Source organism: Canis lupus, chromosome 2 (genome assembly GCF_003254725.2).
Source record: "Canis lupus dingo isolate Sandy chromosome 2, ASM325472v2, whole genome shotgun sequence".
Lineage (NCBI taxonomy): Eukaryota > Metazoa > Chordata > Mammalia > Carnivora > Canidae > Canis > Canis lupus.
Window position 1 is genome coordinate 70,797,997 of NC_064244.1, and position 250,394 is coordinate 71,048,390.

The 250,394-nt window shown below is 42.8% G+C and overlaps 5 protein-coding genes, 1 long non-coding RNA gene and 1 pseudogene across 9 annotated transcripts; 3 read left to right on the forward strand and 4 right to left on the reverse strand.

The window, feature by feature from the left end:
• Window positions 1–15,017: 15,017 nt before the first annotated feature.
• LOC112659798 (uncharacterized) lies at window positions 15,018–50,217 on the reverse strand. The gene is made up of 6 exons (XR_007408082.1): window positions 50,028–50,217; window positions 49,227–49,640; window positions 22,566–22,678; window positions 16,788–16,956; window positions 16,124–16,285; window positions 15,018–15,992 (listed from the first exon to the last, which is right to left on the reverse strand). It is a non-coding gene; the product is annotated as an uncharacterized LOC112659798 (long non-coding RNA).
• On the forward strand, window positions 49,457–151,169 carry EYA3 (EYA transcriptional coactivator and phosphatase 3). 4 transcript variants are annotated; one of them, XM_025446904.3, is made up of 19 exons: window positions 49,489–49,592; window positions 64,374–64,536; window positions 84,674–84,772; window positions 92,716–92,759; window positions 97,859–97,938; window positions 102,896–102,962; window positions 105,821–105,957; window positions 112,349–112,486; window positions 118,909–118,994; window positions 122,628–122,811; window positions 124,654–124,793; window positions 129,784–129,867; window positions 131,301–131,390; window positions 133,686–133,744; window positions 135,997–136,157; window positions 138,707–138,821; window positions 139,877–139,998; window positions 145,055–145,155; window positions 147,038–151,169. In XM_025446904.3, exons 3-19 carry the CDS (start codon window positions 84,740–84,742, stop codon window positions 147,116–147,118), a joined length of 1,722 nt encoding a protein of 573 aa, XP_025302689.1. In that variant the 5' UTR covers window positions 49,489–49,592; window positions 64,374–64,536; window positions 84,674–84,739; the 3' UTR covers window positions 147,119–151,169. The 4 variants fall into 4 exon arrangements, with proteins under 4 accessions (XP_025302688.1, XP_025302691.1, XP_025302689.1 ...); XM_025446903.3 differs by lacking the exon at window positions 64,374–64,536 and having other exon boundaries at window positions 49,457–49,592; XM_025446905.3 differs by lacking the exons at window positions 49,489–49,592; window positions 64,374–64,536 and adding an exon at window positions 85,879–85,892.
• LOC112659797 (60S ribosomal protein L19-like) lies at window positions 61,425–62,230 on the forward strand (annotated as a pseudogene).
• A 2,220-nt stretch (window positions 151,170–153,389) lies between the features above and the next one.
• Window positions 153,390–159,775, reverse strand: XKR8 (XK related 8). Its single transcript, XM_025447664.3, has 3 exons — window positions 159,360–159,775; window positions 156,644–156,840; window positions 153,390–154,994 (listed from the first exon to the last, which is right to left on the reverse strand). The coding sequence occupies exons 1-3, from the start codon at window positions 159,650–159,652 to the stop codon at window positions 154,285–154,287; spliced, it is 1,200 nt and encodes a 399-aa protein (XP_025303449.1). The 5' UTR covers window positions 159,653–159,775; the 3' UTR covers window positions 153,390–154,284.
• An 875-nt stretch (window positions 159,776–160,650) lies between these two features.
• SMPDL3B (sphingomyelin phosphodiesterase acid like 3B) lies at window positions 160,651–184,002 on the reverse strand. The gene is made up of 8 exons (XM_025448015.3): window positions 183,624–184,002; window positions 172,916–173,129; window positions 169,178–169,275; window positions 165,488–165,631; window positions 164,324–164,496; window positions 163,810–163,990; window positions 163,594–163,727; window positions 160,651–161,016 (listed from the first exon to the last, which is right to left on the reverse strand). Exons 1-8 carry the CDS (start codon window positions 183,682–183,684, stop codon window positions 160,651–160,653), a joined length of 1,371 nt encoding a protein of 456 aa, XP_025303800.1. The 5' UTR covers window positions 183,685–184,002.
• Window positions 184,003–197,316: 13,314 nt separating this feature from the next.
• RPA2 (replication protein A2) lies at window positions 197,317–213,713 on the forward strand. The gene is made up of 9 exons (XM_025447326.3): window positions 197,317–197,590; window positions 197,827–197,933; window positions 202,276–202,377; window positions 202,508–202,621; window positions 204,806–204,880; window positions 205,541–205,657; window positions 211,274–211,381; window positions 211,563–211,657; window positions 212,973–213,713. Exons 1-9 carry the CDS (start codon window positions 197,581–197,583, stop codon window positions 213,055–213,057), a joined length of 813 nt encoding a protein of 270 aa, XP_025303111.1. The 5' UTR covers window positions 197,317–197,580; the 3' UTR covers window positions 213,058–213,713.
• Window positions 213,714–218,425: 4,712 nt separating this feature from the next.
• THEMIS2 (thymocyte selection associated family member 2) lies at window positions 218,426–242,272 on the reverse strand. Its single transcript, XM_035713330.2, has 8 exons — window positions 242,071–242,272; window positions 241,103–241,227; window positions 235,686–236,157; window positions 233,187–233,327; window positions 228,408–228,818; window positions 222,450–223,522; window positions 220,040–220,193; window positions 218,426–219,407 (listed from the first exon to the last, which is right to left on the reverse strand). Exons 1-8 carry the CDS (start codon window positions 242,270–242,272, stop codon window positions 219,352–219,354), a joined length of 2,634 nt encoding a protein of 877 aa, XP_035569223.2. The 3' UTR covers window positions 218,426–219,351.
• Between the last annotated feature and the right edge of the window lie 8,122 nt (window positions 242,273–250,394).

Below are 250,394 nucleotides of genomic sequence, written 5' to 3' on the forward strand. Positions count from 1 at the left end.
GGTCATTCTAAAGGACATTCAGAGTGTTTAAAGAAGAATTGTCACAGGCATGAGTAAGGGGATTTTGGCAATTAGAAGAAAATGATGAATCAGTTCCTTGAAAGAAAGGATGTGTCACCAAAGCACACTATTAACAGAGTTAAAAGGCAACCCAACTGAATGAGATAATTTTTTTTAAAGATTTTATTTATTTATTCATGAGAGACACAGAGAGAGAGGCAGAGACACAGGCAGAGAGAGAAGCAGGCTCCATGCAGAAAGCCCAATTTGGGACTCGATTGTGGGACTCCAGGATCACACCTTGAGCCAAAGGCAGACACCTTAATCCCCAAGCCACCCAGGTGTCCCACAAATGAGAGAAATTATCTGCAAACCATATACCTGATAGGGGCTTGATATGCAGAATATATAAAGAGCTCCTACAAGTCAACAATAAAAAACTAAAACTTGATGAAAAAAATGGGCAAAGAACTAAATAGGCATTTTCCCAAAGAAGACGTACCAATGGCCAAAAAACACATGCAAATATGCTCACAATCACTCTTCACTAGAGAAATGCAAATCAAGCCAAAATGAGGTGAAAACAGGAAATAACAAGAGCTGGCAAAGCTGCAGAGGAATGGAACTTGGGTTCATTGCTGGGGGGAATAGAAAATGATGCAGCTACCGTGGAAAACAGTATGCAGTTCCTCAAAAACACAGAATTACCACATGACCCAGTAGTTCCAGTTCTACCCAACTCTACCCCAAAGAATTGAAAGCGGGGACTCTAACACTAAGGTTCATAGCAGCAATATTCACAACAGCCAAAGGTGGAGGAACTCAACTATCCATGAGGGATGAATTGGGTAAACAAAAGTCAGTATGTACATGCAATCGAATATTATTCAGCCTTAGAAGGGAAGGAAATTCTCATACCTGCTACAAACTGAATGAACCTCAAGGACATTATGATAAATGAGATAAGCCAGACAAAAAGGACGGATATTTGTATGATTCCACTTATAGGAGATGCTTAGAGTAGTCAAGTTTATAGTGACAGAACGTGGAATGGCGAACGCCTGGGTTGGGGAAGAGAAAAATGGGAAGTTATTGCATAACAGGTATGGCATTCAATTTGGGAAGATGAAAAAGTTCTAGAGTTAGATGGTGTGGATGGTTTACAACAATATGAATATACTTAATGCCACTGAAGCGTATTCTTAAAATCTGCTCTGCTAAAATGGTAACTTTTATGTTACTGCACACAAAAAAACCATTAAAAAAAAAAAAAAGGGAGGACAAGGTAGGAAGAAGTGGGTCTGGAAGGGAGAAACTCTAAATCTCAAAGCGTCCTTTTTTATGGTGAGCCTGTAAAGTTCAAGGTGGTGCTGCCTGCCGTTGACTCAATGAACTCTGCTGTGTGCGAGAGAGCTTAGTCCATAAAACTCTGTACACATGTGATGTCTGGTATGTGTGGCTGTCTGCAGCAGCCTGGGTGCCTTTCCTTCATTTTACCAATGTTTAATGATTGCCTGTTGATAGGTAGCACCCTGCCATGGGTGGTGAGAACAAATAAAAAAGATTGAGGTCTCTGTCTTCACACTTTAGCAAGTGGCAGTTGTGTTAAAAATGAAAGTGAGCATCATGTCTGCTGTTCAATGGTCGGCTCCGGCCGGTTACCATGTTGGTAGCTTGAACTCAGCCCTCTCGGGAGTATTTACACCACCGAAATTAGCAAATGCCACAAATCTTTTGAACCTCAGCTCTGTCACTGGTTCTGTGACCTTGGGCAAATCACTTCCCCTCCCCAGTCTCAGTTTCTTTATCTGTAAAATGGATGTAATAAATACCAGTTTCTTTCTCTTCCCTTTCCTCGGAAGAGGATAATTTGACTCTTGGGCTGCAGTGTTGGCTGTTCTTGGATGACAGGGAGCCTGCCTATAACTCCTGGGAGCCCAGACGTATAACTGGGAGTCCAGATAACTGCTGATACGCCTCCCCCATTTCTTCAGTTGGCAGCAATGTTACCCCAGGCTGAGTGTCGTCCAGAGAGAGCAACAGTCCAGAAATAACTCCAGAGGCACTTATTCTGTGCCCTGGGGAGAGGAAGGGGAAGACAAGAAAGGAAAGGGGTAATGATTGCTCTCCACAGTTCATTGTTTCATTGTTTATATTTGACCTTATGGCCTGGTGGTGGCTCCTAACATTGTGGATGTTTCACAACAAATGAGTTTCAGCAACAGTAGCAGCCAAAATTCAGTCAGCAAGGCAAGATGTGGAATAGGGAAAAAACATGGGCCTTGGGGTTAGATCTAGATTTGCCTTCCAGTGCTGTCCTCACTGGTTGTTTGGTTGGCAACTGAATGTCTATCTCTGAGCCTCAGTTTCCCTAGTTGTAAAAATGGAGATAATGACAACTGCACAGATATGTTAGAAGTATTGGAGGAGGTAACAGAAAACTATTTCTAATTTGTCAAGGACCATTACATGCGTCATCAGATGTGAGGGGCTAACGTAGCAATGTTGCTGGTTGCCTAACATCTATTCTCTCTTCCAAAATAGAAGAACTCTTATTTTATTTGGAGTCACAACACATCAAGCTTAAAGACTACATTTCCTTACAGCTGGGGGTAGCCTTGTGACTAAGTCCTGGCCAATGAGATGTTAAAGAGTTGATAGATCTGGAAATGCTGCTTCAAGAGAGTTGACTTAGCTAAGTGATTCCCTTCTGCCTTTCCCTCCTTTTCCTTTCTTGCCTGGAATTTGGTGCTGCAGCAGCCGTCTTTGACCTTGAAGGGGCTTTCAAAATAGAAACTATTTGCTGTGACGATGGAAAGTATGATCTAAAGAGCCTGGAGCCATGGTATTGGTGGGGTACTATTCCTGGCTTCTATTGCCTACCTCTGGACACCTTTTATGTGAGAAAGAAATAAAATTCTCTCTTGTTTAAGTCTCTGTTGTTTGGGGTTTTCTTTATATGCAGCTAAATCTAACCTATACTAATATTTCTTGGTGGAGCACGGAAGATGTAAATGGAGAGGAGCTACTCTTATTGAGCACCTGCTATAGGCTCCTATGATTTTATACTTGTACATAGTTTCAGTCTTCTCACTTGACTTCTCAGAAGCATTGGACTCTGTTGACCATTCCCTTCTCAAAATTCTCTCATCCCCTGACTTCTGTGACCTCACATTTCTCCTGGAGTTTGTGGAGTCTGGTGCTCGTTTCGGCAGCACATATACTAAAAATTGGAGTTTGTGGAGTCCCTTAAAAAAAATTTTTTTTTAACTTTTATTTGAGTATAGTCGACACACAGTTATATAAGTTTCAGGTGTATAACTTAGTGATCTGACAAGTTTATACATTATGCTGTGCTCACCACAAGCCTACCATCTTTCCTGTTACATTGCTCCTACATTATCATTGACTGTATTTCTTATGCTGTGCCTTTTATTCCTGTGATTTATTCATTCCATAAGTGGAAGCCTGTATCTTCCACTCTCCCAAACCCATTTTGCCTACCCCTTACCTCTCCGGCAACCATCAGTTTGTTCTCTTGATTTATAGGTCTGATTCTGCTTTTTGTTTATTCATTAGTTATTGGCTTTTTTTGTTCCACACATTGTGGAAACAAATTTTGATGAGTGGAATCATATGGCATTTGTCTTTCTCCATCTGGCTTATTTCACTTAGCATAATATCCTCTAGGTCCATCTATGTTGTATATATGTATGTATATGATGGGCTCTCTCTTGATTATCAAATCTTGACTTATGCTGGCTTAAAAAACAACAAAAGAATATATTGTCAATAATAGTCCAGGGTAGATGTTTGGGCCCAGGTGAATAGATAGGTTCAAACAATAGTATTAGGACAGGAGTACTATTAAAAATATTTAACAACTATCAATGCACTGTCACTGATCCATCAGAGTAGATGTCAGGAGTATCCTGAAAGTCCCCTGAAGATCCTGTCATTAACTCTCTAGTTACCAGGTGATGGGGAAGTCCAGGGATTCCTGAAGAAGAGTGGCTGGGAAGCAGTGAGGGACTTGCTCCTGTTCCCAGGGGGTTCTGGGCAACATTTATTTACCCACAGAAATATTTCTTTTTTTTTTAAAATTATTTATTTATTTATGATAGTCACAGAGAGAGAGAGAGAGAGAGAGAGAGAGAGAGGCAGAGACATAGGCAGAGGGAGAAGCAGGCTCCATGCACTGGGAGCCCGATGTGGGATTCGATCCCGGGTCTCCAGGATTGTGCCCTGGGCCAAAGGCAGGCGCTAAACCGCTGTGCCACCAGGGATCCCCACAGAAATATTTCAACAATTGACTACTCCAGTGTGTACCAGATGAATAATAGCCCTGTGTTAGGAACTGGTTACTCTCTCTCTCTCTCTCTTTTTTTTTTTTTTCCACTTCTCAAGTTGTGCTAGTCCATGTTGACTCCATTTTCAGATTGTCTCTCTCTCGTGGTTGCCAGATGACTGACAGTGACTCTCAAAGCTATATTCTTCCTCATTACGTTCAGCAAAAAGGAGAGAGTCTCCTTTTCCAAAATCCCTAGCATAAATCCTGAGATTTGCTCTGTTTGCGCTAGCTGAGATCATAGGCCCAATCCTGATTGATCAATGTGGGGTGTGTATGTGTGTGTGTGGGGGGTTGGGCAAACTGGCTTGGGTGAGGTCACCTAGCCCACCACTGGAGCCTCAGGTTAGAGTTAGCTTTATTGGAGTATACAGGTCTAGAATAGGGCTGCTTTCCTCGAAGCAAAGTGGGGTACTATTATCAAAAGAAGAGAGGGCACGTATTAGTTTCTTATTGATGCTGTAACAAATGACCACAAATGTGGTGGCTTCAAATGACACAAATATTCTCGCACAGTTCTGGAGGTTAGAAGTCTGAAATGGGTCTTGTGGGGCTAAAATCTAGATGTTGGCAGAGTTGTGTTTTTTCAGGAGATTCTAGGGAAGAATCTGTTTCCTTCTTTTTTTCCAGCTTCCAGGGGCTATGCCTTGGTTCATGGTCACATCATTCTAACCTCTGATTATGTTGTTCTATTTCTTTCTCTGACTCTAATCTTCTTCTCTTTTGTAAGACGCTTGTGGTTACATTGGGCCAATCTGGATGATGCAAAGTAATCTCCCCACCTTAAGATTTTTGACCTAATTATATATGCAAAATTCCTCTTATCCTATAAGGTTACATATGTACCAAATTCAGGGTTAGAACATAGATATCTTGGTTGAAGGGAGGCGTTATGCTGCCTATCTCAGAGCAGATGCTGGATGGCAAAATCAACAAGTGGCTAGTGGCTATTATCTCTGCTTTGCCTCTTATCTCTCTGGCTACTTTTTTGTATCTTTTGCAGATTCATCTTCCTTTTTTTTTTTAAAGATTTTATTTATTAATTTATTCGAGAGAGAGGGGGGGGGGCAGAAACATAGGCAGAGGGAGAAGCAGGCTCCATGCAGGAACCCTGATGTGGGACTCGATCCTGGTACTCCAGGATCATGCCCTGATCCAAAGGCAGACACTCAACCGCTGAGCCACCCAGGGGTCCCATGACTCATCTTTTTTTATCTGACTTTAAATCCTGGGTTTCTCAAGTTTCAACTCAAGACTTCCTCTGTTCTCAATATATTCTCTCCCCAGGCAAGCTTGTTGAGTTCAAGATGTATTTAACAACTATGCTCACATATTCACATCTTTGGCCCAGACATCTCTGAGTCCAGACTGATGTACCTAAATGCCTACTTGACACCTCCTCTTGTCTATCTCAAAGGCCTTCCAAATTTAAGATGTCTACAGTCTTTTCTCTAAATCCAGTCCTAATTCAGCTAATGGCACCACCATCCCTCTGGCTATGGGAGATAGGTGCCTAGACAATCATCCTTAATATCTATTCTTTCCCTCCTCCCAATCCAATCTTTGATTGAGTCTTTTCAATTTTACTTCTTTGATTTTAAGTCAATTTTTTCTCTCAATTTTCTCATTTTCCACTCCAAGCTACCACTTTTGTCTAAACTATTAACTCTTCTTTATTAAAAAAAATATTTATTTATTTATTTATTTATTTTATTTGAGAGAGAGTGTGTGTGCAAGCGGGGTGAGAGGAAGGGCAGAGGGAGAGAGAGAGAGACTCTCTAACAGATTCCCTCCTGAGTATGAGGCCAACTTGGAGCTCAATCTCATGACCCTAAGATCATGAACTAAGCTGAAACCAAGAGCTGGTTACTTAACCGACTGAGCCACCCTGGTGCCCCTAAGCTATTAATTCTTCTTGCCTGGACTTTTACCTTGACCATTTAAACTTGTCTCTTGTGTCCATTTTAATTCACCTCCAGGTTCTTCATACCATTGCCAGGGTTATTTTTCCAAAATGCAAATCTGATTGTGTAACTCACCCACTCAGAACACTTCTCTGCCTTCCCATAGCTCTTAGGAGAGAGATCAAAGTCCTTCCCATGGTGTCTAAGTCTTTGTAGAGTCTGCTCTCTATTTTTCTAGTCTTGCCTTCCATCAACTTTTTTTTTTAAGATTTTATTTATTTATTCATGAAAGACAGAGAGAGAGAGAGAGAGAGAGAGAGAGGGGCAGAGACACAGGCGGAGGGAGAAGCAGGCTCCCTGCAGGGGGCCTGACGTGGGACTCCATCCCAGGTCTCCAGGATCATGCCCTGGGCTGAAGGCAGGCGCTAAACCGCTGAGCCACCCGGGGATTCCCTTCCATCAACTTTCTGTTTTTCTTGTACTTTCTTTCTTTTCTTCAAACTTGTCATGTTGTCTTTCATCATTTAATCATAGATATTCTGTGCAGTCTCCTGATTACCTGTAACTCAAATCTCATTTCTCCATGGACCCTTTTTCAACCTCCTGGACTAGATCATATTCTTCCATATAAATTCTCATTGTATTCCATCACAAACATTATAAATGGTATATTTCACCTAGATAGTGCTAACACAATTCTAATTTTCTGTTTACTTGCGTACTCATTTGATTAATACTTGTTCTCCCCAGCACAACCATTACTAGCTTGTGAGCTCAAGGGGAGCAAGGTCCTTGTATGTGTCTGTTCACCATTAAATCCCTAGCACGTTGTTCTGCAGGCATCTAATGTCTCTTAAAAACATGGATACACATGCTCATTTTCAGATCTGGACACCAGGGCTCAGCATTCCAAGGTTATACAAGCAGCAAGGGCGGGGGGGGGGGGACCGCAAATCTGCCTCTGAAAACTGCCTTTTCTTTCTTTTCCACTCTCCTATCCTCTGAAATAGGGAAAGGATTAAGATTGCATCACTTCTGATTGTGCAGCTCTACAAACCTTATCTAATTCCTGAAGTCTATGGAAAGGGATCTGAAAAGAGTGACAATTTGCTTGACCTTTCAGGGGTGGGAGGAAGTTCTCCTTTTTCTTTTCTTCCATATACATTTCTCTTTCTTTCTTTCCTTCCTCCCTCCCTCTTTTCCTTTCTTCCTTCCTACTTTTTAAAGTATGCCCAGAGTTCCTGCTCATTGGCAGACCCTGTTCTGAAAGATGGTGACATAGAGACAAATCAACCATAGTCTCTCCCCTCAAAGTGCTCGAAATCTAGTCTGATAGAGCTCTAGGTCAAGTCAATATATTTTAGCCCAGTATGTTTTCCTCCTCTGTAAAATGGGCATTATCCTTACTACACTAGTTAGAGTTTTTGGATGCAAGTAATAGAAACTGACTTTAGAATGGAATTTACTGGAAGGACATCAGATGGATCCTAGAACTGAAAGGAAAGCAGGATAACCAGCCTCAGGAAACAGGAGGGTGAGCAACTAATGGAGCCAAGTCCACATTCCAGGAACTAGCTTGTGGGATCAATGTCATGGGCATAGGCACTGGCACTGGCACTGTCCCCACTGTGATTAATCCAGCTATCCCTCTGTCTCTGAGATTGTCCCTCAAGATTCAAAGACCCACTTGGGAGCATCCCATGAACCAAGCATTGGTTGGTTATCTGGCCGTACTCCAGATGCATGGATGCAGGGGAGAGGTAATTGTTCCCTTTCAAGAAAGAATGAGAGTTGGCACTCAAAGCCCCTGACACTGTTGCCCTCATTTCCCTATGGTTATTGGTTGGCACAAAGGCCAAACAACCTCTTAAGAGGTCATCCATCCATCAAGTCCCTGGACAACGATCAGCTGCTAAGTAGCAGAGCTGTGACTTAAATCTGAGTCTAGATGGTGGAGTAGCAGTTAAGGTTCTTGGTTGTAAGCAACAGAAACCACCTCTGCCCATTTTTAGCAAAAAGAAATTTATCGTAAGGATGTGGGTAGAGCTCAAAAAATTTATGAGTAGTGGGAGAAGCAAGTTTGGGGACATACAGGAGAGGTGGAGGGGACAAAGGAGAGGTGGAGAGCCAGGATTAGGTTGCAGATACATTTATGCCCAAGTGCTCCTGCCACCACCACCATGAATGACCTCCAATAACATCTCCTAGCTTGATTACACTGTCTCAAAATTTAAATTTTCAGGAGAAGGAGTTTGATGAGATTCGTTTCCATTATGGCCCTGCCTTCCAGGGCAAGAAGCATATGGCTCCTTTAGTGAAATGGGTCATTTGGAGTTACTCTTCCATCAAGGCCACAAAGGAAATTAATACATCTGTAGGGAGGGCAGTATGCCTGTTATCCATCATTGTAATAGTGGTGCATGGTAGACAACCACATGCTTCAAAAGCACGCAGCAATAAGCTCATACATCTGGTTGTCAGCTAGGCAGCTCTGCTGATCTTGGTTGGACTTGCTCACATGTCTCCAGGTTGGATGGCTATTGGCTGATCTACTCTGATCTTGATTGGGAAAACAAGGACCTCTGGCTCTGCTCTTCCAGTAGGCCAGTTCTGGTATATTTTCATGGTAATGGCAGAGGCACAAGAGGGGCAAACCGTATCACACAAGCGCTTTTTAAACTCCAGCTTGTATTACATTTGCTAATATCCTATTGGCCAGTGCGAGTCTAAGGTTGGCGTCAGAGTGAGAGAGCACTAGAAAATTTCACAGCAAGGGGAAAGGTGAGGAATTGGTGCCATTTTTGCAATCCACAGAGAGAATGGTGTGTGCCACTCCAAGGAGCCAGTCTACGGCAGACATCAAATTCCAAGTTCTTCTCATGTTCCACACCACCTGGGGCCTCAGCCAAAAACCAAAAACCTCAGCTTCCATACCATGGGCCTCTGTTGTCATTAGATGATATCATTGGGGTGTCAGATCTGTGACAGCAGGGATTTTTGTCTGTTTTGTTCACCATGTAACCCCATTGCCTATGACAGCACCTGTTATCTATCAGGTGGTTGGATGAAAATGACACTGTGAAATTACCTTATTCATCTTATAAAGCTTTTTACTTTCGTGAGGAGCTTGTATGCTGCAGAGGAAAGGACTTAGATTGGAGACAAACCAACATGGGTTAGAATCTGAGCTTCATCATTTAGTGTTGGTAAACTTGGGCAAGTTCCCCATTCTTCCTGAGCCTCAGTTTCCTGTAGTGGAAATCTTTGGGGGTAACTTCTCAGTGCAATCTTTCCATTTCTGGGTAATTGTCCCTCCCATCTTCACATGTGTAATGTGATGAGGCTTCTAGTTTTAGGTGACCCTGTACCCCTCCCTCAACCCTATCTCAACTGGTCTAAAAATGGGTCAATCAGAGTCTTTTTTACAGAAATTTGGAATTCTAGTTTTAATTTGGCTGGCCTCTTAAATGGAGGAGATAGGAACTCAGAGGGGTGGCTAGGCCATTTTCCATTACAGAAACTGGACTAGACTAGAGCTGGTCTGTGGCAGGAGAAGGGAATAGAGTCCTCATTCCAGATTATCTCTTAGGCCCAGCCACCTGTCAGACAGCTAGGTAGGTGGTTAGGTAACCATTGGTGTAGTGGTTTGGGGCATAGTCTCTTGTTTCAGGCTACCTTGGTTCAGATTCTGGCTCTAACTCTTACTAGCTTTGTGATCCTAGCTGAGTTCTTGAACCTCTCTGTGCCTTGGTTGTCATCTGATAAGTGGGAATGGTAGTAGTACCTCCTTATTGGATTGCAATAGTAATTAGATAAAAGTGCATAGAGCAATGTCTAATACATGGTGAGTACGAAGTAAGCACTAATTATTATACATGTCCATGGATTTCAAGTCACACCTTTTGTTCCTTAAAATTAATCCCCTGCCTTTTTAGGGAAAGCTCACTTCAGTGGATTGTTGATTCCAATGCAAAGAATCTGCATGAATATCTTTTTTCACCCGTGCAATGGGGAACGTTAAGAATTTGAGTTCTTAGAGTGGTAGAGAGGGTTAAATGAGATAAGCAAAACTCTTGACACACTGTAGGTACTCAGTGTCTGCATGCTTCCCATCCTTCCTACCTCAGACTTCAACTAGGTTCCCTCATCTTAGCCAGATGGGGACCACGTGCAGGAGATGGTGCTCCTGGCGTGGGTGCTCTTGCTCAAGCTTGGTTTGGCCTCTTTCCAAAGTCAACCTGATCTGCTCTGAAAAAGTGCTTAGAACAATACATCTCAAGCCCTCATCCTGCACTCGGAGGAGTGAATCCTTGATCCTGAGGTGCCTTCCCTCAGGAAGACTTCATCTCCAGATGCTCTCTAGATCTTCTTGTTGCTAGGGGAGTGGTTTGCATCCTCTGGATTGGCTTCCTCAGCCTCCCAGCTCCTTCTTTTGAGGCCCCTTTTCTAAGCCTACCCAGCCTGGCCTGTGGACCAAGCCCGGCAAGGGCAGGAGATATGGATAAGTTGGATGGCAAGTTCTAGATTCAGGTTTGTCTTCTGCATCCATTTACTTCTGGACAGGCAGAAGGGTGATCCCCAGAGATGAGTTTGCTGGTATCACTGTCCCTCCCTTACCCCTCATCTCCTGTAAGGAAAACAGTTGTAGACATGGAATAGTATTAGCAAAAGATTCTGAGGACCCATAAGTCTATGATCCTGAGATGTTGCCATCTTGGCCCAGTCCTTGACTAGGATTCTGCTTCACTTTCCCTACCTAGTTTTCCAGTTGCACATGAACATAGATAGCTTCAGACTTTGCATATTACCTTCTTCTTAGCTGCACTAGTCAAGCATCTGCCAAGGCCATATTAACCTCCCCCCCCTTTTCTCGAATCTCAAACCTGGGACTGCCTGACTTCCTATCTAGGATGTGTCGCCAGAGCTGGCTCACCCCTGGATTGATCTGCCAACATCTTCCCCACCCCACCAGCTCCTCATTCCGTATGCCTGAGCTGACTGCAGTAATTATGAGTCTTGTTAAAGAGACAACCTGGGGAGGGAGTGTGGGTTCTAGAATCAGATCCTCTGGGCTAGGATCCTGGGACCATTTTCACTAACCTGGATGACCTTGAGCTGGTCACCTCCTCTTTCCGAGTCTCAATTTCCACACATGTCAAGGAGGCTAATGATCCCCACTTGGAGTTGGGAGGATTTCATGAAATGACCTATCCACAGTCATTGTGTTGTGGAGACTTGACAAACGGCTGTTCACTGCCCCTCCTCCACATACCACTGCAGAGCAGAAGGGAGTTCTGGATCATCATTACTCCTGACTACTAAAGACATCCCTTGCTTGAAGCTTTTCCTAAACTCATTATCAGATCAAGATATCACTATCATGTTTAGGGTTGGGTTGGAGAAAAAGGAAGTTGCACTGGAGCAACAGGTCACTGACGTTAGAGACTGGGCAGAGACAGCAAAACACAGTGGTGGGGCATGCGGCCCTGGAAGCCGACTACCTGGATTCAAATCCCAGCTTTAACTCTGTTGAGCCATCGGCAAACTACACTATTTCCTATAGCCTTAGTTTTCCCACTTGTTATATGAGGGGTAAATTAGCATATATTGTTTAGAAGTGTTTTAAGATTAAATGAGATAATCTGTGTCAAGTGTACAACATGGGACTCACCACAAAGTAAGCACTCAAAACACCTTAGACACATAGGTCATTTCCAAATTTTTGCTACCTCATTTCCTCTTTATTTGATTTAATTAGGAGAAAGTTCCAGGAGAACTTTTTTTTAAATTTAATTTTATTTATTTTTATAATAAATTTATTTTTTATTGGTGTTCAATTTGCCAACATACAGAATAACACCCAGTGCTCATCCCGTCAAGTGCCCCCCTCAGTGCCCGTCACCCATTCACCCCCACCCCCAGCCCTCCTCCCCTTCCACCACCCCTAGTTCGTTTCCCAGAGTTAAGAGTCTTTATGTTCTGTCTCCCTTTCTGATATTTCCCACACATTTCTTCTCCCTTCCCTTATATTCCCTTTCACGATTATTTATATTCCCCAAATGAATGAGACCATATAATGTTTGTCCTTCTCCGATTGACTTATTTCACTCAGCATAATACCCTCCAGTTCCATCCATGTCGAAGCAAGTGGTGGGTATTTGTCATTTCTAATGGCTGAGGAATATTCCATTGTATACATAAACCACATCTTCTTTATCCATTCATCTTTCGATGGACACCGAGGCTCCTTCCACAGTTTGGCTATTGTGGACATTGCTGCTAGAAACATCAGGGGGCAGGTGTCCCAGCGTTTCACTGCATCTGTATCTTTGGGGTAAATCCCCAGCAGTGCAATTGCTGGGTCGTAGGGCAGATCTATTTTTAACTCTCTGAGGAACCTCCACACAGTTTTCCAGAGTGGCTGCACCAGTTCACATTCCCACCAACAGTGCAAGAGGGTTCCCTTTCCTCCGCATCCTCTCCAACATTTGTGGTTTCCTGCCTTGTTAATTTTCCCCATTCTCACTGGTGTGAGGTGGTATCTCATTGTGGTCTTGATTTGTATTTCCCTGATGGCAAGTGATGCAGAGCATTTTCTCATGTGCATGTTGGCCATGTCTATGTCTTCCTCTGTGAGATTTCTCTTCATGTCTTTTGCCCATTTCATGATTGGATTGTTTGTTTCTTTGCTGTTGAGTTTAATAAGTTCTTTTTTTTTTAATTCTTATTTATTTATGATAGTCACACACAGAGAGAGAGAGAGGCAGAGACACAGGCAGAGGGAGAAGCAGGCTCCATGCAACGGGAGCCCGACGTGGGACTCGATCCAGGGTCTCCAGGATCGCGCCCTGGGCCAAAGGCAGGCGCTAAACAGCTGCGTCACCCAGGGATCCCCAATAAGTTCTTTATAGATCTTGGAAACTAGCCCTTTATCTGATACATCATTTGCAAATATCCTCTCCCATTCTGTAGGTTGTCTTTTAGTTTTGTTGACTGTATCCTTTGCTGTGCAAAAGCTTCTTATCTTGATGAAGTCCCAATAGTTCATTTTTGCTTTTGTTTCTTTTGCCTTCGTGGATGTATCTTGCAAGAAGTTACCGTGGCTGAGTTCAAAAAGGGTGTTGCCTGTGTTCTTCCAGGAGAACTTTTTGTCTCCTAAAATATATTGCCAAATTGCTTTCAAAAGGGGGTTATTCCAGTTACAATGTCATCAGCAAATTGTGTAAATACCGGTTTTGTTATGTCTTTGCCAGCACTGACCCTTATAATTTTTAAAATTTTATATAAGGATTCTCACAATTTGCTTGGTTTTTGTCTCTTTAACAGCAAAGGCAAACAGGGTGTGCCAATAAGTAAAAGTTTATTTGAACTGAGGAGGAATACTTTTTCTTTGAAGAGGGAACTTAGGAAAAAAAAAAAAACATATGCACACTCGGTAAGTATCTTGAAAATTGAGGATGTTGTTCTTCCTGTCGACTGCCGTTACTTCTCTTTTCTGAAACATCCATTTCTATGCATCTTGTTCAGTTCCCTCAGCTTTGATTCTCGATCTGGAATGTGGAAATGCCCCAAATGATGATGATGATTTGATAGTTTTTGATGAAACTTCAGATTAATTTCTATGTCCCTTTGAATGTGCATTTTATCATAATAATTTTCTGATTCAGGAGAAACTTAAATTTCTCTACAAAAGTATCGAAGGTGACCAGCTCAGTTTCTCCATCTGATGATGGAGGAGTGGTGGGATGAGGTAATCTCCAAAGGGCCCTACATTTGAAAGGGAGCTGCTTCACGGGCCTGCCAAGACCTATAAGAACTCAGTTGGTAAAAAACCATATCCCAAGTGAGGGGTGTGCCTGGGTAACTCAGTCATCTGAGTGCCAGACTCTTGATTTTGGCTCAGGTCCTAATGTCAGGGTCAGAGATTGAGACTTGTGGCTTGCTCTACCCTGAGCATGGAGCCTCCTTAAAATACTCTCTCTCCTTCTAACCCACTCCCACCTCCAACCCCTGCACGTGCTTGCTCTCTCCCTCTCTCTAAACAAACAACATATTTTGGGCAGAGGAGGAAGTAAACCAAGACCCCAAGCAGTATCGTGGTTTTCAGGGTCCTGCTAGTTCATCCCAGGAACCTATAGAAAGGCGGGGAGTTAAGAATGCAAGAGAAGGGAACTAGAGCCGGGGAAACCGGAAGCTGAAAGTTCACTGTCCTCCACCCCCAGTCACGGGTATCTTTAGACGTGCAGGGAGGGGCTCTGAATATCCCACTCTCAAGCTCTGGGAGTTTAAGCCAGTTTTATGTAACTTCCCAAGAAAGACAGTTTTCCCCATCTCAGCAGCCCCTTGCTTTTTTTCTATATTGAATTTATCCATTTGTATTATTTTGCATGACTTTTTTGGCATTTTTATTGGTTAATGTGTGTCTCCCTTCCTAGAATATAAACTCTGAAAGCAAAGAATACATCTATTTCATTCATTGATGCATCTCCAGTTTCTGGAAGATGCTCAGTGTTTGAGAAATAGAAGCGGAGTAAAAGGTGACCCCAAAGGGCTGGAGATGGGGAGGGGGTCATGCAGGTTTCCAACCTCAGCTTACAAGTACTCATTTCCTTTATAAAAATGGTCCTGAACCATATATGATTGGTAGAGACTGGATTTGAACCAGGTGATCTGACTCCAGAGTCCATGTGCTAAACTATGATGCTTTTTTGCAAAGGAAGATTGCAGCCATCAACTCCGTGTGAATATTTATTGATGTGAGAAAGAATATTTATTGTGGGAAAATATTTACAACATGTAGGTGAAAGAAAGAGTCAATATATATATTGAAATATATAGCATTTACTATGCAGGCTTATGGGGAGGATTAAATGCGTTAATACATAGAATCGTATCTAGCATATGAAGTTCTTTTTCTTTTTTTTAAAGATTTTATTTATTTATCCAGGAGAGATAGAGAGAGAGAGAGAGAGAGAGAGAGAGAGGCAGAGGGGAAAGCAGGCTCCATCCCGGGATTCGGGATTTGATCCGGGGTCTCCAGGATCACGCCCTGGGCCGTAGGTGGCGCTAAACCGCTGACGCACCCGGGCTGCCTAACATATAAAGCTCTTGATAAAAGTTGTCAAAGTAGTTGGTGAGCCATCTCTTATCTTCAGGATTGATTAGGGAGAAGTCAGCCTCGGGCCTCAGTGTGGAGAGGCTCCCCTGTCATTGAAGAACTGCCTTCCTGGGCTTGAAATGATGTGTTCTATGCCTCTCTCCCTCTCTGCCGTGTCATTCTAGGGGCAGGGGTGAGATGGTGGGAAAACAGGGCAGACAAAGTTCTCTCCTAAGATATGTCTTCATCAAACCCCTCCTCTTTCTACATTCTGCCCACATTTTAATATCACAGATCTGCCCCAGACGTCCAAAGGTAGAAAAACAGGTTCTACATTTTGCTTTTGTAACTTCTACTTGGGAGATGACTTCACATTCACTTTGGGACATGATGTCTATGCTCTGGCAGGGAAAGGCCCCATTTCTACATCCTATTACATGGCTGCAATTATTGCCTTGGGTTCTGTAAGATCCCTGGGTTCACATAATAAATTCCTCTGGAGAAACCCACTGGTTTGAGTGGGTTTCGCCCACTGGCAAACAGGTAATTGCTGGCCCAGGATTGGGTGTTCCTTCCGAAGTAGGCAGGATAAGAGGAATCAGAGAGGAGAGTCTGTGTCCAAATCCTCCACAAGTTTAAAGGTCTGAAATGAGGCAGAAAATGAAGACAAAGTTACCGGTCTGGGCTACAGTCCCAGAGCTGGACTACAGAAGTTGAATTCAAAGTGAGGTGGTGTCCTGGGCAGTGTCCCACTGCTGCTTTCCACAAGTTTACCTTTTAAACTCTGCACCTTGGGGTGCCTGGGTGGCTCAGTCAGTGGTTGAGCATCTGCCTTTGGCTCAGGTCGTGATCTTGGGGTCCCGGGATCGAGTCCTGCATCAGGCTCCCTGCAGGGAGCCTACTTCTCCCTCTGCTTATGTCTCTGCCTCTCTGTGTCTCTCATGAATAAATAAATAAAATCTTTAAAAAAACAAAATATAACTCTGCAGCTTAAAAGTAGAAAGTCTGGGAGGGCAGATACCAGTATCTCCAGGCCTTCAGCCTTCAGCTTTGGCTGAGTTATTTTTGGAGTCAAATTATAGAGTCACGGATTTGATTTGGCATCAGCTATTAGTGGCTTTGCCCAAATTGGTGCCAATTGCAGAGCGTATCTTGAGTATAAAAGTGCAGAGTTACAGAGAAACGAGTGCCCAGGATGCCTCAGGCAACGTGATACCTTTACGGGAAGGAAGAGCTGCAGGAGGAGGAACTGGGGAAAACCCAAGTCAGGGAAGATAAGGCACCCCCCTCCCACCCCCCAGCAGGCCAGTGCTCTGGACATTCCTTTGGCTTTGCTCTGCTGTCGATTCCTGATTCCCACTTCTGGATTAACCCCAGTTCCTGGCCTATATGCTTTGCAGATTAGAGTTTTTCTGACCACTTCTCCCTTCCCCTTTACCTGCTGGTTAGTCTCGCATGAAGAAATGGTCACTGGTTCCTGCCAGTCTTCACCTTTCCAGCTGGAGTAGCTCCCTTGAGCTCCTAAGCCCACGCTGAAAGGCCTGCTGGACTCTCCTTAACGGTGCAATTGGCCAGGGTGCTCCACTCCTTCATCTATTCTCTTACCTCTTAATGAGGCAGGAGGACAGAATGGTTAAAAGCAACAGCTAGAGCCAGACTGCTTGTGTTTAAACCCTAGTGGCACCCTCTGCCATGCCCACCCCCTCCATGAGCTGGATAACTCAAGACAAGCTATTTAACCTCAGTTTCCTCTTCTGTAAAATGGGGATGAAAGTAGTAACACCTAACTCATAGGGATGGGGAAAGGATTTAACTGAATTAATGTCTGTAAAGCCCGGGAAACTACATTAACCACAATGAGTTAGGTGGACAGTCCTGTACATAAGAATCATCCCACCCAAAATGCCATCAGAACTCATAGTGGAGAAACACTGGCTGAGGGCATGAAGCTCGAATGCCCAGGTTGAATCACAGATCTACCACTTAGGTTTCATCATCTTAGACACTTATTAAACCTCTTTGTGCCTTGGTTTTCTCAGTTGTCAAATAGGGCAATGAAATGAATTGTAAAATAAGAACTATGATAGCCTACCTCATAGAGGGGTTGCCTTGAAGCTTTAATGAATTAAAATACACAAAGCTTTGGGATGCCTGGGTGCCTCAGTGGGTTGGCCTCCAACTCTTGATTTCAGCTTAGGTTGTGATCTCACGGTCATGAGATGGGGTCCTGTATCTGGCTCCATGCTCCGCGGGGAGTCTGCTCTCCCTCTTGCTCTCCTCCTGTCCCTCCCCCTGCGCACACATGCGTGCGTGCTCTCTCAAATAACTAAATAAATCTTTAAAAAATATATACAAAGCTTTTGAAAAAGGCTGGCACATAATAGCCAAACATGTTAGCAAATGTTACTATTATCTGTTCCCCTTATCTGACCTTGTAGATATAATAGGAGACAGCATAGGATACATCATAAGCATTTTTTCCATATCACAAAATAAATCTTCTTTGACTATTTCCTTTGAAAGTTCTCCAGAAGAAAACATTTCCTTGGAAACTTGCTGATTCTTATATGTGTGACTCATAGGAGAAAACACTTTCCTTAATGCAGGGAAAATGAAACTGGTCATGTCCTGGCTAGTGGTGAATTAAACTAGCCTGAAGAACCAAGGTGACTTAGTCAGGGATGGTTCAATTCCTAATAACAGAATCCGTGGTACACACTAGTCCAAGCATAATAAACACGTTGGAGAAGGGAAAGGGGGGGGTGTGGAATCTGGATGAGCTCACAGGCAGGAAGTAGACAGGTCTCATGAGGAACTAGAACCAGGAACTGGAAACTTCAAAATAGATCCCCTCTTGGTCACCACTCCTCTGCACTGCCATAGTCTGAGCCATCATCATCTCTTGCCTGGACCATTGCGACATTTTCTCCAATTTTCCACTTGTTCCCCTACAACTCATTCTTCACACAGCAGCCAAAATGATTTTTTTCAAGATTTATTTTTTGGGGGGCACCTGGGTGGCTCAGTGGTTGAGTGTCTGCCTTTGGCTCAGGTCATGATCCTGGGGTCCTGGCATCGAGTACCGCAGCAGGCCTCCCTCTGTCTATGTTTCTGTCTCTCTTTGTGTGTCTCTCATGAATAAATACATAAAATCTTTTAAAAAAAGATTTATTTTGGGGGGCACCTGGGTGGCTCAGTTGATTGGGCATCTGACTCTTGGTTTCAGCTCAGGTCATGATCTCAGGGTTGTGAGATCCAGCCCCATATAGGGCTCTGTGCTGGGCATGAAGTCTGCTTGACATTCTCTCTCTCCCTCTGCCCCTTCTGATGTTCACACGGTTTTGCACATGTTCTCTCTCTAGAGAGAGCATGAGCGAGCATGGGGGGCGGGCAGAGGGAGAGAGAGAGAGAGAGAATATTCAACTAGACCACCTGCCAAGCATGGATCCCAATATGGGGCCTGATCCCACAACTCATGAAATCATGAGCTGATCCGAAACCAAGTGTCGGACACCCAACTGACTGAGTCACCCAGGTGCCCCAATTTTTTAAAAATATAGTAAGATTATGTTGTTTCCCTGCACAGAACTTTTCAGTGGGTTTCCATTCCTCAGGGTAGGAATCTGTCCTTCTTGTTCACTGCTTTATTCTTGGGCGTAGAACATAGTAGATGTTCAATAAATTTGTTAAATGACTAAGTGGGAATGCACCAGGGTTCAAGGTAGAACTACTCTCTCCTTTTCCCTCTGAGGCTAGGGGTTTCGTATTCTTCTTTATGGCTCTGTTCTGGGCTCCTCCCTGTCTTCTTCATATCTCCATTACCATGGCACAAAATGTCTCAGCTCCAGCGCCACCCGGTAAACACATACTAGTGTCCTAATTTCCAAATTTTTGGGAGAAAGAAGTTGACTGTTCCAGCTCAGGTGTGGGGTCTGCCCCTGTCCATTTGGTCATGGCTGGGAACTGCCAAAGCCCACTCATATGGAAAAGGCAATTTTAGAGAAGAAGAGCACAGGTTGGCTGACCACCCCCAAAATTGTGTACTACCTTGAAGGCAGGGGAATCCTCAGTTCTCAGGGAATCCAATAGAGACTTCGGTGGGCAGTTTAATCTCTTAGAGAAGCTCCCAAATAGAATCTAGGATTATGAAGTGGATATAATAAATGACCTACCATTTTTATTTAACTATTGAGCCACTTGCCAGGCATAGTTCTAAGAACTGAATAGGTGTCAAGTCAATCTTCCCAACAACGCTATGAACTAGGTCTTCTTACTCTCATTATACAGATGGGGTAGGGGCAGCCCGGGTGCCTCAGCGGTTTAGCGCTGCCTTCAGCCCAAGGTGTGATCCTGGAGACCCGGGATCGGGTCCCACATCCGGCTCCCTGCATGGAGCCTGCTTCTTCCTCTACCTGTGTCTCTGCCTCTCTCTCTCTCTCTCTCTCTCTGTGTCTCTCGTGAATAAATAAATAAAATCTTAAAAAAAAAAGGGGGGGGTAGTAGAGGCACAGAGAGACCGTAGTGATAGAGCCAGAATTCTAACATTGCAACACCTTACTGCACCTTTTCCTTAACTACCTAAATGAGACAAGGATATAATTCCCTTCCTAAAACAAGGAAAATGAGGTTCAAAAAAATGAGGTTCAGAGAGATAAAGCAAAACAAAGTGCCAAGGTCACCTGGCTACAAAGTAGCAAAGCCTTGACTGCAGTAGTTCTGCAACTTGCCCTATCACCTAGCCCACAATTTTTTTTTTTAAAACAGCTTTATTGAGATGTAATTCACATACCATACATTTCACCTATTTCAAGTGTACAATTCGGTGGTTTCTAGTGTAGTCATAGATATGTACAACCATCACCACAGTCCGTTTGCCCACTCTAATTGTATGGATAATTCCATCCAAAGAGGGAAGTGAATAGCCAATAGTCATACAGAGAGTAGCTGGCCATACAGAGAGTAGAATGAAGGCCACTGCTTCAACCACTGTGAGAATGCTTCTGGAAACCCCCATGGGAATAACTGTGTGTCTCAGAAAAATGACGGCTTGTCATGGCGCAATGGCATGGGGTAGGGCTGAGAGGAGGCAGGACAAGGAAGCTCCCACCCCACGGAGACAGTGACTCTCCAAAGTTGAAACTCTGGCCTTTGGAGATCTCCCCGCCTACTCAGACAACCTCTTTTCCTGTTTCTCTCCTTTACTCTTTTGACAAACACCTATTGTCCTTCAAACCTCAGTTCAAGCATTTCCTCCTCCAGAAAGGCTTCCCTGGTTGGGCTAAGTGCTTTGCTATGGTGTTTGCTGGACATATTTTCTTCACAATAGCGTAGTCTCTCTTTATCTTGTCTCCTCTGTGCTTAGTCCCCCTAGAACTAAAAAGGCATAGATTTAAATCCAGGCTCTGTCATGTTCTAGCTCTGTGACCTTGGGAAAGTACATAGTAGGCCCTCCCAAAATTCCAGTTTCTTTCACTCTTTCCTTCTGATTTCTTGGAAGGTGACTGTTAGCCTCAGTTTGTATTGGAATCCTGGTGTCCTCTTGTTCTCAGCCTTCAGGGAGGTGCCAGACACATTTTTGTTGCTCTGCCTGTCTTCCCGTGGGAAATCATTTTTCCTTCCCCAAATTCAGCTCAGTCTTTGTGGTTTGGGTGGTCCTGACCTCAAGTCCCAGGAGTGGTGGAAGACACAAGGCTGGTCAATCCAAGGTCTATGTTCTTTTGTTGCCAGCGATTGGTCCAGGGTTGGGCCTGTGACTTAGTCAGTCAGGATCCCTTCATGAAATTTGTCATATGGGGGACGCCTGGGTGGCTCAGTGGTTGAGCATCAGCCTTCAGCTCAGGGTGTGATCCTGGAGACCCAGGATCGAGTCCCACATCGGGCTCCCTGCATAGAGCCTGTTTCTCCCTCTGCTTGTGTCTCTGCCTCTCTCTCTCTCTGTGTCTCTCATGAATAAATAAATAAAATATTTTAAAAAATTTGTCATATGGACACCAGAAGGAAAAGAACCTCTCTCTCTCTCCCTCCCCATGGCACCCTCCCTGTTCCCCCACTACAAAGCATGAGATATATGGCATTGAAGATTGGGTATGCCAGCAGTCATCCTGCTGCCTGAGAGCAAAGCCAAACAGAATCAAATAAATGTGAAAGATGAAATAAAAGAGAGTTTGATGACCTCTTGGTTCCAGACATGCCTGAAGTCCTATTTGATTCCTATTTTCCTTAAATTGGCCTAGATTGGATTTTTGACATTTGTAGCCAAAAGAATTCTGATCAAGAAAACATAGGCTCACTTTAGTATATAAACAGGGTAATTGGATCTCTGGTGGCCTGAAGACAAGCCAACAAACTGTGGATAGTAGAGCAGCAAGAGTCAAAGAACAGTGGGCCTTTGATCACTTCATTAAGCTGCTGAATTCACCAACCCCAGAACCCATCCAATTTAGGACTTCTTGTTATATGAAAAAAAAAATATCCTTATTGGTTAATTATTTTTGGAGTTTGACTTTTTTTTTTTTTTTTTGGAGTTTGACTTTTTATAACATGTAGCCTTCCTTTTATTTCTTTTAAGATTATTTATTTGAGAGAGCATGAAGGAGTAGGTGTGGAGGGGAGAGAGAGAGAGGAGAGAGAGAGAATCTCAAGTAGACTCCCTGCTGAGCATGGAGCCCTATTGCAAGCTTGATCCCAGGACCCTGTCATCATGACCTGAGCCAAAATCAAGAGTCGGATTCTCCACTGACTGAGCCACCCAGATACCCTCATCCCTTTTTTGTTCTTTAAGTAAACTCTACCCCCAACGTGGGACTTGAACTCACGACCTCGAGATCAAGCCTGACATGTTCCTGGGGCACCTGAGTGGTCAGTTAAGTGTCTCACTTGGGCTCAGGTTATGATCTCAGAATCCCACGATCAAGCCCGGAGTCAGGCTCTCCACTCAGCAGGGGATCTGCTTCTCTCTCTCTCTCTCTCTCTGCCCCCTGCTCATGTTCTCACGCTCTCTTTCTATCTCTCAAATAAGTAAATAAATCTTAAAAAAAAAAAAAAAAAAAAAAGAAGAAGAGTGACATGCTCCACCAACTGAGCCACCCAGGTGCCCCCAAAGCCATCTTTAGGTTGGTCTCCAGCTGTCTCTCCCTAATTTCTGTGATGTTGGCAAGGGATGACATGGATGTGGGGTGACCACCTCTTGGCTAGCCCAAGAAATAGCATTTCTTACAGTTACTCTTGCTCCTCTGGTGCTGTTTTTTCTTGCAGGCGCTCTCAGACACTTCTGGACACATTCCTGGTTCCTCCCTTCATCCAAATATCACTAGCACTTTGCAGATTCCACTGAGATTTGGGGGAAACAGAAGGACAAGTTCAGCATAGTATGGGCACCAGCTTAAAATGATCTAGAAGACATCACTGTCCTAAAATTTCATGGGCCATTCCTGCCAAGAGGAATTTCTTTCTGACTGTATCCCCCTTTAGGAATCCACTGGCCCCCATCTCCTCCAGCCTCTCCCTAGCTCCATTCCAGTCTCCTGTGTACTCCGAACTTCTCATACTTCATTACACAAAGGATTTTCTTCTCCATACCAGACGCCAGGCTAAAGGCCAGGCTGACACTGATTCACTGAACGCTTCAAAACAAAGGACCCTTACCGGGCCCTTCAAAACAAAGGACCAAACACACTAGAAAATTACAGGGTTTTTCTTCCCCCTAACAAAATTAAATTCTTAGGCTGGGATCTCTTTCCCTCCTGTTTTGGGGAAGCTCAAGAGGATATTACAAGAAATAATTCTCCTGTCTCAAACAAATTGCCAGGGACTGTGGAATGTTTTTTCGCCTTCTAGCTATACTTTAACTAGTTGCCCCTGTGTAAATATACATTTTTAGTAACAATTTTGTTTGAGATATAATTCACATATCACGAAACTTACCATTTTAAAGCACACAACTCAGTGGTTTTGAGGATATTCACTCACAAGGTTGTGCAACATTTGCTACCGTCTTATTTCAGAACATTTTCAACATCCTCAAAAGAAAGTCTGTAACCATTAGTAGTCACTTCCTATTTCTCTGTCCCCAGCTCCTAGCAGCCACTCTACACTGATCTTAAGGGTAAACATTCAGTCTTCAACTATTAAGTGTGATATTAGCTGTAGGTTTTCTATAGATGCCCCGTTATTAGGCTGAAAGAGTTCCCCTCTACTCTTGACTTTGTTGAGTGTTTTTATCATGAAAAGAGGTTGGATTTTGTCAAATGCTTTTTTATGCATCTATAGGCGAACCTCAGAGATATTGTGCCTTTGGTTCCAGACCCCTGCAATAAAGCAAATATCACAATAAAGTGAGTCAAGTGAATTTTGGGGTTTCCTAGTGCATGTAAAAGTTATATTCCTCCTATGCTGTAGCCTACTAAGGGTGCAATAGGATTAAGTCTCAAAAAATGTACATCCCTCAATTAAAAAAATACTTTTTTGTTAATAGATGTTAACCATCATCTGAGCTTTTGGTGTCATATAACGTATGTAATAATAATGACAAAGTTTGAAATACTGAGAGAATTACCAAAATGTGACACAGAGACACGAAGCGAGCAAATGCTGTTGGAAAAATGACGTCGACAGACTTGCTTGACACAGAGTTGCCACAAAACCTTCAATTTATCTGTGAAGTGCCATTAAGTGAAGAGCAATAAAATGAAATAAGCCTGTATTGAGACAATCATATTTTTGTCCTTTATTCTATTAATATGGTATATCCCATTGAGTGCTGTGTAAATTTTAATGTGGTGTTTTTAACACATTCCGTGTTGCTGTGTTAAATCATCACCTTGGTTTATAAGCTCAAGTGGGCCTCATTTTAAGAAAATCTGATAGATGACAATTTAGACTTATATAGGCTTGGTTACTTAGGTTAACAGACTTTTTTTTCCCTCTGCCAAGTTTTCCAAAAGGAGAATTCATTGTGAGCCTACAAAATATAATGCAAAAATGGGATGCTTAGGCTTTTTAGGAACTATCTTTAGTGTCAGTCTCTCTGAGTCTGAGAAAAGCTACAGTATGCAGGATGATTGTTGACTTGGGTGGTGGCGTAATTGGTCAAAATGCACCTCACTGTGAAGTCTAAAGCCACCTCAAGGATCCAATCAGTCATCAAGGAGTTGGTGGAATTGATCATTGGCCTCTTGGGGGCAGGAGTCTCCTTTTATTTATTTTATTTTATTTTATTTTATTTTATTTTATTTTATTTTATTTTATTATTTTATTTTATTTTATTTTATTTTATTTTATTTTATTTTATTTTATATTTTTTAGGCATCTCCTTTGTTAGGAAAATAGAATGAGATTTGAATAGAAATAATGGTCCACAGGAGTCCATTTTCTCTCATTATTATTATTATTATTATTATTATTATTATCATTATCATTTTATTCTCTCTTCTGGAACTTTCTGCCTCGAAGAGGAGACGTTGCTGCCCAGATCTCACTCCAGATGGAGTTGTGCATTCAGCTTGGCCAATTGCCACTTTGAGGACAACTATTTTTGTGTGTTCACTATTCTTTCCTTTGGGGAACTTCTATTCCACTCCACCCCATGTGATACTTGTAGGGCTACCATCACAGGACTCTACCTTTCTGACCACAGGCATGACCCAACTCTGAGTCAACTAGACTTTCTCTAGTCTAGTTGGAAACTTGAAGTTGGAGACATACAAGGATGGAAGGTAGTCAGAGCTGAGTCATGTGATATGTTTACCATATAGCAATAGTTCTCCTCTGTGGTCCTTGGACCAACAGCATCAGCATCTGGGAACTTGTTAGAAATACAAATTCCCAGGCCCTATATCACACCTACTGAATGAGAAATTCTAGGGTAGGCCCCAGGAGTCTGTTTTTGTTGTTGTTGTTGTTGTTTGTTTTGTTCTAAGTTTATTGATTTTTTTAAAAGTAATCTCTACACCCATCGTGGGGCTCAAATTTAGAACTCCAAGATCCAGAGTTTCATCCTCTTCCAACTGAGCCAACCAGATGCCCCAGGAATCTGTGTTTTAATAAACCCTCCAGATTATTTTGCTCTAGAGAACTGGAAGTTTCTGCTAGTGGGATTCTTAGAGCTTTGCTGGATCTTGTCCTTTCCTGGGACTTGGCTGTTGAGATCTTCCTTAGATTCTTTGAACTCCTCAGTGTCCTTCCAATAAATTCCTTGTGGGGTTTGTTTTATTTGAAAGAGTCAGACTTGCTCTCTATTGCTTGCAACCTAAGACCCTGATTAATGGTCCTGTCGTCTAATTCATAGCTCACAGACCCTTTTTGAGCCATGGGCCTTCATCCCATAGACAGGCTGCACTGGTTCAGTCTCACCTTGGTCCTCGTATTTAGCTTCAGCTAAAACATGTTAACTCCATTCCAAACCAAAGTAGACCCATCAGGTCTCCTCTTCCTCCTCCTCCTTTTTAAATTTATTTATTCATGAGAGACAGAGAGAGAGAGAGAGAGTCAGAGACAGAGGGAGAGGGAGAAGGAGGGAGCAGAAGGAGAAGCAGGCTCCTTGCGGGAAGCCTGATGCAGGACTCAATCTCAGGACCCCAGGATCACGACCTGAGTGGAAGGCAGACGCTCAACCACTGAGCCACCCAGGTACCTCCCCCATCAGGTCTTGTGACCAACTTCAATCAATGTCCTGCCTATTAATAGTTTGGTTGTCTCTCCCACTTCTTTATAAAAACACCTATGCCTACATTTATTTGACTCCTCTCTTTTCTCATCTTTCCTCCCACCCCCCTTTTATTTTTTAAAGATACTTTTAAAAATTTATTTATTCATGAAAGACACAGAGAGAAGGCAGAGACAGGCAGAGGGAGAAGCAGGCTCCTCACAGGGAGCCCGATGTGGGACTTGATCCCACATCCGGGATCACACCCTGAGCCAAAGACAGATGTTCAACCACTGACCAACGCAGGTGTCCCCTAACCCCCTTTTAAACTATTAACAACAATTGTTAGCATAACGCAGTTTGTTTTTCTATATTAGTTAGGAAGTAGAATAAGTTGTTTTAATAAAGCGATTCAAAAATACAGAATACTTTTTAAAAATCTCTTGTTTAATAGTTGTCGTTGCTGTTTTATTTCTCTTTTTTTTAAGATTTTATTTATTTATTCATGAGAGACACACAGAGAGAGAGGCAGAGACACAGGCAGAGTGAGAAGCAGGCCCCATGCAGGGAGCCAGACCCGGGACTCGATCTGGGATCTCCAGGATCACACCCTGGGCTGAAGGTGGCACCCCCTTTTTTTTAAGATTTTATTTATTAATTATTACTATTATTATTATTATTATTATTATTATTTTATTTGAGAGAGAGGAGAGAGAGCACACAGGGGGGAAGAGCAAAGGGAGAAGGAGAAGCAGGCTCCATGCTGAGCAAGGAGTCCAATGCAGGGCTAGATCCCAGGACCCCGGGACCATGACCTGACCCAAAGGCAGACACTTAACCAACTGAGCCACTCAGGTGCCCCTTGTTTTATTTCTTTAAGCCTATGAGTGGCTCAGAGTGAGTCCAGAGATGAGTAAGTGGCTCCACTCCAGGCAGACATTTAGGAACACACGTTCCTTCTATTCTTACTGCTCTGCCATTTCCTAGGACATTGCTAAAGCAAGTTCTCCACCACTAACTATACCAACGGCTCCAACTTGGGGGAGAGGGGGAAAATAAGTAGATGCCTAACAATTTCCTTTTAAGAAATGATGTAGGAGAAATGAGGTTCATACCAATTCTATTTACTTTCCAATGGTGAGTCCTCGCATGGTCACGCCCAGCTGGCTGCAAGGGGGTTTGGGAAAAGCGGGCTAGAGCTGGGCAGCCATATGCCCCTCAATATCTTGAGATGAAGGTTATTTTGTTATTACAAGAAGGAAATCATGGGTAATGGAAGATAACTAGCAGGTTTTTTTTTCACATTTTCTAACCCTGAATCTTATATTCATATGTTGAAAGCTCCAATGCCTTCAGGGAATAGCAGGTGATTAACTGAGCAGACTAGGAATGAGGTGACTGGGACTGGGACTGGGACTGGGACTGGGACTGGGACCAGTAGGGTAGGATCATGTCCTGTCTAAAGGAGGCTAGTTGCTTACCCAATATCATTTCACTCTCCTTTCCTAACAGATCTACCTCCAAGTTTGTTTGAGTGATAGTGTAAGTAGGGGATAAATCATGATTTTCTAAGCTAATCATGAAATTTTGGTTTCTAGTGTCCCCAGCCTCCTGAGCTAGGATTGTTCATGTGACTCAACCAAGGAGAGTGTTAGGGAAATCTAGTGGAGGACATCTGGGAAAGCTCTTGCTTTCCTAGTAATGAGTTAGCCACCACTGGAGCCTCCCCTTACTTGTTCTTCCTACTTTGAATGTGGGTATGCTGCCTGGAAATGGGGCAGCAATCTTCTGACTGCAGGGGCAGGGCAAGCATGAGGGGAATACCAGAAGAACTGCAGTGATACTGAGCCAGAGAGAACCAAGGCCAGAGGCTGCCTGCCTCCAGATAGTCTGTTACAAAACCAAAAATACTTGTTTGTTGAAGCAGTTTAAAATTGGTTTATCTTAAAAAAAAATTGGGGATCCCTGGGTGGCGCAGCGGTTCGGCGCCTGCCTTTGGCCCAGGGCACGATCCTGGAGACCAGGGATCAAATCCCACGTCGGGCTCCCGGTGCATGGAGCCTGCTTCTCCCTCTGCCTATGTCTCTGCCTCTCTCTCTCTCTCTGTGACTATCATAAATAAATAAAAATTAAAAAAAAAATCTAAAAAAAAAAAAAAAATTGGTTTATCTTCAGAATTTCATGGCTACTCGAAGCTGATTAAATCCTCCCAGACTTTTTCTATGTGCATATTTACTTTGTAAAGGTATAGAATACATACACTACTTTGCAACTACCTGCTTTCCAGATGTACAATAAATAATGTGCAATACTGTACAATATTAAGATAATATGCAGTGTCACAAGCATCCTTCCCTGATACACACTATTGCTTAACACCTTTCATTTTAAAGACTGCAGAATATCCATTGTATGACTGTAGCATAATGCATTTACTCAACTTTTTTTTTTTTTTTTCATTTACTCAACTTTTTATCACTGGACATTCAGGTAGTTTATGGGTTGGTTTTTTTGTTTTTGAGGGGGAGGTTTGACCTTATAAACAATTCCATAGAACATCCTCACAACTAATTTGTAAACTTCTGAATATATCCTTGTAATTGCATTCCTGATTGTTTAACTTCCTAGAAATTAAATGACTGGGTCAAAAGGTAATAAGTAGCACCCTCTCTCTTTCTCTCACTCTCTTTAAAGATTTTACTTATTCATGAGAGCACAGACAGGCAGAGACATAGGCAGGCTCCCTGCAGGGAGCCTCATGGGGACTTGATCCAAGACCCCGGGATCATGACCTGAGCCAAAGGCAGATGCTCAGTCACTGAGCCACCCAGGTACCCCAAATAGCACCTTCTCTTAAGTAAAATGATATGCTTGTCTTTGGTTCCTACCAAAGGAACCAAAAGCCATTCATTTTCTGCTACCGTAAGTAACCAGCCATTCTTTTATTCATCATCTATTCAGTTAAAAAGCCCAAGAGGACTGTGCTAGGCACCAAGGAGGACTAACTGGTGAGTAAAATGTAGTCCCTGTCTTTAAGGAACTCATGATGGAATGGCAGGGACAGGCAGGACAATAGGCAATGACAATATGGAGTAGAAGGAGTGACAATTGTGGTAGGCAGTTTCTGAGAAGGTTCCAAACAATTCTCACCTCCTGGTATTCATGCCCTTGTGTAATTCCCTGCCTGGGGGTATGGGCTGGACCTAGGGAATTGCTTCTAGTGAATGAAATGTGATAAAAGCGATAAATGACACTTCTGTGATTAGGTTATGAAGGACTGTGACTTCTACCTTGCTGGCACTCGCTCTTGGCTTTCTCATTTGCTCACTCTGATGAAGCCAGTTGCCTTGCTTGCTTGACAGAGAGGCCTACATGGCAAGGAACCCAGGGAGGCATCTGGCCAGCAGCTCTTGAGGAACTGAGGCTTCAGTCTGGCAGCTTGTGAGGAACCGAATCCCAACAGTCACATGGGCTAGGAAACAGATCTTTTCTAGTTGAGCCTGAAGGTGACTGAGGACAGCTAAACCATGCGGGACTGTGTGATCCACAGAAACTGTGAGATAATGAATGCGTGTTGCTTTAAACCAGTACGTTTTGGGGAAATGTGTTACTCAGCAATAGATAACTCATACACAAGGGGAGTGGTACAAACAAGCACAATGTGAGAGGTGTACACGTGAGGGTGGCACACCATTCCATGCTGGCAGGAAGGGCTGCCTCTGGTAAGATGTCGGAGAAGAGGGTAGGCTTACATTGCAACTTGTAGACTAAGGAGGCATTAGTTTGGGGAAGAAGGGAGAGACGGCATTTCCAGCCAAAGTCAGCAGGATAATGGAGTTAGTTGTATGTTCATTTCCCAGACCTGTTGCCAGCTCACTTGTCACATCCTTGATTAGATGCAAATTTTTAAAATTTTAATTCCAATATGGTTCATACAGTGTTATGTTAGTTTCAGGTGTACAATATACAATTCTATACATTATTCAGTGCTCCTCATGATATGTATGCTCTTAATCTCCTTTTCCTATTTCACTCAGCCCCTTCACCCACCTCCCCCCTGGTAACCACCAGTTTGTTTCATGAGGTGAATATACTGTGGAATCAGCAGAGCTTATGTTTCAGGGCACCTCACCTGCTCATAACCCTTCCAAAGCCCAGGAAGCACCCTTCTGTAATGATAGTTTTGTATTCTTTTTCTTTCTTTTATTTTTTTAAAGATTTATTATTCATGATAGACAGAGAGAGAGAGAGAGAGAGAGAGAGGCAGAGACACAGGCAGAGGGAGAAGCAGGCTCCATGCAGGGAGCCCGACGTGGGACTCGATCCCAGGACTCCAGGATCACGCCCTGGGCCAAAGGCAGGCATCAAACCTCTGAGCTACCTAGGGATCCCCATCGTATTCTTTTTCTTAAAGAGACTTCTGGCCTCTGTTTCAATGGACCTACCAAGACCTTCTCACTGCCCCGTACTCACCACTGCCAGTCTACAGCATAGACACACACACACACACACACACACACACACATATAGGCTCTGTTTCTTTGAAAAGTGTTTCTCAGCAGCCTAGCCTTCCCATCCTGCCTTCACTTCCTTAACCTGAAGGTCCTATTCTTGAACTCTTTAATCATCTTGACTGCTGCTTTTGACGTTTCTCAGAGCTTTCCCCTTCAGTAGTGGTGCCCAGAACGGATGTGTTTTTCTAAGCAGCAAATCTGGCTCCTGACCAAATGGCATCTGAGCAGGGCCACTTCAGAGCTGAACCCCAGGGACAGACTCTCTTCCCTGCCCCACCCCAACTTCAGAATGGCAAAGGTTTGGAGAAACACAATAAGGACGAGAAAGAAGGTAGAAGGAGCAACAGGAAAGGGGGAGCTTTGCTATTTCTCTAGGGCTGGGACCTCTCTGTTAGGATGCTGGTGGCGGTATTTCAAAAATGTGATGGCTTCCCAGAGGGAAGGAAATGGGCACTATCCCTGCCTACTCTGCGTCAGGTACCTGGGCTTTCCCGCCATTATCTCATGGAATCCTCACTACATCTCTTCAGGTTAAAAGCAAGACTCCCCATTTTATTATTTTTAATTTTAAAAAGATTTTATTTATTTATTTGACAGAAGGAGAAAGAGCAGAAGCAAGGGGGATGGCAGGCAGAGGGTGAGGGCAAAGCAGGCCCCCTGTGGAGCAGGGAGCCTGATATCAGGCTCTATCCCAGGACCCCGGGATCATGACCTGAGCCGAAGGCAGATGCTTAACCAACTGAGCCATGCAGGTGCCCCAAGACTCCCCATTTTATAGCTAAAGAAACTGAAGTTCAGAGATGAGAGGGAGGGAGTATGCAGGTCCAGGTGCAGCTGACTTGAGAGCCCATGCCCTAGCCCCACCTCAGGATGCCCCATCCTTTATTGGTTCTCTCAGGGGGCATATCACCTACATTGAAGTTCTAGATGAAAATTGGTGGGCATTGCGGCAAACTTCCACCTGGAAATAACTTTTATAAATGAAGACTTCAGGTAGGCTAAAGTCTTGTTTCTGGAAGATACATCAAAACGAAGAAGACCCATCCATGCCCTGGGAGCCCTCAAAGGTTGGGATTCACTACTAGGGAGAAAAAAATATGACAAAAGAAGGCAGGAGATCTAAGCCCCAAATGACAGATTATAGCATGGCAATAAAAATGGAAACCATGAAAATAACAAACACTATTTACCGAGTGCTTACAAAAGACCAGAAAGCATCTTAATCTCACAACAACTCTACTAAGAAGGTAAGGTTAGCATTCCTACTTTAGGTTGGGAGGTTGAGGATGAAGAAACTTAATACAGGGAGGCAGAAGTGATGCAGGGACTTGAGCCTTGGTGTGTCTGCCTCCAAAGCTATTGCTTTTAATCATTAGGCTTTACTAATTCCAGGAGAGTAGGAGTGGGAGAAATCTAGTTCCTGTGAATGGAGTTAACACTGCAAAATGTTAGCAAGTACCTTGAGAGGATGTGGCATCGGGATGGCTAGGGCTCCCCACCTGGTTTTTCTGCTCTCTCGGGCAGGAGAGGTGACTCAGGAAGCCAGCAGTTGAACACTGTGGAAGAAGCTCTTGGGACCAGAGTGAGCAGAGAGCAGCAGAGTCTCTGTTAATATCCACTGATTTCTCTCCACATTGGCTCGGGAACTTGGTAGGGGCCTAGGCCCCAGGGATGCTGCCATGAGGCTGGACCAGGAAGCTGGAGCTTGCTGGCCCTCCAGGGTCTGTTGCCCAGAGCACTGGAGCCACTTGCCTATATTGGGATCCTGCCCCTCCTCCTTCTGGGACTTTGGCTTAGTGACTTAGCAACCTTAGGCTTCACTCAATTTTCTGTAAAGGGGGGATAATCAGAGTATATGTAGTTGAATAATAAATGATAATTGTGCCATTGGGAGAATTCAGTGAGATGATGGATACGAAGGACTAACCCAGCACCTGTGTGACCCTGAGCTCTTGGTACATGGTGGCCATATTGCTGTGAGAGCCCATCCTCGGTGGAGCAGTGAGGCTTTTTTTTTTTTTTTTTATTTTATTTATTTATGAGAATACACAGAGAGGAGAGAGAGAGAGGCAGAGACAGAGACAGAGGGAGAAGCAGGCTCCATTCAGGGAGCCTGACGTGGGACTTGATCCCAGGTCTCCAGGATCAAGCCTTGGGCTGAAGGTGGTGTTAAACCGCTGAGCCACCGGGCTGCCCCCTTTCTCTATGTTCCATTTACTTCCACTCTCATTGCCTACTTTGATAGATGAGACTGCAGTTCAATGAAGGAATAAATTTAATGCGTTTTTCTTTTTTTCCTTTGTTTACACTCTGAAAGCTTTTTATCGGTTTTAGGGTTCACAGCTCATTTCACAATTGTGATTTATCTCTTGCCTGTAAGATTTTTTTTAAAAAAGATTTTATTTATTTATTCATGAGGGAGACAGAGAGAGGCAGAGACACAGGCAGAGGGAGAAGAAGCAGGCTCCCCGCAGGGAGCCCGACATGGGACTCCATCCTGGGTCTCCAAGATCATGCCCTGGGCTGAAGGTGGCGCTAAACCACTGAGCCACCCAGGCTGCCTGCCTCTAAGATTTTAACTGTTATATAAAAGCAAGAGATTTTTCATGCTAGAAATTATCCCTGTGCCACTCTTCTTTAAAAAAAAAATTTTTTTTTTAATTTTTAAGTAGTTTCTCCACCCAACGTGAGGCTCGAACTCACAACCTGGAGATCAAGAGTCGCCTACTTTACCAACTGAATGAACCAGGCACCCCATATGCCTCTTACAGACCAAACACTGGATCAGCTATGGTTCATTGGTTAAAGACATCAGTGACTAATTCTGGTCTTAATAACAACAACAACAACAACAAAATATGTTATTGGGAAAATATAGAATACACTGAAGAAAAGGCTATCAGTCAAGCCTCAGCAAAAGCATACAGGGTAGCTCTAGGGATCTAGGTAGTGGAAATGATGGGCAGTTTCTCCAGGAACTATCGGGTGTGCCTTGTGCTGATCTACCCAAGATTAAATTCTCCCAAGAGACTGTTTGACTGACCTGAGTTGTGTTGCATACCCGATCCCCTTTCTCAGGGAAGGAGAGGGCACCTTGATTGAGATTCATAATAAGTGAGCATACAATGGGAGAGAGAATGCTCAGAAGGTAAGTGGAAGTTCTGTTACCAGAGAGGGGTGTGTACACTGGATGAACACAAATAGGAGGTGTCCTCTACAAATACTGTTCTCTCTGTCTTTAAATATCAAGATTCAGAATTTTTCAAGTGTTTTCAAATATGCAGAATTGCTGAAAGAATAAAACAAGAAACACTTATATGTCCATCTAAATTCCACAATGCTAACATCTTGCTACATTTGCTTTAATTTTGTTCTGCATTAAAATTTTTTAAAAAGATTTATTTATTCGACAGAGAGAGAGAAAGAAAAAGAGAGAGAGAGAGAGAGAGCACAAGCAGGGGGAGCGCCAGAGGGAGAGGGAGAAGCAGCCTGTCTGTTGAGCAGGGAGCCTGATGCAGGGCTCCATCTCAGGACTTCTTGATCATGACCTGAGCCAAAGGCAGATGCTTAACAGACTGAGCCACCCAGGCGCCCTTGTATTTTTAAATTTGGTGAACTCTTTGACAGCTGCAGACATTACCCTTTAAATACTTCATATATTTCCTGAGGATAACTCCACTCTCCTACATAAATGCAATACCATTAACCATACCTAAAAAGATAATAAATATTCTATAATATCTTACAGAAAGTTCATGTTCAGATTTCCTCAATTGATATAAGAATGTATTTTATTTTTTTGTATATTTTTATTGGGGTTCGATTTGCCAACATATAGCATTAACACCCAATGCTCATCCTGTCCAGTGCCCCCCTCAGTGCCTGTCACCCAGTCACCCCATCCCCCCGCCCACCTCCCAAGAATGTATTTAAATTTTTTTTCAGGGGATCCCTGGGTGGCGCAGCGGTTTGACGCCTGCCTTTGGCCCAGGGCGCGATCCTGGAGACCCGGGATCGAATCCCACGTCGGGCTCCCAGTGCATAAAGCCTGCTTCTCCCTCTGCCTATGTTTCTGCCTCTCTCTCTCTCTCTCTGTGTGACTATCATAAATAAAAAAAAAAGACTTGTTTAAAAAAAATTTTTTTTTCAAATCAAAGATCAAAGTTCACTCATTGCACTTGGTTGTTGAGTCTCTTTATTCTTTTTCTTAAAAAGATTTATTTACTTATTTGAGAGAGAGAGAGAGAGAGAGAGAGAGACACTGAGGTCATGACATGAGCTGAAACCAAGAGTAAGCTTAACCTACTGAGCCACGTAGGCACTCTCTTTATTTTCTTTTAATCTGGAGCAATTCCACTCCATTTCTGGATTTTTCATGACATCGATGATTTGAAGAATCCAGACTAGTTGTCCTGCAAAAAAATTTTACATTGTTTCCTTTGCATGGCTTTTTTTTTTTTTTTGGCATGTATTTTTTTGTGTGTAGTAAAATATATGTAACATAAAATTCGCCACTTTAGCCTTTTTTTCTTTTTTAACTTTATTTATTAATTTTTTTAAGGTAGGCTCCATACTTGGTATGCAGGGCTTGAACTCACAGCCCTGAGATCAAGACCTAGGCTAGATTAAGAGTCAGCTGCTTAGCCAGTTGAGCCACCCAGGCCACCCTGTTTTAGCCATTTGTAAGTGTACAAGTCACTGGCATTAAGTACACTGGCAGTGCTTTACAACCATCACTACTATTTTCAGAAGTTTTTCATCATCCCAAACTGAAACTCTGTACTAATAAACAGTTATACCCTATTTCCTCTTCCTCCAACTTCTAGTAACCTCTATTTTACTTCTGGTCTCTATGAATTTGCCTGTTCTAGGTAACTCATCAAGTGGAATTAGATAATATTTGTCCTTCTGTGTTTGGCTTATTTCACCTAGTATGATATTTCGAGGTTCATCCATGTTGTGGCATGTATCAGAATTGTATTCTCTATGTTGCTTTTTATTTTTCACTTATTTTTTAGAGAGACAGAGAGCACCGAAAAGTGTGTGGGGTGGGACAGAGGAAGAAGAGGGAGAGAGACCCTCCAGCTGACTATGCACTGAGTGAGGAGCCTGAGGCAGAGTTCAATCTCATGACCCTGAGATCATGACCTGAGCCGAAACCAAGAGCTGGATGCTTAACTGACTGAGCCACTCAGATGCCCCTCTGAATTGCTTTTTAAAATTAATCTGCCAGTGTGTTTCCTTGACAGCATATATACAAAAGTTAATCTACTAGAGTCTTATATTTATTTTTTATAACTCTTTTCACATGAAGGAATATATTTTGATGTATTACTAAATTTTAAAGAATCTGTCCAGAAATTTTTTTAAGATTTTATTTATTTATTTTAGAAACAGAGAGAGTGTGCATGCATGGCAGGGGGTGGCGGGCGGGGGAAAGGGTAGGAGAGGGAGAGAGAATCTTAAGCAGACTCTTTGCTGAGCAAGGAGCTCAACTTCTTGAATGTGAAATCATGACCTAAGTGGAAACCAAGAGTTGGATGGTTAACTGACTGAACCACCCAGATGCCCCTGCCCAGACTTTTATACTGGTCAAGTTAATTAGACTTCTTATACTGGTCAGCAAAGACATAATCAGTGGCTTAATTTATCAGTAAACTAGGGAGAGCCTGGGTGGCTCAGTCTTTTGAGCATCTGACTCTTGGTTTCCGCTCAGATAATATCTTAGGGTTGTGGGATCGAGCTCCCTGCTCACCATGGAGTCTGCTTGAGATTCTCTCCCTCCTCCTTTGCTCCTCCCTGTGCGCACTCTCTCCCTCTCTCTCAAATAAATAAATAAATAAATTGATTAAAAGAATTTTAAAAAATTTATCACTAAACTGGAGAAAAATTAACCTTTTATAACAAACATAGTTACAGCTTTAAGTGAATAACCACTGTTTTCTTTATTCTTTTCTTAGTGGAGAGAGAGAGAGAGAGAGAGAGAGAGCATGAGCAAGGGGTGAGGGAGACATAAAATCCCAAACAATCTCCATGCTCAGCATGGAGCCCACAGTAGGCTCAATCCCATGACCCTGAGATTGATCTGAGCCAAAACGAAGAGTCGGATGCTTAACCAACTGTGCTACCCAGGCACCCTTCTTCTCATCTTCTAAACAAAGGAGAATGGACCATCCAGTGCTTGACATTCTCCAAAGCACTTGGGTTAATGGCTTGTCACCTTCTCAAGTTTCCTTATAAAGATCAGAACTTGGGGCATCTGGATGATTCAGTCAGTTAAGCATCTGCCTTCGGCTAGGGTCATGATTCCAGGGTCCTGGGATTGAGTCCTGCTCCCTGCTCAGTGAGGAGCCTGCTTCCCTGCTCAGTGAGGAGCCTGCTTGCCCCTCTGCCTGCCACTCTCCCTGCTTGTGCACGTGCTCTCTGTCAATTAAATAAATAAAATCTTGGGGAAAAAAGATCAAGACTTTAGGACCCGTTATAATCTTTTTCTATATTTCTAAATTCATGAAAGCTTCACAGCATAGATTCTACATCTCCATTCTTCTCGATTTTTAATCATTTATATAGGTATGTATCTGTATAATTCCAAGCATTTTACATATTTTTAAAAAGATCTTATTTATTTATTCATGAGAAACACAGAGGGAGAAGTAGGCTCCCTCAGGGAACCCGATGCAGGACTCCATCTCAGGACCCCAGGATCACACCCTGAGCCACAGGCAGATACTCAACCACTGAGCCATTCAGGCATCTCACATTTTACATATTTTTAATTCTCATACAACTCTATGAGATAAAGACTTTTTCCTTCCTCTTCCTACTTCTCCAATAAGTGCTTTTTAAAATCTCCATTTTATAGATGATAAATATGAGGTACTAAGAGGTTATTTGACCTGTGTAGTGTCACACAATTATTAGTGGGAGAGCCAGCAAACTCTGGGAGAACAGACACAATGTCCCCAAAGACATTGTGTCCTTAATCTCTACACATTCTCATGATAGGAAAAAAAGAAACAAAAACAAAAAAACCCCAGCAAACTTGCCTGTTATGTATAACATAGAAGTGAATACTCTCCTTCATCCTTGGTCACAAGAATTATCCATTGCTAACTGTTTATGTCTTAATTTTAAATCTAACAGAGTATAAATACATAGATAACAGCATTCTTGGGGAGGATATAGCCATAATTAAAAGCAAATATTAATCTATTATCTGGTTGGCAGGAAGCTTCCAGGAGGCTTCAGCCTGACCTACCTCTAAACTGCAATAAGGGATGGGGGAGGCTGGAATTGGACAGAGATAAGGGGTGGGGATGACTCAGCTTGGTCACGGCAACTGGCCAGGATGACCCAGTACCAGTAAGGGAAGGAGCTGGTTTGTGGGTCTCTTGTTCCCCACTCAGTTATGTGGAGATTCAAGGCTGTGCCAAGACAGCTGCTATTGGACATCTGTGCAAGAAGATACTATCTTAAGTGTGTTAATCAAAATAGAAAGGCATCCTGGTAGAAGATTTTTGGACATGGCAGGGATATGACCATGAGTGGGAAGCAGGCATCCAGAAGATGTTAAAGTGGGGGCCATGTAGAGAGTACAAAAATGGGAATTACAATGGTCTAAGTCAGCAGCTCTCAAATGTCTTTTTTTTTTCAAGATTTTGTTTATTTATTCATGAGAGATACAGAGAAAGAGAGGCAGAGACACAGGCAGAGGGAGAAGCAGGCTCCATGCAGAAAGCCTGATATGGGACTTGATCCTGGGACTCCGGGATCATGCCCTGAGCCAAAGGCAGACGCTCAACCGCTGAGCCACCCAGGCGTCCTTCAAATGTCTTGATCTTGGATCCCTTAATACTCCTAAAAATGATTTTGAACCCCAAAGAGCTTTTGTTTAAATGGGTTATAGCTATGAATATTTGCTCCTTTCCCAATTAAAACATAAATCTTAAAAGTAAAGTACATCTTTGAATACATATTCCTTAGCTATCAGAGGAATAACATCATCACATAGCCTCTGGAAACCTCTACCATACTCTTGGGAGAATAAGAGTGAAAAAGTAAAATACTGAGTATTATAATTTTTAAAAAGATTTTATGTATTTATTTGACAAAGAGAGACAGCAAGTGAGCACAAGCAGGGGGAGTGGCAGAGGGAGAGGGAGAAGCAGACTCCCAGCTGAGCAGGGAGCTCGACATGGGGCTCCATCCCAGGACTCCAGGATCATGACTTGGGCAGAAGGCAGATGCTTAACCAACTAAGCCACCCAGGTACCCCAAGTTGGTATTATCTTAAGTAATTTTTTTATTTCACTTCACTCCCTGATAGTGTGTTGGAGACTTCCATACTTGAAGAACCACTGGTTCAGATAATATGTAGCATCTTATTTTTATGTGGTAGTATAGTTTACAAAGCTCCTTGAATTAGGAAAAGTATTCTTATTCCCATTTTATAGCTGGGAAGCACACTGCCGTGGGAGCAGTGAAGGGACCAGCAGAGGAAGAACCCTGCCTCTTTAGGGTTCCTGCTGAGATGGTGTCCCTGGATCCCCCACTGCAGCAATTGCACTTTCTTTCTTTCTTTCTTTTTTTTTTTTTATTTATTCATGAAAAACAGAGAGAGAGAGAGGCAGAGACACAGGCAGAGGGAGAAGCAGGCTCCATGCAGGGAGCCCAATGTGGGACTTGATCCGGGGTCTCCAGGATCAGGCCTGGGCCAAAGGCAGGCGCCAAACCGCTGAGCCACCCAGGGATCCCGCAATTGGACTTTCTAAGCTTCCAATGATTCCTGGGACAGGTCCTGTTCACCCAGACCCTAAAGCTGTAGAACTGTCTGGGACTCCATACTGTCTGGGAGGCATTAAAGGCAAGGGCATCAGATGCTCAGATATCCAGGGAGTGACTCTAATGTAGCCATCTAATGTAGCCATGTAGGTAGCCACCTAGAAGGGAGACGTAGTGGGAACCAAGTATTTTCAATTTTAATGTTATACCTTCTCAGGTTTCCACACAGGAAAGAAATCATTCTAGGTGCTTAAGGCAGAAAGCAATTATATTAGGAAACTAGATGTTTAGAAAACTGTGGGAAAATCTGAAGGAGAGAGTACGCATCAGGAGGCCAGCTGGGGGATTACTGATCTTAAGAACATACTTCTAGGGGATCCCTGGGTGGCGCAGCGGTTTAGCGCCTGCCTTTGGCCCAGGGCGTGATCCTGGAGACCCGGGATTGAATCCCACGTCGGGCTTCCGGTGCATGGAGCCTGCTTTTCCCTCTGCCTGTGTCTCTGCCTCTCTCTCTGTGTGACTATCATAAATAAATTTAAAAAATTAAAAAAAAAAGAAATGTTTAAAAAAAAGAACATACTTCTATAAATAAGGTTCAGAAATCAGAAAGCTAGGACTGGGGAACTGTCTTCCTGGTTGCTGTTGCTATAACTATCTTTCTAACTCATGAAGCTGGAAATAGAAACTGAAAGACTGACACAGAAAAGCCCCACATCTCCAGTGATGATCCTATTGACCACCAGAAAGAGCCAATGTGCAGGAAAATTGCCTCTTACTCATTTCTCTTGTAAATCTGACCCAGTCCCTCTAATTGGCAATACCTAGTTTTCATCTAGAACCCTAGCAATAGAGGAGCCTGGGAAGTGCCATCTTTAACCTTCCCACTTCTGCAGAAAGAAGTGGGAATGGATATTGAGCCCAGCCAAACATATACAACACGTATTTTTGACCACAGATTGATTGGAATATGAGCTCCATGAGGGAAGAAGTTTGGTCTAATTTGTTTTCTGCTGTGTCCTCAGAGTCTAGCATATTACAAAGTAGTAGATACACAACAATATGAATGTTTTCCCAGGAGCTCTTTTGGTGAACATCAGGCCAACTACAGTAGTAGCAATAGGTCCAAGTTACTCTGACAATGGCCAGGTCTATCTGGATGACCTCTATGGCCACTTTGACCAATGGGGATGGATGTGTTGTAGTGTCAGTTTCCAGGCTGGCCTTAAAAGAATGGCAACTTCCAAGACCCATCTCTATAGAGGCCTGAGTTGCCACTTAAAAAGTTCAACTACCCTCATGGAGAGACCATGTAGAGAGGTTCTGAGACTATGTGATCAGGGGGCTAGGTGAACCCAGTCTTTCAGCCAATCCCATCAAGTACAAGGCACATGAGAAAGGCTGTGTTGGACCTGCCACACTAGCCTCACTGCCTATCTGCTAGCTAGAATACTACCAACTGACTCTGATTGATGCCATACAGAAGAGAAAAATCAGCTCTGCCCAAACTCCTGACTCCAAACCTGTGAGATATAATACAGCGATTGTTTAAGACTGCTGAGTTTGGGGATAGTTTGTTACATATCAATAGATAACCAGAACACACTTTGTGATACAAAGCTGACCGTGATAGGGATGCAGAAAGTGTTCCATTTCTATTTCATGTAGATTTCCAGGGCTATAATTTTAATCCTATATGCATTGCTGTGAGGTGTTCCTAAAACACCTGAGTTTTATACCAGAATCATTGGCTATACAGCAAGAGATCTTGGATGGTGCCAAATCATAATAATTTGTTAGGGGTAAATACACACAACAATAGTACCCATGAGGAAAAGATGCCTGTGGGTAAAGTGAAGATAATATATTCAGGGGACTGGAAATGCTTTGCTCTGAAGACAGCAATGGTTACTGCGTATCTTAAAAATGTGAGTTTAGGGGTGCCTGGGTGGTACAGTTGGTTAATCATCCAACTCCTGGTTTCAGTTCAGGTTGTAACCTCAAGGTCATGAGATTGAGCCTGACATCGGGCCCCATGCTCAGAGTAGAGTCCGCTTGAGATTCCCTCTCCCTCTGCCCCTCCCTCTTGCTCATATTCTCTTTCTCTCTCTCAAATAAACAAATAAATCTTTATTCAAGAGAGAGAGAGCCTCTCTCTGTGACTATCATAAAAAAAAGAGAGAGAGAGAGAGAGAGAGAGAGAGCATGAGCAAGGGTGGGGGCAGAGGGAGAGGGAGAAGCAGACTCCCCTCTGAGCACAGAGCCAGATGTGGGGCTCCATCCCAGGACTCTAAGATCACAACCTGAGCTGAAGGCAGATACTTAACCAAATAAGCGACCCACCCCTAAAATAAATCTTTTTTTAAAATGTGAGTTTAGTGCTCGCTTCAGCAGCACATACACTAAAAAATGTGAGTTCATTCTACCTCAAAGTATTTTTACTGGTGGAAATTTAGGCAAAACTGTGAAAGAGACTCTAATAATTTCTATACACGGCCAAATAGGCATAAAGTGACCCACATTCTTATAGCATTAACTAGATTGCTATTGATTGCTCTTTTAAAAAAGTTTTTTCTTAAATTCCAATTAAGGAGTGCCTGAGTGTCTCAGTCGGTTAAGCATCTGCCTGTGGCTCAGGTCATGATCCCAGGGCCCTGAGTTCAAGCCCCATATTAGGCCCCCGCTCTGAAGGGGGCCTACTTTTCCCTCTCCTTCTGCCAGCCACTCCCCCTTGCTTGTGCTCTGTCTCTCTCTCTGTCAAATAAATAAATAAATAAATAAATAAATAAATAAATAATTTTTTAAAAATAATAATTTTTTTAAAAGTTCCAGTTGGTTAACACGCAGTGTAATATTAGTTTAAGGTTATAATATAGTGATTCATTACTTCCATACAACACTTGATGCTCATCACAAGTGTACTCCTTATCCCATCATTTATTTCACCCCCTCCCCACCTCCCACCCCTCTGGTAACCCTCAGTTTGTTCTCTATAGCTTTTTTTTTAAAAGATTTTATTTATTTGAGTGAGAGAGAGAGAGAGCACAAGAGAGCAAGCATGAGCAGAGGGGAAGGGCAGGGGCAGAGGCAGAGGCACCCCTTGTTCTCTATAGTTGAGAGTCTATTTCTTCATTTGCCTCTCTTTTTCCCCCATTTTGTTTTGTTTCTTAAATTCTGTATATGAGTGAAATCACATGGTGTTTGTCTTTCTCTGACTGACTTATTTCCCTTAGCATAATACTTTCTAATTCCATCCATGTCATGGCAAATGGCAAAATTTCATTCTTTATTATGGCTGAGTAATATTCCATGGTGCATGTGTGTGTGTAACATTTTACTTACCCATTCACCAATTGATGGATACATGGGCTGTTTCCATAATTTGGTTATTGTAGATACTGCTGCTATAAACATTGGGGTACCTATATCCCTTTGAATTAGTATTTTTGTATTCTTTTTTTAAATACCTAGTAGTGTGATTGCTGGATCATAGGGTAGTTCTATATCAAAGTACTTTTTTTTTTAAATTTTTTTATTCATTTATGATAGTCACAGAGAGAGAGTGAGAGAGAGAGAGAGAGAGAGAGAGAGAGGCAGAGAGAGAAGCAGGCTCCATGCACCGGGAGCCTGATGTGGGATTCAATCCCGGATCTCCAGGATCGCGCCCTGGGCCAAAGGCAGGCGCCAAACCGCTGCGCCACCCAGGGATCCCTATATCAAAGTACTTTTTAAAAAATTAATTATTGTGGCAAAAAAATTATAAAATTCACCATCTTAACCATTTTTAAGTGTACAATTTAGTGTATACTGAACAATTCTCCTCTGTCCAGTTCCTCTCGGCCCTGGTAACCACTATTCTACTTTCTGTACTTGTGAATTTGACTTCTTTAGATACTTTGTGTAGGTGGAATCACACTGTTATTTGTCCTTTTGTGACTGGCTTATTTCACTTATGTGACTTAAGGTTCATCCTTATTTCAGCATGTGACAGGATTTCCTTCCTTTATAAGTCTCCATAGTATTCTGTTGTATGTATATACCACATCTTGTTTATCCATTCTCCTGCTGATGCACACTTGGGTTGTCTCTATTTCTTCACTATTGTGAATAATGCTGCTATGAACATGGGTATGCAGATCTCCCTTTGAGACTCTGCCTTTGACTCTTGGATACATACTCAGAAGTGGGATTGCTGGATCATACAGTAATCTTATTTTTATCCCACCCATTATATATTGCTTTTAGAGGCTCAACTGTCATGTGTATTATAAGATATTGTCCTAAATACAATAGAGAAATTACCAGAAAAAAACCCAGATCCATGTGCTTCAGATACATCAATCAGGAGAGTTTAAGTTGATAACTGTGAACAAAACACTGATCAAACATTCATTGTGTCTTTTAAAAATGGAAATATATAAGTTAGAGATATTACTTTTAGATACTTTCAGTTTAATTAGGCTTGTGTTTTGATTTACATTTGGATTTGTTTAGAAAGGCCTGGGTACAGGGGTGTCTGGCTGGCTGAGTTGGAAGAGCATGCAACCCTTGATCTCTGGATTGTGAGTTCAAACCCCACAGTGGGTGTGGAGATTACTTAAAAATAAATAGACTTTAAAAAAAGACCTGGTGGGACACCTGGGTGGCTCAGCGGTTGGGCACCTGCCTTTGGCTCAGGTCATGATCCCGGGATCTGGGATCAGATCTCGCATAGGGCTCCCTGCAGGGAGCCTGCTTCTCCCTCTGCCTGTGTTTCTGCCTCTCTCTTTTTCTCTCTCTCTCAGGAATAAATGCAGGAATCTTTTTTTTTTTTTTTAAAAAGGGGGGATCCCTGGGTGGCGCAGCGGTTTAGCGCCTGCCTTTGGCCCAGGGCACGATCCTGGAGACCCGGGATCGAATCCCACATCGGGCTCCCAGCACATGGAGCCTGCTTCTCCCTCTGCCTGTGTCTCTGCCTCTCTCTCTCTCTGTGACTATCATACATAAATAAAAAAAAAAAAAAAAAAAAAAAAGGACCTGGCTATAATATTTTTAGACTACTTGAATAGCCTTTGTTTTGTATTAAATTTTGAATGAAATATTCAAAATATTTTAAATCTACAGAAAATAATATAAAAAATATCTAATTAAACCCAACTCAAAAAAAAAAAACCAACAAAACACACACACATATTCTTAGATCTCTCACCAAAAGCAGTGTAATAGGTCAGGAAAAAAAAAAAACACATTTCCACTCCTACTGACTGTGGCAACAAGTGAAGATGCATGAAATCATTGAAAAACGAGGAAGTAAAAGGAATTCATATGTGGCTACATAAGCTCTTCCTATAGTTTGAGATAAATCATGGGCTCTGAAGTCACACAGACCTGGGTTCAAGTCCTAGGTTTGCTTCTTGCCAGTTGTGTGGCCTTGAGCAAGTTCCTTAACTGTTTTTTCTAAAGATTTTATTTATTTATTTATTTGAGAGAGAGTACAAAAGTGAGGGTAGAGGCAGAGGGAGAGAGAGAAGCAGACTCCCCGCAGAGCAGGGAGCCTAACGAGGGGCCCTATCCAGGATCCTGAGACCATCACCCAAGCCAAAGCAGAAGCCCAACCAACTGAGCCACCTGGGCATCCCTCCTTAACCTATCTTTGCCTTAGTTTTCTCATCTGTGGAGACAATCGCAATACTTCCCAAGTTTGTTGGGATAACTGAATGAAAAATATGGGCACTTATATATTTACCATATACAGTAAGAGCAAAGCTTCAATAAATATTTGTACTTACTTTATTTATTGAGCACCTACTATATGCCAATCACTCTTCTAGTACAGAGAATTCATCAGTGAACAAGAGAGATAAAGACCCCTGTGGGAACCCTCTTGCACTGTTGGTGGGAATGTGAACCGGTACAGCCATTCTAGAAAACTGTGTGCAGGTTCCTCAAAGAGTTAAAAATAGAGCTACCCTACGACCCAGCAATTACTGGGGGATTTACCCCAAAGATACAGATGCAGTGAAACTGCGGGACACCTGCACCCCAATGTTTATAGCAGCAACGTCCACAATAGCCAAACTGTGGAAGGAGTCTTGGTGTACATCGAAAGATGAACGGATAAAGAAGATGTGGTCTATATATACAATGGAATATAACTCAGCCATTAGAAACAACGAATACCACCATTTGCTTCGACGTGGATGGAACTGGAGGGTATTATGCTGAGTGAAGTTAAGTCAATTGGAGAAGGACAATCATTATATGGTTTCACTCATATGGGAAATATAAAAAATAATGAAAGGGATTATAGGGGAAAGGAGAGAAAATGAGTGGGAAAAATCAGAGACGGTGACAAAACATGAGAGACTCCTAACTCTGGGAAATGAACTCCTAACTCTGGTAGTGGAAGGGGAGGTGGGCGGGGGAATGGGGTGACTGGATGACAGGCACTGAGGGGGGCACTTGACGGGATGAGCACTGGGTGTTATACTATATGTTGGCAAATCAAAGTCCAATAAAATATATATATATATAAGACCCCTGTGGAGCTTACTTTCCAGTGATAGACAACAAACAAGGTAATTTCAGATAGTGATAGGGACCCTGAGGAAAAGTATGGGAAGGAGATGCAGGAGCTACTTTAGAAGCAGACAGGAGGTCTGGGGAGGCCTATGGGAAGCCTTCAGAGGTGAATTTAACTGAGAGTAGCAGAAAGAATCAGTCATCAGTAGGTTTGGGGAAGAGTATGAGAGAGCAGGAACATTATGCGCTGAGGCTCTGAGGTAAGAAAGCTTGGTGTATACAGGAAGAAAGCAGGACAGGATGACTGGATCTGTATGTGAGAGGAAGGGAGGCTGGGCATGACGTACGAGAGTCAGGGAGAACATGTCAAGATGGGCCTCACGGATCATAGTATAGAGCTTAAATTTTTTAAGATTTTATTCTTAAGGGACTGTGAAGATCATTTGAGGGGTTTTATTGTTTACTGTTAGTAGGTACAACACTCATGCTCTTGGGAGGAATTTTTGTGCTCTTCTGTGGCCCTGCTCTAAAATTCTGTATGTGTATGGTGCTTTAGGATAACTTTTCTGGGGAATACCACATTGGCTACTCATGGGCTCCCCCTGGTGGAATTGGTGGCTCAGCTTGCATATTTTCAGATGAGCAAAAGCAACATAAATGAGCAATTTTATCTTTTCAGTCAGCAAACATTTATTGGGCACCTACAATGTGCTAGGCTCTGTAATGGTGCTGAAATACACCTTCGAACAAAGCACAGATATCTGTGCCCTCCTGGAGCTGACATTTTGGCGAATATACGTGGGAGAAAGACATTTAACCAATTCCACCAGCAAATGGATGGGATAAATGTTATTTGAGAAAAAATAAGTGGGAACTGGGCTAGGAAATGCAGGGAGGGTGGTGGTGCTTTAGTTTTAAATACAATGGCAGGGAAGTTCTCATTAAGAGGGTTAATATTTATGCAAAGCCATAAAGAAGGTGAAAGGGTGAATGATGCATTTATCTGGGGGAAGAGCATTCCAGGCAGAGAGATCAGCAAACACCACGGGCCTGAGTTTATGTGCAGATTTGAGGAATAGCAGGGAGGCCAATGTGCCTTGGGTGGGGTGGGGTAGGGTGGGGGGAATAACAGAATAGGAGATGAGGTTCGTTATACTTCATTGGGGGGAGGAGGCATGTTGCATCTTGAAGGTCTTGTAGACCAGTTTAAGGATTTTTTTGTTTTCACTTGAAAATGGGAGTCTAGGGTCACTTGGGTAGCTCAGCCAGTGAAGTGCCTACATTTGGCTTGGGTCATGATGTCAGACTCCGTGCTCCCAAGGAGATTGCTTCTCCCTCTACCTCTGTCCCCTGCTTGTGCTCTCTCTCTCTCACTCTTTCTATCTCAAATAAATAAAATCTTACAAAAGAAAAGAAAATGGAGTCCAGGGCAGCCCCCGTGGCTTAGTGGTTTAGCGCCACCTTCGGCCCAGGGCGTGATCCTGGAGAACAGGGATCCAGTCCCATGTCAGGCTCCCTGCATGGAGCCTGCTTCTCCCTCTGCCTGTCTTTCTCTCTCTCTCATTCTTTCTCATAAATAAATAAATAAATAAATAAATAAATAAATAAATAAATAAATAAATAAAATATTAAAAAAAAAAAAAGAAAATGGAGTCCATTGGAGAAGGACCACGATCTGCTTAAAGTTTTTAACAGAAGTTTGCTGCCATGTTAATCATGGAAAAGTAAGGGTATATAAGAGAGCAGTCACACATTGTGGCTTTTACCAAGAGAAGCAGTAAGTGGTCAGATTCTGAACAAATTTTGATGGCAGCCCCTCTTAGCTCCTCTGCTCCTGACCCCATGACCCCACCTCCCTGCTCTGGGCCGTCCTCTTGGTAGGCTACCTCCTGTCCCACCACCCCCAGGCCACAGCCCACCTTCCCTTTTGGCTATTGTAATTGTAAATAGCAACCTTTGGAAAACGTTAGCAGTGTAACAGTCCAGGAAACTGTTTTTTTGTTGTTGTATTGATATGAAATGAGTTTCTATTTTTGTCAAAGTATATTGTAATAATAATGACTCACAAGGACCAAACCGTAAAAAAAAAAAAAAAAAAAAAAGAGAATTCACTGATGTGAGTGGTGGAGTCAAGGATCTTAGTAAATGATATTAATAAATTGTTGTCATAGGAAGAGGTGATCAAAGAATATATATATAGCCAAAAATGTAGAGAAAAAGTATTTTAGGGGTGCCTGGGTGGCTCAGGCAGTTGTGCATCCAACTCTCAATTTCAGCTCAGGTCTTGATCTCCCAGTGTAGAGTTCGAGCCCCATATTGGGCTCTGCATTGGGCATGCAGCTTACTTAAAAAAAAGAGCAAAAGGGGCACCTGGGTGGCTCAGTGGTTGAGTGTCTGCCTTCCGGTCAGGTCAGGGTGTGATTCTGGGGTCCTGGGATAGAGTCCTACATCAGGCTCCCTGCCTATGTCTCTGCCTCTCTCTCTAGGTCTCTCATGAATAAATAAAATCTTTAAAAAAAAAAAAACAGAGAAAAGAAGAAAAATGTATTTGAGGGGTATAAAACAGTTTAAAAATAGTGTGTAATTTGGGCGGCTGGGGTGGCTCATCTGTGTAGCGCCGCCTTCAGTCCAGGTCATGATCCTGGAGACCCCGGGATCAAGTCCCATGTTAGGCTTCCTGCATGAAGTCGGCTTCTCCCTTTCTCTGCCTGTGTCTTTCACGAATAAATAAATAAATAAGATCTTAAAAAAAGAAATAAAAATTAGTTTGTAATTTTTCTGGATTTTATGGTATTCATTAAATTTTACAAATTCATAATTTGTGATTTCTTTTCTCCAAAGAAAAGATTCATTTTTATACCTCATGTTGTATTTATAATTTTGGATTTTTAAAAAAGATTTTATTTATTTATTCATGAGAGACAGAGGGAGAAGCACCCCAGGGGAGCCCGATGCAGGACTCGATCCCTGGACTGCAGGAGCACGCCCTTAGCCAAAGGCAGACACTCAACCGCTGAGCCACCCAGGCGCCCCACGTAGTTATGGATTTTTTTTTAAACAGGGTCCTCAATTTGAATAAATCTCAAGTCCCCACAACACCTGAATTCAACCTTACTCCTTGCCCATATTTGGGTAGTAACTTAAAGTTAGTGAAGCATTAATATCGTTTCTGATAAAAATTTTCCCATAAAATAATGTGCACGAAATAGAAGTCACTGTGAGATTAATCCAACATTAGAAATAAACTAATATTGAGGATAAAAACACCACCTTAGTCTCGCCTCTACACCAGTGTTTCCAAAACTTCTCACACATTCCTCCTCCCACAGTTTTTTTAAATCAGATGCATCCGGCGTGTCTTCTCACGATGGCTTTGGGGAGGCGGGTATTACGCGAATTTTAAAGGACCGTCTAAAAACGTGAACGCTGAAATATGCCTTACCGGGGCTGCTCGTACCCCGGCGCCACCACCAAGGTTCCCGCAGCAAGACCCGGCCTCTTCGCGCTAAGCAAGTCCTAGGCGCCCAGCGGGGCGTCACCAGGGGCGGGGCGGGGCGGGGCTCCCGGGAGGGCGGAGTGGGCGGGGCCTAGGCCCGTCCTCGCCCCGCCTCGTGAAGTCTGACACATGCGCCCAGAGGCTCCTGGTGGAACGAGGTGTGGATTGCGAGGTGACCCTGGCCGCTGCCTTCCGGTTCCTAGGGATGCGCATCCGGGTCACGCTAACGCCGCGGTTTCCTCCATCCGCTTGGTTCTCCTGTGAGTCTGGACCAGTACCCATGTCCTGCTTTGGGGCCTCTGCAGCCGTAGGGTGAGTCTCCGCTGCGACAGGGTCTGAATGCGGCCGGTCGAGTACAGCCTGTAGAGGGACGGGTCAAAAGTTCTGTCCCGGTCCCTGTGGGTGGGGGTTCTCTTTGCCTGTCCCTTGTCCCTGCAATGGTTCTCTCACTTTAGCCTTTCCCTCGCCGGCCTCGCCTCTTTCACCTCCCTTTAGCCTCGCCCGTCCGCGCGCACCTCTTGCCTGGCTGTTTTCCTCGTCCTTAGCCTCCGGTTACCCGGTTACAAGCCTCGGTTTCTTGCCTTTCGCCTCGGCGCTTCTCTCACCACTGCCTCTCGCTTTTCCCCGGCTCTCACGTTAGCACCTCCCTGGGATCTCGCTGTGCTTTCCCGCAGCAGGACAGCCCACCTCCTCATTGTGCTTCCCCTCCTCCACTGCGAAACTCAGCCTGTGTCTCTCGGGTCCTACCTGGGTCCTGTCCTCCAACTTCCATCGCCTTCGACCCCTGTCCCTTCCTGGGACTAGTAGGTGACATTTGTGCTTCGCCTGGGGTTCTCCCGCCTTTTCTTAGCTAGGGGAATGCTTAGCCAAAGCCCCAATCGGGGCCGATTTATCCGGCCAGGGAGAAGTTTTGCCTTGAGGCGTCGTGTGAGACCCAACTCGGGTAGCTTCCGTTGTTAGGGAACAACAAAGGCGGTTCCAGTTCTTTGCTGGAGCACAGTTTTCGGTGCTCTCTCCAGAGCAGGCTAACAGGTGGCAGGCACACGGAACTGCTAGAGATTGGGCTTGTGTGGTCTGGTTAACTGACAGGCCTTGAGGATGTCCTGTCATTTTTGTGTTCTCTATCCCTTGAGAATGGATGTGCACAGCTGAGGCAAAAATGCGGATAATCTTGGGACGATCATCTCTGTTTCTGCATAGGCTTTACTTACAGAACAGTTGCTATGACAGAGGACGGTTTCTTGGGAGATTTTTTAGCCCCAGATTTAATAAGCTTATTGCCAAAAATTTTAGTGTCACTGAAATATTTTCTGCTAAAGAGCGCACTGTAGTAATTTCGCACTAAGTTTTCTTTATTTGAACTCAGTGTGCATATGTATCTTTATCCTTACCTCTTAGAAATTTTCATTTTTACTCTATTGACAAGTTTTCTATTTTTCTTCCTGTTTCTTCATAAGCCAGACATTACAGTACATTATTACATTGACTATTATTCTGTTATTTTTTCTTTACTATTTTTACCTTTTAAGAATTATTTATTTATTTATTTATTTTAGAAAGAGTAGAAGCAGGAGGGGCAGAGAGAGAGAGAGAATCCCAAGCAGACTCCATGTTGAGTATGGAGCATAATGCACTGGATCTCACGACCTGAGCCCAAACCAAGAGTCCGACACTTAACTGACTGTGCCACTCAGGCAGCCCCTCCACCTTAGCCTTAGAACCGTCTTTTTCTCATTTGAGACTTAGGCTTTTAATTTCTTAAATTTCTCTGATGGCTCATAGTCACCTTTAAGATGAAGAGATCAGGGACACCTGGGTGACTCTGGTTGAGCATCTGCCTTTAGCTCAGGACTTGATCCCAGACTCAAGATTTTCAAAAAAATCTTTAAAAAAAAATAAGTTGAAGAGATTGGATTTAATAGTGGTTAGTTCCTATTTCTCAAATTTTGTGATCTGAGGTATATTTTGAGACACAGGATTGGATAATTTTTACTTTTGTTTTTCTGATGTTTATGGTGGTGTGTAGCATTTGATTGCAAATATTTTTGTGTGAGCAGCTTCTGAAATATAAATTATGCTCTGAAATTTAGTACTTAAGTGAACAGAATAAATACAGCTTTTAGTGTCCGTTTCACTTCTGATTACTGAGTTACAGAAAAGTTTCTCTCATTATGTGATACATATACATATGCAAGCATAGCATAGACCTTGGCTCATTCCAGAATTGGGCTACTCCCTTCAGCTATTTTTAGCAAAGGACTTTGGAGCTTGGCCATACTAGTCCTAGAACCTACAGAGAAGTACCCTTCTGGGTGGCTTTCAGGCCTCATCTAACGGCTGAGAGCTCCTTACCCATACCTCTTATCTTCCCCACCACCTACACTGGAAACCCTAGTTTCTGTTCAGCCTAATCTTATTATTTTGCATCCTTAAAAACTAACTCCAGTGAGTATGGGCTGACTCTGTTTCCTTACCTCCTGGTTTGTGGACTTTTTTTTTTTTTAGCCACAGATATTTCATAGAGAAACATTTGGATTGATGTAAGGCCCTCTTTTAACCTTTATCATCTCTGAACTTTTTCTTTCTTGAGTATGTCGTAAGTCTAAACCTAGATGAATTTCTACTACGGCTGGAGGGAACCACAGAGCTCAGACTTACCCCTTCATTTTACAATAAGGAAATCAAGACAAAGAATTGGTGATTTTTCTAAGGTCAGTTTTTACAAATAAAGAAGTCTTGTCCATGCATTCAGAAGTGGGTTTTAGTTCCCTCAAAGTTGCAGATCAGAGAGTACAACGTAGTATTTAGTGGTTCATTTCAATACATTTGTATCACAGGAATGAGTTTTAAGATAAGAAACTTATGACAGATTTTTAAATGCAAGGCTGGAGTCATTTTGCCTTCAAAGGTGGATTCTAGAAAGAAATTGTGTAGAAGTTGAAATTAGTCTTAGCGAGTCTCTTTTCTTCTTCTATAAAAGCCTTTACATGAAATGAACATCCCATGGTCTCACTGGAGCAATTGTGCTCATGATCCTGGTCTTCTTACCCAGAACTAATAGATTTTCTGTTTACTAAAAAGCCTGCCTGTCTTACCCAGCTTCCAAAGAAATAAAAATATCACTAGAGACAACTTAGTGTATATGTTTGTAATGTTCAGGAGAGGAATCACTGTCAGTTTTCTATAGAAATTTCTCCTTTAGTTTGGCAGTCTTAACTTGTGACCCTGAAGTCTCAATTTAAAATAAATTTCTGCATATTATTTTATGCCTGTCAGGTTTTCTGGTTTTTTTTTTTCTTATTTTACTTTTTAAGGATTTTATTTATTTATTCATAGAGACAGAGAGAGGTAGAGACATAGGCAGAGGGAGAAGAAGCAGACTCCCTATGGCGAGCCCCATATGGGTGGGACTCTGGGATCACAACCTGAGCCAAAGGCAGATGCTTAACCACTGAGCCACCCGTGTGCCCCAGGTTTTCTGTTTTTATTTGGTTTAATTATTTTGCTGTTTTGTCATTTTCCTTGTTACTGTGCTTTGTTTTACATGGTTTAATTTTTATTCTTGAACCCTGGAATATGTTTTAAGGAAAGTGCAGCTTTAAAAATTCCAGAAGCAAAGTACACCTCTACCATGCCCTTACCTTTTGTACCTTGCAGTGTGATGGTTTCTGTGATTTGCCTAAGCCACTTCATAACTTCATTCTTTTTGTTTTGCTTTCAGATAAAAGGCTGATAAAACTTCTATTTTGGTAGTTGTTTGTCTAAAAGACTTTTGTGTTCTGCATATAACGGCAGGATATTTTACCTTTTGTGTATTTTAAATGGAGGAAGAATAGTTAAAAATAGTTAACATATACTAGTTTAACATAGAAATAGTTCAAAATGTATTTAAAAAGATTAGGAATAGGGCAGCCTGGGTGGCTCAGCGGTTTAATGCTGCCTTCAGCCCAGGGCCTAATCCTGGAGACCCCGGATTGAGTCCCATGTTGGGCTCCCTGCATGGGGCCTGCTTCTCCCTCTGCCTGTGTCTGCCTCTCTATCTCTTTGTTTCTCATGAATAAGTAAAATCTTAAAAAAAAGGGATCCCTGGGTGGCGCAGCGGTTTGGCGCCTGCCTTTGGCCCAGGGCGCGATCCTGGAGACCCGGGATCGAATCCCACGTCGGGCTCCCGGTGCATGGAGCCTGCTTCTCCCTCTGCCTATGTCTCTGCCTCTCTCTCTCTCTCTCTGTGTGACTGTCATAAATAAATAAAAATTAAAATGTTTAAAAAAAAAAATCTTAAAAAAAAAATAGGAATAGTTTTTCTTCTCATACATTCATTTATGTCAAGGGATTATTACATTTTGAATAAAGTTGAAAATAGGTGTACTTTCTATTTGCTAATGAACCTAAAAATACAGGTGCATGTTCTTATATAGAATGTATGGCATAAACTGAATATGTTTTATTGGCAGAGAACATAGCAAACCATACCATCATCTTGATATCTTTATTTGGTCCCATCAATCTAAGTCCTAGTATCTAATTATTAAATGTAAAAATAATTGAGTATTTTCTTTGTTATTTATAGTATATTTAAAGACAGTTATTTGGGAATTGCTAGGTGGTTGAGCATCTGCCTTTGGCTCAGGTTGTGATCCCAAGGTCCTGGGATGGAGTCCCGCATCAGGCCCCCTGCAGGGAGCCTGCTTCTCCCTTTGCCTATGTCTCTGCTTCTCTCTGTGTGTCTGTCATGAATAAATAAATAAAATAATTAAAAACCCCAGTTATTTGAAATATGGACTTCATAAAATTTATCTTTACTATTTTCTCCTTTTAAATATGTAGTAGTATTTTACTTTTTTTTTTTTAAAGTAATCTAGTCTGCGCCCAACATGGGACTGGAACTCGTGACCCCGAGATCAAGAGTCACATGCTCTACCGACTGAAGCAGCCAGGTGCCCCTGTATTAGTATTTTAAATCAAAAAAGGAAATTATAAATAGTGCTATCCTTTCAACCTCCATTGAAATCATAAAACTCATAAAACTCTTAGAATAGCAATAGTGGGAACATACCTCAACATAATAAAGACTGTATATGACAAAGCCATCACAAACATAGTCCACAGTGAAATATTGAAAGCTTTTTTCTCTAAAATCAGAAGCAAGACAAAGATGCCTCCGCTCTTACCCACTGTATTTATTCAGCATAGTATTGGAAGTCCTAGCCACAACAATTACACAAAGAAAAAGAAAATGTATCCAAATTGGTAAGGAATAAGTTAAACTGCTATTATTTGCAGGTACCTAATTCTACATGTAGAAAACCTAATGTCTCCCCAGAAATGTGTTAGAATTAATGAATTCAGTAAATTTGCAGGTAAAACATCAATATGCAAAAATCTGTTGCATTTCTACACAATAATAATGAACTATCAGAAAGAAAAATTAACAAAACAATCCCATTTATAATGGCATCAAAAAGAATAAAATGTCTAGGAATAAGTTTAACCAAGGAAGTGAAAGACCTGTATACAGAAAACTATAAGACATTGATTTAAAAATTGAAGATGACACAAATAAATGGAAAGATAGTCCATGTTCATGTATCAGAAGAATATTATTACGATGTCCATACTACCCAAAGCAATCTACAAAATCAGTGCAATTCCTTTCAAAATTCCAGTGACATTTTTCACAGAACTGGAACAAATAATTCTAACATTTGGGTGGAAAATTTTTTTTAAAAAGATAAGAAAGAAAAAAAATACTGCTGACTTAACTGTAAGTTAACAGATCCTTCCCAAGGCAGTCTAGTACTTTAACGTCTTAAAGATCTTACTACAGATTGTGTTGGATGCACTTTAACTTATTAGCTTGGTTAATAATTTGTACTAGGTAGACTTGCTTTTATTTGCTGTAGAAAATAGCAATAATCTTTGTAATACATTTCTTTTAGCAAATTTATTTTGGGTCCCTACTATGTTCGGTTTCAATAATACATGTACAGGCTGCTCATGTGAACTAGGTAACATTATGTAAGAATGACATTTACACTTAAATCCTGAATTTGGTTTTCTTTCTACATATTTGAATTAAACTATAGGATGTAATATAACCTATATCACCAGGTGGTAGCAAAAAAAAAAAAAAAAAAAAGCAGAAGGAGATAACATAATTAGAATTAAACTTTCATCCTAAGAAAATGTTATTTCAACCAGTGACAATGGTATATGATTTTTTAAAGATTTTATGATTTTATGTTTTCAAAACACTGGTTTCTCATCAGTAATCTAGTTTGAGGTTCTTGTGTTAATTTGCATCAGTTTAATATAAAATCATGTTCTTTATAGGTACAGTTAAATCAATTTCATTTGGGAGTCTTCACAAATGAACTGTAAAAATCTATAATGGTAAAACAGTAAACATAAAAGCAGCTTTAGGGGATCCGTGGGTGGCTCAGCGGTTTAGTGCCTGCCTTTGGCCCAGGGCGCGGTCCTAGAGACCTGGGATTGAGTCCCATGTCGGGCTCCTGGCAGAGAGCCTGCTTATCCCTCTGCTGTGTCTCTGCCTCTCTCTCTCTATGTCTAAAATAAATGAATGAATGAATATATATATAATGAAATATATATATTTATATATAATATTATATATTTATATATAATAAATTCATTCATTTATATATAATAAATTCATTATATTCATATATATATATATATATATATAACTATTCCGTGTGGTTTAACTCTTTAATTATATTAACTCTTTAATCTTTACAACCCTGTGAAGTAAGTACTGTTCTTATCTCCATTTTACAAATGAGGAAACAAGGCACAGAAGTTATAAAACTTGCCCAAAGTAACACAGTTAGTTGGGCAGCTGGGTTTGAACTTAGTCTTTCTGGCTTCAGAGTTCATGATCTTTTTGTACAGAGTTCTACTAGTTTAGTGATTTCTTCCTTTATAGCTTAAGGAAAACAGGACCAGGTCTTTGCCTCTTAAAAAAATTATCTTGTGGAAGTTAGTTACTTTTGAGTTTTTGGAGAAAAGGCAGTATTTTTAATAAAGTGCATTTTATATTACTAACATGTCTTACTTGATCTTTTTTTTTTTTTTTGTAAGATTTTATTTATTTATTCATGAGAGACAGAGAGAGAGGCAGAGACACAGGCAGAGGGAGAAGCAGGCTCCATGCAGGAAGCCTGACCTGGGACTCGATCCCAGGTCTCCAGGATCACACCTGGGCTGCAGGCGGCGCTAAACTGCTGCACCACCGGGGCTGCCCTTACTTCTTGATCTTAATATTTTTTCTTTCTTTGATCTGCAAAGTATTCAACAAATTTATGTCTCAAACTCTGAAATCTTAATGTTCCCAATATGAATTTAACAACTTAGAAATACAAAACGAAACTAAAACTAAAATTTCTGACTTACCTGTGTTTCATTTCCAAATTTGGAACTTTGTGCAAAACTAAGTGTTTTTAGTTTTACTTAGAAAAGAGGAGGAGAATTTTGACAAACCAATTAAAAAATGCAAATAGTCATTTAGAATATCATTAATCATATTAGGATACTTCTTTGTGCTTTTGTTATTCCCAAATATAAAAATTTTTGTTGCGTCTCCAAGGGAAGGAGATGATTTTATATCAGTTGAGGTGGTAGTTTAAGAATCTGGGACTGAGATAGGAGAAGTGATTTTTCTGAGTATTTTAAAAACAGTTGAGAATCATGGGATCTGGTTAACAGAAAAAAACTACAGTTATTTCTGGTAAGAAGTGACACTTGGTTAGGGATACTACTTATTTTTTACATATTAACTCCACTTGTTAATTCAGACATAAGTACACCCTTTTTCATAGTAGCTTTTGTCTTTTTTTCTTTTTTTGGGAAAAATACTATTATGGAGCTGAAAAGTCTAGGCTTTGCTATGATAATTTACTTATTGGTGTTTAGAATGTACTTTGGTTTAAATATTTAATATTTGTTTCAAAAGAAGCTCTTTTATGTGTGTTTGATAATCAGTTTCTCTTCTAAAATTTCAATAGTACTTTTACCTGAAATTTAATAATGTAATTACTGAATTTACAAAAATTGTTTATTGCTATCAGCACTGTTACTATGGGAATAAATTAGAATGATTAGCTCTTAGGTGGGATTGAACTTTATTCTTTAGTTTCCATAGTAGTTAAAAAGATTTAGGTCAGATTTACCTGTTGTTCCTCCTTTTTTCAAAATAAGAGGGAATTTTAATTTAGCACAATGATGTTAATTTTTTTTCCTACTAGATTGATATGATAGCTTCACTCTCTTTATCGACAGCATCATAGAAAATAATGTGTACGTGACTTGGTTTTTAGAAAATTAGAATTTAGAGAACATTTTAGGATAAAAAAATAGTATTTACAGGTCTTATTTTTTTAAAAAGTGTTACTAATTCACTGAAATTTTCAAATCTGCTTTTTCTTTTTACCACATCTTTGCTGTAGATTCGGAAGCAATGATTAGATAACATTGATGAATAAGTGTTCATGAGAGTGAGAATTGAGAGCTTTTGCAAAGAAAATAAGCCATCTCTAACATTGGCGTGACATTTAATAGCTAGATGAACAGAAAATCTTTGCTTTATCTCATTTTTGTGTATCTCCTGTTAGTATGTATTTATTTAATGTCGGTACCTCACATTCTGTGAAATTGTTTATTTGGAATAACTGTTAAACTATTAATTCTTATGCAGATGGTTTTCTTTTTCAGAGGGTTGCCTTAAAAATACTGTAATTTAGAGAACCACCAAAATTCTGAATGTTATTTCCTATGTAGTTTGAAGTGGATATTTTTCTCCTATTGTCTGGCATTTTCTTTTATTCTGATAAAGTGGCTTTCAAATTTTTTTGATCAGGACCCACTATAAGATGCAGTTTTTCATTGTTACCCAGTACTCACATATATATGTGTATTATCCAATACTTGTACATATTAATGTACATATTAATGTTTAAAATTGAAACAGGAGTTTTGTGAAAGTGTTATTTTTACTACTGGATGTGAATTGTAATATTTTCTACTCTATTTTGTTTTACTGTATTTCATTTAAAACTGTTGATCTCCACTAAGTTAATAAGATATTAATACATTTTACCTGCAGTTTGAAAAATTCTAATGACTGCTAGATTTTTTCCAATATTGTTTTTTTGGAATTGAAAATGTTTGAGTTTGTTACTTTTTTCTCTGAAATGTATCTTGAATCTGTTAAGCTTTTAATCTAAATAACTATGCAGAACAATTAAGAGAGGGAGACTCTATTGCCAATTGCCATTACTGTCATCTCTGTTCTTTACTGTGTCCAGGCATATCATTTTAAAAACTGCAATAATAAAGAATCGGGAGGTTGAAAACACTTGTTCACATGTAGAACTTCTATCATTAGAATCCTTTGCTAGGTTCCAAATAATAGTCAAAGTTTAAGTTGATGAAGTTGCTTTTCACAAATTTTGTTTCTGCCCTTGGCAGCTAATCAAAAGGTTACAAAGCTGCTTTATTCTACTTTCTTCTGGCCCCAATCCAGTCCTTGTAAACCAAAAAAGAGACCTGAGGAGTGAAGCAGTTTGCTTGTGTGTATATGGTCAGGTGAAAGTAACATGTCTAAAGAGTAGACTGCACGTATGTATTGTCCTGACTCCTTTCCTGTAATCACAAAGGGGAAAAGAGAGTAGAGATATCAACAGTTCCTAGCATATCGTAGCCAATAAGTGAGGCAGGGTCAGCAGCATACTCTACTGTTTGTTTTTTTTTTTTTTTGTCACCACCACCTCCTAACATTTACTAAGCACTTACTATGTTCCATGCACTATTTAAAGCACTTCACTTGGGGCGCCTGGCTGGCACAGTCAGTTAAGCATCCAACTCTTGGTTTCAGATCAGGTCATGATCTCAGGGTCATGAGATGGAGCCCTGTATGGGGTTCTGTGCTCAGTGCAGAGTCTGCTGGGTATTTTCTCTCCCTCTGCCCCTTCCACTTGTGCTCATGCGTGCACAAACACGCTCTCTCTTTCTGTCTCTAAATAAATAAATCTTAAAAAAATAATAAAGCACTTCATTCGCTTGGGAGGCCTAGGAGAATGAGAATGAGAGGATAAAGAAGAAAATTGCCTCTTTATTATTATCTGGCTTGTGAATTCTGGCTACTGGTGTAGCATGGCATAGCATGCATTTTTAGCTTGGTCAGCCTTTTAAAGTCATCAGCACTGTCTGTGATGTTCCATATTGAATGGTACATAGCTGTGGTTTGAGACCTCAGACTTTGAAGCGAGGCTGCCTGGGCTTGAATTTCAGGTTGGTGTCTTCCTAGGTAAATAACCTTGGGCAAGTCATTCTCCGTACTTTAGTTTCCTCATCTGTAAAATGGTGATAATGATAAATAGTACCTATCATAGACTTATTGAGAGGATCAAATGAGTTATACATGTAAAGTACTTAGAACGGTGTTCTAACCCATAAAAAACATTCCATAAATGTTAGTTATTAATAACTCACAACTCACAGTTGGATCTCCTAAAAGTACTTGTGACCATGATGAGTTCTGTGTATTTGCTAAGTAACAGTCTGTGATTGACATTCAATGTTTTATTGTCCAGGAGCTTGAAAACAGCGTTTCTTGGAAAGGACTCATAGGGAAAGTTGTTATATAGGGTATTGGGAATCAAAGCCAAATAAGAAAGGTAAAGCTACAGGTCCAACTTATTTAATCTTTCATAGGAATCTCTTGTTATTTGGACCATATACTTAATAATCTAAATACTTTTCCCTTTGAAAAACTAAGGGCAACTAGTTATCAAATTGACTTTCACTCAAGACCAGATTTCTTTCCTGAATTTATCTTACGCCTAAGATACTTATTTATTATTTTTCTTTAACAAATAGCTATATCATGTTTCCTGTAGTGCCAGGCACTATCCTGAGAGCTTCACAAATATTAACTCATTTAAATCTTATGATGAAGACACATTATTATTATTCCCATTTTATTTATCTATTTATTAATTTATTTATTTATTTATTATTTATTTATTATTCCCATTTTACAGATGAAGTAACTGGGACATAGGAAGGTTATAAATAAGTAAACTCCCATACCTTTTATCAGGGTGGAGCTGGGATTTGAGCCTAAGTAGTCTGGCTCCAGAGTTAATGCTTCAAGGTTGCCCAGCCTGCTTCTTCTAGAGGTGAATTATGTTGAAAAGAGTAAAATAACAGGTGTTCAAACTTCACTACTACTGTGAAACTAATACAACTCTGTGCATTAACTACATTGGAATTAAATTTTTTTAAATATAGAAAAAAATTCACTATTCCTCACCTTGTGCTGAAATGACAGTACTGAGTTTTTGGCTGATGTATTCTCAAAAGAGTAAATAAGTTTGGGGAAATAAAACATTAATAGAAGAACTGAACCTAGATTTTATAGTTTTGACAACTGAAGACATACATTTCAAAAGACTTAGTTCTGTTAGTATAGTGTAAGATAAATTTGATCTGAATAATAGAGAGTTGGTAATTAAATATATAGATAGATTTATAGGAAGTGATACAGTTTTGTTTTTCAAAGGTGGAAGAAATAGGGTAAAAATTTTTCTATATAACTGGAAAACACATTTATAGGTGTCGTGCCCAAGATTGCGAATCCGAGAAACCACCAAGGAGCCGACACCGATGCAAACACAGGAGGGTTTATTTACAAGCTCGAGCTTGGGTCCAAGTATACCCGACACAGCGGAGCAGGGACTTGGACCCCGAGACTAAGAGCCCTAGCAGCTTTATAGGGGCCAGTGGCCAATGGGATATACAGAAAGTTGCAGTCATGTCCACACGCAGGTGGCCAGTTGAATTACATCTCCCCCTATAGTGTCCATTTGAGCTGGCCTATTTGGTCAGAATCGGGGGTGTAGTTTTGGCAGGCACAAGACGGGGTTACATTGTTATGAGACGATTTCCGATTAGGGTGTGCCCAGCGGTTTGGCTAGGGTGGGGCAGCGCCTTAAGCAATAAGCAGGTTATGTGGGGGTCATACAGGAGGTGGCAGGTGTAGCACAAAATGGAGTTAGTCCTGCTCTGCTTGTCCAGGGGTAGGGGATTTTTGTTAAATTTCCTGGGTCCCACATAGGATATTCATACTGGAATTAAACCATGTATCAGGCCATAGCACCTATAGAAAAAAATTGCGATTCTCTTAGAAATGTTAACCTCACAGATCAAAGAAGGATAAAGAAAATTTTGGGTTCTTTCCTTTTGCTGCTGGCCGCAGCCATTAGTATGCTCATGCTTCAGAAGAGGCTTGCCTCCAGTGTCCTCCACTGTGGCAAAAAGAAGGTCTGGTTGGACCCCAATGAGACCAATGAAATTGCCAATGCAGACTCCCGTCATCAGATACGAAAACTGATCAAAGATGGGCTGATAATCCGGAAGCCTGTGACTGTCCATTCCCGAGCTCGGTGCCGGAAAAACACTCTGGCCCGACGGAAGGGCAGGCATATGGGCATTGGTAAGAGAAAAGGTACTGCCAATGCTCGAATGCCTGAGAAGGTAGCGTGGATGAGGAGGATGAGAATTCTACGCAGGCTGCTCAGAAGATACCGTGAATCTAAGAAGATTGACCACCACATGTATCATAGCCTCTACCTGAAAGTGAAGGGTAACATGTTCCAGAACAAGCGGATCTCATGGAACACTTCCACAAGCTGAAGGCAGACAAGGCTTGCAAGAAGCTTCTGGCTGACCAGGCTGAGGCCCGCAGATCTAAGACAAAGGAGGCCCGCAAGCGCCTTGAAGAGCGGCTCCAGGCCAAGAAGGAGGAAATCATCAAGACTCTCTCCAAGGAGGAAGAGACCAAGAAATAAAACTCCCTCTCTCTTGTCTGTACATAGTGGCCTCAGCATGAATCAGATCAGTTATTCAATAAAACAAACCTTTATCTGCCTAAAAAAAAAATAAAAAGAAAAAAAAAAAAGAAAAATTTTGGAGGCTTTGAGTTCCATGGAGTCTGGATCTGGCACATTAAATAAATTCTTAGGTTTGTGATTGACAAGTTACTAAAAACAGAAAGAGTTGGAAGGATTGTAGTAGAACTGTTAGATTATTATTAAGCTCACTTTGACAAATCTAATTCAGATTAACTCATTCCTTTGCAATACTTTTTACTATGGTTTTGGAATTTTTCTTGTAGAACACATCCCCCTATTTTATCAGAAGCTTGTGGGGGGAAAGTTTTTTTAATTTTTATTAAAGGTTATTTTATAGACAGCTTGAAGGGATGATTTTCCAAGAAATAATATTAGGTTAAGAACAATTCTTCTTAGAGAATCTGTTCCTGATAAAGTATTTTTCTTATTAAGAACGTGGTACAGGGTGGCTCAGCGGTTGAGTGTCTGCCTTTGGCTCAGGGCGGGATCCTGGAGTCCCGGGATCGAGTCCCACATCGGGCTCCCTGCATGGAGCCTGCTTCTCCCTCTGCCTGTGTCTCTGCCTCTCTCTCTGTGTCTCTCATGAATAAATAAATAAAATCTTTAAAAAAAAAAAAAAAAGAACGTGGTACAGCCTAAGTGTATTTTTTAAAAATTATTTCTCTGTAAGTTCTGATAGTATTCTGTTAAGTGTGAAGTTACTATAAATATTCGTACAGCTGACAATACCATGATATGTCGGTCAGTCATACTTCCCAAATAAAGTAACCAGAAGAATTCACCAACTTTACCACAGTCAGTTGGCTGGGCTGTTTATTTATGGAAGGAGTTCACCACCGTGGTGATGGCTTTTGTCTGTCTGCAGACAGTTCTGCAGGGAAGGTGTTGTTGGTTATAATTTTTTCCCCCACAGAAATGTAATTTGTGTTGATGCCTGAATTGTGAGAGCTAAAAGGCTTTCTTAGGGTCCCTTGAAAGAGAGCTTTAAGGTGGGTCAGCTTTAAGGTGGGTCAGCTTGCAAAATAATAAACATAAGTCATCAGTCAGTTAAGCATCTAGCTCTTGGTTTCAACTTGGGTCATGATCCCAGGGTTGTGAGATATTTTTGTCTACTTCAGCAGGACTCGAGTACAAAGGACTTTGAGTAATATGTTAGATATGTTAGATGTTTTTTGAAAGGTAATATATCAAGAAAGGTTGCCATCATTTGATGAGACTGGTGAATTTCTGAAAGATAAACAATGAGATGGGATTTAATAGAGAGTAGGAGAAGAAATCACAGCTGGAAGTATATGTAGAAGTTCCAAAAATGTATCAGACTCCAAGAAACAATTATGAAGAAATTGAAGGGTGCTTGGAGCATAAATCAGTTTCCGGCCCTTACTCTTGATTTTGAGCATCTGGTGTTTGTCTCCTGGATAAAGCCTGGAGAAATGCTTTCAAGACACATTGTACAGTCTGCTTGGAGAGGGCATGTGTTTCCCTCTGGTCTATTCTCCCCTTGGAGTTTAGTGTATATTAAACAAATTATGTCATTCTCTAGCTTGAAGCACCCATTGCCTTCCCAAATTCCATATCATGTGTTACAAGGCGGTATGTGATGTGGCTCTTGCCTGCTTCTCAGTCTTCATTTCCAACCATTCCTTCACTTTCTAATACTGGTCTCTTTGCTATATCTCAAACATGCCAAGATGTTATCCTTTCACTTTTTTTATTCTTGTTTTCTTCTGAAACCTCTTCCTTTGCATCTGCTTATAACTCTCTCCTTTTCATTATTCAGAACTCTGCTGAAATATTACCACCTCAGAGAAATTATTACCCTATCTGAAATAGCTCCCCTGTAGTCCGTTGTTGTCTCTTTGTGTTCCTTTCCATAGTACTTATTACTTTGTAAAATTATATTACCTTATGTATTTGTTCATCTTCCTATTAGAATATAAGTTCCTTGAGGCTGGGGATTTTGTGTTTATCACTGAATTCCCAGTATCTAAGCTAATGGAGGGCACATAGTACACATTCAATGAATATTTTATAAATGAATGAATGAATTTTGGGATTAGAAAAAGAAGAATGAGGAGTCTGAAGTAACTATAGACTGCTATAACAAAAGTAGAGGAAATGAAATGCAAAGTGACTAGCTAAGTCTGGTATTTCTCCCTAGGATAAAGCTTTGATAGCTATTCCAAAGTGAAAGTCATGGCATAAGAGGCCAGAGATATCCCTAATAATTTATTTGATGTTCAGAAGAGATGGATTCATATCCGGAAAGCAGATTACCTGCGGACACTGATGAACTGTATATTTCACCCCTCTTCCATAATACCGTAAGTGAATGTATATAACTAGAACCTACCTATACAACAGATGAACAAAAATTCTCATCTACTCTGAGGGAAAAAAGTAAAACTCCCAACTGTAAAAATGAACTCTAATAGTCTAGATTTAATCATTTGAGGAAAAGTAATGTTATGAAAAAAGATGATTCTTTTTGCAGCTGACACTAAAGGAAATAGTGAATAGTATGAACTGAAGATTTTAAAGATAAGCATTTTTTAGTAATTTCAGAGGAAATAAATAATGAAATAAATGTAAATATTGAAATTTTGAAGAGAAAAATTCAAAAGCAAATATAGCAAAATAATAAACATAAAGATTGAGCTAAGGGTTGCCTAGGTAGCTCAGTTATTTAAATGTCGGACTCTTGATTTAGGCTCAGGTCATGATCCCAGAGTCATGAGGTCCAGCTCCACATCTGCTCTGTACTGGGTGTGGAGGGTGTTTAAGATTCTCTCCTCACGGGGATCCCTGGGTGGTGCAGCGGTTTAGCGCCTGCCTTTGGCCCACGCAATCCTGCGATCCTGGAGGGCGCAATCCTTGAGACCTGGGATCGAGTCCCACATCGGGCTCCCGGTGCATGGAGCCTGCTTCTCCCTCTGCCTATGTCTCTGCCTCTCTCTCTCTCTCTCTCTCTGACTATCATAAATAAATAAAAAATTAAAAAAAAAAAAGATTCTCTCCTCACCCCCCCCCCACCCATCACTCTCATCACCCTACCCCTAGCTCCACTGGGGCTAGCTTCCCCCCCCACCAAAAACAAACAAACAAACAAACAAAAAAAACAAAAAAAACTGAGTTAAAGGAGTTTCTCAGTTAAAGTGCAGGATGTCAGCAGTAATGACAGTGAGAACCTCTGAAATTCTCCCTTCCATAAAAGCAATGGGAACCTGGGCAGACACAATCAACTGTTTCAGAACTCTGAAAATTAACCATAGGCTTACAGTAAACTGGGAGTATTTATTCAAGAAAAATGGCCACATTTCAGGAAAAACAGTAAACTTTGTAGCAGTTTAACTTGCCCAAGTGCCATCCTCCTCTCTCTAATTCCATGGTAACTTTGAAAACCAGCAGCCCCCCAGGATGCCTGGGTGGCTCAGCAGTTGAGTGTCTGCCTTTAGCTCTGGCATGAGGCTGGGGGTCCTGGGATGAGTACCCACATCAGGCTCCTCCCCACAGGGAGCTTGCTTCTCCCTCTGCATATGTCTCTGCCTCTCTGTGTCTCTCATGAATAAATAAAAAAGTTTTTTAAAGGTAAGTGTATGGTCTTTTTAAGGAAGCCAATGAAATGTTGATTCTAAAACTTCATGAAAACCACAAAATAAGAAACTGTGGAAGAGTCTTACAAGTATCAATGTAAGAATCTTAAATTCAGTACTAGAAAATAGAATTTAACAGTTTTTTTTTTCTATTTTATTTTATTTATTTATGATAGGCACACAGTGAGAGAGAGAGGCAGAGACATAGGCAGAGGGAGAAGCAGGCTCCATGCACTGGGAGCCTGACGTGGGATTCGATCCCGGGTCTCCAGGATCACGCCCTGGGCCAAAGGCAGGCGCCAAACCGCTGCGCCACCCAGGGATCCCAATTTAACAGTTTATTAAAATAATATTCTACAATCCAAGAGTTTGGTTTCTGAAATAAATGCATATATGGCTCAATATTAGAACATCTATTAACAAGTTTTAATAGATGATAGAAAAACTGTATGATCATTTTGGATGCCAGAAAAGCATTTGACCAAATTAATATCCTTTCCTGATAAATACATGTAAATGTAGATAATAAAGCTATCGAAGTTGTAGACAAAAGTATGAATGTATAAGTTGGAGAAGGCTAAATAGGGCATAAATTCTAGAAAGCACAAAGGGAAAAAAGATTGACAAGTTTTATTTCTTAAAAATCATGCTTTCTATTTTGCAATTTGAGATCATGTTTTACTTGTTGAGTTAGGCAAGAAATTTAAAAGATGGTACTTGGTGCTGGTTAAGGCACAGCAAAGTGGGTATTAATGGTTGCAACCTTATTAGTAAATTGTCAGGATTGGCAGAGTTAGGGTTCATCAGAGAAGCAGAACTACTTAGAAGAAATATATGTACACATACACATACACAGATAAATAATACATGTGTGTTTGTAAGGGCTAAAGGTACCTAACCGGGCAGCCCCAGTGGTGCAGCGGTTTAGCTCCACCTGCACAGTCGGGCGTGATCTGGAGACCTGGGATCGAGTCCTATATCGGGCTCCCTGCATGGAGCCTGCTTCTCCCTCTGCCACTGTCTCTCTCTCTCTCTCTGTCTCTATGAATAAATAAATAAAATCTTTTAAAAAATCAAATAAAAAAATAAAGGTACCTAACCTTGTGTGTAAAGAAGGCAATTCTCAAGTATCCCCAAAGAAATCTAGTACAGAGGGGCCAGTCAGCATCATCAGATCCTGCAGAAGTACACTTGGTATATCCAAATCAAAGGCTTTGGCATGGAGAGGGAAACTGTCAACAAAATAAAAAGGCAATCTACTGAATGGGAGCAGATATTTGCAAATGACACATTTGATAAGAGGTTAATATCCAAAATATATAGAGAACATATATAACTCAACACTAAATAAGCAGTCTTCTGATTTTTAAGTCAGAGTAGACATTTTTCCAAAGTACACACAAAATAACAAATGTTGGTGAGGATGTGGAGAAAAAGGAACCCTTGTGTACAGTTGGTGGGAATGCAAATTGGTATAGCCACTGTGGAAAACAGCATGGAAGTTCCTCAAAATTAAAAATATAATTACCATGTGATTCAGTAATTCCACTACTGAGTATTTACCCAAAAGAAATGAAAATAGGGGGGATGGGTTAACTGGATGACGGGCATTAAGGAGGCACAGAATGAGATGACTGTATGTTGGCAAATTGAATTTAAATAAAATACAAAATAAAATTTTAAAATGGGAAAAGAAAATGAAAACACTAATTATTCAAAAAGATATATGCACCCCTATGTTTATTACTATTTACAGTAGCCAAGATATGGAAGCAACCCAAGTGTCCATTCACAGATGAATAAATATATGGTACATACACACATAGAATACTGCTATTCAGCCATAAAAAAAATAAAAGATCTTGCCATTTGCACCAACATGGGTGGACCTAAAGGGTATATAATACTAAGTGAAGTAAGTCAGAGAAAGATAAATACCATAAGATTTCACTCGTATCACACAAAACAAATGAACAAAGAAAAAGAGACCAAAAAAACCACTCTTAAATACAGAGAATAAACTGGTAGTTGCCAGAGGTGAGTGGGTGGGGCGTTGGTAAAGTCTAAGGAGACTACATTTACGATAAGCACTGATAGGACATACACAGATGTGGACTGAGAAAACATTAGTGAAAAAATTAACTCTTAATTTCCATAGGAAACATTTTATAGTGGTATAGAAACCAGAATACAAATTAAAGAATTGGAGTTTTAAATTTTGGTGAAGTCCGATTTCTCTCTTTTTTTTTTTTTTTCTTTTGTGGGTTTGTAGTGGTTTCATACCTAAGAAATCCACTGGACTAAATAACCTGTGGATACGGTCCTACCTTATTTAGTCTTCCTCTCTCAGTGCATAGCAAGACACTTATGAATGCAAAGGGGACTAACAATTTGGGGGTACCTATATTTGTGTTAGACACATGGATTGTACTAGACTCTTTTTCTAAGTATTCATTGAATTTTAAAATGAATCTATATTTACAAGAGAGATAAGAGTGACTTGTCCAGGTCTTACAGCTAGTAGTTAACAGAGCTAAATAAACCTTTTTGACTCTGAATCCCATCTCTTTCCCTTGTATTAATTTGCCGGTTAAATTAAGCAAGCTCCTGTAGTGTATTTGGAATGACTGATTTTATAAAAACTTGATCACAAACTTCTAAGAACCATCTGTCTTTTTTTTTTTTTTAAGATTTATTTATTCAGGGATCCCTGGGTGGCGCAGCGGTTTGGTGCCTGCCTTTGGCCCAGGGCGCGATCCTGGAGACCCGGGATCGAATCCCACATCAGGCTCCCGGTGCATGGAGCCTGCTTTTCCCTCTGCCTATGTCTCTGCCTCTCTCTCTCTCTCTCTGTGACTATCATAAATAAATAAAAATTAAAAAAAAAAAGGCTATTCTTAAAAAAAAAAAAAAAGATTTATTTATTCATTCATTCATTCAGAGAGAGAGAGAGAGAGAGAGGCAGAGACATAGGCAAGAGGGAGAAGCAGGCTCCATGCAGGAAGCCGTATGTGGGACTCGATCCCAGGTCTCCAGGAGCACACTCTGGGCTGCAGGCCGCGCTAAACCACTGTGCCACTGGGGCTGCCCAGAACCATCTGTCTTATAAAGCAAACTTGCTTAATGATTTTTTTGCAACCTTTTTGGTATTATGCCTCTAAGCCCCTTAAATATCTTTTTTAAAAGAAAACAGTGCTGTTCAATGTTAACATCCATAATGACACTCCGGTAAATGATGAAAAGATACGGATTTTATGCGACTTTTTTTCTTTTAAGACTTCTAACTAAAGGATTTTCTTTTTCTTTTTCTTTTTTTTTTGTTTTTAAAATTTATTTATTTTTTCCAGATACATGTTTTCATGGTATATCATTGGGTTTGCGAAGTATTTTCTGTAGAGTAATTCTTCTGGCTTGATAAATGTCTATGTATTTTGCAGAGATCTTTGGTTCAATTGCTTGTCTCTTAAGTACCCCTTACTCTTTGTTTTTGTCTTTGAGTACATAGGTTTCTATTTTAGGTGTAATTTATCTGTTTCTAGTTAGGTGTAATTGGTTCTAATTGTATTGTATAGATCTACCTTTAATGGCTTAGCATAGGGTTAGAATTCTTCTACCACTCCAGTTTAGGTAGGGATATCTGTTTGAAGGTAGCTCCATTTAACATAAAAAATTTATACAATTTGACCTTATTTAAGTCCTCTATGTGATGGAAAACTCCTCTAAGATAATATCAAGTAATACCACCATTTCAGTCTCTGTACTTGTGAATTTTTGATCCAACCGTTTATAATTTTATTTTACTTTTAAGATTTTATTTATTTATTCATAGAGTCAGAGAGAGAGAGAGGCAGAGACACAGGCAGAGGGAGAAGCAGGCACCATACAGAGAGCCTGATGTGGGACTCGATCCAGGGTCCCCAGGATCACGCCCTGGGCCGCAGGCAGTGCTAAACCGCTGCGCCACCGGGGCTGCCCTATTTATAATTTTATTAACCAACATTTCAATCTCTGTATTCATAAACCATTGATCTATGTTTATAATTTTATTTGTATATATTACAGCTATAGAATTTTTTAAACAAAAGATGTAGATTTTTATTATTTTATTTTTTAAGATTTTTTAAAAAGATTTTATTTATTTGATAGAAAGCAAGAGAGCATGAGCAGGGGGGAGGAGGAGAGGGAGAAGCAGACTCCCTACTGAGCAGGAAGCCCAATGTGGGGCTCGATCCTAGGTGCTCACAATCAGAATTTTATTCAACTTCATATACAATTAATTTTTTCTAAACATTTAAACAGATCCTATATAATTTTTGAGGTATAATTCACACATATAATAAAGTCATCATACTAAGTTCTCTTGAGTTTTACAAATGCATATAATCATGTAACGACCAATATAATTGAGGTAGAAAACCGTTCCAATTATGCCGATAAGTTCCCTTGTAACTCTGTGTAGCCAGTCCTTTCCCCATCCCTAGCACCTGGCACCCACTGATCTCTTTTCTGTCCTTACATGAAAAATGTCATATGAGTGGAATTATACAATATGTAGATTCTTGAGTGTGGCTTCTTCCACTTGGCATAATGTATTGGAAATTCATCTGAGTTCCATGAATTGCTGCATAGTGTTCCATTCTATAAATGTACAACAGTTTATTCATTCACTGGTTTGAAAGACATTTGTTTCCAGTTCTCATTGTATATATGACCAAAGCCACTATAGGCATTCATGTGCGGGTTTTCAGGTGAACATAAATTTTCATTTAGGTGGATACTTCAGAATAGGATTGCTGGTTCATCTGGTAAGTGGATGTTTAGCTTTCTGAGAAACTATCAAACTTCTCCACAATGGCTATATTGTACTTTTTACATTCATACTAACAATGGATGAGAGTTCTTGTTGCTTTACTTCCTTGTGAACACTTGATATGGTCAGTTTTCCTTTGTTCATTTCAGCCATGCTAGTGTGTAATGATACTCCCTTTTTAAAAGATAAACTTTTTATTTTGGAGTAATTATTTTGGTATAATTTTAGTTTTGGAATAATATATTCTAGGCTTGAAAACAATATTAATCTCATTGTATATCTGCATCAGAGCCCTTGGGTGATGAGGTAGATTGTCAATGAGCAGTAATATTTTGAAAGGAATATATTTTTTTCTGTGCAGTAGTTCTCAGCAGTAGGCTTAAAATACTCAGAAAACTGAGGCACCTGGGTGGCTCAGTTGATTTCGGTTCAGGTCATGACCTCTCAGGGTCGGGTCGTGAGATGGAGCCTGAACTCTGCTGCACACTCAACACAGAGGGCTTGTCCCTCTCTCTCTGCCCCTCCCCCCCCATTTATGCAGGCATGTTCACTCTGTCTCTAAAATAAATAAAATCTTTTTTTAAAAAAAAGTACTCAGAAAACCATGTTGTAAACTGATGTGCTGTTGTCTAGGCTTTGATGTTACATTTACAGAGTGCAGACAAGTAGATTTAGCATAGTTCTTAAGGGCTCTAGGATCTTTGAAATGGTAAATGAGCTTTGGCTTCATTTTAAAGTCACCAGCTACATTAACTCCTAACAAGAGAGTCAGCCTGTCCTTTGAAGCTTTGAGGCCAAGTGTTGATTTCTTCTCTTTAGCTATGAATGTCCTGGATGGCATCTTCTTTCCAATTTAATGCCATTTCATCTACATTGAAAATCTGTTGTTTGGGGCAGCCCCTGGTGGCGGTGGCGCAGCGGTTTAGCACCGCCTACAGCCTAGGGCCTGATCCTGGAGACCTGGGCCTCTCTCTCGCTAGCTCTGTATCTTTCATGAGTAATTAAAATAAAATCTTAAAAAAAAAAAAAAAAGAAAATCTGTTGTTTAGTGTAGCCATCTTCATCAATTAATCTGAGCTAGATCTTCTGGATAACTTGCTGCAGCTTCTACATCAGCATTTGCTGCTTCACTATGCATTTCTATGAAGTAGAGATGGCTTTCTTTCCTTAAATCTCATGAATCCACCTCACCTAGCTTCAGATTTTTCTTCTGCAGCTTCCTCCCCTCTCTTACCTTCATAGAATTGAAGAGACTTAGGGCCTTGCCCTGGCTTAGGCTTTGGCTTAAGGGAATATTTTGGCAGGTTTGATCTTCTATCCAGATCATTCAAAATCTCTCCATATTAACAATGAAACCATTTTGCTTTCTTACCACTCATGTATTCCCTACACTCTGAAAAGTGTGTAAAATTTCCCTGAAATTTTACTCTGAAAATTAAAAGGAAACTTTTAATTTCCTTCAAGAACTTTTTCTTTGCATTTACAATTTGACTGTTTGGCACAAGAGGCCTGGCTTTTAGTCTGCCTTAGCTTTTGATATGCCTTCCTCACTAAGTTGAATCATTTCTAGCTTTTCATTTATTTTTTTATTTTTATTTTTTTTTTTAAAGATTTTATTTATTTATTCATAGAGACACACACAGAGAGAGAGGCAGAGACACAGGCAGAGGGAGAAGCAGGCTCCATGCAGGGAGCCCGACGCAGGACTCGATCCCGGGTCTCCAGGATCACACCCCGGGCTGCAGGCGGCGCTAAACCGCTGTGCCACTGGGGCTGCCCCTAGCTTTTCATTTAAAGTGAGATATGCAGAAAAAGGACATTTACAACATTTACAACATGGGTGGACCTAGAAGGTATTATGCTAGTGAAATAAGTCAGACTGAGAAAGAAAAATAGCATATGGTTTCACTTATATGTGGAATCTAAAAAACAAAACAAATAAATAAACAACAAGAAGCAGAATCAGACTTACAAATACAGAGAACAAAGTGATGGTTGCCAGAGGGAGGGATAAAACGGGTGAAGGGGAATGGAAGATACAGGCTTTCAGTTATAGAAAGAGTAAGTCATGGGAATAAAAGGCACAGCATAGGAAATATAGTTAATGATACTGTAATAGTTTTGTGTAGTGACGCATGGTAGTTACACTTGTGTGAGCATAATGTAACTTATAGAGATCTTGAATCACTGTGTTGTATATCTGAAACTAAGGTAACATTGCCAAATATCCTCAAAATTTTTTTTAAAAGAGAAAGAGGAGACCTGATGAGAAGGCACCCTATCGAGTCAGCTAATTCAATAAACAGGTTACGCTAAAAAAAAGTTAAGTGAGAGATGTGTGACTCCTCCTTTCACTTGAACATTTAGAGACCATTGTAGGATTAGTCATTGACCTAATTTCAGTATTGTTGTGTCTCAGGGACTAGGGAGGCTGAGGAAAGGGAGAGAGATGGGGGAATGGCTGGTCAGTGGAGCAGTCAGAACACACAACATTTATCGATTAGGGTCATGATCTTGTATGGGCACAGTTCATGGCACCTGAAAACAATTATAGTAGTAACATCAGAGGTCACTGATTGCAGATCACTACAACAAACATAATAATATTGAAAAAGCTTGAAATATTGCAAGATTTTAAAAATGTGGTACATAGACAAAGTGAGCAAATTCTGTTGGGAAAATAGTGCCAATAGACTTGCTCAACACAGGATTGTCACAAACCTTCAATTTCCAAAAATCAGAGTGGGAAGTGCAATAAAGTGAAGTGCATCAAAGCAAGTTATATCTCTCCTTTATAGGGAAAAAGGAGGAAGTATGGAGGAGCTGTTTTGAGCAGAAGTCCATTGGAGGAGAGTTAAGGGTGGTGATGGTTTCTCATTGACTGGGCTATTGCCTAGCTAGGAGGATATCTTACCTTTTGCCACTGTTGTAATAAAGTAGGATTCTTCTGTTGGAAGACGCAAGGTATGTTTCTTCCTTCGGGGTCTGCAGTTGACAAGTTGGTAGGGCTTGAGAGCACCCCCTTCATGGCCTTTGAACTCCATTTCAAATGAGGTTTCTCTTACTCATTTTCACCCTTAACAAGGACACTGGAGATAGTATTTTTGACCTATCCAGATAATCCAGGATAATCTCATCTAAAAATCCTTAATTACATCTGCAAAGACTTTTTTCCAAATAAGATGGCATTTGTTGGTTCTGGGGATTAAAGTGTGGACCTATCATTCATCAGAAATCTATTTTATGTGTATATGTGTGTTTGGGAAAGGGGATTCTTTTTCCTCTTTCTCTGTGCTCCCCCCCCCCCCCCATTTTTCTTTTTCTAACTTTAGTCTATTAAGGGAGAAAAACCCGAGGGCTCCTGATTGCTATATAAGTAGTACCTGTGCTGAAATTCTTTGTTATGGATGTGATATAAAGTATATCATTCCTTGCTTTTACTTGAATGGAACCTTTCAGTTAACACGGACTTCAAAGTGATATTCCTGAAGTCAGTTAACAAAACTTTGTAAGGAACTAAAGTTGTGATTTAGACATCCCTGGTGAGAAATGGGAAACGTGAAGATTTGAATGTTCTGTGCCTCTAAATGTATTGAAATTTCTTAGTGAACTGCTTTTAAGTAAATGTTTAGAGGAATCAAGAGCCTAGAAATTGTACTTGGTTGAATATTTATTGAATGCCCACAATGTGCTGTCAGATACTAAAAAGAAGAAAGTGGTCTCTGCCACTGTGGAATTTAGTATCAAATTCCACAGGAATCAACCCCAAGGAAAACTAGTAGTTGTTTTGTTTGGGGCAAATTATGCTCCGAGACAGAGATTGTCTTTGCTAATAATTTATTTAACACACGTTTATGGGAATTAGAATTTATAATATTAATATCTTACAAACCAATGGCATAAAGGATAATGTCTTGTAATAAGCCAATAAACCAATGATATTGCAAACTAATGATAAATTAATTACCCTATTGTTTCAGGTAAAGGGAGATGAAAGAAATAAAATCCAAATTTAGTTGAGGTATACCTTTCAACAAGCTGGTCTTGGTGGAGTCAGTCATTGCAACTAAAAGCTGAGTGTCAACTGCTGGCGTAGGTCCCTTGCTGCCGGGGCACATTGCTCACAGACAGTAATTAATAGTGGTGTTGACGGGCAAGGTGGGCTGCTCCACAGGTTTTTTATTCCAAGAGCCACTGCCTGTGAGGAGTAGCTTCACCAAGGCCAGAACAGATGCCCCTTCTACTCCTGGGACTGCTACATGATTTATTGCCACTGCCGACCACAGGTAGTCTGGCCATAGCAGGAGCAAGTTTCTCAAGATTTCAGAGGGCTGTGTAGATCGGCAAAGAATAGCCTTGCCCAGACCGAACGCTGTCGAGTTGGTGGTCAGACCTCTTGGTTTTTAAAGTTGAACTTTTAAGTTCATCACTTGATGGACACCACTGCTCTTACCATGGTATCGGGGACTTCATGGTCCTCTCCACTCAAGGTGCAAAAAAGTTCGATAAGAAAATCCTAATATCTTCAAAAACAATTCCATCAAAGCCAGCTATTCAAAACAAGCTCATACCACAACTTTGTCCAAAACAAGCTTTGAAAACATGAATTTGAATTGGTAACAAGTGAGTATACAACAGTGGTATTAACAGAATTATAAACTCTCAGACTTACAGACCATAGTAGAGGTTTAGAGGAGTTTTGAAGAATTCTTTTTTTTTTTTTTTAAGATTTTATTTATTCATGAGAGACACGGGCAGAGGGAGAAGCATGCAGGAAGCCCAATGTGCGATTGGATCCCAGGACCCCAGGATCATGCCCTGAGCCGAAGGCAGACAGATTCTCAACCACTAAGCCACCCAGGTGTCCCATTTGAAGAATTTTTTTTTCCATTTGAAGAATTCTTAATCATTAATTGTGAAACATGGAACTTTCACTAACAACACTGAGGTTTTAGTAGGTTAATAGGTATTTTAATTTTCTAAAATCGTGATGTTTATCTTTGAGTAGAAATAGTAAAGGAATTTATTTTCATATACCTTGTAATTAAAACGACCTGTTTCGTTAACAGTAAATCCATCTGTACATTGTAAATTAAAGACATGTTGTAAAGACCAATTGTTATTTTGCTAGACTTCACAAGAAGTTAAAAAGTAGCATTAGAGGGATCCCTAGGTGGCTCAGCAGTTTGGTGCCTGCCTTCATCCCAGTGCGTGATCCCGGTGGCCTGGGATCGAGGTCCACGTCAGACTCCCTGCGTGGAGCCTGCTTCTCCCTCTGCCTGTGTCTCTGCCTCTGTGTCTCTCATGAATAAATAAAATCTTTTTTTTTTTTTAAGATTTTATTTATTTATTCATGAGAGACACACACACAGAGAAAGGCAGAGAGAGAGACACAGGGAGAGGAAGAAGCAGGCTCCGTGCAGGGAGCCCGACGTGAGACTTGATCCCGGGTCTTCAGGATCATGCCCCCGGCTGAAGGCAGGCGCCAAACCGCTGAGCCACCCAGGGATCCTCTAAATAAAATCTTAAAAAAAAAGAAAAAGTAGCATTAGAAAAGAATCTGGTAGGGGCACCTGGGTCCCCCACAGGGAACCTGCCTCTCCCTCTGCCTGTGTCTCTGCCTCTCTCTGTGTGTCTCTCATGAATAAATAAAATCTTAAAAAAAATAAAAAAGAATCTGGTTTTAAGATTTTGAGGCGGTCCTTAAGATGCCAGTTAACATATTGAAAATGTGTTGAATTTATAAATTTAAAACATTTAAAAATTATGCTATAATGCCACGAAGTCAAAGTAATAGAATAGTTAAGAGATTTAGTATAGGAAAAGGAATAAATAGCCTATGCTAATTAGGAATGTAGTTTTCAAAAGGGAAATCCTATATTCAATTCTACCTGAAAGGGGAAAAAAAGCTTCAGATGAGAGAATTTATAGTCTTGGGTTCTACTACTGGTTCTGCTACTTAAGAGGCTTCATGAGGCAGTGTCTTCACCTTTTTTATTTTAGTTTACAACCCTAAAATCTATATTCCTTATATAGCTTTTCATGTTATATATTTTCTTGCATTCATAATTTCTGTCTAATAGGGTAAAATCAAATGTGAAATATCTTCTGATATCAAATTCTTTAGTGGAAGTTCAGTGCTTTTGTATAGAACTGTAAAATGAAACAACCCTAGGTTTGTGTGCAGGGTCTAACTTGACTTTTTGCTTATGAAAGAGATAACGGAACAAGAAAATTAACAAGTCTTTCTGCCTGTAGTGTTGTCTTGAACTTCTTTAAGATTTGGGGTAAGGGAGAATCAATACAATTTAAGTTGCTTTTCTCTCAAAGTTGAAGTTTTTTCCTGAGGAAAAAGGGTGGGGCAAGAATGGAGAATTTATGTCCAATTTTAGCTTAATGTCTTTTTTTTTTTTTTTTTTTTTTTTTTATTGGTGTTCAATTTACTAACATACAGAATAACACCCAGTGCCCGTCACCCATTCACTCCCACCCCCCGCCCTCCTCCCCTTCCACCACCCCTAGTTCGTTTCCCAGAGTTAGCAGTCTTTATGTTCTGTCTCCCTTTCTGATATTTCCCACACATTTCTTCCCCCTTCCCTTATATTCCCTTTCACTATTATTTATATTCCCCAAATGAATGAGAACATATAATGTTTGTCCTTCTCCGACTGACTTACTTCACTCAGCATAATACCCTCCAGTAGCTTAATGTCTTGAACACTTTTTTAGGAGCATTTGTAAAATAATGTGTGTAAACATTTTACTGTACAAACCTTGAGACATCTAACATTGTATCCCTTTGGATCTGCTTTTGACTCTTAACAAATTATATTAAGTTTCATAATTAATGTAAAATCTTTTCTTTCACCTTTTTAAATGAGCTTATTGAAATAGGTTATAGTTCCCATTTTATTCTTTTTTAAGATTTTATTTATTTGAGAGAATGTGAGCACATGAGCAGTGGGGAGGGGCAGAGGGAGAGGGAGAAGCAGACTCCTTGCTGAGCAGGGAGCCCGAGTTGGACCTGACCTGAGCTGCGCGCAGAGGCTTAACTGAAAAAAATTAGAACCACTTTAAATATACCATTCAGTGACATTAAGTACATTCACAGTGTTGTGCAGCCATCACCACCATTCTCTAGTCTCTTTATTTGGTATATTTCTACCTTAACCCACCCAGGCACCCCTACAGTTTCTATTTTAATATAGAATGTTATAGAATTACAGCCTAGGTAAGCCATTCTCCACATGCTGATTGTTTCCAATTTTTAATTTCTCTGAACAAACTTACTGTTTCTTGAATTAGAGTTAGCTTTTTACCCTTCTATCTAATTTTGGGGGAAAAAATTAGAAAATTAATCAGGCCATGGGCAATTTTATGACCTGTTTTATACTCTAACCAGAAAACAGTCTGAAGATAACATGATTTTACAGCTGTGCCTGAACATTTGTCTCTCTCTCATTTTTTTTTTTTTTTTTTTTAGATTTTATTTATTTATTCATGAGAGACATAGAGAGGCAGAGACATAGGCAGAGGGAGAAACCGGCTCTTCGCAGGGAGCCCGATGCAGGACTTGATCTCCAGACCCCAGGATCACACCCTGAGCCAAAGGCAGATGCTCAACTGCTGAGCCACCCAACGTGTCCCAGTGCCTGAACATTTCTTATCTTCTTATAGCTCAGATAACACTTGATTTTGTTTAGTTTTATTTTTGGTATTTTCATAGGAATGAAGTAGTCTCTTGAAATTATTAAAGTTTTTTCAATTAGTAGTGAGAATCTTTTTTCCCAAGTGCTGATTTGATCTTGGTGGTTACTTAAACTGTTTGTATCCTTTGATGAATATAAGTATTAGTTACGGTTTGCCACATTATAAGTGATCAGTAATATAGAATTGGGTGGATTTATATTGCAGACATTAAGGTTTATTATAATTATTGCAGGTCTTGCTTCCATTTGTTACACTCTTTTAGTATTAGATATATTATTCCTCATTGCATGAAAGTATATTTTATATAATTGGGTCTATTAATTCATTGCTTATGTTTTCTTCTATTGCATGCAATTTTTATCGTTTCCACAGATGAGAGAAATATGCTAATCCGTTTTCTCCAAAATTTCTTGAATGCCTAGTTTTTAATTTATTTAGAATTAGTCATGCTTTTCTCCATATTGATATTGTTTTTCTGGCAGTATTTTTTTTTTTTTTTTAAGTAATCTCTATGTCCAGCGTGGGGCTCAAACTCAAAACCTGAAGATGGAAGACTGATAGTTGCATGCTCTGGCAGTACTTTTTAAGTATTGATTTTCTCTACTTAGAAGCACTTTTTTTGTTTTTGTTTTGTTTCAAGTTTTTATTTAAGTTCTAGTTTATAAGCACTTTTTGGATTTGATCATTTGGTATTTCTTGTTTCGTAGGTCTTTTGTATTTTTTCATTGTGGTAAATATACATAACAGAATTAACTATTTTAACCACTTTAAATATACCATTCAGTGACATTAAGTACATTCACAGTGTTGTGAAGCCATCACCACCATTCTTTAGTCTCTTTATTTGGTATATTTCTACCTTAACCTGAGACATTATTGCTGTTATTCTCAGGCAAATTGTTTCAATTTCTTGAGTCCCAGTTGCCCTTTCCATAGTATGAGGATAACACCTGTGTCTTAGGATAGTTGTGGAGATAAGACTAGGTAAGACAATAAATGTAAAAATATGTGGTGTATTTTACATGCTTGGTAAATTATTCCTGTTTCATCCTTCCCGCTGTAACTGATTTTTTTTTTTTAATTTTTATTTTTTTATGATAGTCACAGAGAGAGAGAGAGAGGCAGAGACACAGGCAGAGGGAGAAGCAGGCTCCATGCACCGGGAGCCTGATGTGGGATTCGATCCCGGGTCTCCAGGATCGCGCCCTGGGCCAAAGGCAGGCGCTAAACCGCTGCGCCACCCAGGGATCCCTGTAACTGATTTTAAAGGCTGGTATGGCATACATCTTCCTTAATTCTCTTAATAATTCTCCTCTCCTCCAAGATATTCATTGTTATTTTTGCCTAATTTCAGTAAGACATTTGTAGGTACGGAATAAACCTTTGTTCACTTCTCGTTTGAAACTAATGTATACATTCTATAGATTATGAAGCCCAGTTTTCTACACACCCACTAACAGTACAAATAAGCAGTGTTCTGCAAGAGATCATAGAAATGTTTCTTTACGTTTTGAAACCATTTTTCCTGACACTTTTTCTGATTTTGCCTTATTAAGGCCCCTTAGTTTATAAATTAGAGTTTGTTTTTAAGAGATATCTTTAAGTTTTATGTTTGATACTCTGGGTATTAGAGCACTAGTTTCTGAATTCATTTATGGATCTCCTTTAAAATAGATCAGTTATTGTTGAAAATAACAATACCTGAAGCAGTCATCTTAAAGCCACTAGAAGATGGTATTTTGCTTATTGTTTTCATTCTTCAAGGCATACACATATTTGAGGATACCATGGTAGATATTTGCTGATTATGTACTTTTAAATCCTAGAGTAATACACATGTTAATAATCTTAAATGATGATATGCCACTTTTTTGGATACTTCTTTAGATTACTGTTGTATATAACTATTGCTGTGACATACTTAATTTTGGGAAGGATGCTGTTAATTTTCCACAGGGAAACTTCTACAGCCTTTATTTGTTATGTTCTAAAAATATGTATATATAAGGCGTTGGAAGAAATATTAAGTAGACTGCTAAAACACGGCATGGTCAGTGGTTAAATTTATGAGCTACCTGTTTTCTCTTTAGAGATACTCTTTAGAACTGTATCAAAGATATTCAGTTAATCTGTGCACACTTTGCCACATGCAAGTTCCCCTTCTAGGATCAGAATGTTGTGCCCTATTTAGACACTTCTCTTGATGTTATAATTAAGAGTAGTGTTTATTTTCATTATGATTTGATCTTTGTTCTTTACGTGTGTTTAGAATATATATATTTTCTCCCCTTCCTATACATAAGAGCTATAATAATATTGCAGTAACCTAGATTTTTGCATGTAGCCATTTACAATTACAGGATGAATAGTATATTCAACTTGATACAAAACAGAAATTATGAGGTAGAAATCTAATTAGAATATTGAAATAAAATATTTACTAGTTATTTCCCTTCTGATTTCTAAAGATTAAAAATAAAAATTATGGCTGCCATATTATAAAAGTATCCTGCTTTATTTATGAATATGTGAAATCACAGTATTTAAAATTATGTGATCTCTTCAAATCCAAACAAAATTCCTTATTTTTTCATTGTGAGCAGTTGCAGATACGGAAAGTCTATTTCCATATCTATTTGCAGATACGGAACAGAATACTATTTCTGTTCTCAGTTGTAGATTTTCCCAATTTCTGCCCATAAAGGCATTTAGATACTGACAAACTCTTGTGATTAAAAAGGTGTATTTAGAAATCAACAATAAGAATTGAAACTAGAAAGTTGTGAGAAGACATTACTATCCAAATGCTGAAAGGCACTTAAAAGATTAACTCACACCTTGTTTCATAATTTCACTGGCTGTTTGACTAAATTGTAAGTAACTGTATTCATTTAAGTTCCAATAAGAATCCATTTTCTACTTCTATGTCAAGTCTGTGTATTTTTGAATATTTTAGAAGATGAATTTCGTTTAGTGTAGAATAATGCATGTTAGATTAATGGTTTACAAAAACCCACAATTAGATTAAACTCTAGAACATGGAAATGAGAATACTAAGATTTGTATAGTAATTCTGTACTTTTTTTATTATCAATTATTATAGTACTGTGTCTATATTATACAGCACTTCCATTTGGTTGCTAGTAAATGTGACTTGATTGTAAGCATGTGCCACTTACGGAAAATGGTGTCAGATCTTAATATTAAAGTTTTAGCTCATTGAGAAGTTCGAGGAATGTGACAAGTACTTGTATTCTTGTATTTAGTATGTCCTTATATTTCAGGTTATTCAAATTATAAATTATTGGAAGGAAGGAAAACTACTGTATTAACAGAAAGTAGTACTTAGATGAATATTGTGATGGAAATACATAATTTATAGTTATTAACATATTATATACACAAATGTACCAGAATGTATGCTTGCAACTTTATGTATTTTACATGTTGCCAATAGAATCCCAGAAGATTCTGTAATAAATTATGTGCTTTCCTTTTAAGATTGCTTTTGTTTGTTTTAAATGATCAAAATTATTGGTCATCATTGATCAGCTACTTGATTTTTGTTTATTTTATTTATTTATTTTATTTTATTTTTTACAACCCCACAGGCGCCCAGGGGGTTCCCACCTTCCCCGCCCCACACCACACCGGGGCCGCGTGGGGGACCACAGCTACTTGATTTTTAAAGTTTTTTCCTAACCATAGAAATTGTGCCCCTTTTCTTCCCCTAAATTGAAAAGCTGAGAAAATAAGGTGACTTAAGATGGAAGCAACAACCAGTGCTTATTTTCAAAGGAGAAATAGGAGAGGTAGAAAAAAATGTCTTCTAATTTTTTCCCTTAAAGTTTTCTTCAACTTACCATAGAATTTGTCTTAGGAAAAATAGAGAAATTGTTCATTTTCATTATAAAATCACTATAATATTGCCATATTTCTAAAAAACAAAATTCAAGATTTTAATATTTAGTTTTATATGGCTTGAGAATTTATTTCCCCACAATTAAGAGTAGTATTTACCTTACAAAATCTGTGATCCCTTTGATCGATTAAAAAACAATTCTTCTTGGGATCCCTGGGTGGCGCAGCGGTTTGGCGCCTGCCTTTGACCCAGGGCGCGATCCTGGAGACCCGGGATCGAATCCCACGTCGGGCTCCCGGTGCATGGAGCCTGCTTCTCCCTCTGCCTGTGTCTCTGCCTCTCTCTCTCTCTGTGTGTGACCATCATAAATAAATAAAAATTTAAAAAAAAAAACAAAAAAAAAACAATTCTTCTTAAATGTTTATATTTCTTCAATCAATTAGTTCCTGTGTTTTAAACTTAAAACACATGTTACTGAGTATCCTTTTTTAAAAACAATTTTTTTTACCTTCTTGCCTGGAGGCAGATTTTATAACCCTTCCCCCATAAGAAGGAATATCCCTACCCTCTGCCGTGCTGAAAATCTACAGATTGCAGTTATTACATATGTCCTTCAATTAAGTAAAATATGGAATATTATCACTTTTTTGTTTAGCTAAGAAATGGTCATACAAAAATCCAACAAATGAGGTATTAAAGGCATTACACTTCCCTCATAATTTGGCCCTATTTTGTTCCTTCTTTTCAGATGAAATTTTATGTGTACCTTATGTACATTTAGACGATATTAAAATCCCATAACATAAAGACATTTCAATTTAAAACTAAAATAGATATAAGCTGGTAAAACATAAAAATGTTTCATCTTTCACAATTGTGAATCCGTTTCACGTCACATTGATTATGCTCTTCGGAGGAGAGCAAAACAAGTTCAGGCAAGATAGCTCCTGTGGGCTTTAGTTACTGCGCCCTGTAATTCTGCAGCACCAATTACCTGCGTCATGTAGTTGGAGAACTTGGCTTTTGAGGCTCTATGTATGAGCTACACGTGAGTATTGATCATCAAGTGCTTCTGACCTTTAAACTTTTTCTTTGACATCTAGGTCAGAGAAGGGAGTAAAGCTGTGGTGGAGTTAGACAATTTTGCATCTGATCACTTGTGTGTTCCCTCTTTTTCCCATTCTGGAGTGTGGCTCTAAAATAGTGTTTTGTATTGCATCAATATAGAGCAGTAGAAGGGGGGGTATATTGGCACAACTGAAGTTTTTATTTCCCTTTACATGTTTTTTCTCTCTTTTCATTATTTTAGCAATAAGGTTCTATACTTAGCTTTAATATGTTTAATTACAGTGGTTGGTAGAAGTGAAAACAGGTGTGACCTTCATTAAAGGCGTAAGCTATCACATCTGTTTTGGAGAAGTGTCGGTTTCATTTGTGTTACATAGAAATGGAGTTTTATTTTTATAATGTATTTAGTTTGCTAATATCTCTACCTGTCTCTTTCTTGCCAGCAGGCCACCATAAGATGTTATTACTTGTAAATGTGCGGCTTTGAGTCCTCTTTTTTTCTTTTTAGTTTGAAAATCAGGAAAGGAAGAATAGGGTCTGAGAAGGTAAAGAGTTTGCTTAAAAATTGACTAGGTAGCGGGCTGCCTGTGTGGCTCAATTGTTTAACTGTCTGCCTTCGGCTCAGGTCATGATCTTGGGGTCCTGGGATTGAGCCCAGAGAGTCTGCTTTTCCCTCTCCCTCTGTTCCTCTCCCCTGCTTGTGTGTACATGCACGTGCTCGCCCTCTCCCTCCCTCAAATTGACTAGGTAGTATATTTAATGGAGCTTGTTATTTCAGAATAAAATTGGGTCTTAGTTTTACATGATTTTTCCTTAATTCTAAAATTCAAGGTTTTGCTTTACTTATTTATTTGCATTATTAAAATAAATCCAGAAGAATTTTCCTTTAAATTAATTACATATATACAGATAGTTGGTTGTGAAAGTATTCAATTGCTATTCCAATTTGTCCTATTTAAAGTGATTCAGTGTGTCTGTCTGTGTTAACAGTTATGTAAATGTTCCACATTCAAGCAGGTTAGATGTTATCATAACTTATTGACTTGCTATGCTAGTTTTTATCATTTTTTAATGTAACAGTAATCCTAAAAATCATGTTTTAGTTATCTGCACGTGGCTATCATTATAAAATGTTTAGTGCATTAGGCACTATAGTAACCATGTTTTAAGTACAGCAGAAGGAGTTCCACGTGTTGGCTTTTACAAGGTAGTATAAAGGTCATTGTGTACACCTATCTTGACTTGGTGCAGCATGTCAATTTTGAAAAGCCACGTGCAGGTTTGAGATTTTGAGATTGGGATTCACGTAGAAAGATTGGAGTAACAAAAAGTTTTAAAAATTATTCTCTGATGGCCTCAATGATAATGCTTTAAGAGTACATAAAGCTTTGAATCCCCCATCCCTTTTTTTTAAACAGACAGTGAAGACTGCTGTGACAGACACAATCCAGCCACATAAACGATAGAAAGGAATACTGGTCCTCATGGAAGAAGAGCAAGACTTACCAGAACAACCAGTAAGTGTCTCCTTTAAGTGTCTCAATTAAAATTCTTTTTAGAAAATCTAATCGTAAGAGATTTTAAATATTACTGTTATGCTACAAGTTCAAAATTAGAATAAAAATAAGGAAAAGACTTCCTAATACTTCTAAGAAAACAGTGTTATGTTATATTCTTAAAATTCACATTTTGTTAGCTTAATGCTAGGGAGTCTGCTTAGAAGATTCAGCATTACAAAACAAGTATTGTATTTGGAAATGTCATTAAAAAAGAAAAAAACACCAATGGCTGTTCTTACAGTTTTTAGAAAATAAAAGAAGATATCTATTTACCAGGAAAACAATATATACCATTTCTGCCAGAAAACTTAGTTTTATCTTTACCTAAATTTCTCTGATTGACTTAATTTTTCAAAAAACAGTAGTTGAAGAAAAGTATAATTTGACTACTAGCTGATTGTTAAAAACAGGTAAGACCCTAGAGTCTAGGTTAGAGTCTTAATTTCTTTGAAATATTTAATATAAATAAAGTAATTATAAATGTCTCCATGTGATACAGATTTATTGCCGCCATGGCCTTTTGTTTGTTTGTTTTGCTCTATTTGTATTTTGACCCTTAGCATTAAAAAAAAAAAAAAAAGCAAAGGCACCTGGCTGGCTCAGTCAGTAGAACATCCAACTCTTGATCTCTGGGTTGTGAGTTCAAGCCCCATGTTGGGCATGGTGCCTACTTAAAAAATAAAGTAAGTAAAATAAAATAAAATAGGAAAACAATAGTAATCATTCTTTTAAGATCTCTTTATAATAAAGAGTCTTTTCCTGTTGTGTTGATTATTTTTCTGAAGTTAGATAAATTCTGAGTCAGCTTACTATCCTGAATGAGCCTCTTGAATATCATATTAAGAGAGAATGTAGAGTGATACATGTTTACCTTTATGAAAATCCAACTTAGAAAAATTTGAATTTTGAAAGCAGATAATAGGGTATGTTTTTCATGTTCCAGATATATTCTTTAAACCGCAGAAGGATGGACACCTGCTTGCATGAAGTCCTTTAATACATTTCTAATATTTGTTTTATGTTGAGAAGTCATACTAATGATTACTTTGCCATTATTCTTTTAGCCCTCTCACTTAAGGTAAGTATAAGACTAGAAAGTCATACACATTTGGTAAAATGACCTTGAAACAGGAAATGTCATCACTATCCCTGATGGGGCAATGATAATTATGGAAATCATCCTCAGCAGTGTTCTTAGGATATGTACAGTGAGAACAAATATAGCTAGATTAGAGACATTAAATGTACTAAAGAAAATTATGAAGAAAAAAAAAGAAAATTAAATTATGTCATTTGAGTTTTTAGGGTAGCAAAACAGAGATCTAGTCAAGATAGAGGTCTAGTTTCAAGACTTACATGCTGACACACTATTGAAATAAGGTTATTGTTGTTAGTTACTCCTCACTTATTGAAGGTAATGAGGATTGTGAGGCTGATCTGCTGGTGATCATCTTTTCTGTTCTGCTTCATTTCCTTTCTGTTCTGTTCAATTTCTATAACATGATATGCAACCCTGATTGTTACTTAAGAAGGTGAGAAATTAAAGCATTTTATTGTATTTTTAAGATGTTGTTTATTTATTCATGAGAGATGAAGAGAGAGAGAGGCAGAAACATAGGCAGAGGGAGAAGCAGGCTCCCCACAGGGAGCCCCATGCGGGATCCCGGGACCTCTGGGATCACGCCCTGAGTTGAAGGCAGATGCTCAACCGCTGAGCCACCCAGGTGTCCCAGATTAAACCATTTTATTTTTAAAAAAAATTTTTTAAAAGATTTTATTTATTTATTCATGAGAGATACAGAGAGAGAGAGGAGAGGCAGAGACACAGGCAGAGGGAGAAGCGGGCTCCATGCAGGGAGCCCGACATGGGACTCGATCCCAGGTCTCCAGGATCACACTCTGGGCTGAAGGCAGCGCTAAACCACTGAGCCACCTGAGCTGCCCTGATTAAACCATTTTAAAAGCAAATTTTCTGCTGACTCTAAATGGTGATTGACCCAGGGCATAATTTTTTTTATTGACTTGTGCCTTAGTCTTAATTTATAAAGGTAATTGAGTGACAACATGGGGAGGTCAATGCCATTGAAAGAAAAGTTTAATGTTACTTACAGTCCTTAGAAATGAAAGGCCATGCACATCACACCAGGCCACAGGGGAAGTACCAGCGTCAGTTAGGAGACAGAAAGGAGATAGGGGAATACAGAAGACATGGCCTTTATTGGAGTTTCCACAGGCAAGGCAGGGTAAACAATTTAAGTTTCGTTTGTTTGAATAATTCCAAGAGCTTTTGGGATTTTGAGGCTGTCACTAGGTGTCTGGTGTCAGGCTCTGGGGTGATTGGAGCAGGGGAAATATTGACTTGGTGTGTAAGTAGCATAAAAGAGAAGGATCAGAGTATGGGCTCTGGATCACAGGGGAGATGTACACAGCCTTGGTCTGTAGTTTGTCCCTATGATTAATGAATGCCTATAAGTTGTTAAAAATAATTAGAATGGGAAGGATAAATATTGTACTTTGAGGAGAAAAGTCTTCACAGGCTGTAGTAGAGATCTAAAAATTGAGTAGAAAGAATGATTCTATCCCAAGTGATGATAATAAATAAAACCAAGAGTTTTACCCTACTGACTGTTACCTGTATACATAGAGAGATGTTGGTGGGCAGTATTAACTGGAGTTATGTTATAACTCTTTGTGTCTTTTTGTCTCTTGCCTACTGAATTATCTTTTTGTTTCTCTACTACTTGTTTGCTCCATCTTAAGCTTTGTTCAGGTCATTGTTGACAATGCAATGTAAATCCTAACATTGGGTTCTCTCTTTCACTCTCCCTTCTTGCCAGTCAATCCATAGTCTTCTGCAGTCAGAAATGATTCACTCTGTGGTCACCAGTTACTTTGAAATTACTCAGTCTCCTCCTTCTTCCCCCCCATCCCAGCCTTCCTCTTTTTCAAATACACTGAAGCAGTTGTATTATTTTCTAAACTGGATAATACTCTTGAAGAGTAAAACAGGACACTAACCCGACTTGGTTTGGGGATAAGAGATATAAACCAAGACTGTCCCTGGCAAGGTAGAAGCACTTTAAAAACTCCTTCATGGCTGTCAGGGGTGCTTTCCAAATTCACATTTTGAAAGGATACACGGGGTAGGAAAAATTTTTAGAATAATATAAAGTAAACTTAATACTGATTATTTCATGGAGGTGATGGGTCAGAAAAAGATCTTCTATTTTTTATACATATCTGAATGGTTTGAATTTTTAAAAATATGAGCATGTATGCCTTTTGTGTTTAAATTTTTAAAAGAAATTCCTCATACTGTAGACAACAGAGGTGGCAGATGCTTATAGCCAATAGCCATAGTATACTCTCTAGGCTAAAACATGGAAAAGAGCGAAGCTTGGGAAACATTTTTGAGAACAAAAAAAGGACTTTAAAAATTGTGTTTGCGGGATCCCTGGGTGGCTCGGCGGTTTAGCGCCTGCCTTCGGCCCAGGGTGTGATCTTGGAGTCCTGGGATTGAGTTCCAGTCAGGCTCCCTGCATGGAGCCTGCTTCTCCCTCTGCCTGTGTCTCTGCCACCCATCCCCCTCCATGAATACATAAATAAAATCTTTTTTTTTTTTTTCATAAATAAAATCTTTTAAAAAAATGTGTTTGGGGCTTGGAGGGTAAGGAGAAGAAAGAGGTGGAACAGTTAGTAAGGAGAGAACCCCTGATTTCTTTATCTTCCCTATGAAAGAAGGTGAGCTGTAAAGAGTAGCATACCTCAATTTTTAAAAATACTTTTTATTTTAATATGTATAAGCAAGTACCTAAGTTATTTCAAATGAGTTCTATTCTTCCAGACTTAACAGCAGTTTTATCTCATAAAACTAAAACTTTCAGACATCAATACAAAGCCAGCATTGATCATCTGAAAAATCACATAGTGAAGAAGTACTTGAAACAGAATGTGGATATTCTGAATTCATGTTCTGTGTTACTAGCATTCCCTTACTCTGTTACATTTAAATTAAAGCAGGATTTTTTTTTTTTAAGCAGAGGCACAAATAGAACCCTGATTCATGACTTTGCCAGTGGTTCTTTTTGTGTTATCTTAAGTCAAAAATAAGATTATATGTCATTTAAAAAAAATAACAGCTTTGAGATACAATTCACATATTCATTTTAAAGTGTGCAATTTGCTGGTTTTTAGTATATGTAAATATACTAAACACAGTGTTTTTCAACCATCACCAAAATCAATTTTAAAACATTTACATCATTACAGAAAGAAACTCCATACATATTAGCAGTCACACTCCATTTGCTCCATCCCCTACAACCCTAGCCAACTACTAATCTAATTTCTTTCTAAAACCTTACCAATTTGTAGACATTTCATGTAAATGGAATCATACAATTTGTGATTTTTTTGAGACTGGCTTCCTCCACTTAACATAATCTTTTCAAGGTTCATTTATGTTTTAGCATGTATCAGTACTTCATTCCCTTTTATTGTTAAATGTATTATATGAATTTATTTAGCATTCATCATTATTTAATTTATCATTATTTTACCATTTTATGTATCCATTTATCTGTTTATTTGTGAGCATTGAGGTTGTTTACAATTTTTGACTATTTTGAATAATGCTGTTATGAACATCCGTGGACATATGTTTTCATTTCTCTTGGTTATATAGATAAGGAGTCAAATTGCTGGGTTATATGATAGCTCTATATATGTAATCTTTTGAGGAACAGCTAAAGTGTTTTCCAAGGTAGCTACATTATTTTACATTCTCTCGGTTTCTGGGTTGTATTGTTAGAACCCGTGATTCTGTAATCCAGTGAAATCTCTGTATCTTTTTTAGTTCCTTTACCTGCCTGGAGTTCCAAGGCAGCACATGCTTCCTATCTTTGATTTATAGAGAGCAAAATTGCTCAAGTCAAGGCAAACAGTGGGCCATGGAAAGTAAAAAATGAGCTGATAACACATTTTCTTCCTCCAAACTTTATTTGGTAGATATGATTTGGGGTACATTTTCTCCATTTCTAGTATTACTTGTTCTTTGTACTGGGTTGGCCCTATAATAAATAAAAAGTGGTATAAAATTTGAAAGGCTTTATGATAGGGGCGCCTGGGTGGCTTAGATTGTGATCTCAGGGTCCTGGCATTGAGCCCTGAGCCCTGTATCAGGCTTCCTGCTCAGCAGGGAATCTGCTTCTCCCTCTGTCCCTCCGCCGCTCATGCACGTGCACCCTCTCTCTCAAAACCTTTAAAAATTAAAAATAAAAAAGACCCTATGGTATTGTGGCATATTTAGATTTTTTGCTCCAGTGCCACCTTTTTTTTTTTTTTTTTTTTTGGAATTTTAGAGCTAAGTTTATTACTGTGTGGTTTTAATAAAATTAAGATTATAAATTAGATTCCTCAGTGCTCCAGTTTTCTTTATATGGATGACTGTTTGGAGAAGGAGAGTCTTAGGGTGAGCTAAGCATAAATTCATCCCCACTATTAGAAAATTACATTATCATCTGACCTAATGTAAATACTGTCCAGGTGGGAAGGACAGCACATTTTATAACAAAGGCATATATTTTGTCATTTGTAAAACCAGATAGTTGAATTTTTCTTATGTCTAACTTTGCAATTTCCAGTTAAAATGTCATCCATTATTTTCTTAAGTACCTCATTTGTCTCCCACCCCTTTCAGTGGGGTTATATCATACAGTTGTAATAAGTTAAATGTTTTTGTCCAGGTCCGTATATCATCCTAGGACCCCTTGATCCTGGTTGGTTTTTGGTATCTTTTATCATATAGAAGTTTTGAATTTTTGTATATTCAAATCTATTTTTTATTTTATGGCTTTGGAATTTAATATGCTTAGTAAGACTTTATCTGCCTCACTGGTTTTTGTTTGCTCTTGTTTTTCTTCATATGCCTCTGTAATTTTATTTTTAAATTTAGAGGATTTAAAAAATTTTTGAATATAGTAGATACACCATTAGTTTCAGATATACAGCATAATGATTCAGCTGCTCTGTGTTGTGCTCCGCTCACCAGAGTTGTAGCTGCCATCTATCACCACACAATGCTGTTGCAATGTGATTGACTATATGCTGTATGCTATGCCTATTATTCTTAGACTTTTTTCTTTTTTTTAAGATTTATTTATTTTAGACAGAAAGAGCATGAGCCGGAGGAACAAAGTGGAGGTGAGGTGAGCACAGAGCCTGACACAGGGCTCGATCCTGACCTGAGCCAAAACCAAGAGTCAGACACCCAACAGACTGCACCACCCAGGCCCCCAGAGGGTTTGTTTTTAATGCCCCCTTTTTCATTGTTTTATCTTGTTTGGTAACTGAAAATTAAAGTAGCATTAAATATAACATATGTGGCATGCCATAAGCAAGGAACCAAGAGTGAATTTGTCATGTTTTCTCATGAGGAATAGATGTCCATGAGAAATGTTGTAGCCTTGTATTTATCTTATATTTATTATTTGCCTTATCTGAGGAACTACTAGACTGTTTTCCAGAGTAGCTATCTTTTTTATATTCTGTCAGTTGCTGAATTCTGTTGTTTGAACCCCTACTTGTGAAGTCCCTCTGTATCCTTTGAGTTCATTTACCTGCCTCTAGTACCAAGGTAGCACGTACTTCCTATCCCTGAATTACAGCGGCACAGAATTGCCCAAATCAAGGCAAACAATGTCTGAGATACTAAATTTAATTATATTAAATAGCTATATTTCCACTTGATATTTTTGTTTAAAATTATTTAACAGAGTTTCTGCCTTTTGTTAGCATGAACTACTTTTAAGGATCCATAATTTTGTATGGTTAAGCATACTAAGCATGTTTCTACTAGGACTAGTTATTCTAATCTTAGAGTTCTAATTCTAACATCAGTTTCTTTGTAATATGAAAGCAGGAAAATCCACTAGTAGTGTTAAATGTTGATCATCCGTTTGTGGGTTAAACTGTTTCAGTGGAAATGCTTTCACCTCCGAAAGAATTAGAAAAGGTGAAAATCTGGAATAAAACAGAACAGCATGCAGAATATTTTTTAAATTGCTCATAACCTGGGGCTCCTGGGTGGCTCAGTTGGTTAAGCATCCCACTCTTGGTTTTGGCTCAGGTCTTGATCTCATGGGTTGTGGGATTGAGCCCTGTATCAGATTCCACACTGAGTGTAAAATCCACTTGAATTTCTCTCCCTCTGCGCTTCCCCTACTCGTGTGTGCTTTCTCTCTCAAACTAAATAAGTAAAATCTTTTAAAAAAATTACTCATAACCTGGGGCTCTTGGGTGACTCGGTCTGTTGAGTGTTTGCCTTCAGCTCAGGTCGTGATACTGGGGTCCTGGGATTGAGCCCCGCAACAGGCTCCCAGCTTCATAGGAAGCCTGCTTCTCCCTGTCTCTGCCTCCTTCTCTCTCTCTCATTAATAAATAAATAATATTTTAAAAAATTACTCATAACCTCATAAGAATTTATCTATATTTTTGGCATGCAAGTAATTTAGATATTAAGGCATTTCTGTTTAATAAATTAATAAATGATATTGAGATTGCCATACTATTTGATAATATATGACTGTTAAAATTTAAAACCAAGTAGTTTGTATTCAAGTTTGAATACTTTATTCTGATAAACATTTTATCTTGAGTAGAAATCCTGGTAAACATTTTACCTTGAATCTGGAAAACACTTATTTCATTAAAAGAAAAGAGCTCATGTGAAATACAAAGGAGTTCATCTCTAAAATATAACAAAAGTTAATTACATAAATCTAAGCAAAACAACATGCAACTACTCTGTATAATTTATTAGTTAATATTAGCCTGCCATTTAAATAGATAGATGATTTCAAAAGCAGATCACTGTGTTGATGGCTTTGTATATATTTTTGCAGGTGAAAAAAGCCAAGATGCAGGAATCAGGAGAGCAAACTTTAAGGTATGTAAAGTTGAATTTCTTTTTAGTGATCTACATAGAAGGTTTTTTTTACACACTGATTAGTAAATGGGTGCATTTTGGGTTGACTAGTCTCCTTTTGAGTTTTTGTATCTCAGTCTTTACAAATTTCTTTTTGAAATTACTTGGTTTAAGATGAAAATTTCCTTCTAATAGGTTGTCCTTGAAACAAATATGTGCTGATATTTTCTTATTCATTATTTGTTCAATAATATGTACTGAGCTCAGGTTATCTGTCAGCTACTGTGATACATGGAAGAGACATGACAATAAATTAAATGTTCTTCAGTCAGATGTACAGTATACAGAATGGGAAGAATAAGCAGAAATAAGGGAAATCCAAGGGATTTTCTGTTAATTATCGAATGGATATGGGATGCCTTAATCATTAGCTTCACTCCCCTTAGACAAGGGGCAGTCTCTGTACCTCACCCTCTGGCTTCCAAAACACCATGGTTTTCTGTTTTCTTCGTTCTTCCTATTGTTTGTGAACCAGTAACTGTATCACCTCTGACATCTTAATTTCCAAAATCTTACTGTTAGGACCACACTTTACGTTCCTGCTCATTTATGCTACTGCCACAGTAGCTATATATCTTCCTGTTCACTTTCCATTAAATGAGCTATCATATTTTCACTCTTAACCATTTACCCTTCCCACAAAAAAAGACTTCAGTATCTTTCTTATGCTGTTTAAATTATAACATCTATTAATTTAATCAGTCCCTTACAAACACTTTTAACTCTCCTTTTCCCTTATGTCACGTTGCGTTAGCAAAACCACAGCCCTGGTTAAACCCACTATCCATTTATTCCATGCTATTTCCAATCACCTGAACTTTGTGAGAGAAAAACAGAAAATTGAGCTGATTGATCTGTTTTCATTTATAATTACACAGGCACTAAAAAAAAAAAAAAAAAAAAAAAAAAAATTACACAGGCACTTAAACACTCTTGGTGGTCCAGCCACCCTTCCTGGCGTTTTATTCCCTAGTCTCTAAAGTTAACTTTCTTTCCTTCCTTCCTTTTATCATTCCCTCCCTCCCTGCCTCCTGCTTGCTCCCCTTCCTTTCATCTCACCTCCCCTCCACTCTGTCCCTATTCACACAGTTGGGGATCTTGCTACCTAATTCAGAAAGTTAGAAACAATTAGATAGAAACTACCTCATTTACCTATAACCAAATCTACCCATTTATCTGCTTCTCTACAATATTCCCTGTTACTCTATCCTCTCAAGTTATTCCCCTGCTTATATGTAAGGCTAATCCTTCCAGTTATATTATAGAACCTACCAACTTCATCTTTTCCTGCAGTTATCCCTTCTCTCTCCTTCAGTTTCTTTATTATGATAAAGCATACATAAACATAAATTCACCATTTCATTCATATTGCACTGACACTATTCTGCAATAATCACCACCATCCGTCTCCAGAACTTTTTTCATATTCCCAAACAAACTATTCATTAAATAATAGTTTTTCATATTAGTGGAATCATACAGTATTTATCTTTCTGTGACTGACCTGTTCTACTTAATGCAATGTCTTCAGGTTCATCAATATCAGCAGGTGTCAGAATTTCCTTTCTTTTTAAGGCTGAATAATATTCCATTATATGTCCATACCTAATTTTGCTTATTTGTGTATTGGTTGATTGTGTTGATTATTGACAAAAATTCTACTGAATGAGTATCAAGTATTTGTAATGCTCACTTTTTTGGAGTTTGAGTGTTCTTGCTTTTTGGGGGGTAGAAGTCATTTTATTTATTAATTTTTTTTAAGATTTTATTTATTTATTTGACAGAGAGAGAGTACAAGCAAGGGGAAACAGCAGGCAGAGGGAAAAGCAAACTAGGCAGAGGGAAAAGCAAACTCCCCGCTGAGCAGGGAGCCCAATGTAGGGCTCTAGCCCAGGATCATGACCCACGTCCAAGGCAAACAATGACTGAGTCACTCAGGCACCTTGAAGTCATTTTATTTTAAATTTTTTTTTTAATTTTTTAAATTTTTATTTATTTATGATAGTCACAGAGAGAGAAAGAGAGGCAGAGACACAGGCAGAGGGAAAAGCAGGCTCCATGCACCAGGAGCCTGATGTGGGATTCGATCCCGGGTCTCCAGGATCGCGCCCTGGGCCAAAGGCAGGCGCCAAACCGCTGCGCCACCCAGGGATCCCATCATTTTATTTTGGAACATCTTTTTTTGTTGTTGTTCCATCATGCACACACTGTTAAGTAAAATTTGTGTTTATATAATTAAAAATAATTAAATTTTGAGACAATACATAATTTTCCTGGATAAAATAATTTTAAATGTTTAACAAAATGCTACTTAATTCACTGTTTTGGCACTGTTGTTTCTTTTTCTTTCTTTTTTTAAGATTTATTTATTTGATAGAGAAAGAGCATGAACAGGGGAGAGGCAGAGGGAGAAGGAAAGAGAGAGAATCTCCAGCAGTCTCACCACTGAGTGCGGAGCCTGACATGGGGCTCAATCCCATGACCCTAAGATCATGACCTGAGCCAAAATCAAGAGTCAGTTGCTCAACCGACCACCCAGGCATCCCATTGACACTGTTGTTTCTATTGAATCTCTAGACGCTCAGTGAACTATGTAGGGGATTTTGCTATAATATAATATTCCAGGACCATAGGATTTATACCATTATATCCTAGATTATAAAAATACACCTTCTCAGTTATAGGGTCTAGAAATAGTCCTTCAGCAATGGGTGTAACAGTGAACCCCAGACTTATCCAGGTACACATAGAAGACAAAACAGTCATTGTAGTCAGGAATATAAGTTCTTGTCTATTTTTATACCCTTCTGCTGGGAATCCTATCTAAGGCATGAAATGGAGCCCAAAAGTCTGTATTTTTACCAATTATTCAGGTAATTATAATAATAGACCAGTTTGGGAAACATTGATGTAACTATTTAGTATGATTTCTTACCCTTACCCTTCAATTTTCATAGTCACATCTTGGTTAGTACATTAAATGCTATTCCAAAAATACAGGCATTTGAGTAAATAGATAAACTTTATCTGGGGATTTAGCTTTAAAAGTTAATTACAGGGGTACCTGAGTGGCTCAGTCAGTTAAGTATCTGCCTTTTGCTAAGATCATGATCTCAGAGTCCTGACCCATCGAGCCCCAAGTTGGGCTACCTGCTCAGTGGGAAGCCTGCTTCTCCCTCTCCCCTTCCCCCTGTTTGTGCTCTCTCTCAAATAAAAAAAAAAATCTTTTTAAAATTAAATAAATAAGCAAAAGTTAATTACAGAGGTGCCTGGCTAGCTCAGTTGGTAGAGCATGCAACTCTTGATCTCAGGGTAATGAGTTCAAGCCCCACATTGGGCATGGAGCCTACTTAAGAAAAATAAATAAATAAATGTTAATTACAGGGGCCTGACTGGATTGGTCATAAGGGCATGTGACTCTGGATCTCAGGATTGTGAGTTCAAGCCCCCACTGAGTGTAGAGATTACTTAAAAAATAAATAAACTTGAAAAAAATAAAAGTTAATTACATTTGAGGAAAAATTGTTTGAACATTGAGAATATACCAGGAAAAAAAAAAATCTTGATTTTATACTTGAATGTTACAGGTCCATTCAGAAAAAAGAAGAGAGCTTTAAGAATTTTGAGCTGTGTATTTTTTATAAGTAACACTTCTTTTAAAAATTCTGCTGTGTAGAAACTACTCTTACCTTTTATTAGTGAGTATTATCTTTGGAGATATATGGAGCCTCTGGTACAGACAGTGCTGTCTACTTGTCCCTAGCATATACATTAGCAAAGCAGATTTCTTTCTAAGGAAAATTAATGTGAGAAGGATGCCTGGGCTGGGGAGAAGTTGTAATATAATAATCATGGCTATGGTTATATTGTATTTACTCTGTTCTAGTCTGTAAGTACTTTTCACATATTAACTCATTAATCTAACAGCCATATGAGTTAGGCTCTGTTATTGTCCCTCTTTGACCGTTGAAACTGGGGCACAAAGAAATTTGACCCAAAGTCATTAAGTGAATTTTGGCAGAGTGGAATATAATTGTAAGCAATTTGGCTCTGGAATGTGTACCCTTAACCACTATGCTATCCTGGTAGTTGAGAAGATAACTGGAAAGTAGAAAGTAAAGTAGAAGGAAGAGGGAGGACATTGTGAGGGGTGAAACTTAGTAAAATCTCTATTCCAGAATTTCAGTGAGAATCTTACCATCATTAAAGTGTCTAACATAATGATTTGTACCCCCAATTTTTGTGATTTACCTTTTGTAATTTCTCTGAATTCTCCTTATAGCTTAAAAAAATAAAGATATTGCTCAGTCTGGGATATGATAACAAATTTTAATTTTTTTTTAATTGGAGGAAAAGAGAAATATGGTAGAATGAACCATTTTAAGGTTCAGAATTCCCTTCTTGGAAACAAGCATGTGTAATTTGAAAAAATTTCTCTAGTAATTAGGAAAACCACTCTCTGAAATCAGACATCTCCCTGCTTTCCTGTGGAACTTATGGAAACAAAGTAACAGCGCAGTTTGGTTTGGGTTTTTTTGTGTGTGTTTTTTGTTTTTACTACATGGTCTTTAGGAAAACTCTGACTTGCCTATGACTTACTTGGAATTTCTTTTTCTTCTCTCTCTCTCTCTCTCTTTTTTTTTAAGATTTTATTTATTTATTCATGAGAGACACAGAGAGAGAGAGAGAGAGAGAGGCAGAGACACAAGGCAGAGAGAGAAGCAGGCTCCACGCAGGGAGCGTGATGCAGAACTTGATCCTGGGACTCCAGGATCATGCCCTGGGCTGAGCCACCCAGGGATCCCCCCGACTTACTTGGAAGTTCTGAGTGACATGAAAACAGAAAGGATCTAGCGATATGAGAAAGAACAGTCAAATATTGAGGATACTAGCCCTGGCCCTACCTCTTCAGATAGCTGCTAAAAACCAAGAATGATACCATGAAGTCTTACTTTGCCTCTTACGTGTACAGCCTAGGAAGAGAAATGAGTTTGATTTAATCACTTTTAGCAATATAGCAAGTCCATGAGGGGCTAATGTATTCATTTTGGTTCTCTCAGCCAAGTGAGCAGCCCTGAAGTCAGTGATCAGAAACCTGAAACTTCAAGCCTTGCTTCAAACCTTACCATGTCAGAGGAAAGTAAGTACTGTATTCTATGTACGCCTATAAATGGATGATGGTCTTCTTTTCGAATTGTTTTTCACTAATTGCCTTGTTTGCCCCATATATCCAGAAGCCTTTCCTTTCTCTGTGTGTGTATGTGTGTATTTATCCTTGTGCTTTCATATAAGCTTTATTGACATACCAGCTGAGGAACAAAAGCACATGGAATCCATGTACCTGAGGGGTCACACTTGGTGAATTTATTTTTGTTTTGAAGTTGGATGTTCTAAATGTTAATACTGCCTTACTCAAAATCAGAAAAGTTTGTGGGCCAACCACTAACTATTCCTCCAGACGCCTTGATGTCTTCCCACCTTTCTAATAACCAAATGATTCTCTACCTGTCCATCTATGCCAAAAAAGAAAACTAATCCAGTAATCCAGTAAGATTGATGGCCCTGGGAAAGATCCAGCCCAATAAGATACGTTATCCACTTACCAATCTGCTTTCTCCTATACAACAGATACATTCATATAATAGACAAAAATTTGTAGTGTTCTGGGTTTTTTGTTTGTTTGTTTTTGGTTTTGGTGTTTTTTTGTTTTTGTTTTTGTTTTTGTTTTTGTTTTTTGCAGAGGTGTCAAGTTTCTCTAGCATACCCACATACTACCCCAGATTGCCTCTATAGGACAAGTAGTTCTCCCTGAAATTAAATATTGGTGCCCTTCCGTATTTCACCAAATAATTTAAAAGAATAAGTTTGTATAAGACACTTTTTAAAAAGACACTTGTTTAGGAGATTTTTCTTCTCTTAAGGTGGTCATGCTTAACCTGATATAATTCCATGTATTAGAAAATGCTATGTCTTTAAAAAAAGGAAGGATGGAAGGAGAGAAGGAGGGAAATGGTATATCTTAAGCTATATATATTATTTCCTCGAAGGTACTACTCTGTTGGTTCTCTAGCATACTTAAGAATCATCTGAAATGCTTGTTTGCAATGTAGAATTCTGGCCTCATTTTCAGAGATTATCATTCAATAAATCTGATACACAGAATCTGTATTTTCAAGAAGATAGCTGGGTAATTCTGATGCATAGGAGAAACTATTCATGCTATGGGAAACTGCTATAATCAACGACAAGTCTCTCTAATATTTTTTAATGTGCCACTCATCCCCGAGAATTATATATTCCAGGGCCAGGAGGTAAATTGAGTCTTCTTGTTCCTTCCAAATCATTTCTCTTTCTCTTTTCCCTCCAAAAACTCTAATTCCTTTGAAATCTATATTTATGCCTCCCCTACATTTCTTTTTACCCTAGACTGAACTCCTGGTCATTTTGTGCTTTAAAGAGTAGGTCTTCTTTGTTTTCTTCTCCATCCAAACCCTTACTGTTCTTGGTAATTTCAAAATCCATGTAGATGACCTATCAAATACCTGTCATCATATCTGTCTGCCTTTATATCCCTTCTTATTCAGCATAGATTCTGTGGCTCTTTATTATAATTACTCTCTTTTAAATACCCTCAATAACTTTGCCTCTAGTACTCTCCTTGTTAAATCCCAGTCCTAATTTAATCTAATTTAATACAACTCTCCATCTTCCCTTTAAGTGCATTCACATAGCTAAACATTGGATAAATATAAACCGAGCTGACTTACTACTCACAAGTCCTCAAATAGGCACCCAGCATGCTTGGAAATCCTCTTACATTTCCTTAATGAATTTTACCTTTTGATATTTAAAACTTGATGCAAGACTCAATCCCAGGACTCCCGGGTCACGTCCTGAGCCAAAGGCAGATGCTCAATCACTGAGCCACCCAGGTGCCCTACTACCTTTTGATATTTCACAAGCACTTACTGTCCTCTCAGAGTACCCATATCTTCATTCACCTTTCCTCATTCTTAACTGATGGCTCCATCACAAATAGAAGTTGTCAGACAAGAAACTCCCTTATCCTCCTTCCACCACGAAATCTGCAAGCTTACCTGTGTTTGTACCCATGTTTTCTTGCTTCATTCTCATCAGGATGGAAATAGTATTCTTAGTGCTGCCAAAGGTAAGACATTTTATTTGGGTTCCATATCTAACCCCTTCTTACCTTCCCCAAGGACTTTGGTATTATAGTTAATTAAACCATTCCTGCATCACCACATTCTTCTTCTCTTCTTAATCCTTCCTGTCAGAAAAGAGACATGACACAATATCTGCCATCTTAAAACACAAACAAAATCCTCCTTTGAATCCACATTCCCTACTAGTTTTAGACCTTTCCTTTGTTCCATGACCCATTGGAACTTCTGGAAAGAGTTGCCCTTTCTTGTTTTCTTGTCTTCTATTCATTCTTCAGCCCTCTCAAATTTAGCTTCTATCACCACTCTTTCAAGGAAATTGCTCCTGTTAAGGTCATTAGCTACTTGGAGTTACTGTGAAAGTGCTAGTTCTAGTGGATGTTTCTTTCTTCTCATATTCTGCCTCTCCACTTTTCCTCCCACCTTTCTCTTCTGTTGGCCCTTCTTCCTCTGCCTGAACTCTGAATGTTGGGCCTCAGGATATATTTCTAGTCCAGCATCTTTTCTTTTTCTGCATCCTCCCATCCACTACATTACTTTACATATTGTATACATTGTTAATTCCAAATTTGTATCTCCAGTCTGACTTCTCCCCCAATTTCATTTGTGTATCCAACTGCCTATTTGATAAATCAACTTTAGATATTTGAAAGTCATACTTAAAATGTGTGAAAGCTTTTTATTCCCTTAGGCCCCATCAAATCTCTTCTTTTCCCAAACTTCTCCATCTGAGGAAGTAGTTTCACTGTCCCTCCAGTTGCTCAAGCTGAAAACAAAAATTATCCTGTATTCCCCTGTCTTCCTCATTCCTAATATGCAGATCTGTCAGAATGTCCTGTTAGTTTTATCTCCAGACTGTATTTCAAGGTTGTGCCTCATCTTCACTACTACCATTCTAATGTTATAGCAGATTATGTCTTGACTGTTTATAATCCTTTCATGGTTCCTAACTACTGCAAAGATAAAGCTTCGTTCATTCTACAGAGAAGTAAATATCAGCCTAAGTCTCCCAGGATGTTTTGTCGATCTCTTCTACAATTAAATTAAATCAGAGGAGAAGGATTTGTGGGTTCTTTTTTTTTTTTTTTAAAGATTGATTTTATTTATTTATTTATTTATTTATTTATTTATTTATTTATTTATGATGAGAGACACAGAGGCAGAGGGAGAAGCAGGCTCCTCGAAGGGAGCCCAATGCAGCCCTCAATTCCCAGGACCCTGGGATCATGCCCTGAGCCGAAGGCAGGATGCTCAACCGCTGAGCCACCCACGCATCCTGAGTTGGGGTTTTTGAAAGTAGTTGTCAGCAGGGAAGGAACTATCATGCAGAATTCAAATGAAGTTATGTTTTCTGTGATGGATGTGAATAAAGAACTTTAGACCTAATTGATCTCTCTTTCATTTTTGTTAAAATTATTATGGATGGGGGATCCCTGGGTGGCGCAGCTGTTTGGCGCCTGCCTTTGGCCCAGGGCGCGATCCTGGAGACCCGGGATCGAATCCCACATCGGGCTCCCGGTGCATGGGGCCTGCTTCTCCCTCTGCCTGTGTCTCTGCCTCTCTCTCTCTCTCTCTCTGTGTGACTATCATAAATAAATAAAAATTTAAAAAAATAATAATAAATAAATAAAATAAAATTATTATGGATGAATGTGATCTACAAATTTCCAGTAATTATTTTTAAAGACTTTGAACAATGGCAGTGGAAAGATCTTCTATGCTAAACTCACAGATATCAATTTTTCTTATTGTTGGGGGATCCCTGAGTGGCTCAGCAATTTAGCACCTGCCTTTGGCCCAGGACATGATCCTGGAGTCTGGGGATCAAGTCCCACATCGGGCTTTCTGTATGGAGCCTGCTTCTCCCTCTGCCTATGTCTCTGCCTCTCTCTCTCTCTCTCTCTCTCTCTCTCTGTCTCTCTCTGTCATGAATAAATAAATAAAATCTTTTAAAAAAACAGTGTCTTATTGTTGACCGTGAGTTGGCCCCTCATGTGCTCTTGACCACAGTTCCCTTTTTAGTTCAGATACTCAGGAAACCCAGCTAAATATAAAGTTAGTTGATTTACTCTTAATTCCTATTAATAGTAGAGCAACCTCCTTTATAGATGTTAAAGGAAGTTCTTGGACAGTTCAGGGATCTGGTACAAGTTCTTATGATATAACTCTGTCTACAGCATGGACTGAAATAGTGCCTAATGAATAGGATTTTGCTACCTGTCAGATTTCAGTAGAATATTTACAGATGAAATCAGTAGAGTTAAGCCTTCACAACAGCTATTTTAGATGAAATCATAGGAGTCAAAAGGATACTACCTGTGAAAGTCTCTCTACTTGATGGTTCATCAGAGTATCACATCATTCCTCAGATCTGTCTTTGCCAAATTTGAAAGCTATCTCTACAGAGCTGAAAAATAGTGGTACAGAAGCTACTTGCATCTTTTGCTGCAATGTAAACAGCAGTAGCAACAATTTTCTAATAAAACTGGGTACTTTACCCCCAAATCTGTCTTCCTGGTTTTTTACTCAGAAGAGTAGAAGCACTGAAAGAATGAATAAGCTGAATAATGCAAGTTTTTTAGATACGGATCTTGCTTTTTAAGTTTGCCTGTAAGCACAGTTAAAGCTTAGGAGTTTGTTTGATCTGTGGCTTTAGATCAGTGATGGATAAAGGTAAAGATAACTGGTGCTAACCTTCAGCTCTTTCCAAACCCCCCACATTGTAGCTTCTTTTGCTGTCTCAAAAAGTCTCTAAATCCATTACTGTAAGAGAGGGATTTTCTATGGCATAGTCTTTCTAAATTTCTCATGTCCAAGCTGTTACTTAGTTTGAAAGACTCTACAGTGAGATATGCAATTTTCTCATTTCATTTTTGACATGTTCTAACTTTTTACCTGGTGATATCTTTCTTTCAGTTATGACATGCACCGATTACATCCCTCGCTCATCCAATGATTATACCTCACAAATGTATTCTGCAAAGTAAGTTCAATAATTATTTAAAAAATATATATGCCTTTTCTCTAGGTTCGTTTCAAAATTTAATTTGATATTTTACTTATTAAGTCATTTAACTTAATTTCACCTCTTATTTTCTGACTCCAATTTTTTTATTCCCTCTAATCATAGAGTCTCTGTAACATACTTTTAAAAAGTAGATGGTTGCCTGGGGTAGATCACTGTTACCCATGAGCTTGCTCTAAATGACTAACCACTGAGGGCAGCCCCGGTGGTGCAGCGGTTAAGCGCCGCCTGCAGCCCAGGGCTGATCCTGGAGACCCTGGATCGAGTCCCACGTCAGGCTCTCTGCATGGAGCCTGCTTCTCCCTCTGCCTGTGTCTCTGCCTCTCTCTCTCTCTCTCTGTGTCTCTATGAATAAATAAATTTTTTTAAAAATCTAAATAAATAAATAAATGACTACCCACTGAAAATGAAAAATACTATTCGTGATCAAAGCATATCACTGATTGACCTCTGATCATTCTCTCTTTCCTCTACCTTGCTACGTCAATAAACACAGCTTAAGCCAGCCTCCTAGTGGGACTTCTCAGCCTGATCTATGTTCAGTTTCTTGCTTTAGGAATGCCCTCAAAGTAGAATTAGGCTTCAAGTTAGGCATAGCAGGTTGAAGTCACTAAGAGCAATATTTGGGGCCTTCAGCAGGTAAGATCAGCATTTAAGATCTACAAGCTAATCATCTCCCAAGATGAGCAGGTACAGAACTGAGTATATGCCTATCAGCTGTTCATTGATAAAGAGTGAGCCTGCACATTCATCGACACATGAAATGTGTTTATTAAATTAGAAGGTATTCACAAGTGCTTACATAGGCAAAACACAAAAAGGAATTGGTAACAAAGATGACTGATACCTATGAAACTGTTATAGAAAGAAAACTGGCATTTCTTTTTTTCCTTTTTGTGCCCACTTATACCTTTTGAATTTTTCATCAATTAAAAATAAAAAGTCAATTCAATGAGGTCTCCAAATTCTAATCTGGTATTTAACCATTAATGGTCCATCTTTGGGCCATTTTTTTCTGTGAAATGACTGAACATGTTCTTTGAGATTATGAAGGAGATAAGAAAATACTTTGAGCTATAAAAACACTGTAGGAAAAAGAGATATTATGATTTTTTTTTTTAAGATTTTATTTATTTGAGAGAGATCACAGAAATAGAGGGGGAAGGAGAAGCAGACTACCCACTCAACAGGGAGCCCGATGCAGGGCTCTATCCCAGGACTCTGAGATCACAACCCGAGCCAAAGGTAGATGCTCAACCAATTGAGCCACCCTAGGTATTATGATCTTTAACATATCTGGAGATCAGTCCATTTGAAGTCACCAGGATTTTAAATTATTCCCATGTAACTTAATAGCTACAATCTGAGCTATTTCTTCTTAGATCTGGCTAAGAAGAATAGATAGGAACATCAGGCATTTCCAGATTCATTTGCCTATTCAAAAAATATTTTCATACCTGTTGCATTCAGGACATCCCCTCATTAGCTATACCTTCTATCTCAGTTCAGACCTCTTTAGCATTTATGCGAACCATCGCATTATAGCTGTTTTTTAACTGGACCTCTCCTTCAACTTTCTCCCACTTCTAACCCATTTTACAAAGCAGTGTCAAATTAATCTTTATTCAAGTACAGCTCTAATCTTGTCACTCTTTGCTCAGTAATTTCAGTGACTCCCAATTATTTCAGATTGGTCTGAACTCAGCCTGGTATTCAAGGTCTTTGCTGTCTTTTCCTTCTCTTGCTACTCTCCTTCACTTTATATAACCTTTAATATAATCTGTGCTACTTGTAGGCTAAAGCCCTTCTTTGTCTTCCTCTGTACCTTTACCAGAGTTTTTCTCTTGACCTTGAACACCCTTTCTTTCTCATTTCTGCACATCTTATCTGCTCAGCTCACATAGTACTTCTTTATAGCTTTCATTAATTTTCCTCTCCCCCAAAGCTGAAAAAAAAAAAAAGTTTTCCCCTTCTGAAACATTCCTTCTTCCCAATATTTTATTGTTCTGATTTCCGTGGTACACAAAATGCTTACAATTTTAAGTACAACATAACTCACCAAATAACTGGTATCTAAAAATTCAGTGCACAAAATGTGGGACCATTTTATTGCATGGATGAAATGACCATGTCATCTAGTTAAAGTCCCAGAAGTTTCACTGCTAAAGTCAAATTCCCTAGCTAAACCTGATATGGTTGGCTGCAACCAGTGGCATTATACTCTGGCTTAAATATCCGTGGGGAGATTCTGAGCCCTGTCTGGGACTTTTCAGATTTTATTAGTTATCTGGCTCCTGTTTTGTAGGCTTGATTTGGGAATATTGGAGCCTACCCTTACTCCCTGTTCTTTGATTTATAGTGGTTGCTTGCCTTATCTCTACCAGCCTAACCCTCTCCTCAAGTTCTACTTTCCCTCTTAGAACTTAAGTTTGGCCCAGAGGGCTGGATGGAGAATAAGAGCCAATTGTGAATCTCTTTCTATCCAGTTTTCTGTTAGGGGTTCATTCTACAGGTAGATAAACAAGTTTATCTACAAGCTACATGTAACCTATCACAAATGGTTATAGCATAGTAATTGGACCTTGGGAGGGTATTCGGAACTATTAAATTTCCCATAAAAATGTTTCTTAGGTGATAGTAGAACCTGGAAAAGAAAAATTACTACTACTTTCTGACCATAGTAAGAAACATTTTATGTGGAAAGTTAGTCTCCTCATTGCTGATTTTTTTTGCTTTTAGTGGTATTAGCTATTTCCTCTGCTTTTCATTAAAAATAAATCACACATGAAAGTTTTTGTTTTCTTGAATTTTTCTAGACCTTATGCACATATCCTCTCAGTTCCTGTTTCGGAAACTGCTTACCCTGGGCAGACTCCGTACCAGACACTACAGCAGTCTCAACCCTATGCTGTCTACCCTCAGGCAACCCAAACATATGGACTACCTCCTTTTGGTAAGGCATTCTATTATAAGCAGTTTCTAAGAGTGTTGATTTTATCCCTCAGAAACTTTGATCTTTCCCAAAAATCAAGTATGGCTGGCTAATCAGGAAGCCGAAAGGTGATGAGTTGTTCTTAAAGAGTATCTACTCAGTTATGAGTATGATAGAAGTTAAGTGTGCAATTTTCCAACAGTATGTTTGATGCATGTTAAATAAAATCCTAATTTTCAATACTCATTTGTTTATCTGCCAAAATTTAGCTGTTTCTAAGGTACTAAAATCTTGACTGTAAAGCTTGGAATCTTTAAGTGTTTGGGAAACTCTTTGAGGAGTTACTATTTTTTTCATTATATAAAATATGCTACCATGGTTAGATAAGCATAATATAATTTGAGGTGACTCAGTTTCCTGCTAAAACTTGGTAATCTAAATATCCAGATAGAATATGCCTTATAGTTTACTCTCCTTTTTTTTTGGTCAGTTTCACCCTCTCTTTCCTCCTTGTGCCCCAAACCAATCAGTTGTTGCTCTGCTGAACCAAAAAGTCATCTTAGAATGAAGAGAGTCCCCAATTTTATGAACCCTTACCTTGTGCATAGTTTTTTCTGTCGTTTTAGGTATGTTAGACATGAACTGTGAATTTAGGTTGATTTGCTAGAAGTCCGATTGAGACTCTTTTGAGCACTTAATATCTGTGCTGATTTTTCTCTCTGTGTGTAAATTGATAGATATATGCAGTGTGCTTTATTGCCCCTTCCCTGGCTTCTTAGAACTGGTGTTAGAAAATTGAGGGAATACTGTATTATTTTCACATATGCAACATGTTAATAAAATTACATCTCTGTAGCCTTTACTGAAAGTAGCTGCAAATTAGAAAGATCTTCTAAAAGGCCACCTCAGACTCTGGATGTATTAGTGTTGCTTCCTTTTGGTTTCTACATTCCTGTTTTACCTGGCCCATGGGCTAGTCTTCTATGATAGTGACAGCTTTCTTAGTTTTATGCTTGTTAGCATTGCCTTAGTTCCTGGTAACTACTAGAAACAAAAATGAGAGGTTATGTTTTAATGATACCGGTAGTTGATATCTTCATGAACAGAGACAAACAAATGCTTTTGTTTGCCCATTAGCATGTCCATGTCTCCATGCCTGTCAGTATCAGCCACTATACTAAAATCTTAAATTTATTATATATTTAACCAGCCAAGACTGAGCAGTCCTTTTGGAAATAGAACTCTCTGTGAATACATTTATGCTTCTATCTTTTTGCCTGTATCAAAATAATTTTTCAATAGCTATCTAGTAAAAGCTAGCAAGTATAAAATAAGTATATTTATATTGGTTTTTTACCTTCTGTTTTGATTGAAATTCATTATCAGTAAGCCCAGAGCCCTTTATGACATTGTTGAACAGGCGGTCGTTCCTGCTATTCAGTGTTAAATAAAATTCCTATTATATCTCTAATCTCAGATTATAAAATACCTAATGTAGTACTATATGCATATTATAGTGTCTTTTATGATCACTGCATTCCCTTGTATTAAAGAAAGAAAGAAAATTCTGTGTAATAGATCCTTGGTAAAAACTTGAAACTGTTTATATCGTAAAGAAATATTGGTATTAACAGACTTATTAATCTGGTTTTGTTTAATATTTGGGAATGAGGGAGACTGGTTTTATAAATTCTTTATCAGTATTTCAAAGAGAATCAGCTAAACTTGATTCTTAAGTAACATGATGCTTACTTGGAGATCTAGGTTGAGGTAATGTGAATGGTAGATGTGGCATAGTCTCAGATTTATTAAGGAAATTATAGATATAGCTCTTTTTTAAAAAGTGTGTTCACTCAAGTATAAAACACTATTTCTTCTTGTGAAGATTTGGCAATTTTATCTTAGTGTTGCCTATTAGCACTAAAGTTAGATTGCTGGTCTGTTATTTTATTTCAGATGTAAACAGGGCTTCAGGAAATCTTGTAATAATATCTAATGTTTATGGAGTACTTTATATACAAAGCAGTAAGCTGGGAACAGGTACCTCACACTTCACATTATTGTCTTACTTATTCTTCAGAACAGTCTGAGGGAGTGAGCAGTAGCATTATCCCTTTTTATAGATGAGGAAACAGGCTTAGAAGGATCATGTGACTAGCCTGAGGTCATACAATCAGGAAATGCCTGGGATTAGAATTGAACCCTGGTCTGTTTAATTTCAGAAGTACTCATAAATTTAGTCTGTGTCTCAGAGTTGAATTTGAAATTAAAAAATATTCCTCCTCTTGATGAAAGGAGACAAGACTAGAGGAAATCTAGGAGGCAGTATATTGTGACCAGTCTGTAAAAGTAAAGGAATAAAGATCATATTCTTTTTAAGAGCTACATAGAAAGTAGTAAAATGGTAGAAAGAGGATTAGAGGGTCCACTGATCTCAATAAACATGTGAGAGGAATGGGGCACCCATTTCTCTTTAGGAGCTCATAAAAGATTACCTAGCTGCCACTATCCCAGCCTCTTTTGAAAGAACTCTTAATGTGAGAGAGATTTGGTAATACTGTTAAGAGCCTTAAGGATCTTCATGCCATTTCCCCCAGCAATTTCACTTCAAGGGATTTATCCTAGGGAACTAATTAGAGATACAGAAATTTTCAAACCAAGGTATTCATCAAGCATTACTTCTTAAAAAAAAAAAAAAAAAAAAAAAAAAGCATTACTTCTAACAGTAAAAGATTAGAAACAGCCTACATTTTTTTAATTGAAAGGTGTGTGTTAAATTGCAGTGCATCTACAGAATGGAAAACTTAGAAATCATGTTCTATAAATAAACATTCTTCTTTTTTTTTTTTTTTTTTTAAAGATTTTGTTTATTTATTTGACAGAGAAAGGGAGAGCGAGCACAAGCAGAGGGAGAGGCAGGCAGAGGGAGAAGCAGGCTCCTTTGGAGCAGGGAGTCTGATGCAGGGCTCGATGCCGGGCTCAATCCCAGGACCCCAGGATCATGACCTGAGCCAAAGGCAGATACTTAACCAACTGAGCCACCCAGGTGTCCCTTATAAATTCACATTCTTTAGAAGTATTCAGCATCTTGAGAAAAGTTTATTAATTTCAAAAAGCAGTATGTAAAACTAAAAACAATATGGTAGTCCAAGTAGGTATTTTTCAAAAATGTACATAAAGAATATTTTGGAAGACAAATGTGAATGTTCACAGCACAGGCATTACAGCTTCGATCTCAGTTACCACAGAACCATGCACGGTGAAGACACCGTTGCACTATGCATGGGTTTCAGTTAACACAGAGCCATACAAAAGCAAGAACTGCCTATATATTTTTTCTGTGCAATGAGACTGTAGTTTTTTTCTTTATACTTTCTGTATTTTCTTAATTTCCTATAACATACTTGCTTTATAATTAGGAAAAATACTCATTAAATTAGTATTTATAATAGCTCATCCCATTGAGCTATTGAATCAACAAATCAAGATATTCTTTCTTGTGTTTTTTTCCTAAGCAACTAGTACTTCAGTTCCTAACCAAACTAATTTTTCTCTTAGGGTCCACTACTCTGATACGTATTACTGTAAACTGAGCTGCTCAGATTAGTTTCGTTAGTGACTAACCAAAGGTGAGGTATTTGTGTTGAGAAACTTGGGTAGAGTTTGTGATAAGACCCCAGTGTGGGGCATTGAGAGGATAGCATTTCAGAGACAGGCTTCATTTGCCACTGTTAGACCAGCTGTTGTTCCACACCACGCTCTTGGTGCTTAAAATGACTTGATAAGCTTTGTAGTTGTAGGGATAGAGCAATGGACTAACAGTCAGGAAACCAGGATTTGGTTTCATCTTTACTATGGGCAATATTGCAGTACAGTCAGATCATTTGGTCATGCTGTCTGTGACTTGGAATTCTGGGGAGGGCACTTTTAAAGGAAGATGTTTATATGCTTGCAGAGCAAGGCTGCCGTGATGCTGGAGGCACTGTTTCTATGGTCTTTTATTCTTCTATTCTTCATAAAATAATTGTATTTTAAATATCAACTTCATGTTTCAGTCAAAAACATTCAAAATTACTATAAGTAGTCATTTTCCCACTTACCTTGGACATTTTGTCTGTTTTTTTACCTTAGGGCCAGTTTATAGATATTTTACATTTTGAAACTTAAATATATCTTAAATAATGAGACTAGTAAAACATTTTCAGGTAATACTGTTCTCATTAATAAGATTATACTTTAGTACAGTGTAATCTAAACATTTTCACAGATCCAACACCTCAGATTCAGAACCTATTTAGGAAAAAAATTACATTGATTACAATAAATCTGAAAGTTATTGTGACATTAAAATAGCATTTTGGGGATCCCTGGGTGGCGCAGCGGTTTAGCGCCTGCCTTTGGCCCAGGGCACGATCCTGGAGACCTGGGATCGAGTCCCACGTCGGGCTCCCAGTGCATGGAGCCTGCTTCTCCCTCTGCCTATGTCTCTGCCTCTCTCTCTTTCTCTCTCTCTGTGACTATCATAAATAAATAAAAAATTAAAAAAATAAAATAAAATGGCATTTTGTTTACTAAAAAATGTGATATTCAACCACCAAGAATCGTGGCACTGATATTCAATTTCATATAAATACTTAATAACATTTTCAAATACTTTTAGTGTTGAAATTTAGATATAGTAGAACTGTAGCTGTGGCTAATTATCATAAACTAAGCATGGAACGGGGGCAAATCCTCCTAATGCATTTTGGAGATGATGGTATTCTTCAGTCTCATCAAATAAGTTATTTCATGTGTTTAATAGGTGAAGAAAGAATATGACTTTTGGTTTTTTTTATATTTTAAGAGTTGGGGGCAAGGCAATTGCCACAGCCCACGTCCATTTGAGATTTTCACATCTCCTTTACATTTGCTAATCTACAAATTTTACAGATCAGATCAGAGTTGCACCTAGATATCTCAGTGCCCTCGTGAAGCAGAGGCATTATCAGTGCATTATACTTCTATAATTCAGTATCAGATTAGAAGTAAATGAAATGAGCTAATATTAAATTTGAAGCTATGGCTGACCTTGGTATTGATTTCTTGCCTGGAATGTGATTGATGAGCTTTCTTGTACCTAATTATTAGCTCCAACTACACCAATCCACCAGCCATAGCTGCTCAGAATACAGTGAACAACCAGACGGTAAGATTTTTTATAAATAGATTTTTGCGTAGCCAAAATTATCACTAAAACTATACACCATAAAGGACATCCTTAGGCTGTCACATAGAAGCAAAGTTCATTTATGGTTTTCTAGTTTACTGCAAATGAAAGAGGAAAGTGAGAAACAAGTGATTGTCAAGTGATAGGTCACAGAGGAAAAAACAAAGTGATAAAGATCTATAACTGAGTTCTATTTAGTACTAAGCAAATGTCTTCACATATCCCAGTAGCCTCTGGGGAGTGTCTTTGTAATATATATATCACAGCACACTACTAATCTTTGTGACAGTAATTCTGAGAAAATCTAAAGGTATGTTTTGTTCACTCTTTCCTCCCTGCAAAGAAGGCAGGAAAGGATATAAATATATTTTAGAAAGATTGTCACCCAGGAGCATTGTGATAAAAATAAAATAAAAGTGAACAGCTATGATGTCTATCAATATGAGAGATTTATATGTTCTGACGTAGAAAGATGTCTTTCACAGGTATTATGTGGAAAAGCAAATTATGAACAGTATATATAACATCCCATTTTTATTAAAAAAAAGATTAGTACATATATAGAAGAAATCTAAGTGACTCTTCTGCAAACTGTAAATAGTGCTTAAGTTTGGATGCTGGGATTATATATGACTTTATTTTTTTCTAAGTTACATATTTCCTTAATGTTTTTAATTTATAAAAATAAGCAGGTATGTCTTTCCTAATCAGAAGAAACAGGTAACAAAATAACCAGCTTAAGAAGGCAGAAAAGTACATAATACATTTTAGAAAGATTTGGTGCTTATTTAATGGGTAAGTGAATTTTAAACTTCTGTGGAATGTCTCCCACCTTGACAACGGATAAATGATTTATCACTGTACATGGTCAACAGGCACTTTACAATCAGTATTCTAGTTGGGTGTCAGTACCTTTTTTTCTGAACCCTGATCAGTCTCCCCCAGCCATTGAAATGAATTTATATCATATCATTAATGGGGTTTTTGACAAGATTTTGTTTCTGTGGCCCCACTTCCCAGTCTTTGAAATTGTATTTGCTTGTGGTATATTATGAGTGGGAGAATCAGTAATTTTCTCTTACAAGCAAATTTACTTTTGTTTTAAGATTTAGGTTTTAAACCTACTGGCTGATATTTGAAAGCATAACCATGCTCCTCAGTCCCAGTTTGTTGTTTGTAATTGGTCCAATTTATCTGATTCAGGTGCATTGTGGCCAGGTATGAAACCTGAAAGTGGTTTAATTCAGACTCCATCTCCAAGTCAACACAGTGTTCTTACCTGCACTACAGGGTTAACCACAAGCCAGCCAAGCCCAGCACATTATTCTTACCCCATTCAAGGTAAATAGGCATGGTTGTGTGTGTTTTATTATTGTTGTTTTTGTTGTTTTCAGTCTACCTAGATCTCCAAACAAATTGGGTAATACAGGAGATCTATCTTGTAAAATAGAAGGGGATGATATTTGCATTTGTGCATGCTTTTTTTTGTGTTTGGCAAACCAGAACCCAGGACTATGGTTTGTAAGTAGTTTAACCTTTAAATATGAGCTGCTTAGTAGCATCAAAGCCTTCCCTTTTGCATGTTGGTGTCCAGAAAACCTATCTGATTTTGTTTTAGTCTGTTCTCAGTGGTATTTTGTCCTGTAAGCAGAAGACTCCATGGGGTAGAACTTTACTGACTTCTTTATGTGAAGTCCACATAGGGCAGAATGTGAGGTATTTTGCTACAGCCTTATCTCCACTCCCACTTGCTGTTTCTTGGTGAGAGCATTTTTCTTTCTCAAAAAGTTCAATCTTATTCCTATTTCATTATAAAAAGCATAGCCTTAAATGAACTCTAAACATCTTTGCCTTCCTGAGTTGTTCTTCTAAAAGGTTAGAATTATGACAAGACTATTAGACAATGGCAAATGAAGACAAAGAAACTCAGAAGGCACTATGAAATTAATTCCGTACCCTTCCAAATGGAACACAGGCAATTTGCCATTGCTCCAGATCAGGAATTAATGTTCATGTACCTGGCATCTCATCTGCCTCCTTTCTTCTGATTTCTCCCAGCTTTAAAATTTTATTCCTTATAAAATAGATGCTAGAGGAGTGGGAGTGGGACAGCAAAAACTAGTCTGAGGTACTCTTAAGATATAAACTTTGGTGATGAAGAATGTTTCGATGTAGATTAAATAAAATATTTTGATGCTCAGTTTTAATTGTTTTCATTTATATGATTGAGAACTACCTCTGCTTGAGAACAAACTGGTCACTACATTCTAAGACCTTGCTCTGAGCTGTCTTTACCTCCCAGCAGTTACTGAGTCTCCTGTTTTTTATTTATTTTTCCCTTCTTTCTTTGTCTATCTCTTCCCCCTTCCTCTTTCTAAAATGGTAATAAACTAGGAGGGCAAAAACTCAAGAGCATGACTTTGTCTTCTCTTCTACCCCATTTCATTTTTGTAAAGTGTTTCTCTAGGTTAATAGGCCTTTAGATCCAACTACAGGCAAATCTAGTTGCTATGTCCCTCCTAAACATTCCTGATGACTACACCTAGGTCATGAAAGAAAAGCAAAGAGTTCTCTTGTTTTATATTAATAACCCTTTTCCAAGGTGTAGCATCACCACTCCTCTGTAGTTGTATCTTGAGTTTAAGGAAATCTAATAGCTTTGCTTACTTCTCCCTCCTTGTCAAACAAGAGGAACAACCTTTTTACAGTCTCTTAGGACTTAGGACCCATTGACTTGAAAGGGTCATGAGAACATCTTTGAACTTCATTAACCACTATCCATACTTGTTACATGTTAGTACATTTTTCTCCTTTTGATCAATTAAATTTGTTCTCTTCATTTGCTAATAATGATCATTGTTGGTACTTAAATGCTTACCATGTTCTTAGCATTGTTTTAAATAACAGGTGTACTCAGGTAATCTTCACAACACACCTACAAGGAAGCTACTATTATTAATCCAGTTCCACAGATGGAGAAGATAAGACACAGAAAAGCAAAGTAATTTGTCAAAGGTCGCAAAGTTAGTGAATAATTAAGTCAGGATGTAAGCTGGGCAGTCTGACCTCAGAGCATGAGTACAGTATTTATGATTTTCAATATTGAAATCAACTCTCCCTTAAGTGAGAACCTTTACTGACAGATAACTAAGTTCATTTTTCCTCCTCCCTTTCTGGTTAACTGCTTGGCCCATTTCGTTGTTCATTAGAACTTTGGCAAAGGGTAGGATTTAAGGCAGAAGGTAACCATCAGGTTACTGATTTTTGTCATTTATTCTGAAGAAAAAATTGGTAGAATACGAGTTTGAAACAATTGTCTAAAATTGAAATACAAGTACTGGGTTGTTTTCTATCAATATTACTCTCCTCACTCACACTTTTAATTTCACTTTAGCATAGATAGTGACTATCAGCCATCCAGGGTTACTCCTTTCCCCTGTGTAACTATCCAGTCCTTCCACAGAATAAAAAGGTTTTTTTATTAGTCAATAAAAAATGAATTTTTTTTAATGGTCAAAACAGCAGTGTCTCCTCGTTTTACCCCAAAGCGTTCTACCATTAATGTATAGAGTTGTCAAATCACTATGTTGTACACTTGAAGCTAATGTAACATTGTGTGTCAACATACTGCAATTTCTTTTAAAATGTATATAATTTCAGCCTAAAATAATTTTACTTCAGGCTTGATCAACTCTGATCAAAACCCTTTCTTTAAAAAAAAAAAGTAAATAAAAACCTTTCTTTAGTTTATATAGCAATGTTCATGAAAACTCTTTGATGAAATAGATCTGGCTTCTTTAAAAAAAAAAAAAAAAAGATCTGGCTTCTTTAAATCAGTCTTTTCCTAAGGTATAACTATGTGGTCCAGTCCCTGATTATTTTCTTCAGTTGAGGTGGTTTAAATGGTTGATATTAAGTGGTGAAATTAATTTCAGAAATTTCAAAATTAATTTTAACTCAATCTTGAATTTTAATGAATGTGTTTGTGCTCTAGTATTGTTGGTAGCACATGATAATCTTTTTGATAGTCTTTCATTGACTAGTAGGAGTTTTGTTTTTGAGGATGGTATAGAGTTTTATATCCCCTCCATCTTGCATAATATTTCCCTTATTATTGACATAATCTTACATTAGATTGGAACATTTATTACAATTAATGAACCCATATTGGTGTATTATTATTAACTAGTCCGTAGTTTATTCATATTTCCTTAGTTCTTACCTGATGCCTTTTTTTTGTTGTTCCAGGATCCCATCCAGAATACCACATTTCATTTAATTGTAATGTCTACTTAGGCTCCTTTTGACTATGCAGTTTTTCAGGGTTTTCTTGTTTTTGATGACCTTGACATGTTACATGATACATGAATCCCGCAAGTATTTATTGAGCATCACCTGTATACACTGTGCCAGGTTTTTTGCTAGATACTGGAGATAATAAGACAGATTCTGCCTTCATGGAGCTACAGATGAGTGGAGGAAACAAAATAAGCATGTAAATCATTAAATAGATTTCAAAAAGTTTGAAAGAAAATAAAGAATAGATTGCTGGGACTGGGAAAACAAGTAGTTTTAATTTTTATTTTATTTATCTTTTATTAGCGTGCCAAGTGGGAGGCGGCGGGGAGAGGAGAGAGAGAATCTTAAGTAGGCTTCATGGAGCCTGACGTGGGACTTGATCTCATGACCTGGAAACCAAGAATCAGACACTTAACTGAGCCACTGAGGTTCCCCAAAGAGTTAGTATCAATAGAGGGCTCAAAGAGAATGTCTCTGAGGAAGTAGACATGCTGAGGAGGAGCCATATGCTGGGAGGGCAAAAGGGACAGGCCAGGGAGAACAATCCAGGCAGAGCAAGCAGTATTACAAAGGTACTCAGGTGAGAAAGAGCTCATCTTATTTTGAGTAACTTGAAAGCTAGGTAAGCAAGGGTGGTAGAGGGAGACATGTATAAGATTAGATATGGGTAGAAAATAAATCTTGTGCCAACTTTTATGTATCACTAACCCTTAGGTTAGCCCTCTGGCTTTGGGGCAGTATCATTTAATTTGGCTATGCCCTCAATTCTATAACCACCATCTTCTGATTAAAGCTATCTGTGTATATTGACTGTATCAGTTGGACCTCTTGCGGGGCATGACTCTCAGAAATTTTGTCTTTCTGTGATTTCATAGCTCCATTGTCAGAACAGGAGTGGAAACTATCCAAAAACAGTTACCCATGCCATTGGCATTTTGGAGAGCTAATAGTCTTCAGATATTTATCAATAGGATCTACCACTTCAGTTTTGATGATCCTCTAAGTTTATTTTTTTGTTGCAATTTTATTGCTGCTGCTTTTTTTTATATCTGCAATTTATGTATATATATATTATATATGGAATATATAATATATATATACACACACACATATATATGCACAGAATGATAAGTACTTTTTTGAGATGCATGGCTTTTTAGTCAGTTATGTATAGAGTATACAGTGATTATATATATTTTTAGGTGAGTTTAGCTTGAGTTCTGTGATTGTTAAAAGAGCCTAAAAATATTGTTTGATTATCATCTAACTCTATCAGTAGAATCTAATCTCCATGAGAGCAGGGACTTTGCCTTGTTCATTCCTCTATTCCTCAGTGACTGGAACAGTTTCTGGGTACATAGTAAACCGTAGTTTGCTGAATGAATGAACTAATGGCACATAATAGAAATGATTTGAGTTGGAGAAAGAAGGGCTATTGAACCCTATAAACTTTCTAGGTCATCAGGCCAGCATTTCCTATAATAGAAGTCACTATTGCTGAAGGTAGTTAGTGATTTTTAGTAAGATACTTGTTAAAAACTCAGGATCAGCAACTAACTAATCAAGTCATTAAATTTCCTAGCATAGGGTATATGACCAATTGTTTTGTAAGGTCTACCCAATTCAGTAAATGATCTGAAAAATTGTTAAATTTGTAAAACCACTTTGTCAGTCAGAGTACCTTTTCTTCCATGTATGTAAAGATCAGATATGAATGGGTTGTAGTGCTAACCATTTATAAGTTAGAAGGTAAAACAATTAAAGGTACATAGGAGTAAAAGAGGAGTATATGCTAGAATAAAGACCAAAGAAAAATTGAGCTAGAAATGGACTTTGCTAGGAGAGATTAAGTAAATTATTCATTTTCTTTCCCACCTTAAATCACATTGTGTCCTTCCATCTGTTTTATTGCATGGGTGCCTACCATAGTATACTGGTAATAGAACCTGAAAGCCACTCAAAATCTCTATCCACAAAAATGATTAAAAACTATTTAAAGAATTATTGAAGCCTGTGTATTGTACAGTAATTCCTTGTACTTCCTCATAGGGGGACAAAATGGGTTAAGTAGAGAAGAAAATGAATATTGGTAGGAAGAAAATACCATCTATGGGGTTATAAAATCTATTTCATTTGGTCTTGGGATTTAAGAAGGTAAACTCTTAAGAGTCATTTAGTTCTCCTGGGGAAAGAAGTATTGTAGAAAAGAAAATTTCCCTGGATAGTCAGGAAATCTGATCTTAGCTCATCTAGTTGGAGATCCCAATCACCATCATGACTGCCACTAGTTCCATGATAGTGGACAAATTACTTAACTCTTCTTTGTCCCACGTTCTTCGTATGAAAGCTGGGGTTGCAACAATAGCTGTTTCTTAGACTTTGTCTTCTCATCTCTTCTAGACCTCATTCTAAGCAGTGTACCCTTGGGAAAGGGTAAGGATGCCTCTGATTTTGACAAGAACTCTCACATTTCTGCTCCATTTGTTCATCTGTTATGTTCTTCATGGAAGTTTTCCATTTCCATGACTTAACTTTACCTCTAAAGACTTTGTTGCTAATGGGTTAGGTAGTCAATCAGGTCTACTTGATGGTGAGCCCTGATGGCACATGTAACTGCAGTGGGAACCATGTCTAAGTGTGCTTATGATAAGTGAGAGAGAGGAGTTCAAGACAGGTACCTCACAGGCTCAGTCACATGGTCCACCTGAAAAAAGTCACTGTAACAAATAGTAGTCAATGAAGATTTGACTAAAACCCTAGTGGAATCTGTGATAGAAGAGTATGAAAACTTAACCCAAATTCCTTTCCCAGCATAGGCAGCCTAAATAGCTTACAGACTACATCGTTACCTGGCCAGAATAATATTTAATACTTTCCAAGTTTTTCCAGGCTTACTGGTAAAATCATCAAATGCCATCATCATGTTTGTTGATCATATTAATAGTCCATGATTTGAGTAGAGCCCAAAAGCAACTCTTAAGCATGTTTGGGGGATCAGCTCTATTTCTCAAGGTAGTTATGTTGCATTAGGAAAGGCATAATTTGGGGCAAGTAACAACAAATATCACAGTGCAGGATTTACACGTGGATTTACCAGAGCTCTTGTTATTTCTCTTGGTTGTCAGTAGGTCATATTGCAGATGAGTCATTTTTCAACGGCTCAAAAGATAGACTGGAGTTGGCGTAGCTTCTGATTATTGATATCATTAGTATGAATGAGTGTATTGTATAAGTATACTTCCTAATAGGAAGAGTTGAAAAAGAAAAATGTTTGAACTGTTTTATTTCTAATCAAGATTACAGTAAGGTATGGCATGCAGTAGAGCAAAACCAGTATTTGTTTCTTTTGCCCAATGTTCTTTATCTCCTTGTAGATCTGTTTACATAAGATACAATATATTTTCCATTTCTTCTAGGCTTTTGCATGATATCTTTAACATCTTTTAACACTCTCAATCCTATAGCTTCAAGCACAAATGCCAGCCTGATATCCACTTCATCTACAATTGCCAATATTCCAGCAGCAGCAGTTTCCAGCATCTCAAACCAGGTACTGTGCTACTTTATTCATCCTATTTGATATGGTTCATCAAGCTTGCTCTTCTCTTCTCTCCAAAATCAATTTGCCAGTCTAATGAACAACCAGAACTCTAGGATCCTGCATGGTTTTTCAGGCTGCCTTCTAGTTTCTCTCATTACTCTGCTAAGCTTCTGAGTGATAGAGCTGTATCTGCTCCTTCACTTACTCTGCATGTCTACCTCCTGCCCTATCCCTACTAGAAAGTAAGCTCCATGAGGATAGGGACTTATTTTTCTATTTTGTTCACTTACATGTTCCTAGAGTTCAGAAAATGCCTGGTTCTCACATTAAAGACACATAATAAGTATTTGTGGAATGAATGTTCTTCCACTTTTTTATTGAGCTACTCATTCCTTTGTGAATTCTTCATGATCTGATCTTGATCACTGTTCTATTAACTCCTTATGTTTAGATCACTAGTAATATCTTTAGGTTTTAGGGTTTTTTGATTTGCTGTTATGTTATTATTTGTTTTCTCTGCAGCAATGAAATTTTCTCCATGAATCTCTTTTTCTGGCTATAATTAACATAACTGTTCTGGTTCATCTTTTATGTTTGGCTGTTTTTGCATTCATTCATTCTTATAGTTTGCAGACTACTGAATTTCTACTATATACCTGGCACTTTTCAGTGTACTGTTTATCTCTTTCCCTTTTATAGGTTTTCTTTTTGATCCTGTTTTCTCTCATGGACAGTCTTTGTTGTTTTCCACGTGTTTATTACTTCATCCCCAGTAATATTTAACCACATTCACAGTATCCATTTACTACCCCTGAAATGATTATTCTAGTTCTGACTTCATAATATCTACAGACTTCCTGCTGATCGATGGCCATTTTTTTCTTTAATGTTTTACTATTTCCCTAAGTTCATCATATCGAAAACCAGGCTTTTATTCCACCTTTTTTTGTCTCATCCTCCAAAAGTAAAACCATTTTTCCCTATGAATTCTCAGTGAGACGATTTTTAAATAAATCTAGGCCTCAAACCAGACCAGTTGTTTGCAGTTTTTTCCCTCACCTATTCTAATCCAGCCATTTCTAGAATTCTTTCTCTCTTTTTTCCATTTTTGCTATTATTTCCCATGTTTTGGTTTTTTCCCCTTTAATCCTGAATTACTTTAGTTAACTGTTTATCTCATTTCTAGTTTTTCTCTGTGCCTAACCATTTCCTAAAACACTGTGAATGCCTGGCTGATTCAGTCAGTAGAGCGTGCAACTCTTAGTCTCGGGGTCATGGGTTCAAGCCCCTGTTAGGGTTAGAGATTACTAAAAAAAAAATTTTTTTTTTAAGATTTTATTTATTCATTCATGAGAGACACACAGGGAGAGAGAGAGAGAGAGGCAGAGACACAGGCAGAGGGAGAAGCAGGCTCCACGCAGGGAGCCCGACATAGGACTTGATCCTGGGACTCCAGGACCACGCCCTGGGCCAAAGGCAGGCGCCAAACTCCTGAGCCACCCACGGATCCCAAAAAAATTTTTTTTAATTTAAAACACTATCTGAGTAATTTTCTCAAAAGTCCACTTTTATCCCATCAATTACCTGTCCAGAATCTTGTTGTATTTTTATTTGTTTGTTTGTTTTATTTTGATTGTCCTTATTACCTGCCCCATACAAACTATACACAGTTGTCTAAAGAATCCAAGTCACATTCATGGGCTTGCATAACTCATTCAAGCCTCTAAGAGCCTTTGTTTCAACCAGACTCAACACCTCTGGTCCTTTAATAAGGGCCTATTCATGCTCTTATTCCCTGTATCTCAGAAAGCTCTCTGACAACAGTCTGCAGTGATAGTTGACTTCTTCTGTATTTCACTCATTTGACATATAATTTATTGCCAATTTGTTGGACATATTTTTGTCTTCTTCTGCTAGGTTTTTAACTCCCTTGAGTTCAGCCAGTACAACTCACTCTTTTCTGTAATATTCCAGCTCATACACAGACACACACACTGAGTTGTATTTGTTTATGATAGATGTTCACTCTTTATAATTGGTCTGGTTGATTGGTTTCTTCCTACTTATTACTAACATCAGTATCAGTGGAAATTTTTTAGCATATGTATTTGAGCTATATGTCATGCACATTTCTGTGCAGCTTTATTAAGGTATAATTAACACATCTGCATTTGGGACACCTGGGTGGCTCAGTGGTTAGGCATCTGCCTTCAGCTCAGGACGTGATCCCGGAGTTCCGGGATCAAGTCCCACATCGGGCTCCTGCATGGAGCCTGCTTCTTCTCCCTCTGCCTGTGTCTCTGTCTCTCTCTGTGTGTCTCTCATGAATGAATAGTTGGAGTCTTAAAAAATAGTAATAAATAATCTGCATAAGTTGCAGTTGTAGTTTGATAAGCTTTGACATGTATGTGCCCATGAAATCATCAAAAGTTCCCTCCTTTTTTTTTTTTTTTTTTTTTTTTTAAGTAAGCTCCATGCCCAGCATGGAGCCCAAAGTGGGGCATGAGCTCATGACCCTGAGATCAAGACCTGAGCTGAGATCAAGGGTCAGATGCTTAACTGACTGAGCCACCCAGAAGCCCTTCCCTCCAAATATTTTATTTTATTTTAAAGATTTTATCTATTTATTTGAGAGTGAGTATGAGATGGGGGGGGGGGCAGGCAGAGAGAAAGGGGAAGCAGGCTCCCCACTCAGCAAGGGAGACCCTTGGGGCATGCTCCCAGGACCCTGAGATCATAACCTGAGCCAAAGGTAGAGGCTTAACCAACTGAGCCACCTGAGGCCTCCCTCCAGATATTTTAAAGAAACTTCATTTTTTTTTTTTTAAAGATTTATTTATTTATTTATTTATTTATTTATTTATTTATTTATTTATTTATTTATGATAGACAGAGAGAGAGAGAGAGAGAGAGAGGCAGAGACACAGGAGGAGGGAGAAGCAGGCTCCATGCCGGGAGCCCGACGTGGGACCCGATCCCGGGACTCCAGGATCGCGCCCTGGGCCAAAGGCAGGCGCTAAACCACTGAGCCACCCAGGGATCCCCAAGAAACTTCATTTTTAAAGAAAACTTGAGGGATCCCTGGGTGGCGCAGCGGTTTGGCGCCTGCCTTTGGCCCAGGGCGCGATCCTGGAGACTCGGGATCGAATCCCACGTCAGGCTCCCTGCATGGAGCCTGCTTCTCCCTCTGCCTGTGTCTCTGTCTCTTTCTCTCTCTGTGACTATCATGAATGAATAAATAAATAAAATCTTAAAAAAAAAAAAAAGAAAACTTGATTATTTTAAGAAGATAGAGATACTCTGTGAAGAAATTTACACAGAAATTCAGTACGTAAAATAGGAAAATAAGAAAGCTATTGAGTAGAAAAGAGAAATTAGAGTGCTTGGGACCCTTCCCTCAGTGTTCTGCTCATGGTGAAGATAGCCCCTCAGGTCTCTCCTCTTGACTCTTAGGCTGCCACAGAATGCATTTTGAAAATCATTGGTTTAAGTGGAAGCTATAGATGGGTAAATGAGAAGTCAAATAAATGTTTTAAGAAAATAGCTGTGAATAAGAGGGACATGAAAGTCTCTTGTGTTGAAATCAGTGTTTTGCTCTTTCTGAGAGTCTTGTTTTCCCCCCTTATTCCCCTCGGTCTCCAGGACTATCCCACCTATACTATCCTTGGTCAGAGTCAGTACCAGACCTGCTACCCCAGCTCCAGCTTTGGAGTCACAGGCCAGACTAACAGTGACGCTGAGAGTACCACATTAGCAGCAGCCACATACCAGGCGGAGAAGCCTAGTGTCATGGTACCTGCGCCTACAGCACAGAGGCTTTCCTCTGGTAAGCACCATTGTTTCAAAAACTTTGGCTTAAGGGCACTTCATTCAACATATAATAGTAAAGATCATTTTGTTTTGGTCTGAGTCACTGTGTTATTGGCTTTCCCTCTCAGGTAAGGAATATTTAAACATTGGATCCAGACTATATGATGAGTCATTGACAGGCTGAATGTAATACCTGGTGCTGTGAACAGAAAGTACCAAGAATGAAAAGACTGTGACACCCACCCCACCCTTTAGCTTTAATGTGCTTGTCATGGGGAACATCAAAATCTTAGCACAGTTTGTAAAAGTTGGAGGACTCCAGTTTTAGTTCTGCGCTTATTTTAGGTGCTTGCTGAGGCCTTAGAGTAGTAGTTCTTAACTTTTTATGGGTCATGAATCGCCAAGATTCTGAGGAAAGCTATGATCCTTTACCCCTCAAGTAAATACATAAAATTTAAGGTATAAGTTTAAAGTTATACATTTAGGCTTGAAATGTATCGATAAATTACAAAGTCTAGGTTTAAAAAAAACTGACATAAAGGCTTTATGCACACATTCAATAAACGTATGTATATGCTTTTAATTTGTCTTCATTTTTCAAGAAAATTTGTGATTGGCTGTCACATCACATAACTGGAGGAAGGACTGCTTATCATTAGCACTGATACAATTTTAAAAACAGTGCTCTCTGTTATAACTGAAGCAGTTTTCTGTGCACGTTGCCTTCATTAGTCTTCTAAGTAGACATATAGATGGTCACTGCTTCAAACCTACATAAATTTGAAATAATTACACATATTGATGCCTTAGTTTTGAATTCATATCTCTAAATATCTTTGTTCTTCATAACAGTTTTAACCTTTAAATAATCTTCAACATTTAATCTTCAGCAGTTAACTCCTATTTCAACTATACTTCGTCCAGTTCTCTCCTCAAATGCCAGGCATCATATATCTAAAAGATAAATACTTGCTATCATAACGACAATGCCATTATCCCATCTAAAATAATTCAACAATAATTCCTTAATATCATAAAATACTAAAAGGTATTATTTGTAGCTTTTCATGAATGTTAGGAGTTTTATTTTTCCTTTTATAGTTTGTTTAATTAGGATCAAAGTAAGGTCCATACATTGGGGTTGGTAGATATGTATTTTGTGTCTCTTAACAAATTCCCTTCTTTTTTTATTCCCTGATATTACTGTATTTGTGAAGAAACCAGACTCTCTCTCTCATACCATTTCCTAGTCTGAATTTTGCTGATTATTTCTATATTGGGTAGTTCAGCATGTCCTGCTACCTTCTCTAATTTATTTTAAATTGTTAAATAGATTTAGAGTCATGGTTTTCAACTAAAGGTGATTTTTGTGCCATGCTCTCTCCCCAGTTCACCTAAAACATTTGGCAATGTATGGAAATGTTTTCATTTGTTACCGTGGGTGGGGGAGTGCTACTGGTATCTAGTGGATAGAGGACAGAAATCTATAATGCACAGGACATCCACTTGACAAAAATTATTTGGTCCAAAATGTCAGTTGTGCCAAGTTGAGAAATTGGTGTAGAAACTTTATCAGATACAGGTTCTTTTTTGTAGAACAACTTCATAGCTGTGTTCTTCCATTGAGAGGCAGGTATATAAATTCCATTTATAACTCTCTTCTGTGATGTTAGGAGCTGTGAATGCTCAATGTTGATGCCTAGATCTATATTCTTAAACTGATTAGAGAAAGTTTGCTTTTTCAGCCTTTATCCTTGCAATATGATTCTTAAGGAGAGAAAACATGCTGACCCTCTTCCTACTCTGGTCCTTAAAGCCTGTGATTACTGGCAATATATCTCTTGCTTTTCCTTTCCAGGAGACCCTTCTACAAGTCCGTCTTTGTCCCAAACTACACCAAATAAAGAGGCTGATGAGCAATCCAGAAAAAACATGACTGGCAAGAACCGGGGCAAAAGGAAAGCTGATGCCAGCTCTTCCCAGGACAGTGAATTGGAAGTATGGGAAGAAACTTTTTTTTTCTCGTTTTTTAAGTTTATCGAACATACATATCTGAAACTCCTAGAGATACTGTAGTTCTGTGTTGAATGCCTCCTGATTCCTGGGCAAGAGGAATGAAATTGGCCAAGTGAAGAGAGAAACATAGAAACACATTTCTCTGTGCCCATAGCTCACCATATTACTTTCAGATGCTTTTCACCAAGGCTTTGAAAAAGTTTTTTTGAATTTAGGTAGCCAGATAACTTTTTAAGGGGAAGAACAAATGGTTCTCTATGTTCCGGAGGAGAACAGAAAGAACAGTTCCATCATATTCAGAAAGCAGAGGGTATCACAAGTACTGTCATAGTGTTCTCCATTTAAACATCTAAAAGTAAAATGAGAAGGTGAGAGTGCTTTAGGCTTTAGACTTTAGGCCAAGCTTCTTTGAAACCTGCAGCGAGATCTGGTAACTTATTAACAAGATTGGCACTCAATTATTTTGTGGTTAGGCACTAAAAGAATTTATTATGGGCATACATTTGGCTTTGTAATTAAAAAGATTAGAAAATTATACAAAACACTAATAATAGTGGCATTTTTTATTTGTTTTTGATTTTTCTATAGTATAAACATTTGATGGGGCAGGGGGATACTGTATTTAAATATGATGAGTTCATCGATAAACATAAAACATAAGTAAATTGTTAAAACATAAGTAAATTGGGACGCCTGGGTGGCTTAGAGGTTGAGCATCTGCCTTCAGCTCAGGACATGATCCCTGAGTTCTGGGATCAAGTCCCGCATCAAGCTCCTTGCATCAGGCTCTGTATGTAGAGCCTGCTTCTCCTCCCTCTGCCTATGTCTCTGCCTCTCTCTCTCTCTCTGTGTCTCTCATGAATAAATTTTTTTTTAAATCTAAAAAAAATAATAATAAGTAAATTGAGGCTGTGTTTGAGGACTCTCTTTCCCTTTCTTCCTGACAAAAAAAGGCAAGAAAGAAAATCTAAAGTCCTGATACATTTATTGAGAACTCACTTAGTTTTATTAAATTGTGGTAAAATATACATAACATAAAATTTACCATTGTAACTATTTTTTTAAGTGTGCAATTCAGTAACATTAAGTACATTTACAATGGTGGTTGTTACCACTACCTATTTCCACAACTTTTTAATAATCCCAAACAAAAACTCTGTGCCCACTAAGCAATAACTCCCCATTCTCTCCTTCTATCAGCCCCTGGTAACCTCTATTCTACTTTCAGTTTGTAGGAATTTACCTATTTTAACTGTCTTGTTTAAGTGGAATGATACATTACCTTTTTGTGTGAGGCTTCTTTCACTTTCATAATGGTTTCAGGGTTCATGTATGTTATAGCATGTGTAAGATCTTCATTTCTTTTTATGGCTGAATAATATTCCATTGATTGTATGCATATACCATGTTTTGTTTACCCATTCATTTGTTGATGGATACTATTGGTTTTCCCACCTTTGAGTTATTCTGAATAATGCTGCTATGAACATTGCTATGCAGATATTTCTTTGAGTATCTCTTTTCAGTTATTTTGGGTATAAACTAAGGAGTAGAATTGCTAGATTACTTGGTAATTCTGTGTTCAACTTTTTGAAGAACGAATAAAAACCAGCAACGCATGACAGTTCCAATTTCTCCACCTCCGCAACACTTATTATTTCCCTTTTTTTTTTTGTAATATCCATCCTAATGGATGTGAAATGGTAACTCATTGTGGTTTTGACTTACATTTCCTTAATGATTAATAATGTTTGACATCTATTCATGTGTTTATTGGCTATTTGTAGATTTCTTTGAAGAAATAGCTGTTCAAATCCTATGCACATTTTTTAATTGGGTTGTTTGGTATTTTGTTATTGAGTTTTAGGAACTCTTTGTGTATTCTAGATGCTAATCACTTATCAGATATATGATGTGCAAATATTTCTCCTGTGAGTTCTTTTTATCAGGAAGGTAAAAATTATTGTGTTTTCTAAGAGTTTTATTGTTGTAGCTCATAAACTTGGGTCTTGATTCATATTGAATTTTTTTTCATATTGAGTTAATTTTTGTATATGGTATAAAGTAAGGGCCTAATTTCATTCTTTTGTACATGGATATACAATTTTCCTAGCACCTTTTGTTAGAAATATTTTCCTTTCCCCATTGAATGGTATTAGTATTCTTGCCAAAATTGATCATATATGTAAGGGTTTATTTCTGAGCTATCTTGTCAATTTCATTGGTCTGTGTGTCTGTCCTTATACGAGTACCACATTGTATTGATTACTGTAGCTTTGTAATAAGTTTTGAAATCAGGAAGTATGAGTCTTCCAACTTCATTCTTTTTCATATTTTGGCCATTCAGGCCATGGGATATGAGATTCCATATGAACTTTAGGATGAGTTTTTCTGTTTATTTAAAAAGCATTGGTGGTGGAAGGGGAGGATGGCGGGGGATGGGGGTGAATGGGTGACGGGCACGGAGGGGGGCACTTGACGGGATGAGCACTGGGTGTTATTCTGTATGTTGGCAAATTGAACACCAATAAAAAATAAATTTATTATTAAAAAAAGCATTGGAATTTTGATAGGGATTGCATTGAATTTGTAAATCACTTTGGGTAGTGTCATTTTAGCATTGTTAAATCTTTCATCCATAAACATGATATGTCTTTCCACTTATTATGTCCATCTGACTTCCTTCGGCAATGTTTTATAGTTGTCAGTGTACAATTGTTTCACCTCCTCAGTTAAATTAATTCCTTTTTTTTTTTTTTTTAAAGAGAGAGAGATAGGGAATGGCAGGGAGGGGCAGAGGGGGAGGAAGAGAGAATCTTAAGCAGGCTCCATGCTCAGTACAGAGCCTAATGCAGGGCTTTATCTCATAACCCTGAGATCATGACCTGAGCCAAAATCAAGAGTTGGATGATTAACTGACTGAGCCATCCAGGCACCCCTTTGTTAAATTTATATTTAAGTATTTTATTATTTTTGATGCAGTTGTAAATGGAATTTTTTTTTAATTTCTTTGAGGGGGAATCCCTGGGTGGCTCAGCAGTTTGGTGCCTGCCTTTGGCCCAGGGTGCGATCCTGGAGCCCAGGGATCGAGTCCCACTCGGGCTTCTGGCATGGAGCCTACCTCTCCCTCTGCCTGTGTCTCTGCCTCTCTCTCTCTTTGTCTATCATAAATAAATAAAATCTTAAAAAAAAAAACTAAAATAAAAAATAAATAAATTTCTTTGACGATTAGTCATTCCAAGTATATAGAAGTACAGCTCATTGCTGAATTCATTTATTAGCTCTAACAATTTTTTGTGGATTCTTTAGGGTTTTCTACAAATAAGATTGTGTCATCTGTGAACAGAGATAGTTTTACTTTTTCCTTTTCAGTTTGGGTACCTTTTTTTCCCCGTTTCTTGCCAAATTATTCTGGCTAAAATTTCTCATACTTACATTGAATGCAGCTGGTGAAAACAGACATACTTGTCCTATTCCTGATCTTAGGAGTAAAGCTTTCCGTCTTATACCATTAAGTGTAAGATATTAGCTTTGAGTTTTTCATACACAGTCTTTATCATGTGAGGAAACTGACTTCTATTCCTAATTTATTGAATGTTTTTATCACGAAAGTGTGTTGAATTTTGTCAAATGCTTCTCCTGCATCAGTTGAGTTGACCATTGTTTTTTTTTCCCCTCTGTTTTTTTAAGGTAGCAGATTACATTGATTAATTTTGGTATGTTGATCTATCCTTGCATTCTAAACAAATTCCACAGGATCATGATGTATGATGCTTTTAATATGCTGCTTGAATTTTGTTTGCTCTTATTTTGTGGAGGATTTTTTTTTTCTATCGATGTTCGTAAGAGGTATTGGTCTGCAGTTTTCTTGACGTGTCTTTATCTGACTTCAGTATCAGGGTAATGCTGGATTCATAGAGTGATTTAGGTAGTATTCCTTTCTTTTCTCTCTTCCACTTTTTGGAAGAGTTAAAGAAGAATTGGTGTTAATTCTTTAAATTTTTGGTAGAATTTACCAGTTAATCTACCTGGTCCTGAGCTTTTCTTTCTTGGTATCTTTTTGATTACTGATTTCAACCTCTATTAAAGGTCTATTCAGATTTTCCATTTCTTCTTGAGGCAGTTTTGTGTATTTCTAGGAATTTGTCCATTTCTATCTAGGTTATTTTAGTATGCAACTATTCATAGTATTCTCATAATTCTTTTTATTTCTATAAAATTGTTTAAACATCATGTTATTGGATAATAACATCCCCACTTTCATTTCTGATTTTACTAATTTGAGTCTTTTTTTCCTAGTTAATCTAGCTAAAACTTGTCAATTTTGTAGATCTTTTCAAAGAACCAACTTTTGGTTTCATTGATTTTTCTCTTATTTTTCTACTCTCTGATTTTTTTCTTTTTAAGATTTTATTTATTTCTTTGACAGAGAACAGAGAGCAGCAGGCAGTGGGAGAGGGAGAATCAGAATCAGGCTCCCAGCTGAATGGGAACCCGATGTGCGGCTCGATCCCAGGACCCTGGGATCATGACCTGAGCCAAAAGGCAGTTGCTTAACCCACTGAGCTACTTAGGTGCCCCTACTCTCTGATATTCTAACCTTTAGTATTTCCTTCCTTCTGCTGGCTCTTTCTAGTTCTTAAATTGTACAGTTATATTATTGATTGAGATCTTATTTCTTTTTTAAGGCATGCATTTACAGCTACAAATTCCCTTTTGTACTACTTTCACTGCAGCCCATAGATTTTGGCATGTTGTGTTTTAGTTTTCATTCATCTCAACGTATTCCCTAATTTCACTTGGGGTTTTTTTTCTTTGATCCATTGGTAGTCTAAAATTGTGTTGTTTAATTTTCACATATTTATGAATTTTTTAGTTTTCTTTCTATTACTTATTTCTTGTTCCTTTCCATTGTATTTAGAAAAGATGCTCACTCATTTTTTTTTTTTTTTTTTATGTTTTCCTTCCTCAGCGGGTATTTCTGTGGGACTTGGATGAAACCATCATCATCTTTCACTCTCTTCTTACTGGATCCTATGCCCAGAAATACGGAAAGGTAATTGAAGTCTTTCTTCCTTTGTTGTAACCGTCCTCCTCCTAACAATATATGGACAGGTAACCAAAATCACTTTCTCTGCTACCTCCATTTTACCCTGTTGGCATTTTACTTTCTATGTGAAACTTTACCTGATGACTTGTACCAGGTAGGCTACGTGGTCAGGCAGTATTGATAAAACTGAACACTAGACCCGGGACCAGTACTAAACTGAAGTTGTTCAAGAGCACTATTTTATGAAGATTAAATATGGAAATGAAGCTCAAAACATGGTGGAACCTAAGGATTATATATTCATTCCAAAGACTGATCTGTTAACCTTAAGTCACTTTTAAAGCCCAAACTGAGTATTTTATTTAGCTGAGTATATGCTAGATACGTAAATTTAAAGTACATATAAAATACTTTTCTAAAATTATATACCTTCATAAACTAAATATACAAAGCAGAATTTAACTTACTTAGTCGTCAATACAAACATCAGGATTTTGGGGAGGTTTTTTGTTTCTATTTTTTAAGATTGATTTATTTGAGAGAGAGAGCAAGAAAGAGAGTGCACACGCGGCAAAGGGTAAAGAGAGAAGGGGAGAAAATCCCAAGCAGACTCCATACTGAGTGCAGATCTCACAACCTGAGCCAAAATCAAGAATTGGATGTTTAACCAATTGCACCACTCATACACCCCTAAGCATCAGTTTTAATAGAGGGATAAGCTGTATATTTCTACACTAAATTATCTCCAGGCTTCTAGTTTTCAGTTTCTGTGAATAAGTTTTATAAAAATATCTGCCTCCTTTGCTTTCTTACTATTCCCATTTGTTTCTTATTGTCATTAATGTTTCTGTTAGAAGTACTTTCCATGGGGTTTTAATATCTAGGCTGGTAAGCTGACATAAGCTAGTAACACTAACAAGCTGATTATAAAAGTATATAAAATAAGAGCATACATCCTCTTAAGTGAAGACCTGATGGTTCACTATAAAGCTAAATGCATTGCTCTTCATACAAATATTTTGACTCTCTTTCCTTTCTTTACTTATTTCCTGGCTGTTGAGATTGTCAGATAACTGACTTGCAGTATTACACCGTATATGCTCGTGCATGGCTGTGAGGTGGAAGGGAGATGGGTGTTATAATAGTAATATTTCAGCAATAACATTTCTCACAAAACAGGGAATTTCTACCCAAATTGGAGTTTTGGGGTTTTTTTGGGGGGTGGGTTTAGTTTTCTAAAAACTAAGTCCTAAAATTATTAACTTTGCACAATCCCTTTGCACAATCTTCTGTCAATGAAATTGCATAAGTAATAGTTAGAAGCACTTTTGCTAGTCTGTGTTGTTTTGGTCTTGACCCAGAATAACTTTGAAATATTTAAAGATTGGAACAGTGTTTTTAGTACCAATTAAACAAATTTTTCTTTTATTGTCTTCTAGGATCCAACAGTAGTGATTGGCTCAGGTTTAACAATGGAAGAGATGATTTTTGAAGTGGCTGATACACATCTATTTTTTAATGACTTAGAAGTAAGCATTTTAAATTGTTTCTGTGCTTCAGTGAAACGTTTTGTTTCTTTAATAACTATCTAGCCTTATGCTTATTTTATTTAGAGGAAATGTGGGAGAAGGGGTGGTTGTGAAGAGGCCAGCTGACCACTTAGGCTTATATAGTCTTATAAGAACAAGGCCTTGGCTAGGTCATCAGTCTTGGTATTGGCCCTCAATTTCATTGACTCAAAAATTTTATTTCTGTTAGATTATTTGGAAATGATCTAGCTCTAGAGGAAATGCCAGCCCTTTAGGCAAAACAGTGAAATATAAACCAACACTCCTATTCATCTATCTTAAATAACATGTAGTATGGTGGATTTGATTCTTTGTATTCAATTATATTTTGACTTCTTTTATTTTACTTTCTAAAAATACAATCTTTTGATGTATCAGATCTATAAACGGCTGCTCTAACTCATTGTAATTTATACATGCTTATTATCTATGTGTAGGTTAACTTTGATGTCCAGAATCATTTTATGTTAGATACAAGGAAAAGCAAGAACACAGAGCTTCTTGGTGAATTTTTTGGCTTTGACATTTGAGTTACCTTTGTGGTGACCCATGATGATATAGGAAAGAGCACGAGACTGGGAAGTCAGAAGATCAGAGTGTGAGTTCCAGGTTAGGAAAGTTATTTCCCCATTCTGGCTGGACCTCAGTCAAGCAGTTGTCCTACACAAGAAACTAGCAGTTGTTCCATCTGGAAAAGGGGGTGTGTTGCTGGGACACAGAGGTGGGAAGGGCATATCTCATGCCCTTTTAAGTTCATGCTGTGTACTACTTACATAACCTAGTTTTTAGTAACAGTGAAAATTTTAATTTAAAAAGATAAAATATAAAAAAAAAAAAAAAAAAAAAAAAATAAATAAAAAGATAAAATAGAAAAAAAAAAGATAAAATAGTTGGGCGCCTGGCTGGCTCAATTGGGAGAACATGTGACTCTTGATCTCAGGGTCGTGAGTCTGAGCCCCACATGGGGTGTAAAGATTAAATAAATCTAATTAATTAATTAAAAATAAGATAGCATTTTATAAACACAAAGTAATTCTGTTTCTGTTTAAATACAGTCTAGTTCTACTCAATGGACAATTCTCCAACAAATTGAATTACCAGGGCTCTAAACTTCAGTACTTTTGTCTGACCTCCACAGTGCTTTTATCTTCCTCAACTTCACATGTTGATACGTTAGGGCATCATAATTTTTATTCAGCAAACATTTATTGAAAACCTACTTTGTGCCAATAATTATTGCCAAATTGTATTTGTAATGATTTTCTAGACATAGTCCTCACTCAGGACTGAAAGTTCTGTGAAGAATTTGACCTGAATGTGTTCCTGCCCCCCAGGTCAGTGGTTCTTAACTTTAGGGGGCATAAGAATCACCTGGGGAGCTTATTAAAAATGAAGATTCTAGGACTTCACACCCAGAAATTCTGATTCAAGGAGGTCTGAGGTGGACCCAAGAATATGCATTTTTAAAAAACTTCCCCAGGGGATTCTGATGCAGGCAGACATCACAACATTGCTCTAGGTGGTGTCAGAGGAGTGATTCTCTCAGTTAGGCAGTGGGTGGCATTTTATATCAGTGGTAACACGGGCTTGGTGGAAAGAACCTTAGATTCAAATTGGAAGGCCCAGGCTCTTTCAAGTTTCTTTCTATCACTCGTATGACTTTGGGTCATTCATTTCATCTCACTTTTAGAACATGAGATTAACTTAGGTGACCACTTCTAATTCCTAAGTTTGAATTTACAGATTTCTGTTTCAGTCATTCTCCATTTTGATACCATACTCTGCCAATATCTGCTTCATCTACAAAAATTTATTGGGTACATGCTACATAAGAGCACATGCTACACAAGGACTAGACTAGAAGGGTACAAAGGAGGTATAAGATACAGGTTGTGCCATAGAAGGGCAACAGTGTAATAGGCCTTATAGTCTAGCTTAGGACATAGACATCCTTGACAGTGTAGGGGAGTTTATGTTTGTACCCATGAGCTATTGTGTTATACCCATGACTGCTAAGAGAAGAGCACACCTGAGGGTTGGGCTGGTTAAGGAAGATTTTATGAAGACTGTGGGACATGAATTAAACCTTAAAAGAAGTTGGACAGCAGGGGGGTGAGAGTGATCCTCCACACACAAGAAAGACTGTAAGGTATTTCATCATCTGCCATTTTTTGTGATCTTTTTACATTATGTCATGGTGGTGATAGCACTTATACTCCCTGCACTGAAATAGTGTGTGGTTTTGTCTTTTAACAGGAGTGTGACCAGGTGCACGTGGAAGATGTGGCTTCTGATGACAATGGCCAAGACTTGAGGTGATAGAAACAGTAATGTCTTAAATATCAGATTACTTGTTAAGCACGAGACACTGTCTAGATTCAGAGAAAAACAAAAATGAGTAAGACATGGCCCTAAAAGATGTCACCGTCTATTAGAGGAAACAGAGTTAACAATGGACTGCGATGTGTAGAGGTGACAGTAGAAAATGTGATGGAACACAGAAAAGAAAGTAATTCTGATGGCTGTGGAGAATGGCTAATTGCCAGCATTGGAGTGGCTTTCTCAGTGCAGTAGAATTTGATTTTGGCCTTAAAAAATGGGTAGCAATGACGGGATGAGGGAAGAGAATTTCAGAGTAAAGGATACATTAGTTTTTTTTTAGCCAGATTTTTAAATCAGGAAAAATGTGCTTCCAGACTGATTAGTTTTATATACAAATTAACATCAGGAATTTTGCCAAGGAAACTAATGGTGGAAGTCTGTTGGTGTCAGGAATAACCCTATAGTAGCCAGTCCTAAGTATTGTACCAGTGAACACTACACCAAGGGGATCTCTGGGACAAAATGCTTGCTCGTCCCCTCATTTCTCTCTTGGCTACTATCTTCTGGCCCAGTAGTCTTAGCAAATAATCTGAAAGTTTATGTAGCTTCTATTTAAAGACATTCAGAAAAAAAAAAAAAAAAAGACATTTTTTTCATGTTGTTCATGTTTGTCCCTTTCATAGGTTCTTCCCTATATCTACCCTAAAATTGTTTCACCCATGAATTCTCAAGCATAGAGCAGGACTGGACATAACACTTAGGAAGGACCTAATCCTATAGGGCTGAGAAAGATTAAAAGATTTAACATCAGGAGCAGCATCCAGTTCTCCATGTGGTGCTTGCACAGCCATGGAACACACCATTCTTTTTTTTTTTTTTTTTTTTTTTTGGAACACACCATTCTAATGAGATTTTACTAGACTTTTTAGGAAAGTGCCTGGTCTGAAGCAGTTTATGATCTACCCTGAAGCCTAGTGGGTTTTTTTTCCTCTTCTACATGTGGCTAACCACTAATTACCTAAATATCTGGACAGCTTCATTTTCTTAAGAATAGAACCTCGTACTTATTGAACTCATTTTTGACTTTTGATTGAACCAAGTTGTCTCTAATTCTGTCATTTTTTAAATCTTTACTTAGGAAGTATTAATCTCTCCCAGCCTGTTTAACTGTGTTACTTATCTATTGCTCTGTAACATTACCCCAAAACTTGGTAGCTTAAAGTAATAAACATTTATCATCTCATAGTTTCTGTAGGACAGGAACTTGAAAGTGACTTACCTAGGTGGTTTTGAATCAGAGTCTCTGAGATTAAAATCAAGATATTGGCTGGAGCTTAAATCATCTGCAGGCTTGATTAGAGCTGGAGGATCTGTTTGCCGCCTCTCTCACATGTGGCTAACAGGACACTTCAGTTCTTCGCTCTGATGTCTGTCCATGGAGCAGCTTGAGTGTGCTCATGTGACAGCTAACTTCTTTCAGAGCAGGTACTCCAAGAGAGAGCAAGAGATCTGACACCATCAAATACACCAAGAACCAGACAGTTCTTCTGTCTCTGAAGAACATTACCATTATACCTTGCAGTTATTAATATTTGGAGTCATTTCCTTCCATTACTTCTTTTTTTTTTTAAATTTTTTTAAATTTATTTATGATAGTCACACACACAGAGAGAGAAAGAGGCAGAGACACAGGCAGAGGGAGAAGCAGGCTTCATGCACCGGGAGCCCGACGTGGGATTCGATCCCGGGTCTCCAGGATCGCGCCCTGGGCCAAAGGCAGGCGCCAAACCGCTGCGCCACCCAGGGATCCCTCCTTCCATTACTTCTTGACATGTTTCTCTGCTTTACATAGTTGCCATCATTTGTGTGTATGTGTGTACATGAAAATGTTATATTCTGGGGTGGGGTTTTCTTCTGCTTTTTTTTTTTTTTTTTCATTATAAGATATTCTGTCATTAATGAAAAGATGCTCTATTCCCAAGACAACATCTAGTGGATGCTAATGTTTGGATGGGTCCTACCTCTCTTTCCCTCTTTCTCCCTCCTTTTTTTGATGGCAGTAATAGGGTTGAGGTAGACAACTAATGGAAGATAGATTTGACACACAGAAATTGAGGGAGAAAGTTCTCTTAGCCTTTAGACTTGATGTCAGTTGCCAGGAATAGGACAGAGAATCCCAGGTGGGATTCAGTCCAAAACCCTTTACAGTATACTTATTAATTTTCATCATCTTCTCTTTCTGCAGCAACTACAGTTTCTCAACAGATGGTTTCAGTGGATCAGGAGGTGGGGGGAGCCATGGTTCCTCTGTGGGTGTCCAGGGAGGTGTGGATTGGATGAGAAAACTGGCTTTCCGCTACCGAAAAGTGAGAGAAATCTATGATAAGCATAAAAGCAACGTGGGTGGTAAGTGTGGCATACAACCAGTCTGGTATTCTGTTTCCCTCTTTATTTCCTGTGTTCTTTTCCAGGGATTCCTAGCAACTGCTTAGGAATTGGGGCCACAATAACATTTTAACTTTGTATTTAAAAAAATTGAGATTTGATTGAAACCCTGTGAGGAGGAAGCTCTGCATTTCTCATGGACTTCTCTTAGCAAAGTTCTCTTGTTCTTTTTAGACAAATACCTTTTTAAAGAAATATGTTCCCAAGATTATGTTGGATGACATATGTTTTATTCTGGAGTCACAACTGTTGTCAGTACTAGTTAATAGGTTGCCGTATTTTTTGACTGATTAATGAAACTACCAGAACAAGTTTGTTAGAACTAGTGACTAGGTTTATGGTGGATGGAAAACTCAGTCCAGAATTCTAGATTGGCAGTAGCCATGTGTTAGACCTTGGAAATTCTGCCCAGAAATCCCTCAACTATCAGTGTCACTATGCCTAAAATTCTATTATTTGGAATTAATAACTTAGCCATAGATTAGATTTCTGATGTTTAGAACCTCTCATTTTCAATTTGAGAAAGCATGTTTATTATGAGGATACTGAGGACATTTTACCCATGGTCATACCCAATCCCCTAACTCTTGATCCAGGGCATTTTACATTCATGCAGGCCATATATATATATAAAGAATGTCTTTATTTTTATTTTATTTATCTATTTTTAAAATAAGCTCTCTGCCCAATATGGAGCGTGAACTCACAAGCCCAAGATCCAAGACTCATATGCTTACTAACAGGCAGCCAAGTGCCCCAATGCAGTTCCTTTTTTTAGTGACATACTTATGAGAAGAAAATTTTAAGCTATAAACTATCACCCTCAAAGATCTAATATGAAATGTTGCATGAAGTTTCAGGGATTCGATAGACTATCAAGAGGTATATTACCCCAGATCAAGAGAGTCCTCCTGCCATACCATGCTGCCTTATGTTGTGGTGCTGAAAATAAAAACAGGGCTTCAAAGATAATTTTGCTCACTTCTGTTAGAGCCCCCAGTACCAGATAAAAATCACAGGCATCTAAGCTTTAGGAATTTAATTAGTTTCTGTTTGTTTTTTAGATAGTATTTATTCATGAGAGATACACAGAGAGAGGCAGAGACACAGGCAGAGGGAAAAGCAGGTTCCTTGCAGGGAGCCCAATACAGAACTCGATCCCAGGATTCCAGATTCACAACCTGAGCCAAAGGCAGATGCTCAACCACTGAGTCACCTAGGTGTCCCTAATTAGCTTTTTTTAGACTCCCTTTTTAATAGCCTATTTTTTTCTCATGATTCAAAGCCAGTATTATATTTTGGCAACTCCATCTTTTTGCTTTTACTCTCTCCACATATTAGCCTTTCTTTTGTTAGTTTTCATATACAACCTAAGTATCTGATCCTTCCTCTGTTCAATGAGTGCCAGGACCTGGTCTCCTGAAGAAAGTGATATAATCCTCTGTGAGAATCCCTTGAGCCTACCCTAAGGAACACTAAAAGTAATGTCCACCTGATTTTGTAAATAGGAATTAACAAAAGTGCCACATCATATTATTAGTTAAGTGTGTGACCTGTGTACTTATGTGTATGCCACACATGACATACAGGTACTGGTTTTGTTGTTTTATCAGAAACATTGAAAGTCATGTGATTCTAGGGTTGCATTGTGAAACCATCAGTCTGAAAACATGATACACCATTCTCCTCACAGAAATGCCTTCTGTTTTTGTGAAATATTTGAAATAGAATATAGGATTTCTGTTTTTACCTTCACTACAGAAAATACAACACCAGATTTATTATTTGAGTATTACAGTTCAAATGTCTGCTAACATGCTCCCATCAGATGAATTCTGTTTTGTTCTATGCTTAATTGACCGATCTTAAACAGTGTTTCAGTCTCTTTTTAGCTGGAGTTGTTTCAGTACAAATAAATGACATTCCTGAAGTTGGTCATTCAACTTGAAATCTCAAGTCAATGTGTTGTGATAGGGTGAAAGCACAGTCACCATGGGAGCAATGTATGGCAGTGCATAGACTTCTGAAACCAAGCCACTAACTTGCTGTGTGATCTTAGGCAGCCCCCCTTTCCTCCTTGGGCTTTGGTTTCTTTAGAGAGATTGGAAATGCTGCACTCTTCCAACTATAACCCTCATTTCTCCCCCTTTGATTTTTGATATCACATCTAAAGCAGTGCTACTCAGTATGGTCCACCCATCTGCAAATTATGTTACTGGCTGTTGATGAAAGATTCTGCTTTGGCAGAATCTAATCACAGTGTTTCTTTCAGCTGATTTTGTTGTGGTGGTGTTGGCCCTCCTAGCAAAACATTCTGATAAAGTTGAAAAGGCATCTTAATGAAGTAAGCTACTCTAGGGTTTTACCAAGAAGAGAAATCTGTTCGCTCATTAGAGTATTTCAGTGACTCACACTGTTTCTAAATTGACTCTAGAAGTTGCTTTCTCAGTGACAGCAGGGATATGTTGTCAGATGATGAGTGATGAATGTGTCTGCTTTTATTCCCGAAGGCCTGCTCAGTCCCCAGAGGAAGGAAGCACTGCAGAGACTGAGAGCCGAAATTGAAGTTTTAACAGACTCCTGGCTAGGAACTGCATTGAAGTCCTTACTTCTCATCCAGTCCAGGTATGGAAATGGTTCTTTCAGTTCTCATCCTCTCCTGGCTGTGCTCTTTCCTGCACCAGTCCACAATAGGCCACTCTGTAACATAGGTTTGGGACAGGGGTGAAGGGAGTTCAAAGGATACCAACAAATATTCAAGTTAAGTGGGAGACGAAGTCATTCTGTGCTGACAGTACATGTTCGAATTTTCAAAGGATATTTATATATGGAAACTGTCTTCTTTCCCCTTACTTTTTGCTCACAGAATTAAAAGATCAGAGTAACCCATCATCTCCAGCCCAGGAGATGGGCCTGGTCACATCAAAAAATCCATGTAGGAGACACACCACATAAGTAGAGGAAGCTCCAGAGAAATGTACCAAAACCCACTCAGGAAGGCAGGACTCACAAGAAAAGGAATATATTAAGCAGTCTAAGGAGATTTCAGCTTGAAGCTTAGAATGGGAAATAGAATCAAATACAGTCTGCATCAGTACCCTGTTGCTCCCTCCCTCAAATCAGGAATTCCAGATCTACAACCAGTAGAGCAAATAGTACAACTGACACCAAGGGGTGGATACCCATAAAGGTAAAGGACATGTGATGAGATTACCATGTATTCTGGAATCTGTGTTGCTGTTGTGTGAAAGGCAGAGAGGACTTAAATCATGTCTTATTTAAGGGCTGAGTTACATTCAGATAGAATAGTCTGTGACTAAAAGTCTTCATTGCTGGTTTTCCAGAGTATGGCATCAGTGACATGCGGTGGTGGTGGTTTATTTGCTAACAAGTGTAGTGAGCTACAATGGTCAGGAGGGAAATGGGGCAAGAATCAAGTTGCTGCTCTGTGCCAACTATATATATAGACTCTGTCCTTTAATATGGGAAATGAATAAACCTGAGATAGAGTGATAACCCAACATGGCATTGAACAAATAACAGGCCCTTTGAGGTTAGGTTTTTAATTAGATCCTAAAGAGAAGACGCATTTGAATTCTTGCTCTCATGTTGGTTTGGTTCCTTTTCCTTTTCTTTTCTTTTTATTTTTTCTTTTCTTTTTTATTTTTTCTCCCTTCTAGAAAGAATTGTGTGAATGTTCTGATCACTACAACCCAGCTGGTTCCAGCTCTGGCCAAGGTTCTCCTATATGGGCTAGGAGAAATATTTCCTATTGAAAACATCTATAGTGCTACCAAAATTGGTATGATTTCTATTCTATTTCTTGTCACTTGCCTTACATAATACTTCATAATTTATGATGTACTTAATTATTTACCAATCCCTTAATTAGACACTTTATACATATCTCTAATCCTCATAGCAGTCTTTTCCTAAGATTAGTGATGGGCCAGTTCAGGCTTACCAGTTACATAGCTTGCTTAAGGCTTCACAGCTAGTAAGCAAATTCAGGTTTGTAGGACTTAATGTTTATCATGTTCTTACCTTTTATAATAATTGAAAGAACATAATATTGTAGCTTGAAAATCTACTTTTGCCTCATTCCAGATTTATTTTTCTTTTTCACAGAGAGAGTGCTGCTATAGTCTCTAATAGAAAAAGTACTAGATTAAAAAATCAAAGACTAAGATGTATACTTAAAATTGGTTAAATTCCTCACACCCTTTAGGATGGCTGCTGTAAAAAAAAAAATAGTTGGGGTGCTTGGCTGAGTCAGTGGAGATTGTGACTCTTAATCTTGGGGTTGTGAGTTCAAGCCCCACATTGGGCATAGAGTTTATTTAATAATATTTAAAAGAAATAATAATAATAACAAATGCTGACAGCGATATGAATAAATGGGAGCCCTTTTGCACTGTTGTTGGGAATACAAAATGTATGACTACTGTGGAAAACAGTATGGTGGTTCCTCAAAAAATTAAAATTAGAACTTTTATTTGATCAGCAATCCTACTCCTGCTGTATATCCAGAACAATTGGAAGAAGGATCTCAAAAAAATACTTTCAGACCCATCTTTATAGTAGCGTTATTCATGATAGCCAAAAGGTAGAATGAATCCATGAAATGAATGGATAAACAAGATATGACATATACAGGGATGCCTCGTTGGCTCAGCAGTTGAGCGTCTGCCTTCAGCCCAGGGCCTGATCCCGGAGTCCTGGGATCGAGTCCCACATCGGGCTCTCTGCATGGAGCCTGCTTCTCCCTCTGTCTCTCTCTGTGTCTCTCATGAATAAATAAATAAAATCTTAAAAAAAAAAAAAAGATATGGCATATACATACATGCAGTGGGATATCATTGTGCCATTAAAGGGAAGAAAATCTTGTCCTACACTACCACATGTATCAGCCTTGAAGACATTATGCTAATGAAGTGAGCCAGTCACAGAAAGGCAAGTACTATGTGTTTCTTAGAGTAGTCAAACTCCTAGAGATAGAAAGTAGAATGGTGATTAACAGAGGCTTAGAGAAAGGGAAGTAGGGAATTGTTGTTTAATGGATATAGAATTTCAGCTTTGCACCATGAAAAGTTCTGGAACAACAATGTGAGTATACTTAACACTACCGAAGTACACATTTTAAAAAATGGTTAATAAAATAAAATATTTTTTAAAAATTAAATATATTTTTGAAAATGGTTAAGATGGCAGATTTTATGGTTTTAGTACATTTTTTTAAAAAAAGAAAAAAACAGTAATAAGGGCTACAATTCAGGGTGCCCGGGTGGTTCAGTCAGTTAAGCATCTGAGCCTTTGGCTCAGGTCATGATCCCAGGGTCCTGGGATGGAGCCCCAATATGAGGCTCCCTGCCGTGGGGGGTGGTGTTTGCTCCTCCCTCTCCCTCTGCCTGCTGCTCCCCCTGCTTGTGTTCTCTCTCTCAAATAAATAAGATATGTTTTTTAAAAAAGTAAATGAACTAAAACTACATAACATCCATAAGGATTAATATGAAAAACAGTGTTTAACACAAAAAACACATTGTAGATATGTACAGAGTGTATAATTTATCTAAAGGTCAAAAACGTACATAACCATGTAACCATATATTGTTTATGGATATCTATATACTCAGATAAATGAAGGGTCAACAGATAGGGGTACACAGGAAATCAAATCTGTAATATCTCATTATTCTTATTTTTTTATGTACAGTGTTACAATTTGACAAAAGTGAGTTGGTGGTAGATACACAAGAATTTATTTTTATTCTCCTTATTCTGTATGTTTAGTTATTTCATTTACAAGGGATTGCAGGAAACACACTCCCCTTTGTGTTTTGGTATCACTGCCACTGCTTCACTATGCGTTTCATAAGAATGCAGAGCACTTACTAATAATTTATGCCTTTCACACCTGAAAGGTAAATTCTCTGTAGTCCTTGTTATACTGAGTCCTGACATCCAAAGGCTCATCCAACTAATGGGAATGATTTTATTCCCTTTGACAGTACCTGTGTTTATTTGGTAATTTTTCTCAGTCTCATTTCACCCAGAGCTAATTTGCAAAGCAATAGGTACCTGGACCTTGGTAACCACAGTGAGAGAATTGAGGCTTTCCTGTACAGAACTGTGAAGTGGGAGTAAGGAGAAGAAATATTTGTTTTCTTCCTCTGAAATGATTTCGAGTTAAGGTTCTCTAAATGGCCACTCTGTTATCTTGGATATTAAAAAGAATTCTCGGAATCCCTGGGTGGCTCAGCAGTTTTGTGCCTGCCTTCAGCCCAGGGCATGATCCTGGAATCCCGGGATCAAATCCCACATCAGGCCCCCTGCATGGAGCCTGCTTCTCCCTCTGCCTTTGTTTCTGCGCTCTCTCTCTCTCTCTCTCTCATAAATAAAATCTTAATAATAATAATAATTAATAAATAAAAAGAATTCTCAAAAATGCTTCAGGAATCCTAGAAACCTAATATTCTCCAAAGGTTTAGTTGGTCTTGCTGTTACAGATTTAGTTGTCTGATACTTGGTAAGCTGAGTGATCATTGGCCATATCCTCCTGCATGCAGGGCTCATCTTCAGGATTGTTTTGAGAGTGTAAAATGGAGGAAGTATATTTACCAACAGTATGGGAGTCATTTTTTTATATAGCTACTTCTTCACTTTGAGCTGCTAATAAATCTTTCTGTCTCCATCCTTTTAGAGGAGACATTCCTAAATGTATTTCATCCTTGATCATTACATGCCATGACAAAAATCTTTCTACGTCCTTGTCCTTTAAATATGAGACATTCCCTTTGTTGGGTCTTACAGAAAAAAATCTAAACTCTGACTTAAGGTTCTTTTCTATAAACAGATCATAAAGGAGATTGGATCTGGCAGAGGTTGGCTTAGGTTGTAAGGATGTAATATTTGGCATGGAATTACGCAAACAGCTCTTCAACACTTTGAACATAATAAAAATTTATTAGTTGAACTATTTAATGTTTGAATTAGGGCTCAAGACATGGACTGCAGTCATCTACTGAATCATTTATGAGATTAATGTGTATTTATTCTGCAAACATTGACTGCATTGCTTGATTTGAATGTCAGGCTTGACAATGCTATTGTAAAACATTAGCACTTAAAGGGACCTACGTGCACCTGAGCCAAGCTTTTTATTACAAGTGGGAGGCTAAAGTCCAAAATGGACCAGAATTTGGTTCAGGTGACTAGTTCACCTGGTTTGAGGTGCCAGTTAGGCTAGGAGTTTCAAAGACTTGCAGTTGCTCACATGTGCCAAGCAGGACTTCTGAGTATGGGTGGATAGGTTCTTGTCAATTTTGATGTAGTCATCTCAAATTCATGTATTTATATGTTTATTACAAAAAATTTCCAGCAGATGGCAGACAAGTGCCTTGGGGAAGAGGCACTTTTTTTCTTGTTCACACAGGAACCCTGGTGCTAAGTCACTGGATCTTGCAGGAAGAAAGGATGAAGAAGAAAGCAGAGTTAGGACCTTGCTTAACTGAAGAAGGTGGCAGAAACAGGGAAATAAGAGCAAAGGAAATAATTTCCTTTCTATTTACGCAAATAAAGTATCTTTCCCACAGCATTATCATCAGTGCATGTTTCCAGTTGTTCCAGATGGGATTTGAATTTTGATACACTGCCATGTTTCTCAGCTGTCTACCATGGCTTGAAATCACCTTCCCCAAGGTCAATTTCAGAGAGACACTATCTCAGTTGACGTTACAAAGTATAATAGGATATTCTGGATGTGACAGATTTACTGCCATATTCATTGGTAGTCTGGGGCTGTTCCCCCACTGAAAGACATAAGATTCTGGCCTAAGGACTGTTTCTGGAAAGTGAAGAATTGGAGGAAATGGCTGTTTGCCTATTTCTTGTTACCAACAAGAAATCAGGACCATATGCTTCCACTTTTTTTTTTTTCCTACACTAAAACGGGTTCCCTCTGAAATCATTCTTATATCATGGCAAGATAGCTAGAGCCTAGATTGGAGCCTGGAGCCCAAAATATAGCTACTAGCTTGTTTGTGATCTGGGACAAGTAACTAATCCTTTCAGCTCCATTTTCATCTTTACAGTAGGGAAATGATACTCATCTCACTGGATTATTTTGAGAGTTCATTAAAGGAATACCTTGAGAACTGCTTTGTAGGCTACAGGAGATATGGAAGAGGGAGGTGGTATTCTCAGCTCTCACACTGCCTAGGCCCCTTTGCTTCCCATTTATAAAAATTCCCCACACTAAGGGGTGCCTGGGTGACTCAGTCAGTCAAGCATCCAACCCTTTTTTTTTTTTTTTTTAAAGATTTTATTTATTTATTCATGAGAGAGAAAGAGGCAGACATAGGCAGGGGAGAAGCAGGTTCCCTGCAGGAGCCCGATGCGGGACTCAATCCCAGGACCCCGGGATCATGACATGAGCCAAAGGCAGACACTCAACCATTGAGCCATGCAGGTGCCCCAAGCGTCCAACTCTTGATCTCAGTTCAGACCTTGATCTCAGGGTCATAAGTTCAAGCCTGTGCTGGGTGTGGACCCTACTAAAAAAAAAAAAAAATCCCCACACTAAGATCTTAGGGATTTTACCCTCAGTATGCAGATTAAAATAAGAACCTAAAAAGAACAATGCCTAGGAAGTCTGTTGTCATCTTAATAGCACAATTTCACATTCTTTGGGTAGCAGGCCTGCTGGATCTCTAGCGGCCACCCATATTCCCCACCAGACAAATTACTTGGGCTGCCACTTATTTTGTCTAAGCTTAGGCAGGTGAACCAGCAGCAGCCCTCTTTGGTGCTGAAAAAAGGTAGGGAGACTATCCTAATGGGAAATTTATTTTTCTTACCAGGTAAGGAGAGCTGCTTCGAGAGAATTGTGTCTAGGTTTGGAAAGAAAGTCACATACGTAGTGATTGGAGATGGACGAGATGAAGAAATTGCAGCCAAACAGGTAAACATGGTTAAGAGAATAATCCCATGTGGTAATGCATCAAGCAGTTAGAAAAATGGTAAAAGTCAGAAATCTTAGTAATCTTATGCATTATAATGTTTTCCCTTTTCTTTAAAGAAAGAGGTTCCTTTTTTCCCCAAATAGAATTTTCCCTATAAGTTGTTAGATCCTTCCTTTCTCTCTCCTCCCTGCCACTCAGAAATCTTAAAATCATTGAGCCTTGCTGGAGAGACCCCCATCATTAAACCTGGTAGAGGCCAATACAACCAAGTGAAAGTTCTTTGGATAAAGTCCTTTCTGCTTTTGAGCCCAGAAAAGATTATTCAGCTGTGCAGGTCCCAACTCCAGGCCACCTCTTCTCATTACAGGAAATGGTGGATGAAAGAGTCTTGCCTATGGAATCTAAAATTAGACTGGGTCAGATCTTATCCATTTATTAGCTGTGTGACTTTGGACAGTTTACTTCTCTTTGAGTTTCCTCATCTGCATTTATTAAATGAATCTACAAAAGTTCTTTTCCTCTACTCTGGTTCCTTCCAGCAACTCTGCTTCTTAGGTTTGGAAGTGGAAGATTGCCAACTAGGACTAGCTGTCCTGCTTTTCTTCATCACTTAATGTAAAAACTTCAACTATTAATAAATTGAGATTGCTAATCAGGTGGCACTATTACCTCATTATGTTTTCATTTACCATTTTATGTAGCAATTCAAGGACCTTTTTTTTTTTTAATGTGTTATTTCTAAGGCTTTGATTCTGAAGTGCTTGTTGCGCTCTAGGAAAGACACTAGTGGATGGAGGCAATAGTGCTGCTTGGTTTGAAGAAGGGAGTTGGGGAGATAAAGAACAACTTAAGTCATTAGCAGAGTTGGTGCCTCTAAGCTGATGCCTGTAGTGATCTACCATAGAATATACCCACTGGAAGATGCCTTAGAGCTCTATCCAGTTCAGACTCTACCCTGTGAGGGGCCTTTTCTGTAGCCCTTTGTTTTTGTTTTTGTTTTTGTTTTTTCTCTGTGGCCCTTTGATAGAAGACTTTCTAGTCCTTGCTTGAATAAACCCAAGGATGGGGAGACTGCTTCCTGTGTATCCCCTTCTGTGAAGTCACTCAAGCTGTTAGGATGTTCCTCCTTCCACTAAACTAAAACTTGTGTCTCTTTCACATCCTGGGCCTAGTCTTGAGCACAACGTAACAAGTCTGTTTCCTCTTCGGCATATTAAAAGCCTTTTAAATATTATGTGCAAGCCACATGCTTGAAAAACGCTGAGCTTACTGCCAAAGAACTGTTGTAATAAGACTTCAGTATTTTGGGTGACTTGCAACCAGTTTGAGCAAAATGATCAGTAAAGCTAATCCCCTTTAGCTTCATTGAACATGGTTTCCAATACTTCGATTTTTTCAAATCCTTTCTTTAAAATATGGCTTCCACAACAGCACATGGTCTCCTGGACATGATTTTGACAATATAGTAAATGGGATCATATTTCTTAGATTCGTGTATCTTAGTTGTGAAGAATATTTAAGCTTTGTAGCTCTGAAACTTACAGAAGACCGACCATCTATAAGAAAATACAATATTAGTTGTAATGTCTTACATGGGTCATTTTATTTGATCCTGAAGACCCTATGTAATGGCTAGAACAAGTATATATCATAAAAGCAGAGTTACAACTGAAGACCTGATAAAAATCTCTCACATTTATAAAGTATCCTAGCGTGTACAAAATCCTTACACATATGACTGACTTGATCCTGTAACAGCCCTATAAGGTGGGCAGGAGGAGAGAGTGTTCCCAAGTATCTTGGGGAGAGGAAGAGGTATATATAGGTAAATATAAGTTCGCAAAAGAAGTTGGGCTAATCAGCTGTCCTCCTTTCTTCCAGCACAACATGCCTTTCTGGAGAATCACAAACCATGGAGACCTAGTGTCCCTCCACCAGGCTTTGGAGCTTGATTTTCTCTGAGAACTGGAATGAAGACCTTTCCCCATGAGCTCCTTTTTATTCGTCAAGGGAGCTAGAGACCGGAACCATCTGGGAACTCTCTCTCTGTCTCTGTCTCTGTGTGTGTGTCTCTCTCTCTTTCTCCATGGAATGCTGGCGAGAACACAATCAGAACCAACAGCTGCAAGGGACGAAGCTTTTTTTTTTGCCAAGAGTGAGCTGCAGCCCTGTGTTCATCCTCGTAGAGGCAGGAGACAGTTGGATTGAGAGAACAATAGACTCACCGCAGCTACAGTGCTTTTAATTCTTCTGTTTTTTGTTTCATTTTATTTTGTTTCAAAAAAATGAAGAAAAGAAAAGGAAATTCTTGGGGCAGAGTTGCACTCTTAGTTCGTGCCCAGTTTGAGAACTGTTCTGGACTTGCGGTAACAGGATAAACATGGCAGACTTTTGTGATACCATCTCTTGCAGTCTTTGTAATCTCCTTAGCTCTAGAAAATATTCCCAGGGAATGTATATGTTATTTTTATAGTTAAGGGTCTGGTCTCTGAAGCAGGTTTTCCCTCCTTTCTTTTTCTAGCAAGAAAGGAGTGTGTAAAGTTTCCTTGGAAAATAGCAATTGAAATATCTAAAATACCTCTCTGTGACAGTAGCACCTCTTTAGCTGCTCCAGTGGTCTGCTCTCTAGGGTGGTTTCCTTCCCGTTCTTCCATCTCCTAGTTTGCTGAACTGTGGGGCACTGAATACTGATTAACTTTAGGCTTTGGTATTTCCCATCCTAGAAGCCTTAGTCCCCATCCCAATCCCTGTTCCCCTTTAACCAAATGGCACAACTCTAGAAACGCCCCCTTTTGACAGTAAATTCTAAGCCTTCAGCTTGACTTTTATTCAAAGACTGCATCCCAGAGGGCTTACCTCCAAACTGGAGGGTAAGGACTAAGGCTTCTGAGGAATTTCTGCTTCTTTGGCTCTTGAAACAAGAAGATTCCACCTTTTCCTCCTGCAGAGAAGCACACTTCCCGGCAGACACCCCTACAACCTTCTCTTCCTTCTTAGTCATCAGTACTAGACTCTTGCCCCTTTCCTGCCCCCTGTACCTCACATCCACTTCCATGCAGCTCTGGCCAGTCCCTCTGCTTTGGATCTAAGAAGTTAAGTCTAAAAACAGACTTCTAACTACATTTGACTTCCTTTGAAGCCCTTAAGCCAAAAAAGGTATTTTGGGCCTATATTTACCCAAATCTCTGCCTGAAACTAAAGAACAGATTGCTGTGATCAAAACCCATTTTTCCCATGGAACACCCTTCCTGCTTCTCAAATCTTGTTCTAAAATGGGAAACTAGAAGGCCAGAAAGACTTTCCTGATTTAAATGAGAGTGCTGGAACCCTACTCCATGCCTGAAATTTTAATCCTGGGCCAAATGCAGGAACATCTCACCCTGACCTCTGGGAAGATTGGTGGGTGCCAGGCAACTAATCCCAACCTTGCAGCCTAGCTGTGTCTGTGGATGCTCCATCTCTCCAAGACCAATGTGGGCATCTATCTGCTCAGGACAAAATTCCTAGAGCTGAGGAAGTTCAGCCTCTCCCAGGCGGCATGAAGAGGCGATCATATAAGCACCTCAGGTGTGCAGTCTGGGTCTTCAGCAGGAGGCATCCCTTGACCAACCCCAGCTGTAATTGCTCACCCCTAGAGATTTTGCATATCCATTTCCAGAGATGTTGCGGCACAAAGGGGCCCGGCTCCTTCCAATGCCAGGCCACCCAGATGGCAGCAGACAAAGACTGACTGATAGACACATTCCTTCAGAGCTCATTGAGAAAGTGCTCCATTACTCAATTTTAGGGAAGCAGTTTTGGGGGAGGAGCTGAAGTCAGTGCTCATTACTTAGCTGCGTCTCTGACCCAGTCTCCTTTGGCAGGTGGGGAAGAGATGAGGCATGTAGTCTGAGGCCAGCCTTCTGTGGTCTGTGTTCAGCATAGTTATCCACATGCTACTCTGCCTTGCTTGATAATTGACCTTAGAAAGCTCTATGAGGGGCCTTTCTTCCAGGCCCCAAGCTCTCCCCATACGACAGTATAACTGTTGGTTCTCTGCACTGGACATAGGCCATGTAGTTGGTGCTGTACTTCAGGCTTTTGAGGCTGTGGAATGGTACCCCCATCATGCACACCGGTCCACACACAAACACTTTCCTCTCCCTGCCCTTTGGGAGAAGCTCTTTATCCCTGTAATATGACTTGGACTCCTCTTTTCAATGGCATTTATCCCCCACTCCCCACCCTTGCCCTGACTGCCTGCAAAAGGAACTTGAAATTGGCTACAAGAGGTGAGGAGCTCTACTGAGCAGAGCAACCTCTGCCTTTTTTTTTTTTTTTTTTTTTTTTGATGGTTGCTGCCCTCATTATAGGACAGACAGAAAATGAGAGCTTCCTGATTCCTCTTTGCCAAAATGAGTTGTCCAGGGAACACAGTGTCCTCCTTTTACCCTGTGTTTTCTTCCTCCCCAGCACAAAGAGCTGGAAAGGAAAATAAGTGGGTAGCACCAAGAGTTCTTAGAAGCTCAGGGCAAAAGGATACCATGAGTCATTTCTTCAGGGGGAAACCCTCTTTGCTAGAAAGTATACCCTTGAAATTGGCCATGTGATCAGTCTTTCCCCCAGCTGGGCACTGTGGGTTCTACAAAATGGGTCTGCACATTTCACGGTGAGGACTGTCTCTAGTATGGGACCTGGAGTTGTCAGATGTGTCCTGGGTTTAAGAGGTGGCTTGACTTTCGAATGTAAAACTGACTGTGCCTTAGCATCACCCTGTCCAATGCCCCTGGGGCAGCTGGTGGTGTCCAGGAGAATAGATGCCTGTTCCAAATTTAGATGCCTATTTGGGCTTTTATTTGGTTTGGGGTGTTCCTGTCTTCTGCTCTGTAAGTTGGGGGGCAAAGCTAGTGTCCCAGGAGACCTGTGCCACAGCTTGTTCAAAAAGTTCATACAAACTCACTTTTAAAGCTCCAAGTAGATTCTGATTGGCAAACTCTAGCTGCAGCGTATGGAGCATCTAGATGTTCACTACCTTGAATGGGTGTCAGTGCCACTGAACCATGGGGGAGAGGGGGGAGGGGCAGAGCCACATGCTTCCTCTTCCTGGGAGAATAAAGGTCTAAGCCAAGGGTGGTGAGCTTGGGCCTTCCTTTCCTCACTCCTATAGAAGGGGGCTAGTTAAGGCCCTTCCTAAGCAGGCTTCTATTTCTTACAACTAAATTGGCTTCCTTTTTCATCCAAAACTTGGAACTCCCCAGATGTTCACACTTACAAAGAAGCTAAATCTGAATTCTGGGACTCTAAAATATCTTAAACTATGAGAGAAAAATCTCGTTTTGTCCCATCCCCGATTTGCAGTCCCTCTGCCCCTTCCTCTCCTCTGAGTTAGACAGCTCCAGCAAGCAAGGCTCCGTGGCTAGTTCCTAATGCACTGACGGGAGCCATCTCATTAAGGACAACTTTTACTCAAAACATGACCCTCTGGACCTCAGATGCCTCATTTAGCAGGAAAAGGCATTGAGTGGATCAGATATATTTATGTGACTGCGGGCATTCGTGGCTGTGTAGAGTCCTTGACCATAATGTTATATGTAATGGGAACTATCTTATAAACTTGAAAAAAATAAAGTTTTTATTTTCTATACAGTTTGCTCCTGTGTCTTTTCTGAGTAGGATCAGCCCAGTTGCCCAGCTAAGTAGGCTAAGTAGGGCTTCATAAAAAAAACCTGAAGAGCTCATTAGAAAGATGGCACCCTTCAATAACCCAGTCATTCATTTCATCAGAAACAAAAACAAATTAACCCATTTGGTATAAATAAATGTACATGGGGAAATAAATATTTTAAAATAACTTGCAAGGGAAAGTTTATTAATTGTTTCTAAAACCTATTGCTTTTTAAAATTTAGGACTGGAATGATAAGAGGTTTCATTTGCTGTCAAATGTGCTGAAATATAATTATTAAAGAGAAATCGATACCTTGCTGTGATGAGCTTAAAATGCAAAAGCAATAAAACTGACAAACTGATATCAAACATCGCTTGATTTGGCCTGATTTCCTGTCACATCAACTACCGTATCTCATTTCATTTCTTCATATTTGGATCTGTCACTAACTTGTCTGGAAAACAGTCGAGAATCCCTTTGCCTTTTATTCCAACGAAGGAGGCCGGAATTCGAGTTTAGCTTCTAAGTACACGCGTCAGACTCTAAGATGTATTTTCCTCCAAATTAATTCCCCTTTAGAAAAGGGACTTACCTTATATTCTAGGCTTTAAATGTTTGCATCAGAAGGTACATATTTCTAGCCACATCATAGTTGAAGCAAACTTGTTAGTTGTTACATCTTTACTTGGTCCTAAGTACAAATAAATACTAGAGTATTATTTGCTTTTCAAGCCCTAGGAGTAAACATCTCGTGTATAGTAAGTATAACATCTGTGTATTTCTCAAAAACCTTTTGCTGGCAGGTACAAGTTAGTAATTCAGGATGGTTTTATTCTTCAAAAACAAGTTTCTTGACCTTTAAAAAAATTCTTGGTGGGAATCTTGAAAGGCAATTTCTAATTGCAAATAACGTCACTGTCATCTTTTTTTAAAAAAATGTAATTCTGCAAGCTTTATATACAAATGAAGTGACTGCTTCATTCCATAGATTTAAGTGTTACACTCTATGTTTTAATTTAGGTACATACTACCATTATTTGACAATTTAGTGATTATAGACGAGAGTTTCGCCAAAACATTAAAAACACATCTTTGGGATTTTTGTCAGGGCAAAGTAGGGAATTGCCTAAAACTGTGTCTTCTATTTGGGCATATATGGCATCTCCCCTGAACCTAATCTCTACATTACATCCTAATCATTATGACAAGTAGCTTGGAAAAGTAAATAACGTCAATCTTTGTTTCAGTGAAACCCTTAGGACCCATGTCCAAGGCTAGGTTAGGCACTAAGTCCACCCTCTAGGGTCTCAACCCTTGATTTGAGAGAAATTCTAATGATTTCACTTATGGATGTGTTTATATGTATTTAAATATATTTGATTACAAGAATGGTCCCTTTTCTGAGGCCTTTATCTCCTATAAGAGATGATAAAGATAACAGATGGTAGTTTTTACCACCTTTTTTTGTTACAATTAAGTCAGCAACCATGTTGGCCTTTTTACTGCTCCGTGATACTTTTTTTTAAGATTTTATTTATTTATTCATGAAAGACAGAGAGAAGCAGGCTCCCTGTAGGGAACCCTATGCGGAACTCAATCCCAGGACCCCAGGATCACACCCTGAGCTGAAGGGATGCTCCACCACGGAGCCACCCAGGTGTCCCTGGTCCGTGATATTCAAATCTGGAAAACACTGGACAACATGATCCTGGAGATCCTTTCCACCTTCCCTTTCTATGTCAAAAAGCACCAGCATCATCTCCCCAGGGCTCCCCCCTCCCACACCCCACTCATCTCTCATCCTGGGCCTGCCCATAAAGCTGCGCAAGCCTTCCGCCGGACACTGCTGATTTGGTCCTTGGGACAGAGTGCATCTGGATGCTCCTCACCCTCCCTCCTTTAGGGCTGAATCCGTTTCTCAGGGAGGCCTTCCCTGGCCATTGTATACAGAACCGTAACCCCCACCCACAGCCTACATTCACCCTCTCCCTGTGCCCTCCCCCACATCTACGCTATCTCCAACAGTTTGACTTCTCCTGTTTATCGTGTCTCCACTAAAAAGAATACTAGAACTTAGACGGTCTTGGATCCCCTCACATGGATGACTGCTACTTTTTTTTTTCCTGTCTCTGTGCCCTTTCCCTGTTCCCTAGTTTCTCCAAACACAGATCTTCCAGAGCAACAAAAGTCCCACCGCCCTGGCATCATTGCCCACACCCACATCCCCGAAGCTGCCTCTTCACTTACACCCTCCCTGAGCTCCCAGCACAGGTACCTTTCTTCACCCGGGCTCTGGGAATCACTTCCTGGTTGCAGAGGTGTCTGTGGCTACTCCAACCAGACCTAGCAGCAAAGCTGCATGCACTAGGGTCGGTCCAGATCTGGGTTCTGATGCCCGCCTGGCAACAATCAACCCCACAATGGCTTACCAGCTCCTGAAACTTGGAAAACAAGGTTGAGAAATCCTGCCTGCACCAGCCCTCTTGTCTGGTCCCAGGGCCCTTACCAATTCTAAGGATGGACTTCATGTCCCTGGACCCTTCTTTCCAAGTGTCTTTGAACACTGTAGATTTAATGACACAACTAGGTTGGAGGGTTTCATGAGGTTTTAATAATAATACTGTTAAACAAAAACAACACATACATGTCCTTCACTTGCAGAGACACATATGCACACCCCTTCTCTTGCTCTCACATAGACTCTGAGGTAGAAAGTATACTGCCTAAAGTATAAAAATACTCTCTGGGCTGAGCCATGGCCCAGACCACAGGTTCACAAGCATTTGGTTGAAAGGTGGCTTACTTGAGAGCAGGGCCAGAGGCTGGGCCAGCTGTGCCGAGGCCTTGAGGAGGCTGACAGGGTGGCCAGTTGGGACACCCCTGGCTTCCCGCATGGCAGCCTACTCAGGAGTAGCTGGAGAGGGCAAGGGATGAAGCTTGGGTGGCAGCTCATCTTGTTCCAGGTTCCAAGGATAGAATATTCCAGGCACAGAAGTTGCTCTCGGTAAACATTTGTCAGATGAACAGAGTGACAGGTGGGGCAGAAAGGAAGAATTCTGAACACGTCCCGGAGATCCTGGGCCTTCTAGCCAAGGATCGGGGAGCCAGGCACTGGGACAGCACCTTCACCAATTGGTTTAGAGGTGGCCAGGGAGGTTAAAGGCCAGCTCTAAGAGCCTTGGGGAACCAGCTCTACTGGCTGGCGGGGTGGGGGTAGGCGGTGGGGCAGGGGGTCTCTTCTTTCCTCCCAAAGTGTCTTGTACGTAATCAGAGCCCATGACTCCCAGGGCCCAGCCGTCCTCATCTTGTTCTCATCCTTGAAGCCAGGCCTCTGTCTTACTCAACTCTGGTCGCCAGTGCCCGGCACATCAGGCAGTAAGTGCTTCTGGGGTGAATCAACACCCATAGCAGCAAAATTAGCTTATCTTCTGCATTTTACCAGTTGATTCCATCTGTTCTGAACCTGCTGGGTCTGGCCTTGCCTCAAAGGACCCCATTCGCCTCTCCCTTCTGTGGCAAAGCAGCCTCATCCCTGACCCTGGGGAAAAAGCTCTGAGCCAGCTGGGCCATGCGCCTGTTCTGAGGTAGCCGACGCCACTCAAGGGAACGGAGGCCCCAGGCCCCATCCACCCGGTCGGGCTCCTGGCGACATCTAGGGTGCAGCCAGCGGTAGTACACAAGCCGTAGAGCCAGGCCCAAGAGGAAGCAAATGCCACTCACAGGCAGCAGCATCTGCAGTGGGATCCCGCCGGGCAGCCAGGCGATGTGGGTCACCCAGGTGACCACCAGGAGAACGCTGTCACTCAGGAGGAACACCAGGTGGATGGTGGCGCGGCCTCGGGTGCGGCCCTCAGCCACGTTGAACCAGGAGAAATAAAGGATGGTGGCCACCGTTGCCCGGTACAGCCACTCAGAGCAGGAGTCTGGCATGAAGTCTGTGCCCTGAAGCCAGACCCAGAACAGCAGCACCAGCCACAGGCCCAGGAAGTGCAGGGCCACATAGTGGGGGAAGAGAGCTGAGAAGAGGGCCACGGCCAGGACTCGGGGCCACAGCAGCAGCAAGTTCCACAGGAAGTAGACCACAGAGGAGCCCAGCCCCAGGAGCGACTTGGACGGGAGGCAGGTGCGCAAGGCCCGGTGGTAGTCAAGGAGCGCCCACGAGATACCCACGAAGGACGTGCAGATGCCGACCCCTACAGAGAGTAAGCAGAAAAAGGTGAGCCCTGTGGGCAGCCTGCCCGGCACTCCCTAGGGGTCGCAGACACCACGCGACCTCATAGCCACCCTGAGGAGGGTGTGAGAGCCCCCGACTGCTGAAGGGAAACCACAGCTGGGTAGCACCTGTTCACACAACCAAAACCAGAGCTAGGACCCAAATACGGAGTCTGCCCTTCGCCACAAGGCTTTACTTTTCAGGTGCTAGCATGGTGCTAATTCTTCCAGGATTTGGGGTGGGGGACTATGTGACTTACATACCCGCATCTGCACCCCTGTCACCCAGCATCTGGCACCTTGGGCCCTGGCCACATCCTGAGCATCTTCTAGGGCCCTGTAACCCTTTCCCAGAAGAGCCCAGCCTTTCTGGGGCCTGAAAACCAACAATCCCAGTTTCCTCTTTCGTAGTCTCAGAAACGGAAGCAGGAAATCCCAGGGGTGGCAACAGGCCGGTGGCTGAAGCTGCCCTCCAGGCCAGGAGGGCCGTCCCTGCCATACAAACAACATCTCAGCTCAGGCTGGGCCTTCGTTTTGATTTTTCAATTTTTCAATGCTCGCAGTTTACGATGGAGATCCTATCCCACCTCCTGGGTGCCCAGGCTGGACAAGAAGCACTAGGACCTCTGAGGAGGGATGAAAGCAGCACTGGAACGTTTCTGGAATGCTTCCTCCCCTGTCCCTTCCCACCATCAACAGAAGTTTACTGGGAACCTGTTGTGGCCCAGGAGGCCACTGCCCCGCCTCCCCCACCCCCCCCCCATCGCCTGGGGAGCAGATCTGTGGCAACATCCCTTCTGACTACCCCATGCTAGGTCTCGGCGGGGCCGATATCTCACAGTCCGCCTAGCATGCTGCATTCGCTGACCTGGACAAGCTTAGCCCACAGTATCCACTAGGCCAGGAGCACGTGCCCTGCGAGCTCCAGCTTGACTATCCCCTAGAGTCACCCATCCTGACCCCACGCACCCCGCCCCACTCTGCAGGTGACCTGTAGCACCTCACCCACTCTGTCTGGAGTCTTAGCACAGTAATTATCTATTGCCTTGTCTCGGGGCTCCTTCACGGTATAAAACATTTTGCTCCCTTGGGGTCCCCAGCAGCCCAGGACCTGGCACATAATAGCAGCCGAATAAATGTTGGTTAAATAAAAAGTCAGAAAAATCTGTCTCTTCCCTAGCTCCCTGCCACCCCTGCATGTACAGTGGAGACTGTCCCCAGGGAGCCCTGATCTAGACACCCACATCGCTCCAACAGACGAAGCACGTGCCCAGTGAGTACCACGTGCCCTGGAGCAGATCACTTCACCTTTTGACACGTCTTTGCCCTCATGTGACATGGAGAGCACGTGAGCCTACAGGGCTGCTGTGCATGTGAGCGATGTCAAAAGGAGAGCACCTCCCACAGTGCCTGGCTGATGGCAGGCCCTCAATCATCACGGCCACCATTCCTGTTATTTGTCCTAATTCAGGAGGCTAAGGAAGAACTTCCAAATTGGACTCGGACCTTGCCTAAGGGACATTCTCCTATTTTCTAAGCAGCCTTTATAAAAGAGTTAAAACACTCATGATGTTCATCAGAAGCTCTCCCAAGTCACCACAGGGGGACTGGCCAAGGGCCCATCACTCACACTGGTAGGACTCGGCCCGGCCGCTCTGCAACACAATGGCCAGCAGCAGCGTGAGCTGTGGAGTCGTCTCCAAGAAGGTCTCAAAGAGCCGCAGCATGCTGATGTCCAGGGTCAGGAAGTCGGCGTAAGCCAAGTCAAACTCCGAGGGCGCCTCCTGCCGCCACACCAGGAGCCCCTGCTGCAGCCCCTGCACACACCTGGGAGGGGGGGGGCGGACACGGATGCTCCAAGGGGCCAGGTTAGTGTGTGGTGGCGTCCCACCTTCCCTCACCCACTGGGTCGATGCAGGTGGCCTCCAGTCCTAGCTTTTGTCACTTACATGCTGAGGGGCCTTGGGCACAAGTGACTTAACCTCCCTGAACTTGCTTTTTGTTGTAGAATGGGGAGCAGTACCAGCTACCGGGGCTCCAGCTGGCCGGGGTGTCCTAAGGTCATCACAAACCATTTACTCCTGACAACATTCCCATTTAACGGATGGGGAATAGACCCAAAGAGCTAATCAATGGTGGAAACAGGATTTGGCCCCAAAGCTGTGTGAATTTCAAAGGTTTACTGTGAAACTGCTTCGGGCGATAGTTCTCAAATGTTAGCAAGCATAAGATTTTTCTTAGGATTCTGGGGGCCGGGGGGTGGAGTGGGGAGACATTGAGAGCTTGCGAGCACAGACAAGATAGGTCAGATGGTGCTGCAGGAAGATTACCCTGGCTGTGGAGAAGAGGAAGGGGTGGAGGGGTGAGCCCTCAGCTGTGAGAGCACAGATCTATTTAAGAGGACTGTCCAGAGTAATGGACATGGAGACAGAGGCAGAGTTAAGGGGTCCAGAGGTTGGCCAAACAGGCCTGGGTGACTGACCCACTGGCATTGGCATGAGGTGGTAGGAAGATGTACCACGATCTCCCCCACAGAGCTGATCTCAGCGGGCTACTGAGCCCACTCAGTCACAGCAAATTCAGTCATCTACTGTCACTTCCCCCTGGATGGACTAACACACTAAGGGAGCAGGGCGGGTAGGCCCAGGCTGGGGCTCCTCCCTCAGCAAAAGCCTCGGCCCCTGGTCCCCCAAGGCCCCTGCCTCAGTCTAGTCAAAGAGACCCCATTTTCAAAACCAAAGTGTAGGAAAGTCTGCTGGCCTCGTGCTCAGCAGAAATAGGAGAAGGGAAGATGCATGACACAGTTACGGATTCAGGGCTCCGCGAGGTCTGCCAGGACCCGAATAACCACTCCTTCGCGCCCGCCCAGCATGTTACTGATGCCTGTGCAGCCCCTCGGGCAAAACTGCAATATCAAAGCTCCTCTTGTCCACTCCTTAAGACCCGATGCAGCTTTGTCAAAGCAAGACCTGGAGAGAATCTGTAAAATCGATTCAAGAGCAGATCCTGGCTCCAGCCACCCCATCCCAACCCAGACCACATGTGTCCTGACTCCATCCCATGACTCTGATCCCTTGCTTTCTTTCAGTTTCTTCATCTCTAGAGGGCCCTGCCAGTTCAGAGGAGGAGTATAACCCACACAGATTTTCTGGAACCCAGCCTGTGTCCAGCCCTGGCTGGCTCAAGGGACATGCGTGAGTCAGACCCCATGTTGCTCTTTCACTTGCTCTGGGGGTGAGAGGTTGGGGCAGAGAGAACAAAACTCGGAAAGAGGGATTGAAACAACAAGCTCTGCTCTGGGGGTCAGGGCTGCTGAAGCTCCCCGCCCCGCACCCCCCCACACACACACAACCCCGCTCCATACACGGTGACCCAAGTGATCAAGCCAGCTGACATTTGTTGAATGCTTACTCAAAGCAACTTACAGATCTTATTTCATTTAATCTCTACTAAAAGAGGCAGGGGGAACCCTGGGTGGCGCAGTCTCAGAAGGAGAGGAAGAGAAAGAATGAAGCATAAAAATTTACAAGAAATAGGGGATCCCTGGGTGGCGCAGCGGTTTGGCGCCTGCCTTTGGCCCAGGGCACGATCCTGGAGACCCGGGATCGAATCCCACGTCGGGCTCCCAGTGCATGGAGCCTGCTTCTCCTTCTGCCTGTGTCTCTGCCTCTCTCTCTCTCTCTCTCTCTGTGTGTGTGTGACTATCATAAATAAATAAAAATTTAAAAAAATTAAAAAATAAATAAATAAAAGAGGCAGGCGCTACAACCATCCCCACTGAGCAATGAGTAAACTGAGACCCGGAGGCTCCAGTGACTTGCCTGAGGCCCCACCCAGGGAAAAAAAGGAACTTTTTTTTTTGTATGGAAAATATAAGGAGTCTGCCCTTACCCTAGAGCCCACCAAGAGCCCAGCACCATACTAGGCACCTCAGCTCTTGCCTCCACTCCCCACAAGAGGCCGCCTGCCAGACCTGTTTCTACATCACTGTTGCCTTTTCAGAGAAGAGGAAAAAGGCTTAGAGAACGCAGGCATGAGGCCATAGACGGTAAATTAGCGAGGACTGGAGCCCAGAGAGGCCTGACTCCAGACCAAGTGCCTCAGTTTCTTCCCCAGGGTTGGCAGGAGGGTAGGGCTAGAGGAGGCGCTCAGAGGGCTGTCTGCCGGCCTGGCCTCCGTGGCTTTAGGGGCGGGGAGCTCACCTGTGGGCAGGAGTGCCCACAGGGCTTAGTTTCCTCTCCAGGGTCCGGATCCTCCCTTCCCGCCCCCTTCGGGGTGTCGCGGCCCTCCCCGGGGCTAGCAGCCCGCGGGGCCTGCCTCCCTCTCCCCGAGGGCGTGGTGCTCACCTGTACAGGTAGCCCAGCTGCAAGAGGTGCAGCAGCGCCAGGCAGCGACCCGGGGGCTGCGGCGCGTGCAAGCCGGCGGGGTCGGCGCGCAGCCAGAGCCAGCTGAAGAGCTGCAGCGCGACCGAGGCGAGGCCCAGTAGCGCCAGCACCAGCGCGGCCCACAGGTAGCGGCCGCTGACCACGTACTGGCCCGCGGCCCACAGGTCGGCGCCCAGGTCGATCAGGAAGGCGGCGGTGCCCCCAAAGCCCAGGACCACGTCCCAGAGGAGCGCGGCGCGGGGTAACCAGGGCATGACCCGCCAGCCGCTCCCCCTCCTCCTCCTCTGGGCTCAGGCCCGCCCTCGGGGCCCGGGGTCGCGGCGGCAGGAAGGAGGCGGGCGCAACCCTAGGGGCCGCCCAGGGCCGGGGCCTCCTGGGCGGGACTTCCCCGCCCCGCCCCGTCCGGGGAGGAGCGAGGCCCGCGGACCCCGCAGCTGGGGGCGCCCGCGATGCGGCCCGCGCCCGCCGGCGCCCCGGGAGGCCGGCCCCGCCGCGCCCGAGGGCCGCTGGGCCCGGAGACCGCCGGCCACTCCGTCCGTCCTTAGCCTCCCCGGACTTCTCTTCGCCTCGCTTTGCGATGGAGACGACGGAAGGGCCCGGAGAGCGGCGCCCGGGCTGGGACTGCGACCCCTCGCATCCGCGCGGTCGCGGGACAGCGAGGCGGGTTCTGTTCCCCGACGGCGGGACTTCGCAAAGCGGGTGTGCCTCGAGCGGGCCGAGCGCCCGTTGAGCCCGAGGGCACGGGCCCGCGGGGCGCCCCTCCCCGGAGGCCCCCGGTACTCGGACCATCCACACGCGGGGAGGCCAGGGTGGGGGGACCTGCAAGACCCGTCCAGAAACTGCGCAGGGGAGTTGCATTCAGCATTATCCATAGGGGTCCCCCGGTGGCGGGCGCAGCGCTTTAGCGCCGCTTTGGCCCAGGGCGTGATCCTGGAGTCCCGGGATCGAGTCCGGCTCGGGCTCCCTGCACGGAGCCTGCTTCTCCCTCTGCCTGTGGCTCTGCCTCTGTGTGTGTGTGTGTGTGTGTGTGTGTGTGTGTGTGTGTGTGTGTGTGTGTGTCTCATGAATAAATAAATGAAATCTTAAAAAAAAACACACACACATTACTTATATACTAAGAGGAAAGACGCACAGCATAAGATGCTCGGTGAGCATTGTTTTCCCAATGAAACTTTTAAACCCCGTGCCGAGGTGGGGAGGGGGGGTCTCCGGGCCTGGTCCCCGAGCGGCGGCTGCTCCGGGCGGCCCCGGGTCACCGCGGGAGCAGCGCGCGCAGGCCCAGCGGCGCCGCGAGCAGGAGCGCGAGCCGGGGCGCGGGCGCGGCGCCGGGGGCGCGCAGGCAGGCGGCGTACGCGTCGAAGGCCACCTCGCGCAGCGCGCACACGTGCTCGGCGCGGCAGGCCTGCTCGCAGGCCGAGGGGTCGTAGCTGACCGAGTTGTAGACGTAGTAGCGCTGCAGCGCGCGGGGGTCGCTGGCGATGCGGCCCAGCGCCGCGTGCATGGAGCGGGCGCCCGCGTCGGGCACCCCGTAGGCCTGGGTCAGCCGGTACTCGAGCTCCCAGAGCGGGGTCCCCTGCGCGTTCGCCTGGCTCAGGTTCACAAAGTAGGTCACCATGTCCTGGAGGGAGGGCGCGGGGGAGGGCAGGCCGTGAGCAGCTGGCAGCTTTCACCCCCACAATCCCGCACCTCGCATTTGCCCCCAGATTCTTTACAGCTCCCACAATGCCGGCCTTTGGTTAGCATTTCCTACTTACCGGGTAGGCCCGCTGTGCCGATGAGGTGACTGACCTTATGACCCCCATTTCACAGATGGGCAAACTGAGGCCTAAGTGGTTAATTCATTTGTCCAGGGCCCTACAGGTGTTTAGTGGCAGGGGCGGGGTCTGGAATCCAGGTTGCTAACCCCGCGGCGGCCTCCGCATGTTCTGTCCCAGGTACCCAGAGAAGCTCAGTAAATATTTACAGATAAAAAGCCACTTGAAGAAGCGGGATGGGGTGCCCGGCTGAAAGAGGTTGTGGAATTGTGGTTGAGGAGGGTTTGGGATCACATGTATCTTCAGAACTAGAATCTGGAAAGGTTGATCTGTTCCCTGCTTTCCACTTAACTTTTGTGGACCTGCCTCAGGTCACTAGAAGTGGGGTAGGAAGAGCTGCCATGTATGGATGGCAGCTTCCCCGTAGGCACGTTACATTATTTTAGTGGGTCCTCTCCAAACCCTGTGAGGTACTGTTACTCCCGTTTTACAGATGTGTGGAGGCGGGAAGATGTCAAAAATGTCATGAGTGCTGGAGCCAGGATTCAAAGTCTCTGACTCCCTCCCTGAGAAGGATGTAGGGCATGTTGGGGGTGGGGGGTGTGGGGAGCCAGCCTGTGATTCCTGTGCTGAGGCCCTCTGAGTGCCCATGTGGACAACAGGCCACACTCTTGAAAGACGTCAGACCTCTCCATGCACACTGACTCTAGAATCAAGGACCTGACCTGGCTTACCTCATCCAGTCCCTAGTTTTATTTATTTATTTTTTAAGATTTTATTTATTTGTTAAATAAATAAGACAGACACAGAGAGGCAGAGACACAGGCAGAGGGAGAAGCAGGCTCCTGCTGTAGGGAGCCCCGTGCAGGACTCGATCCCAGGTCTCCAGGATCACACCCTGGGCTGAGGGCGGCACCAAACCGCTGAGCCACTGGGGCTGCCCCAGTCCCTAGTTTTAAATGTCCTCCCTCAACAACTGGATTAAACCTCTACACCCGCCTCTTCCTGGGCATCCAGCTGGAATACCCAGCTGCCTCCTCAGCTCAGACATTTTCACTAAGACACCATTTAGACCTTCCAAAGTAAACAGGTCCCAAACCAGACTTCTGATCCTCCTTCTGAAACCTGCCCCCCCCCCCACAGTGATCCCATTTCAGTAAAGGGTGGCTTCACCCTTCCAGGCACCGAGGCCAAAGCCTTGACTCCTCTCTTTCTCTCACACCCTCATCCAGCCACCAGCAAATCCTGTCTTCGCGGCCTTCAGCCTACATGCACAATCTGAGGCATCTCACTGCCCCACTGCCACACCCTGGCCCACACCACCGTCTTCTCTCAGTGGTTATTGTGGGGTCACCCCCTAACTCATTGTCACCCCCGTTTCTGCCCTTGCCCCCTACAGCCTGTTCTCTGCATAGCAGACAGGGTGATTTTGTAAAATTCTAAGCCAGAATATTTGCCCCAAACCCTCCAGATCCAGAGTCCTAATCATGACTGACAGGATCTCGTCCCTCCACTCTCCCTTTGGGGCCTTCCTCTGCAGCCACAGACCTTGCTCTTCCCTGGCACACCATGCATGTTCCCACCCAGGGCCTCTGACTTGCTCTTTCCTCCACCTTCCCCAGATCCTCACCTGGTTCCCACCCTCAATTTACTCAGAATTCAAATGTCACCCGATTGGTGGCACTCCAGTCCCACCGACCTCACAGCATGCACGTGCATGTGCCACACACCCGACAACAAGCCCGCTTGCCTCCTCACTCTGCTTTGTCCTTAGTGCTTCTTTCCATGCCATGCTTAACTTTCCTTTATTATTTATTGTGTGCCTCCCGTAAGACTGTCAGCTGCAGGAAAGCTGTTCACTTATCTATCTCCTGAGCCCAACCTGGCTCATGGTAGATGCTTATAGTACATTTTGTTGAAAAAGTTACGGAATGCTATTTCTTTGCCATTTCAACAATCACAAGCAGTTCCCAGGAGATGAGGGATTGCTTGATGAGTTAGGAGCCTGCTTTGGCTGAGGCCTAGTCGGTGCAGGCATGAGGTAGGCAATGGGCATGAGGTCATACTGTGGGAGGTCTTGAATACCAGGCCAAAGGGATCCAGTTTATCTGTGGGCACTGGGGAGCCACTGAAAGTTTTTGATCAGGAGAGAGACAAGTGCTTTAAAAAGATTAGTGCCTTCTGTAGTATGGAGTAGATGAGCTATGACAGGGCAGGGCTAGAGGTAGGAAGGCCACGTAGGAGGCTGTGATCTGGGGTGAAGGGAGATCTGGGGACCAAGAATTGACCTGACTTGGTTGCAGAATTTGGAGTGGCTCAAGGGTTCTAAACCCGAATTCTAGAGGAGAGTGGATCAGCTGGAAGGAGTTAGGCAAGACAGTAATACATTCGGTCCCTCCCCATCCTCCCGCTCTGGCCCCAGCAGACCCAGGGCCCCTCACCTGCAGGCTCAGTGTGGCTCGGTCGTATTCAAATACCCGGATGCCTGGATTGTTGGCCCCGTTGACCACGCCAGGTAAGGTGGTTTTCCAGGGGGTGACTCCAGGTGTAAGGAACATGACACTGATGGGGGCACCTTTCAGGAGAGAGATAGCAGGCCTGAGAGCCTGGCAAGAGTGGGAGGGGGTGGGCTGGCAGCTGTCCTCCTCATCGAGTACCTGCATCATCATAGAACATCCGGAAGCTATCGGTGTGGTGGTGCCCGAAGAACTGCCCTGCGATGACTCGATGGTGCTTCCCGACCACCTTCAGGTATTCCGCATTGAAGCTCTCCCGGAACCACGCTTTGTTCCGCGTCTTCTCAAAGAATCCCGGGGGCACGTGGCCGACAATGTACACCTGCAAGGATGGGGTGGTCCAGGGGGCTCAGGGATGCTCAAAGCTACCCCCAGCCCCCTCCTGAGGCAGATTCCAGCACTGAGTACCCAGCCATGGCTTTCCCCCATGTGGTTCCCACCTCTGTACTTTTGCCCGTGCTGAGCCTGCCACCTGGAGTACCCTGCTCTTTTACACAGGCTGTGGCAAGGACAGAAGGAGCGCCCTCCCGGGCCAGGCTGATGAAGGACCCTCCATGAGCTAGGCACCTCGTGCGAGTGGCTGAGGTCGAACAGGGGTGGGAGACGTGTTCAGAGTCCACCCCAGAGAGGTAGCAGGTGGAGGCAGGAGCCTTACCATCTCCTTAGCTCGGGATGCGTTGGTCAGCACCTCTTCCAGCCACTGGAACTGCTGGCCGGGGTCCACCATGCCAGCTGTCTGCTCGTTGTTGCTGTAGTACAGATTGGTGTTGAGGACCACGACTCGCCCAGCGCCACTCAGTCCTGGCAACTTCTCGGAATAGAAGGCGCCTAAGGTGTCACAGCCAGAGAGCATCTGAAGGGCCGGCCCCCTGCCTCTGATGAGAACGCTTCTGTGTCCCTCCCCATCACTCCCACCTCCTCCCGCCCTTGCATCCCCCTTCCCATCGTCCCCATGGGAGGGGCATGTGAGCAAGACCAGGGGCTCTGGAGGCCCGCTGCCTAGGCTCAAGTCCTGACTCTAGCACTTATTAGCTGTGCATCTTGGGAAAATCTTTACTTCACCTCTCTGGGCTTTGGTTTCTTCCTTTCTATAATGTGCATGACAATAAGATGCATTTGCCCCTGCAGATCCACCATCAACCCTGTTCACTCAACTCTCTGTGGAGTAAATCAGCAGGCCTCTGGGCGGGTTTGACCAGTGGGGACTGAGGACAGGGAAGAGAGTAGGCCAGGGTCACCTTGGGCTGGCTGTGTCTCTGGATCAGTGGTTCTCAGCCACAGATTTTTGTCCCCCAGGGAATATTCGGCAGTGTCTGGAGACATTTTTGTATTGGCAATGGAAGGTGTTACTCGTATCCAGTGGTTACTCATATCTAGCATCCATGAATCCCCTAAGCATCCTACAATGCATAGGATGGCCCCCACAATGAATTATCTGGCCCAAGATGTCCCTCGGGCCAAGGGTGGGAAACCATGACTGAACTGGAGGTGACCGCTGCCCCTTTCATGTTTCCGTAAGGAGTTTTGGAATATGCTGAGAGTAGTGCCTGGCACCAGCAAATGCTCAATAAACATTCACTTATGATCCCCAGTGCCGTGGAGAGCATGGGCAGTGGAGCCAGCCCTGGATTCTGCTCTCAAGTAGGCCACCTCTAAGCTGGCTGACCTTGGCCAAGGGACTCGACATCTTCGAGCCTCTGTCTCCTTTTCTGTAAACTGGGGATAAAATCAGTACCTATTTCCTGGGGTCGTTGTGAAGAGAATTCGACCAGACCCTGGCAGACAAGTAGATGCTTCTAGTTGCAAATGGTGCTAGTACCTTGTTTGAAGAGAGCGATGGATTCCTTACTGAGCCAGGGTGTCCACAGTTCTGCTACCTGATTGTAGATGTTGTTGTTTCCTGGTGGGAACTGATTTTTAGGGTGAAAGTCATGATTTCCCAAAGCAGCGTAGACTTTGGTATCTGGGAGGAAAAAGAGACATATAAATATATTTATGTGAAAGCGCTTGGGGGAATTAGTACTTTTTGCCCTGCCACTGGCCATCAAGAACCAAGGGCCATAGCACAAATACAGAGACAGGCAGAGAACAACATTCAGTACAATCTGGCTCAACATTGCTCAGATCTGGGTAGGAAGAACAGTGAGTTCTCTGATTCCAGCTCCTAACCCCATTCCCAGAAGAAAGTTTCCCGCTTGGAAGGAAACATCAGAGGATGAGAAGAAAGCTAGAAGACCTAAATGATCGTCATATCCCTTGTGAGCCCCTGGGTATTGTGAGCTGCTTGTTCTTATCAATTCCAGGTCCATTTCCTGGTAAGGAAGGGGTCTGGTTCACTCTGGGAGCCCTAGGAGTTTCACACATTCGTGATTCAACAGGTGTTTATTGAACACCTCATGGGTACTGATGCATAGCCCCGGGAACCAGGCACCCATTCCTAGTCCCAGGGACCTTGCTGGGCTATAGGGTTGACAGGTATTGAGTTAATAGAGGTGTGAGGGCTGTCACAAAAAGGGAAGAGCCACTTTCTGTGGAAGTGTGCAATGGAGATTGGGGGGAAGGGGGAACAGGAGTCAGAGGAGGAAGTGGCTTGTGGATGACCCCTCAGGGAGGGGAACCCATCAGAGTCACTTCCTCCTTGCCAGGAACCTCATTCCTGCTTTTATTTTACGTCTATGTCTGGCAAGTAGTAGTTGCTCAATAAATATTGGACAATTAACCAAAAAGTCCTCTGAGCTCAGGGCAGGGTTGTGCCCTTTCATGAGCTTGGCATTCCCCAGGGAGTGACCTTGAACCAATGAGGGAGGCTGGAGCCTCTAATTCCCACTTGAGAAGTTTTCACAAACTTTTTGCCCCACGGAGCCTACAAGATCTGGGAGCGCTGAAAACTCTGGAGAAGGAGGAGGTTGTAACATTCCCATCAGGAATCGTTGCAAACCCAGAAGCCATCTCCATAACGGCCCGGAAAAACCTCACCCCTTTTACATACATGCCACTAGCCGGTAGCCCTTAAGAATCCATTTAGAGCAGCCCGGGTGGCTCAGCGGTGTAGCGCCACCTTCGGCCCAGGGCCTGATCCTGGAGTCCCATGTCAGGCTCCCTGCAATGGAGCCTGCTTCTCCCTCTGTCTGTGTCTCTGCCTCTCTCTCGCTGTATGTCTCTCATGAATAAATAAATAAATTAAAAAAAAAAAAAGAATTCATTTAGAGGGACACCTGGGCTGCTCAGTCAGTTAAGATTCAGACTGGATTCAGCTCAGGTCATGATCTTGGGGTCATGCTCAGCAAGGAGTCTGCTTGAGATTATTTCTCCCCCCCCCCCATGCTAAAATATAAATAAATCTTGAAAAAAAAAAAAAAAAGAATCCATTTAGAAAAAACACAAACCCCTGGAATTCCAAGGACAGATGAGAAGAGAAAGAAGCTCTCCCCTTCTTTGCTGCTGCTTTGTGCTGGGCATGGTGAGAAGCCACCCTACATGCAGAAGCACAACCTGGCATCTAGCTCACAGCCAAGTTCCTTTGATAGCTCCCTCACAGTAGACCCTCGGTAAATACTTGTTGGCTAAATGAGTGAGTGGATTGCTTTACTGAATCCTCACAACAACGTACGGGATGGGTACCATTATTTTCCTCCTTCTGCACAGACAGAAAATGGAATCTCTGGGGCATGGCTCCCCTGGAACTGACAAGCCTGAGTCGGGAGCAGGCTCGGTTTGCCTAGTGCACCTGTGCACACCACTCAGCCGTGCTGGAGCAGATGGGCCAGCGCTCACGGTGACTCTGATGGGAAATGCAGGTAGTAGGCACATGGCAGGAAGATCACATGACACATGATGTGGACCCTAGATATCAACTTCCAGTCCCTTCCTCCTCTCTAACAATTTGCTTTGACTTCTCTGTGATTCAGCTTATTTATAAAATGGAGAATGTTCTGCATGGCCTGTGTTGCTATAACTCTCAAATAAGATAATACCTCATTTCAGTGCTTCTCCTATGTTCTTATTTTAACGTCCCTGCAGGTGGGCTGTGACTTACCCCTGAGGCCATGAGAGAGCGCCGTCATACCTTAACAAGCATGTTTTTCTGAGCAATACCTAAAATAATGAGGCATGTTGTGGTTGATGGCATGTTGGATATTAGGAAATTCAATAAAAATGTGCACATGTGTAATAAACTACAGGATCTTCTAATTGACATCTGCATGTGAACTCATAGTAATGAGCATGTAAAGCATTTTCTTGTCCACTATTTCCCTTCTATTCCGGAAGCCCATGTGGAGCAGAGGAAGGAGTGCTCAGAGTTGGATCTGAGTTTGAATCCCTCCCTACAAACTGACTAGCTTTGAGCCCCAGGTGCCTTAGCTACACATCCAGACAACTCTGCACGAAACGATTCAAGTCCAGGGAAGGAGGTGGCAGAGAGAAGGTTGCCTCGAGGACAGATGTGGGATGGTGACAGCAGAGCAGGGCCCCTCCTACAGCAGCAGCGGGAGTGATGGATAAGAGTGGTGCTCAAACCAGGATTTGTGTCGCTGCCCTTGGCACGTGACTTTGACCAGTTTACTTGACTCCCAGGGCTCACATTTCTCACCAGTAAAATTGAAATCCTGATAGCACTTCTCTCCAGGAGCATCACGACAATGAAGGAGCCACAGCATATAATATTTTGAGAGCAGTGCCTGCCACTTAGCACTCAGTACATAGACACATGTAGTTACTGCTGCAGCGATGACTTATTATGATTAATCTATATCTGGGTCCTGGGGGTCCGGGAGTAAGACCTTTAGAGGATGTAGTGGTGCCCCAACTCGGAGGAGGTAGGGCTGGGGGCTAGCGGGCTGCTCTGACCAGCCCCCAACTGGCAGCCTGAGAGCCTGAGTCAGTCCCCAGCACCCTGTGTTTGGCACAGTCTGCTTAAAAACATTTTGGGGGGCCTTTTGATGGGGTGTGCAGATCCCGCTCTCCTTGTCAAGTCCCATGGGACTGCCTCCCTCATCACCCACAGGCTTTGCCTGCTTTCCTGGGCCCTGGAGACCTTGGGAACGCCAAGAACAGCACCTTGGCTGGAAAGGAGCATCTCCCAGAGGCCCCAGGAGCCGGGGTGGTTTGAGGGCGGTGAGTGGGAGCTCCGGGGCCAGAGCAGGACACAGGGCTATGTGCCTGAGTCCCTGTGAGACCCAGCAGGCCACCGCGCCTCCATGCAGCTGCAGGTGCTCTGGGAAGGGCTGTGAGCCCGTGTAAAACAGGCTGGGGCAGAGGACTGTGAAGGTCAGGTGCTCCCCTTAATAGGAATCTGCGTGTAAACACAGGCCGGGGATGGCTCGTGTTCCTCGCAGGGTTGTCTGAAGCGGAGGAGCCATCGATCACTGTGAGGAGCCTGGCCAGCAGCCAGCATGGTCAGTGGTTGAAGGTTCTTTCCCCACATCTTACCGCTGTTGCTACTCCACCTTCTGGAAATGCTGGGGTTGTGGGGGGAGGGTGAAGGGGGAGCACGAGGGCAGGGTCTTACCTGGAAAGACCTCTCTGATGAGCCTGGTCAGGCGCCCCACAATTCCCAGCACGGCTGCTTCTCCCAGCCTCTCGTTGGGCACATGAGGGGTGTCATCCCTGCAAAACACCACCGAGCCAGTTTGGTGTGGGCAGCTCAGAAGGGGCACGAGACAGGAAAGGGGCAGCTCAGCCATGAGAGATGGGCTGTGGAACTGCCCCTCAGACACCCCCTGTGAGGCAAGGGCTGGCCGGGAGGCAGGGGTCACGCAGGGCAGAGTTCAAACCTGGGCTCTGCCGTTGACCTGCTGTGGGTCACTATTACATAATAATATTAACCTACAAGATCTGGGAGCGCTGAAAACTCTGGAGAAGGAGGAGGCTGACTGCTTAATCTCTCTGAGCCTCGTGATCTGCAAAATAGGGGTGATAATGGTACCTACTCCTAGAGTATTTGTGAGATTTTTAAAAAGGGCAAGGGGAGGATATTATACATATAAAATGTAGACTCGTGGAACCACTTTCTTCCTTGCAAAGAGCATATTTCCCAGGCAGCTATCCTATCTTGAGCTCAAATAAAACTCTTCTCCTTTCTCTTTAAAAAATAAATAAAAATAAAGTAAAATAAAAGAATAGTAGCTGCTAGGTTGCAGTTAATATTATTATGTAAAGAGGGAAGCTTGGGGGTTCCAGTCCCATTGGCAAACCCCCAGGGACCTTGGGGTGGAAGAGCCATCTCTGAGTCCTGCTCTGTACCTCAAGGGTCCTAAGGAGTTTGGAACTGGCTTCAGAGCTTAGAGTTCATCCTACTCTATGGACAGATCCAGGACCTGCCCCAGGACCATTTAATCCCCTGTTTGGCCCTAAATACCTGCCTCCAACTCAGAAATGCACAACAACGGGTGCGTGGATTTCTCAGTCACTTAAGCATCTGACTCTTGATCTCAGCTCAGGTCTTGATCTTAGGGTCATGAGTTCAAGTCCCACATTGGGCTTTAAAAAATTGCACAGCAAGGGCAGGGAGCAAGGGAGGAGTAAGGGGAAAGGTGCAGTGTGGGATGGGTAGGAGCCCCAACAATCTAAAGTCTGAAGACCTTGCTGGACCCAATGGGATGAAGCAGCTGCTGCCTCGATAGCCCCCACAGAAGTTAATTAGCATAGTAGTACTGATACTGTTACTAGCAGCTCACCCTGGCTTGCTTTGTGCAGGGATGTGTTGTACCTACATCTCCTAATTAGTTATCCATGATAGCCCCCCAGCGTGGGTTCTATTGTTAGTCTTATTTGACAGATGAAGAAACAAGGCACAGAGAGGTGGAGAATTCTGGGTAAGTTGTGGAACTAGAAAGTGGTGGAGGCTGGCTCGAGGCTGTGCTTACCCTCATTACACCCTGCTCTGTCTCTGACACCCTCCCTAGGGCCGCAAGAGGCACCTATTCACTCTGGCCTCCCTAGGGACAGGCCAGCAGGTCCAAAAACAACAAAATTCACCACCCCCTCCCCTTTTTTTTTTTTTTTTTTTTTTTAATTTTTACTTATGATAGTCAGAGAGAGAGGGGCACAGAAACACAGGCAGAGGGAGAAGCAGGCTCCATGCACCGGGAGCCCGATATGGGATTCGATCCCGGGTCTCCAGGATCGCGCCCTGGGCCAAAGGCAGGCGCTAAACCGCTGCGCCACCCAGGGATTCCTCCCCTTTGTTTTCTAGTTTGGAGGATCTAATTCTTTCTTTTAGAAAACACTTCCAGTTTCTACAGCCTACCCCTAAGAGATTGCAACTCGCCCAGAGAAGTTAAACTTTTTAGAAATTGAATTATAAAAGGTCCCAGAGGTCATCTCATTCAACATGATACACCTCCTCTAGGTGTCAGAGATTTCTCGGAAACATGATGTTTCTTTCTTTCTTTCTTTCTTTCTTTCTTTCTTTCTTTCTTTCTTTCTTTCTTTCTTCTTTCTTTCCCTTTCTTTTTTTTTAAGATTTTAATTTATGCAGGGACCCCGACGCAGGACTTGATCCCAGGTATCCAGGATCACACCCCGGGCTGCAGGCAGCGCTAAACAGCTGTGCCACCGGGGCTGCCCAACATGATGTTTCTGTGGAAGGATGTGAATATCCCAAAGCAGTCGCCTTTCCCAGAGGAATCATGACTTTCAGAGTGTTACGTGTTCCTCCCAGGGTCCCTCCTTGGAAAATCCAGAGGCTGCTGGAGCAAGATCCCTTTAGGAGGGAGAGTTCAGGGTCACAGCCTGAGAGCTCACTCTCTTCTTACGCTGGTTCCTGAGCCGCCCAGGCCCCTCCTGAGACACTGTCACATTTCTGAAGTGTCCAGCCTTGCAGCCTCCCGCTGCCGACCACAGGGTCCATCTGGGGGTCATTCCCAGTCATTCCTACACCACACCGGTGGACAGCTGGGGGCAGGATGGGTTTGATCCTGTCCTGTGCAAGTGTCCATGGAGGCTGGACAAAGGAGCAGGAAGTCAGAGCACCTGCCAACCTTCCCCCCTAGCTCCCTGGTTGCCACTTCCTGTGAGAAGTCCTCCCCCAACCGGCCGGATGGAGTCAGGTGCCCTGGAAAAGCTCCCACACCCCCAGTGCTCCCCTCTTTCCTGGCAGGGATATGATGGTCCATGCGTTTGTCTGTAACGCCCACAAGACCGGGAGCTCCAGGTTTCTTTCATCTCAGCTCCCCAGTGTCTACCCAGGGCTGAGCACCAGACAGGCCACCTGCCAAGGGAGGGAAAAAGGAGCCGGGACCATGAGTGACAAGGACAGCCAGTTCTGAGGGAAGCTGGAGGACTCACAGCAGCATCCTTGGATGAGGAGCAGAAATGGAGTCTGGCTAAGTAGAAATCACCCCACAAGCTATCCTCAGCAGAGCAGTGCTCTGACCGGTGAGAACCCCCAGGGCCAGGGCAGCCAGGGCACTTGGTCCCAAAGCCAGGACCACTTTCAGCCCCCCTCCCTTCTTCCCTCTCTTCATGTGGATCTCTAGGGCTTAGAGTCCCTAAACCCTGGTGGGAATGACCCCAGTATTCATCCCCCTGACTTAAAATCTAGGAGTTCCCGGGGCACCTGGGTGGCACAATCTGTTATTTTTTTTTTTTTTTTTTTAAATGTTTATTTATTTATTTATGATAGTCACAGAGAGAGAGGCAGAGACACAGGCAGAGGGAGAAGCAGGCTCCATGCACCGGGAGCCCGATGTGGGATTCGATCCCGGGTCTCCAGGATCGCGCCCTGGGCCAAAGGCAGGCGCCAAACCCCTGCGCCACCCAGGGATCCCGGCACAATCTGTTAAGTCTCTGATTCTTGACTTCAGCTCAGGTCATGACCTTAGTGTCAGGGGATCAAGCCTCAGTGTGGGACTCCACCCTGGCTGGGAGTCTGCTGGGGGTTTTCTCTCTCCCTCTCCCTCTGCCCCTCCCTCTACTTGCGCTATCTCTCCCCCTCTCAAATAAATAAATAAATCTTTAAAAAAAAATAAAATAAAAGCCAGAAGCTCTCCAGATACCAGATGTGCCATGACTGCATCCCCAGCCTCAGAGAGGTGCATTCTGCTAAGGCTAGGAGACACAGAGTCAAGGGCACAGGCTGTGGGGCCAGCCAGGCCCACTGTCCCTTGGGCAGGTCGTGCCCCTGGAGCCTCACGTGCATCCTCTCTGAATCGGGAGTAAGGGGGACAGGGTGGGGAGGGGGCCAGGCCAGCAGGTGGCACACAGCAGCGGCCCAGTGAACTATAGCCCTTGTGACTGCTCTCACCCAGTCCAGAGGATGAAGTCTGGCTCCGGCTCAATCTCTTTCATGGCGTAGATGGAGGAGTTGATGAGGACCCAGGGGGAGTCACAGAGGTAGTCACCCCAGGGGCCTGCGTTGGGCACCGGTTGCGAGCCAGCCGATGGGCACACCTGGAGGGGGTCTTCGGATACCTTGTAGTCAGGGTCAAGGTGCAGGTCAGATATGTGCCAGAACTTCCCTGCAGGGGAAAGGAGACCCTCTTGGATGCTGGTACCTCCCTGAGCCTAGACGGGGAGGAAGCCCAGGAGGGGTCCTGAGCTGGGAGAAGAGCTGCAAATGTGAAACGAAGTCTCCTCAGAAGCCAGGGTTCAGAGAGAAAGAGCCACATGTCTGACCTTGCCCTGTGACCTTTGACCTTTCCATTTCCCCACCTCAGGGGACCCAGCAGCACAGGAATTGGACTTCATGACTCTCAAAAGAATCCTTTGGGGCTTCTAAGCAGAGTGCTTATTTGAAAGCAAAGTTTGAGGAGTGTCATGGTTAAGCACTCGGTTAGCACTCGAGCTCTGGAGCCACCTACAAGCTGTGTGACCTTGGGTGACTCGCTGCACCTCTCTGAGTCCAGAACTGGAGCCAGATCTTCTCAGGCTACAGGGAAATATATACAAAAATCTGACCTGGGAGAAGGTTTATAGCACCAATTGCATAGTAAGGTCTTGTGAATTAATACCAGCAAAGGCCTGGGGAACGTGTGTGGAGATGGAATTCAAGAGTGCTGGACAAGAAAAGGAGGAACACAACTTCAGATTGGGCTGAACTTCTTGTGTGTGTAGTGGCTAGCAATTCTGAGTGCAGCTGGGAGTGGTCCACTGAAACTTGGCCTTGCTTCCAACCGAGGGTGGCTAAAATGTCCAAAATCTTTCAGCATGAGGAGTGCTTGCCTGGCTCAGTCTGAGGAACATGCGACTCTTGATCTCAGGGTTGTAAGTTCAAGCCCCATGTTGGATATAGACATTACTTAAAAATAAAATCTTAAAAAAAAAAAAAAAAAAAAAAAAAAAACCACCACTGGGTGGTTCAGTGGTTGAGCGTCTGCCTTCGGCTCAGGTAATAATCCCGGGGTTCTGGGATCAAGTCTTGCATCGGGCTCCCCTCCCTTCAGGAAGCCTGCTTCTCCCTCTGCTTATGTCTCTGCCTCTTTCTCTGTGTCTCTCATCAATAAATAAATAAAATCTTAAAAAAAAAAATCTCTTGGTGTGATGGAGAGAAAGGAATCCAAACAAAGAAACAGTTCCCATGGGGTGGATTTGTCATCTGAACCCAACACAGGGCCTTAGATAAGTAGTTACAACAATGCTTATTGAACAGGTTTAGGCGCTGCCCTAAATTCTGTGTTTTTGGCTAAGACTAGGGTGAGGCCTGGGACTTCCTCCCCATCCATCATTGCTGTCACTTCCTCCTCCATTTCCTGTATCACTCAGTGTTGACAGTCATACCCCCAGCCCTGCCCCCAGCCCAGCAAATCCCTGCCTGGGCCTGGGAGTCCTAGCTTCCCAGGGTTGCCTTCAAGGTTGGAAAGCCGGGGCACCACCCAAGCCACAGGACACTCAGCGTGGCTCTAGGAGAATTGGGAAGGCAAAGTCCAGCCCCTGATCCTCTCTCCAAGACTTCTCACTTCTCCTTATCTAAACCTGGTCCCAGGAAAGGATCAGAAGCTTATTTACATTAAGGTGCAAATGACTGATTAAGTAAATCATGATCCCTCCCAAGGTCATTCATTACACAGTCACCACAGCCCTGAAGGTACAGTTGACCCTGGGACAGTGCAGGTTAGAGGCACCAATCCCCATAGTCAAAAATCTGTGCATAACTTATGACTTCCCCAAAATGTAACAGTAATTAATAGCCTACTGTTGACCAGAAGCCTTTACTAACAGTGTTAGCCGACTAACACATATTTTGTATATATATTATATGCCGTATTTGTACAATGAAGTAAGTTAAAGAAAAAATGTTACTAAGAAAAATCCCAAGAGAAAATACATTATAGTACTGGGTTTATCAAAAAATCTGTGTATTAGTGAACCTACGCAGTACAAGGTTGTGTCGTTCAAGGGTCAACTACATTGATCATTATCCCAATTTTGCAGATAAGGGAACTAAGTCTAAGATGTCAACCTTCTGAGATGACACGGTAAACGGTGGACGGCGTGTGGTTCTCAGTGTTCTCCCAGGAAGATGTGATTGCTAAGGGGGTAAAACCAGTGTCTTTCTTTTGTTATTATTATTATTTTTGAAGTAGGCTCCATGCCCAATATGGGGCTTGAACTCATGACCCTGAGATCAAGAGTTGGATGTCTACCGATTGAGCCAGCCAGGGGCCCCAAACCGGTGCCTTTTTTTTTTTTTTTTTTTTTATGTGTCTTTTTGTAGACAGCCTATGCCTGCTTGTTTATTTTTTACCCAAACTGAGAGTCTTTGTTTATAATTGGGGGAATGAAAATTTGTCATACAAATTGTGATTAATATATGCGAAATTACTCCTACGGAGACAAAACCCCAAGCCAAAGAAACTAACTGCCCCATTTCAACTAGTAAATGGGCAGAGTTGGTGGGTTTTCCTGAGCCCCTGCACAGAAACTGAAAGGGGGCGCACCTGCTTCCAAGCCTGAGACCCGCTGGCCAGGTCAGATGCAGCAAGAGGCCCTTCGCCCTTCTCTCCAGAGTGTGGTGCCCTGACTTCCTCCGAAGGCCATGCAGAGACCATTCCTGGGCCTCAAGCAGACTCCTTTCTCAACTAATCTTAAACAGTGAGCGGTTCTGCCCCTTTGATGTCAGCCCTCAAAAAACTCAGTGAATGTTGCTTCACTTCAGAAAGTCCTTGTCTGCTGACAGGCTCACAGGTCATCAGCTGGCAGGTTCCCTCTTCCCACAAGCTCCAGTCTAGTCGGAGCACAGAACTGAAACTCCTTCCAGCCTCCCCAGGAGTGACGTGTGTGTGCACGTGTGTGTGTGTACGTGCCCCAGAGGCCTCCCAGAGCTTCCAGGAGAAGCTACGATAGTGGACGGAATAGCACGGAGAGCAGAGGTCTCCACCTCCTTGGGCTCTGGTGGCTTCATTATGGAGGTAGATCACCCAGACCTCACACGGAGCAACTCAGCCCACTCATTCACCTCGCACAGCCTTTTGCCTGGTTCCTCTGCTGCCTAACCCAATCTTCCCCAGGTCAGTGATCCCACGGCTGCTTTCTCCTCCCCACTCAGGCCTCAACTCAAAAGGTCACCACCTCAGAGAAGCCTTCCTTGACAACTTCTTCTCCAGTCCCACCCCTCACCACCCATCTGGTCACTAGCTATCACCTCCTTCACTTTTATTTTCTCCAGAGCGCTCTCACGTAATGAAATTATCTCGCTGACTTGTTTATCATCCATCTTCCTTGTCTACAGTGTCAGTGCCATGAGAGTGTGTGGCCTGTCTTGTTCATCTCTGTGTCCTCGGCACCTAGAACAATGCCTGGGGTGTGGAAGACGCCCAAACATGTATTCAATGAATGAGCGAGACTGTGGGGAGGATGAGGGGACTAATACACACTCAGAGAATGTGAGCTAGGTGCCCTTCACACGCTCATCTCATTTCATCCTTGCAGCCATTCTGTGAGGTAGGGTTCTTATGCCCATTTCACAGATGAGGAAACTGAGGTTCAAGCCCAGCCCTCTCTGACTCCAAAGCTGAGACAAAATGTTGACTCAGCCTCCAGAAGATGGCTTTCATAAGACACACATGTTGCCCATAAAACAGTGGGAGCCACAGGCTTCTATGGAAGTAGTCACAGACTATGAGGAATTAAGCTCAAAAACATCATGGAGAAGGTGAATAGAAGGACCCTAAGGGAGGTGAGTTATCTGGTTTCCAATGCAGGCTCCTCGGTGTGTTGGCTGAGGATTCTGACAAGCTGGTTAGCCTTGCTGAGCCTATAGGTGCTTGACATCTGGCCCGCTTGTCTGCAAGCAGCAAATAAAATAATAAAGAGAAAGGGCTGGTGGAGAAGAATCCCGATACACCTGCTGTCCCTGGCAGTGACCCCTGGGGCCAGGAGAGACTGGGAAGGTGTGGGGAATCAGGCACTTCAACACTTTACTCTTAGACCAGAGTTCCTCAGACTTCACTGGGCAGATGCCTCACCTGAGGGTCCCACTAAAATGAAGAGTCTTTATATATCCATACTGCCTGAATCTTTTACAGTAAGAAAGTATTCATGAGTTCCTTCAGTTTTAGGAAAAGCTGTATCAGTCTTAGCTGTCATTATTGTTCATTAACCATGGAGACTATGAATAAATTTGGTACCAATTACAGCGAGTGGTTGAGAGCACGGAATTCCAGCTCCATTGCCCACTAGCTATGTGAGCATGAGCAGTTCTGTGCTTCAGTTTCCTCATCTGTAAAAGGGGGACTACAGTGCCTCCTACCTCTCAGGGTCCATGTGAGGGTTAATTGAGATACTGCCGAGGCACTCAGCACTGCGAAACAGCAGGTACTCTGAATTTGATTGCGGGGGGGGGGGGGGGGGGTGTCCTGCAAGTCCCCCTTTCACCTTGGGAGGGAGATGGGATGAGGGGGGAGTGGCTGCAACCTTCCCCCTGTCACCCCAGAGTCCCCTTAGCTACTGTCCTCTGCAGATAAAGTGCAGATCCAGGGCCAGAATTTGAAGCAGAACAATGTGAAGACAGATCCTGTCTCCTCCTGGATGGCCCTCCTTGAGCAAAGGGCTGGTGGCCACAGTCCTCCCTCTAGTTTAAAATTTGAGAGTTCAGGGAGGCACCCGGATGGCTCAGTCAGTTGGGCATCCGGCTCTTGGTTTCAGCTCAAGTCATAATCTCAGGCTCGAACCTGAGATCAAACCCATGTTGGGCTCTACGCTCAGAGTGGAATATGCTTGTCCCTCTCCCTCTGCTCCTCCCCCTGCTCACTTTTTCCCCCCTCCTAAACTAAATAAACAAAATCTTTAATAAAATAAATTTTGAGGGATCCCTGGGTGGCGCAGCGGTTTAGCGCCTGCCTTTGGCCCAGGGCGCGATCCTGGAGACCCGGGATCGCATCCCATATCGGGCTCCCGGTGTATGGAGCCTGCTTCTCCCTCTGCCTGTGTCTCTGCCTCTCTCTCTCTCTGTGACTATCATACATAAATAAATAAAAATTAAAAAAATAAAAATAAAAATAAATTTTGAGAGCTCAGTTCTGCTTCCCATCCCTGGGCAGGCAAAACAGTCTCCTGGTCTTCCTTCTCCATCACCAAAGGGTCACCAGGCCTCCTTGTCCACAGGGGACAACAAATATAGGGGCTAGGGCCTTGTAGCCTTGTAAGGGACAGGGGAATGTTTGAGAGCTGAAAAAAAAATGCATTGGCTCCCAAGTTCAGGGAAAAAAACAATACCATCAAAAATCAATAATTCATTTTAAAAACAGTAATGTAGGGACACCTGGGTGGCTCAGTGGCTGAGTGTCTGCCTTTGGCTCAGGGCGTGATCCCGGGGTCCTGGGATGGAGTGCCGAGTCGGGCTCCCTGCATGGAGCCTGTTTCTCTCTCTGCCTGTGTCTCTGCCTCTCTCTCTGTATGTCTCTCATGAATGAATAAATAAAATCTTTTTTAAAAAACCCAACAACAATAATGTATTTTAAAGTTTATTAAAATTATATAATGTAGAGCACCTGAGCAGCTCAGTGGTTGAACATCTGCCTTTGGCTCAGGTCATGACCCAGGGGTCCTGGGATCGAGTCCCGCATCTGGCTCCCTGCAGGGAGCCTGCTTCTCCCTCTGCCTGTGTCTCTGCTTCTCTCTGTGTGTCTCTCATGAATAAATAAAATCTTTTAAAATTTAAAATAAAGTAAAATCATATAATGTGAGATTCTTTAACTATGATGCCTGATAGGGGGAGGGAGACTTGCAAAAATAATTCCTAGAGCCTAAGAAGGTCTTAAACTGACCAAAAGATGAGTCTACCTACAGTTGGAGGCAAGAAAAGGAAGGCAGAAGGACACCTGCCTTTCATTTAGCGCCTAACTGAATGCCAGATGTTGTGCCAAGCACTCTACCCATGCACTCTACTCATGACAAAATTATGAAATATATTCTATTATTGTACCATTTTATAGATGAAGAAAGTGAGCTAGCTAGTGGCAGACCTGTGATTTGCATCGTGTCAGAGTAGAAATGATCACAATGCACTTTACTCTGTCGCTAGCAAGCAGTGTGACCTTGGATATTTAAGGGAAAAAAAAGATCCTTTAAACTTTTACAGCACATTACAATATGTGTGTATGATCTCACTTAACTATCATATTTAATCTCTACTTTATCATTATCCTATTTTACAGATAGTGACATAGAGGCTCAAGATCACATAGGTATTGAAAGGTAGGACCCAGGTTTTCTGGCTTATGGCAGCAGGTTGTTTTGGAAAGGGCATGCATGGAACTTGGAATAAGGGAAATCTGGTTTTGAACCTTGACTCTTCCACATTGGCAATGGCAACTTGAATAAGAGATTTCCCCAGCTGAGTCCCAGTTTCCTCATCTGTAAAATGGGCGTAATGATGACAGTAATAAAGGCGTGGATGAGAGGAGTGATCTCAGATAGAGCCCCTGGCCACGTGGTGGACAAGCCAGCGTGGGTGCATATTCTGGGCCACTCTGTCCCTCAGGCCTCAATTTTTCTTCTTTTCTGGAGCCTCTGTTACCTCGAGCGTAGGATGAAAGTCTTGCACAAAGTTATTTGAAGGTCCTGCTGGTTCTAATGCTCTGTGATTCCATGACTTTTCTCTCTTACCGTGTATAAGCCACATCACAAGGCGATCCTGGTCTCTATTTTAGTCTTTTGCTTTTGACCCTGGGCAATAACCCTCCTCCCCTATAAACTGAGGCCCTCTGAAACACAGAAGCTTCCCTTGTTAAATCCAACATTGACTGACCCCTAGTGTTACGTCCATAGATTGCTCTCTCTTCACATGACAGCCCCATAGGCTTTATTCTTGAGGGAACTGTTTGCCTCCCATGCTGACCCACACCGAAAGGGATTGTCCCTTTCTCTGCAATTAGAAGCTGAAGGATAAACACAGTGCTGCGTAGGGGATACGTGGGAGGAGTCGGAGCCAACAAGCTGGTGCCCCACCCAAGCTCTTGGCTAAGGAAGGTGGAAGTAGAAACCCCACAGTTCGAGGCAGAGCAGGTATGCTTGCTCTCTGACGGGGTGTCTCCACCTTCTCCTGCACTTCAGGAAAGTGTCAGATTCGGAGAAAACTTACAGGTGCTGTAAGGGATTCCTCTAAAATGTAATTTTGTTCTGGGGATCCCTGGGTGGCTCAGCGGTTTAGCACCTGCCTTTGGCCCAGGGTGCGATCCTGGGGTCCTGGGATCGAGTCCCACATCAGGCTACCGGCATGGAGCCTGCTTCTCCCTCCTCCTGTGTCTCTGCCTCTCTCTCTCTCTCTATCATAAATAAATAAATATACAAATAAATAAATCTTTTTAAAAATGTAATTTTGTTCTTAAAGTATAGATAGATACATTCCAGAAAGTCTGGAGAAAAGAGGAAAAAATAGTCCCTATAAAACCCACCATCCCAGGAGGACCCTTCATGGGGCATAGTGTGTAAGGCAGCTGAGAACAGACTTGGTCCTGCCACTTCCTGACTCTGGGGACTTGGGCAAGTGTTGTGCATCCTCTGACTCTCATTTTCCTCATCTGCAAAATGGGTATAATGAGTATAATACCTGCTTTATAGGGACTATAAAAACCAAAGGAGGTTTTTCTTCTTTCATTTTTCAAGTGGGTTTTGAATGAACAGTAGACGTCAAGCAACTGGCACCAGCTTGGGCCATCATAAATCTCAAACCGCCCCCCCCCCAAAAAAAAATGTTAGCTCTTCTTCACACTGACCTCCAGTGTTTCTTGGTTTATTTTGACAGCATCATTTTATAAACAAGGTGAGGTTGTACAGCCTGGGCTCATGTCCTGACTCAGACACTACATGTGTAACCTTGGGGTAGTTAGTTAACTTCCTCAGCGACTTCGATAATCCCTGCTTGACAAGGCTGTCGAGAGGGTATTACGTGAGAACTTCAGCAGTGCCTGGCACAAAACAAGTACTTAATAATTGTCACTATTGTTTTTGGTTTTGCTGAATCGCCTTGAAACTTTTCCACCGGGTGGTTTTACCACAATCCATTCAGCTATTCCATTATTGCTGTCAGGATTTTTCACTACAGTAAACAACACTACAATGAACGTCTTAGTGCATTTGTGGGGAGGGGGATCCTTTCTAACCACTAGGACTCTGGGGTGGCCTCTGAGGCTGCCCGCCCACTGGTGTTTGGATTTCCAAGCAAGCATATTGAAAGTGAAGGACGGAGAGAGTGGGAGATGCTTCCAACCATTTCTGTTCTCCAGTCAGGCTGGCAGGGCCCCCAGGTCCCCAGGGAGTGGCTAGGGTCTGCCTCTTGGATGGAAGGAGGACTGCCACTCAGCCTTCTCCCAGGCAAGTTGCCCTCACAGGGAATGGCACAATCGCAGGGCTTGTCCCCATGATATTTCCGCATTTGGGTCACAGCATTTGGAGCCTAGTCCCTCTCTGGCAATTTGCTCTGGTCTCCTGGCCCCAGGCCCTGGCGTTCCACCTCGCTGGCCTCTGAGATGCCCAGCCATGCATGCAGAGCACTTGGCCAGGGCTCCCAGCTACTCCTGGGCAGTGTCCAAGGGTGTGCACTGACCAAGGCAGTCCCTAGAGGCCACCAGCCCTTCAGGCTCCAGCCTGAGAGAACTGAGCCCCACAGAACAGACAACGAGCAGAGCCCTGAGCCTTTCCCTTCCCTCTTTCATCCTTCTTTCTGCCGCTACAGAAAGGGTGTTGGGTCACCTGTAAGGTCCCATCCCAGAACTCCAGGAAAGGACAACCTAGGATCCTAAGGAGAATCACAGGTCCAGCCTGCCCACTGACTCGTCTTCCACCACAGGGAAATCTAACAGGCATCTCCAACTGGACACATCCCTGATCAAACTGCCATCCTCTCCTCCTGCGCCTCACCAATGACAGTTCTGTCCTCCCAGCTACTGAGACAGAACCCTGGAGTCACCCTGGAGTCCTCCTGTCACCCCCACCATCTGCCAGCAAGTCCTGTCCAGAATCAGACCATCTCCAGCCAGCCCTGCTCCTACCATCCTGGCGAGCCTCCATCTCCTCTCGCTGGAGGATGACAAGAGCCGGGAGGTCTGGCTCGCTGGAGGATGACAACAACCATGGGTCTGGCTGTTTCTCCTTTACTGAGGTGACCAACCCCCCCCCCTCCCCAGTGCGCCCAGGGCTGAGGGAGTGCCCAGGTCACCGAACTCCAGGTGCTAAAAGGAGGCAAATCTCAGGCACAATGAGATAATCTGGTCACCCTGCCTCTGTCCCACTATGGTCTCTTCTCAGTGCATAGCCCCGGGCGCCGTTTAAGCTTACAGGAGTCAGATCACCCCATAGCTCTGCCTAAAACCCTCCAATGATGTTCCATCCCACCCTGAGTCCTCACGCTATCTACATGTTTATATGTGAGCTGGTGCCAGCCCCGAGCCCCACTCCCGTGGTCCCCGACTTCATCTCTGCCACCCACCTTGCCTACCCTGCTCCAGCCACTCTGGCCCCGGGCTCATCCTCACGTGCACCCCCAGAGTGTCAGGCGCAGGGCCTGTGTGCTTTCTGAGCTCTCTTGCTGGAATGATCTCCTGGATGTCCATACAGCTCCCTCCCTCACTGACTCGGGTCTCTACTCAAATGGCACTCCCTGGCCACACCGTAAGTACCCCCAGCCCCACTCCCACCCCTTTATTCTGCTTTATAATTCTCCCGAACACTTATTACTCCTGGAATATCATCCATTTACTTGTTCATGTGTCTTTTGGTCTGCTTCTCCCTAGTTGAAGGAATGCCTCACTAGGACTGGGGCTTTGATTCTTTTCTTTCCTGCTGCATTCCTGGCTCCTAGAATGCTGTGTGATATGCAGAAGGCCCGTAACCAATGTTTGTTGAATGATTCCACAAACCTGCCTGCCACCAACTACCTCTACCAGAGGGCTGGCTCTTACGCATGAACTCTTAGCAAAGTCAGTATCCCTCGCCTGGTCAGTTCCGGCCTCCACTTAAAATCTTCAGGCTCCAGACACCTGGGTGGCTCAGTGGTTGAGCATCTGTCTATGGCTCAGGTCGTTATCCCGGGATCCCAGGATTGAGTCCCGCATCAGGCTTCCTGTGGGAAGCCTGCTTTTCCCTCTGCCTATGTCTCTGTCTCTCTGTGTGTGTCTCTCATGAATAAATAAATAAAATATTTTTAAAAAATCTTTAGAGACACCTGGGTAGCTCAGCAGTTGAGTATCTGCCTTCAGCTCAGGGCATGATTCCGGGATCTGGGATCAAGTCCCACATTGGGCTCCTGGCAGGAAGCCTGCTTCTCCCTCTGCCTGTGTCTCTGCCTCTCTCTCTCTCTCTCTCTCTCTCTCTCTCTCTCTGTCTTTCATGAATAAATACATTTTAAAAAATCTTTAGGCTCAAAGAATACCCCCACCACTCACTAACTCTCTTCCTGACCTCCCTGCTTCCTGCCTTGCTATTTTTAAGCAGCACTTTCAGCATTCTTTGGGCAGCTTCCAGGAGCCACGGATCCCAAGTTCATAGTACAAAACGAAGGCACTTGCAGCACCTACCTGGTTCAGCTCTGGCGACTCCCCAGTGGGCCAGGAAAATTAGCAGCTTGAGCAGCCTCATCCTTGGGGCTCACTTTCTAAGGGAGCCTCTGGATTCTCCAGGAACTGTGGATGACACTACAGGTTTCCTCTCTGGGTGCTTGTGGCCATGGGCCCAAGCAGAAGTTTCCGTCCTATTTCCCTGTGTGCCCAGTCATCCGAGGCACTGCCTCCTCTGGCTTTTCCTCCTTTGCCTGGCAGGGTGTGAGCTGGGCTTGCCCAAGAAGATGCACCAGCCAGGCCTTTGAACTCTGAGGTAGAAAGCAGCACTTGTCCTGCCTGTTCCTCAGAGCACGTCTGTCCAGACAGCAACCAGATTCCCCAGGAAACTGGCCCAGCCCCAATCACTGAGTGGCAAAATCATCTACTTTCCAAGCTTTTACATTGCCCCACCCCGGCCCAACAGACAGACCTGGATGAGATTCTGGCCTTTGCCATCAAAGGAACTTACTGCTAGCTGGAGCTCCAGATGCCCTACCACATGCCAACCAAGACTAGGTCACACATTTATGCCAGGAGCCACATCCCCAGAAAATGGAGGGGACCCACGGCAGCCCCTGCCTTCAAGAGGGAGAAGGAAACCAATGGACTGCAGCTTTGCGTGTTAGGTGGCTTGACAAGCCCAGAGGAGGAATCTAACTCTTGAGGAAAGGGAGGTGATGGGCCTAATCTCTTCTTTCATTATTGAAATTGCCAAACATAAACAGAAATAGAGAGAATAGATCATGAGCCCTCGGCACCCATCTTCCAATTCCAGTGATTAGGAACTTATGGCCAATCTACTTCGTTTGTACCCCCACCCAACTGTACAGAATCATTCTTTTTTTTTTTTTTCAGATTTTATTTATTTATTCATGAGGGACACAGAGACAGAGAGAGAGAGGCAGAGACACAGGCAGAGGGAGAAGCAGCCTCCATGCAGGGAGCCTAAGGTGGAACTCGATCCCGGGCCTCCAGGATCACGCCCTGGGCTGAAGGAGGCACTAAACCGCTCCGCCACTGGGACTGCCCCCTGAATTATTCTAAAGTAAATTTCAGAGATCATATCATTTTGCCCATATTGTAGAAGATAGGGACTCTTTTTTTCCTAACAGAGCAATAAAATAGTAATTCTTTATTATCACCAGGTGGATACTTGGTCAACGTTTAAAGTCTTGATTGTCTCATTATTTTTTTTATAGCTGATTCACTCATATCAGGATCCAAACCAGGTCTGATGCAGGCAGACTAAATCTGAAAATGCAGAGGAGGGTCCTGACCAGGCCAGCCAAGAGAGTCCTTGGCTTAATGCAGGATAGATCGAAATCAAATACAAGCCAGAGAAAGTGAAAACCTGGTTTATTGAATAGTGAAGTGACAGGTAGAGAATAGCAGACAGAGTGTCTAGAAGCCTCAGAAAGGAATGAAGAATGAGTCTTGTTGCTTGGGGGTAGGGGTTCTTTATTAGAAAAGGGTCTAGGGTATGTGTTTCTCCAGGAATCCAGGGTAGGGTCAGTCACAGGCAAGTGTCAGGTGAACAATAGATGTTATTCCATAAATCACTGAAGGTAGGGGGTATTGATGCCAGTGTCAGCTAAGGTTTGTTTGAAGCTAATGTCCCGGAACATGTTTGATATCTGACTCTTCTTAGGTATTACTAGGTGTCTGGGGTCTAAGACAAAATTCAGAGAATGGTTAACTTTCTTGTTTTCCCTTTGAAGTGGGAACATAGCTTTTTTGGTGTATTCAGAGGCAAAATATGGAACATGAGTGAATGAGCCCCAGAGCCTTTCTAAAATGGAGTCCTGGGACACCTGAATGGCTCAGTTGGTTAAGCGCCTGCCTTTGGCTCAGGTCATGATCCCAGAATCTGGGATTAAGTCCTGCATCGGGCTCCCTGCTCAGTGAGGAGTCTGCTTCTCCTTTTCCCTCTGCCCGTCTCCCTTGTGCTCTCTCTCTCTCTCTCTCCCTCTCTCTCTCTCAAATAAATAAATAAGTAACATTTTGAAATAAAATGGGGTCCCTTTGGCTTCCCTACCTCAGGTCCACACATTCCAATTGCTTGATATGTCTATTAAGTTTCTCTTAATCTGTACCTCCCTCTCCCTCCTTCTCTTTGGCCTTGTTCTTTTCAAAGGAACCTGGTTGTTTGTCCTATTAAATTTCCCACATTCTGGAGGATTTGGCTGATGGCTTCTTGGTAGTGTAATTTCACGTGTTCCTCTATCCTGCATACTTCCTATTAACGGTAGTTAGACCTAGAGGTTTGATGGCATTCGGGTTTGCTTTGTTGGCAAGAAGACTCCTCAGGTGGTCTTGTGTCGCTCCTGTTACACTGCATCACAAGGCATATAAACTGTATGGTTGATCTTGATGTATAAGCAGCAGGTAGCCAGGAGAAGGGGAAAAGAGAGAGGATGGCATCCCAGGCAGGAGGGGTAACACCTGCTAAGGCAGAGATGTTGAAACATTCCAGGGAGCAGTGGTGAGTGATTTGAGAGTTTGGAGTTCTGAGCCAGGGAAGCGGGTAAGAGCCAGGCCGTGCTCAGTTGCCAAGTGAGAATTGTGGGGAGCCATGGAAGAGTCTTAACTAGGGGAGAGACAGCCCAATTAACATGTTAGATAGACTGCACTGGCTTCATGGAAGGTGGGTTTCTGGGGAGACCAGTAAGGAGGCTGAAGCAGAGAAGTTCTGGTGAAAAGCAGTGAGAGTCTACACTAGGGACTAGGTAAGTAGAGGTAGGGAAGAATGAAGCAGACTGTGGCTGAGGCATTGGTTGAGGTATTAAATTGTATTCTCGCTGTTTTTTTTTTTTTTTTTTTAAACCCTGCTCTAGGGACACCTGGGTGGCTCAGCGGTTGAGCATCTGCCTTTGTGGGGAGCCTGCTTCTCCCTCTGCCTGCCTCTCTGCCTCTCTCTCTCTCTCTCTCTCTCCCATGAATAAATAAATAAAATCATAAAAAAATAAATAAATAAACCCTGCTCTAAGCAGGTAGCAAAGGTCCCTTCCCTTGGGGGAGGATGTGTTCAAGTGGAAGGCCATAACTTTTTGAAGACAGCCACCTCTGGGGCTTTTATCCTCTGCCCTCCTAAAAAGGATAATAATAGAGTGGGGAGGAGAAGCATCTCTCAGAGAGGGGAGACTGGCCCAGCCAGGACAGCAGACACAGCTTGCTGGGTTCCAAACGTGTCTAGGCTGTTTCCAGGAGTGAGCAGATCTTCAGACAGGGGGTACTTGGATATTTACTTGGGTTCAATAAATATTGGATGTCTATTTGCTTCTGGGCCTGGGGACACAGTGAACAAAACAAAGCCTCTGTTCCCCTAGAGCTTACATTCAGCAGAAGAGACAGACATGACACAAATGAATCAACAAGGCTCTTGGCCTGGCAAAGCCCAGGGTCCAGAGTCGCAGGAGAACCTCGGGCTCCCTGTAACTGCACAAGCTCAATCAAGGGGCTTTCAAAAAGGAAACCACTGGGGCGCCTGAGTGACTCAGTCAGTTGAGCATCTGACTCTTGATTTCAGCTCAGGTCATGATCTCAGTGTGGTGAGATGGAGCCCCATGTCAGGCTCAGTGCAGGGTCTGCTTGAGGATGTTCTCTCTCTCCTTCTGCCCCTCCCCGACTCATACTTCCTCTCCCTAAGTAAAATCTTTAAAAAAAGAATAGCAACAAGAAAATACAAGGCCAAAATGGAGTCACTGAGACTAGGCCAAGCCATCAAACTGGGACTCAATATGCAACCTAATGGCAGTTTTAACCTTCCCCAGAAACATAGTCCTAAGCAGTCAGTCAGGAATTTTCTGGCTAGCACCAATGAGGTCATCTGTCATGTGGGCCCTCTCTACCCTTCCTGCAAAGAAAGACGAGCTAATCTGTTGATCAGAACTCCTGCTCTTCCCGCTAAGGAAAAATGACCTTGCCTGAAATACTCCTTTCTTTTCTTTTGCTAATAACTTCCTTGCCCTACCCTCCTTCCTATAAAAACACCTCCTCTGAGCTCCTTGGTGGAACTTCCTGATGGATGCTGCCAAATTCATGAGTCGCCTGATGAAGCCAATCAGTTCTTCAAATTTACTAGGTTGAATTTCGTTTCTTAAGAGAGCCCACACACAACTGAGGAGCAAAGTCCAGCCTGTGTTCAGGGCCCTGGGTCACCCCAAGATGGAGGAAGGCATCAAAATCACCACCAAGAGTGAACTTTCTGCCCATGCAGAAGGAAGAGGGCTCAGAGACCAAGTGCTGCTGACTTAACAAAAATAAGGCAGTGTGGCTTCTTGCACCTGAGCCTATGGCCTGATTCAAAACCACTGGACAGTATCCAAGCCACATGGAGGCATGTATGGAAGGTAACCCATGGGACTGGTGGGGAAGGAGGGCAGGCAAGGGGTTAGGGTAGGCGTCTCCCCAGGGCTGAGCAGGGAGTTGGTAAAGACTAGGCTTGAAACTGGAACAAGGTGGAGAGCTCTGAGGGGGCCTGGGAGCTCCTTATAAACCCATCTCAGGGGCTGCTAGAGTCTCACTTGGCTTTTTACTGGAGGCAGAAGCTTCTTTTTATTTATTTATTTATTTTAAGATTTTTATTATTTTATTTGGTAGAGAGAGTGCGTGTACAGGTGGAAGAGGAGCAGAGGGAGAGAGAGAAGCAGGCTCTCCACTAAGCAGGGAGCCCAATGCAGGGCTTGATCCCAGGACCTCGAGATCATGACCTGAGCCAAAGTCAGACACTTAACCAAATGAGCCACCTAGGTGCCTCACCAGAGGCTTCTTTTAAATACCTCAGCATCTTGGTCAATGTGCCCAGAAGGCCCTCATCACTGTCACCCCCTGCTAACCAATAAGGTATCTGTTTAAGTAGAAAAGGGCACCCCTCCAGGCCTTTGTGTGAATTACGAAAAGATGCCTTCCTCCCAGACAGACACAGAGAGACACAGCTAGGGCTCAAAGCAAAGCCAGGGGGTATTTCAGCCCTCACTCAGCCCCTGCTGGACCTGGGTTTGCTGGAAGAGATAAGTGAGGCAGAGAAATCTGAAAGGTTAGGACTTTGCCTTCTTAAGTGCAAAACAGCTCCTTTTCTTCATATTATCCAAAGCATTCATTTGATTCTTGGCAACTATAAACTCCAGAAAATCCCACCATCACTCTTAGAGAAAAGTTTCTGTGTAAAAGTTCATTTCAGCAATGCCTATAACACAAACACCCCAATAGCAAAGCCCTTGGAGGTGTGGGGTGGCCCTCAGGTGACTGATGCCCTTTGTCTAGGCCCCAGAGCCTCTGGGAAGCCAGCCTTTATCTGTGGTTGTCTTGAGGTTCAAGTCCACTGAGTCCAAGAAGGTCAAGAGTGAGGCCATAATAGAATCTGTGAATGCTGACAGTCCAGTTACTCTAGAATAAGCACATTCCTTACATTTACACATTTGAGTGCCAAGTGCTAGTGATACAATGATGGACAAAAAATAGCTTACAGTTTGAGGCACCTGGATAGCTCAGCTGGTTAAGTATCTGTGTTTGGCTCAGGTCATGATCCCAGAGTCCTGGGATTGAGCCCTGCTTTAGGGCTCCCTGCTCAGCAGGGAGTCTGCTTGTCTCTTCCTCTGCCCCTCTCCCTTACCCATGCTCTCTCCCTCTCTCAAAAAAAAAAAAAAAAAATCTTAAAAAAAAAGTTTACAGTTTACTGAGAGAAATAGGCTTCAGTAAAATCCATATAGATTAATGTGAAACTGTAACTCTGATGGTGCCCAGTTTGAATGCCATTCTAAGGGACCTCAAGCTTTTTCCTATAGGTCATGGGGGATCACTGAAGGTTTTGGAGCAAGAACATGAAAAGAACATAGAGGGATCCCTGGGTGGCTTAGCAGTTTAGCACCTGCCTTCGGCCCAGGATGTGATTCTGGAGACCCGGGATCGAGTCCCATGTCAGGCTCCCTGCGTGGAGCCTGCTTCTCTCACTGCCTGTGTCTCTGCCTCTCTCTCTCTCTCTCTCTCTCTCTCTCTCTGTCCCTCATGAATAAATAAAATCTTTAAAAAAAAAAGAAAAGAACGTAGAATAATTCCCTGAGTTTTCCCTTTGCAGCAGCAATGACTGATCCAAAAGAATAATTATCTCATAATGAAACATGAAATGCCTCAAAGTATACCATATAATTTGTGTCTGATCTAAGCTTGGCTTTTTTTTTTTAAGATTTTATTTATTCATGAGAGACACAGAGAAAGAGGCAGAGACACAGGCAGAGTGAGAAGCAGGCTCCCCACAGAGTCCCTGATGTGGGACTCAAACTCAGGACCCCCGGATCATGACCTGAGCCAAAGGCAGACACTCAAAGAGCCACCCAGGCGTCCTTAAGCTGGGCTTTTGTGATGGATGATTCTTAAAGATCCCAGAGAGAAATTCTGAAGTTGGCCATACCTGTCAAACTCAGCATGGCCAAATCTTCACTAAAGAGGCTGGCTTTTGCTCTTGAATTCCTGACCTGTTTCCTCTTGTCACCCAGATTCAAAACTAGAGTCGGTTCAAGGTTAGCATAGCCCTTGGCACTTAATAGGCACTAAATAGGGCAGCCCTGGTGGCGCAGCGGTTTAGCGCCGCCTGCAGCCCAGGGCGTGATCTGGAGACCCTGGATCAAGTCCCATGTCAGGCTCTCTGCATGGAGCCTGCTTGTGTCTCTGCCTCTCTCTCTCTCTCTCTCCCTGCATCTCTATGAATAAATAAATAAAATCTTAAAAAAATAATAGGCACTAAATAAATATGTGTTGAATAAGTGAATGGTTGAGTAATTAAGCCTGAGTGAAGAACAAACTAATAAATTGCAGACCTCTTCAACCATTTCCTTTCCCATGGTTCTGCCTTAACTCTGCCTCTCTTTCTCACTCCCTGCCCTGGTGCAGGCCCACCAGCCTCCTAATAGACCACCCTATCTCCAGTCTTGGCCTCCCCTGGCCTGTCCTTGTTCCTTCACTCAGCCAGTGAGATCATCTCAAAACCTGGAGGTGACCACATAACTCCTCTGCTCCAAAATATTCAGTGGCTCTCCAGGGCCAAGGGGGAAAAAAATCAAATTCTTAGCATGACATCCAGATAGGACACTGTCAACCCCTTGTAGGTACCTCTCTTACCATCTTTCTTTTGGGGCACACTTCCTCTTCCTGAGGCACTCTTCAAAGTTCAAAGTTGCAAATATTTTTGAGAAAAGTGAATATAAGCCCCTTTTACCTCTGTTGGTTTGATAAGACAACATCAAAGTGCTAAGTATTTAAGGAGGTAGCAGTACTGACAAGGCTGAGGGGATGGGCATAAAGGAACACGGAAGGACAATGCTTGTGGTTAAGCATTAGGCTCAGGAGTCACATAGGGCTGGGTTCAATGCTGGCTCCTCTTTTTACTAGCTTTGGTCAGGCACAGCAGTGCACCACTAAGTTTACAAGAGCAAGGAGGTATTCATCCAGAGGTCAGCCAGGCAGGCTGGCTGTGGGGCTGCCAGAGACCCCTGGCCAGACACCTCTGCAAGAGTGACTAACTACCTTGTTTGACTGGGACTGGAAGTGTTCCCAGGACAAAATATTTTTAGTTTTAAAACTGGGAAAGTCTGGGCAAATGGGGACTACTGGTCAACCTGTACCTTTGGCTCCTGTCAGCCTTGAATATTTAATCCAGTGTGCTGTATAAGCATTATTTTGCCCATGAGCCTATGGTATGGAGAAGGCTGGGAAACTCGGTTTCCTCATCTGTAAAATGAGGATGCTAAGAGTGCTTACTTCATTTGGCTGTTGTGAAGATTAAGTGAATAAAGCAGGACCTTTTTTTTTTTTTTTTTAAGAGTTTATTTATTCATGAGAGACACAGAGACAAAGGCAGAGGGAGAAGCAGCCTCCACTCAGGGAGCCCGATGTGGGACTCGATCCCAGGACTCCAGGATCATGACCTGAGCCAAAGGCAGACACTTAACTGCTAAGCCACCCAGGCGTCCCAAAGCAGGACCTTTTGATCCTGCCCTTTGACCCAGCGACATGCCCAGATTCTAAGTCTCTGCCAATCGGATGCCCTCCCCTCAAGATTAAAACAAACAAGCAATGCTATCCACAAATTATCTGCCAGTGTAACAAATGTAAGGTAATAGCACTCCATGTTAAATTGGAAAAATAAACGCAAACTCCTAACCTTAAAAAATAACTATCGTTGGGGCACTAGGTGGATCAGTCGGTTAAGCATCTGCCTTCAGCTCAAGTCATGATCCCAGGGTCCTGGGATAGAGCCCCTTGTTGTATTGGGCTCCCTGCTCAACGGGGAGCCTGCTTTTCCCTCTCCCTTTCCCCCTGCCTCGTTGCTCCCCCCCACTCGTGCTCTCTCTCAATTGAATCAGTAAAATCTTTTAAAAAATTAACTATTGTCATTGCTGAGTGATTACTAAGAGGACTCCAAGAGCAGCAGCCCCCACCCACAGACAACTCTCAAAAGGCTCATGTGTTCTGTTTTCCACCCAGAGGAGGGACGCTGAGTCCATGGCTTGGAGGAAGAAGAAAAAAATCAGACTGTATGGCATTGTGGCATTGGAACATCCTCTCCTGTTGTCAGAAAGCCAAAAGGCTATAAATAGCATTAGCAGCACTGACAGGACAAAGGAACTTACCTTTCACCAGCTAAGATGCGGCAACCGTGGCATCGGTAACAATATGATGATTATTTTATTATTGTTGCTGCCAAGGTTACTGGAAAAGTTAAATCTGTGAAAGGCCATGAGTTCACAATGACAACCCAAATAAGAAAGTCCCAATTAGAAAAAGAGTACAAAAACTGGTTGAAACGCACAAAGAATAGTGCAAGAATAGTGACTATTATAGGGGGATCCCTGGGTGGCTCAGCGGTTTGGTGCCGGCCTTTGGGCACGATCCTGGAGACCCGGGATCGAGTCCCACGTCGGGCTCCCTGCATGGAGCCTACTTCTTCCTCCTCCTGTGTCTCTGCCTCTCTCTCTCTCTCTCTCTGTCTATCATGAATAAATAAATAAAATCTTTAAAAAAAATAGTGACTATTATAGAATATGTTTAACCTTTTTCCTTTTTTTTTTTTTTTTCTCTTTTAAGTAAGCTCTACACCCAACATGGGGCTTGAACTCACAACCCGGAGATCAAGAGCCACATGTCTACTGATTCAGCCAGCCAAGTGCCCTCTAACTTTTTAATCTTAATAAGTAATGTTAACACATATGAGTACTTTGCTTCTTTTATTAGTTAGATGTCTATTCATGAAGTATACATGTGTACTTGTTCCCACCTGGATAAGGGATGAAACTCACAGGACTGTAAGGAGCCGAATAGTTCAGACAAAGGGAACTGTGGGCAGAATGGGTAAGTAGGTGAGGACAACAAGAGCCAATTAGCTGACCATCCTCAAATCCTGCTAACTCCACAGAACTCACTTCCTCTTCTAAGAAGTGAAGCCTTCAGGTGGTCCTATTAATATAACAAAATAATGTATTAATAGGAATACATGAATTTTCAAAAATGTGAAAGTCCCCATCAGTGCTATCAAACAGGACAGTGAGTTATATAATGCTGCCCAAGTTAGATGGACAACCCATGATTTTGAGGAAAGACATAAAGTTACAAAAAAAACTAAAACCTATGTGGAGGTATGACTTGAAAAGTCTTAGAGACGTAACAAAAAGAAGATCATGCATGGCCTGTGCTGACAGCCTTCTGGCACTGGCACAAGCAAGTCTTGAGTCCTGACCAAGAACTGATTGATTAAAGACCCAGATCCAATAACTTCAACTGGACTAAGATGACATTTCTTTTTCTTTTCAGTCTGATGGGATTTTTGAAAGCCCAGAGAGGAATAAAAATAGTCTCTTATAGAAACTCTAAGAGGATAACAAAATAAATAAAGCAGTGATCCAAGGAAGCAAGGGGGGGGGGGCAGCGGGAGGATCCAGATTCTGTGGGACCTAAGGCTTATACAATTTGTATGCCCCAGGGTACCTGGCTGGTTCAGGTAAACCATACAACTCTTGATCTCAGATCTTGAGTCTGAGACACATGCTGAGTGTAGGGATTACTTAAAAAAAAAAAAAAAAAAAGTTAAAAAATAAAATACAATTTGTGTATTTTATGTATGTAAGAAAAAGAATGCTAAAGTATGAAAGTAAATATGTATCCAGACAAAAGAAGGGGCCCTGGAAGAGAGTGAGGACTAGGAGTTCTGAAGCTTAAACAACATTAGCCTCACAAGAAAACATCATTTTTTTAATATTTTGTCTGTTCTTTAAGGGATTTAAAGTACTCAGAAGAATCAGCCATACCAAAACTTTGAGGTTTAAAAATTTAAGGATGTTTAATTGTTTTCTTAAGATTGTATTTATTTATTCATGAGAGACACAGAGAGAGAGAGGCAGAGACACAGGCAGAGGGAGAAGCAGGCTCCCTGCAGGGAGCTGGACGTGGGAGTGGACTCGATCCTGGGACTCCAGGATCAAGCCCTGGGCTGAAGGCAGGCACTAAACCGCTGAGCCACCCAGGGATCCCAGGATGTTTAATTAATTTTGTAAACAATGTTTAAATATTCCAAAGATTGATTTCAAGTTTTATTAGCTGTAAGACTTGAATAGATAGAGCATGAAATAGTTGTGGGTGCTCTGCCACATAAAAAGGCCTCTCTGATACTGAAATAATTCTGTAGGGGGCACCTGGCTGGGTCAGTCGATAGAGCACGAACCTCTTGATCTTGGAGTTGTGGGTTCAAGTCTCATGTTGGAGGTAGAGATAAGTTAAAAATAAATCCTTAAAAAATTCTATCGGGGCAGCCCGGGTGGCTCAGCAGTTTAGTGCCACCTTCAGTCCAGGGCGTGATCTGGAGACCCGGGATCGAGTCCTACACTGGGCTCCCTGCATGGAACCTGCTTCCCCCTCTGCCTCTGTCTCTGCCTCTCTCTGTGTGTCTCTCATGAATAAATAAATAAAATCTTTTAAAAAATTCTATCAGTATTATCCAATTCATACTGATTATTACTGGTAGAAGTAATCAGTACAATATAAAACTGAAAGTGGCTACTGTACCCAATAAAATTGTCTTACACACACACACACAATTAGAAAATCACATGTAGGGCAACCCCGGTGGCGCAGCGGTTTAGCGCCGCCTGCAGCCCAGGGCGTGATCCTGGAGACCCTGGATCGAGTCCCACGTCAGGCTCTCTGCATGGAGTCTGCTTCTCCCTCTGCCTGTGTCTCTGCCTCTCTCTCTCTGTGTGTCTCTATGAATAAATAAATAAAATCTTAAAAAAACAAATAAATAAAATCTTAAAAAAAGAAAATCAAATGTATATAATATTGAAAGCTTCAAAAAGTCCCCTGGATCAAACTGTACTTGATAGAAATAATGAGCACCCATAAAACTACAGTGGCAGATGTGAAATACCAGTAACATTTGTACGGATCAAATTTGAATGATGAATTAAGCACTCCTTAGAAAATTTGCCCATGGGTGCTCGGGTGGTTCCATGGTTGAGTGTCAGCCTTCAGCTCAGGGCATGATTCTGGAGTCTTAGGATCCAGTCCCGCAACAGGCTCCCTGAAGAGAGCCTGCTTCTCCCTCTGCCTATGTCTCTACCTCTCTCTGTGTCTCTCATGAATAAATAAATAAAAATCTTTTTAAAAATTGTCCAGGAAAGAATTGACTCACATAAAAATGACTTAGTAAAATTAAAAATGAAAAAAATTAGAAGTGAGTAAATCTCATTGTAGAGAAAATTAAACAGGAAATTAATTAATCTTATTTCGATGTTTTGCATTGTGAAGTATTTTAATTAAGACATTTTCATTTCATTTATATTCTTTGGTGGGGTTTTTTTTTCTCTCTCTTTGAAAACTTTTTATTATTATTAAAACTTCAAACAATACATAGGACTACCAGCACTCTCATCCTGGATACCAGATAGCTTCAGCCTTGGCAAGCCTATATAAGAAAATACTTGTTACACATCCTTTTTAACTCCTAGGGGAATCTTTAGCAGGGAACAGAGAAGAAGCTCTAACTCTGAAAGTGGGGTCACAGGTAAAAGATCTCCCCACCATCTATCCCACAAATACGGTGATATAAATCTCTATGGAAAAGAAAGGTCAATGTGGGCTGCAGGTTCTTGCCCCCTCTCCTTAATTTTGGTCACACTCTTTATACAAGCCCTGCCATAATTTCCTTCATTCTTAAATGTATGATTGTCTCAGCTGAATTTATAACTAATCGAACCCCAAATGAACCAATTACCCCGAGCAAATCCACATCTTAGATTTCCCAGAATCCTCTTAATTTCAAACATTTTATCCTATATATCATAAATATGCTCTTATTTGTTACACTGTGTAAATTTCAGTCACCTTACCCTGAATATAACAACGTCCTCATGTTTGCCTCAGGTTTCTGTCCTTGGCTGTATCTCGATTTGGAGGTTTACAGAATTTCCATAGGTAAGGGGTGGCAGGCAGGCTATGTCTGCCCCACAGATACCTTTTCTCTGGCCCACATGGTGTTTTTAAATTTTTAAATTTACCCGCACTTAAAATTCAGAACTTTTTAGACAAAAATCAAAATTTCTGGCGTCTGCTAAAAATATAGATAGATGACACCACTGAGACCATATTCCTTGTCAGTTGCTATTCGTCCTTATTTTGTGTGGTTATTTTTGTCACTGTGGAGAAAAAAAAAGTAAAAAAAAATAAATAAAATCCCCTCTATTATCCAACCTACTACATTTACAGTTTTCCTGCCTGACTCACATGTCAACTTGAGTTTGTGCCCCAATTCTAGAATGTTCAGGAAGGTACAGCGACTACACTGGTGGATGCAATCAGACCACTTAGCATCTCGTTGCCTCGGCTGCCTCCTTTGTTAAAACCGAGACCGTAGCGGCATCCACTTCACTGGATTGAGTTGCTAAATGTGAAGTATTTAAGACAGTGGCTGCAGTTTTAGAAAAATAAAATGGCCCAGAAACCCAGGGACCGTACCTATCTCATTCACTGTTGAATCCCACTGACCAGCACATAACTTGGAACAAAAGAGGCAGCAATACATACTTTTTACCAAAATAAGAGAGGCATGAGGGAGCCTAACAATCTAGCGAAGGAGCTGACCGACGTGCTCTCTCTACAGGAGGGACAGAACACTGCTACGTGAAGGATGGTTTAAACAATCGGGGAGGCAGAGGGGACAGGAGGTGGGCAGGGGCGTCCTGGGGGAGAGGTGTATGTTACTGCAGCCTCGCCGGGGAAAATCAGGACGAGGGAATGCCAACAAACGAAGACAACCTGGCTTTTTGTTTTGTTCTGTTTTGGTTTTTTGCTAATGAACTAGCAATCCCACCACGTGCCTCGCAGACAGCGTGGCGAGGTCACCGAGTGCGCAAGCGCCGCACGATGACGAGGCGGAGTCGCCGAAGCAAGAATTTTGCGGGGCGGGGTGCTGTGTTGATTAAGGCGTCATCTGATTGGTGACAGTTTGGCGGGAAAAGGAAGACGCCGAACAAAGGAAGTGACGTAAAGTGTCGTTCACGGGGGGGAGGGGGGATTATACGGCCGGAGATTCGTAATTGTCATTTTGATTGGTTGTTACTTTGAGAAACGGCCCTATCAGCCTCTCGCCTCTCCTTGCTTCCGCTTACGCAACTTGTTTTGCCCTTAGTAAAAATGGCCGTAGAGGTTTCCGGCCCCATCGGAAACAGAGTGCGCGTTTTCTTGAGACAGGAAAAAGCGTAGAGTTCGTGAGCATTGATTGGCTGAAGCCAGAAGCGTCCTGGACGCTGATTGGCTCCGTCGTTCGCGGGAAGGAGTTTGTGGCACCAGCGGGAAGTGCGCTTAGCACTGCGGCCGCAACAGGGTTCTGAGGAGTCCGGCGAGCCCACCTGACGGGAGTGTCGCGGACCTCTTTCCTGAGGGAATAGTGACCAAGATGTGGTTCGGTAAGCATGAGAGTCGCGAGGAGGATAGAGCGAGAGGGCGGGGGTCGGAGAGAGGCGCGCGGCGGTGGGAGTGGAGGAGGCACAGGGTGGCGAAGGGGCGGGGGGCCGGGGCACGGCGGTGGGACAGGTTAGCGCGGTGCTGGGGGTGCTTGGCTGTGGGGGGAGTCTGAGGGGGCCTGGTGTTGTCGAGAGGCTCGGGAAGCAGCGCGGGCACTAATACTGCCGTTTCAAACCAGGCGGATCTGAGAGCTACGGCAACTCCGCCTTTAGCGGAGCCGGCGGCTACACGCAGTCCCCGGGGGGCTTTGGATCGCCGACACCTTCGCAGGCTGAAAAGAAATCAGTAGGTTGAAAGAGTATTTCGTTTTCTTTCTTTCTGTCTTGAAGCTCCTAACACCCCTGGGAGAAACTTGATGCGGCGAAAGATTCCAAACCTGAACTGGTTGGATAATTAGCAATTCTTGCCTTACCGAATCTTAGAATTAAGTGCTGGAAGTTTTTGAAAAAATAAACTTTCTCCTACATTCACTTCCACTGTTGAATCGGCTTTATTTTGAAATTTACCAATGTAGCTAATGAATCAGTCTTGTGGAAAAACTGGACTTGTATTAGCCTACTTTGCATTCTTCATGTAATCGATTTTTTTTTTTTTTTAAAGCAAAGCGGTAGAAGTATTAAGCAGAAACACGGAGAAAGCTCTCAGAAGTGAGAGGGGTCCCGACAGGGTTGCCCTAATTTTTTTTTTTTTTAATTAAACGTAATGAAGTGATAAAAAGCTGTGGAAAGAGCATGTTCTTGGATAGATCTATGTGCTACCATTGCTCCAACACTATTTACAGGGTTTTATTGGACAGATTTCTTAACATTGGGAATCAGATGGGATTGCTACTAAATGGGATTAATAATACATACCTTACAGGTTGTTGTGAGACTTAATATTCTAGTTTATGGTATATATAAAGTGCCTGCCCTGTAGTCACTTTGAATAAATGGTCCCAGATTTCTTTTTTCTTTTTTTTTTTTTAAGTTTTTATTTAAGGAATTTCTACACCCAACGTGGGACTCAAACTCAGTGATAGAGGCCATAGATTGAGTCACATTCTTTTCTGACTGAGCCAGCCAGGCACCCCTGATCCCACATATTTTAGTTAAAAAGAACACAAGTGTTGGACCCAGAATACATAGTGTCCAGAATCACCTTCTCACTGGCAGTATCTTTAGTGGCACAACTTGAACCTTGTGACCCTTGGTATTTCTCATCTGATACTGGTACTAGTACTACTTAAATCACAGGGTGGTTCTGAGAATTAATAAATAAGGTAATGTATGGGGAAACAATCTGTAAAAAGATGTCCAGATTCTTGTTATTTACCCTTTCAGAAATGAGTTTACATTTCACAACTACTGTTGATTTCATCCTTTAAATGCAAGGTTGATTTGGCTACTCTGTTAGGTGTCCTTCAGATGTGGTGTTAAGATTCAGTATTAGCAGGTTCTATGGTTTTTATACAGATTGAAAAGCTTTTACCTAAACCGTTAATTCAGGAGTGTATGTCGGTGGGAAAGAATTCATTGATAATTCCCATACATTTGGGCGTTGCTTTATATTTTTCATACAATTTCATATAATCATTCCATAAGGTATTGTTTACTTCCTTATACAACAGAGGCTCTGGGAGATGGAGGGACTGCCTAAGCTTCTATAGCTAGTAAGTAAGTGGGACTAGATAGTACACACGGGACACAAATCCAAAATCTGGTGAGCAGCTTCTCTATTGCAGTTTTCTTTTTCCCAGGAAGACCAGAGGGGACTCTCGTACTCTTTGTCTTCCCTAAGGTTGTGAAGGAGAAAGCAAAAATTAGACCATTGGTTTTCATCTTTCTAAGCTTGACTGTTTTCTTCATTCTAGTTGATAGAATTTTTCTCTCAGATCCCTAACTTGGATTGTGTATTAAGACAGCTTTTCAGAGAGTGATGATGGTTATAAGCTGGAAATTCAAACCAAGGGATCCCTGGGTGGCGCAGCAGTTTGGCGCCTGCCTTTGGCCCAGGGCGCGATCCTGGAGACCCAGGATCGAATCCCACATCGGGCTCCCGGTGCATGGAGCCTGCTTCTCCCTCTGCCTGTGTCTCTGCCTCTCTCTCTCTGTGACTATCATAAATAAATAAAAAAAATTTAAAAAAAAAAAAAAAAAAGGAAATTCAAACCAAGATCTTTATGTTTTTAAATCTAGTGCCTTTTCCACAGTAAATTAGATAAACACCCTATCTAATTTCCTATCTACTGTAAACCTGTTACATTTTATTGAACCATGTGAAATTTTCAGTACTGACCACTTTTTACCCATAAAAATGGTGTTTTCATACAGTGCTGTCAGAGTAACCTGTGATTCATAGCTAGAAAATAATTTTTAAGTTAAATATTCTTATCCTGGCACACTCTCTGTGAATCTCTTGGAACAAACCAGGGACTCCTTGCAATCATAATAGGTGCTTGTTAAAAAACAAGTGTCTGTGATTTGAGATAAATTTGAAGGTATAGGTAACACCTCAGGCATTACCCATACGTAATTTTTTTAACTGAGGAATGATAATGTTTGTTGAATACATAATACACGTAGAAATCAGCATTAGTATTTTTATATACATTGTATGTTTTGTTTAGAATTTGAAAGGTGGATGTCCACTGGACAGAATTGGTGGTGGCATGTCCAGGGCTATGGAGCTGGGATTGAACACAGGTCCATAGGACTGTGTGGCACCAAAGCCCATGTTCTTGTTCCTGTTCCCAGTAGTGGTTCTTAGTTTTCTTATGCTGAAAATACAATGAAAATCTCACCTGTGATAGGTGGAAACGGAATATATAGTAGTGAGAGCTAAAACATGACCTCAGCAAATTTTCAGTCTATAAATACCAATATCACATGTAACTTCACTTAAAAAATTCCATAAGGTAAAATTGAAAAGCATTTATTGATTCTTTCGTATCCTTATTAAAAGCTATTGCAGATATAAACAGTGAGGAACACTGACAGAATAATTGCTAACATTTTTTGAGTTCTTATGATGTGCCAGGTATTATTTGAAGTACTACACCATATACTTAATTTTCATCATTTTATCATTCCTAGTTTTACAGATAAGAAAACTAAGATCCAAATGAGTTGAAAAACATGACTATGAGCACACTGCTCCTGAGTGATAGAGCCATAATCTTAACCCTCAAGCCTTTTGTGACTTGTGCTGGTAATTGGCAGGGCTTACGTTATACCATCCTGGCAATGCTCATCATTCAAAATTATGCTTCAGCAGAAGGAAATGTTGCTAGTATCATGGACCTTCAGGACAAAGCTGTAACTGCTAAATCCCTGAGTGCCAAGATTCCATTATGTTCTGTCTTACATGTAGAATAGCTATCAAGTTCTTGGTTTTTGACAGGAAGAACTCTAATCTTTAATCCACCATGCATTGTCTTCCTTGTAGTTATTTCCTAAATGAGTTTATAAGAGTGCATATTTACCCTTAGCCTGTAATGCCTATCCCTTACTGTGTTTTCACTGTCAGTGTTTTCATACTTCAAGGTAGAGCATGAGTGCTACTTCTTGAAAGTGCAAATACGTTTTTCGGGGTCCCATGCTCATTCTATAGTATATCAATACCAGGTTTGTTGTACCTCCATTAGGTAGGAGTGTGTTGAGGGCAAATCATATTACTTTTTTTTTTTATCTTTATGCCATGACACAAGCCCTGGCCAGTGGCAGGTGACAATAAGAGTTTATACTGTTGTTAGGCTGCCTTTTTTTTTTTTTTTAGGCTGCTTTTGAATTGGATTTCAGTGTCCTCATTAGACATTCTTTTGCTCAACACATTGTGTCCTTTCCCTTTAAGATGGCCAGTGTGGCCAAGCCTTTATCCCATTTTCCCCAGACTTCCATCCAATCTTGAGAGCATCTGTCCTTAAGAGAAAGCTATACATCTAACTTTTGTTATATTTTATTACAAGATTTAGAGCAACTCTAAAACTTTGTCTCTGCTAGCCATTTCTCAAACCCTTTCCAAATACCACCTAATGTAATTAGTAGTAGCCAGTTCCAGCTTGCCTTCATCCTAAAACTGAAGTTTGTTTTATTCCAGGGGTGCCTGGGTAGCTCAGAGATGGTTAAGCATCTGCCTTCAGCTCAGGTCATGATCTTGGCGTCCTGGGATGGAGGCCCTTATGGGGCTCCCTGCTCAATGGGGAGTCTGCTTCTCCCTTTGCCCCTCCCCCTGCTCTCTCTGTGTGTATCTGTCTCTCAAATGAATAAATTTTAAAAATCTTTAAAAAATTTTTTTTTTCAAAAGCAGGTCAGATCATCCTTCCTTAATGTTGTCCCCACTCTGGCTTGTTTGTTCTAGTGAATCCATAATGCCAAAAAAATTAACCACTGATAAGGAGCTTTGGAGTCAGGCACACCTAGTTTGAATTCAAAAATGTGGTATGTGTTAGCTATATGACCTTGGTTTCCATCTCTGTGAAGCAAGGGTGATGACGTTCATTCTGAAGATTCAGTGTTATGTATGTAGAGTGCTGTGCTTGCTTCAGCAGCACATATACTAAAATTGTAAAGTGCTTGGTACATGAAAGGTGTTAATGGGTGGTAATATTATTTTCTTAATTGAATGTATACATATTTTTTATTTTCAGAGAGCCCGAGCCCAACACATTGTACCCTGTACCATATCTCAGCTGCTTTCTGCCACTCTAGTTGATGAAATGTTCAAAATTGGGAATGTTGAGATTTCACAGGTAAGTAAAATAGGTCATGGAAGAGATACTTCATCATATGAAAAATGAAATAAAAGTTATTTATTTAAAAATACATAAATGTTGTTTTAGTTTCCAGGAAAACCAAACTTTTTTTTCCCTTCTGATCTAGGTCACTATTGTGGGTATAATCAGACACGCAGAGAAGGCCCCAACCAACATTGTATACAAAATAGATGACATGACAGCTGCACCCATGGATGTTCGCCAATGGGTTGACACAGACGTAAGCAGTTATTTCTGAATTAGAGTGGGCTTACTTTGGGACTCTGGAGATGGGGAACTTTTTTAGTCTTTTTAATTTCTTAGTATAAAAATAATTTATAAGCAAGGCATCAAAGGCAGAAACCCTAAAATGAAAAGTTACTACATTTGATTTCATAGAAATTTAAAATGTTCCAAACCCTACTATACTAAAAGCAAAGTTAAAAGGCAAGTGACAGAGACAATAGAATACAAACTGTGAAAACAGGATTTTTTGTTGTTTTGATTTGTTAGAGAAGGAAGGAGTAGTAGGACAGAGGCAGAGGGAGAGAGGATCTGAAGCAGTCTCCACACAGGGTTTGATCTCACAACCCAGCTATCATGACCTGAGCCTAAATCAAGAATCAGACACTTAACCACTGAACCACCCAGGTGGCCCACCATTTTTAATTTATTAATTTAGCATAGAAAAAAAAGAATGACATTGTCCACCTCTGATAAGAGTGGTAGGTAGCACAGTGCCTCTACCACTTAGTAGGTACTTACTAAATATTTGATGAATGATTTGTCATTGTTTGTTTAGGGAAATGGATACCATTCGACCTTGATGGTTTGAGTATAAACTGATAAAACCTACCTCAAAAATTAGCTGGTGAGGGCAGCCCAGGTGGCTCAGCAGGTTTAGCGCCGACTTCGGCCCAGGGCATGATCCTGGAGACCCAGGATCGAGTCCCACATCGGACTCCCTTCATGGAGCCTGCTTCTCCCTCTGCCTGTGTGTGTCTGTCTCTCTCTCTCATGAATAAATAAATAAAATCTTTAAAAAAAATTAACTGGTGATCAAAATCATCCATCATAAAAATATTGATCTAGCACTCCACTGCTAGAAGTTTACATTAAGGAAATAATTAAAGATGTATGCTGAGATTCAGTTGTAAGAATGTTGATCATAGCATTGTTTATTATAATAAAAAATTAAACAATCTCAGGGGCACCTGGGTAGCTCAGTTGGTTAAGTGTCAGACTCTTGGTTTAGGCTCAAGTCATGATCTCAGGGTTGTGAGATTGAGCCCCAAATTGGGCTCTGCACTCAGCAGGGAGTTGGCTTCCCTCTCCCTCTCCCTCTCCCCCTTCCTCACTGCCGTGTGCCCTCCTGCCCCCCAGATCCTTTTTTATTTATTTGAGAGAGAGAGAGTGTGTGCACAAGCAGGAGGGAGAGGGAGGATCCTGGGATCATGACCTGAGCCAAAGGCAGACGCTTAATCAACTGAGCCACTCATGTGCCCCTTCAAATCTTTAAAAAAAAATTTTTGCCCCTGGGACTTCAGCTCAAGTCATGATCCCAGGGTCCTGGGACTGAGTTCGCATCAGGCTCCCTGCTCAGCAGGGAATCCGCTTCTCCTTCTCCCTCCACCCCTTCCCTACCACTGTGCTGACTCTCCCAAATAAATAGTCTTTTTTTAAAAAATTTTTTTATTTATTTATGATAGTCACAGAGAGAGGCAGAGACACAGGCAGAGGGAGAAGCAGGCTCCATGCACTGGGAGCCCGACATGGGATTCAATCCCGGGTCTCCAGGATCGCGCCCTGGGCCAAAGGCAGGCGCCAAACCGCTGCGCCACCCAGGGATCCCTTTTTTTTTTAAAGATTATTTATTTATTTAGTCATGAGAAACACACAGAGAGAGAGGCAGAGACACAGGCAGAGGGAGAAGCAGGCTCCATGCAAGGAGCCCGACGCGGGACTCGATCCCATGACCCCAGGATCATGCCCTGGGCCAAAGGCAGGTGCTAAACTGCTGAGCCACCCGGGCTACCCATAAATAGTCTTTAAAAAAATAAAAAATAATTTTCAAAATGCGAGCAATAGAGCACTATTAAACCATGGTATATTCATGATACATAGCTGGTGATAGAGAAATGTATATACTGTCACAAAGTGTTTTTTGATGATATACATAACATAGGAATTTGGAACTGGAAGTTGTCTATAGAAGCCTTTTTATTCTAATGTCTGATTTTTTAAAAAGGTAAATTCTAAAAGGCAGGCAAACTAGTTAGTGCCACATGAGGATCCTTTCGTGCTCTTACTATATAATGCTTTCTTCCCATATATAATTTAGCAGTTTTTTTTTTAATTGAGCATTTTAAAAATTTCACTGGCATCCCTAAAACCTTAATGTGATGGGTTTGTATTTATTTTTTAGGATGCCAGCAGTGAAAACACAGTGGTTCCTCCAGAGACGTATGTGAAAGTGGCTGGCCATCTGCGATCTTTTCAGGTAAAGTCAGAAGAAATAATAATTAAAATATATTTACATGAAGCAATTTCTGGAATCATTCCTGAGTTTAGGATACTTAAGATTGAACCAAGTCTTTATGTTAAATGAGAGTTAGATTGAAATTACTTCGTTATTCTCTTCAAAGAGAAATAATGGGTTTTTAGCTTAATATAAAATATAAAACTAACAGGGATGCCTGGCTGAGTCAGAAGTGCATGCAGCTCTTGATCTCCAGGTTGAGTTCTAACCACATATTGGGTATAGAGATTACTTATAAAAAAAATAAAATCTTAAAAAAAACAACAACTACTACTAATGGAATGGTAGAGAAAGAACAGGATCCCTGCCTATAATTGCCATCCGTGGCATCCACTAGGGGTAAAAGGGAGGCACTGGATTCGGAGTTCAGGAGACTATACTCTGCTTGGTTGTATAACCTTGGGCAAGTTATTGAACTCTGAGCTGGTTTTGTTTTTTTGTTTTTGTTTTTGTCCCATTAATGACTATATTAGGGTTAACCTTGAGTTAAAAAATTTAAGTACATAACACATTTTTTCTATATTGACAAAATATAACCAAGACAAGTGCCACAGTGTTTTAACCTGAGGTTGATTTTAATGTGCTTGTCCTTTATTCCCATTTTTCTCTTTATTTTAATAGAACAAGAAAAGCCTTGTAGCCTTTAAGATCATGCCTCTGGAGGATATGAATGAGTTTACCGCACATATTCTGGAAGTTGTCAATGCACACATGATCCTGAGCAAATCTAACAGCCAGGTGAGCAACTTTACTCTCAGAATTTTTCTTCCTCTCTGGAAGAACATAGACATCCACTGTGCTCTGGCTTTGATTGGGGGGGGGGGGGCTTTGATTTTCTTAACGTTTTGAAGGTTGAGCCAGAACAGAGGCCTCACTCAGTCTGCAGAACATTTTCTTCATGAACTTTCCCATGTTATTTTATTCCAAAGGAAGCACTCATGTTTTTTTTCAGAATTACAAGTTCCTCTGACCCCACTTACTTGGAAGGCTGAGGCCTAAGACAATCTTTAAGTGTAGACACATAATTATATAGGCTGAGCACTTGGCTCCAGGATTATATTCAGAGAAAAATCCCAAGTAGGATGGCATTTTACTGCTCTTCTTCTAACCTGTTGGCTAAAACGATGCACCATTATTTTCTCCCTGAAGTTATCTTTCTTGCTTCACATTGAAATTTCTCAGCATTATTTTCTGCTGTGTGAATTCCATTTGTCCAGTCTGTCTATGACCACAGAGGGTTTGTTTATTCTTGTATTAAAATGTCTTTAAAAAAAATAGAATGTCTTTAGATTGGGGTGCCTCTTCTCCCTCTGCCTGTGTCTCTGCCTCTCTCTCTCTCTCTCTGTGACTATCATAAATAAATAAAAATTAGATTGGGGTGCCTGGGTGGCTCAGTTGGTAGAGCATGTGACTTGATCTCAGGGTTGTGAGTTCAAGCCCCATATTAGTTGTGGAGCCTACTTTTTAAAAAAAATGTCCTTTGATTATTCTGGTCTCAGGTTGGAAGTTTATTGGTTACAGCGTAGGAGAGGCTGGAGAACTCATGAACCACTAAGGATGCTATTGCATCCTATTCTGTACCAAACAATTTGGTAAGCACTGGGGATACAGAGAGAAATTCATTCCTTCCTTTGAGAGATATTTTTTTTTTTTTTTTAATTTTTATTTATTTATGATAGTCACAGAGAGAGAGAGAGAGGCAGAGACACAGGCAGAGGGAGAAGCAGGCTCCATGCACCGGGAGCCTGATGTGGGATTCGATCCTGGGTCTCCAGGATCGCGCCCTGGGCCAAAGGCAGGCGCCAAACCGCTGCGCCACCCAGGGATCCCGAGAGATATTTATTGAGCCTGGTATGTACCAATTATTATTCTAGGCCTTTGGTAGGTCTTAACTAAGGAGTGACATGGTCTTGAGTTTTTAAAAAATTCACTTAGGCTGGGCTGATGTATGGAGTATAGATTATGAGGCACTAGAAATAGCAAGATAATTTAGGATTAATAGCAACAGCTGAGATAAAAGGTGGTTGGACTTTGACATATTTTGAAGGTAGAGCTGACAAGACTTCTTGGTGGGTTACATACAGGATATAAAGAGGGAGGGTTCAAAAATGACTTCTGTGTTCAGGGCTTGAGCAACTAAATGAAGCCAGCACATTTGAAGGGTAAAATCCAGAGTTCTTTTGGACTTAGCAAGTATGAGGTGTCAGATATCCAAGTGGAGAACAGAATGGATGGTTGAATGTGTAGAAGTGGGTTCCAATGGAGAGGTTAGGGGTAGAGACCGAACTTTGGGAGTTAAAGCCTTGGATGAGATGAGATAGCTGGGGAGGTAAGAGGTCAGAGAGACCTAAGCTCTGGAACACACTAACCTTTAGAAGTCTGGAGTAGAACAGAAGCCACTAGAAGTCAAAAAAGTCGCCAACTGGCAGGAAGAAACCAGGAAATGTGATTCTGTAGGATATGCTTTAAAAAGTATTTTAGAGGGCAACCTGGGTGGCTCAGCGGTTTAAGGGCCTGCCTTCGGCCCAGGGCGTGATCCTGGAGCCCCGGGATCGAGTCCCACATCGGGCTCCCTGCATGGAGCCTGCTTCTCCCTCTGCCTGTGTCTCTGTCTCTTTTTCTCTCTCTGTCTATCATGAATAAATAAATAAAATCTTTTTAAAAAACCAAACAAACAAATAAATAAATAGTATTTTAGGAAGGAGGGGATGGTGATCAACTGTAGAATGCTGCCTTGAAGTCAGGAAAGGTGATGAGAGAAGTCTGCTATTGGATTTGGAAACCTGGATCTTCAAAAGGGAGGCTTTGATAGAGGATGGGGAAAGTGGGTTAAAAAGAATGGAATTGCATAGAAGGTTTAGGGTATTTATTACCATACTTAATGACATATGTGTATGTATCACATATTTCATAAAAATGATTTCAAAGTGAGAATGTGTAGTTAGGGAGTGGAAACTGGGAATATCGACAGTTATATTGAGGAGTAAACAAAACACCCTGGGGCACTTGGGTGGTTCAGTCAGTTAGGTGTCCGCCTTTGGACCCAGTCATGATCTCAGCATCCTGGGATTGGGCCCATGTAAGGCTCTCTACTTGGCTATGGCTAGGAGTCCACTTATCCCTCTCATTCTCCCTCTGTGCTCTCTCTCAAATAAATAAAAATCTTCAAAGCAAAATCCTGCTATCCTGCAAAGAGTTTGTATTTGAGCTTTGGAGATTCAGATCACTTAATCATAAATGCAGGATAAGTGGCAAGCACAGGGTGCTTTGAAACCTTGACATCAAGAAAGACCCCTTGAGGGATCCCTGGGTGGCTCAGTGGTTGAGCGCCTCCCTTCAGCCGAGGGCGTGATCCTGAAGTCCCAGGATCAAGTCCCACATCAGGCATCAGTCTCCCTGCATGGAGCCTGCCTATCCCTCTGTCTGTGTCTCTACCCCTCTCTGTGTCTCTCATGAATAAATCTTAAAAAAAAAAAAAAAAAAAAAAAAACCCTTGGAGGAGGTGATGCCTAAACCAAGTCCTAAAGGATACATGAGGTGGGGTTACCAGGACATGAGCCACTTTAAGCAGTGTCGGGATAAGAAACAGCATTCAGTTCAGTATTATTGGATCATAAAATGTGAGGCTTCTGTCTAACCAGCAGGCAGTGTGAAGGCATTTAGCTTGAAAACAGGGGACCATGACTGGTGTTTTATTTATTCCAAACAGTAGGCATTTAATGAACATTTATTGAATGAATGCATCTCCTGACTAGATGGGATTTCTCCTAATGAGCTTCCACAGTGTTCTTATATCTGGTATAGGTACTTAACACATATAATGTTGTATCATCCTATTCATTCAGTTCAGTGGATAAAGCATGGAACACATCCTGCACCAGACCAGACACAGTGTGAAGGTGGAGAGGCTGGTGGCAGGAAGTGCCAGGCCAATAGTGTAATGACTGCTGTGAGAGGGAATGGGCCAAATGCTGGAGGAGCTGAGAAGGAAGAACACGGCTGACTTGGTTTGGGGCTTGTCAGAAAGCTCTACAAAGGCAGTGGCAATTAAGTTGGGCTTTGAAGGATGAGAAGTCAGTGTTTCCCAGGCAGATGAGAGGAAGGGCATTCCAGACAGGGAACAACATGTTCGAATCAGAGGCATGTTTATAGTTGGCAAGAAGTCAGGTGCCACTGGGGAGTGAAGTGTGTCAAAAAAGTAACTGTCTGAGGGATGCCTGGGTGGCTCAGTGGTTGAGTGTCTGCCTTTGGCTCACGTCATGATCCCAGGGTCCTGGGATCGAGTCCTGCATCGGGGTTCCCACAGGGAGCCTGCTGTTCCCTCTGCCTGTGTGTCTGCCTCTCTGTGTCTCGTGAATAAATAAATAAAATCTTAAAAAAAAAAAAAAAGAACAGTCAAATAGAGATTTTTGACGTCTAGTTGTGGTAGGTCTCGAATGTGTAGGTTTCTATTATTTTCACAGGCAGGGGGAGCCACCTGAAAGCTTTCCAGCAGAGGAGGGATGTGATCGGAAGCTGAACAGCAAAGGAGGTAGCAAAGGAGGGTTGACCTGAGTCAGAGAGACTAGTGGCTGAGAGGCCACTGGGAGGCCAGGATAAGGAGGGTGGACTTGACCTACGCTGGAGCTTGTGTGATAGGCTGTGGTGACAGATTGTGGGAGGTAAGTGAATGGACTCCCAGACAACTGGAGTCTGTGGGATGGGGTTAGCTTTACTCACTGAGGTGGAATGGAGCAGGGCAAGCAGATTTGGGGACGGTCATAATCTTACTTCAGAGTGTGTGAGAGGGCTAGGTGGATGTATCCAGTCAATGGCTGGGAACAAGAATTTGGCCTAGGAGGAGCTCTGGGATGGAATCCTGGGGGAGCTGTCAGCCTTTTGGGAGATAGGGAGAGAGAAAAGCTGGTAAAAGATACTGAGACAGTACAGTTTGAGAGGTTAAGTGGAGAACCAGAAGAACATGCCTTCAAGAAGCCTATGAAGGGATGGGTACATTCCAAGAGGAATGTGGTCAGTGTGTCTTTCTGAGACTGTTGGGTATGTTGGTTGAAAAGTCATTGGCTGAACACCAATAAAAAAATAAATTTATAAAAATAAAAAAAAAAAAAGAAAATTGAACTAGGAATTCCAAACATAGAAAAAAAGAAAAGTCATTGGGGGGCAGCCCCCGTGGCGTAGTGGTTTAGTGCCGCCTGCAGTCCGGGGTGTGATCCTGGGGACCCGGGTCAGGCTCCCTGCATGGAGCCTGCTTCTCCCTCTACCTGTATCTCTGCCTCTTCTCTCTCTCTGTGTCTCTATGAATAAATAAATAAGTAAAAAATCTTAAAAAAAAAAAAAGTCATTGGTGACTTCATAAGAGGTTGCAGAGGTATATTCAGTAGTGAGCGTCCAAATAGTAGTGGGCTAGAGAGTCATTAAGGAGAAGTGAAATGGAAACAGTGATTATAGTCTGCTGTTCTTAAAAATTTGGTGATAAAAAAAGAATAACAGAGTGATGGGAACCATCTTTTTTTCCTCTCTCTGTCATGCTTCATGTCTAGGTGACAGTAAATACTTGAGAGGGCAGTGAGTGAAATGGGTGAATACAGGGGATCCCTGTGTGGCTCAGTGGTTTAGCACCTGCCTTTGGCCCAGGGCACGATCCTGGAGTCCCGGGATCGAGTTCCACATTGGGCTCCCTGCATGGAGCCTGCTTCTTCCTCCTGTGTCTCTGCCTCTCTCTCCCTCTCTATGTCTATCATGAATGAATGAATGAATGAATGAATCTTTGGAAAAAAAAGAAATGGGTGAATACAGCTTGGTGAGCATCCAGTAATGTATAGAATTATTGAATCCCTATGTTATACACCTGAAACTAATATAACCTTGTGTGTCAACTATACTTCAATAATACAGATTTTTTATTAAATAATTATTTTTAAAGATTTTATTTATTTATTCATGAGAGAGAGGCAGAGACACAGGCAGAGGGAGAAGGTAAAAACAAGCCATAAATAATAAATAAGTGCATGTTTGAATAGTAAAGTACCAAGGATAAATAAAGACTATTATAGCAAATCTCCAGGTAATTTTCTTCTCGATGCTAGTTTTCCTCTGGTTCCCCTCAGCAAAAATAAGGAGCTAAGAGGTACCTTTCTCTCTGTTTGATATTCTGTGCTTCAAAGAGTCACTTTATCTTCCCTTGAAATACTTGTTAATGATGACAGTCATCCTTTCCAGTGTAAGCAATTGTTATTGGGAGAATGGCTTAAATTATTTTTGTGAGCTGCTTAATCAACAGGCTATCTAACAATAACAAGGACTGTGTTTAAATTGGTAAATTTTCTAACACTGTGAACTTCTTTCTTAATTCAGCCCCCAGCAGGGAGAGCACCTATCAGCAATCCAGGAATGGGTGAAACAGGAAACTTTGGTGGGATTAGCTCCATCCCAGCAAATGGCCTCACTGTGGCCCAAAACCAGGTAAACACTGTGTGGCTCCAGAAATTCAAGACACAGGCAGTCTTAAATTTGTTACTTCCCTAATGAATCTCTAAGGTTAGGGACCTGAACCATTTCTTTCTTATAAAGGGACTCAGGTTTACATAAAGAAGTTGATTCAGAGTAGTTGCTAAAATCTTTCTCATTTGAATTGAATCTTCAGGTGCTGAATTTGATTAAGGCTTGTCCAAGACCTGAAGGATTAAACTTTCAGGATCTCAAGAACCAGCTTCAACACATGTCTGTAGCCTCAATTAAGTGAGTATTTGGTTTCTAACAACTGGAGCTCTAGAATTGTACCCATTTCAACTCACCAGGGTTTCCTGATAATGAGAAGTGAATTAAAAATAAAAATAGAACTGTCAGCTGCAGTCTCATTGACAGAAGGGAAGTTGTTCAGTCATGGAAACATAAAAAAAGAACTCAAAATGATGGTGCTTCCCGTCACATCACTGATTAACTTGTTCATTTTTTTTTTTTTTTAATTTATTTATGATAGTCACAGAGAGAGAGAGAGACAGAGACACAGGCAGAGGGAGAAGCAGGCTCCATGCACCGGGAGCCCGATGTGGGATTCGATCCCAGGTCTCCAGGATCGTGCCCTGGGCCAAAGGCAGGCGCCAAACCGCTGTGCCACCCAGGGATCCCTAACTTGTTCATTTAACAAACAGTGATTCCCATTATGGGCAAGGGATATAATTTTGTCAAAGTTGACCAGATAAAATTTGACCTGGAGGAGTGAGATCTTCAGCTCCTGGTCCTCACATGTATTGTCCCATTGGTGTTACTGTTTCCACTGTGGAGATGTGCATTTGACTGTCTGAACCTGAAACCATAGAGCGTCCTTCCAACATCTTTTGTTTCCATGTTAGACAAGCAGCTTCCTGATCCTGATGAAAGAATCAAACAAGCAGAGTATTTTGGTGCATTTTGTTAGTGTAAATCACTTGATATTCTAGGTTTACACAGAAAAGAAAGGCTTGGGTCTAATTTCATTTCCTGTTTTATAAAATGAAGATATTAATTCATATCTCAGAGTTCCAGTGATGATGAGGTACAGAAACACTGTCATGTAGTAGTTGCTCTGTAAATTATTGCTGTTATTAAATAGGCAGTTAATACTATTAATATTATTAAACATGTTACAGATACTGATCCTGAGAGCCTTAAAGGGTATGAAGGTGTTCTATTGTTTCTGCAAAAGGTCTTTCCTTTATGTCCTTCAACTTCCCAGAGGGTTGGTGGGAGGAGGAACTTTGAAAAATAGGTGTTTATACTAGGAGTTTTATGTGCATGCGGACTATATTCTTAGATCCTTGTTTCAATTTGCATAGATTGGCATTTGAGTTAGGCTCTATTTTCTTGCCTTTATACCATTTGGTAGAGGGGTCCAGGGCAGCTCTGTTAGCTATTGTCTCCATGCATTGTTTCAGTTTTGCAATTTTACTCGCACTTCTCCCCGCAAGAGTCCCCTGTGAGCAAAATCTGTGTTTGGCCATACCCAAAAGACAGTTTCCTTTCTTCTGCATCAGTTTGATAATGAGCCTTTTTTTTTTTCTTTCTTTCTTTCTAGGCAAGCTGTGGATTTTCTTAGCAATGAGGGCCACATCTATTCCACTGTGGATGATGATCATTTTAAATCCACAGATGCAGACTAACTGGATCTAATTGAGTACTCCAGGTATTTTCCAGCTGGACCAGATTTCATAATCTGTTGTCTCCAACTGTGCATATGTTTGGTCAGTTGACGTCTAGGGAGTAGGTTTCATCTAGAAAGGGTCTCATTTAACATCCTTTTGAAACTTAGTGCTCTGGCTTTTTTGTTTTGTTTTGTTTATTTTTTTTTTGTTTTTAATTTTTGTTTTTATGAAGCTCAATTTTGGGCAGTTGATGAGAATATAAACCTGGGTGGACTTTCTTAAAGTTACGAATCAGCCATTTACAACATCAGGACTGATGGAAGTGGGAGAGACATACTACCAAGAGAGTTGGGCAGTATTAATTAAAGAATACTCAGGAGTTTCTGCTCCTATAATGTTCCCTGTTGAGAGAAGATGAGCAGAACTAGGGCCTTCAGCAGGGAGCTAGCCAAAAAACCTGCTAACCTCTGCCTGGTTTTGTTCCACCCTTTAGTTGGCTATATGGTATTATTTTCAGAATTGCACTTTCCTTCACCTTGTCATGACTGCTGCCGAAAGTGTGTTTTTATGAACATGAAGTTCTAGAGTCGTGACCTCATGAGAGGAGAGGGGAGAAAGAAATATTTCGATTTCAATACAAAATCCATATGTTTAATAAAAGTTCTATTGCAGAATCTGTGGAAATGTTTTTTTTTTTATTCCTAAGATGGTATAATTAATACTTTTATAATCTGAGATGTGTAGCATAGCTTGACTTGGGTTTGATATCTTGGCTTTCCCATATTTAGTTAGGATCTTGGGTAGACTACGTCAGTTCTAAAGGCCTCCCATTTCCTTATTTATGAAGAGAACTGTGTCATTTCCTCATAGGTGTGTCGTGAAGATTGAGCAAAATAAGGTTTGTAAAGCATCTACCATTGCCATTAGTAGAGGTTATAAAGTGAACCTTAATCTTGACTCTAGCAATATATGGTCACGTAACTGAATTGAATATCTATTATTTAACCTCGAGATGAGACTATCTAAAGGCCTGCAGCCTTTGGTGAGCTTAATCAGTTCTATTTCTTACAAGAGAGCAAACTAGCTCAAAGATGTTTTTGACAACTCCAGAATGTAAGGTACATCTTGAATAAAAGAACTAATTCTGAGGTAAGTTAATGAGATGTAACATGCAAATAAAAATTCTATAATTGCTCTAACCTGTTTCAAAATGAAACCTACTAGCAGCCATGTGGAAAATGCCCACCATCCAGTTTCTAAAAGTGAACAACAGTCTGGTGGTTGTTTCTGTACCCGAAGAACAGTTCCTATCTAGGGAGCTATACTGATGCTTAAGAAGTCAGTCAGCCAGCCAATATGTTTACCTACAGGTTTGTCCATCCTTGATTATATCCTGAAAGAAAAGGTACTGGCTAAAAACAGGTTAAAAAAAATCATACATTTTGGGGGTGTCTGGGTGGTATAGTTGGTTAAGTGTCCAAATCTTGGTTTCGGCTCAGGTCAAGATCTAGGGGTTGTGAGATTGAGCCCCACATTGGGCTCTATGCTCAGATCTGAGTCTGCTTGGATTTTTCTCTCCCTCTTTTTTTTTTTTTTTTTTTTTTTTTTTAAGATTTTATTTATTCATGAGAAACACACAGAGGCAGAGACATAGGCAGAGAGAGAAGCAGGCTCCCTATAGGAGCCTGCTTTGGGACTCAATTCCATAACTGAGATCACACTCTGCTCTGAGCCCAAGGTAGACGCTCAACTGCCAAGCCACCCAGGCGTCCCTCTCCCTTTCCTTCTGCTCCTCCCCACTGTGCATGCTTGCTCTCTTGATATAAATAAATATTTTTTTAAAAAAATCATCCATGAATTTGAATTTTGAATGCATAGGATACTTTTATGAGTGGTTGACATCTAGTTATCTAGCACTCTCAAATGGGCAAGGCAGTAGAGTAATTCTGGATAGAAGTCTTTTGATTTTGAATTTGATGATTCAGCAGTTACAAACTATTTAATAATTCAACACGTATTTGTTGAGTACCTACCATGTTGGCCCATTGGTCAAGCACTAGGAATACAAAGCAAAGTAAGTAATATCATTGGATTTGCTGGTTCCACATTCCCAGTAGCACAGAGTGGCTGCTTAGCAGTGCTGTATTCCCTGCCATCTTGGCATTTACGTAGCCTTGCATAAGATGTGTAATTTCTGAGCACCACGGAGGCCTGTAGGGCTGAGCACAGCCAGGCCCTCCTCAGCAGAATGAAACGCCAGCCTTCTAGAGCCTTTACCCTGCTTGAGCAGGAGGCTCCTGCATTTATCACAGCCAAGCAATGATTCCAGCTTGTTCTCAGGAGAGTCTTTCTCTAGGTATACTGATGGGAAATTAGGTGCCTTGGGAAATAGTATTTATCAGGTTTAACTATAAAAGGGCCAATAAGAAATAGTGTCTGATGTATATGAATAAATTTTGGGGCAGCCCGCGTGGCTCAGCGGGTTAGTATGCAAAATGCCAATAATTTTCACTTTCAGTCTGCATTTAATTGTGGCATCAAACTGAGCAAGCTCACAAAAGGGGGGCAGAGAGGGCTACCAGCTACTACAGAAGGGGATTTCTAGTGGCCAAATGCTGCAAGAAGAAAGCAAGCTAGGACAACTAGGCTTAAAAGGAAAACATGTCGGCAGCCCGGGTGGCTCAGCAGTTTGACGCCTGCCTTCAGCCCGGGGTGTAATCCCTGAGACCTGGGATCGAGTCCCATGTCGGGCTCCCTGCATGGAGCCTGTTTCTTCCTCTGCCTGTGTCTCTGCCTCTCTCTCTCTGTCTTTCATGAATAGATAAATAAAATCTTAAAAAAATAAAAGGAAAACATGTTTGAAAACCACAACTGTAAATGTTTTATCAGAGCAATTGGGGTTGGCAGGGAACAAAAGCAGACAATGCCCGTGGGGTGCTTTTGTCTTAACTCTGGAATAAGCTACTGGGTGGTGGGGAGGGTGTTATAGTGGGGCTAGGGGCTCCCCCTGAACAGTGGTCTCCAAAGTGAACACAAACTTCTGGGAATACACAAGATGTATACTGGGAGAAAAGAATTGCTCATCCCTTCATATTTATTTTTCATATCTTTTCTCATTTCTATTTTGAATAATATAGAGAACGTGCTAACAGTAACAGATGTAAATAACTGCTAAGTAAATGAACATAAACTGGAGATACATACTCAAAAATGGATCGAGTTCTGAATTTCCCTCAACCGTGTTTTATTTTTTTTTTATTTTTATTTTTTAAATTTTTATTTATTTATGTTAGTCACACAGAGAGAGAGAGAGAGGCAGAGACACAGGCAGAGGGAGAAGCAGGCTCCATGCACCGGGAGCCCGATGTGGGATTCGATCCCGGGTCTCCAGAATCGCGCCCTGGGCCAAAGGCAGGCGCTAAACCACTGCACCACCCAGGGATCCCCCTCTTAAAGCTTTTTTTCTTTAAAAAGACTTTTTTTTTTTTTTAAAAGATTTTATTTATTTATTCATGAGAGAGACATAGACAGGGGGAGAAGCAGGCTCCTCACAGGGAGCCTGACGCGGGACTCGATCCCCAGACTTGGGATCACACTCTGAGCCGAAGGCTCAACTGCTGAGCCACCCAGGCGTCCCGGAACTTTTTTTAAAAAGATTTTATTTATTTACTTATTCATGGGAGATAGAGAGAGGGAGAGAGAGAGAGGCAGGCAGAGGGAGAAGCAGGCTCCATGCAGGAAGCCCAACATGGGACTTGATCCCGGGACTCCAGGACCACACTTTGGGCCGAAGGCAGGCACTAAACCGCTGAGCCATCCAGGGATCTCCCCAAAACTTTATTTTTAAAAAGTAAGTTCTACACCTGAAGTGGGGCCCAAACTTAGGACCCCAAGATCAAGTCACATGCTTTACCAACTGAGCCAGACAGATACCTCAACTGCATTATTTTTTTTAAACCATTCAGGGCACCTGGGTGACTGTCAGTTAAGCATCCAGTTCTTGATGTTGGCTCAGGTCATGATCTCGGGATCCTGGGATCTAGCCCTGTGTTGGTCTCCAAGCTCAGTGGGGAGTCGGCTTGAGGATTCCTCTCCCTCTGCTCACGCACATGCACACATGCTCTCTAAAATATATAAAGAACTCTTAAAACAAGGGGCACCTGTGTGGCTCAGTTGGTTAAGCAGCTGCCTTTAGCTCAGGTCATGATGCAGGGGTCCTGGGACCAAGCCCTGCATTTGGCTCCCTGCTTAGTGGGGAGTCTGCTTCTCCCTCTGCCCCCACCCCCACTTGTGTGCTCTCTCTTGCTCTCAAATAAATAAATAAAATCTTAAAACAAAAATCTAAAAAAAGGGGGGGGGGACCAAATTTATTCATTTTCTTTTTTCTTTTTTTTTTTTTAAGATTTTATTTATTTACTCTGAGAGACAGAGAGAGAGAAGCAGAGGCACAGGCAGAGAGAGAAGCAGGCTCCATGCAAGGAGCCCGATATGGGACTCGATCCCGGGTCTCAGGGATCACACCCCGGGCTGAAGGCAGGTGTCAAACCGCTGAGCCACCCAGGCTGCCGACATGTTTTCTTTTTAAGCCTAGTTGTCCTAGCTATGAAATTGGCTTGCTTTCTTCCTGCAGCATTTGGCCACTAGAAATCCCCTTCTGTAGTAGCTGGTAGCCCTCTCTGCCCCCCTTTTGTGAGCTTGCTCAGTTTGATGCCACAATTATTTTTTTTTTTTGATGCCACAATTAAATGCAGACTGAAAGTGAAAATTATTGGCATTTTGCATATTGTCTTGGCCCTAGGGATCCCATGCCAAGGAGGAACCTTTTTGCATACTTCCCTTGTTTATTTGTCCCAGAATACGCTTTTCCTCAGTCCTTCCATTCAGTTTAGACTGTCTCTCTGGAGGAAGGCATGGGAACTGACCCAGCAGTTTGGATTAGCTGCTTGGTAGTCACCTGGAGAAATCCATGCACAGTTCTGGAAGCCAGGAGGCCCAGAAGTGCCATGGGTCTGGACAGCCCAGAGGCGTTATTAGCAGGCAGAGGAAGGACAGGCTCAGGTGTGCTCCCCAGAATCTGGGAGCTGCAGATGGACACTCCACTCCCACCACAGCTGGAGACTCCAGGCACATTTTTGTTCATCTGACCTCTACTGACCACAGTGCTTAGTTCTGTGACTGCCTCAATCTAGGAACCAAAACCCTACCACTTCCAGGGGGTGATTCCTGTGGTCTTACCTCACGGAACAGGCCTGGACTGACCTTAGAAGCTGAGCTAGTCTCTGCATAGACACAGATTTATCTCTGTTATGTGAGGTGATGAGGCTCTCCAACCAGTCCATACACAGGTATACCTATGTGATCTAGGTCAACAGTAATGATACTAAGATTCTTATTAAGTGTTTATTCGTTCCAGGCACTGCACTATATACCAAGATTATCTCATTTGATCTTTAAAACAATTTTGTGAGGTAGATAACTATTTCATTTTACATGTGAAGGAACTGAAGCTTAGGTTAAAATAACTTGTTCATAGTCCTAGCTGAGAGGTGGTGCAGGGATGCTAACCCAGGCTCATGACTAGTCTGCCTCCTGAAACACCTGACCACTTAAGCTTGTTTTCTGATCTTTAAAATCAGGCCATTGTCTATCTAGAGAGTCGAGGATTTAGATAATGCTTATAAAGGGTCTGGCACACAGACCTTACTAAATGGTTTCTGTTCCTATTTTTCCAGATGTAATTTTTATTCTATGGTTTTAGAGTGAAAAAATCTTGGATAGTCACATGCAACTATTATGTGCTGCATTCTGCACAGATAACACAGCTCCTGTTTTCTCAGGGGTTAGAGTTTGGGGGTGGGGTGGCGAGGGAGTGGCAAACATAAGAAAAGGCTCTCAGTGCGTTATGTTCAGCATTGAGCCCTTTTTACTGAGAGTCAAGCAACACTGTGCCGCCACCATCAAGGTTGGTGGTCTCTGATTCCTTTCTGCACCAACCAGTGAGACAGCTGGTGTTGGGGACTCAGGATTGAGTAGAACCTCCTTGGCTCCTTTGGATACCAGAGCTCTGAGGCTGAGGGAGTCAAGCACAAGGTGCTGGCCCCAAACAAGCCAGCCCTCTGTGGCAGGAACCTAGAACCTCAGGAGAGCTGGTATGTCTATCCCTTTTCAGATTGGTCCGCACGAAGCCATTTCCTGTCCACAGTCTGATTTCAGTGAGATCATGTCCAAAGGTCTTGTAAAGGCTTTGTAACGTTGGCTGGTATCTCAGATTCTCTGAGAAACAGCAGGTAAGAAGCAAGGTTCCTCCAGCATTTAAAGGGTGTTCCGAAATTGCTCAAGTATTTCTTCATAATCATGGTCATCATTATCTACAAAAGAGTCCAAGTCAGTGATGATCTTTGGTTTTAGGCAGGATCCTTCCCTTTTTAGGGTACTGGACAGGGAAGTAGTTGGTCTGGATGCTCTAAGGTCCTTGCTAGGCCAGAAACTATAAATTATTCTGTCTGAATACTGTGTAAATATTCCCCTTGCATGCCTCGGGGAGGGTAGTATGTTGGAGGATGAACTCATTTTCTTGCCAGGACTCTGAAGCCCGTGGGAGAGGGACAGTAGGGACCCTCCAACCTAAGCTCATCCTTTTTTTTTTTTTTTTTTTAAGATTTTATTTATTTGCGAGAGGGGGAGGGAGGGAGCAGAGGGGCAGAGCAAGAGGGAAAAGCAGACTCGTCCACTGAGCAGGGAGCCTGACACGGGGCTCCATCCCAGGACCCCAGGATCATGACCTGAGCTGAAGGCAGACACTTCACCAACTGAGCCATCCAGGCACCCCTTGGCCCATCCCCTTAAAAGCCTCTCTGTCCAGCAGAGAGCAGCAGAAGGGGGCTGCTCATGGGTGGGGCCTTGCTGAGGGTAAGGCCAGCGCAGTCAGAGGTACAAGCAGGAGCAGGGTAAGGAGGGAAGAAGCGAGGACAGGGGTGAACTGGGGCTGACATGGACTCACCTCCATCTTCTATGATGGACTTAGTGTGCCTGCGGTCCTTCCTGTGGCCTGAGACCTTGCTGTATGTATTTGAGCTGTCCTTGGCATTCCGTGGCAGCGTCTGCATCTTGGGCTTGAGTAGAGGGGCTTGCTGCAGTTCTAAGAGTTCAGAAGACTAGGCGAGAGAAAAAGCAGAAGTCAGGGTCCCAAGAGATGGGCAGCAGAGTCCATGAAATGTCATTTCCTTCGACTGTCACTTCCTCTGCTCCCCTCTTGACTTCCTTGCCAGGGTAGGGCTCCGTGAGACCCAAGTGTTTTTGTTTCTAGTGCCTGAAATGTTCTTTGGCAGAGGAGAGGGGCCAGAATGAAAGAGGAAAGAGTTGGCTAGAGACAGGGTGCCCTGAGTTTCTTCCCCAGAGGGGATTCAATCAGTGTCCTTCACATCTGCTGCTGAAGGGGAAGAAAGCAGTCACAGAATATCAGGACAGAGTGCCAGAGCTGAGAGGGGTCCTAGAAGGAGGAGGACTTTTGTTGAACTCCCACCTTCTGCCATATGCACACCTATTCGTTTATCTTCAGGGGACCCTCTTGAGTAGCTGTTTTGAGTTCCCAATGTACCCACGAGGAAACAGGCTCAGAGTGTCAGGTCATACCTCACACAAGATTGCAAGCTGGGCCAAGGTTCAGACCCAGAGCCATGTTCGTGACCTCTAAAGCTTATGCTCTTTCTATGCTTTGGAGAGCAAACCATATAGGGCCCCTGATCAGCAGTGGGGAATACTTCCCCAGGGAAGAAAAGTTGCAGGATCAAGGGCAGTGAGCAGGGACCAGGCCCAAAGTCACTTCCAGCAGGAACAAATGCTGGAACTGAGGTCTCTCAATTTTTTTGTACTATGTTCTCCGGTACTGTCGGGAAGGCCTGTGTTTCAGATGCCCCAGTCCAGTCTGTGTTCAATCAGAAAAGGACTGCCCTCCACCCTCCTCCACAGATGCAGTCTCCTTCTGGGGCCGAAACTGCCCCTGATTTGTCTTTCTCACTTCCCCTTGCCCTCCCACCATCTACCCTCACAGTACAAAATACCAGTTTCTCCAAATCCCAAAACCGTAAGCCTGTTACACTTTACAAAGTGCTTTTGATGTAAATCAACTGCTGTCAGCAGACCACGGTAGTTAGGTGCCCAGGCTGGGTGGTCAGACCCAGCTTCAAACCCCAGCCTGCTGTTTGCTGGGTGTGTGCTCTCGGGTCAACTGCTTGACCTCTCTGTGCCTCTTGTGTTCTCAACTGTAGAAAGAGCTATCCATCAGTGCCTGACTTCACAGTGCCCACCTCTCAGGTCATGAGAGCTCTGTGGGGCTATGCACATAAGGAGCCTGTGACAGAGTAGACACCCACCAGGCAGCAGCTAAGAAACTAGAATTGTGAGTTAGTGACCTTATCTCAGGTGCACTGGTGAGAAAATGGAAAGGAAGCAGGCCATGGAGCAAGTGAACTGGGCCATAAGCTTGGGTCCCTCTGCTTCCATGTCTGGTCCTTTCCCCATCCCCGTGATTTAGTTTGGATCAGTTCAGCATTCACTGGCGCTGTCTGCCTACCTGGAAGTGGGCGAGGCCCCTGCCCTCACAGACCACTCACAACACACCAAAAACTAGGTGTCATCCCACCTGCTCCCACCCCTACCCACATCCCCAAGCTGCATACCACACACATCAGTGTGAATGCAGAAGGGGGAAGGCTGTCACTGCCAGAGGAAGTCTGAGCTGAGCCTTGTCCACTGAAAAGAGGAAGAACATTCCAGCAATAGAACCAGAATGTGTAAAGTGCTGAGGCAAGAATCCTGGCATACTGAAGAAGCTCTAGGAGTTTATGGCTGAGTATGGACCAGAGTGGGTAGTGGAGGATGGGTCTGGGAGGGGGACATTGAAGTCAGTTTATAAAAGACCCTCCCTGGATGCCATGCTGAGGGGTTGGCATTACCCCCTTACCACAGGGAGCCACAGACGGTTCAGAAGATGGGGCTGAGGCCCATCAGTAACCAGGGAAGGGAGAGAGGCCGTTCTGACAGCCATGAGGAGGGGTGGGAGAAGCTGCTGACACGGTTCAGGTGACAGATGATGAGGCCTACATGAGGGGACGATGGGCAGGGAAAGCAAGGTAAGCCTGGAGGCAGAGTGCTTATGCTATGGTTCAGGGCTTCCGCTTCGTAACTGACTTGGGCAAGTCTCGGAGGTCTCGGAGTCCTCGTTTTCTCACCCTTAAAATATGAATGATCGTACCAACATCAGATTATAAGAATAATAGGTACAAAGTGTGTAAGTGTATAAACTGTAAGTTCTTCACAACCGAAAGAGAAATGGGATGCTGGACAAAACTGGCAGGACCTGCAGTGACCCCGACAACTTCCCCTCCCTGCCCATTTTGGTAGGTTGGTACCTGGCCGCTTTTCTCCTTGTTGCTTTGTTTCTTCTGCCCACTGAGACCCTGACTTTTGGGGGGCCTGGGTGGGGGGGGTTGGTTCTTGAAGGCCGGTAACCTCCGAAGGCTGTAGTAGAAGGCATCTGTCAGCTCCTCCACCGTGGCTACAGGGAGAGGCCCAGCCGGCTGGCCTGGCTGCCCCTCGGCCTCCACGACAGTCAGGTCCAGCCACCGGGGAGGGATCTCGAAGCACATCTCAGGGTTGGAGTTGAGGCTGACCACCAAGAAAGGTTCCATGATTTTCTCCTCCAGCCGCAGGCCTGGGAAGGAGGGCAGAGGGTCAGCAGGATGGCTGCTGTCCTTGGCCACCACCTTGACTTCACAGGGCAATGAAAAATGGGCAGTCAGATCTTCCAGACTATAGCGCCGACTATCATTCATCTCTTCCACAAAACTACCAGAGAAGTAAAGGGGCAGCAGAATCTGGTCGTCGTCTTCTACATCTTCATTCTCTTCCTCCTCCTCCTCCTCCGCCTTGTCACTCAGCCGCTGACACACCAAGACATCTATGTCCCTGCCTTCAGCCCCATGGGCCTGGCCAGATCTCAACACCTCCAGCCTGTCGCCCACAGCCAGGGAAGTGAACCCAGGGCTCTCCACCCCTTCGCCCTCACAGTCCTTTGTGGCCACTACGCGGAGTGGCTGGCCTGGCTGGAGAGCACCCAGGAGATCATAGGCTGTGGGGAACTCTCTGGGTCGCCGCCGCAGCTTGCCCTGATAAGCCCCAGAGACCATGAAGTGTCTGGGTATCTTCCGGCCCTTGGTTGAAACCAGGACCCGCCAAGGTGGTGAGGCCAGGCCATGGATACAGAGCTTCTGGCCTTTATGCAAGGAGCCTGCCCATGGGCTGAGGAAGATGGAGGGCCCCTCCGGAATTTCCAGGATCTCCATGCACAGAGGAAAGGGGCCTCCCCGGGCCAGGGCCTCACTCAGCAGCAGTGGTTGGATGAAATGAATGTGTTGAGAGGAACTGGTGACATCTTCCACATCAACCTCCAGGCTGGAGGGGATCTTGACAATGGTCCTGCGCACTGTGGAGAGAGATCAGCTCAGAGGCACTCACACCCACCCGGGGGTGCCCCTCCACCCCTGGCAATGATGTCTGGGCTGCCTGACCTGTTCCTATTCTGTTCTGGCAGCATTTTCCTGTGGTATCAGATTCCTTAAGCATTCTGTTCTTTAACCTCTTTTCAAAAGCTGTTATAGAACTTGTTAAAGATTTGGGGATCCCTGGGTGGCTCAGTGGTTTAGCACCTGTCTTAGGGCCCACGGCATGATCCTAGAGTCCTGGGATTGAGTCCGCACTGGGCTTCCTGCATGGAGCCTGCTTCTCCCTCTGCCTGTGTCTCTGCCTCTCTCTCTCATGAATAAATAAATAAAATCTTTAAAAAAATTGTTAAAGATTTATAAAAGAATAGTATAGTGAACCCCCTGTCACCAGCTTCAACATTTAATGCACAGCCCATCTTCTTTCACTTATACCCTGTCTGTCCTCCACCACTGATTATTTTTAATTAGAAAAATCACATCATGCCATCTTGATCTTTCACTGTATCTCTAAAAGGAGTAGTTAAAAACCACAATGCCATTACCACATCTAGATAATGATGATTTGATAATTCATTAATAGCATCAGATATCCAATTAGTTCAACCACTGTTTACATTTTTAAATTTTGAACGTAATTTTGTAAGCTACCTTTCCAGATCCTTTCTGCATTTTAAGTATAAAACCACATCAAGAGGGGCACCTGGGTGGCTCAGTTGGTTAAATGTCCGACTCTTGATTTCGCTCTGGTTATGATCTCAGTGTCGTGAGATCGAGCCCTGAGTCTGGTTCCTCTGTGACTATAGAGTCTGCTTCAGATTCTCTCTCTTGGCAGCCCCAGTGGTGCAGCGGTTTAGCACCTCCTGCAGCCCAGGGTGTGATCCTGGAGACCCAGGATCGAGTCCCACGTCAGGCTCCCTGCATGGAGCCTGCTTCTCCCTCTGCCTGCGTCTCTGCCTCTGTTTCCCTCTCTCTCTGTGTCTCTCATGAATAAAAAAATAAAGATTCTCTCTCTTTCTCTCTGCCCCACCTCCCCATTCATGCATGCTCTCTCCCCCAAAAAAAAAAATTAAGGAAAACACTGGTTGGGGCTCCTGAGTGGCACATTCAGTTTAGCGTCCGACTCTTCACAGGGCAATGAAATGACTCTTGGTTTTGGCTCAGGTCATGATCCTCAGGGTCTTGCGATCAAGCCCTGTATATGGGCTCTGCACTCAGAGCAGAGGCTGCTTGGGATTCTCTCTGCTTCCCTCTTTGCCCCTCCTGCTTGTGCGCTTGCTCTCTCTCTCTAAAATAGATGCATGGGGGAATCCCTGGGTGGCTCAGCGGTTTAGCACCTGCCTTTGGTCCAGGGCGTGATCCTAGAGTCACGGGATCGAGTCCTGCATCAGGCTCCTGCATGGAGCCTGCTTCTCTCTCTGCCTCTCTCTGTGTCTCTCATGAATAAATAAATAAAATCTTTAAAAATAAATAAAAAAATAAAATAAAAAAAAAATAAAATAGATGCATGAATCTTTAAGAAAAAGAAAAACACTGATTGATGACCTTGGCAACTTGTTTCCTTTCTTGGCATCGATTAGTTCCTGGTTTATAAATTCAAGAGGTGGCTCCGCTGTGTTTGAGCCATATCACACAGAAGATGGAGCAAGGAATATCCTCGTTTTATAGATGAGGACACTGAGGCTCAATGTGACTTGCCTCAGGTCACAGTGTTGGGATTTTTGCTCTGTGCCAGGTGAGCTAATAGCTGGTTGAAGCTGGGAGATGGGCATGGGGAGTTCATTATACTGTTCTGGCTTTTTTCTTCAAAGCACTTAATGGATTACCTGAACTGCCTCATTATCCAGGACAGCCCCCAAGCCCAACCCACCATCAAAAGCCTTTGTTCAAAAAAAAAAAAAAAAAAAAAGCCTTTGTTCCCCAGACTGTGGTCTCTTACTACTATTTCCCACAGGATTCCAGGGCTCCCTGGGAAAGAGAAAACTTCCTAGAGAGGAAATGTGCAATGGTCTGGAACATCTTACACCAGAAAGTAAGAAAAATCTATTCGAGACCATGCAGGTGTGTCACAAGGATTCAGGAGCCAAATTGAAAAGGCTCCCATAGGTCAAAGCTGAGATGTGTGAGCATCAATAATAATTCCAGTGGATTGGAACACTGAAAATATTTCATCTGTGAGTTCATAATGATGATTAAAAAAAAAAAAACTTAAATAATCATCCTTGAAGAATGCTAGGGAGCCAATCCATTTTAAAAGCTAGTAAACGGGTGTCTGGGTGGCTCAGTCGATTAAATGTCCAACTCATGGTTTCAGCTCATGATCTCAGGGATGTGAAATCAAGCCCCGAGCAGGACTCTGCACTCAGCATGGAGTCTGCTTGAGATCCTCTCCCTCTCCCTCTGCCTCTCCCCTATGCACATTCTCTCTCAATAAATAAATAAGTTGTTAAACTAGTAAAGTATAGGTCATTTCTTAGGGTGTCCCTCCATGCAGGCTAGAGGCAGTGTGCAGAGCACTGCTCATGAAACAGGACCTGGCCAGGTCTGCCAGAGTGGAGGTAGAATGGTATCCTGGAACCTCGACATATATAAACACAATGTCCCGTGTTTCTTTTTTTTTTTTTAATTTTATTTATTTATTAATGAGAGAGAGATGCAGGCAGAAGGAGAAGCAGGCTCCACACAGGGAGCCTGACTTGGGACTCGATACCGGGTCCCCAGGATCATGCCCCAGGCCGAAGCCGGCGCTAAACTGCTGAGCCACCCGGGCTGCCCAATGTCCCATATTTCTTGTACAAACTAACCAAAGGGGCATAGGGGCTTTTTATAGTAGTTTCCTAATAGACGAATGAGGGACAATAGGATTAAAATCACTATCTCGGTTCCTAAGGATATCATGGATCAGGTAAGGATCAGCAACAGACACTCACATTACAAATGCTGGCCCATCCATTGTATTTGACTACATCACATGGCAAGGTTGGCGCTGCAAGTTAGGTTGGTGACAGACATAGAGCCAGGTGGGGACTCCCTGCCCCACACCTCATGCAGCAGTGAGAACTGCCTCGTGTGTCTGGTCAAAACTCTAAGTGCCTGTTTACAGATGGACAGAAAAGAGCTAACAGTTGGCCTGAGGAAAGCTTGCCTGCAAATTTGGTCCTTGGCTGGCATCTGAGAACATGGTGTAGCACGTGTTCCCACCGTCTTCTAACTGGTGGGGGCGGTTTCCTGTCCTTAGACTGTACAAAACAATCGGTGATGCTGAACACCTGCTCTCTGTCTGGAAGTCCGGAATTTTGGTATGTGCTAAGCAGAGGGTAGGGTAGTATGTGACCAGCCCCTGAGAAAAACCTTGGGCACTGAGTCCGTGAGCTTCCTTGATAGACAACACCTACATGTGTTGTCATAGTTCAGTGCTAGAGGGATTCGCCAAGTCCTATGTGATTCCACCAGAAGAGGACTCTCCTTCCTTTTGCTATAATAAATCATGGCTGTGAGTACAACCATATGTGAAGTCCCATGAGGCCTCCCAGCGGGTCATCAAACCTGGGGTGGCCTTGGGCCCAACACAACAGGAAATACAGGGGACAGAGGCATGCTGGCACCAGCACAAGGATGCCAGCAAGAAAATCCAAAACGGGAGAGAGCCCACAGGACAAATGGCCTAGACCTTTCAACAGATTAAGTATAAGAAAAATAAGAAAGGTGAATCTATAGATTAACAGATTTAAGCCTAACAATCAACAGCAATGTGTGGATCTTATCTGGATCCTGCTGTGAATAAACGGTAAAACAATTTATGTGGGGGATCCCTGGGTGGCTCAGTGGTTTAGCACCTGCCTTTGGCCCAGGGTGTGATCCTGGAGACCCGGGATCAAGTCCCATGTCAGGCTCCCTGCATGGAGCCTGCTTCTCCCTCTGCCTGCATCTCTGCCTCTCTCTCTCTGTGTGTCTTTCATGAATAAATAAATAAAATCTTAAAAAAAAAAAAACAATTTATAAGACAATAGAGGAAATTCAAACACCAAGTAGTAGTATTAGGAGTTACTGTTAATTCTTTTTGGTGTGATGATGGTATTGTGTGTCTGTTTAAAAAAATATATTTTTAAAAGAGAGACACTGAAGTCTTTGTATGAGAAATGATAGGATACCTGGGGTTTGTTTTGAAATAATCTGGCAGGTGGGGAAGAGATGAAATGGGATAGATAGGTCATGAGTTAATAATTATGATGTCAGGTGATGGGGTCCAGAGGTTTGTTATCCTAGTCTGTGCTTGTATTTGTTTGAATTTTTCCATAATAAAGTAGTTTTCAAAGATTCTTAAAAATCAGGATAAGGAATTCCCACCATAGCCCACCAGCAGCCATGACCAGCTGCTCCCCAGGTAACTGCCAGGGAGCTGAACCTCAAACTCTACCCTCCAGGGAAGAGGCCCCAGGGCACCTGTTCCTCTGCCTCTGCTCTGACTGGGCCTCCAAGTGGCCAAACCTGGCCAGGTCTGCCTGTTTCACCAGCCCTGTTCTGCACGCTGCTTCCAGCCTGTCCTAAGAAATAGCCCGTGAAACAGCTAAGGATTCACCCGGTGCCCTCATCACCCAGACAGGAGGGTTTTACTTTGTAACTGTTGTTTTGTCCTAGTTGCTAGCCAGTTCACAATCCCAACTTTTGCCTGATTTTATAAAATTGCTATGTAGGACCTCACAGTTAAGTCCCCTCATTTTCCTGTCTCCTTTTATACCAAACTTCCCACTATTTGGGAGTCTTTATTCTGTTATATTGTAATGTACTGAGTAAGCCACCTGGTACCTTCCATCTGTGCTGCTTCCCAGGGCCCCCCTCTCACCCCACCAACCTGCCCAGGCAACTCACTGTGCATGATGGCTTGGACCTCATACTGGGGCCTCAAGATCAGGGTACGCCAGGGGAGGGTCGGGCAGGTGAAGAGGAGGTTGCTCAGTGCTGGGTCCTGCAGGGCCTTGAGCAGGGGCCGAGGGGCACCGGGCTTCCACTCCCAGAAGGGCCCCTTCTGAGACAGAGGCAGGTGCAGAATGAACGGATGTGTTTCAGTGTCTAGTACACAGCGGGCACGGTAGGTCCCATGGTATGTCTCCACAGCCTCGAGTTTAAGGGGCTGGTCCTCAGGCACCACTCTGGCCTCTGTGGTGATTCTGTGGGTCGACATGAAGCAAATGGGCAGCGTCTTGGAGCACTGGGTTGCAGCAGAGAGCAGCTCCTCCAGGGTCCCATAGCTCTGACGGCCAGTGAGGGGGCTGAAGTAGCCTGTGGGGCACAGCAAAGGGTGTCAAGGCAGGACAGGCCTTTGCAGGGTTCAGAGCCACGTATACCAGGTCCCGTCTGCCACAGAGAACCCAATCAGAATTCCCTGGAGACAGGCCCCAAGCATCTAGACATCCAGGCTGCAGGGCTGAGGGACAAGTTCCTCCTCGCGCGGACAGGCAAGAACACTGAGGGATGGTTGCCAAGGACAGAACAGCAGTGTGTTTCCCAAAAGACACACTGACAATGACATTTGCCTACATCCTGAACCGCACCTACCTCCAACTTTGCTTCCATACTCCTCACCACTGCTCCAATCCCGTACATCCGACACCTATCACCCCATGCTGGGGCAGTGCCATTTTCCTTCTCTCTCAAACTAGAAACCCAGGAGCTCCTAGCCAAATGACCTCACTACCCCCCTTCATCCTGTCTGCCAGTTCTGGTGGCCCAACTTGTTCTTCACCCACCTCTTTCCCCTGTCCCCATCCGCTCTTCTCCTGCCACTGTACTGGCCCTAAACACCCCACATCCAGACATAACATTGCTTCCAGAGTTTTCCTGCTCCAAAATGCCCCCACACAAGTCTAATCAAGGCCACATCACACTACACCCACACTGAAGGACATTCCCCAAAAGTACCAGTCTAGACTCTTCAAAAAGTTGATGTCAAGACAAAGGCTACAGAATTATGCCATCCTGAAGGAGATTAAGAAATCCAGATGTGGACAGCAAATAGATGGGTCCTGCTTTTTTATCCAGTCTGAAACCCTGCTTCTTTTCATGGGGTCATTAAGCCCGTTCACGTTCAGAGTTACTGTTGAAAGATATGAGTTTAGTGTCATCATGATATCTATTCAGTCCTTGTTTTTGTGGATTATTCCACTGAACTTCTTCTTAAAGGGGAATTTTAAGAGTTCCCCTTAAAATTTCTTGCAGAGCTGGTTTGGAGGTCACATATTCTTTCAGTTCCTGCCTGTCTTGGAAGCTCTTTATCTCTCCTTCCATTTTGGTTTTTTTTGTTTTGTTTTGTTTTTAAACTTTTATTTATTTATGATAGTCACACACAGAGAGAGAGAGAGGCAGAGACACAGGCAGAGGGAGAAGCAGGCTCCATGCACCGGAAGCCCGACGTGGGATTCGATCCTGGATCCCCAGGATCGCGCCCTGGGCCAAAGGCAGGCGCCAAACCACTGCGCCACCCAGGGATCCCTCTCCTTCCATTTTGAAGGAGAGCCTTGCTGGGTAAAGTATTCTTGGTTGCATGTTCTTCTCATTTAGGACCCTGAATATATCCTGCCAGCCCTTTCTGGCCTGCCAGGTCTCTGTGGAGAGGCCTGCTGTTACCCTAATACTCCTCCCCATAAAAGTCAGGGATATCTTGTCTCCTGCTGCTTTAAGGATCTTCTCTTTATCTTTAGAATTTGCAAGCTTAACTATTAAATGTCGAGGTGTTGAACGGTTTTTATTGATTTTAGCGGGGGGATCTCTCTATTTCTTGGATCTGAATGCCTGTTTCCCTTCCCAGATTAGGAAAGTTTTCAGCTATGATTTGTTCAAATACATATTCTGGCCCTCTGGCCCTTTCGGCGCCCTCGGGAACCCCAATTAAACATAGGTTTTTCTTCCTCAGGCTGTCATTATTAAACTCGACACCAAAGAAACAAACAATCCAATCATGAAATGGGCAAAAGACATGAAGAGAAATCTCACAGAGGAAGACATAGACATGGCCAACATGCACATGAGAAAATGCTCTGCATCACTTGCCATCAGGGAAATACAAATCAAAACCACAATGAGATACCACCTCACACCAGTGAGAATGGGGAAAATTAACAAGGCAGGAAACCACAAATGTTGGAGAGGATGAGGAGAAAAGGGAACCCTCTTACACTGTTGGTGGGAATGTGAACTGGTGCAGCCACTCTGAAGAACTGTGTGGAGGTTTCTCAGAGAGTTAAAAATAGATCTGCCCTATGACCCAGCAATTGCACTGTTGGGGATTTACCCCAAAGATACAGATACAATGAAATGCCGGGACACCTGCACCCCGATGTTTCTAGCAGCAATGTCCACAATAGCCAAACTGTGGAAGGAGCCTCGGTGTCCATCGAAAGATGAATGGATAAAGATGTGGTTTATGTATACAATGGAATATTCCTCAGCCATTAGAAACGACAAATACCCACCATTTGCTTCAACGTGGATGGAACTGGAGGGCATTATGCTGAATGAAATGAGTCAATCGGAGAAGGACAAACATTATATGTTGTCATTCATTTGGGGAATATAAATAATAGTGAAAGGGAATATAAGGGAAGGGAGAAGAAATGTGTGGGAAATATCAGAAAGGGAGACAGAACATAAAAACTCCTAACTCTGGGAAACGAACTAGGGGTGGTGGAAGGGGAGGAGGGCTGGGGGTGGGGGTGAATGGGTGATGGGCACTGAGGTGGGCACTTGGGCACTTGACAGGATGAGCACTGGGTGTTATTCTGTATGTTGGCAAATTGAACACCAATAAAAAATAAATTTATTATAAAAAGAAAAAGAAAAAAAAAAGAAATGCAGATGTGATCTGGGGGCATCTGGATGGCTCAGTCAAGTGTCCAACTCTTGATTTCAGTTCAGGTCTTCATCGCAGGATTGTGAGTTCAAGCCCTGCACTGGGCTTCACACTGGGTGTGGAGCCTACTTTAAAAAAAAAAAGTGGATACCTGGGTGGCTCACTTGGTTAAGAGTCCAACTTGAGGGGAAAAAAAAAAAGAGTCCGACTTGATTTCACCTCAGGTCATGATCTTCGGGTCATGAGATCAAGCCCCATGTCATGCTCTGCACCGGGCATGGAGCCTGCTCAAGATTCTCTCTCCCTCTCCTCCTCCCACCCTCCCCCCACCTCGCACACACACACTCTAAGAAAATAAGTGAAAAGGAGAAGGAAATTCCTATTGAAAAAGAAAAATCAATATGTGATCTGAGATTGTCTTCTGGATCAAGGGGAAAACAGCAATAAAGGACAATTATTAGGGCAGTTGTTGACATTTGAATAAACTATGTTAGGCAGTAGTATTATATCGAATTTGATCATTGAACTATACTTTTATGAATAAATGTCCTTGTACTGAGGAATAATAGTAAATATAAGGAGTAATATTTAGTTGTAAAGGGTTATCATGTCTGCAGTTCATTCTCAAATGGTTCAGGAAAAAAATACATAGACATACATAGTAATATATGTCCTTGTGTTGGTGAACTGGGAAACAATTGGTACATCTGGATAAAGGGTGTACGGTAGTTCTAGCAAGTCTTCTGTAACTTGAACATATTTCAGAATAAAAAGAAAAAATCCTCAAAAATACAAAATAAAGCACACCACTTCCATATTTAAAACCGTCACTGGCTCCACAGTGCTCGCAAAGATCAAAATGTGCCAATGCCCCACAAAGCCCTACTTGCAGTCTGCCTGCCACCACTTGCCTCTCACCTGGAACCCAAGGCCTCGCCTATCCCATTCAGGCAATCACAGTAAATCCTATGTAGAATGAGCGCTCAGAGTACACCTGCTCTGTGCCATGCCCTGTGCTAAGCACTTCATGCATGGCAACTCACTCAATGCTCACATCAAGCCTGATTATTACAGAGGAGTAAACTGAGGCACAGAGGGGTGCCAGGAACTGGCCAAGATAAGACTAGTAGCTGCCAGAGCTAGGATTCCCATCCAGACTGTCGACTTCAGTGTCCTGGCCCATGGGCTACCATGCTACTCACCTCCTGCCGTAACTGAGCTATGTCCTTTCTGGAGCACCAGATATGCACATGCTCCTCCCTGGAGTTACTGCCTCTGGGAATTCTTCCAGCTCAGGTGTCACCTCCTCCAGGAAGCCTGCACAGATGCCTGAGGCAGGCTACCCCCCCTGCCAGGAACCCTCTCTAAACTATGTGTCGACTGTTGTCGCCCTCTCACTGCCATCCTGGAAGGCCCCGGCTGGGAGGGCTGCACCCGGTTCATCCTGAGCCCCACTCCCCAAACCCCTAGCACAGGGCCTGGCACACAAGTGTCAGCAAATGTTTGGTGAGCGAATGAGCAAACACAGAGACAGGCAGATGGACAAAGACCTGGAACAAAGGAAAGAGCCCCAGCTGAGAGGCAGATGTGATCAGAGAGATGGTATGGAGAGGGTGCAGCCACCCCAGGCTAAGGGCATTGTCGGACCGCTCAGAGGACACCCCAGGCCTTAGAGCAGGGCAGCGATGGATGTGAGAGCACATGCGCCAACCTAGAGGGGTGGGAGTGCCTGCTGGGGCGGGCGAGCCCACTGGTGTGCCCGGAAGGGGCCACTTGGGAGGAGACACAGCTGCCTTCCTTACCGTGGAAGTCGGGGGTGATTTCCATGGTCTGGCCGGTTCCTGGGTTCTCGCAGACCACCTTCTGGAGGCGAACCTGGGTGACCTTGATCAGGTCCCCCGTGGAGAGGCAGCACTCGTTCCCAGAGATCTCGTAGATGGAGCCTGCAGAGAGACCAGTTTCCTTGTGCAGCAAGAGCCAAGTGCCGGGTGGCCCGTGCCCTGTTCCCCAACAGGCTGTGCTTTGCCTCACCTTTGCACATGCTCCTGCTGCCTGGAGTGGCTTCCCTGTCTCCCCACCACGTGGCCCTCGTTCAGCTGTACTCAGGCAGCGTGCACCCTGCCTTTGCCTGCTCTTAGTGCTGGCTACCCCTCTGCGATAACTTCTCTGGCCTCCTCCACATCCCCATGCCTCCCCGACCGAGCTCTAAGGCAGGGCTGGTCGTCCCAGCATCACTGCAGCTGCACAGGCCGCGTCTAAGCATGTGCTGAAGTCCTGAGTGAGTTAGGCCAGAAGGCCCAAGGTACAGCTACACTGCCAGGCCCTGAGATGGTCGGTGCCTGCCTGGAGGTCACACACAGCCTGACACCCCCATAGGGTGTAAACTGTCTTTTCTTCTTCAGATGAATTGTCTTTAAAGGGAACACAGGGCAGCCCGGGTGGCTCAGCGGTTTAGCGCCTGCCTTCAGCCCAGGGTGTGATCCTGGAGACCCAGGATTGAGTCCCGCGTTGGGCTCCCTGCATGGAGCCTGCTTCTCCCTCTGCCTGTGTCTCTGCCTCTCTCTCTCTCTCTCTCTCTCTGTGTGTGTGTCTCATGAATAAATAAATAAAATCTTTAAAATTTAATTTAATTTAATTTTTAAAAAAATTTTTTTTAATTTTTTATTTATTTATGATAGGCACACAGTGAGAGAGAGAGAGAGAGGCAGAGACACAGGCAGAGGGAGAAGCAGGCTCCATGCACCGGAAGCCCGACGTGGGATTCGATCCCGGGCCTCCAGGATCGCGCCCTGGGCCAAAGGCAGGCGCCAAACCGCTGCGCCACCCAGGGATCCCTAATTTAATTTTTTAAAAAAGGAGCACAGGAGAAAATGGAGGGCCACTGACAGAGTGGGCCCCGTAGGCGGGTTCTGGGTGCCACCATCAAGCACAGCAGCCCCACTTAACTATTTTAAAGTGTTTAAAGCAATGTCCAGGGCATAGAAGGCGCTCAGTAGAGATCTCTCCCACAGGGGGTACAGGCTCCGTCTGCTAACGAGGGACACGACTGCACACACAGGTCAGCCTTGAGGCCACCTGACCTACTGCATTTCACAACAGCCCTGAGAAGCTGCTGAAAATCCTACCCCTTATCCCAGGAAAACGCACCCAGGCTCATAAACTGCAGCTCTGTCTCCAGTTGCAGGGGGTGGGCCCCAGGGCTGGCGGGACTAGCCGCTGGGGCACCACACTGCGCCGTGACTGCCCTCCGAGGGATGACCGGGTCCCTTTCCTAAATAATGAGCTGCTCCGGGCTGAGGCTGGGTGGGGTCCCCAGATTACCAGGTCAAAGGGGCCAGAACTGGGACTCCAGCCCAGGGTGTGTGTCTGTATAGCTGGGACACCTCAGCACACTAGGGCTTCGGAGGGTGGGGCCCGCCCACCTGCCCCATCACTCACCCCTCTGCGCACCCACCCCCACCTCACCACTTCCCATGCCTGGGTTCAGGCAAAATGAGGAAGCAGCCATTGTGACACACAGCGGTTAGGGGATGTGGGCAGTAGAACAAACAGCAGAGGCCTGCAGGGAGCCCCCCGGGGGGGGGTCAGCATTTGAACCCGCATCTTCCACGTTCCCAAGTGGACCTGCAAACCCTAGTCAGTGGTGGCTCCTGGATGGCTCTTCTCGAGTCTCCCCCTTGGTCTAGGACTGCCCCCCCCCCTTGGAATCTCGGAACACTGGAGGCTGCTGTGGCCGAGCAAGGGAACGGAGGCCACAGGGCATCCCTGCCTTCGTTCGCTTTCGAAGGAAGGAGCCTCGCCCCCTCCACCCAGTCCCCAAGTTTCCTTTCCCTCCAGCATCCCCGCTGTCGCCTCGCCACAGTTCCTCCCTCACCCTCTTAGCAGCTTCTGCTCCCTCTGCCGCCTGTCAGTCGCTCCCTTCTCGTCCCTTCAGCCCCTGCTGTGCGCGCATCCCTGGGAACCAGGTGGGCAGGCCGGGCAGGTGCGCCCGAGCAGAGGGCAGAGGGCAGGGAGGCCCAACTCCAGAGCTGACGCACGGGGAGCGGAGCTGAGGGCGCAGGTGGGCTGGGAGGGCTGAGAGGAGGCGCGCAGGTCGGCGGCGGGGGGGGGGGGGCTGGCACGAGCCTCCCCACCGCCAGGCCGCCCTCGGGGCGCAGCGCGCTTCCACCTGCGCCCGGCCCGGTTCGCCCGCCGAGGGTCTGAGCTCACTGACTGCTCGTCGTCGCCCCGCGGGGCATCCACGGAAGCAGGAGCCGAGGCGCAGAGACGCCGAGCGGCCCCAGCGACAGCGCCTCACTCACCCTGGAAGTACACCCCCGAGCAGACCCGCAGCACACGCGGGAGGGAGGCGAGGTCCAGGGTGCAAACGAAGCTGTGCAGCGACAACCGGCTCCATGGTCCTCGCGGCTCCCCCGACGCCGAGCGAGTGGCCGCGTTCCCGGCGCCGAGCCCGCAGCCCCGCCCCGCGGCCACGTGGGCGGAGCCGCCCGCCGCGAGGCGTGGGAACCCGCGGGCGCCCGCTTCCCGCCTCGGCCGGGGGGGTCTCGGTCGGCCCCGCGCCTGGAGGCTCCGACCGCGCGAAGGCCGGTCCCCACGGCCCTCCCGGCTGGTCGGTGGCGCACCGCGCGGTGGGCGGGGCGCTGATGGGGACGACGGGGAGGCCCCGGCCGCCCCCCGCCTGCCCCGAGTCCGCGGCCTCGCGCCGCTCTGGGTCTCCGGGAAAACAGCCCCGCCCGGGCGTCGGCGCGGGAAGGACCTGGCGGCCCCGCAGCGCTGGGGAGCTCACCCTTTCCGGGATGCTCGTGCCTTCTGGACATTTCTAGTTAAAACTTCTTCCTTGGGCTAAAGAGAAATCACAGGCGAGAGCCCGCTGAGTGGTATCTAACTTTAATTTTTTTTTTCTTTTTATTTATGATAGTCACAGAGAGAGAGAGAGAGAGAGAGAGAGAGGCAGAGGGAGAAGCAGGCTCCATGCACCGGGAGCCCGACGTGGGATTCGATCCCGGGTCTCCAGGATCGCGCCCTGGGCCAAAGGCAGGCGCCAAACCGCTGCGCCACCCAGGGATCCCGGTATTCAGCTTTAAACAAATCACTGACTTAAAAAAAAAAAAAAAAAAAAAAAAAAAAAAAAAAGAGTTTATTTATTCATGAGAGACACAGAGAGAGAGAGGGGCAGAGACACATGCAGAGGGAGAAGCAGGCTCCTCGCAGGGAGCCGGATGCGGGACTCGATCCGGGTCTCCAGGATCAGGCCCTGAGCCTCACGCAGACGCCCAACCGCTGAGCCACCCAGGCGTCCCCAAATCCCTGACTTCTGAGCCCCAGTTTCCTCATCTGTAAAATAGGGCAAAGGATCTTTTCTTAGCTGATTGTGAGGACAAAATGAAATCATTTAGGTACTGTGCAAGATTCTTTATTTCACTTTTTTACCACTGTAAAGTGAAGAAATAATATAAGTTAGTGGCACCTGGGTGGCTCAGTCGGTTGTGCCTCCGACTCTTGGTTTCAGCTCAGGTCCTGATCTCCCTGCCCAGCTTTGCCCTTTGGGGGGAGGGGAGTCCTCTTGGGAGTCTCTCCCTCCCCCTCCTTCAGCCCCTCCTCCTGCAGGCGAGCCCCGCTCTGTGTCTCTCAAGTAAATAAATAAATCTTTTTAGAAAGGTGGGGATCCCTGGGTGGCTCAGCGGTTTGGCGCTGCCTTCAGCCCAGGGCATGATCCTGGAGACCCAGATGGAGTCCCACATCCGGCTCCCTGCATGGAGCCTGCTTCTCCCTCTGCCTGTGTCTCTGCCTCTCTCTGTGTGTGTCTTTCATGAATAAATAAATAAAATCTTTAAAAATTAATCTTTTATAAAAGAAATAATAAAAGCTAAAAATAAAAGGAATAAACCCTAAAGACATTTGACAAATTAAAAAGAGGACACTTTCCCACTATCCAAATACACTTATTACTAACACTAGGTTGTGTTTCCTTCTCTTTATTCTGTTTGTGTGCAGATTTTACACTTTTAAAATTTTATTTATTTTTAAATATTTTATTTATTTATTCATGAGAGATACAGAGAGAGGCAGAGACATAGGCAGAGGGAGAAACAGGCTCCACGCAGGGAGCCCAATGTGGGACTCAGTCCCAGGGCCCAGGGTCATGCCCTGAGCTGAAGGCTGACATGCAACCACTGAGCCACCCAGGCGTCCCAAACTTTTTAAAATCTACACTAAAGGGATCCCTGGGTGGCACAGCGGTTTAGCACCTGCCTTTGGCCCAGGGCGTGATCCTGGAGACCCAGGATTGAATCCCACGTCGGGCTCCCGGTGCATGGAGCCTGCTTCTCCCTCTGCCTGTGTCTCTGTCTCTCTCTGTCTCTCTCTCTCTCTGTGTGACTATCATAAATAAATAAAAATTAAAAAAAAAATAAAATCTACACTAAAGTTGCAAAAAGCAGATTTCCCATATCCCTCAGCATAGTTTCAAATTCCCCTAATGCTACCCTCTCACATTACCAGAGCTTATTTGTCAAAACTAAGAAACCAGCATCACATTAATGTTAACTAAATTGTAGACTTTATCTGGATTTTATCTGCTTTTTTTCTGATGTCCTTTTTCTGTTCCAGAATCTTATCCAGGATTTTGTATTGCATTTAACTGGCACGTCTTCTGTCCTGTGACTGGTTCTCAACCTTTGCTTGTTCTTATAAATTTGACAAGCTCAAGGACAAATTGTCAGCTATTTTGCAGAATGTCCCCCAACTTGGATTTTTTTCTGATGTTTTCCTCATGACTAGGCTGGGGTTGCGGGTTTTCTAGAAGGCTACTACCAAGGGGATACGCCCTTCTTATCATCATCTCTCCAAGGGGGCACAGGACCTAGTCACAGGACTTTTCACTGTGATGGTAACCTTGATCGCTTAGTTAAGGCCACGTTTCTGGATTTCTTCACTGTAAAGTTGCTACTGTCCACTGTCTAAACTCTGTTCTTTGGAAACAAGTCGCCGGAGAAGCTAAGCTCCACCTTCCAGAGTGAGGAACATCCAAATAAAGTACTTGGGAGTCCTCTGTAAGAGAGATGTGTCTCTTTCCCCCATTTACTTATTTATTAATTGAATTATTTATGTCAGTATGGACTGATGGGTATTTACTCTATACTTTGACTTATAATGTAATACTACGCTATTCGTGTTCTTGCTCAAATTGTTCCAGCTTTGAGACTTCCTTTAGGACTTCCTTCCTTGGCTCTTGGGGTCCTTCTGCCATGCCTTGATTGTTCTCTCTGAGCACTTCCTTACTGTCCGGTGCTACAAGATGCTCCAGGCTCATCTTTTTTTTTTTTTAAGATTTTATTTTATTTTTATTCATGAGAGACACAGAGAGAGGTAGAGACATAGCAGAGGGAGAAGCAGGCTCCCCACAAGGAACCCGATGCAGGACCCCGGGATCACGCCCTGAGCCAAAGGCAGACACTCAACCGCTGAGGCACCCAGGTGTCCCAACTCTAGGCTCATCTTGTCTTTTTTCTGCCCCATCCCTACACGCAGCCATTTCTGGTTCCTTTTATTGGAGAACAGCATTTTGCATCCACGAGCCGGTCACAGAGTACTCCATGCCACTGGGTTGCCCATTATTTGGTTTTTTTCTTTCTTTGCGTGAACATTACAGACACCACTGCCCACCCCATGACCCAGCTGACATCAGGTCCAGCCTGACCTTCAAGGAGAAGCTCCTGAATGATAACACTCAACAGAAAATTTTAAAATCCTCCCTTTCCCTTTGCCTTTATCTGTTCCCAGATTCCTGGATGCCGAAGTGGACTTAACAAATTAGTAGGCAAAAGCCTACTACAACCAACATATTGAAATATTTTCTTGCCTTCATCATTTGCAGTTATATATGTGTAACTGTTTAATGTCTCATCAGCAGTTAGAGTGTTGGCTTGTGGGGGCACCTGGCTGGCTCAATGGGTACAACATGTGACTGTTAATTGGGGTCGTGAGTTTGAGCCCCACATTGGATGTGGAGCCTACTTAAAAGAAAATTTTAAAAACATTTTTTTAAAGATTATTTATTTATTTATTCATGAGAGACACAGGAGAGAGAGAGGCAGAGACACAGGCAGAGGGAGAAGCAGGCTCCATGCAGGGAACCCAATGTGGGATTTGATCCCGGGTCTCCAGGATCACACTCTGGGCTGAAGGCAGTACTAAACCACTGAGCCACCCAGGCTGCCCTAAAAAACATTTTTTTAAACTCAGAACTTACAAAAAAAAGAAAGAAGAAAGAAAGAAAGAAAGAAAGAAAGAAAGAAAGAAAGAAAGAAAGGAAGGAAGAAAGAAAGAAGAAGAAAGAAAGAAAGAAGAAAGAAAGAAAGAAAGAAAGAAAGAAAGAAAGAAAGAAAGAAAAAGGAAGGAAAGGAAGGAAGGAAGAAAGAAAGAAAGAAAGAAAGAAAGAAAGAAAGAAGAGAAAGAAAGAAAGAAAGAAAGAAAGAAAGAGAAGAAAGAAAAGAAAGAAGAAAGAAAGAAAGAAAGAAAGAAGAAAGGAAAGAAGAAAGAAAGAAAGAAAGAAAAGAAGAAAGAAAGAAAGAAAGAAAGAAAGAAGAAAGAAAGAAAGAAAGAAAGAAGAAAGAAAGAAAGAAAGAAAGAAAGAAAGAAAAAGAAAAGAAAAGAAAAGAAAAGAGTTGGCTTCTGGTGGTCAGAGGTTGGAGTACCAGTCTCTTTGCTCCCCAGTGTATCACAGGACCTGGTAAACAGTAGGTGCTCAATAAATCACTGTTGTTAATGACTCACTGAATGAATGGGTGGAAAAATGCTTCCTTGAGATAGATCCCGTAGGTGGAATCTCTGGGTGAAACGGTATGCTGGTGTTTATAGCTTCTGAGGGTGTATTTCAGTCATGTTGAAATGTTGCTGAGCCTCCAATGGGCCAATAAGATAAGGAAGGAGAAGGCCCATTGCAAGAGCTGAGAGGAGTGGCAAGCAGATGTATGCCAGAGACCACGGGGCCACGGGCCCAAGGGGAGGGTATGCTAAGCAGAGGAGATGGGACACGGGGCATTTCTGTATTTCTAGAAACATTGGCAGGTGTGATTCTGTGGGCACCTACTCTGAGCAGGTTCAGCACAAACACATGCTCACTTAATTCCCTCTACAAGGGATCCCTGGGTGGTACAGTGGTTTAGCGCCTGCCTTTGGCCCAGGGCGCGATCCTGGAGACCCGGGATCGAATCCCACGTCGGGATCCCAGTGCATGGAGCCTGCTTCTCCCTCTGCCTATGTCTCTGCCCGCCCCCCTCGTGTGACTATCATAAAAAAAAAAAAATCTCTCTACAAGCAAGACAGACATTTTATTTTTTTAAATATTTTTATTCATGAGAGACACAGAGAGAGAGAGAGGCAGAGACACAGGCAGAGGGAGAAGCAGGCTCCACGCAGGGAACCCGACTTGGGACTCGATCCCACGTCTCCAGGATCACGCCCCGGACTGAAGGTGGCGCTAAACCGCTGAGCCACCCGGGCTGCCCAAGACAGACATTTTCATTCCCACTCTGCAGGTGAGGAAACTGAGGCTCAGAAAAGTATTCCCTGAGATCATGCAGCAAGAAAGTGGGGAAGCTAGGAATTTTCTTTTTAAGTTTTAATTATTCATTTGAGTAATCTCTACACCCCCCACGTGGCGCCCTGGGCTTGCAGCCCCTAGATCAAGAGCCGCGTGCTCTCCCCCTGAGCCGACCAGGCGCCCCAGGGAAGCCAGGACTTCCAAGGCAGCCTGGAGGAGAGGAGGCCAATTAGTCACCTCTTCCTCACGTGTTTCAGCGGACCAAGAAGTCTGATGGATTTCCGATCGGTTAGTTTGGCCTAGAATCGCAGCAGAGGATGAAGAATAAAAAGAGGGGCTTTGAAAATCGAACTGGCCTCAAAGCCTGGCTCTGTCACTTCTTAGCTGTGCGACCTCGGGCAAGTTCCCTACCTCTCTGAGTTTCGGTCCCTTGTATACCATGGGCACTGGCGGGAGCAGGGTCTTGGTGGAAATGACAGTGCAGGTGGCATGTGCCAGGCACTCAACATCTATTATTACTGTTTTCTGAGGGTCTCCTGCGCCTCTGACATTTCTCAGGGATCTCAGATCTCATTTACTTCTCTTAATTCTCTGCTTTCTAGTTTAGGAAAATGAGATTCTGAGTGGGAAACCGTCCTCCTGGCTGTTACACAGCATGCAAATGGAGGAACTAGGATTGGAAGCAGGGCCGGGCCTCTGGTAGCCATGGCCCCAGCCCTTTGCCCTTTCCCAGCCTGGGAGCACCAGCCAGGGTCTTCTCAGGAGTTGAGTGGGGTGCATAGCGGTGGGGGGAGGGTGGGGAGGGGAGGGCAGGGGAAGAGAGGGGAGAGGAGGGCTGGTAGGGGGAAGTGGGGGAGGAGGCCCAAGGAAAGGCCCATCACAACCCAGACTGGAGTTCCTCATTTCTACCGTAAGTCTCACAATTTTCAGCATCTAAACGGTGGATGGCTCCAGGCTTCCTGTGGTCACAGTAGTAGGGTGACTCAGGGTGACTAGAGGGTGTGGGGCTGGGCCCCTGCCTGCTGTGCTGGCACCACTCTTGCGCTTTGTTCCACAGGGCCTGTACAGGGGCAGGGTCCTCTCCAGGAGGGGGACGCAGCATCTGGGGGGGGGTGTAACAGCATCCCCTGCCGTCCACTTACAGCCACCAGCCTGGCACAGTGGCCAAGGAGGGGGCCGGTGGAAAACACCGTAGCAGTCAGGGTTTGGTGCCATGGACTCCTGCCTCTTGGCACAGGCCCCGCTCAGCTGCTCCCAGGTGGCCCTTCCACAAGTCCCAAGGCACCTGTAGGCCTCGAGGGTGCCTGCCGTGCCAGCCCAGTTACACAACCACTCAAATCTCATGCTTGCTCAGAAGCTGTCATGCTCCAGGGGTTCAGCAGAGACAGGTGCCTATAGCACTCACAGATGAAACCAGCACCGCTCACGGCACCGGGAGCCACAGGGCCTGGAAGGGGCATCTGTTGTCTTCTCCCTGTGTTCTAGATTTTCTAGAACACGGTTTGTAAGAATAATATGAACAGCTCCCTGCTAAGGATTCTCTGAGCCTACCATGAGGGCCATGCTGGAGGGAGGCTCCCCTCTTGCAGATTTCCAGGAGAGTGGGGGAGTCACTGCTGGAGAGAGAGGTTCACTGTGCATAGATCCTCAATGAGGCGGCGCAGCTGTCGGTGAAAGGAGGGGAAAGGAGGAGAGAGGAGAGGGAAGGGAAGAAGAGAGAACGAGGGGAGGAGACAGCAGGGGACAGAGGGCAGAGGGGGAGAGGGAGTGGAGGACGGGGTAGGGGGGAGGGGAGCTGAGGAGGCCTGGGCAAGAGCTCCTCAGGCCTGGGAACTGCAGAGGTCCCAAGCTGGGGGAGAAAGCCGGGTAAAGAACAGACCAGAAAGTGAAACCATTGACCTCCAGCCTGGGGAAGTGGGTTTGGGCCCAGAGGGCTTTTTGGCCCTATATTTCTTAGCTGGGACTGGATGGAAGCCAAATCACCACTCAGTTCCGTCAGAGGCTCCTCTCCTCCCTGCGAAGGGACTGTGGCACCTGCAGGGCCAGTGAGCAGAAGGAAGGAAGCGGTCTCAGTTCTGGGACAGGGGTGAGGCTCTGAGCTCCAGAAGCTATACTTCCTCGTGCCCTTCCTGGGTTTGAGGAGGGCAGCCTGGGTCTGCTGTCTCCTTTCAGTAGGCGTCAAAATATTAAAAATAGAGTTACCATATGATCCAGCAAACCCACTTCGGGGTATATACCCAACAGAATTGGAATCAGGGACTCAAGTAGATACTCCTGCACGCAGGCTCACAGCAACATTATTCATAATAACCAAGAGGTGGAAGGAACCCAAGGGCGCATCCACAGATGAATGGATAAACGTACAATGGAATATTATTTAGCCTAAAAAGGAAGGAAATCCTGACACATGCTACGACATGAATGAACCTTGAGGACTTTATGCTCAGTGAAATAGATCAGTCACAAAAAGACGAAGTTTGACTCCACTTCCACGAGGTACCTAGCGTAGTCAAATTCAAAGAGACAGAAGGTAAAATGGTGGCTGCCAGGAGCTGCTGGGAGAGAAAATAAGGAGCTGTTGTTTGATGAGGATCAAGTTTCAGTTTTGTAAGATGAAAAAGTTCTGGAGATCAGCTATACAACAGCGTGAAGGTCCTTAAACACTACGGAACTGCAGTTAAAAATGGTTGAGCGGCGCCTGGGTTGCGCAGTTAAGCATCCAACTTTTGATTTTGGCTCAGGTCATGATCTTAGGGTCATGGGATCCAGCCCCGTGCCGGACTCCACGCTCATCTCAGCACAGAGTCTGCTTGTCCCTCTCCCTCTGCTTCTCTCCCGCTCTGTAAATATATAAATAAAATCTTTAAAAAGGGGGGGGGGGTTGAGATGGGTGGTGACTGGGTGGCTCGGTTGGAAAAGCACGTGCCTCTTGATCTTGGGGCCAGGAGTTCAAGCTCCACGATGGGTGCAGAGATTACTTTTAAAGTTTTTGTTTAGGTGTGCCTGGGTGGCCCAGTCGGTTAAGCATCTGACTCTTGATTTCAGCTCAGGTCATGATCTCAGGATTGTGAGATCAAGCCCAAGGTCCGGGTCCCCATTGAGCATGGAGCCTGCTAAAGAATCTCCCATCTCCCTCTCCCTCTCTCTCCCCGCCACACACTTGTGCTCTTTATACATTGTTTTAGATGGTTAAGATGGAAAATTTTATGTTATATGGATTTTATCACAATCTTAAAAAAGTTATCTCAGATCTAAGCCTGAATCCAATGTACAGCATTGTTTATTCTTCAACAGTGGTCTGGCTGGTATTGAGGTGCAGGTTGTAAACAATGTTTGCCCCAAAAGTAGCAGCATGGCTCCATGATCTCGTAGTAACATGTTTGCTGTTGGAAAGTCCAATGTCATTCATATTCTAGACTTTTGTGTTTGAAGGTTGGGAGTCTTCTCTCAGTCCCCGATTCTCATTTCACATGCTCAGCCATCTGTGGGTCTCCCATTCTTGCTTCTGGGCATCTGTGGATCTTTTCAATCTGATAATTCAAACCCCTCTGTTCTAGAAACTTCCTTGCTTTTCTGTTTTTCTTTCTTTCAGGAGCCTTTTTCTTTTTTTTTAAGAATTTATTTATTTACTTATTTATTTATTTATTTATGATAGACATAGAGAGAGAGAGAGGCACAGACACAGGCAGAGGGAGAAGCAGGCTCCATGCAGGGAGCCCGACGTGGAACTCGATCCCAGGACTCTAGGATCACGCGCTGGGCCAAAGGCAGGCGCTGAACAACTGAGCCACCCAGCGATCCCAGGAGCCTTTTTAAATATATGTTGAATCTTCTGGACCATTTTTTCAGTCCCTGTCCTCATCTTCTATATTCCAGGAGATTTTTAGGAAATTTCACAGACTTTATCTTCTAGCCATTCTTCTACCTTTAATAGTTTCTGCTTTTATATTTTTAATTTACAAGAACTTTCTAAAAACTGTATTTTTGAGGGGTGCGTGGCTGAGTCAGTGGAGTGTGACTCTGGAACTTGGGGTTGTGAGTGAGGGCCCCACATTGGGTGCAGAGATTACTTAAAAATAGAATATACAAAAAATGTATTTTTTTAAAATTTTTATTTATTTATTTATGATAGTCACAGAGAGAGAGAGAGAGACAGAGACAGAGGCAGAGGGAGAAGCAGGCTCCATGCACCGGGAGCCCGACGTGGGATTCGATCCTGGGTCTCCAGGATCGCGCCCTGGGCCAAAGGCAGGCGCTAAACCGCTGCGCCACCCAGGGATCCCCCCAAAAGTGTATTTTTGATTCATCCTGTTCTTCACATATTATAGGTATTACATATCATATGAGAGAGATGGAGTTGCCAAGAATTGTCTTCTGCCTTGACCTACCCTCCAAATAAAAAGGCTTATAAGTAACTAAGAGATGACAATTGAAATATAATTATCACAAATCAGATTATCAGTGAAGATATCCAATTACCATCACAGGCTTATTTCCGGATTTAAATGCTACTTCCACAGGGTGTTGTTTCTTTTTTGCCTATTTCCACAGAGCCTGGCATTTTTGAACAGATATGGGAAGATTTTAGAATGGGATGGGCCCTCACTCCCCCACCCCCAACCCCTTCCTCCAGATCGGGGAAGGTGACACTCTCTGGGGCAGAGAGTCTTGGGGAGTCTGTAGCCCTAGGTTCCTGGCCTTCTCGAAACAGCCTATTGCACGTAATCTTGAGCCAAGTAATTGTCTGAGTCTAAAGCATGTGGCCTGAGTCACCACCGTGACTCTCGGCCTGGCGTCCGTCCAGAGAGATGCGAAACTTGCATTCAGTGCATTAAGTACAGGGGAGCTGTGGTACCAAACCCGGCTCTGAGTTATACTTGGGCACTCTTAGCCTCAGTTTCCTCAGCTGTAATGAAAAGGGACTGAAGTAAGTCCCCACCCCCTTCTCCATCTTCCACAGCCCTGGGACCCTGTCTCCCACAGCAGACAGTTGTCCTCTTTCCCTCTGCTGAGCCTTCCCCATTCCCTGCTTCCAGGCAGAGCACAAACTTGAATTTGCATTCGTGGAGGCCTAGGGAAGGCCCAGGAAGGGGAACTTGGCTCACCACAGGCAGGCACTGGGCCAAGTGCTTTCTGTGCATTGTTGCCTTAAGCCTGCAAACACCCCAAGGTGCAGGTTATGTCCTGCTTTCCATTTTACAGGAAACTGCCACCTGGAAAGGCGAAGCCTTGTGCCCACAGTAAGGATGAGACTGAGCCAGGGTCCCAGGTTCGCAGCAACCCTCTGTGCTGCTCAGAGCAGGGAGAGTTCCCTCCCTCGGCCTCTGGGCCCTCGTGCCTCCTCTCCACAGAAACCCGTGCCCTGCCTCCTCTTTCCCTTACTTCCCCAAAGGTTTAGGAGTCCTGTGGAGGGGATCCCTGGGTGGCTCAGCGGTTTGGTGCCTGCCTTTGGCTCAGGGTGTGATCCTAAAGACCCGGGATCGAGTCCCACATCAGGCTCCCTGCAAGGAGCCTGCTTCTCCCTCTCCCTCTGCCTGTGTCTCTGCCTCTCTCTCTCTCTCTCTGTCTCTCATGAATAAATAAAATCTTAAAAAAAAAAAAAAAAAAAAGAGTCCTTTGGAAATGCAACTCCTCCCCAGCATGGGGAGGAGGGCAGACACCCTCTGGGGGGTCCAAGGTCACCGGGTTCAGGGCAGACACCCTCTGGGGGGCACAGCCTCTGGACTCAGGCTGTTCCTTCTAGCCAGGAAGGAGCCTACCGACCTCTGCTCACCCCAGGGCTCACGCTCCCCACAGGTCGGGCTGTGAGGCCCCGGGGAGGGAGGGGAGGTGGAAGACCTCAGAGGCCATCTCTGTTTCTGGCCCACGGTGGCTTTCCTGGGAAACTGCAGTAAACAAGGCCACCAGTGTCTGCCCTCGAGCTCCTGGTGGGAACCCAGTGGGTGAGGGTTAGGCAAGCAGACCCTTCCGCCGCCTGGAGGCCAGGGAAGGCTGCCTGGGGAGGAAGTGCTGGGGAGCGGAGGGAGAGAGGAGGAGGAGGGCAGGGGGAGGATGCACGCTGAGGAACTGAGAGAAGCTTCTAGTAAGAACAGTCCCCGAGAATCCCCCAAAGGGACTTTGGCCTCTCACCCAAAGGTTTTGGGAATGCTCCCTGATTAACTGAATGAGGGGAACTGCACTTCAGCAAGATTCTGGGGGAGGAGGGCAGGGTGGAGGGGAAGGCGGGGAGGGCGCTGGGGGGCTGTTGCTGCGCCCAGAGGGGAGGGGAGGGGAGGGAGCCCCACCTGGGCTGGCGGGGAGGCACTGGGACGAGGAGGGAGCGTGCCAGCCTGTGCCAGCCTCGCCCCCAGCCCTGCAGCCTGGGAACTGCTGCAGGTGGCTGGGCTTCGTCTGGGGACCGCCCACTTCGGCCCAGTAAAGAGCTTTCCCAGAATAGCGGGCGGCGGGGTGGGGGGGGGGGGTTGGGGGGAGTCCCAGGGCCAGGCTACCATCTCCCCCTCCACGTGGGGCTTCGGATCTGGAGGGGCCACCGCTGCCTCTGTGGGAGCTGCTGCAACGCGGAACCTCCCCTCTGCTTTCCAAAGGAGCAGAGACTGGGAGACCTCTGTCCCAGCAAATGACTCCAGCCCCCGGGGGCCCCAGAGAGAGGGAAGTGGGCCTCCCCCATTTCCCCGAAGCCCTTCCGCTGCTCTGTTCTGGCTTCTCAGGCGGAAGTCCTCGGAATCCCCTCTCTGCAAGGCTTCAGCGTCCACCTTCCAGCCCAATCTGGAGCTGCAGGCCTGTGTAGGACTGCGCCCTTGACATCTGTCCTGAAGGTCGATGGCATGTAGTGCCCGGAACTCAGCACTCTCCCTGTAACCCACCCTCCCGTGGTCCCCTCTGCACTGAATGGCACCTCTGAACCCCCAGATGCGCAGGCCAGGGACCCAGGATTCCTGCTGCTTTCCCCCTTCTCCTTGGACTCCCTTCTCTCCAGCTGCCACTGCGCCAGTCACGTCATGTCACCCGTGACAGCCTTGCCGGCCTTCCCACCTCATCTCACCTGGTCTACAGCACCATTCTGGATGACCTGGCCCCTCGTGTCTTGGCCCCTGACAACTCTCAGCCCCAGCTCTTGCTTTATTCTAACACAACCTCCTCTTCGGCCACCATGAAGTGCTTGTTCTCCCCCAGTCTTGAAAGAAGTCCTCACTTCCCCAGGCTTCCTGCACAGGCCCAGACACTCTCGCACCTGGATCGCCTCCGTTTACCCGTCTGACACCAGCCTTCCTGGCCCCTTCCAGGGAAGCTTCCCAGAGGGCCAAACTGGTTAGGAGCTCCCTGGGCTTGCCCCTGTCCCAGCACTGATTCACTCATTCAACAAAATGTACTGAGTGCCCACGGCTGGCTGGGTCCTTGCCATTTTGAATAGGTCCAGAAACAAAATAGACAAACCATCCCTGCCCCCTGTGGAGTTCACATTCAGATGGGGGTAAGGTGGGGGAGAGCGGAGAGGTGGTGGGGGGACAGCGGGGTAGGGAAGGGGAGGCGAGCAGGCTGTAATGTTAGCTGGAGATGATGGCCTCCAGGTGGACTTCGTCAATGCCCTCCAACCAAAGGCCTCCAGGAACACAGGGCAGGAGGCCAGTGGGGTTTATGACCCAGTAGTGAGGGACTGCGCGCTCCAGAGGGATTACCAGGACTCGGTAAGAGTGTTAGGAAGGCCTTATGTAGGATTTAAGCTGAGGCAGGGGATTCGGGAGGGCTGGTCGAAGCAGGGCTTGACTCTAGATTGGATGCTTTCAGGAGACCAGGCCAATTCCATGCTTGGAGATCCTACTAAATTCTATCTAGAAGGAGGGGTGACCAGGCCAAGGCTACAGCTGTCTTTGGTAAGAGGCAACAGTCTCTCCTACTAACTGGCAAGGGAGACTGCCTTCCTTCCCTAGGTTCGCCATAACAAACCACTCCAGACTTGATGGCTTATAGGGGCGCTAACGTATTCTTCCACAGTTCTGAAGACCCAATGCCAGAAGGTTGACATCTAGGCATCAGCAGGGCTTCTGGAGGCTCTGCGGGGGAACCTGCCCCATGCCTCTCTCCTGGTTCCTGGGGGCTGCTGGCAATCCTTGGCAGCCCTTGGCGTGTAGACCCACCATTCCAACCCCTGCCTCCATCCTCGTATGCCTCCCCCTCTGTGTCCTGTCTCTTCCTTTCTGTCGCTTATAAGGACATTCATCATTGGATGCAGTGCCTATTCTAATCCAGGATGATCTCATTTCAAGACCTTCACCTTATCCTTCGATTACATTGCAAAGACTCTTTTTCCAAATAAGGTCACATTCTGAGGTTCCAGGTGTACGTACTGTTTGGAACCACAAGTCAACCCATGATAATGATGGCTGGTCTTTGTGGTTTGGGCAATGTTCATGTTTGGTCTGTGTTCAGACACAATCACAGAGTAGTCCTCTTTGCGTTCATCACTGACACCCAGCGGCTCTGTCCGACGGTGATGTTACGTGAAGTTGTTTCTGCTCCACAGAACACCGAGGCCCAGCTGTGAGTGCCAGGCAAGCTCTGAGAGGTCAAGGCTGGCTTCTCTCTTCCACAACTTGAAGGCAGTGAAGGAGGGGCCATGCTGACATCTGGGGAAGCACCCTAGCCATGGGGGTAGGGTTGGGGGACCAGCCACCCACCCTGTGTGGTAGGAAAGCTGAGAGGTAATGGGAGTGGGGACAGAGTAGGGCCAGACCTGCAGCGGAAAGATGGGCTCTTGCTCTGGAGGAAATGAGGGGCCTCTGGAGCATTCTGGGCGGCACAGGGTATAAGCAGGCGAGGTCTTGATGGAGTGTTGGGGCAAAAGCCTGCCGGGAGTGGATGCAAGAGCCAGTGGAGGAGAAGCAGCTGAGGCGGCAAAGTAAGACAATTCTTTCCAGGCGGTGGACCGCAAAGCCGAGCAGAGAAGTGGAAGGAAGCTGAGGTAGCTGGTGGGAAATGGAATCACGAGAAGGTTTAGAGCTGCCCACTTGCCCGGCCCCACCCACCTGTCGCACATTCTCCTTGTGTTTTCAGCACTTTGGAGCGCGGCTCAGGGATCGGGGGGCGTCTTCCCGGGGTGGGCCTCACCGACGTGCACCCCTCTCTTGCTCCACCACCTCTCCTCCCTCCACCTTTGGATTTGCCAGTGGCCAGGGGCCGAAGCTGGCCTGTTTGGGAGCCCCCGAGCCAGGTGCCCCCGTGTCCCGGCTACAGTAGGAAATTGACAAGGAGAAAAATTAGGACGGGACTTGGCTCCGGTGCCTCCCGGACCCCCGGCGCGGGCAGGGCGCCACCCAGGTCAGGAGGTTCCCCGTGCGGGTCACAGTCCAAGACACGGGGCCGCGGCTCCGCCACTGGTCAGCGCTGGCCTTGGCCTGTGCGCTCTCCGAGCCTCGACGCCCCCAGCTGTGACGGGCGCACCGCCGACCTGCTCTCGGGGCTGTTGGGA

What these genes read in the sequence shown, in the direction of transcription:
- SMPDL3B (XM_025448015.3), bottom strand. Translation starts at nt 183,684, where the DNA reads ATGAGGCTGCTCAAGCTGCTAATTTTCCTGGCCCACTGGGGAGTCGCC. An exon ending in CATCGCTCTCTTCAAACAAG is followed by an intron (nt 164,497 to 165,487) that starts GTACTAGCACCA and finishes GTGACACCTTAG; the next exon opens with GCGCCTTCTATTCCGAGAAG. An exon ending in GAGCCACACTGAGCCTGCAG is followed by an intron (nt 161,017 to 163,593) that starts GTGAGGGGCCCT and finishes CCCTCCCTCCAG; the next exon opens with GACATGGTGACCTACTTTGT.
- XKR8 (XM_025447664.3), bottom strand. Translation starts at nt 159,652, where the DNA reads ATGCCCTGGTTACCCCGCGCCGCGCTCCTCTGGGACGTGGTCCTGGGC. An exon ending in CAGCTGGGCTACCTGTACAG is followed by an intron (nt 156,841 to 159,359) that starts GTGAGCACCACG and finishes CCCCCCTCCCAG; the next exon opens with GTGTGTGCAGGGGCTGCAGC. An exon ending in CCGGGCCGAGTCCTACCAGT is followed by an intron (nt 154,995 to 156,643) that starts GTGAGTGATGGG and finishes TACTCTCTGTAG; the next exon opens with GGGTCGGCATCTGCACGTCC.
- RPA2 (XM_025447326.3), top strand. An exon ending in GCCAATGGGTTGACACAGAC is followed by an intron (nt 202,622 to 204,805) that starts GTAAGCAGTTAT and finishes TTTATTTTTTAG; the next exon opens with GATGCCAGCAGTGAAAACAC. An exon ending in GCCATCTGCGATCTTTTCAG is followed by an intron (nt 204,881 to 205,540) that starts GTAAAGTCAGAA and finishes TTATTTTAATAG; the next exon opens with AACAAGAAAAGCCTTGTAGC.
- EYA3 (XM_025446903.3), top strand. Translation starts at nt 84,740, where the DNA reads ATGGAAGAAGAGCAAGACTTACCAGAACAACCA. An exon ending in TCAGGAGAGCAAACTTTAAG is followed by an intron (nt 92,760 to 97,858) that starts GTATGTAAAGTT and finishes TGGTTCTCTCAG; the next exon opens with CCAAGTGAGCAGCCCTGAAG. An exon ending in TTATTCTTACCCCATTCAAG is followed by an intron (nt 112,487 to 118,908) that starts GTAAATAGGCAT and finishes TCAATCCTATAG; the next exon opens with CTTCAAGCACAAATGCCAGC.
- THEMIS2 (XM_035713330.2), bottom strand. Translation starts at nt 242,272, where the DNA reads ATGAGATTTGAGTGGTTGTGTAACTGGGCTGGCACGGCAGGCACCCTC. An exon ending in AATCACCCCCGACTTCCACG is followed by an intron (nt 228,819 to 233,186) that starts GTAAGGAAGGCA and finishes TGTGCCCCACAG; the next exon opens with GCTACTTCAGCCCCCTCACT. An exon ending in GTCCATCATAGAAGATGGAG is followed by an intron (nt 219,408 to 220,039) that starts GTGAGTCCATGT and finishes ACTCTTTTGTAG; the next exon opens with ATAATGATGACCATGATTAT.